The 234156-nt window shown below is 36.9% G+C and overlaps 1 protein-coding gene across 1 annotated transcript; it reads left to right on the forward strand.

Moving 5' to 3' along the window:
- The first annotated feature begins 3093 nt into the window (after positions 1-3093).
- rtn4rl1b (reticulon 4 receptor-like 1b) lies at positions 3094-194928 on the forward strand. Its single transcript, XM_051130040.1, has 3 exons — positions 3094-3969; positions 190464-190915; positions 191758-194928. Exons 1-3 carry the CDS (start codon positions 3957-3959, stop codon positions 192727-192729), a joined length of 1437 nt encoding a protein of 478 aa, XP_050985997.1. The 5' UTR covers positions 3094-3956; the 3' UTR covers positions 192730-194928.
- Positions 194929-234156: the final 39228 nt, after the last annotated feature.

Genomic DNA, 234156 nt, shown 5'->3' on the forward strand with positions numbered 1-234156 from the left:
TATTGAGGTGGGATATGGGTAAGGTTAGGGAGAGGTTTGGTGGTGTGAATAGGTTTAAGGGTAGGTATGTTTTGATGCTGGTTTAAGATGGTCCTTGACCAGCAACATGACCAGCATAATCCAGCAAAGGACCAGCATAAACCAGCTAAGGACCAGCATAAACCAGCATCAAAACATACCTACCAGCATATGCTGTTTTTTTCACCAGGGGGGTATGGGTCAACAGTGTAATTATAAATGTAATTACAGAAATTAATTACAGATGTAATTACATGCAGGCATTTTTACATCTAAGTACAATGTACACAATAAATGCATTGTATCAAATGATTAATTTCAATGTAAGCAGTAGTTAAGGCCACTTAATATAAAGTGGGACCATGAATTTAATTGAACATGGTTTTACACGTTCAGAAGGTACTAATATGTACAGTTTAGGTAATAATTTGTACTTTTAAAGGGCTAACACAATTTGTATACACTAATATGTTCCATTTAGGGGTAAAAACTGATGTACCATTTAGCTGTTTAACCTTTGGGTACCAGCCTAGTGACAGTTTTGTACTTTTTTTCTGTATAAACCTGAAGATAACTATTTTGAGTTCAAACCGAATGCAAATTTGGTGGAAAAATATCTTAAATTTGTAAATTCTTTAATCTTACAAGATTAACAAAGCAAAATCTATTTTTATGTATTTTTAAAAATGTTTATATGTACCATACTAATATATATTAACAACTAATATGAAAAAAATAGGTCTAACATTTGAAAAGGTATCAGCCTAATGTCAGCTTTTGTACCTTTTTTTCTAAAGTGTAAGTATAGCTTACTCAGGAATCCCTGCATTAGCCTATCCATTCATAGTCTGAACCTAAAATAGTACTTTTTAGTTATAAGAGCTTTTAGAAATAAACGTTAATCTACAGCATCTAACAAAATCAAGCTTTCTAAACATGAACAGGGTCGGTGCTTAGGTGCTGTTGTCATTCTCACAGCCTGCAGTCTCCTCATTAATCAAATTTATAAAGAGTCTTTCATGACTCCTCATCTCCATCTGTGCTCTGTCGCCTGGTGTGTGCCTGCCTGTGAATGGAGACAGAAGTGCTATAGCTTGAGTCACCAGTCTCCTTCACAGTGAATGAATCAGTCGAAGTGTTCCTCTGTCTCAGATGCAAGTACATAACTACACAAAGAGGTGAAGGGGGCCAGAAAAAAATAAAGAAATTAAAATAACACTTTTTTTAATCCTTGCTAAAGATAGTACTTACTATGCATGTGTTTACACGATGTATGTTAGGTTATTTAAAAAGTGTTTTGTACTAGAAGGAATGTTTTGTCAAACAAACAAAATGTATTTCATAATATGCAATTTAATTTAGTTTAGGAGAAGGAGCTAAATCGAATTGAATTAATTGACTTGAAGGGTGGAAAAGGTAGATTTGCTTTGTTTATCTTATGACTCTACAGAATTTACATATTTAAGTTTTTTTTTATATTTGCATTCAAAGTTTACATCAGATTTGATAAAACTGTGATATAGCATACGATTAGTCTTTGCTTAATAATATTAAATATTCATTATTATTAAATGTATGTATATATATATATATATATATACACACACACACACACACACTGATACACTGCCATGCAAAAGTTAGGATCAGTAAGATTTTTTTATTGTGAAATATTATTTAAATTTAAAATAACTGTTTTCTGTGTGAATATATTTTAAAATGTAATTTATTCCTGTGATGCAAAGCTGAAGTTTCAGCATCAATACTTTAGTTTTCAGTGTCACATAATCCTTCAGAAATCATACTAATATGCTGATTTATTATCAATGTTGAACACTTTTCTTTTCAGGATTCTTAGTTACAAAAAGTTACAAAGAACAGCATTTATTTAAAATATAAATCTTCTGTAACAATATAAACTACCATTTAAAAGTTTGTTATTAATACATTTTTATTCTTTATTTTTTTTTAAATAAATGAATACTTTTATTCACCAAGGAAGTGTTAAATTGATAAAAAGTGATAGCAAAGACTTCTATTTTGAATAAATGCAGTTATTTTTTTAACTTTTTATTCATCAAACAAAAAAGAATCAAATGTTCCAAATACATACATACATACATACATACATACATGTATATATATATATATATATATATATATATATATATATATATATATATATATATATATATATACATATATATATATACACTACCGTTCGAAAGTTTGGGGTCAGTACATTTTTATTGTTTCTTTTCTTTTCTTTTTTTTTAAGAAATTAATACTTTTATTCACCAAGGATGTATTAAGTTAATAATTAAAAGTTTATTAAAAGTTAATAATAAATTATTTACATTGTTATAAAATATTTATATTTTGAATAAACACTGTACTTTTTAAACTTGTTATTCATGAAAGAATCCTGAAAAAAAAAATTACAGGTTCCAAAAAATATTTGGCAGCACAACTGTTGATATTATCCAACACTGATCATTCTAATAACAAATCTGCATATTAGAATGATTTCTGAAGGATCATGTGACACTTAAGACTGGAGTAACAGCTGATAAAAATTCAGCTTTTATTCACAGGAATAAATTCTATTTTAAAGTATGTTAAAATAAAAAAAACATTATTTTATATTGTAAAAACATTTTGCAATATTACTGTTATATATATATTAAGCAGCACAACTATTTCCAACATTGATAATAAAAAGTAATAAATCAGTATATTAGAATGATTTCTGAAACATCATGTGACACTAAAGACTGGAGTAATGGCTGATGAAAATGCAGCTTTGCATAACAGGAATACATTATATTTTGAAATATATGAAAACAGAAAACCATTATTTTAAACTGTAATAACACAATATTAGTGATTTTTCGGTAGTTTTGATCATATACACATATATAATTTATATATAATATTCTTCTTTTTTTAAAGCAAAGCAAGGTTGTATTCAAGGTCTGCCAGCCTACTAGAGACAGTAAAAAAAAGCAAGAGAGAGAGAGAGAGAGAGAGAGAATTAATCGCGCTTCACACACCAAAAATATATCAACCACTAAACCAACACATGGTAATGTCAGATTATTTTGAGGAGGGAGAGAGGGAAAACAACAGTCCATAAGTGGATTGAGAGCCCCATCAGCTCAGAGGCATCACAGGGACGCGCATCTCTCAGCTGGAGCGCATCATCTGTCCATTCCGCCACTCGACTCTCGAGCCACTCACTCACCACCGCGCACGATATGTAAAGGTCTAACGCTCACATATGTGATTTGTCCGTATCCTGAGACCCGAAATATCTGGACGAAATGCTTTCAAGAAGGTGGATTGTTGGAGATTTTGTATGGAGGCAGCGGGACACCTCCCCATAGTTCGGCGTAGAGTCTCTCTGAAGAGTGCGGGAGAGACCGACACCAGAGTTGCCGCGGCTCGGATTGAGGACCATCTGCTGAATTTCCCCAACAATCTGTGTTTTAGAGGGATAACCGACTGTCAAACGCGGCAGTGTCTGGCAATAAGAGCTTTTAAAGCTTTTCTGGATAACATACTACAATACTGCTTGTTTCGTGAGGGTCGCTGAGACCTGAACTACACGACCAGGTGCCCCTGCTTAATCTATTCACTGGATAACAATTAATACTGCAGAATGTGTTCCTCTCCTTTTGGACTGTTCTCAATTGCATCTACTGAAATATTTGCTCGGGACCACACAGGATGAAATGGACATCAGCATTGCAATAAATTAGCCAAATTGAAATTCAGCGAGAAGTCTCGTCTGAGCTATAGGAGTACATACATTTATGTATTCTGATTAAATCAGACAACGTTTGATAGATCGCCTGGCATCTTACTGACAGTGTGAAGTCTGGAATACAAGAATAAATGAGCCTGAGTGGACAGACAGAGAATTAACAATATCCAACATGTTCAAACGGGGTAAGTGCAATTTACAACTCTTATTCCTGCTGTTTTTAAATCGAATTTTGATTTTAAGAATATTTATTCTTAAGTAGCGCTTTTTAATGTAAAAACGAGAATGAATGGCATTGTGTGGAATCACTGAATGCTAGTTTTATTTATACATTTTTTATAAAAAATATTTAAAAATTGCATTTTTTTATTTTATTTGTTTCTATTCAAGCTGTTCTTTGCTGAAAATACACTGTTTTTATCATAGGTAAAGATGCTTGTTGCATTATTTGCAAAAACCATTATATTTATGTTATTTTTATATACATTTTTTAAAAGCTGTTTGAAATGCAAAATGACAGGTTTCATATACATTCATAAAAACAAAGAAGCTTGTTGCAGTAGGTTTTGAAAGTTTACATAGCAGGCTGTTAAGTTGTTACAGCTCTCATCCATGATCATTTTCCCAGAATCATGCGTGTCTACCCTCGGGTAAGCTCGGCGTAAAGCAGATGTGTTTAAAATATTCATCATCATATCATGAAATATTTTCTTAAGATGCTATTGGTGGGTGCCGCACTGCAGTTTATGGCCGGTTTTTCATCAGAAAGCATTGTGCTGTCTGTCTAGCTCCAATATATTTCTCTTGGTGGCTTAAACAGGTTTGCCTCAGACAGTCTGTCACAGTTATTTATGGACAATGTTTATGATCAAACGATGAAGTGTAAGGAGTGAATGGTAAGTCGACAGATTAACTGGTTAGTGCCGAAGCTGTCAGCTGGAGACACTTGAATAACCTGCAGATCATTTTTAAAAGACTTGTCAGTTTGTTTTCACTATCGGTGGTTGTCAATCCTGGAGTACCAAAGCAGTTGAACCTGATTTAACACACCATCAGCTCATTAGTAGAGGCTCCGGGACCTGAAAAGGGTGTGTCAGAAAAGAAAGACATCTAAAATGTGCCTTGCAAGAATCAGAATTGACAACCACTGTGCTAGATCAAATCATACGTGGCTAAAAAGATCATAAATATGATCTTACTGCCCAGTGTTTACTACACTGTTCCATTTACTGCACATTTAATCTCTAGACCTTTGCATGGCACTATCACTGACGCTTAAGCTCTCAGGTTGCTGACTGCATAACCATACAGTGAGTCAGTCTTGAAAACCGAATTTCCTCGGAGGAGGCCCAAAGCTTAATGCAGAGACAATTGTTATTTCAATAGACTTGGCGTAGGAACAAAACACACCTATCAAGCCTCTCACCGGCACACTAAAGACCCCTTATGAATGCCTGTGAGGAGCCTGTGGTGCAGATATGAGATCAGTGGGTTGGGTTTGAACTGATTTGGATTCGATTTTCATTTACATCAAAGTAAACTGCTGCAGTGTTGTTTCGCAGTATCTGTTTTGGAGATATTTTGTCCCGCATATTTTGGGACACACTGTATTAATTTCTTTTATTACTGCATATCATAGCAGAGGAGTTGTAACTGCAGATAAAAAAGTTTTTATAAATATTATACAAACAATCATTCAAAAGTCTGGGGTCAGAAAAATTTCCTAAGCTCACTAAAGATGCATTTGTTTGATCAAAAACACAGTGTGAACAGTAATATTGTGAAATATTATTAAGACTTAAAAGAACTGAATTTTCAGTATAGTGTCACATGATATATACGCTCTTAAAAAGACAATGCTGCATTTTTTTGTATCAATTCTTAAAACATGCATATTGATTTCTTTGTTTCAGAAAAATCTTACTGACCCCAAACTTTTGAACACTAGCGCACACACACACATGATAAAACCTTATATTTTTATACAGAGACCTCATTTCAATTGGTAAACTTATATTTTTACATTTCACCCTCATTCTCCCCATGAAATAAGAACTGTAAATTGTCATAAACAAAATTTGCCAACAGCTGTCAATAGAAGCACAAATTATAAGGCCATCCAATGGAATAACTACACTAATGTTGGGTTTTTTAAATTCGTTTGGTTTGTTTTTTTGTAATTATGAAGAAAAAATGTTTTTAAAAGTCAGATGAGTTGCTTTTAGGCTAATGAGGTTTCTTTGCTCTGTTGGGTATTAATTGGCCTTTCACTTCAGAGTGCATGAGAAATTACGAAAAATTCTGCAGCTTTCTGTTGTGTCTATGATGCACAAACAGAGAAGAGTGAGAAAATACTGAATATATCAGATGCTACACACTTTTCCAGAAACGTCAGGCTCTCCTGGTTGTGTGGCAGTGCCCCGTGTGCCAGTCTCAGCAGGGCTGTCCTGTTTCTGCTAGTCAGAGGTCCAATTTCCTGAAATTTCTTCTTCAATTTCCTTCCAAACTCACTTAAACACACACAGGCATGTTTTGGTCTTGGCTGGTCTAAGAAAAAAAGGTGCAGCCACACTTATCCTGCCCATCTCTTAGACTGCCTGCTATTTTTCTGTCTCTCTGTTTCTTTCCATCTTCTGCTTGCGCTTCACAATTTCTGACAGGTATTTAAATTGAAACATGTATATATGATACGACATGGTATATTCTGATTTCAGATGCTTATCTGAAAGCAGCGCTTCAGACCATAATTGGTTTGTTGTGCTGAGTTATCAGTATAGAGGATGGCCTCGTTTTAAAATTCAGCCTTGAAATGTTGCCAGGCCCAGAAATGTACATCCGGTGACAAATATATTCCGTGCTCGAGTGGATCCAGTTCATTTCTGCTCAAGCCAAACAAAAAATAAGGCATGACCCACACCTGCAATCAAACCAGCAAGATTTTCCATGCAAAACCTGCAATGAAATGAGAGAAAAAACTCTTTTGTGGATTAGCTATGATTACACAGCTGTGAGCGGGAGAAACTAGGTATTCAGACGTGATCCTAGACAGCGTTGTTATGGGCAGATGGATGGGAAAGGAGAGCGGCAGTTGGTAAGCAAAAGAGGGAACACCTGTGGCCTGACACTACTCTCCTGCACAGCTGCTCATATTCCCCATTTCTGAGGCCTTCACTCATCACCACAAACACCCCCAGACTGAAATACAGAGTAACTAGAGACAACCTTTACAGCCTGCACCTGCTCGATACTGTTATTTGGCCTACTGGATACCCCATATTTTTTGTAAAACCTAATAGTGTAATTTCCAGTACCAAACATAATGACTGTTTTCAAACAGGTTTCTAAAAGACTCACCTTTGTTCGGCCAAACATGAAGTCCTGTCCCAAAATGCACACCGTTGGTTGAGCCAGTGAGCCACAGTGTTTATAATAGCATACTTATAAATGTGACCCTGCACCACAACACCAGTGGTAAGTAGCACGGGTATATTTGTAGCAATAGCCAACAATACATTGTATTTAAATTTATTGATTTTTCTTTTATACCAAAAATCATTAGGATATAAGTTCCATGAAGATATTTTGTAAATTTCCTATCGTAAATATCTCAAAACTTACATTTTGATTAGCAATGTGCATTGCTAAGAACTTAATTTGGACAACTTTGGCGATTTTCTCAATATTTTGTTTTTTTTGCACCCTCAGATTCCAGATTTTCAAATAGTTGTATCTCGGCCAAATATTGTCCTAACAAACCATACATCAATGGAAAGCTTATTTATACATCTCACTTTCAAAAAATTCACCCTTATGACTGGTTTTGTGGTCCACGAATGTCATTGGGATAGGAATAAATAATTTAACACTGAAAAAGTGACACACTTCATATTTAACACATGAATGTTTACGGCAATCAGCCTTCAGCATCATTTTCTCATATACAGTAGTGTTAACAGTGACAGTTGGGTTCCATAAGTAAAAAGCCAATTAATTTTCTCCATTGGGGAACTAATTTTTAACAATAACTTCTAAACCTTTAAAGGCAGACCTACTGTGAGCTACATGGTTGTTAATTGATGTTATATGCTTTAGTTGAAGCTGTTAGTCTGTGTGATTTCAAATTATTTTTTAAAAGAGACAATGAATGCAAAATTCACTTTTACGTGGTGTTTGTGTATAAATGTGTCTTAGCAGTGTGTGGACACAACCACCCTACAATGATAAAATCCATTCACTCCTTTTGTTGAGTTCCCAAAAAACCTAAACACGACCACTGACCGTTTTCCCACGACCGCTGACAGACTGTCCCATATTAGCATATTTCCGCCATCAGCCGTTTGTACGCTGATGTACGCCATTATCTCCACACTCAAGCAGCTGTAGCGACAACAATGTCTTATAAGCAATGCAGGTGTTTTTGTGTTTTGTAGTTAGATGTAAAAGTGAACATAAAATCTTCATCTCCTCCTGACATCAGAGCCACTAAGGGCACAGTGAATTAGCTTTGTTTTTTAGAATAATGCGCCACCAAATACACAAAAAATAGAAGAGAAGGGTGGGGTGAGCAGTAGCTCATTATCATTTAAAGAGGCATGCACTAAAACAAGTCACTGTAAACAGAGCTGTTTTTGACAAGGTAAAAAGTTAGTTGTTTTACATGACCACTGAGGAATTTTAACCAAAGTATGTTGCAGACATTTCAAGAAGATCCTAAAGAATCATATTAACTTGTGGAAAATGGGCATCCAATGTCCCATTTAAACACTCGTGATCAACAGCTGAATTCCTAGGGAAAAATTATATTACCTTTCCATTACAAAACTTAACCATGGTTTTATTATAGTAAAAGTGTAGTAACCATGGTTTTTGGTGCATTGATTACCATTTTTATAATCATTGTTTTACTACAAATACCATGGTTAAACTATGGTTAGTGTAGCAAGACAATGATTAATTTGTGGTTACCATGGTTTGACTATAGTAACCATGGTTTTTTGGTTTTATTTGTAGTAAAACCAAGGTTAATTTTCATAATGGTTGTCTTTTTGCCAAATTTTCAAATACTTTTTTGCTTCAAATTGAAGGCTGCAGTGCTGTGATTCACCTCATAGCTTGTTGGTTGGTTCATGGTATATAACTTAGAAATAAGACTTTTTAAAAACTCCTATGGAAAAATTAGGGTGCTGAAAAAGTGGGCGGGTCTCTATTACATAGAGACATAGACCTTCTGGAATACTTGATTCTGATTGGTGAATCGAGTCATTTAATGATTTGAGTAGTTCACTTCTAGAACACAATTCTACAGATAATGTACTCACCCTGTTGTCATCCAAGATGTTCATGTCTTTCATTTCAGGAATTTTTTCAGTATGGACCTCTATGTTGCCTGCAAGTTTGAACTTCCAAAATGTAGTTTCAGTTCAGCTTCAAAGGGCTCTAAATGACCCCAGCCAAAGAATAAGGGTCTTATCTACCAAAACGATCAGTCATTTTCTTTAAAAAAATACAAATTTAGATCCTTTAACCTCAAATGCTTGTCTTGTCTAGCTCTGCCATGCGCATGCGTACTCTGCATTCCCATTCAAGACAGTTAGGGTATGTCGAAACACTCCCATCTCATTTTCTCCTCCAACTTCAAAATCGTCCTACATCACTGTTTTACTTTTTTTTGTTAAGGGGCGTTTGACCTTCTTTGCATGTTCACTTTGTAAACACTGGGTCGGTACTTCTGCAGCAATGTAGGACGATTGTGAAGTTGGAGGAGAACATGAGATGGGAGTTTTTCGACATACCCTAACTGTATTGAACCGGAATGCACAGATTTCACACAAAGCTAGACAAGCTCTTTTTGGAGTTGCCAGTTTAGGTCAAATATAGACATTATTGTTTACTCAGAAGTCTTTTTTTGGCTAAAGATACTGCATTTTAGGAACTCATCTGAAGCATTTTTTTTAAAGCTCAGAGTAATTCAGTAGTTTTAAGTAGTAATACACATGTTCTGACCACATTACTGGACTTCAATTACCACACAGTTATGAAACATGCCTCAGACCTCTCTGCATGCCAAACATCTAATTTCCTGAAGGATACTCACTGAATGACAAAAGCATGAGCGCAGAGGCCGGTAAGCGGCATAGCCTGTCATCCTACCCCGTCCCATGGGAGATAAATTCTTATCATTCCAGCTTTCTGTAATTATGAGTAATTAGTAGCACAGGAAGTGGTATTTTAATGAGAGTCATTCTCTTCTTATGTCTTCATCTTCAAGCACCTTGTGACCAGTTCAAACCGAGCACAGGATGCATTTGGTTTGGACAGGGATGGATGTTTTATTCATATATTTTCTGCTTGGTTTGCTTCCACATAGACAAATGAACCGAGTGTTTTGTTTTTCTTCTCCGTAAGGCTGACTTCCACTGGCATTAGACTGATGACGGTACATTGTAATGGTTAAGACGGAATGAGTTTGCAATCCGGATGCTTGTAGCTGACATTTCATCTTGCAACAATGTTCTCATTAACTCATAATTCATACACAAACTGTAATTAAATACACATTTCCTGGCTGCTGTGGTGTCCAGAAGGGAGGAAGTCTCCAGCGTAGCATGTGGCATCTCTAAATGCCCTTTACCAACACCTGAAATCTCAGCACAAATATCTCTCCTCTGTCTTTGGAGTGGAAATGAGATGCTGGCTTGGTCATTAGTGGATGATAATGAGGTAAGAGAGACAAACAACCCTAAGCCCTGTTGGTTTTGTTAATATTAATAATTAATTTCTGATTAAGTGGCTAATTGCGGTGGAAAGGTCAATGTCAACGTAAGGTCCGTTGATGTAAGGAGATGAGTAGAGTAGAAAGGAAGGGGAAAAAAGACATCATCTTTGTTCAACTGAGCCACATAGCATCAGGTTTTTCTGGATTTTTTTTTACTTAAAAAATGTAATTTAAAGTGGATTGGATTTTTTTTTTCTTTTTTCAGTGTTAGCTTAATGTTAAATAAACTTACATTTACAACATGTTTAATGCAACTTTATATATACATACATACACACACACACACACATATATATATATATATATATATATATACACACACACACACACATATATAAATATATATATATATATGAAGAGTTCAGATGCAAAACCAGCTAAAAGCCATCTCGGTCAAAAATGAGATAATGATACTAAGTAAATGCTCTTGACACATATTACACGTCCATCAAATACTTTCTTCAATCAGAAGTACCGGTACTTACATAGAAACCTATACATCTGAGCCTGATAAAAATGTGTTTTTTAAAGATGGATTTAGCTGGTTTTGCATCTAACTATCTATCTATCTATCTATCTATCTATCTATCTATCTATCTATCTATCTATATATATGCATTTAAAAATAAAGAAATGAATACTTTTATTAGGCAAGGACAATTCAAATTGATCAAAAGTGACATTGAGACAGTACAAAATATTTCCTTTGTATATTTAAAAAAAAAAAACACTTCTTTAAAAATTTGTATTCATCAAATAGTCATTTAAAAAAGTCTTGCTTTGTTTATACAAAAATGAATTCTGAAGGATCTTGTGAGACTGACAACTGTAGTAATGGCTACTGAAAATTCAGCCTTGCCTTTACAAAACAAAAATAAAATAAAATAAAATAAAATAAAATACAAATGAAATGAAATGAAATGAAATTAAAAGTTTGAATGAAAAAATCATAATATTACTCTTTTTTAATAAACCAACTGCTACAGATAAATTGTTTCTTTGGTTATGTCTTATCTGGCCTAGGGCAGTCGTATATATATATATATATATATATATATATATATTTAAATATATATAGAAAAAAATATATAATACATTTTAAAATAAAGAAATGAATACTTTTATTAGGCAAGGACAATTCAAATTGATCAAAAGTGACAGTGAGAGTACAAATAAAAAGTTAAAAATAAAACACTCTTCCTTAGAAATTTGTGCTCATCAAATAGTCATTTAAAAAATCTTGCTTTGTTTCCACAAAAAATGATTTCTGAAGGAACTTGTGAGAATTTTACTGAAAATTCAGTAAAATGTATTACATTTATAAAATGTAATTTAAATTAAAAAAAAAAAAAATCACAATATTACTATTTTAAATAAACCTACTGCTACAGGTCTTATCTGGCCTTGGGCAGTAAGCAAGCCAGAATTACCACTGAAAAAGTGCATGATGCCCTGAAAGGATATTTCAGTGCAACAGTGTTGACAGTCGTCCCAAGCGTTCTAACGCTCCGCTGACAGACCCACCCGAGAGATGCTTTCATTCCCATAGTGCCATGACCAGTGAGTGCTGAGACAGGGATGCTGTCCTCCCTGCAGGCTTTGGCTGGCATCTGTCACATTGCACTACTAACACATGACATGTGGATGGCGCTGGCTGAGGAACTGGATAATCATTGGGGAGGCACGTAAATTCCATAGAGAGCGTGTGTGAATTGAAGCAGCCATGCAGAGATATACGGTAGACTGCATAAATCAATGTATATGCAAGGATAAACTCACACACAGCTACATGCCTAAATCACACACTCCATTTTACTGTAACCGTGCTCTTAAAGTGACCTTCAGAATCTGTTCATGTTCTCGTGAACTATAATGCAGGTTTTATGTTCCTGCTGTGCTTAAAGCAGATTATGGAAACAGCCCAGTCCATTTTGGTTAAAGTCTTTCAATCTCTGATTGAAGTCTCCTTTATGGTTTAATTATAAAACTCTCAGCGTGGTGCTTATAATAGACCAAAAACTATGATCTGACCATAATCTTGCAGAGTTCTGGCTGGTTCTCTCCTAGGTCTCTACTTCCATCAGTGCTTTATACTATGATCTAGTAATGGGACATGATTTAGAAACTGGAGATGTGCGTAGGATAATACTTTCTTTATGTTGGATCGAGGCCATTGAAAGAATCTCTGTCATTGCTGGGCATCTTTTCATATTTTACTCTCAACTCAGATTGAATGAGAGATCGAGGTGCTGAGAAAAAGCACCAAATAACAGACAATTCCTCTGTGGTATGAGGCCTTCTCTTGCCTGCAGGATCTTCATTGTATGATTGAAGCCAATTCAAAGATCAGCATTCCCTCCAAGATATTCTATCAATAACTCTACAGTGGGGTGTCTGGCACACAGTCCTCCTGGGGGCAGAATGAGCCTGTTTATCTCCAGTTAAAAGCTAATATGGCCATATCTATGTTTAACCTTATACACGAAGGACAATAGCTGCACGAATGAAAAAGCAGAAGTGAGATCCATTTAAAATCTCTATTGTTTCTTCTAGGCAGAAATGAGATTAAATAGAGATTGAATGAAGAATTTTATTCAAGTTATCTCACTCTAGAGCAGTTGTTCTCAACCAGGGGTCTGGGGTCCACTAGGGGGCATCAAAAAACTTAGGGGGCTGCACGCTCAGAAAAAAAGTACAAAATTTGTCACTGGTGCGGTACCCTTTCAAAAGGCATACCTTTTTACTTGATTTACCTCTAAAGGGTGCATATAAATACCTTAAAAGTACATAGTAGTATGTAGTTACTTTCAAATAGGTACTGTTTCAGTGACTGCTTTTTCAGCATAACTTAAAAGTAATTTAATTAATTATTATTATTATAACATTTAAGAATTAAATGCTAAAAACTTAAAGACACAAGGGATAACAAGAAAACAAGAGACATCTGGAGACACAATCAAGGGCATCCACTCAGAAAATAAACTACAAAATGACTACAAACTGGCACAGGAAACTCAGGAGACAAGAAAACAGCATAAGAGTTCAAACATAAGGCAAAATGGGGAACTTATGACAAGTTTTTCACAACACATCATCAATCGACCACATTGGCGGCACTAAATGTAAACAATGGCACTGAGCTGAGTGAAACTCGCTTATTTTGTTGATTATTGCTACTGAAAATGGTCAATTATTGTCATGTTTTGGTCTGTACTAATCTGAGGAAAACATTTGGAGTACTATAGACTGCCAAAAGTTATAATAAATCAAGGAGAAGAGTGCAAAAAACCATCTGAGGAACAAAAGGTGTTTGTGGTTGGCCAAAATGAACCAGGATTTCCAGGGCAAGAATCTTGACAACATTTGTGTTTGCTCTTATCATTTCTGGTCAGGTAGGTGAAATATTAGGCTAATATCTTCCTTAATACTGCTCATATGTATTTTTACCACCTATTAACTTTAGTTTATTGCAAAATATTACGTCTTTTCCTGCTTACTAAGTTCTTCTCTGTATGATTTAACAGCTTCCATATGTTTTTTTCATGGTTTAGACAATATAATTAGCAGAAAAATATATTCAGTAGTACATTAACAATGCAATCCATGCTGTTGTTTACAATCGAGTATCGCCAATATGGCTGCATATACGGGTAACTAACCAAATCGTAGTCTAATTGCAAACCCATTATTTTGAAGCTGTGTTTGGATACTCCTTAGATTAAAATCTGTAATACAACATGTATTTTAATATGAACTCAAATATGTCTAATCAAATTCTTACTGGAGCTATGTAATCCACATTGTCTTTTATAGCGCTTACTGTATGAACAGTTGAATTTTTGGGGAAACATCTGCGACTAAGTTCTCTGTTAGATTTCAAGTCTTCTGGAGATATGAAACAATCTTTGAGAAATAAAATTTCCTTTGGGTATCTATACGACGTTATCACAGGTTTTTACAAGAGCTCGATACACTACCGAAAAGCCAGAAAACACTAATATATTTACTTCAGCAAAGGTACTGCTGCAAACATCCACTCTGTGATTGTCTTCACAAGCCTCTGTACGCTTGTGTGTCTCATACGTTACCGTTTTGACATTAGGGCAGGTCATGAAATGTTAAACTGCTTCCTGCGCAAATAAACCGTAGATTAAATCTCCCAACTCACATACTGAGTTTAGCAAATATTGTCACTCACAACCAACCCCCCTGGAAACCTCTGTGCCCTTTACACACACAGTTGCGGTGTTCTGTTTCAAATCTATTTTCTACTTAAGATTTTAATTTGTATTCATTTTAGCATCCTGTTTGGTACATTTGCTAATTTAAAAGACATCCTCTATTAAATTCTGAATGCACAACCCTGGCCTGAATAAGTGTGCATGATGTCAAGGTTTGATTCTGAATTAGGATCTCAATCAGCAGTGTGAAGGCCATGTGTGGAGATATTTCTGCATGCAATTCAAAAAACAACAAAGAGAGGATGGTCTGATTTACTATGGACTCAATTTCAACCATGGTCTTGACTTGTAAAACACACGCTTGTTGTATGTCAACAGTGAATAGACCTGTTGGATTCTTCCACATTTATAGACTGCAAAAATTCATTTTTACAGTTGGACCTTGACTGCTTTTTAGGTTATTGCAATATCGTCAGTCTGTGTGCCTTGTTCTGCATATCTAATATCTTGTATTCCATTCTCTTTATCTCTATATCTCTGTATCTTTGTGCACCCTCAAAACACCTATTAGCTTTTCATAAACGATACAGCAATGTCAGCTTCTAACAATGATGAAAATTCTCATCTCTCATGTTTTTATCCCAAACTGCATTGTTCTCGGAACAAAAAGCCATCAGAATGAAACACATACATGCACAATGTTTCTCTGCATGGATATGGAGTAGATTGCAAATGATATACACTCATGTAATCGGCTTTCTTATTAATAAAGGAGGCTGCTCAGCTTGAATTAGACCGCAGTAGTTCCTGGAACAGTGTGAGAAATTCAGTGCACACAATGCTATGGGAATACAATTCTCCCAGAGCTACCTGCAGCCAACTTTAATTGCCATCCATATTTGGTGACCACAAAAAAATCATAGAAACTTGTGGATTGGCTCTTTTGTCATGGGCCAGTAAGCAACCACATAGAAATGTAGAAAAAGAAATCCCTCAGAACAACCTGGCAACCACACACAACAATCTAGCATTGTGCGATATGGAAAAAAAAAAGTTATTTTCCAGCATCTTTGCATATTTGAACCCTTTCCAGTAGTGATTGTATGATTTTGAGATCCATATTTTCACACTGAGGACAGCTGAGGGACTCAAACACAGCTATTAAAAAAGGTTCAAACATTCACTGATGCTCCAGAAGGAAACACGATGTATTAGGAGCCGGGGGTGAAAACTGTTAGAATTTGAAGATCATGTTAAGAACTGTACTTAATTTGTCTTCCGGGAAACATGCAAGTATCTTCTGTTGCTTCCGAAGGGCAGTAATAAATGGAAAAAAAAAAAAGATATTTCAACCAAATAAGAAACATTTTGAAATCTTCATCCTGTTCAAAAGTTTTCACCCCCCCACTCTTAATGCATCGTGTTTTCTTCTGGAGCGTTAGTGAATGTTTGAATCTTTTTTAATAGTTGTGTTTGAAACCCTCAGTTGTCCTCAGTGTAAAAAGACGAATCTCAAAATCATACAGTCACTGCTGAAAAGGGTTCAAATATGCAAAAGATGTTGGAAAACTGAAGAATCTGAAGGACCTGGAGTATTTTTTTGAAGAACAGTGCTTAGTTTAACTGTTCAGGACAAACAAGGGAGTTATGAACAACCATCACAAAAGATCATTTAGGTAACCATACACAGTATTAGGAACCAAGGGTTCCCAAAGCTATTTTTTGTCTTGTGGACTATATGTAAACATATTTTATTTGAAATATCTTATTCATGTCAGTACTAAATAAAAAATAACATGCATTTTGTATGATCTCTCTTATTTTGTTAAAATTATTCACATTTTCACAGATTCTGCAAGATTCTCCAAACTCCGCTGAAGGAATAAATGTGTTATTATTATTATTTTTTAAATTGTTGATATTATTTTTAAATTATTTTATGTACAGCAATAATTTAAGTTAGAGACTACATGCTGAGATGTGGTTTTAAATACTATAAAAAGACGTGACCTAGATTGCAGCTGTAATTGATTTGTCCAGCAGTAAAGCTTTTTATTTACTTTCATGACTCTGATGTCTTTCTATTCTATTTTAGGAAGTGTGATTGAAGCTTTTAGTGTCAAGACAACCTCTGGGAGAGCCGTTGGTTTAGCAGATTTGCCCTTGTCTCTTGTAGCACAGCCATGTCAGTAATTCATCTAGTACAAACAACAGAAGAGCAAGTGAATGCTTTGTGCCAAGCAGCTCATTTACACTTCCATATTCCCCTATGAATGTTGTGCTTTTAGGCCACAATAAACCCTGTTTCATCCCCCATCTGTGTCTCTTCATTTAAACCACATACTCCCAAAATCTCCTCACCAGAGCAGGAGAAAAAGAGCGTTGTAATGCAATAAAAGAAAAACATTGCAACAAAAGAGATATGCCACAGAGATGCATATTTTGTAGCAGATTAACATATTTTTAGAGGAGACAAGGAGAATGTATGTAAAATGTAAATTTAATGGAGAAAGAAATAAAAATGAGGTAAAGGCTGCAGCTGCAAGGATAGACATTAGCTTATATATATATATTAATGCAGGGAACTGGTTTTCTTTGTCACGGTTGCTCTCTCCCATGACAGATCATGAGGAGGTTTTCTGAGAAGCCCAGCAACCGACCTCAGTCGGCCAATCGGAAGGTCGTATTCGCTGATGCCTTTGTGCCCATCTTTGGGCTAAACATCAAGACCTCACGTTACCAAGGGAGCTGGAACTTGATTTCAATCACTTTGATTATATTTGCATTTTACTTAATTCAAGTTTTTGAGAGCCTTCTTTAAAAGCTCACAGCACAAAGAAATGATGAGATTCACTGGAGGATCTTCCATCAACGGAGATTTAAAGGCAAACTACTGGGAAAATCAGACTAGTGGAAAGAAGTGGAGAGGAAGTTCTGATTACAGTATGCACAGGCTGATTAAGGAAGGACAGAGGGGCAGTTAAAGCTCTGTTTACAGTCAATGTGGTCAAAATCATGCGGGGGCGTACCAATTCGGGACTTATCAGCCCAATATGTGACCCTGGACCACAAAACCTTAAATAGGACAGGTATATTTGTAGCAATAGCCAACTGTACCCATTTTTTAATGCCAAAAATCATTAGGATATCAAGTAAAGATCATGTTCCATGAAGATATTTTGTAAATTTCCTATCGTAAATATATCAAAACTTAATTTTTGATTAGTAATATGCATTGCTAAGAACTTCATGGCGATTTTCTTAATATTTAGATTTTTTTTTTTTGCACTCTCAGATTCCAAATTTTCGATTTTCTAGATTTTTCAGCTTTCAGGTGATGTATAAATCTCAATTTCAAAAAATTGACCCTTATGACTGGTTTTGTGGTCCAGGGTCACATATGTATGTGTATATATCAGTGGTGTGCGGTGGTGTTCTGAATTGAGGGGGTAAAGTCCTCAAAGTTCAGGATTATAAAGCTAATTGCTCACTAAAATCTCCCACAGATCATGCTTTCATGCCATTTTAAGTCTTATTTTGACGTAAGAAAGTGGTTATATCTAAGTGTTTGAGTTGTTTACCCTGATAGCACACATACATCACAGAGACATCTATTTGATGTCTGCATTTACAACTGGACGACGTAGTTTTCACGTAGTTTGCTCATCTGCAATACGTCTATAGGACGTTCCATATCAGATGTCAAATAGACGTCTATTAGATGTCTTTAAGATGTTTATGATTTAGAATGTATGTAAAACTGACATCTTACAGACGTCTGTCAGATGTTTGTACACAGCAGATGCTTACCAGATCAAGCGATCTTTAACTGACATCTTGCAGACGTACGTGTGCTATCTGGGGACTTTTTAAAATTAGTCTTTTTGTAGTACTGGCCAATATTTTGATGACGCACTGCCTCCCTTGCCTCCTTCGGAGGAAACGCCCCTGCTATATATGTATGTTTGTGTGTGTAACCTATATAACAGTTTTCAAGATGGCTACCAAGTCAGCTGTGAGCACATAACATATAGCAGGCTTAGTCCTGTATTTCATTGAATTGAGCATATTTTTTTTCTTGCTGAGAAGAAAAGCTGTGTTTTCTATCCTCCAGTCCTTTCCAGGTCACATTTTTCTCTGTAACAGTTTCATTATTTAAGCTTCTCTTCTATTGCTCTCTGCCTTTGGCGTTCAAGAGAAATGTGCAATGCTTTAGTAAAAGAAGAACTACCTTGTGCTTACTCTGAAACTGTACTATACATTATTCACAACAGGTTAGGGTCATTGAAAGGGGCCATTTAAGCTTTTACACACAAATGGAACCAAGATGCGACAAGGCTTTCACAGTTCAAAGAATCTTTCCCTTTATTTTTCAACATTAGCTTCAGTTTACAGTTAGCATGCTGCTGGAAGTCACAGGAAGTAGTGAAGAAATATTTCATTGCTGTGACTGTAAGGAAGTTTTGAATCTCATTTCTACACTGCAGTTTTTAATACATTTTAAAGGGAACCCAGTGTATTAAGACTTGTATGGCTTAATACTAATGTAAATGATGTTTCTTACTGAAATATATTTCAGATTATGGGGGGCGCCATTATTTCAGTGATGTGAAATGGTTGCACTCAGTGAGCTACTGCCGCTAACTGTTGCTATTTTTACTACAACACAACTCAGAAAATACTGATACGATGCCACATTGTACAGCTTCTGGTTGTAATTTTCAGTCAAAGGGCAATAAGAGAAGCATAAGAAGAGCAGCAAAGAATGGGAAGATTCCTGTGGACGAATAAAACTTCCTAAAGACCTGCGTCTTTGTTCTCTCCACCTTAGCCCTGATGCCTTTGAGGCTTTTAGTAGATGCTTGTCATGTTTCTCAGCACCAATTTCACTCAATATCTGGGGCGTTTAGACTCCTTGGGGAAAATCAATGGTGCGACATCTGGTTTAAGACTACACTTACATCCACTGTTGTGTTTTTTTTAAATAATGAAAATTTTTTTGTGGTACATATTTTGGATTTAAAACCTTTTTTTTGGTTAACATTCCATTTTAGAACTGTGCAAATATTATGAAAATGTTACTTTTCAATGTTTCCTGAATATTCTGAAACAAATATAGTAGTAACATTTTAAAAATTAAAAAATTTTTGCTATGCCAAAAAACTTTATGTAGCAAGCTGGGTTTTTTATTTTTTTATTTTTTAAATTTTGGGTAAATTCAGACAGACCCCTTTTCCAAACGACCTCGTTATAGTTTCCCAAAGGGTAAATTTCAACATGTTTTCAACATGTGAGTCCAGAAGTTTTTTCCAGATTAAAAAAAAAAAAAACAAACAACAAAAAAAAAATACTAGGACTAGTTCGCAAAAATAGGTGCTCAAACTTCACCAGCCAATGGTGGCCATGTTTTTTTTTTTTGAGATGCGCAAATGTCCTTATAGACACTTGTGGCACTTTGGACCAAGGCAGTGCTCAGCAATTTTCATGTTGATAGGACAAATGGTTGCGTAGGTACAGCCATTTTTATGTTTTTTTCCCTCTTATAGCACCACCTAGTGGCCAAGCTCCACGATTTTTGTCCTGTGACTTCAGATTGAGCTCTTACATAAGTGTTGTGAGTTATGTGGAGATATCTCATTCCATTCAGGAGTTATAGGCATTTTACTAAAAGTGGCCCTGCCCCTTTGTGACGGTGAGTCAAAGGTTAGACTTTTTTTGATAATTATTGATATTCACACTCCAGAGAATCTTTCTGCACTGGTTTGGTTCCGATCGGGGGGAAAACCTAGGACTAGTTTGCAAAAGTAGGCCATCTAATTTGATGCATGTGTTTTGTCCGGCTTGAGCCAAGGATTCCAGCAACATAAGAAACAACCCTGCGAATGACACTTTAGGACAGGGGTTTCAAACTCCAGTCCTGGAGGGCCGCAGCCCTGCAGAGTTTAGATGCAACCCTAATTAAACACACCTGATCCAACTAATCAAGTCCTTAATCAAGGCTTAATTAAAAACTGCACAGTATGTGTGTTGGAGCAAGGTTGGAACAAAACTCTGCAGGGCTGCAGTCCTCCAGGTACTGAGTTTGACACCCTCCTTTAGGAGTTATGAGCGATTCGTACTTTTGATCACTGTAGCGCCCCCGTCAGGCAGATTAGGGTGAGCCTTGGTGACGTTGTCGGTGGTGTGAGTACTACCATCCCTCCAATTTTCAAGTCTCTACGACTTACGATTTGGTCTGCACAATCAATTGTACGTGGAGATCGCTGATCTGTGACCATTCTAATAATTACAATAGGGTTTCCACGCTGTGATGTTCAACTAAAACATCAGCTAAACAAATACGTTATGGGCTCAAGTCAACCTGACAGGCTATCCCAGTAAATGACTTGGTTTACAATGTTCCAAAACATAACTTGAACTAGTTGACTATCCTGCATGACACAGTATTTCTGTAATGTCTGTCATCCTAAGATATTGTTCAAACCCTGCTAATATTGTTATGCTAAAAAAAATGAACACAACCCCAACGTCCCTTATCACTCTTTTCTAACATCACATTAATAAATACCAGCACAAACAAACAGCAAATAACAACCGAGACAAAAACTCAGCAGAAGGCTGTGGTCCACACATGAAGTCTCACAACTCTGTCGCAATTATCTTGCTGATTGGCAAGGCCGCTGGCTTTATGCAGACGCAGCTGTGCTGAAGCAGGTGCATTAGCTGCGTGTGTGTGACTGCGCTGGTACGAGTCCGTCCACAGTCCCCTTCTTCTACAGAACATGCCAAAATCACAAAGCAGACACCGCAGACTGCTGCTGCTCCGAGAAGCCGCCACTTGGACAGGTGCAAGCGTTTAACGTAAACAAATGCTTTAACCTACCCCATCATATGCAGCTCACCCTCATCCGATATCCATTAACGGCTGTTTTTGGCAGTTTTTATTGGGTTCCATCCAGCTGCCTACATAAACAGGCTTTCAAAGACTTCAAGAGACACTATTGCATTAAAATTTAAATTGTTTCGAAATGTCACACTGTGACAGTGAGCTTTAGAAAGCCTTGTTTGTGAAAATCTCCCTTTAGCCTTTGCTCATTAGCCTGTTTTAAGGTCACGCATAGGTTTGAGAAGTTAACTTTCGCTTGAAAATGATCCCTGTAGACGTCACAGTGGGGACCACCATTTAAAAAAAGGTGGAATGATGTTTGGAGCCAGAGTCTGTGTATGAAATTCCCGCCCAAACTCCTGCAGAACCAATCACAAGCACACAATCATAGTGCCACACCCCTTTTTTACAGCATCAAAACAAAAACAAACACTTACTAGAAAAACGAACATATTTAGCATGATTAAGAACAACTTAAAATGACGGAAACTATCATGGGGATGTACATTTGAAGTGTAATTTGATTTTTAGATTGACTCACATACCATTTGTTTATATGAAGACTGCGGAGTTTATGACCTATTCTGCAGCCAGCCACTAGGGGGCAAGAGAAATATTTTAGCTTCACTTTTTAGGATGTGTGCGGCACACTTGATAGGGACGTTGGGCACGAATATAACTCCACAAAATAGCTCACAGCAGGGATGTATCTAATACAGAAGAAGTATCTTCGATTGTCACCTCATTAGAGTGTTAAAAGAGGCAACACTGCTGAAACTTCTTGTTTTTAATGTTTTGCTGAGTGATGGTTACGGTTGTCATAAAATTGTATACAGTGTCTGAAATTGACGATGGCAATGTTATTTTCAGTAGACGCTCAGAGACAGACTCTACTCTTTTTTCCATTGCTTTCTATTTGTTCTGATGAAAACAGAAAACAAAATCCAAACAAATGTGACAAAAAGTTATATAAGGATGGATGAGAACTCAAAGTGAGTTCAAAGTTACTTTATAGTTCAATATCTATCTATTTATACCAAAACTAATAATAATATGAAAAATAAGGGGAAAAAATATGAAAAATATTAAATTATAAATTCTTCACTTGTCAGTTTTGACTTAGAAGTATTCAACTACATACCTGTTGTTATTGATTTTTTTCCCTATATTTTAATAATCTGAAAAACTTTTTGTGCTTCCATGGGTATGGAAGTTTTATGTAATATGAAATGTTCTTAATGAAACTATAGCTATAGATGCCAGTAAAAACTTTATCTATAAGAGTGCGGTTTATTTGTTTATCAAAAGAGTAAAGGATCATGGTAAATTATTTATGCATAACATAATTAATATTCATGAGATATAGCCTTGATATGAATTCTGTTTGTAATCTTCTATTTCTGCTAGTAAAATCACAAAATACAAATAAATTTGTCAAAAAGTTATATTAGATTTGTTTTGAATATTTGAATTTATATTTATTCGAATTTGATATCTATCAATTTACATAAAAATAACAATATTCAAATATTAAAATTACATAAAATTATACAGTGAGGTATATCTAAGTTTTTTTGACTTGGAAATGTGAAAATATTTTACTACAGACCTGTTCTGTAGTAAAATATTATATATATTATTAAAAAAATTAATTCATACAGATTTATTTATTAACCTCACTGGAAAAAAGGCTTCTTAATAAGCTTTAAATTATTCTATTTTGACATGTTTTCCTGGAATAAAAATCTATATACACTACAAATATATATAGTATACTACAAATACATTTACATATTATGTACCTAATAAAAATACCCTGCAATTGTTCTTTTAGTATACCAAACTATTTAAAAGTCTGCTAAATTGGAACACATAATTTTGTACTTAATGCACTTTATTTGTATGGAAGTAGTGCTGAAGTCCAACTAAAGATATACATAAGTATACATGATTGTGCTGAAGTGGAACTATTGCAAGTATACTTTAGGTACACTTTAAATATTTAGCTTTTAAAGACTGATATTATTTAAAGATCATAGAATCCTCATCAGTAGTGACATTAAAACATATTTTAGGCTTAATATTAAGAAATATGCATTGTGCACAAGTAGTACTCCAAATAAGGTTTAATTATAATTTTTATATCAGTAAGTCTCAAGTGATATGTCAGTAATTATGTTAATAGACCTGAACTGTACTTAGTATAAAATAAATGCATTTTAAATCTATTACATTTTTACAGGTACATTCCCTCTTTCACCAATTGTTCCCTCCGCTTTTTTTAAAAAACAAGTGCCTGTGATCTCATACAGACAATTACCACTCCAAAGAAAGGTCATCTTCTCCTTTGAGTAAAATAATGTGTGCTAAGCAGTTACATGCGCTTAAACGTCACTGAGGTTTTTGTCAAACTGTCCAAAAACGCATGGTGGCGGAAAACATCTGTCACTGTGGATAGCTAATTATTGTCTGAACGTGCCTGAAGGTGTGTCAGAAACTCTGTGTTATCTTCATAAATGATTGCCAGCATGTATCCACTAAGATTCACAAGACAATCGCCAAGTAAACACATTGCAATTCAAAATGATAAATGGCCTGAAACAGAATAAAAAGGGAGCGGAGAGATGCGATTGATGCATTAATCAGCGCGCTACAGACACATCAATCTAACTGAAGAACTGCCCATTAATCCCGAACCTTGATGCCTCTATACATCGCTCGGGATTGGGATAATAGCAGATGGACACTATGGCCCATCAGGCCTAAAGTCTTTATGGTAGTGTCAATACAACTGGAGTCCCTTATGCCTTCAGAAGTAATGAGTCAAAAGCCCCAACCCTGAAAGAGTAATATCATTCATTATCCATGACTAACAGGCTCTCTCTGGCTCCAGTGAGGGGCTGTTCTCACATCCTGAAGTCTGCTGTCATTAGCCGGATGTCTTTATAAACCCCTGATGCAGATACAGTGTCGGGACAATGGAGGACCACGTCTCTCTGGTGGAGTGGACAGGACAAATGAGTACAGACCTTCACACATGGTGTCCATGACTGCAACTGCTACCTTAGTACACTGCATTTCACCTAAAATGCACTTTGTTTGGTAACATCCAAATGAACTGAATTCATACAGATTTATTTATTAACCTCACTGGAAAAAATGACTTCTTAGAGAGCTTTAAATTAGTCTATTTTGACATGTTTTCCTGCAAAAATATCTACATTTATACATTTAATCAAGAAGCAACACTGCATAATGTTTCATAGACTGTCAGTTAAGTGAACCAAAATATACTTTTATTCAGCATGTAGATTTTTAACATATTTTAACTTTAAAAGTGAAAAAATTTGCAAATGCAGCAAAGGACATTAATAAAGAAACATTATATTAAAAACTCTTTATATCTTTTGCAGTGTTGCTGAATTTATATTTTAAATGAAAAATTAGACAAATATGATTTATTTATTGAATTTAAGATAGATAGATAGATAGATAGATAGACAGATAAAAATGTATTAATTTAAAAACATTACTACATCCTAATGCAGTGCCTTGCAAAAGTATTCACACCTCATTTTATGTCCCTGCCTTATGTTAAACTGCTTTAAATTACTTTCTTTCCACGTCAATCTACACTCCATACACCATAATGACAATGCAAAAACAGGTTTTTAGCATCTTTGCAAATTTATTAAAAATAAAAAACTTAAATGATTAAGTATTCAAACCCTTATCCGGGGCAGTTTAAATTTATCTCAGGAGCATTCATATTGCATGTAGATGTTACTACAGTTTGAGTAAAGTTAACCTGTGGCAAATTCAACTGAATGGGTATGATTTGGAAAGGCACATTTGTCTTAATAAAAGTACTAACAGCTGAAAATGCATATCAGAGCAAAACCAAGTGATTTTGCTTTGTCATTATGGTGTATGGAGTATAGATTGATGTGTATTTGTGCATTTTCAGAGGTGAAATGTATCATTTCTTAACTGTTTGGAAAAATGCAAAGTCCTGCGCCAAGTCATTATACTGCCAGAGATGCCTCAAAGCATTCTGATTGGTTGAAATGCACAGGCAACACATTTTTCTGTTTATAGAGCCTATGGCAATTACGAGCACAAATGTGTCTTCTCCATAATCCCATTCCAGTGATATCGGTCAGGATGCACTATATGGCCAATATGCATTTTCTTACAAGGAAACAACTGCTCATTTTCAGTATTTATAGCAAAAACATACATAAAAATTATACACAAATTATTATACTACAGAAGCATCTTCACAAAACATGCAACCCACGTGCTTGTAAACCTTCGGGGAAGACCTCCCACATGCATACCAATGCGCACACACTAAAGCGCAGTAGGTGAACGCTAACCTCCGTGAACATGCAGAGGTGCTATAAACATTTGCACCCACTCATGCAAGCAAACACATACCAGTCTGGCAACAGCAGTCACACGCACTGACAGAAAATGAAAAGGAAACTTCTATCCCTTGACCCATGTATTTACATGCGTCCTTCATTTCAGTAAGATGTTGCTCTTATAATGAGCAAACGTGAAGAGAGAGATACAATGAAATCACGGACGGCGCCATATTCAGCTTAGCTACTTCCTCCGCTTCAAGGCCTCAGGCAGGGATGTTGCGTGCATGCGTGTAAGCGAGCGAGTGTGCGTGCGTGCATGCTCGGCCTCGAAATAAATAATTGATAGAAAAGGGAATTGTTAGCAAGTGGAGGATAATCACAGGGGCTTGGACTAATTGGAGAGTGTTTTTCACCTTGTTGCCGGTGCGAGAGCATTAAAAAACTGTAACCAGAGGGGATGTGAAGTATAGACCAGAGACAAGGGAGCTGGAACAGGAACGCAAGACAGATTGTTCCATTTATGATAAAATTCAATTAACGTTAGGCTTCCTTCAGAATGAGGGGGGAAAAAATAACAGTCACAGATGAAAAGCTAAACTGAGCACTCCAAGGCCCAAAAGACTTTAAGGAGGGAATTCACTAAAAATCAACTGCGCCGTTTATTTGCACATGTAGTCTTCATTGTTTTAGCACCCAATTCACAAAATGAATTATGCAAATCATTTAAAGGTGCGTTTAAATATGTCTACTAAATGTCATAAACAGTGCAAAATGCAATTTGCATGCTGCAGACTATTGCAATTTGACATACTTTACAGTGTCGCTCCACCACTGCAATCCAGACAAAAGAATAGACTCTTTAAAATAATTGATAAACAAAAATGAAAATAACAGCCAGACTATGTCAATCAATTGTCTGATTTTTAATTTACTCAACCCCATGTTATCCAAGATGTTCATGTCTTTCTTTCTTCATTCAAAAAGAAATTAAGGTTTTTGAGAAGAACATTTCAGGATTTTACTCCATATAGTGGACTTTAATGGGAACAAACAGATTTGAAGGTCCAAACTGCAGTTTCAATGCAGCTTCAAAGTGCTCTACATGATGTTTGATAACAAAGTTTGGGAGGAGCACGATCAGATAATCAACTAATTTGGCTCAGGTGCAACTCGTTTAGCTAATCATCCAAACTAGCACAAGTCATATATATGCACACAGCTGTCTTACCTCCGTCATTCGACTGTTTTTTCGGCATCCCCCCTCCACCCCAACTCCTCACCACTAATCTATCCTCATCCTATAATTGGGATGGGGGGAGTTCTCTGGGTTCGGGCCATGTTCCGGGCTCGGAGCCCTCCCCCAGGACAGCACGCCAAAATATGCTTACTGTTTACTCTTAACCAGATTAGATGTAAGGGTGAACTCGTGACATGATCCCAGCTGAGGAATAAGGGTCTCATCTAACGAAATGATTGGTCATTTTCTTATAATATAATAATAATTTATACCTTTTAACCACAAATGCTCATCTTGCACTAGCTCGACTTCATGTATTATGTATTTCCGCCTACGTCACGTTTTCCGCCTAATACAATCCAAGTGTTTACAAAGCAAAATGCAAAGTAAAAGTAAAACGATGTTGGATGATTTTGAAGTTGGAGGAGAAAATGAGATGGAGTTTATCACCCTAACCTACATTTTTGAACCGAAGTACACAGACGAAGAACTAAACACACATGACCTTTCCAATGTGTCAGAGCACCGTGATGGCAGTAGCTTGTCGCTAGACAAGGTTCTAATAACTTTTACCTTAGAAGATACTGCTGCTTTATTTAAGAAGATTAACTTTTTCCTTCTTTATTCTTCATAACCTTAGAATGTGGTGACACATACCTGGGGTTATGCCGGAACGGAATGGAAACATGATGAGCAAACATCAAAGTCATGACGGTTCTCAGTGTTTTAGCGAGAGATGGCTAAAACGATTGATGATGGATAAAAGAGAGACCAGCTTGTATTTAATACTGTACGCCTGCTACGTTCTGGTAGCAGCATGTCAGCAGCAGTAGTAGAACGATCGTTTCTGCACCGAGTCTATTTTTGCTGTGCTGGATGCACTGTATTAAAGTGACAGCTTATTGTACATTTAAACATGGATTGACACGAAAATGTAGTAATTGCACCATTAATGCATATAATAAAAGTAACTGCCTACATGTTACTACATGTAGCGTATTATTTTAAAGATATCTGAACTCATATTGTAAATGTATTAATGTTTTGGCACTTAGCACTAAAATATCATAGTCAAGTACAGCATTTGTTCAGTAAATTTGCCACTTTTAGACACATTTAGAAGTGTTGATTTGGGTGAGAAACTGTTAAGTTCATATCTTATAGTTTAGACAGAAAGTGCCTTCATGAAGACATCAAGTTATGACTGCTTGAGATTTTTTTGACATGTATGATGAAAATCTGGCCTTCATAAGGCAAAGCTTGCAGTGCACGTTAGATACAGTGTGTACTCCATTTTCACCGAGAGCAGGAAAGAGTGCTGCATTGTGTTACGGGTAAACTACAGTATGTGCATTTAAGACAGCTTGTTGATACAGAACGTTCGATGTTGCGAGCAGAGTTTTTCCATGGCTGTGTTTTTCAATCTGTGCTTTTGCCACTGCCTGTTGGCTTGCTGCAGGATTCTCTCTCTTCTCTCCTCTCTTCATGCTGAATTATTAAAAAGTGTTTTGATTCACTGAATGATTGTGAATCTGGGGCTGCGTCTCTCACAGTCGCATCGCTTGTTTTTCGTTCTTCAGCTCCCCTACTTTCCGCACCATGTTTAGTCACGAATCAGCCCTGTTTTTTTTTTTTTTCCAGCGAATTGCTACCTGTCGAATGGGGTAGGCGTATTCCCTCCAAAGATATACCCTGATGTCTACCCCCTGCCTGCGTGCTGAGCTATTTCTCTACATCTACATTCAGGTCAGCCTATAGTGAGAAAGAAAGAAATAAAACAAACAAATAAATAAATAAAGTGTGTGAAAGAGAGAGAGAGATCTTTTCATTCCCAGAATGCACTGGGAACTGCTTCCAAAATGGCACAGGATGCTTAAGTACTGTCCCTGGGGATGTAAAACTCCTTCCCAGACTTTCAGTGAAAAAAAGAGTAGAAAATAGCCTCAAATATTCCTTGCTTTCCCTTTGTGAGATCTATATACCTATGTCTATATCTTTCTCTCTATGTATATCAGGGGTGTTTCCTCTAAGGATGCAAGGGAGGCAGTGTCTCCTCAAAATACTGAATGAGACAAAAAGAACTGTAGGAATATTACAAAATATAACATTAAAAATGGTCCGCATCTCTCTCACCTCCCCTGAGACCATTGAGTTTTAACAGACTCCCTAAAGCGTGCGGTGAGTTTGGTGGCGGGTAATTGAGGTAATGCCTCCATCACTATATGACTGGATATGACTGGTTATGTTTGACTGTGATTGGTTCATGTTGTTCAGTTGTTTGTTAAATGTATAACTGTGCAAATATCTTTACATAGATAAAATTTGGGGTTGTAAAAACATTTGTATTTGTGGCAACTGTCCAACTGGCCGCCATGGACAACACCACCTGGCTGGTGGCCCCAGGTAATTTGAGTTTGAGACCCCTGCCCTGTGATCTTCCCTGAACTAATGCAGAATGCTACCTTGAGCTTGATCAAAGCTGCTCTCACAGTGATGTTATTTTTTTGTTGTCTATGCTGCTCTCCATGCTTATGCTGTATGCACGTCGGCACAGGGAATAAAACAAGATCCCTGTAGACTCTATGATGGCTAGCGTTAAACATAGATAACAGAATGTTGTTGCTCACAGATGCTTGTACGATACATCATGAACTCAAAACAACTTGTTTGACAAGCAGACGCTGAATTGCGTTCACTGACCAAATTAAACGCATCTGTCACGTAATGGGGAAGTTAAAAAGGCATGATGTGAGCAGCAGTGTTGTTTTATGAGAAGACTGGTGGCGGTATAGCGTTTCCTGATATTTCTCAAACATGGCCTGAGGCCCGTTCTATTGCATGAACATGAGGCAGTGATATGTCACGTACTGTAGGAGTTCTCGAGGGGACAGAGGCAGCGCGGAGTATTCCCAGTCCAACCGATGACTTTACATGACAGTGACACAGGTTGTCTTAAAGAAAGAAGGATTTTAAAATATCAGTAAAGAGAGCATATGTTGATTTCAAGAACAATGAGTGGAGATTCCATTCCAGTGATCGACAATAAGCAGTTTTTTACACTGACCTGGTCAGAGTCACTGGCCATGTCATTTTAGCATTGTATTATTCAATGAATATATTCACTGCCCTCCATAAATGTTGGCACCCTTGGTAAATATTAGCAAAGGCGACTGTGAAAATAAATCTGTATCGTTATCGTTTTGATCTTTCATTCAAAAAATTGACAAAATTCTAACCTTTCATTGAAGTGAAACACCTGAAAAAGTGGGGAAAATAACATTATGAACTAAATGTTTTTCTCCAGTGCATGTTGGCCATAAATTTTGGCACCCCTAGAAATTCTAATTAGTAAAATAGCACTGAAGTATTCCCATTCATATTTGCATCTTTTACATCTTTTTATCACACCAGGGTGACTGGGAGCATGAAATTGTCCAGCTATGACATTCTGTTCCACAGGATTGTAAATATGAGGAACACAAAAGCCAAATTCCCTTCCATCACAATGCATATAAACCAAAGAATATAGTTCTGATGTGCAGAACAAGATTGTTGAGCTTCACAAAATAGGAAGTGGCTGTAAGAAAATAGCTTTAGATTTTCACCATCAGGGCAATAATTAAGATGTTCCAATCAGCTAAAGATGTTACAAATCTGCCTGGAAGAGGACGGTGAGGAGGAGAGTTTAAGTAGCCAAAGACTCTAAAAGGATCACAGCTGGAGAATTGCAGAGATTAGTTGAGTCTTGGGCTCAGAAAGTCTAAAAAAATATCAAACAGCTCCTAAATCACCACATGTTGTTTGGAAGGGTTTCATGAAAAGTCCTCCACGCTCATCCAAAAACAAACTACAGCATATTTAGTTGTCAGACACGACTGGAACTTCAAACAGGACAGGCTTCTATGGTCAGATAAAACTAAAAAAAGCTTTTTTGGCAGCAAACCCAACAGATGGGTTTGGTGTAAACACGGATAAAAAGTACCCCATGCCCACGGTTAAATTTAGATCTTTAATGTTGTAGGGCTATTTTTCTGCCGGAGGTCCTGGACATCTTGTTCAGATACATGGCATCATGGATTCTATCAAATGCCAACAGATAAAAATCTAAACGGACTGCCTCTGTTAGAAATTTCATAATGGGCCATGGCTGGATCTTCCATCAGGAAAATAATCCAAAACAAACATCAAAATCAAGCACAAAATTAAGTTTCTGCCATGGCTGTCACGGTTCCCTAACCTGAACCTTATGGAAAATGAGTGGGGTGAACTGAAAGAAGAAACACCAACATGGAGCTGGAAATTTCCCCCACTTTCCATTATTTTAATTCAATGGTAGGTTAGAATTTTGTGATTTTTTTTAATGAAAAAATCAAAAGGATAAACGTTGCAGATTTTTTTTTACAGCCACCTTTGCTCATATTTACAAAGGGTACCAATATTAGTGGACGACATGGCATATTTCTGCAAAAAAGTTGTTTACCCAAAAATGAAAATTCTGTCATTATTGATTCATCCAACTTGTATGACTTTCTTTTTCTGTTGAACGCAAAAGATATTTAGAAAATTGTCGTCTTTTTTTCTTCATACAGTGAAATAACTGGGGTTAAATATTGTTTTAGACCCCATTGACTTTCACTATACAGGTTATCCTTATTGTTGAGCCCTGCACTTTTGCGTCGTACAGCCTCTTATTTGCAATGAAAACACTGAGCTCTATCGGAGACATTAAGGTCAATGATCCTGCTTTGCCCAGCCAATATAAATCCCCTCTCTTGGGCCAGCCTTCACTTTCTTGGAACTTCTATCACTCATCACTGTCTCCATTTACTAATCAAGCCTATCCATTCAGACACCATCTGCACTCGATAAAAAGGGGCATTTAACAAAACAAGGCTTTACTCTTCTTCTCAACGAAAAAAACCCTGTGTGCTTCCATTCACCATTCATTCAGTGCTGCTCTGTGATTCTAGTGTAGCTGGACAGCAGTGGGCTTTATTCATCCCTGGAAGGGAAGGTCTTTGAGGGCCGGGTAGTTAAAACTTAGTCACAAACATCAATTGGAAATGCAGCTGTAAGAACGGATGTCTTGTCTTACTTTAAAAGAGCCAATCGACTTATTGGTCAAGGCATCATTTGGTCATTAACTTGACAGCTATTTAATATGATACCATTGCTGTCAGATTTTATTAGTGATTTGATGTTATTCTGAATGAAGATTTCGGTCATTCCCTAGCCATGTTAGCCTCTGCTGGTAGACGCTGTAACTACACGATGTGGCTGTTTCTGTCATTACATTTACATTTATTCATTTAGCAAGCACTTTTATGCAAAGTGACTGGCGAGAAACGACAAATGAGGAACATTACTAGCCATTTGTCATTGAAGATTTATTGAAATCTTCATTGATGGTCATTTAAAACTTAGCATGCATTGTAATGTTTTAAAGTCTTGGACTTCAATCATTTACATCTTGAGGAAAGTTGGTGGATTTTAAATTGTATGTGTCGGGGGGTCCCATACCAGTCGAGCATCTGCCATTGAAATGAATGGGAACGGATAGCTTTCTGCAGGTATTATAAACCTCCTTGTACTTTCCCTATTAAAGCAGATAGGTGCTGTATGACTAGAAAATAACAGCCCTGGGGTGTTTCCAACATGTCTGCCAAGTAAACTGACTTAACACTTAATGGGATTTGACTGAGTTAGTGTGAGAAATATCAAAATATATTATCAAACACTGACCTGTGGTCAATTGGATGTGCATGCAGGGGTTTCTACAACCACGTGTTGAAAACTTTGAAGCAACCTGATCGGCGGTCTGTCTGATTGAAGGAGAGAGAGCAAGACAGAATGTTCTGCAGAAATATACACTGCTTTTCTCCCCCCTCACAGTCACACAGTCGTACACATTACAATCCAAACGCTTGTTTTGACATCTGACAACAACTGCAAATATCCAAGATGTCAAAAGACTCTGGAAGACCGTTATTTATTTTGAGTGCGTGAGCGAGAGAGCCAGCGAGAGAGAGAAAGGGAGGCGGTAGTAGAGTTTATCTTGGGGCAGTATGGCAATAGCATAGAAATAAATCACAAGACTACAATGACTTTGCTGTCGTCATGGTCGTATATATACAATAGTAAAATATCACAGAACGAAAACTCTTTCTTCTGATCCTCCTTTGACAAAGATCTTACATGAGCTGAATAGCCTCTTTGATGTTTCCTGGGAGAAAAGATTAATAAGATGGGATGTGAAATACATTATTCAATTCTCCCAAAATGCCTTACATGATACATTAGCATGCTAGGTAGCACCTTTATGTGTCTTGTATGTCTGATGTTGCATTGCAAATTTTTAACAGTTGAATTTGGGAAACAATGGACATTCTATCATTTGTTACTCACCCTCATGTCTTTTCAAACCTGTATGACCTTCAAACGTTTTTTTTGTTGAAAATAAAAGATTTTTTTGAGGAAAAGGTCCCAAAAATTTTTTCCATATAGTGGACTTCATTGGGGATCAGTGGGTTAAAGGTCCAAATTGTAGTTTCAATGCAGCTTCAAAGGGCTCTACCTGAGTCCAGGCGAAAAAAAAAAAAAACTTTTTAATCACAAATGCTTATCTTGCACTAGCTGGACTTTACGCATTATGTAATCACGTTGGAAAGGTCATGCATGACGTAGGTGGAAGTACCGACCCAGTGTTTACAAAGCGAATGTGCAAAGAATGTCAAACACCCTTTACAAAAAAAGGTAAAACAACAATGTTGTAATCCAGGGGGAGAGGCAGACAGGTAATCCAAACAGTCAGTAGTGCAAACAAGGGGGAAACAAAGTCTGAAACAACAAGGCAAAGGGTTAATTCAAGACAGGCGATAAATCCAGGGCAGAGTCGGATAACCAGACTAGGAAAAAGACTAAACTAGATTAGGAAACTAGGAAGTACTAGTGGCTCGGTAACGTAGCTAGGAGAGTGTTAAAAGCTAGACAATAGTCAGCCCTGAATACTGTGTGTGATTGGCTGCAGCTGTGTGCGTAATCAGTGAAGTGGAGCATGGGAAATGTAGTCCAGGGTGTAGAGCAACAGTCTGTGTAGTGTGAATGTTAATAGAATGACAAGGCGACCTCTGGTGGTGAGCAGACTTAAGACCATGGACAGGATTCGTGACAATTAGATTTTCGCCCCAGTCCACCTTTTTGAACCGAAATACAAAGACAAAGAACTAACCATGAGTGATCTTAAGTGATTACGTAATATGTGCAGTCGTAGATGTATAGCTAGTGCAAAATAAGCTTTTGTGGTTAAAAAGTACATAAACGAGTGATCATTTTGCTACATAAGACCTTTATTCCTCAGCTGGGATCGTGTAGAGACCTTGGAAGCTGCATTGAAACTGCAATTTGGACCTTGACCCACTGATCCCCATTGAAGTCCACTATATGGAGAAAAATCCTGAAATGTTTTCCTCAAAAAACTTAATTTCTTTTTGATTGAAGATAGACAGACATGAACATCTTGGATGAAGTGGGGATGAGTAAATGATCCGGAAATTTTAATTCAGAATTAACTAATCATTTACCGTTTTTGCCCGCATTCTCCACCATTTTTGGATTTATGTTCTCACTGAACTCATTACAGTGCATTCTGGGATTGCCTTAGAATTCAGCAATGATTAAGCACTTTAGCACACAGTGTAAGTTGCCTACCTGGAATAGCACTCACATTGCAAGGGTTTATAACACCTAAAAATGCTTCCTATAAAAGAAGCTCCCTAGGTTATGGAGCAGTGCTAATGTTTGTACGGTCCTGCTTGTTTACCCAACTTGGCCCGATTTCAGATTCACCAAATGCAGCCCTTCTCGCCGCTGCTTCTTACCACTGCTTCTATCCTCCCGAAGACACACGTTTAAAAATAGCAGCTGTCACCGAGAAAGAAAGAAAAGAGGGATATAGTGGGAGACAAAAAAGAAAGGGGAGCGAACAAACACTTTTCAGATTCAAAGCAGCGCACAGGGCCCTACTTCAACAATGGGAGCCCGCCTCACAAAACCGAAGGTTATACAAAGACGACCGACCCTCTGGGGACAATGCAGGTATTGTGAACAGCAAACGGCGCACGCGAACACGTCCAGGACCCTGTAGTGCTGATTAATAGTGAAATGGCAGAGAGAAAGAGACACGCAGATGCCATGATGAAGTGTTGGCGCGTGTGGAAAGGGGCTGGCGCCCTCACGCATGCCGTGCCAGTGTGTGTGGCGATATCCTTGAAGCAGCAGGGGAACCGTGTCGACACCACACTACCATTAATCTGTTGATGACCTGACTCAGCCCATATAATGAATCAAAACAGCTCACTGTGTGTGTATGCGTATTCCGACAGTGGCCCGCTCTTAAGACACATAAAAAGGTCTGAATGTCATTACATTAGATACATAATATCAAACCAAGTGGCATCTGCAAACAGTTGATAAAGGCATTTACATTTCCACCCACTTAATTAAGATATTTAAGAGAAAATGAAAATTCTTTTACTCACCCTCATGTCATTTCAAATATGTATGACTTTCTTTTTCTGTGAAACACAAAAGAAGATATTCTGAAGAATGTCTCAGTGTTTTTTTCTTTGTTTTCTTTTTGGCAGTGGCTAAGTGCAAATTGCTATAAATGCTGTTTACACTTAATTAGGTGCTATTTACACGAAGTGCAAGTAGTGATAGATTCTATTAACACCATGTAAAAATAGCAGTATTTTATTTGCAATAATATTAGTTAGAAGTTATTTATACTACTTAGTGCAAGTGGCAGATATTTACACCTCAGTATTGTAGTACATTATAAAACAGTATGCAATATTGAGTGTAAATTATCATTTGTGACCCTGGACCACAAAACCAGTCTTAAGTAGCTTGATTATATTTGTGGCAATATCCAAAAATACACTGTATGGGTCAGAATGATTGATTTGTCTTTTATGCCAAAAATAATTAGAATATTACATAAAGATCATGTTACATGAAGATATTTTGTAAATTTCCTACTGTAAAAATACTTCATTTTTCATTGCTAATATGCATTGCTAAGAACTTCATTTGGACAACTTTAAAGGCAATTTTTTTCCAATATTTAATATAAATATTGCCCTATTCTAACAAACCATACATCAATAGAAAGTGTATTTATTCAGCTTTTAGATGATGTATAAATCTCAGTTTTTTAAAAAACAAAACCCTTATGACCGGTTTTGTGGTCCAGGGTCACATTTGTATAAAAATTATTAAATGCATGCTGCCTTTATGGGTCAATAAAGTCCTCCCTACACCTACTCCTAACCGATAAACACCCATGAGGTGCTTTGTGTTCCACTTTTTGATTATTTCCTTCATTTTATTGAAAATAAATGCTTTTCCAATCTGATATGTGATGTGAAAAAGGAGAAGAACAAGGATTCGAACTCGGGTCAATCGCGTCAAGAAGTCACTTCTATTCGCTTTACCTGTTACACCACTTAAGCCAACAGGCATCTTTTGTAATGTTGTCTAGCCCAACCACACGTTGGTGGTTGGAGTTAGTATAGTGCTAGTTTTAGTACTTAGCTTATTTGTAACTTTTATTTCAGTGAGTTCCTTTAGAATTTATTTTAGCTTTATTCCAATTACCAAAACATTTTTAATAGTCTTAGTTTGTTAACAGTAACAATACTGTATTTAAGTATTGTGTTGTTCTTCTCCCTTCACCTCTACTGAAACCAATTGAGTATAGCATCCCAAACCAGTCATTGGTTTCCATTAGAGTTAGGATACTGCCTTGCAAGACAGCTACTTATGTAGGCAGTGATGCCTCTCGCTAGGTTTTGTTCTTAGGTCTAGCTGAATAACGTTTGCTGAAGATGTATGTGCATAATGGCTGCTCCGTCGTGGTACATGTTGTTGTTTGACGGTGGAACCACGTAACATTGTTTTTTGACAACAATACACGTTGCCATCTGTTTCTAAATACAACCACTGGCAATGTGCTGAGCAGATACAGGATGTTGTGACAATAAACAACTGAACAGTCATCGTAACCAGTGACAAACAGGACAATGCTCTGTAAATGAGCCGTCAAGGGCTTAGAAGAAGGTTGTCTTGTGCTCCAAAGCTAATTTGAATGCAGCTACAAATGACTGTAGGTGGAGCGATAACTCAGACGGGGTCACCGCGCACGTTTCTCCCTCTCTCTCTGAGGTCGTGACTGTGAGTGGGACGGAGCACTAGCAAACTTCCTATCCATAATTCAGTTTCAGACAGAAGCCGGAACGATACGAGAGAAAGCAAAAGTCTTATTTCTCTGTTAAAGAGGTCAGACTCTGGATGACAAGGCCAGAAGCATGGATATTTTCTCCTTGTTGCAGACAGCGCTTGTGCCTGTGTGGGTACCTGGCTGACCCTAGAGGAACAAGAACACAATAAGGAAGAAAAAGAGGGAGAGAGAGGATATAAATACAGAGAGGAGAACCTAAATGAAGGAGCAGATGGCGCAATTGGTCTGCCAAGTCTGTGTCCTCCCTGCCTCAGTGTGAGGGAAAACAAGAGGACATCCACGGTGTGTGTGTTTGTGTGTGAAGGTATGTCAACAAGCCTTGGCAGAGAATCATTTTGAACCCCTCGACCCCTAATCTTACGAGCCAGGAAGAAACCTACCTATGTTTTGCTTTTTTAAGAGGCTTTTTGCCACTCAAATGACAATGACAGTCTCAGAGGTTACAGGAAATGAATGACAGAAAAGTAAAAGGTAGAACCACAGACAATTTGAACCCAAGGTCAATCTCTTACATTGTGCTCCTGTACTGCAAATATCTCTGAATAGTTTGGCCCCTGTTGGAAATTTTTAAGATCAATATTTTCATAGTGTACCAAGTTAAAACATTCCATGTATTAGCGTTTCCTGCAACTAGGTTTGCAAAAAGGTGGAAAATTTCCAGTAAATTTCGGAAACTTTCTAGGATTTTTTGGAATATTCCAGAGATTTTTGGAAAGTTTCTGGAAATTTGTCACCCCTTTGCAACCCTACCTGCAACACTCACAACACTGAGTTGTGAATGTAAGTTTGCAGACTTTGTATTAGAAAAAAGCTGTGTTCACAGGCTGCATGCAAAAATCACAATCAAATATATATATTTTAAGCACACTATATTTAGTGAATCAAAAGCATGCAGCGTGACCAGTGTAGTCTGATTCACAAACAAATAATGCTTGTGAACTACAGTAATTCTTTGTAGTGAACCAAAACATGCAGCACAGCCATTGTAGTCTGATTTATGATCAAATAACTTATTTGAATTGGTTCAAAAACATATTTTTGAATGAATCAAGGTGCATACAACACAGCCACTGTGTGTCAATTCACAAACAGTTGAGTCCTTTGAATATAATGTGGCAGTGCACCTTGATTCACAAACAAATAATGCTTATGAACCAGTTCATTTTAGTGAATCAAAAATTAAGGGATGGAGGGAAAAATCGATTCACATTTGAATTGCGATTCAGTTTTCTAATGATTTGCATCGATTCACAAATTTCAAAAATTGATTTTCTAGTTAATATAATTATAATAGCCTAGGCTTAATAATAATGTGATGTTGTTGGGGGAAAAAAACCCAGCAACAGCAATGGAGGAAGAAAAAAATACATCCTGCCCCATTTTCAGCAAGGGCAAGTAATTACTGATCTTTTGTTATTATGGTAAGTAGAGATGCGCCCGAATCTGTATTCGCAACACGGAAAATGAAAATGTGTTCTACGGAGACACTAAACGGCCATGGTTAGCCGCTTAGCGGCAGCCTGTTAGATTAGAGTAAAAACAATTTCTCTTACCAGTTACTACATAAACAGAGTAAGGAGAGGTGACTGATAGGATGATGGCGAATGATTTACAGATCCTGAGCACCACTGACAAACATCTAATCTTGTAAAATATGTGGTAAGTACTGTCGCTCTGTAATATACACAGAGTATGTAAGATTGTGGTTCTCGAAAGTGAAAGTCAAAAGCAAGCATATTAATAACAGCTCCCTGATGCCCACAATTTACATACCGGATAATTGGCCAATTACATAATTGTAAGAGAAAGCATCGAAATATTTTTTTTTCTTCCCATCTCGTATTTATTCCATTTAGGGGTTCCGTAGTACATGTTGTTTCCTTTCCAAATGCGGTATTGGGATTCGGGCACATCCCTAATAAAAAAAGTGTAAAATATTTTTGATTTATTAGGAAGATAGTAGTTATTAGGAAACTTTCCTGAGTCAGGACTACCCATACTATAGACTGATGTGTTTTTCACATACTGGTGCATTTGATGTCCATTGTGCACAAAAATTGTTATGAAATATAGTGATTAAAAATCGAAAAATCGTGAAATGATTTTTAATTGAATCGTGACCCCAGGAATCGGCATGAATCAAATTGTCAGGTACCTAAAGATTCCCACCCCTATCTAAAACATACACTGTGACCAGTTTAGTCAAATGAGTCATGAGCAAATGACTCATTTGAACTGTTCTTTTTAGTGAATCTAAAACACGAGCATAGTGTAACCAGTCTGATTCACAGCCGATCTTTTGAAGCATCTATTTTTAGTAACTCAAAAATATATAGTGTAGTTCAGTTCCTGAAAATGAATAAATCTTAAAGGGATAGTTCACCCACAAATGAAAATTTTATGTTTATCTGCTTACCCCCAGGGCATCCAAGATGTAGGTGACTTTGTTTCTTCAGTAGAAAACAAATGAAGATTTTTAACTCAAACCGTTGCAGTCTGTCAGTCATATAATGGCAGTCAATGGCTACCAAATCTTTGAGAGTAAAAAAAAAAACATACTCAAACAAAACCAAATTAAACCCTGTGACTTGTGACGATACACTGATGTCCTAAGACACAAAACGATCGGTTTTTGCAAGAAACTGAACAGTATTTATGTCATTTTTTACCTCTGATTCACCGCTATGTCCTACTGTCCTGAGTGCTTGAACAGCATCAGTGTATCGTCACAAGTCGCAGGGTTTAATTTGGTTTTATTTGTGTATGTTTTTTTAACTCTCAAAGATTTGGTAGCCATTGATTGCCATTATATGACTGACAGACTGTCACGTTTTCATTACAGTTAAAAATCTTAGTTTGTGTTCTACTGAAGAAACAAAGTCACCTACATCTTGGTTGCCCTGGAGGTAAGCAGATAAACATAAAATTTTCATTTTTAAAAATGAAAATTTTCAAAAATGAAAATTCCGTCTTTAAATTACTCACCCTCATGTTGTTCCAAAACCGTAAGACCTTTGTTCATCTTTGAAACACAAATTAAAATATGAGCTTTCTGACCCTGCATAGACAGCAAAGCAACTATCACATTCAAGGCCCAGAAAGGTAGTAAGAACATCATTAAAATTGTCCATGTGACTAAATGCAACTTGAACGTGTCAGTTGCTTTGCTGTCTATGCAGGGTCGGAAAGCTCTTGGAATTCATTAAAAATATCTTAATTTGTGTTCTGAAGATGAACAAATGTCTTATGGGTTTGGAACGACATGACGGCGAGTAATTAATGACAGAATTTTCATTATCCCATTAAAAGCCAACTCTTTTAACGAATATCCCTATATCCCTGTATAATTTACAGCACACATATGTTTAATACATATGTAAGCAAAGTCAATATATGCCGTAGATGAAAAAACCCCAGGTGAATCAGAAGCAAACTAAATTAGAGTCTGTGAAGTCAAATCAATTGATCGATTTATCCGAATGATGCAACCAAACTGTGCACCGCCTCAGCTGGATATATTTAAGGAAAAACAGAGGATGGATGTTACATATTCCAGAAGTGAGACATGCAGCTTGAGTGTGCGGTTATGTTGTCTAATCAGGTCTATGTGGAACACTTCAAACATTCCCTCTCTCTCTCTTTGTAATCCACTCGCTTCCTTGATCATCTGCTACGTGACAGTACTGAAAAGAGGAAGAGGGTGAAATGTCTCAAACGCACATTTTGCCAGCTTCCCGTCGCGTGCAACGACGCAGGCGCTGCCACTGAATGAAAAAACGACTCAGCCCGGTGAACTTCACATATGAGGCTGTAGTTCATCCAATGCTCGGCTCTGGAAACCAGCAGGGTTACAGTATGCATAGAAATCCCATTCCCTCCCCACTGTAAGCTCCTGGGCACCAGGCCTGAATGCACGGACCTCTGCTTCCTGATCCGCCGTAATGGATTTTTTGAAGTGCGCAGCAACGAAAGGATGTGCAGCTGCCCACAGTCGTGATAAAAACAGGCAATGTGAAGCCACGGTGATGATGAAAAAAGTCCACGTGAAGAACATACACACACCAACCATCGCATAAACACGCACGCATGCACACCGGCGGGAGATTTTCACGGAAAAAGTGAGTATGTGGGCGGAATGTGAAAGGAGTGAGGCAGGACAGAATCAAGAGAGAGAAAAAAACAAAGCGAGGGAGAGGTACGGGAGCGAAGAAAGAATACAATCACAGGTAATCAAAGCATGCACTTCAAACAAGCCAAGACATTTGTTATTATTTGCAGGGTTCTTTTCATCTGTTTGTTTGATACTTGCAGGGTATTAAAAATGATTCGCCTCAATCACCAAAGGCAATTTTCCCAACATACCCTTTCATTTCTGATGACTATGAAGGAATCACACCAGGGAGTTGCTGGGGCGAGTCTTAATGTGTGGGGCGAGACCCTCGCCGTAGTCTTTGATTGGCAACAGCTATTAATTCAGTAATCAGCAGCAATCAACACACAAAATACAGAGCAATTATTGCACTGCTTGACCCTCGAAATCTCACTTTTAATGAGTATTATTCAATGGGCGGATTAGAAATCATCAGCGCCACTCACTGTGCCATTTGTTTTATATCATTTCTTGTGTTTACCTCATGATGGTGTCAAAACACTGGAGAGATGTGCGTGGGCATGTAACCCAAAAATCTGCGTTTGACAGTTACAGGATTTTGTGAATCACAGGAATGGAGTGAAAATGTGTCCGTGTGTGAGAGAAAGACTGAAACAGACAGACAGACAGAGAGAGAAGGAGGTGCTGCTGGCATTTAATCAAGCAAGTGTTCTTGTGTTAATCTGCCAGCCCACCTGATCAATGACTGAGAGCTCTGTGTCTTGTAGCAGACGACCCCCAGGCTGAGACACACATTAACTTCAAGTCCTTCGTAATAACGCACTACCTTAAACACACACACACACAACCACACACACAGTTGTGTTGCTTAATATTTCTTTTTGGAACCTGTGGTATTCAAGATAGAAATCTTTTTTAAGTCTTTTCTTCATTTTAACACATTCTTGCTGAAAAGCATTAATTTATGTATTAAAAAATGTACTGAACCCAGAAGTTTGAATGGTATAGTATATTGTTACTGTTTTGCATAAATGCTGTTCTTTTTAACTTTTTATTCATCAAAGAACTATCACAGGTTCCAAAAAATATTAGGCAGCACAACTGTTTCCAGCCCTGATAATAAATCAGCATATTAGAATGATTTCTGAAGGATCTTGTGATGTAATGTCTTATGAAAATTAGCTTTGCATCACAGGAATAAATGATATTTTAAAGTATATTAAAATAATTTAAATTGCAATCATATTTCACAATATTACTTTTTTTTTTCTGTAATTTTGATCAAATAAATGCAGCATTTATGAGCATAAAAAACATTAAACATTAAAAATCCTACTAATCCCAAATATCCCAGTGTATATATTTATTAAGTAGCCATATTTATTCATTTATTTAGCCATGTAAAAAGCAGGATAATATACTGTCATTTTCATACATTATTAGATATCTCTCTGAACAGATGAACACCTATTCTCTAACTACTTGATGAACTACTTGATTACCTCTTGCAGTGTTCGCCTTATTGCTAGCCTGATTGTTTTATATATTGTAGTGGACTTCTTTGAACTAGTGAATCTTTTTAGTGGAAGCATTAAGATCTTTCCTCGTGAAATTACGAAATTAATAAAATAAAAGAACATAAATCAGTATTTTATGTTCTTTATTTCTGGCTAGTCGTATAACTAGGATATTGTACAGTTAGCTGGTCTTTATTATACATATTTAAACAAAAGATAATATAAATAAATAAATAAATAAATATTTATAATAAAGATAAAATTAAACAAAATGTAATTTAGTAAAGAATAATATGCGTTAATAATAAACGTTTTTATTTCTAAAAAAATATGTTTATTTTAGTTCACAACACAAACATCTATATTTTTTATTTTTCCTAATGACCTTCCTTAAGAAAAAGGAGTTTATTCAAGTGTTATTAGTATACTTTTAAACTAGAATGGGAAAGTATACTTTCAGTCTACAGTTTATGCACTTCTCAGAAATGTGCTTTATGTACTTCTCAGAAATATACTTTAAAGGACATTTAAGTATACTTGACTTGTACTTAGAATAAGTCTAAATATATTTGAGCTGTGCTTATGCATAGTCTTGCTCATAGTCTTTGTTCAGCTTTTTGTTCAAAATGTTGTTTATTTCTTTATTATTTGTGAAACCTATCCACATTCAAGTGTTTATAAAAAAGAATGCATGAAGCTAGAATAAAATGTTTTGTTTAAAAGCAGATTTCTTTTAATGTTTTGTATGTTCAGATATTCACATAACGAAATATATACAAATTAATACCTGAATAGGGACATAGCAGTATACTTAAAGTATAATGTAAAGTTCACTTAAAAAAAGTTTGCAGTATAAAGTTTTGCAGTATAAAACTACTAAATTTTAATATAGTTTATTGAGACTATACTTCAAAGTGTACTAAAAATGCTACAAGTATATAATCAGTGAACTACCAGTATAAACTACTAAACTAGTAGTTTACTGACACTATACTCCAAAGTGCACTAAAATGCTACAAGTATTTAATTAGTAAGCTACCAGTATAAACTGGGACATACTTCAAAGTGTACTATAAATTTAAAGTATTTAATTAGTAAAGTTCACCAGTATAAAACTACAAAAAAGTTTACTGATACTATGCTTCAAAGTGTTAAAAATGCTACAAGTATTTAATTAGTAAAACTACAGTATAAAATTTTAAACTAGTAGTTTATTGAGACTATACTTCAAAGTGTACTAAAAATGCTACAAGTATTTAATCAGTAAACTACCAGTATAAACTACAAAACTAGTAGTTTACTGATACTATACTTCAAAGTGTACTGAAAATGCTGCAAGTATTTAATTAGTAAACTACCAGTATAAAACTACAAAACTAGTAGTTTACTGACACTATAGTTCAGTGTACTAAAATGCTACAAGTATTTAATTTGTAGACTACCAGTATAAACTACTAAACTAGTAGTTTACTGACACTATACTCCAAAGTGTACTAAAAATGCTACAAGTATTTAATTAGTAAGCTACCAGTATAAACTACTAAACTGGTAGTTTACTAAGACTATACTTCAAAGTGTATTATAAATCCTACAAGTATTTAATAAGTAAACTACCAGTATAAAACTACAAAACTAGTAGTTTACTGATACTATGCTTCAAAGTGTACTAAAAATGCTACAAGTATTTAATTAGTAAACTACCAGTATAAACTACTAAACTAGTAGTTTACTGACACTATACTTCATTATACTAAAAATGCTACAAGTATTTAGTTAGTAAACTACCAGTATAAAACTACAAAACTAGTAGTTTACTGATACTATGCTTCAAAGTGTTCTAAAAATGCTACAAGTATTTAATTAGTAAACTACCAGTATAAAACTACAAAACTAATAGTTTACTGACACTATACTTCAGTGTACTAAAATGCTACAAGTATTTAATTAGTAAACTACCAGTATAAACTACTAAACTAGTAGTTTACTGACACTATACTTCATTATACTAAAAATGCTACAAGTATTTAGTTAGTAAACTACCAGTATAAAACTACAAAACTAGTAGTTTACTGATACTATGCTTCAAAGTGTACTAAAAATGCTACAAGTATTTAGTTAGTAAACTACCAGTATAAAACTACAAAACTAGTAGTTTACTGATACTATGCTTCAAAGTGTACTAAAAATGCTACAAGTATTTAATTAGTAAACTACCAGTATAAAACTACAAAACTAATAGTTTACTGACACTATACTTCAGTGTACTAAAATGCTACAAGTATTTAATTTGTAAACTACCAGTATAAACTACTAAACTAGTAGTTTACTGACACTATACTTCAAAGTGTACTAAAAATGCTACAAGTATTTAATTAGTAAACTACCTATAAGTTCACTTTTAGTATAGCTGCAGTACAAACTAAGAGCATAGATGTAAACTAGTTGTCTACTCAAAGTTTACTACTGTTATACTTAAAGTATACTTAAAATACTTTTATAAAATTAGAAAGTAGGCCAATTTAGTCTCAAGGAGTATTGAAATAGTACACTTACAAGTATACTACTAATACACTGATATTTGTATACTTACTACATAAAGTATTTAAAATATACTTGAGCTTTACTTAAGTATACTTAATAAAATAAACTTGAAGTATACTTCTTGTTGGTAAGGGCTACCATTACCCCTTATATGAACTCCTTTAAGGACTGGAGTCGAATCAGTCAGGCTCAGTTCATTTTGTTAGAATGAATGTCTGATTGTACATTATTCTTACATATTTCACCTAAAATCAACTAAACCAAATGTACAGGGTGTCTGGCCTGTGTTTTCATCCGCCAAACGATAGGTACCATTTTCTGCTCTCTCCCTTACTCGTTTATACATTTATATCACTGTGCAGAACTCTGTAACCCCAGATGCATTTCTGTAATAAAACACTGCGAGAAATTATCCTCTGTATTTTCACTCAGCCCACTGGGCATCATTATTCTACCCAGCATTCCCCTCCTCACCTGTGACACTAAGTGGAAGAAAAATTACACCCTCACACCCCTCGTGTTTCTCTCTCTGTCTCTACAGCAAAATTCTAAAGAGGTTGGTGGGGGGGAGAAATAGACGAGAAAAACCCAATTAATTTTAAGCTGCAACATTCAGAGTACTTGATCCTTTCCCTAAATTACCAAATCACAAACGCAAGCTGAGCCACCACATGCTGCAGACAGTGGGCTGATCCCAGGGCACCGACAGGCTCCATTTAAAGTGCCTCTCTTTTTTCGGCCTCAGCGTGTGCTTTAAGTAAACCCTCTCATTATTTGTACCAGAGTATACTACACAATGCCTGCTTCGACACGATAAACTCTTAGCACAGGCAATTACAAAATAATCGCTTGCTGAAACAGTCTTACACCGAATGCAATTGCTCAGCCATGGATATCTGGGTTTTTCTCATAGTGAATTACATCTCTTTGCCTCTAATGGAGATGAGGATTAATCTGGAATGTATCAAATGAGCCAGTAACTTCATTTATGGCAATAACAGCCTTGATAATGCCGATTTATATGCATATTTTATCCGTCTACGGATTTAAACAGTGATACAGTGCCATCTTGGATGGAAGTGGCCAAGGTCGATTTAGACTGGTGCACTGCTAAATCCACACCCACCACCAGAGGCAGCTCTAATGGGGTGGCCTGTAGTCTTGTAACCGCGCGACACAGCTCAGCCCCCGAGGAGCGCAAGATGCTTGAACTGTATAGGACTGCACCGCAATAAGCTTCACAGTGTCTGCTTCAGAGCCACGCTGAGCTGGGCCAAGTTTCCCTGCATTGGCCTGCTATTAATAGCCCACCCAGCCTCTAGAGGAACCCCACTAGGGAACATGGAGATAGATAGAAATAAAGAAAGAGAAACATGTGAAAAAGAGGAAAGTGTTTGATGGAAAAACAGAAAGATGTTCAACAGTGCTGAGCAAGATTCCACTCCCTTTAGACCCCACATGGTCGCCATTTCTGATGCTTGATTAAAAAAAAAAAGTCCAATGTTATTCCAATATATTGTACTACCGAAACAAATTTTCTATTGATTCAATGGCTTAGTTTCCTGAAGCTATTAGTAAATAAAACTAATAAACATTGCTATATATCTTTATTTGATACCCTTCTGAAAAAAAACAACAACAAAAAAAAAAACAGCATTTGCTGGTTAGGTATGTTTTGAAGCATGGCAGATAATTTGAGCTAAGATGTTTTTTAGTTGGTCCTTAACTGGTTTAAACTGGTCCTTAGTTGGTCCTTAGCTGGTTTGAGCTGGTTTAAGCTGGTCCTTAGCTGGTCATGAGCTGGTTTAAGATAGTCCTTAGTTGGTCCTTAGCTGGTCATGAGCTGGTTTAAGATAGTCCTTAGTTGGTCCTTAGCTGGTTTGAGCTGGTTTAAGATGGTTTGAGCTGGTTTAAGCTGGTCCTTTGCTGGTTTGAGCTGGTTTAAGATGGTCTTTAGTTGGTCCTTAGCTCATGTGAGCTGAGTTAAGATGGTCCTTAGTTGGTTGGAGCTGGTCCTTAGTTGGTTCTTAGCTACTTTGAGCTGGTTTAAGCTGGTCCTTAGCTGGTCATGAGGTGGTTTAAGATAGCCCTTAGTTGGTCCTTAGCTGGTTTGAGCTGATTTAAGATGGTCATGAACTGGTTTAAGCTGGTCATGAGCTGGTTTAAACTAGTCCTTAGTTAGTCCTTAGCTGGTTTGAGCTGGTTTAAGATAGTCTTTAGTTGGTCCTTAGCTGGTTTGAGCTGGTTTAAGATGGTCCTTAGTTGCTCCTTAGCTGGTTTGAGAGGGTTTAAGCTGGTCATAAACTGGTTTAAGCTGGTCATGAGCTGGTTTAAACTAGTCTTTAGTTGGTCCTTAGCTCATTTGACCTGAGTTAAGATGGTCCTTAGTTGGTTGGAGCTGGTCCTTAGTTGGTCCTTAGCTGGTCATGAGGTGGTTTAAGCTGATCCTTAGTTAGTCCTTAGCTGGTTTGAGCTGGTTTAAGAAGGTCCTCAGTTGGTCCTTAGCTGCTTTGAGCTGGTTTAAGCCGATCCTTAGTTGGTCCTTAGCTGGTTTAAGCTGGTCCTTAGCTGGTTTAAACTTAGGTGCGCTATCTGCTGGTTTAAACTGGCCCTTAGTTGATCCTTAGCTGGTTTGAGCTGGTTAAAGCTGGTCCTTAGTTGGTTTGAGGTGGTTTAGGCTGGTCATTAGTTGGTCCTAAGATGGCCATGTGCTGATCCTAAGCTGGTTGGGCAACTAGTTTCTGCTTAGGACCAGCTCATAACCAGCTCAGGACCTGCTTATAACCAACTTAAACCAGCTCGTGACCAACTAAAGACCAGCTTTAACAAGCTCAAATTAGCTGCCATGCTTCAAAACATACTTAACCAGCATTCACTGTTGTACAGGGTATACATTAAAAAAATGCAGTAAAAATAGCAATATTGTAAGATATTATTACAATTTAAAACAGTTTTCTATTTCAGTATATTCTAAAATGTAATTTATTTCTGTGATGGAAAAAATGATAAAAATTAGCAGCCATTACTTCAGTCTTCAGTATCAAATGGTCCTTCAGAAATCAATATGGTAATTTCATGCTCAAGAAACATTGTTATTAACAACATTACCTTACACACACATACACCCACATAAATACAGTAGTAACTTATTAGGTTAGCACGCTAAATGGTTAACAGTATACTGAGTAAGTAGCAAGTCAAGTCAAGTCACCTTTATTTATATACCGCTTTTAACAATACAGAATTGTGACAAAGCAGCTGAGTAGCAAAGTCACAATGTGTTCGTTTGCAGCTGGCTTGGTATCAGACTACCTGGGGGAAAAAACTTGCTTAATTTGACAATAAATATATAATTTAAGTAATTTAATTTGATGCGTGACCTAATTTAAAACATTAATTTGAATATTTAAATAGTTAAGACCACATTTCTATCAGGCACCAATTAGAGCCCCCAATAAATTCTTTTAACCAGTGGGGATAGGATTGTGCAGGATTTGCCTCTACCCCATCCCATCCGCTCTCCTTTGAGAACCCAGCAGGACCAGCTCAGATCCTGCCAGAGTCCAAGGTCATCTTCTCTTATTAACCAACACAACCATTTACCTCTTTTTACCTCCCAGCATCCCTTAGAATAATAGCATTTATAGAGTCGCTAAGCATCCCTGAGACAGAAACATTATCATAGTGTAGCAATCCGCCATCAGATTTATTTTAACATTTTATTACAACACATTTAATAGTTGAGGACCACATGGCTGATTTTCATTCACATAATGCTCAATGGATCGAGGCTCCTTGCACAACGCGGCTTTAATGTGATCATTTCCCCCCCGCGATGCTAAATAATGTTGCTGTCGCAGTGTTATCTACTGCCATAAACTCGGCACTTCAGAACAGCATCACACAGTCGTATTTTCCGCTCGCTCTCTGTCGGGAACTGCTGTAGTGGAATAATTACTACCCTTCTTCTAGTGCACACTACAAACAGGACATCAGAAAAATGCCACACTCACATTGCTAAAACACGTGGTCACGGCATCAAAGATTAATTTTGCATTAATTGAAAATAGCCCGTTGTTTGACAAGCTGTAATACGGGCCCGAATTAATCCTCAGAGGAGATCAAAACTAGCTTCCAATTAAGTTTCTGATAATGTCACCTGCGCTGTGAGCAGTGTGGGGTAAGACACAGGTTTAACTGCTAAGGCTGCGCAACCTGACCTCTGCAGCCACCCCCTCCATCAGCCGGGGCGTGTTCTTGCTGCGCTTTAATTAAAGCGAGACCGCTCCATTCTGCAGTAATTATCTGATTTCACACGCAGATACGTCTACCTTATTACAGAATCGAGCGGCTTGTTGAAAGTACATTTGTGCACACTGAGTTTGGAAATTGATTTAATAGTCTTTGATCGTATTTAATAGTTAACTTAATAGTGGATTAGTGTTGGAGCACCTCAGAGGAAGTGTACCCTAGGCTGCAGTCATGTGTTCAATGGAAATCTTGCAATGATGCATCTTGTACGGTCAAAGGGAACTGCAATATGTGTCTACAATATGAACCACAGAAATACTTGTTTTTCCTTATTGCACTGGAAGCGGTTCAAAAGGTAACACACCGAAAATATATTGCCAGCTTACAAACCTCTAATGTATTTCTGACATGGTCTCTGTAAAAAATGTGCTTTGGAGTCCAATCCAGCATTGACAAAATATCAAGAAAGAGATGTATTTTTCCCCAGACTCCATGGCTGTCTCCATTTCAAGACTTTAAAAACAAACCTGAGATTTGAAATACAAGATCATCCGTCTTCCAATAGCTCCTCTCGCCATCACACCTGCTGAGCAACAGCTATGTGTGTTCCCTCTCAATTAACACTGTGTTTGCTGCTCACACCACACGCCCTCTGGGGAGAGGACCGCCGCTCCATAAAACCATAGTAGCCGGTGTAGCCTCCGCTTACAGAGCTTCCCGCTAGGCCTGCTAAACCACAACAACACAATTTTCTGCTATACCACCAGGCCCTAAGAGAGCTAGCTGTGAATCCGTGATCCTGTGACAGGTGCGATGCTGAATGAAACCACTACGGTATACTGTCAGGAACCGGCCCTCTGCTGCAAGGTTGTGTGTCATTCAGAACTGAACAAAGAACGCCTTTAAATCCTGATTTTGAATGGCAAAATCCTGCAATGAATATAAAATGGAATAGACTTAAAACTAAACGAAAATCAAAATTCAAATAGCTTTGTTGGCTTCACAAAGCCTTGTCTGAAAAAAAATCTAAAAGCCTTGAAAGAAGACAGACAGACAAATAGAAGTCCTCAAATTTTTATTTTTTTTAATCAACTGTAAATTAATTGATTACTCACTAAAACTCCCACAGATCATGTTTTCACGCATTTTAAGTATTATTTTGACGTAAAAAAGTGGTTATATATATATATAATAAACACAAGAGGCGATAAAACAGTGAGCAATTGTAATCGTTTTTTGTACACAGTTATGATTACAGCTCCACATGTTTTCCTTTCCGGACGTAACAAGCACGCTCGGCAGCTCAACCGGCACGGAATTGGACTTAGGACTTAGGAGGCAGAATCCTAGGGTACGAATTCTGTAAAAAACATGACTCATGATGAAAGAGCTGAAAGATGAGAAACCAAAAAAAAACAAGCTAAAACGGCATGCTTGCAATTGCGTGTTTACGTCACATTCGCTTTTGTTCATAATATCGGTTTAAGTAGGTTTAGTGCAGACGGTACGTTATTTTAAAAGAATTTGAGTTATAGCGCCAATTAATGGACATTTCAAGTCAAAACTGTGGTGACGTATAAAACCAACATCACATGAAATGTACCATATGTACGTTCATCTGTTCCAGGGCAAAAAAACGCTGTTTTAACGCCACTCAGAGGACATTTGACATTAAATATGTCACAAAACGTACATGGTGGTACGTATTTTGCATCTTTCGTGTCATAAGATAAGTTTGGTTAAAACTCAATGGGCTCAGGGGAGGCGAGATAGAGACGTGGACTCTTGCTATAACTTTACCTGTTGGTGTCACTGCTGGACAATGTTTCTTTACAAAAACAAGTGATTTATACACTTTTTAACATTATATTTTGTAATACTGGCTATGAATTTTTTCTCATCCAATATTTTGCCTCCTCCCTTGCCCGTGATAGATAGACAGAAAAACAAGCAGACAAATTGTAAAATCCATCTTAAGCTTTTAGCAGTTTTTTGGAACGCGCTAGTTTCTAGCTGGTCAAAGCTGTTCATTACATGGTCCAAGCTGGTCATTAGCTAGTCGACCATCTCCAGAAATGAGCTAGACCATCTTGAACGGCCAGATGCTAGTCGGTTTGTTGCCTGGTCAAAGCTACCATTTTCCATAATACATCTGCCAGCATAAGCTGCATTGTCCAGCAAGGTTATCTACAGCTGTTTTGTATCCAGCACCTGATTTCCCTGGGCATCTCTTTCTACTCATTGGTCTGGGAATGGGGGCTGAAATGCCTGAAAAGCAGTATGATGATTAATGCTAGCTCGCTCTCGTCCGCTATGAAGCCTCTTGGTTTTAATTGACCTTGGAAGAGTCTTCTGCATTATGATCCCAGCACTGGAACACCAGGATGTTTCAAATGCAGAGAGTAGCAGTATTCTGTAGGTTGCAGAATAAATTATTTAAGCACCAGGTAGGAGCTAGAGAATAAGCAGAGCCTCTGAAAACCAGCCAGCCAGAAATTAGAAGTAGAAGAAGCCATTTTAGAAGCAAGAGCCCATTATGTTACGTTATACACTTCCTCCTTGTCATCCGCTCACCCGGTATGGCCATTAAATGACCCCGGGAGGCCCAAGGCAGTCCCCTTTGGTTCTTCTCCAAGGATTGTGTTGCAGCCCAGCTTTGTGCAGGGTTTCATCAGCAGAGCTTATTAAGAGACAAAACGAACATGACTACTGCTACTGTGTCTCTCATCAAGGCGTCCATAATCACCAGATCCTCACTGAAGCATGGTGAGCAAGACAGGGACGTTAATGATCGCCTTTTCAGAGTGACAAAAGGCAGACAGATTGTCGAATTAAACTCGGAGACGTCCCACTGTCCTTCCTGACGACTTGAGGACCTTTAGAAATGAGAGCGGAGGAACTGTTAGCCTGTATCTGGTAGCTACAGTATCGTTGTCACATGATATGCTTTTTTTCCAATATGTGAGATAAATAAAGGGATCGAGTGAGAAATGGAGGAACTGATACTAGCGTATTGACCAGCACTACTGCAAAAAGAGAATTAAACGCTCTCCAATAAGCGTAGGCTCTGCCTGTGTAATGCGTCATGTCTGCCTCTCCTTAAAGTAACTCGGTAATGAGAATCCGCATTATCTGAGCAGGCCAATTGTACTATGCCGGCCCAGAATGCCGTATGGCCCAGCAGTTTGTTGGGCAAGTGGATGAGAGGCTTAAATCTGATTCCATCTATTGCTCTCCATTGCACCATTCTGACTGGCACCGCTTCTGAATTCAAATGTCTGGCCCAGCATTAGTGCAGCACAGCATGCCAAAACCGGCTTTTTCTCCCCATTAAGATTTGGCCCCCGAGAGAGATCGTGCAGGAGAGAAAGTGACAAAGCACACCCAACTAGCTACACTCAAGGCACAATTTTAGGTGGAGAACAGGCCTACTCTAATTTCTTCCTCCTCTGTTTATGTGCTGAGAAGTGGGCATGAATCCAAAGTGCCGAGGGTGAACGTGCTAATTGTGGCTAAAACAACATGAGAATGGTGTTTGTGTGTTGCCTACTAAGATAACCGAGAGAGTGGGCTGGTTTTTGCAAAGCCTGAACTCGGTTGCCAGTTTTAAGGTAAGAAGCATTTCTCAGAAATACCTTGGTAGGGACGGTTGACTAGTTGTCTGATGACTGACTTGTCAATAAGTGAGGTTATTTTGAGGAAACATAGTGTTTTTAAAGGAGAAGGTGACTTTATTCTGTGGAAAATATAAGAAGACATTTTGAAAATTTTGGACCCCATTGACTCCCATTATGGACAAAAAACAACATTCTTCAAAATGTATATCACAGAAGACGAAGTCACACAGGTTTGGAATGACAGAAGGGTGAATAATGAGAGAACTGTCATTTTTGAGTAAACTATATGAAGATAAAATTAGTTTAACCTTGTCATTGCATCATTGCATTCAACATACTGTTAAAAAACTGCAGAATATTAAAAAGTATATAAAGTGTTATAATATTGGATTTAATTATCACTTTTTGTCAACAAAAATGTAATTCTCACCTACTAAAAATATACCAAAAGATGGCATTCATAGTAAAATCTGCTATAGTTTAAAAAAGTTCTACAATTAAAACATATTTGTGTCAAAAGACAAAAACTACTCTCTTATTTATTATTTGGCAACCCAGCGCTGAGTAAATATTGGACAGAACACATGCTGGGTTATTTTGACCCAGATGGTTGGGTTAAATGTTTTTACCAAACATGCTGGGTTATTTTAAGTCAACTATTGTTTAAAAAATTATTATATTGCTGGCTTAAAATGGACTGGAACTTATTAAGACAACAAAAAAACAAAAAACACAGAATGACTAGAGGCAACAGCAATAATCAAAAGATGAACATTTATTATTAAGCAAGAACACATGGACAAAATACAAGACAAATGGAATTTATTTGGGTGAATACAACATAGTTTACAATATTAAATACATTTAAACTCATTTAACAAGCATTTTAGACATAAAAATGTTACATTTACAAGTAGCATTTTAATGTTAGTGTATTCAACCGTTCTCTGTAATCGCCTTTTACTGAAATAATGCTAATTCTCGTGTTGGTGTGTTGCTGAAATCTGAGCTGGTGAAGGGCTGCTGTTCGCCGGGGTAACTGCAAACTTCAGACGTGGCCTCGCATTGTCTTCGTAGCAGAAAGATGCAGTGCCTGACTCCAAAACCTGCCCATAAATAAACAGTACTAACATTAGAGAACATATTTTAACATCAATTAAACTCAGTACTATAACGAATAAAATCCATTTATTTTATGCAAGGCTAAAGGCATTTCCATCTTGAGAAACTCCTGCTGCTGACGTCTCATCCTTATGTTGCGTTGCGTAAAAATATACAATTTACAGCGCAGTCAAGACTACAAATTAAATAAAATGTACACAAACCTTTGTTTAGCAGAAGTTGTTCACCAAATCGGCAGTGCTGAGAACCGTTCTCTCCTAGAGGGCTCAAAAAGCAGCTGGGTTGTTTTGTCAGAGACAGGCTTAACCCAGCGGTTGGGTAGAAAAAAATAACCCAGCGTTAAAAATGACCCAGCAACTTAGTTACAGAAAAACTACCCAGCACCTGGGTATAAAAAAAAAATAAAAATCCAATAAAATGACCCAACAAGTTGAACCCAGCATTTGGGTTTAAAAGAATAACCCAGCATCTGCGTAAAAATATTAAAAGTAACCCAATAAAATGACCCAACGGGCTGAACCCGTTTAAATTATAAACCCAATAAATTGGGTTAAAAAAAATAACCCAGCATTTTTTTTAGAGTGTACAACTAAAACTAAAAGCTAGATTCAGGTAGCTGATTTTGAATGTGTCTTGGGTACCCACCTCCTAAGAAATGCATCCAATTAGGGTCAAGGAAATGGAAAATATTTAAAAATCTGTCCTTTTGTACATCCCTACACCTGGCCAAAGTGAGTGCAGACAGTCCTTTATGCAAAATCCTCGATAAAGAACACTGTGCTTCAGCCAACACATGTCAATGTTGGGATATGTGCAAATAGAAGGAGAGAGATAGAGAGAAAGAGAGAGAGAGGGAGCTTGAGAGATCTCTTTCATCTCCTCCTGACATCTTCAAAGACAATGAGAATCACTTTACTTTGGAGTGAATTAACATGCAACACACACACACACAAACCTTGTTCAAACACGAATGCCAAGGCAACTGACACCAGCTCGTCTCTATATCCACTCCATCAGCAGTCTATTCTCCACGTGCCCTTTGTTTGGCTGAATGTCAGCTTGGAGACTATTAATAACAGTGGCAGTGCCGGGATGGTTTGAACTGATCTCCTCTCCATCAACACCCTGACTGCTCTGCACACACATCAAAGGGGTGACGGGGTTGTCGTGCTCATGAAAACGGGCGGAGGATTCATGAATGTAAGCTGGCAGGCGGAACAAATTCGGCTAATGGTCTTTTTTTATCTTTATTGTGGGTTTAGCTTCTGTCAGAAAACAAAAGCCACATCGAGCTTTTTGCCCTTGCGTTGACACAAAAATCGTAGCCTTGTGTGTCTTGTCCAGTGTAAGGGAAGCTACAGTTTCAAAGTCGCTACCTCTTAAAGGGATAGTTCAACCAAAAATGAACACTTGTGTTGCATGATTTTCTTATTTCTGTCAAACGCATATTGTTTCTGTCCAAGTAATGAAGGTCCAAACAAGATGGACCTCACTGAATATCATTGTGGGAAAAAAAAGACATCTTCAAAATATTCCACAGGAAAAGGTCTAATGTGGGTGTGTAAATGACAGAATTTTAATTTTTGGGTGAACTGTCCCTTTAAGTAGCTTCAGTGAATCTCCAAAAGAAGGTTGTTATTATTAACTAAACATAATTCTGTTAATTTAAATTTGAAATAAAAAATATGAAATATTAAATAAAACATTAGCCCTCATTTCACAGACCAGGCTTAAGCCTAGTCCCAGACTAAAAAATAAAATCTAAGATGTTTCAACTGAAAGAAACTTGCACTGACTGATCTTAAAATATATCAGTGCCTTTGTTTTGTCTCAAGATGCACACCAGTAATGTTCTTCTAAGGCATGTTTATAAAAAATTACTTAAATGTCCTAACTGAACTATGGCCTAATCCTGGTTTAGTGTAAGTCCTGTCTCTGAAACCAGGCCTAGAAATGTTACCAACTAACTGAATTAAGTATAATTTGAAATAAAATTCCTTCCTGGGGGGGGTTATGTGAAAAGCACATAAAATCACCAAAGATTAAACTAAAATTATAAAGAGATTATAAAATACAAATAAAAGATAATTCAAATGTTAATAAAAACAAGAGTATTTAAATAATGCTTAAATTACACTTATTCAATTCTAGTAGTTACAGTAACTTTTTTTGTTTGAATAGTTTGTAGTGTTGATTTTTTTTTTTTTTTTTTTTTTAATAAATAGCTATGGAGGGTTCTAAATGAAAAAATACACTAAATACAACTATAACTTGCTAGAAAACAGCAGAATTTACCAAAATATATCCACCTTATTTTTCCCGTAAGGATGGGCGCAGCCATTTTGTAAATTTTACGGATCTGCCTTTTGGTCTCAGCTGTGTTCAGTTGTTTTTACCTGTAAAATCTTCATGTTGTTATTGTTATTTTTATTTCCCTATACACTCTAAAAACAAACAAACAAAAAAACATAATTTGTTGAGTCAACTTAAAATAATTTGTTAGCCTGTTGCCTTAAAATTTTAAGTTCAATCAAATAAGTTTAGTCAATTTGAAATGTTAAGTTGTACTAAGTCAAAATGTGGTTTGTTAAACTTAAAAGCTGGACTTGTTACCCAGCTGACTTAAAATTTGAAGTTGAATCAACTTTTGAGTTGACTGAACTTAACATTTTAAAGGCAGCCAGGTAACAAATTATTTTATGTTGACTCAACAAATTGTTTTTTTTACAGTGTAGCAGCTAATGAACCAGAAGTCTCACCCATAGGCTTTCTTTCATGTTTATGTGTTTTTCATGAATCAACCAATTCACTAAGAATGAATCAGAAAGTGCAAGAGACTAGTTTACAAATGAGCACTTCTTTGTTGCCTCAGTTCTGTCAAATAATACAATGTGACAGACATTTACCACACTGAACTACTGGAAAACAGTAGCTTGTTACTGGAAAAGCCATTGCATTCTGAAAATACAGTTAAGTTAGTAGCATCGCCTTGGGAATTACCGGATGCTGGGTCCGTAATGGCTATAACGTGAACTAGACAGTCCAGTTTGACTATGGATTTCTAATAGAGCCTATTGCTTAATAGGTTCGACCCATACTGTGATAATTGCATAGGATGGAGTCAGAGTACTCTGCAGGACTGTCTACTCAGTCCTGGATGGTTTCACATTTCTTCTTTTTTTCTATTCCATCGATGTTATTTATATGTCATTGTTTCAGTTTCAGAGAGAGGCTTACAATTGTGTGGCATTAGCTGCAGCTCAAGGGCCTGTACACTTGGCAGCTGAGTGTGCTCATCTGAAAACTTGTTTTTCTTTGAGCGCTCTTTCAGTGTATGCTGCTGTGATAGACGGTAAATGCTGTTGGGCAGACCGTGTGTGTGTGTGTGTGGGAGGGTTGATTTCAGTGGGGGGTGAATGTGTGTGTTTATCACACACAATTTGAAATGCATCAAGTCAACACAACAGCGCTGTTTAAAATGAGCCCACTCTCGTTTCCTATTCTAGCCAAGTTATTATGTGAACTACGCAATTACGATGCATTCAAAAAATTGTGAGATTTAGGTTTTGGAATGTGATTATCGACATCGCTTTTTAAAAATGAAAGAGCTCCACTTTAAAATAGTGCCATGCCCCTTACTTGCAAAAATGTGTGTGTATTCATGAGTGTGTGGTCTACATAATTACAGAGTAATCATTGGTAGCCATTATCTAATAAAGCGAAGAGGCTGTTTTGACTGTATCTCTCTAAATTGAGCTTACTGAGTGGTGCTGTACTCTTGTATTTAAAGGAATACTCTTGGTTCAGTACAAGTTGGGCTCAGTCGACAGCATTTATGGATTAATGCTGATGACCAAAAAAAAATATTTTGACCCCGTTTTTGAAAAAGAAATCAAGGTTACGGTGAGTCACTTAGAATGAAAGTGAATGAGGCCAATTTGTGAAGGATTTAAAAGCATAAATATGAACCTTATAATCTGATAAAAGCACTTACGTTAATAGTTCTGTTAAAATGTGTATTATTTGAAAGCTGTTTAAATAACCCTTTTTACAGTTTTTGTTGTGTTCTGAAGCCAGAATATTCCTTTAAAGCATTTTTTTATTAAAATATCCAAAAACCACTAGAAAAGTGTTGTATGTGACCCTGTACTACAAAACGAATCTTAAGTAGCATGGGTACATTTGTAGCAATAGCCAAACGTAAGTTTTGATTAGTAATATGCATTGCTAAGAACTTCATTTGGACAACTTTAAAGGCAATTTTCTCAATATTTAGATTTGTTTTGCATTTGTTTTACCCTCAGATTACAGATGTTCAAATAGTTGTATCTCGGCCAAATATTGTCATAATCTAACAAACCACACACCAATGGAAAGCTTATTTATTTGGCTTTCAGATTATGTATACATTACAATTTTAAAAAATTGACCCTTGTGACTGGTTTTGTGGTCCAGTGTCACATGTATATATGAGTTGAGTACTTAGATTATCCCAAATGTTTCCATGAATGCTTAAATCCAGAGAAATACTTCATTTTGACTAGTGTCCCATCCCTTGTCATCGCGTCATATGCCACTGATGTCATACACCCTTGATTTCCAGGTTTTTAAACATGGAAACACCAAAGATGCTTTAACATATTATTCGCTATATTAGACAGGTGACGAATGCACAGCATTATAACAACACTTCAACACACTCAGATGTATGTAGTGTGATAAAACAGCGCTGTTTTCCCTCACATTTGCATGACCGGAAATAACGGAAGTGGTCGATTGTGGCATTATAAAAGCTCAGATGCTTTCGAGCTGTTTGTCCTGCTCATCTTTCATTAGCGATTGCTCCAGCGGCCTCGTTTTGCTTCCACGGCTTTCAGTCCCACCCTTCTTCATACTACAATGACCTTAATAAATCTTCAATACATGACCTTGAAGACGACAACCCCCATGATTCCACACTCAATAACAGCATTATCAAACTGCGCCTTTGTTTCTTTGTTTGTTTTGAATATGCGCCCTCTAGTGGCAAAAATTACATACAGTTCACCCAAAAATAAACATTCTGTCATTACTCACCCTCCTGTCATTCCAAACTCATATAGCTTTCTTTTTTCTAAAAAGCACAAATGAAAAGATAATAAAGATTGTCAGCTATTTTTGTTCATATTATTAAGTCAATGAGACCCAAAACTGTCAAGCTCTTACTCAGCTGATATTGTATATTGTGTATTTTCTGAAGCAACATATTCACTTTGAAATTAAAACCTTTGTTCATTCTAAAATCAAATTAAAACACTGATTGACACAGACAGCTGCATACCAGCTAATATCAAACCTTATTAGTTCTTGCATGTCGTATGATTAAACATCACATCATGTTTGAGGTAGTCTATAAATGCAAATACTGATAAATGTTTGTTGCAAATGTTCGTTTTTGGGTGAACTGTTTGTTTTTGTCTTACAGCCTACGTGTAAAGTTCTTTTGGTCATCTAAACTAAAAGTACTCGAGGCATAGACACAGATACAAAGTACACAGATACAATTTCAGATAGCCAATATCTCAGAGTGCCTAAAAGCTCTTTTTTGCCCTTGGGATTGGCACAGAGTGTATTTTTCCATGCAGAAAGGTCTCTGAGATATATTTCAGGGATGTGTATTTGTTATGGATGGGTGTGTAGCGGTTTGTCATGCTGGCTAAGGTGGCATCAGCGTTATCTCTGCCTTTCAAAATTGTGTGTGTGCCTGAACCGTGGGCACTGGGGCACACACGGGCCATCTGTACCTGGGGTTGCAGCAGCAAGGTTATTTCAAAGCACACACGTGGTGTTGTGTGCACATAAACACAAACGCTAATTCACTAAACAGCAACTTTTATTCACTAACTTCCAAATGAGATACTTATTTACATGATTTTTTATGCTAAAACACCTGACACTTCACACAGACATCTGGGGGCTTGATTCATTCAGCGGATTCCCCCACATAGTGTATTTAACCTTTAACAAGACCTTTTAGCAGTTGGACTACACTAGTTGAGCTGTATTCACTTAAAAGAACCGGTTCATAAGAGTCATTAGTTGGGCCATCAGACTACATTGGTTGAACTTATTATCTTGATTCACTGTAAGATTGTGATTCACCTAACCTCCAAATAAGATACGTTTTAATATTATTTCTTATGCTAAAACACCTGACGCTACAGGCAGGCATCAGAGATTCGATCCGTTTAGGGAATTCCCCCACACAGTGTATCTAACCCTTAAGTAGACCTTTCTGTTCTTAGGACTCCATCATGTCCCTCGTCCAGCCCCAGCGAGATTATAGTCCACAGTACCTGTTAGTGTAGGTTGAACTAAAAGCCCCTCAACACAATAGAGAGCCTCTGGGGTCTGATAGTCATCATAAGCGTGTGGTCTCTCTCTCTCTATCCCTCTCTGGTGGTGAAGCTGATCAGAGAGCCAGCCACTCTCAGTGTGATCAGCCTGAAGGCTTTGTCTGACCTTTAGCAGATTAACAGCGCTGGCAGTGTGGACTGGCTGCTGTTGATATTCCACCATTGGCTCTGATCTCCTATCATCTCCATTCATTGTAAAGATAAGCCCAGGCAGACACAGGTGACTGTCTGTCGGCACAGCAGCGGAGATGGAACCGCCAGAGAGCTGCCAGTTCGTAGCCAGTAATTTTACCCTGCAACCCTTTCACAGGATCTCTGCTATTGTCTTCCAGATGGAGCCAGAGGTGTATGGCTTGATAGAGAGGAAGAATGAAATGCTAAATTACAGTGCGAATCTGGCCTTGCCTGAAAATGTGGCTATTAAGCCATAAAAGTGTCTCTTCTAAAAGAGTAATCTTAAGGTAACCTGATTTGTAAGGTAACCCACTCATTAGAGTCATTTGTTCAAGAATCCATTAGACTACACTGCTCGTGCTATGTTTGTGATTCACTAAAAGGAACCAGGTCATAAAAGTCATTTGTTTGGCAATTGGACTACCCTGGTTGCACTATATGTTTGTGAATCACTTCGATGTAGTGATTAATAAGACTCATTACTTCAGTCGGGCTACACTGACTTTACTGTATGGCTGTAATTCACTAAAAAGAACCAGTTTAAAAGAGTCATTTATTCAGAGACATTCGATTCACTAAATGGATAGTTTGTTCAGACTATACTGGCTGTGCCATATGTTTGTGATTTATTTAAAAGAGCCAGTTCATAAAAGTGAATAGCTTGGCCACCAAACTACACTAGTTGCACACAAGGTCTTGATTCATTTAAATAATTGACTCATAAGAGTCATTCATAAGGTTTTGATTCACTTGATTCATCTTTAGTTCACCAATCGACTGCACTGACTGTGCTGTATGTTTGTGCTTCACTAAAAAGAACTGGTTTTAAAGGTCATTTATTCAGAGACTAGTTGGATTACACAGGTCACACTTATGGTTTTGATTCATTAAAACAATCGACTCAAAAGAGTCATTCATTACAAAGACTGCTTAGACTACAGTTGGTGTGCATATGGTCTTGATTTGCTTGATTCCCTCATCACTAAATGAATAACTTGTTTAGACTATACTAGCTACACCATACGTTTGTGATTTATTTAAAAGAACCAATTCATAAGAGGCAATAGTTTGGCCACCAAACTATACTGGTTGCAAGTATGGTCTTGATTTAATAAAACAATTGACTCAAAGAAGTCAGAGATTGGTTAGACTACATTTGTTGTTCTTATGGTCTTGATTCACTTGATTCACTTATCATTAGTTCACCAATTGACTATTGACTGTGCTGTATGTTTGTGATTCACTAAAAAGAACTGGTTCAAAAGAGTCAGTTATTCAGAAACTGGTTGGACTGCACCGGTCACACTTATGGTCTTGATTCATTCAAAAAATGACTCATAAGAGTAATTTATTTCAGAGATTGGTTAGACTACATTTGTTGTGCTCATGGTTTTGATTCACTTGATTCACTCATCATTAGTTCACCAATCGACTACATTGACTATGCTGTATGCTTGTGATTCACTAAAAAGAATCAGTTGATAAGAGTCATTAGTTTGGTAATCAGATCACAATGGATGTGCTGTATGTTCGTGATTCAGTAAAAAGAATAGCCTCCACGTTCTTGAAATCACTTATGGTATTTGGTCTGAAGTGCGGGGCTCGGCAGGTTAGGGATGTACTGACATTTTATGGCTAATTAGACGTGAAACAAAGACAAAACAAGAGCAGTTAGCAAGATGCAGTGTTACAGGTCCAGGAATCAGTGTTATCTACATTCACAGACAGAATAGACAAATCTTTCTACACACACAGGCATGCATGATGCAACAAGTCCAGGGCTTAGTCAATTTGTTTTGCAGCCTAAGCACGTTGGCCATGCCAAACAGGAAGCATTTCAAACAGGAGAAAAAAAACTTGCGTGCAGTTTTCGCTAGTACTTTGAAGCCCACTACAGAGCCTTTGCTTGTCACTCCGGCGCATACAAGGGGAATTGGGAGGATGTGATTGGATGGTGGCACAATCTGCTCACCAAGGGAATAAAACAAGGCAAACAGAGCTAAGAACCAGAACATCGCTGTTTTTAAGGACACTGCTGTTAACCGACATCCATATCACAGGTGCACAGCAGGCCCCACTGAAGTGCAGAGCGTACGTAATGGCAAATCCAAACTGATTACGCTCTCCCGATCGCAGCCGAGCGATTCAGTGCATGTGAGTTTATGTGTAGAGCGTGTACGTGTGACACAGATTTTCCATTACCACTTAGACAACAGTAATTACTCTCCTCATGTTCAGAGGGCCGGGCACATGGGGTCAGCAAAGCCGACTCAAGCGATTTAAGGTGCAAGGGTTGAATGCATTTAAACTGTGACGGTCAATGTGCTGCGACAGTGTTGGCGCGACTCTCTCTCTTTCCTGCCTCTCAGTATAACGCTGCCAAATGCAACTCTGCTCCGATATCTCAGATAGCCTCAATGTGAAAGATTCATCACAGGGAGAGATTATCAGTGCCAAACAAGGCAGTGGGAGGTGGGCGGCACTGGCGTAATGACCACTAAATGACCAATCAGTGTGCAGTGGCAACAAATGTGAGATCCTCAGTCCACACAGCTTCCTCCATCTCATTAAAACAACCCTGCACCTGTGCTTCTGCTGCAGCCCACATCTGTCAAGCTTAACCCTTAAGTGTTTTCCTAAGATGCAGAGAAAGTAAGGCCTATATATGAAATGACAGTTGTAGTACTCATCAAAGCTTGGTAAATAATGGTCACAGACACAAAGATTTACTTTAAATTACACCAAGTTGATTACTCACTAAAAACTGACACAAATCATGTTTTCATGCCATTTCAAGTCTTAATTTAATGTAACAAACTGGTTATATCTTAGGACAGTCAAATCGATTAATCGCAATTAATCTTATATCTTATATAAAGGTTTGTGTTTACATAATATATGTGTGTGTACTGTGTATATTTATTATGTATATATAAATACATGCATGCATATATAACTTTAAGAAAAATATATTGTTTATATATGTAATATATTTATATACAATATAAGTTATATGAATATAAATAATGTAAATGCATGTAAATATTTTCAAAATATATACTGTGCGTGTGTGTATTTATATATATATACATAATAAATATACACACTATTCACATATATATTATGTAACAAAAAAGTTCCAAACTCACCAAACTCACTGCACATTTTAGGGAGTCTTTTAAAACTCAATGGGCTCAGGGGAAGCGAAAGAGACATGGACTCCCACAATAACTTTACCTGCAGGTGTCGTTGTTGGACAATGTTTCAGAAAAAGAGTGATTTGTATACTTTTAAATGTATATATATATATATATATATATATATATATATTTGTACTACTTTTTTTTAATCCAATATTTTGTGGTGGCACCTATTTCTTTGGCCCTAATTAAATTAATTAATGTCAACTTACAATAATTTTTATCTTTAAAAAAAAGAAAATAGTAACAACACTCATGTGACCCTGGAGCACAAAACCAGTCTTAAGTAGCATGGGTATATTATGGGTCAATTAATTATAATAATAATATTATTATTATTATTATTTGTGTGTGTGTCAAAAATCATTAGGATATTAAGTAAAGATCATGTTCCATGAAGATATTTTGTACATTTCTTACCATTAAAACTTAATTTTTGATTAGTAATATGCATTGCTAAGAACTTTAACAACTTTAAAGGCGATTTTCTCAGTATTTAGATTTTTTTGCACCCTCAAATTCCAGATTTTTACATAGTTGTATCTTGGCCAAATATTGTCATGTCCTAACAAACCAAATCAATGGAAAGTTTATTTATTCAGCTTCCAGATTATGTATAAATTAAAAAAAATGTACCCTTATGACTGGTTTTGTGGTCCATGGTCACATATAGCAAAAGCACATACAAAACTCAACGTGCAAGCAACCTGACAAAGCTAACAAGCAACTATCTAATCATTTAACCAATCAAGTAGAGAAAAAATGCATCCTGACATCAAAATCAGCAAAAATGTTTTTATATTAGAAAAGCTGCATTACTTCCTATAAGTTGTCAGAAAATTGGAATAGTAAGTAAACTACAACAATCAAATAAAAGTGGTTATATTTCAGCATTATTTACTTGATCATAAATCATTTTATAGCATATAAAGTCTCTGTTTTGATGGTGGAGTCTGCTTTACTCAGAGATTCCCATCTGAAGAGCTCTATCATTATTCCTCATACATCTCTGGAGTAATGAAGGCTCTCACCCACGAGAAAAAGCTAGGCTTTATTAAGTGCATGTCCAGTGTGTTATGAAAGCAAGATGCATGGCTCAGCAGCATGAGAAAGAGAGGGATGGAGAGAGAGAGAGAGAAGCGGAGTAAACAGGAGGTGAGAACGCCTCAGATTAACCTTTGCTTTCCTGGCATCAAAGAGAGTGCTGTCCACAGCAATCACGTCCGGGCTAGAATGTATTTTCAGTCTGTTCCCCTCTTTTTTTGCCCGTAAAGTGGTTCTGCAGCCTAGTTGTGTGATCTTGCAGTAAGTCCAACTTAAAAAAAATGAGACTGGCAGCTTTAACCGGAGCCATTCACACAGGAGGTTAACACACTGATATGAAAGCCTGTTTCAGAGTATAAATAATAAGATAATTGTGAAATTAAGTTTCAAATAAGACATAAAGTCACATTGCTGGATGTAAAGTCACATTCCCTGTTAAAAAAACAGCATATGCTGGTTAGGTATGTTTTGAAGCATGGCTGCTGGTTTGAGCTGGTTTAAACTGGTCTTTAGCTGGTCATGAGGTGGTTTAAGATAGTCCTTAGCTGGGCATGTGCTGGTTCTAAGATGGTCCTCAGCAACTACACTCTTAAAAATAAAGGTGCTTTATAAAAAGTTCTTCACAGTGATGCCACAGAAGAACATTTTTTAATTCCACAAAGAACCATTCAGTCTCTTTATTACCTTTTCATAATCTGAAGAACCTTCACCACAAAGAACCGTTTGTGAAACAGAAAGGTTCTTCAGATGGTAAAGGTTCTTTATGGAACCATTTAGACAAAAAAGGTTCTTCTATGGAATCGTGAAGCACTATTATTTTTAAGAGTGTACACTGTAAAAAACAATTTGTTGAGTCAACTTAAAATTATTTGTAACCTGGCTGCCTTAAAATTTTAAGTTCAAAAAAAGTTTATTCAACTTAAAATGTTAAAATATACTAAGTGACAAAATTTTAAGGCAGCTGGGTTACTTACCTATCTGTTAAGTTTAGCAAACACAAATATCTAAGTTGTTACTTAGTACAACTTAACATTTCAAGTTGAATAAACTTATTTTAGTTGACTGAACTTAAAATTTTAAGGCAGCAGGGTAACAAATTATTTTAAGCTGACTCAACAAATTGTGTTTTTTATTTTTTACAGTGTAGCTCTTGCTCAGGACCAGCTTAGGACCAGCTCATGACAGGCTAAGGACCGGCTTAAACCAGCTCAAACCAGCAGCTATGCTTCAAAACCTACCGAACCAGCATATGCTGTTTGTTTTTTTTCTGACTGTGGGATATAAAGTCGCAGTTGCAAGATATAAAGTCATGTAAACCCACAATTATAAGAAATAAAGTTGCAAAAGTGGTCACATTGTGTAATACAGTCACATTGTGTTATATAATGTCATATTGTAAGATTTGAAGTCACATTCCATGTTATAAAACCAAAATTATTAGAAGTGAAGTTGCAACATTAAGACTCGAAGTAAGAAGTAGTCACTCTGTGAAATATAAACCCACAAATATGAGAAATAAAGTTGCAAAAGTGAGAAATACAGTCACATTGTGAGATATAATGTCATACTGTATGAATTAAAGTCACATTACATGATATAAAGCCACAAATATGAGAAATAATATAAAGCAAAGGTAAGAAAAAAGTAAGAAATTGAGAAAGTCATAAGACAATAGAGGAAATTCTCACATTGTAAGACATAAAACCACAATTATAAGAAATAGCCACAATTACTTTTTACTACTTTTTTTGTTTACTCAGAAACAGGCTTCCATAAATAAAAAGACTGATCTATCTAAAAAATGAATTAATATATTTTGAATTAAGTTTCTTACCTCATTTTCTAAATCATTTTAATCAGATTTATTACGTTTTGTGTTTAAAACACAAACAAAACTATTTGTCCTCATAGTGTCTTCTATGAATGGATATGTCTCTGTTTTTTGTGGCTGATTTTCTTTGTGCTTGTGTATGTTGGTAAGAGAAATATATCAGCTTTGTGGTGACTGCACTTCCTCAGTCTCTTTGTGAAAGTGCTGAATGTGGTGTGTGTGAGTGTGTATGTGTGTGTTTATGCACCTGTCACCTGTCCACCACTGCAGGCTACAGGGGAGAGACCGGTCTGCTCTGAGGCAGAGAGTATGGCAGGCAATGAGAGGCTGTCACTACTATCTCACTACTCACCTCAAACACACTCCAGTCTCTTTATATACCTGCTCTCTGCTCTATGCTGCCCACTCTCTTTGCTCTGCCAATCTTGCTGATCTTTCAACTGATTCACCCTGATAGGTCAGATTATTTGCTTCTGACTTGTAACACTAACCACTAATATGCATCTTGTTCCAATTTAACCACTAAATGCAGTTTGTGGCTTCAATATGGGATTAGATTTGTATCAGAAGTACTGGCATGGTACCAATATTTCAGCTGAAATTTCAATTGCAAATATGCTCCTTTATTTACCTTTTTTATCTCAATAAATAAACACTGTTATTTATTTAAACAAACTGTCAGTCAGACAGAACACAATAATGGTGTTCTGTTCTCTACTGTTAATCAGTATTCAGTATTGACATTAAAGGCAATAGGTCTATTATGAAACATCCAGATGTGATATTTTACACAAATGCAAAATGATTGACAGGATTTCTGTTTGTACTTGCTTAAACATTACATTTTTATGTTAATTCTGACTTGGTACTGAAGTACTGGTACATTTGACATGTCTTTTATTGTGTTTTGACTGAAGTATAAATTGAGAGAGAAAAAAAACACTTAAATCAAGATTGAAAAAACTTTGAAGTCAAATCAAATCTGTAAATGAAAGTGTAAATGAAATTCTAAAAATCAAGAAACCTGTTAGCGAAGGATCGCTAACAGGTTTCTTGATTTCAGAATTTCATTTACACTTCCAAAGCTGTTGTTTAAATAGAGTGTTTTCATTCTCTCAAACTATATTTGCACATTTAATACTGTAGTTATGTACAGGTACAAATCTAATCCTTTTCAATGCAGTTTTTTCTTTAATGCTTGAACTTCAAAGAGCTTGCTAGCTTCTGAATAACTTGCACTATTTAATGGAAACTACTACTACTAACTAAATTCACTGTACTGAATAGATAACAAGGTTGCCTGGTGTATCCGAATACTAACAACTAACAACTAAACTGCTACTAACAACTAAACTACTACTGTGAGTCTATATTCTTACTAACCCACTGATACTAACAACTTTATTTGACTTAAATGAGGAGTTCACTTCCAAAACAAAAATTTACAGATAATGTACTCACCCCCTTGCCATTCAAAAGTTCTTGTCTTTCTTTCTTCAGTCGTAAAGAAATTATGTTTTTGAGGAAAACATTTCAGTATTTCTCTCCATAAAGTGGACCTTTGGTGCCCATGAGTTAGAACTTTCCAAAATTCTGGTTTAAGACAGTTAGAGTATGTCAAAAAACTCCCATCTCATTTTCTCGTCCAACTTCCTTTTTCCTCAGATGAGATTGTTTAGAGCCCTTTGAAGCTGCATTTAAACTGCATTTTGGAAGTTGAAACTCGCAGGCACCATATAAGTCCACTATATGAAGAGAAATAATGAAATGTTTTCCTCATAAAACATGAAGAAAGAAAGACATGAACATCTTGTATGACAAGTGGGTGAGTAAATTATCTTTTGTTCTGGAAGTGAACTTCTCCTTTAATGGAACTCTAAACTTATGTTCAGGAGAAGCATGTTCATCTAATCCTGTCAATCACAATGCAAGGGAATATACTGTACCTCACTCTATCCTCCACTATTTCTATTAATTTCTATTACATAGTAGAGTCCACAAGGCCACTAGTTTTTCTATAGTAGTTTCATACAATGTTTCTTTGTCAATCCTTAAAACTTTGTTTACTTCTAGGTTTAAATTAGATTTTCAATCACAGATTTTCTATGCAGTCTCAGAATTTTGGATCCTACTTTATATTTGATGTGATATTAACTTAATTAAATAGTCTGGAGGGGATTTAGAGCTTGAGTTGATTCTCAAGCCCTTCATCACAGACGGCAAGCCAAATATGTTTACCTTCATCTATCTCAAGGATTATATGAACGTGTGAACTCGTGAATTGCATGTTAACAGCCGTTCTCACCTTACACTAACAAAAAAGTGATCTGCATTCTGATGGTCTACTAAATCTGTGATTGTGTGCTTTTCTTTCTCTTAGCTCTAAATTATCATACCTGATTAATCTACAGCACTAATCAAGACGCTTGTTGATGAATCAGCTGTGACCATTACGGGATAAAGCAGTCTCCCTGCAGAGCATTTGCAAAACACCAGATTAACACACTGTCGGATCATCTGTCACAGTATCACCCTTGCTCTGTTCCAGAACCTAGTGTGCAGCCTACGGAAGCAGCATTTTAAGGCATCATTTCACTCTCTATGAGAAGGATGTTCCAAAAAGGTTGGCATCTTAATTTGTGCTGCCTCGTTAAGGCCAAATTTTAAAGCAGCATGCTAACCTTAAAGGGATACTTCACACAAAAATGAAAATTCTGTCATTAAGTTCTCACCCTCAGGTCGTTCCAAACCCGCAAGACCTTCGTTCATCTTTGGAACACAAATTAAGGTATTTTTGATGAAATCTGAGAGCTTTCTGACCCTGCATAGACAGCAGTGCAACTGACATGTTCAAGGCCCAGAAAGGTAGCAAGGACATCGATAAAATAATCCATGTTACATCACTGGTTCAACTGTAATATTATGAAGCTATGAGAATACTTTTTGTGCATGAAGAAAACAAAAATAACGACTTTATTTAAAAATTTCTTCTTTTGTGTCGGTCTTTGATGCAAGTATCACAACGCATGCAAGTGGTGTTGCTGATGCAGGAACTGACATTCAACATAGAACCTGGATGCACACTGTACATAAAACAGGAACACGTCTTCATAAACATGTTTGACGATTTGACAGAGAGGATGACCCATATGTATAAATCACTGCGGTTGAAATGAACACTAGAGGCATTAAATTAATAAAGCCTAATTTTCACACAGTTACTTGCTGAATACTATATTATGGCTTCAAAACAATCCTGCACGATTTGAAAACATACTTTTGAATGTTGTTGTCACATATACAGTTTCATATGCATGAGTTTTCTATTTCAGTAGGTTTGCACGGTAGCTCATGCGATACGGCATTGCACTTGAGTGACAAACAGCTCCGGTATGAACCCTGTGAAACTACAGTTTGACAATAAAGCCTCAACAAATGCATTTTTACATGATTTTTGCATTTTTTAACACTATTAGGTAGGTTTAGGGTTGAGTTTGGTTGGGGATATTTCTTAATATAACGGTTGAACCATTGAAGTCACACGGACTATTTAATGATGTCCTTATTACCTTTCTGAGCTTTGAATGTGTCAGTTGCATTGCTGTCTATACAGGGTCAGAAAGCTCTTTGATTTCATCAGAAATGTCGTAATTTGTATTGAAGATGAACAAAGGTCTTACGGATTTGGAATGACATGAGGGTGAGTAATTAATGACAGAATTTTTATTTTTGGCTGAACTCTAGAGTCTTCTAAATTGGTCATTCATGAGGTTGCATAGTTGTTTGAAGACAGCTGCACAGAAGCAGAAAAGATGACGACGAAAACTAAAACACACTAGGTTTTGAAATAGGGCTCCTGTGACTTCCCTGAAGCACTTTCGACTTTACCGTCTTTTTTAATATCTGCATGAATGCGCTGCTCTCAGATCAGCTCTTTTTTGCCATTTCCTGTCGTCCTGTTGTTTCTCTGTATGCTAACACACATTCTTATCTCTGATCATGCAAACTAAAATAAGAGCTTCAATCACCCGTTGGTCTCTCTCACATTCAAATTAGCAGGGAAACTTCGCTCTTACCGAGCAACTGCGTGGAACTGACATCACCGGCGTGATAATTGCACGGCTGCTATTCATGTAAAAGACTTCTTAACACCTGCACGAATGCCAAGAGAACATAAGCCCCGCCCAACCTCGAAGTAAGATGTTGTTCATCGCAGGATGTTGAGGGCAACTGGTGTTCTCACAGTCGCTTATTTTTTAATGTCGACGCAATCTGGCCAATTAAACGAACCTACCTGTTTCCTCTCACCTCGCATTGAGAGTTCTGTGGTGCTTATTATAGTGCCAAAGATTTATAATGATGAAACTGTGGTAATAGCTATTTTCAGCCTATTCCAAGTGCTTTTTTTTCTGCATCACTGGCAGAATAGCGTCTACGTGTATAAGAAAGCAAAGATACAGACGGTAAAGTACAGCAGCTGTCACTGTGCCATCAACGGTGTGAAGTAAAACCATTGAAGGAAAATATATATTTCGGAGGCAGGCTATAAAATGTCTCTCTGAGCTGCTCTATAGGGAGCTGGGGGCTGGAGCCACCGACTCTAGAATGGAGATAATATAACTGGAAATGTGACAGGATGGGTTATAGGAGCAAAGCATCCAGTATTATAGACATAAATGGCTATGCTTCATGGTGCAGACACATTTGGCTGTTGTGCTTCGCCTGACATTTGTAATGGCTTCGAGACTGTTTGTTTAGACTACGCCGGGATCAGAGAGAGAAAAACAGCAGCCTTAACGCATTTCCTTCCCATCAGCCTGCGGATTACCCGACCGCCATTAGAGTCGATTGCAATGGCGTAAACAGAACTTCATAAGATGGAGATCAAATGCACGCTGCTATCGAGTTGATTTCGCCCATTTCTGTGCATCGCAGAACACAGCTGCCACGAAAGCTCTTGACAGTCACGCTCCTGCCTGAACTATGCAGGGAACTGTCCGTGGTGCTGACACAGATGAAAGCTGAGCTTTGGCTGTTAGGGGCTTCAACCAAGCTGAAGCACACTAGCCCGTCGTACCGCGGTGGCATCTGTTGCGAGAGGCTTTTGAGCAGCGTCGCTGATGGGGACGCTGATAACTGGGCTCTCACTCACTTTCAACACCATTCCTCCAACAGTACCTGTCACCTGCAATAAAACCAGGCTTTGTGGTAACACACTCAGACATAATGTGATCAATTCGCTGGGCAAACACAGTCGCTTGCCTTATCGAAATGGCTGCCAACTCGACAGCCGTCTGCGTGTAATCCAAGGATGCGATTCACAAAGGCTGACAGCTCGCACATACGTGCACGCTCACACCTGCAGACATATATAGCGCACATGTCGCCTTTGTGAACGCATGAATGAAAATCATCTAGATTCATGTTATTAAAAGTACACACTGCAATCTAAGTGACAAACAGATGCGGCAAAACTCTCTTCGCATATTTAATCTAACTAAAGGGCAGCGGTTTTGAATAATATATGAGCTATGTCCCTATAATGGCGAGGGGACAAAACAATCAATTTTCTTTATGAAAGAAGGATGAAAATGAGTCAAATTTATCCCTGTCATTACTGAAGATCAAATTAGGAGAAGGAGCGCAAACTGGCAAGGGTAATTACGGACATTTTTGAGGGGAGTAACGTAAGGTTTAATAAAGTGAACATTTTGTCTCTATTTTGGCTATGAACATGAGGGAAATACAGGGCGGTTGTGCTCACAGAGCCAAAGCATTGTGCAGTTTTTGGGGCTGGAATGGGAGAGACAAATGAACAGAAGAGAGGAAAAAATAGAAGAAATATCTGCAGGGCCCTCGAGGGAGTAGAGAGAGATGAAAAAATGACAGATGGACAAGCACTTTCTTTAAAGCTATTAGAGTGGGCCACAGCCATGCAGTGAGTAAATGTCAGAGAGGAGTTTGATGAAGATAAGCTGAGGGAAGATTTACACAGCTAGTTGAATAGGGAAGGAACCAATGTCCACTTCTCATCACTGAACCTTCTCACTATATATCTGGGCTTTTTCTATCCATATCGGTCTCAACCAAATTACGTACTGTATCTCGCAATCTTGCCTCGATCTCCCCGACTGGCTACATGCAAGGAGACCATAGGGACTGGAGAGATAAAAATAGATCTAGACATAAAATGTTATGCTAATAGTTCTTGGTGTAGCACAGTAAAACAGATTTGTACTGTCAGAGTAGCAGCAGGGAAGAGAATGAGTACCTGAGGACTTGGAAGCGACAGCAATGATCAATCAAGAGAAATACACTAATTGTGTGACTTTGTCAATTAGAAACATTTCATTTTTAATTCTACAATGGGTTGCATTGACAATTTGGGTAGTACTTATAGTACATATTGACAATTTGGTTAGTAATTTTATATTATATATAAATATAAATATTTTATACTTAAATATAATATTTTACATTATTATGTAAAAACGTATTTTGGATGCGATTAATCACGATTAATCGTTTGAGTACTTTGCTTAAAACTGAAATGAACTATGCAAAATAAAAACCATTAACAGGCAGGTGTGGCTGAACTATGCACAGATTTAGAGAAAATTTAGTGTGAATTTCAAGTCTAAGAAAATTCAATCGAAAAACTTGGTAGTTTGTAGGTCACAAACAGTTGTACTTAGGGACTTTCAGTCTGGGGCAGCGACAGCACTCAACGCTCTTTGGAGACACACAAGACGCATTTTTGCATTCAAAAAACATCTAGAAGGAGCCCAACTGGTGGAGTGGAGTGCAACAGAATGCAGGGGTCTTTAAAAGCTGAACTATTTTTAACCTGACAGGCAGTCCTAAAAACATGGGGTATGGTGCAAGATGCTACACTGTCAGTAAAACATGTACAACAGCTTGTCATTGGGGCAGTACACTTAAAGTGACAACTTTGTACCTTGTCTACCCCTAAAAGGTGCAGATTAGCATGGTAGAATGCTACTCTAACATACACTGTAAAAAAAGCAACTACATATTTTACATTGTACTAAGATGCAACTTTTAGGGGTAGACAAGTTACAAAGTTGGCACTTTAAGTGTACTGCCCCAATGACAAGCTGTTGTACATGTTTTACTGACAGTGTTGCATCTTGCACCATACCCCATGTTTTTAGGACTGCCTGTCAGGTTAAAAATAGTATAACAAGTATAATTTGTGCACGTTTTTGCTTTTTTACTCCAATATCTGAGCACCAAAATTCACAGTGGCAGCTGCAGTGAAGGCATCACTAAATAGTATTTTCTGGGTGCAGCAGGACTAAAACCATAATTTCCTGCACCGAACGGTAGTTATTGTACCGTCTGAGTTTAGTATCTGTCTTGGACCACATTTAAAGGTCAGGATTCGGGCAGTGGAGAGAGCTGGCAGACTGCTGGCATATAGGAACAAAACAGTGATGTTGGTAGAGTGTTGCGGGGCAGGACTAGAAAGTAGAGTGCGCTGATGGGCTGACCCTGCGCGTGCCTGGCTCTCCATGCGCTCCCTGGCCTCCTGCTGCAAGCAGGATTGATGAGAGTGGTCTGGCCACCAGACACTGGGCCAGATTACAAACACGGCGCTTTGTCTTTGTACACCACAGCTTCTTAGAGCATGGAGGCCCCACATTAATTGGTAGCAGTCCCCCGTAGAGAGAGTCCCCAGCTGTGCGGTTCACTTTCACTTCTTTCGTTCACCGACTCCTAGTACAACAGTGTACGAATAACAGAGGGAGGCAGTGTAATTATGTGAGCGTGCATGTATATGTGTGTTGCATGCAGCTATGCAATGTTAACAAGATATGATGAAACATTGTGTATATCTAAATCTCACACAGGAAAAATTATCGATTTTTCTTTTATGCCAAAAAAATCATTAGTATATTATGTAAAGATCATGTTCCATTAAGATATTTAGTAAATTTCCTACTGTTAATATATCAAAACTTAATTTTTGATAAGTAGTATTCTTTGCTAAGAACTTCATTTGGACAACTTTAAAAGGTGATTTTGTCAGTATTTTGATTTTTTTGCACCCTCAGATTAAAAATATTGTCCTATCCTAATAAACCATACATCAATGGAAAGCTCATTTATTCAGCTTTCAAGTGATTTATAAATCTCACTTTCAAAAAATTTACCCTTATGACTGGTTTTGTGGTCCAGGGTCACATATGGTAAATAATTTTTGAAACAAAACATTCTAACTGTAGTAACCTTATGCTGCATGCCAGACAACTCGAAATTCAGATTTTTCCCACTTCCTTCTTGGAAACAATGTTTAGAATGCTGCTTGGACATCTGACCCAGGGCAGATCGATCAACCCCTACTTTAGTGAGGCGCTTATTTGACCACTGCTTTCAGTGAGCACAGTGTGGAGCTACCTTATGTCAAACTTAAAAGCATTACACATTAAGTTTATAAAACGATACCTTAATTTTTAAATGAATGGCAGCTGCATTGCTTATTAGACACTGTTGTCGCTACAGCTGCTTGAGTGCGGAGAAAATGACAGACAGTGTACAACTGTCTGAGGGCAGAAATATGCAAATACAGGACAGCCCATCAGTGGTAGTGGGCGGGGCCTGAACAGTATGATGTCATACTGCTTAGAAAATCAAAATGGCTTAATAATTGAGACTGTTTAGGTTTTTGGGGTATTAAAAAAGGACTGAATGGATTTTTATCATTGTAGGGTGGTTGTGTCCACACACTGCTAAGACACATTTATATGCAAACCATGTAAAAGTGAATTTTGCATCCGATGCCTCCTTTAACATGACGTGTGATTGACTGGAACTCACTGAGGTTTAAATTTGGACGTTTCAACCCGGATGTTCCCATTTATGACCTCGTCTGGAACGCGGCATTAGTCTAGCAGAAGTTAGTCAACAGCTTGTATTAGAAGGTGGGATTTTGGACTGGGGATAAGACAAAAGTTAGCAAAATGGCTAACATCCCTTATGAAAATTAACCATGGTTTTATTATAGTAAAAGTGTAGTAACCATGTTTTTTGGACATATCGATTACCATAACCAGTTTTACCACAAATGCAATGGGTAAACTATGGTTAGTGTATCAAATCTATGTTAAATTTGTGGTTATCATGGTTTAACTATAGTAACCATGTTTTTACCATGTTTATTTGTAGTAAAACCATGGTTAATTTTCGTACGGGATTGCTAAGTCTTATAAAAGGTTACATAAAGTAGGCAAAGTATTTTGAATATCCTGAAGGACAGAATCTCCATCAAAATGCATAATCATAAGAAGTGCTTGTCCCCCAAAAATCTTTTTTCCCCCTCTGGGTACAACTACAGTGAGAAACTTACAATGAAAGTGAACTGAGCCAATTTGTGAACAATGAACCCACTGTTTCGGTAGTTCAGCCATAAGACATAAACAATATGCATGTTAACAATTTCACTGTGAAAAAACTGTAAACTAACCATTTTTGTGTGAAGTTATATCCGGTTTTACATCTCTGTTGCCATGACAACATAACACTGACCACACAAAGGACTAGAACAAATTAATTTTATTTAAGTTCAAATAATAGAGGAATTAACGTAAGTGCTATTATTAAAATGATAAGCTTCATATTTCGGCTTTTAAATCCTTAAAAAATGGTTCCTTTCACTTCCATTGTAACTGACTCAATTTGCTTGGTTTTAAAAAAAATAGGGGTGAGTCAATGCTTTGTGGTAGTCAATATTATACCACAGATGCTGTCATTGAGCTTCATTTGTATTAATTTCAGAATATTCCTAAAGCAATCATGGGGTGGCAGAAAGGGGGCGAAAAGGGTCCATAGGACAGCGATAGAGTCAGAGGTTTGAGACAGATTGTGCTGCCTCATTTAAAGTCAGAGCTAGACTCAGCACAGACTAGTCAGCTGTGGAAATCATAGATGTGCCAGAGCAGCAAGTGCTCTCTGAGGTTCAGGGACAAAACGCACCTTGATGCTCTCTAGCCGCATTGGTTCTCGTGTCGCATTCCTCTCTTTGAGCGCCATCCAGGGAGCCTAGAGAAGGAAAATCGGCTTTGAGCGTGAGTTCTCAGCAGGAACCCGACTGTGTGTGTGAACGTATGTGGACTCTAGAGAGGCCCGGCACGTTTATTATGCTAAATGTGATTCTTGAATCACAGCGAACGGCTGCTAATGAAGCACACAGGGTGCCTGGGCTATAGTAGGGCGAGCCTGCTGTTTATTAGTGGAGTTGCAACTTCTCTCTGTCTCTCTGGCTACATTTATATTAATTAGTTTTTGCTTTGCAAAGACGAGTATATGGACTTATTCCATGCTTTCATACAGACGCTTTCTTTGAAGCAGATTAAGAGACCAAGAGAAAGCAAGGTATAGAAATATGCATAAATTAAATAGAATATATATATTGATTATCAACAACAGGGGAAGAACTAGGATGGATACAGAGGCGGTATGCAAAACAAGACTAAATGCGAAGACGAGAGCGAGAAAGAGGCGAGGCAGAAGAGGAAAGAGAGGAAGAGAGAGAGGTTGACCCAGTTTGCAGACACCATGCTGAGCTCCCAGCCAACCCTGCAATAAATAACCGGCTGCAGGCTGGCAGAGCCTAACAGCTGCTTGGTGGCTGTCTGTTCCTCCAGTGTCTCCTTTCGTCCCCTACCACACCTGCCCTCCCCCCTCACCTGCAGAGCGTGCGTGTGTGTAGTCATGTGGTGGTCTGTGCGTCGATAGTGATGCTACACACTTCGTCACCCTGCACTAGACTGATTAGGACGTAACCAGGAAACAGTGATGTTCATGGGACATGTGCAGTAACTACACATGAGCCTGACCTACAGATGAAAATGCAGCTTTGAAGAGAGTTATAAACATTATGAAAGGGATAATATACAGTCATTACTGGAAAATAAACCCAACTGGATTATAAGGAGCCCAACACAATTGGGTTTATTTTGCAATAATGTCAGGCTAACTGCACATTATTTTACTTAATATACTGCTAGCTACGAAATATGAAATATGAAAGAATGAGTGCAAGTACTTTTTTTTTAACAAAAAGTAATAATGATTTAAAACAATAATGAAAAAATACTAAAAGTGCACAAAGTTATTATTACTATTTATATATAAACATTATTTTAATACTTTTATTCAGCAAGGATCAGTGTTGCCAAGTCTGTGGTTTCTCCCGCAAAATCGGGGTTCTTTAACACTGTAGCCGCGGGTTGTTTTTCACATCTGCGGGTTGAAGCGAGCCAAATAACGTGATATTTAGCCTCTGGAATATGAATTTTACCAGAGGAAACCCACCAAAAAATGTGTATTTTACCCCCTGGAACCCAATTTTTACTAGGGGATAGGATTTTTGGACTAGTTTTAAGTAGCAATTGGGTGGGTTTTGTTGTGAACACCTGGCAACCCTGGCAAGAATGCATTATGATTTTTGAAAGCGATTTTTAGAACATTCTTTTTGAACATTCTAGAATCCTAGAAAATGCATGACAATTTCCACAAAAAAACAAAAACAAAAAACATTTAGCAGCACAACTGTTTCCAACTTTAGTTATAATAGGAAATATTTCTTAAACACCAGAAAATATTAGAATGATTTCTGAAAGTGATTTTACTGGAGGATCCACCCTGTAATGTGATTGGGCTATTTTTGGGATAGGTTTGAGTAGCAATTGGCTAGGTTGTGTTGTGAAAACCTGGCAACCCTGGCAAGAATGCAGTAAATTGAGTGACATTAAAGAATGTTACATTGTTACAAAAAATGTATATTTTAAATCAATTCTGTTATTTAGAACATTCCTTTTGAACATTCTAGAACCCTAGAAAATGCATGACAATTTCCATAAAATATTAAGCGGTACAACTGTTTTCAACTTTAGTAATAATAGTAAATATTTCTTAAACACCAGAAAGTATTAGAATGATTTCTGAAAGTGATTTTACCGGACAGTCCACCCTGTAACACAACTGGGCTATTTTTGGGATAGGTTTGAGTAGCAATTGGGCAGGTTTTGTTGTGTAAACTTGGCAACCCTGGCAAGGATGCAGTAAATTGAGTGACATTAAAGAATGTTACATTGTTACAAAAAATGTATATTTTAAATGAATTCTGTTTTTTAGAACATTGCTTTTGAAAATTCTAGAATTCTAGAAAATGCATGACAATTTCCACAAAAATATGAAGTAGCTGTTTTAAACTTTAATAATAATAGGAAATATTTTTTAAGCACCAGAACACGTTAGAATGATTTCTGATGAGTAATGGCTGTATATATATGTATATATATATATATATATATATATATATATATATATATATATATATATATACATACACACAGGGTTGCCAGGTCTGCGTAATAAAACCAGCCCAATTGCTACTCAAAAACTAGCACAATCATGGCCCCCAAATGCAATCTGGAGGATATTAGCTATCAAAAACAACCTGCAGCAAAACCGTGGTCTTGGCAACACTGATAATATATGCAAAAAATGGGTTTCAATTATACAGTTTAGCAGTAATTATATAAAATACTTAACTATACACAGCAGTCATATATTCCAAAAAGCTGTGCAGGGAATATAAAAGACATGAAATGCTGTCAAAGTGTAAATCTCTGTCTTTTTAACACATGTGTTGCTATCAAATAAATATTCATAAAAACTCAAGGACAGCTCGCTCATATAATCCCATGTTGCATGTTGTCACTGAGACCGTATCTACACACATTTTCCCTCCTTTTCAGGCCTGGTTTCTCCTGCTCAGATGAGCAAGATGTGATTGTATTCTCAAAGTCAAAGCCACTATTCACCAGGGACTTGCCAAAAGCTTGACAGGATTTTATGTACTACGTGTGCCTATGCATTCAGTAAAATCCTGTTGGGTGTGAATACGCATGCCAGAAAGTCCTCTTGCCCTTGTTGAGGGTCATGCCCCACCACAAACAATCAATCAATGAGCCCTTGAGCTTAGGGGTTACGCAGCCCACATACCCCGTCTCCTTCAGGGAAATAAGGACGCATTGTTCCCAGCACAGAAGTACACAAACACATCAGGCCCAGATGTCCTATACAGCAACCGCATCCAGTAACACCCACCAGTGGTCAGCAGTGCTTCTAAAGTGGCTGCGTGCATTACAGCTCACCAGGGCTTGATGTTGCAGTACACACTAGTGGTTTAATGTTTTAGTGCTTACTAGAGGTCTAATGTTTCAGAGTTCATTAGAGCTCTAATATTTTAGTACCTACTAGAGGTCTGATGTTTTATTGCTCAGCAGTAGTCTAATGTTCTGGCGTTTTAGTACTCATCACAGGTCTGGAGTTTTAGTGGTCACTAGTGGTCTAGTGTTTGAGCGCTCGCTAATGGTCTGATGTTTTAGCATTCAGCAGAGGCCTAATGTTCAAATCAACTTAAAAACACTGTCTGCTTCTAGTCTCCGGCATGCTGCGAAAGAACTTTAGCATAATAAATTATAATTGCGTTAATGTTTTGCATAATTTCCATTATGGCAAAATGATTATTGCAAGATAAAAGCAGAAAAATTAGAACAAAGGAGAGTAAAAACCAATATGTCATTGAGTATTTTAGATTGCCATTCATCATGAATTACATTGTGGTGGAGGGCTGCACTTTCTGAAATGTCAAGCATGGCAAAAGCAGGTGGGAACTGACTGTGATTAATCAGTTTTAACCAAAGCAGCGTTTGCCACTGACCCTAAAACAGAGAGAATCATAGACTTTTAGGAGGTTTTCACACTTGGTTTGATTGCTTGATCTGAACTCGAATTTAATTCCACCCCCACAGGTCACTTATTACAATGTATTATTTGGATTCAATCCATGGTACATTTGCATCATCTGTAAGTACCACCATGTGTGCTAATGGCTGCTGCTTACTACTCTGGCTAGGCATAAACTCTTGCATTGATTTTAATGTTCTCACCAGTAATAAAAACAACATAAGTTCAAATCATTTCTTTCAATCACCTCACTGATTGATTGATTTGCATCATTACTCAGAAATTATCATGTAAGTTTTTTATTATTAGTCTTTCTGTTAATATTTGAATTGATAATACAATATTTGTTTTAATTGTATTTCTTAAGGCACAATAAATGATATAGTATATATATAATTTTTAAGCTTTTATAAATGTTATTTTTGCTATGCCAATGTTTTATAGTTAATTAATTTAATAATAAAAATATATTAAAATGACAAAACAGTTGTTTATATATATATGTATGTGTGTGTGTGTGTGTGTGTATTATTTTTTTTATCAAGACACAATAAATAAAATAAATTACATGAACAATTAATAATTAATAAATTACATATTTCAATAAAAATAATAATAATAAAACTGTCTCTCTATATATGATTGTGTGTGTGTGTGTGTGTGTGTGTGTATTAGGGCTTATAGCATTGCTATATACTATATGTATTATTATTTTTTTTAATTAAGACACAATAAATATATAAATAATATGAATAAATCTGTTAAATATTTTAAATCATGGAGGCTTTTTAATTGTTAATTTTTCTATGATAATGTTTTAAAGTTTTATAGTTAATTACATTGTAATAAATAATCGTTAAAAATTTTATTTGTTGTGTGTCTGTATATATATATATATATATATATACACAGTATCTCACAAAAGTGAGTACACCCCTCACATTTCAGCAATCATTTTAGTATATCTTCTCAAGGGACAATACTATAGAAATGAAACTTGGATATATTTTTAAGTAGTCAGTGTGCAGCTTGTATAGCAGTGTATATTTACTGTCCCCTAAAAATAACTTAACATACAGCCATTATTGTCAAAACAGCTGGCAACAAAAGTGAGTACATCCTAAGTGAACTTGTCAAAAGTGTCAATATTTTGTGTTAGCAACATTGTTATCTAGCACTGCCTTAATCATTCTGGGCATGGAATTCACCAGAGCTGCACAGGTTGTTGCTGGGTCCCTCTTATCAAATCCTCTATAATGAAATCATGGAGCTGCTGGATGTTAGACATATGGTGCTTCTCCACCTTCTGCTTGAGGATGCCCCATAGGTGCTCAATAGGGTTCAGGTCAGACCACCTTCACCTTCACCTGCACCTTCCTCAGCAAGGCAATTGTCATCTTGATGGTGTGTTTGGTCATTATCATGTTGGAAAACTGCCATTCGGCCCAGTTTCTGAACGGAAGGCATCATGTTCTGCTTCAGAAATGTACAGTACATAATGAATTCATGTTTCCCTCAATGAACCACAGTTCCCCAGTACCAGCAGCACTCATGCGGCCCATGACCATGATGCTACCACCACCATGCTTGACTATAGGAGAGACACAATTTTCTTGGTTCTCCTCACCAGGGCATCACCACACATGCTGGACACCATCTGAGCCAAACCAGTTTATCTTAGTCTCATCAGACCATAGGACATGGTTTCAGTAATTCATGTTCTTGGACAGATTGTCTTCAGCAAACGGTTTGTGGGCTTTCTTATAAGCCAGCTTCAGAAGAGGCTTCCTTCTCGCATGACGCCAGTGCAAACCGACTTGTTGCAGTGTGCAGCGTAAGGTCTGAGCACTGACAAGCGGACCTTATACTTCTGCAACCTCTAAAGCAATGCTGGCAGCACTCATGCATCTGTTTTTTGAAGCCAGGTTCTGCACCTGACGCACAGAACGAGTACTCAACTTCATTGATCGACCAACAATTCTAATTCTCAAATCTTCAGAGAGTTCTTTGCCATGAGGTGCCTTGTTGAACATCCAGTGGTCAGTATAAGAGAATTGTACTCAAAGCACCAAATTTTAACTGCTCTAATACAAGATACACAACTTTTTATGGTCCTGTCAAGCAGACAAAAACTTGAACATGATTAATAGGACATGTGGCATGGTTAAATGACATGCTGTTATCACTTAGGGTGTACTCACTTTTGTTGCCAGCTATTTTGACAATAATGGCTGTTGAGTTATTTTTAGGGGACAGTAAATATACACTGCTGTACAAGCTGCACATTGACTACTCTAAAATATATCCAAGTTTCATTTCTATAGTATTGTCCTTTGAGAAGATATATTAAAATGATTGCTGAAATGTGAGGGTGTACTCATTTTTGTGAGATACTATATATATATATATATATATATATTCAATGATTAAATGTTATTGTTAATTGTATTTATTTAGTGAAAAGCAAGGCAATTTTTTCCATTAAAAATTCCATTCCAATTTTCAGTCTACTGGATAACAATAGCTATTTGGGTAAAATAAAAAATAAGCAATTTCAAAGTGATTTAATACACATCAAGATATTGAACTCCATCAAATGGTAAATTGGCCAGCTTTATTGTTCACTTTCGTTTTACTACAAAAACATGAACTAAAAAACCTACCCAAAGCAATATCTGCAGAGACAAACATCAGTTAATATGATCATAAATTATATGTCATCAACAGTGGTTCACTTCCACAAGTTATATGTGATTGCTTTCACACCAATTACAAACTATACTGGTGTCTAACACTCACCAACAACTATGTGAAAATGCCCTTGAGAATGAACAAATCAACACAATGCCACACAGTCCCACTGAATAAAGAAGATTTATAAACTTGTGCTGCTCAAGCTTGTGTAATGTACTACAGTACTGCTAATGAGGAGAGAATGTAATATGGATCCAGATGTGCTCATTATCAACCCCTGTGCATGCCAAATATATACTCACAGGAGTATAGAGAGAGGAAATATTGTAAGCAAATGAGGACATCGATAGCGTGCTTCAAAAGAGTTCTTCACATAAACAGTCTGTTCCAGCAGTGCATCTCGCGAGCAGTTTGTTCGGTGTGTTCGGACTAGATACGAATCTGCGTCTTTGTGTGTTCGCGTTTCAGCTCGAAACATGACTCTTCTCTCAAAGGGCAGGCTGGCGCTGATCCTGTCTGGCTACGTTCCACTGGCAACATCATCAACATACTTTTATCTTCGAGCCACTCGTCTTGATGGATGACTCTCCAAATTTTACTCTCCAAATTAAATCCTTTGAAATCTCTTTGTTGACTGCTTTATTAGTTTGGCTCTCTGGCTCTCTAGCTGTATTAAAGGAATAGTTCACCCAAAACTGAAAAATCTGTCATTTATGCACCCTCATGTTGTTCCAAGCCTGCCTTTCCTTCTTTCTTTGAACACAAAAAGAATAGTGTTTTGTGTGTGTGTGTTTTTTTTTTTTACCCAAACAATGAAAATCAATGGTGTCCAGTGTTTTTTAGAACCCACTGACCTTGTGGACAAAAACAGTTCAAAATACACTACTAGTCAAAAGTTTTTTTGAACAGTAAGATTTTTAAACAAGTCTCTTCTGCTCATCAAGTCTGCATTTATTTGATCCAAAGTACAGCAAAAAGAGTACATTTTTTTATTATTTAAAATAACTGTTTTCTATTTGAATATATTTTAAAATGTAATTTATTCCTGTGATTTCAATGCTGAATTTTTTAGCATCATTACTCCAGTCACATGGTCATTCAGAAATCATACTAATATTCTGATTTGCTGCTCAAAAACGTTTATCATTACTATTATGTTGAAAACAGCTGAGCAGAATTTTTGTCAGATTTCTTTGATAAACAGAAAGTTTAGAAGAACACCATTTTGTAACTTATAATTGTCCTTATCAATACTTTTGACCAATTTAAAACATCCTTGCTAAATAAAAGTATTCATTTCTAGCATTTCTTTCCCAGTTGATTTCTGGAGGATCATGTGACACTGAAGACTGGAGTAATGATGCTGAAATTGTAGCTTTGATCACAGGAATAAATTACTTTTTAAAATATATTAAAATAGGAAACATTTTTCAGAATTGTACTGTTTTTGCTGTACTTCAGGTCAAATAAATGCAGGCTCGGTGTGCAGAAGAGATTTCTTTAAAAAAACATAAAAAATCTTACTGTTCAAAAACTTTTGAATGGTAATGCATCTTATGCGCTCCACTGAACGCATACAGTCATACAGACTTCCGAACTACATGAGAGTAGTTAAATAGTCTATTTATCTTTAAACTACCCCTTTAAAGGTATTAGCACAGAGATCACAAATAAATGCATAAAAAATAGAGCTGACAAACACACAGTCTTGTAGATCATCCGCAGTCTGCATCCTCATATGCTCAATAACTCATTGATGTATATGCTAGCCAGTGTATGCACACCTGAGATAGCGAGATAGTGGGTAGAAAGAACCATATGTGTTGTGACACCCTGTCGCCTCTGCCTGCCTGAAAGCAGGAGATAAGTGCAGAAAAATTATGGCGGGAGCTGGCGGAGAGGTTGGCGGAATGGAGCGAGGGAAAGTGAGAGAGACAACAGTGGCTAAAGCCATGAAGACACAGACAGATCAACAGATAGAGTGTAGCGTGCCACCTGTGTAATGCTTGGCAGCTGAGAGCTGTATTGTGCTTCTCTCTTTATTTGTTTCCTGAGTTATCTGGAGAGCGGATTTTGGAGGTTCAATCTTGCTGATAATAAAGGGAGGTAATGAGGACTCCTGCAGCAGACAGCTGCAGAGCCAGCAGTAGAGCACATGGGAGCAGCCTCCTTAATACTGTCAGACACACGCTGAGAATAGTAGCACGCGTAGTCTACTTTCAGTCACTGGTGTTCAGCTGAATACTGGACTGTTTGTGAGTTATGGTTTACACTCATTAGCTGTGTTCTGAAACCTAGGGAGCTGCTTTGTGGCCTTTGTAGGGAGTATCCTACACATCATGGAAACTCATAAATGTCTAATTTGGAATGTTCAACATTGGCAGAAACTCAAAAAACTTGTCTGCCATCTTGGATACAGTTTTCCATCTCAGCTTGCAATGCATTCTGGGTTTGCCTGAGATGCTGACTTAGAATTTGACTAGAATTTACCCAAAAATGAAAATCACCCCATGATTTACTCACCCTTAAGCCATCCTAGGTGTACTTTCTTCTTTCAGACGAATACAATCGGAGTTATATTAAAAAATGTCCTGGCTCTTCCAAGCTTTAGAATGGCAGTGAATGGGTGTTGAGATTTTGAAGTCCAATAAAGTGCATCCATCCATCATTACCTTTTCTAACATAAATGCATTGATTTACTTCAGGAGGCCTTTATTAACCCCTGGAGTCGCTTGGAGTACTTTTAATGATAGATGCACTTTATTGGACTATTAAATATCAACACCCATTCACTGCCATTATAAAGCATTTTTATATTCACTGCCATTATAAAGCACAAAGGACATTTTTTAATATAATTCCAATTGTATTTGTCTGAAAAAATAAAGTCATATACACCTAGGATGGCTTGAGGGTGAGTACAACGTAATTCTCATTTTTGGGTGAACTGTCTCTTTAAGAGGCAGTATAATTAAGATGCATATGTTTTGGATTGGGAATGCCCCTATTACTTCTGTAGGCTCACTTGGTTTTAAAATAGAGTTTAATATTGATTGGTGAATTTCAAAATGACACATTTCAGACAAGAATAAAAATTATGAGACATAGTCATTTTCTATATATTTAAGATCCCGGATTATAACACAGTGTGCTTCACAACATTTAACAAATAAACATGAGTGGGTGAGTAATATTTGTTTTGCTTGTTTGTTTTAAAGAAACTGATTTTGTTCAGCAAGGATGCATTAAATGTTCCAAAAGTGACATTAAAAACATTTATAATGCTTCAGAAGATTTCTGTTTCAAATAAATGCTGTTCTTTAAATGACCCTTTCAAAAAAGTATTATATCTTCCATAACAACATAGACAGCTCAACTGTTTTCAACACTGATAATAAAAAGAAGTATTTCTTTTTCCAGATATTGTCCAAAACCTCACTTTGCCTAGGGCATTTCTAATCTTTTAAAGGCCAGTGTATATTGAATTTGTCTCATAATGGGGGAAGCAGTAGATATAAAAATATATTACATTTGGTTATAAAACAAAGCAGACTTCAAGGGTTGACTCTGAAACTCATAAAAACATGATGGATTTTGAATATTATTCTATGCTGTGTCCGACATGAGTCATTGGCTCTGGGTGCATCACTTGCTCATATTCACACTAATGTTACTTTACCTCCGTAATCCTGAAAGCAGCGGCCTTGTGCTGAGTGCAGACTGGTCTTCAGGCTACAGACTAATTGTAGGCGGTATTAGGTATGTACAGGCTTTCTAAAGGGAGCAGGCATTAGCAAGGCTAAGAGTCTCCCATTGCTTTAACGCTGGACCCGGTCCAGCCCTCCTACCCCTCTGACTGGAGGCTTTGCTCCACTTCCACTTCTATATTTAGAGGCTGCTTAAACAGCAAGACTGTGTAGTCTGTCCTCAGTGAAATGGGCTAATATACAGCAAAAGCCCAGAGTATGTTGTAATGATGTTAGCCAGACAACCTCTGCAGAGATTGTGTGCGGTCCCGTGCACGGTTTTGACGGCGTTGTCGGATGCATGGAGAAGGCACAGCTGGACTCACATACCCATCCTGGCTAAGTGAGATAAATGGCACCATATTCACTCCTAACTGGGAGTGCCGCTAAAAGGCCTCCCACATGCCATACACTATGTAATGATCATAAACTCTCGCCCCCACACAAGTACGCTCACTCGGCGCGCTCACCGGTGTGTGAAGGCTCTTGGAGTGTAAAGTTCTTTTAAGGGAGCCCTAGGGAGACAGGTTCATCCAGAGAAGAGATCGCTTTTCCCATCATCCCCAGGCTCTAATGGACTTGTTGTGTGATGGGGCGAGAGGGGCCCTTGGAAGTTTCCTAGAAGCATCCTTTCCAGAAGCTGAGGACTTCAAAGGCGCCCCGAGCTGTACTGGTCTTTCTGTGAAAAGGTTAATGCTGTTGGAAGGAAAAAGAAGGAGAAGACAGATCATTGGATGGGGAATAGGAATGCTACAAGGACTGAATAGGTACAAGACCAAGTTATGGCAAGATAAGGTCATGTCCACTTAAATTCAACCCAGGCTTGAAAAAGCATGCCTGTTGGCAATATTTCTGCAAAATGATATCATGTGACACTTTCAAACCTGAATGTGGCCATTTTGGTCGCTGTACGTATCGTGGCATTTTCGGAAATAACTGTGAGTGGAGTTTAAAAGATTAGTGATTTATCACATTTGAAAATATCATCCCATCATACCCTAAAATCAGGGGTGCCCAAACACGGTCCTGCAGGGTTTAGCTCCAACTTGCCTTAACACACCTTTTGGGAAGTTTCTAGTATGCCTAGTAAGAGCTTGATTAGCTTGTTCAGGGTTGTCTGATTGGGGTTGGAGCTAAACTCTGCAGGACACTGGCCCTCCAGGACCGAGTTGTGCACCCTTGCCTAAAACTAACAGACACTGTTAACAAAAGCAAAGTGAGATAAAAATGCATTTTCTGAAGCAATCGTGACATTTTAGCTTGGCTTTACACCTGTTTGAGCTGTTTTGTCATGACTCGTGTTTCATTGGACACTGTACCGGGTGCGCTTCCGAGCAAGTTTACTATACCAGAAAAGCTATACTTACGGGCTGGTTATGTAAAGCAAACATCAACATGTATTAGTTTACAAGTCCTGAACTATGCTTAAAGAGTTTTGAGGTCATAACATAGTATTGTGCAAGAAATCCTAGTCTTTATTAATTGATAATCAAAACTTGAACGAAAAAGTATAAAAATCATTGGTGTCTTACTGCGAATAGAGTTCATTTCAGCTGGAAATGCCAATGAACTGTATGTATGTTTATGGAGCAAAAATGTAGGTAGACACCAGTGATGGGCATGTTACTTTAAAAAAGTAATTAGTTATAGTTACTAGTTACTTCTCATAAATAGTAACTAGTAACTGAGTGACATCATTATAAAAGTAACTAATTGCAAGGGAAAGTAACTATTGTGTTAAATATGTGAAATGAATGAAATGGACACTAAATAGAATAAATTATTACTATAAAACATTTTACACTAATCTACACTACTTTAATGCTGCTGTAGGACAATGAGAGAGACACCTTTCAAATTCAATAAATTATTGTAAATATTATCAACCGTCTACAGACACCTTGGTAATAGAATCACCATTAGCTAGTATATATTTGATAATTTAACATTAAACTTCAGTAATTAGAAATTTAGTAATTAGAATAACCATATATGAATGCATATTTGTCATGTTGACTGAACTTAAGATATTGTTTGTAATTTAGTGTTTCTATGAAAAACTGGGAAAAAACCTAAAAATAATACTGATAAGATAACAAATTTACTACAAATTTGACTACTAATAACAATATAAAACGCACTAAGGATAAATAAGCTGCTGGGTTTATGAATATTAATCACGTTGTCTGCGTTCGCTCAAACTGATTTGCTGAAATCAAAACAGGGACGATAATAGGTGAGCGCCAGCCAAGAGGTGAGCGCCAGCTGGAGAATTCTAAAGGAACTCCGTTATTTTGACAGGAAAATACAACAAAGAATATTGTTTACATATTTTGCATCAATTCTGCGTGGTATAAGACTCTCTCGCTCTGTATCTTCTTTGCGTGTGTGTTTGAGACAAAGCGACGGCTAACTCAGTTGTGTGCCTTCACACTAGAGTTCGTCAAATACCGGAAACATTACCCTGCGCATCAATTCATTCAGATAAATGAATGAACTGAAAAATAAAATTATAATAATATTATAATAAATTGTAGTAACGCCGCATATTGTCAGTAACGGTAATTGCGTTGCAACGGGGGAAAGAGTAATTCATTACTCGTTACTGAACAAATATAACGCCGTTATTCCCATCACTGGTAGACACATGTTTGTTTGTTTTTAATTGTACATACAAGACAGTTTCAGATCAGCTATATTCAGACTGAGATAACCTATCTGGTTTTCCATTAGATACAGTGGTTAGAGTGGGAAAACTGGGGAATGGGAGCGCAAGGGAGAGGCAGTCACGATGACAGAGACCTGGATTGAAAAAGAAGCGTATCGAAGAGGCAATCACAGAGGGACAGCGAGCGTTTGAATTGTCTATTTGAAATTTCATTCGCTGGAAATGGGATGATGGAGCAAAAGTAGTTAAAGAAAAAGAAGGACACTTACAGATAGAGAATGATGCAGCAGTTTAGGTTCTGAGCTCGTGGAAGATTGGGAATTTCTGATTTCTTCAGGAGTACAGCTGCCAGGCTATTTAGCATTTAGCATTAGCATCTAAATCAGCCCCGTAGCACTATGCAAACTCGCCACATATGGCTGCCAACACCCCATGAACCAGTTCCTTAGCTGCATAGCACACCCCTATAATTAAGGGATAATAAGTTTGCATAAAAAGTCAAACAGCAGCATTCCTTCAAGAAAGTGCAGTGTCTAAATGTAAATGTGCAAATTTTAAACATGGTTAGGTGTATTTATGGATTCATCTCAGGTCAACGAAGACACACACGCATACACGAACACACACGCTCAGAGGTGCTGAGCAAAAGGGCTTCTGAGTGCAGTATTTTTGCAGCTTTAAGCAATTCCCAGTCCTCTGTCATGCTTAAATACTTTTTCCATGTACCTACTCCCTCATCCTCCAGGCACTTCTAGGAGAAGGACAACATAAAATGACAGAACATTCAGATCCGGTGTGCTATTTTAGACCCCTAATCCAAAGCGTTAGTGTGGTGTAATACACCGTTCTCAGTCCAAAGTGCTAGTTTATGTGTAAAAGTAATGACATTTGGCCTATAGGTGAACTTTGATGTGTCTTATTTAGTTTTACTCATACATTTATAATAGTAATAATTAATATAAACTGAGCATGATGAATGTTTTTTTGAATTTTTGAATGTTTTTGACAAATTTTGTAAATAAATGTCACCAAGGACCACAAAACCAGTCATAAGGGTCAGTTTGACTAAACTGAGGTTTATGCATCATCTGAAAGGTGAATAAATAAGCTTTCCATTGATGTATGTTTTCTAAGAATAGGACAATATTTGGCCGAGATACAACTATTTGGAAATTTGAAATCTGAGGGTGCAAAAAAAAAAAAAAAAAAAAATCAAAATATTAAGAAAATCGCCTTTAAAGTTGTCCAAATAAAGTTTTAGCAATGCATAATACTAATCAAAAATTAAGCTTGGTATATTTATGGTAGGAAATTTACAAAGTATCTTCATGGAACATAATCATTACTTAATATCCTAATGAAAAATTGATCATTTTGACCCGTACAGTGTATTTTTGGCTATTGCTACAAATATATCCATGCTACTTATGACTGGTTTTGTGGTCCAGGGACACACATATATAAATGAGATTTTATTAATAGCAGAAAGCAAGTGAACTGCAACTCTACAATTATTTGCATGGCAATGCTTTATTTATTTCTAAAAAGACAAAAGGTGTCTTTGTGTATGCATTTATCTTCAAAGACACACATACAAAAAAAAAAAAAAGAACTGCGTTTCTCTTTTGTCGTGCCTGTACCTGCATTGCAAGCTACTGTGTAGATCATCACTGCCGCTCCACTACCTCCAGTCTTGTCTCTACAGATGTTACTATGGAAATTTCCCAGTGGGTCACAGTGGGGTTCATCTCTTCAGGGAATCCGTCTGTTAGATGTCAAGGTCAGCGTGCTAAGCACAGGTCATTGACCAACTGTTGCGTGGCACTTTGAGCAGACATTGTCAATGGTGGCATTTCTTCCACCTCGTTTGCTTGATGCAGTCATACAGGGGCACAGCGTTGCACGAAAGGTCAAGAGAGCGTCCTCATGTTACCCCGGTATCCTTAAAAATCACCACACTTATCAGTCAGTGACAAATTAGACTGTCCCAAGAGTTTTTGTCATTTTTAGAGAAAATTCAACTAAGGTTTTGATGTAGGAAAAAATATAAAACCCAATGAAAGCATCAAATGAAAAGTAACATTTTTCCTGACACCATAAATATTTCAGCAACAAAAAGCTTCTGAGTGTTTGAAGGACAAGCCTTAGGTCAGTTCTCAAGTCAATACCCTACGAGTCATTTTTTCCCTCAAACTTTTTTCAAACATATTTTGTTGTATACCACCGTATTTTTATTTTATTTATTTTTTTACTTCATGTTCCACAAAAATGCCAAAATGTATTTTAATTTAGAAATTGTCATGTTGTCATGTTCATCAATAATCAATAAGTATTAACAACTTTTAAAAAGTTTGGGGTCATTATGATTTTTAATACTTTTATTCTGCAAGGATGCATTAAATTGATCAAAAGTGACAGTAAAGACAATTATAATATTACAAAAGATTTTAATTTGAAATAAAGCTGTTCTTTTAAACCTTCTATTCGTCAAAAAATGCAAACAATATATATATAGAAAACAGTTCTTTTAAATTATAATAATATTTCACAATATTGCTGTTTGTTTCTGTGTTTTTGATCAAGTAAATGGTGACCATAAGTGATCTTTTTTCTTTTCATTTCTATAAATCTTACCAACAACTAAATGATTTAAATGTAAAATGTAAATCAGTGTAAAAAAAAATTGGGGCACAAAGTGACCTTTGGCTCCTCAGCACAGTTATTTAATTAAAAAAACACATTTAACAAACCTCTCTGTCCATTAACATATGAAGAGTTTATTTGCAAAAACAGATGACTTTTTTTTCATTTCCAAAAATCATGTTTTTATTGTGTTTTATTGTGTTAGTTAGCTATATTTTTTTAGTTATTTTACCTTTATCAAAATAACCCATCTGCAATCCATTTAAGGTTGTGATTAAATGGAATGCACAATGAAAAAAACATATTTTTTGAAAATTGTTAAAAACCGAGTTTTCTGTTTTTGCAAATTAACTCTTCATTTTATTTTGTGACAGTTACTATAATTTTTAGAATTACTGAAACATTTGAAAATCTTGCTAAAACCTGTATTTACATTTAATTACAGTTTACCACATGAGCATACTGATCATTCCGATGCTTAAAACTATAACACTTAAACTTTTCTGAGGGATTTTTTTTTTTTTTTGGCTTCAATGGCTGTGCAGAATCTTTCTATACTTTTAGCAAGTCTGATTGTTTTCTGCCTGTCTGTAAACATCTCTGATAGGGCCGAGAGCAAGGTACTGCCTATCTCATCAAAGCCTGTGCTATTTAAATCAGCCCAGCTCTGAAGTACCCAACTCATTCCGCCTGAGTTGTGCTTTTCTTCGCAGTCATTTCGCTCTGCTCCCTCTCGTTCCTTCCTGGCTCCTCTGTCTGGCATATGACTCACAGGCAAGTTGGCGCGAAGCATGTTAGTCTCCATTGCCCTCCCATCGGCCCCCAGTGCACTCGGAATTCTGTTCTCTTTATTGGTGGGTGGTAAGTGTACCGTGTGTGTTTTCACAGTGCAGATAGATGATTTTTAGCCCAATCCCACTGCCCGCTCCATATACAGACACACACAGAAGTCTGGACACTCTAGCAGGTTTGCCTCCTTGTCAGGTACACCGTTTGATCCTCCTCATACAGCCAGCCATACACACTCCACTTATTTCATTCATTCTATTCCTTCCAGTCGCACCTCTCAAACCGCCTGACTGCGTTGTTCCCCAGGGCTCTGTCTTCGCCATAGCCTGATCTCATTTTCTCTCAGTTCTAAAGCAAAATGGATGATAATTAATTGATAACAGATGGATGAGTTAAAACAATGGTGGGTTACAATAAAGCACCTCTGCGTCGGCTGCTGTCACACACAGCACGGAAAAGTGGAGGGAAGCCAGACTCCCAGAGCTCCAGGGGAACGTGAACTCTGTGATGCATCACGTCCTGGACAAATGACTGCTCCCTCCCTCTCACATTAAAAAATAATAAATAATAATAATAGTCTTTATAAGTAATAACTTATAATAAAGTCTTTATTTTGTTTTCTTTGTGCAAAAAAGCATTCTCAAAATTTCATAAAATTAAGGTTGAACTACTTATGTCACATGGAGTATTTTATAGATATTCTTACTACTTTTCTGGGCCTTGAACGTGGTAGTTGCATTGCTGTCTTTGCAGGGTCAGAAAGCTCTCGAATTTCATCAAAAATATCTTAATTTGTGTTTTGAAGACGAACAAAGTTCTTATGCATTTGGAATGACATGAGGGTGAGTAATTAATGACAGAATTTTCATTTTTGGGTGAACTATCCTTTTAATGCATCTTAAAAATTAGTGTTCACCCCCGTTTCAGTCACACAACATGTTTTTTTTCTCTACAGGCACTTTATTTGCCTGTTTTACTCAGTGATTGTATTTGCCTGTTCATTTAACGTGGTCAACTCACGCTCCCCAGTCCTCGTTATGTTCGCTGTGGGCCGCGTGTCCGCACTTATCAAGCTTGAGAGCTCATTAGATAAATTTGGCCTTTTTCACGGACGCTGCTCTCACGGTCCGAGCACTGTAGATAAACAGTAGGCCACGGCAGATCACGGCAGGCATTGTTATTTATAACAAAGGTCACTTGAATCAACACAAATGCCACTGCAAAGACTCTCATAGTGCCCTCCAGTGCCAAAGGTTGCAGCTACAACAGATTTTACCAGATACACATAATACCCATCATGCCCTCTGCTCCTTCTGAGTTATTACTTTATCAAAAAAAAAAAAAAAGCTATTACATTTATTCAGCACACTGCGAGTTTTGAGTCTAGGAAACGTGGATTAGTTTGAATCTACTGTAAAACATGGTAGAACAACAGTATTCTGTAAATGTTGTTCCAATTAGTCTAATGAAGTTGTCTGAACAAACAACTGCATATTGCTGATTTGTTAATGGTCAGATTGCATTGCAGCAAATTTAGCCGGTTGCTGTTATTTGGCTTATTGTTGTGCTGATTACTGACAATATTTGTGCTGCTGCTGTTGTTGTTGTTGTTGTTTTTGTCATCACTGTTATTTATTTGCAGTTGTTCCAAATCTCTTAAACTTTCTTTCTTTAATGTAACACAAACTGACTATCTATCTATCTATCTATCTATCTATCTATCTATCTATCTATCTATCTATCTATCTATCTATCTCTTCTCAGTGAGAAAGGCTGTATTAGAACAAAACAGATTTAACCTGTAATATAAATGTAGCCTGTCAAATACTGTTGAGTTCAAAAATTTACATACACATTGAATAATCTGCAAAATATAAATAATTTTACCAAAATAAAAGGGGTCAATAACATGCATGTTATTGTTTATTTATAACTGACCTGAATAAGAAATTTCACATAAAAGACATTTACAGAAAGTCCACAAGAGAAAATAATAGTTAAGTTTATAAAAATGACCCTGTTCAAAAGTTTACATACACTTGATTCTCAATACTGTGTTGTTACCTGAATGATTCACAGCTGGTTTTTCTGTTTAGTGATAGTTGTTCATAAGTCCCTTGTTTGTCCTGGACAGTTACTGTCCACTGTTCTTTAGAAAAATCCTTCAGGTCCCACAAATTCTTTGGTTTTTCGGCATTTTTGTGTGTTTAAACCCTTTCCAAAAATGACTGTATTATTTTGAGATCCATCTTTTCACACTGAGGACAACTGACGGACTCATATGCAACTATTACAGAAGATTCAAACTCTCACTGACGCTCCAGAAGGAAAAAAAAACATGCATTAGGAGCCGGGGGGGAAACTTTTGAATAGAATAAAGATGCGTAATTTTTTCTTATTTTTCCTCAATATTAAATTTTTTTCATTTAGTACTGCCCTTCAAAAGCTGCAAAAGATACTTACATGTTTCCCGGAAGGCAAAATAAGTGAAATTTACCCTGATCTTAAAAATCAAAAGTTTTCAACCCCCGGCTCCTTAATGCATTCGATTTCCTTCTGAAGCAGCAGTGAGTGTTTGAACCTTCTGCAATTATTATTTTCGTTATTTTCCCATTATTTATGTATGTAAACATCTTTTATGTGAAATATCTTATTCAAGTCAGTACTAGACTAAAAAAAAAAAAAACATGCATTTTGTATGATCCCTCATGTTTTGGTAAAAAAACATAACTTTTTGCAGATTCTGCAAGTTGTATGTAAACTTTTGACCTCAGCTGTATATCCTTGCATGATCTGTTACCTAAATTAACATTCCTTTGCGCTCTAATAGGTGATAATTAACAAATATTTTCTGTTTTTGACACATGCATTGCTTTGCCTCGGTGCAAAGAAACTAGAGTTTAAGGTCAGTTAGCACATACTGTATTTACTCTGGATACAATAATAAAACGGCGATCACTTGCTGTAAATGGATGAGATCTATTATTGAGGTCTCGCTCCTCTGATCTCCAATTCCATCCTGAGCCAACGCACCCTGTTGTGGCAGCCAGTCGCAGGGAAATTTAATCACAAGAATCAGTAGCAGTTGGATTATTTCCTAGCATGGTAACAGTATCATGCCAGTATGATGAGTTTTCCATAAGGTCCATAATGTGGAAAATGTGGCGTATTGATATTGCTTGGGTGTCATTATGGATTGCACTATATATACATAGATGCAGGTCGCTGTAGCCGTAATATTTTATTATATTATCTAATGAGGGTTCTTAATGATAAATAGAACCTATTATAGTGAGTTATGGCTATAGAGTATAGTTTCATCCAGTAGTAAATGTGCTTTCCTGAATATGAGGTCCTATGAATGCTCTATATACTTAATATAATGTTTTTCTCTCAAGCAAAGCTCATAGTTCAAAGCTAAGGGAAATATCTGTTACCACTGAATATTGGGTAACAGAGCAATTTATAGTCATGCAACCGGAGCACTGCATGAACACATTATGTAATAGTCCACATCATATTAGATATATTAGAATAAGTTCAACATCACAGCCCTAATATTAATTATAAGACAAACTACTTCCAAATGATCCTACAGTTCAGAGTAATTAAACATTACTTTCTAATTTCTGTAATGAGAAGAGCTGATTGAATTCAGATTTGTGAATATTAAAATACAAGACAATATAGACGTTTCTGTCAGATTCGACTTCTCTCTGTGAGAATAATTGAATGGCTTTGCGGGGAGAAAATTATATTCATAAAATGAACCACTGAATCACTGAACATTAATAAGGCAAATTAAATAATTTTGTGCTGCACCAGATAACAACAGATTGAAGGACTCTGCAACATCTTGGCTCCAAAAAAACATGGTGAACTTAAACTCGAAGGGGTCTTAAAGGATGTCTTAAAGCTCTGTAATGTTCCAGAAATATTAGCACCTTTGTAGTTTTGGGTGAAAAAATACAACCACAGTAATTATGACTCATTTGAAAAGCCATTCCGCTTTCCCTTTCTGTTCTGACAGTGCTGAATAATTGATCGCTTTTCTCACTGAAGTGGTGCCACTGAACAGGTACACTGAGGGAAATGGGTCATTGCTACATTCAGAAGAAATAAACGTAAACTATACCTCTGACTTTCATGTGCGGTGCACATGGGAAAGTCATTCACCTTAATTCTGATTTCAATAAATGATGAAATGTTTGAGATTTCTAGTTTAGAAGTTTGACTGTTTTTTCCACTTCCATCTGTGCCTGATGAATCTTTCATCTCCGGCTACAAAAGACTGCCACTTGTATTGCTAACATTGAGCCTGTGAGACATGGGGATTCTTCTTTTCAAAACAGACCACAGTCTGAATCTCAAAGTTGCGACAAAACTCCCAAGGTAAGGTCAGGCTAGAGAATAAGAGATAGCGAGACATTCTTTTGTTTGCAAAGAGAGAAACATTTTAAAACAGATTTCATATTCCTTGTCTCTACAGCACACTTTTATTATTCTTATTAGTATAATTAATTTTTTTAATCACATTTTTACTTTCACTTTTTTGATCACAAACCAAGGAAATTACATGGAGGCCATGCCAAAAAAAACTGATTCTGTTCTAATTCAAAACTCTTAAAGGGAATTTCTTGAAGATGTTTACTATGGAAGCCCGTTTTCACCACTGAATAAAGAATAAAAAAAGGTAATTGCAACTTTTTCTCAAAATTACATTATACAAACTTGGAATTCTGACTTTTTTTTCTTAGAACTGTGATACAAACTCACAGTTCTGACTTTTTTCTCAGAACTGTGTGATATAAACTCGCAATTCTGACTGTTTTTTCTTAGAATTATGTAATACAAATTTACAATTCTGACTTTGTTTCTCAGAATAGCAATACAAACTCACAATTCTGACTTTGTTCTTATAATTGCTTGATACTCGCAATTATGACTTTTTTTCCAAAGAATGTGAGATACATCTCACAATTCTGATTTTTTTCAAAGAATTGCAATACAAACTTGCTATTCTGTTTTCTTAGAATTGTCTGACACAAACTCACAGTTCTGACCTTTTTCTCAGAATTGTGCGATACAAACTCGCAATTCTGACTTTTTTCTTAAAACTACATTATACAAACTCGCTATTCTGACTTTTTTCTTAGAATTGTGTGATACAAACTTGCTATTCTGACATTTTTTTCTTAGAATTGCATGACATAAACTTAAGTTTCAGATTTTTTACGGAGAATTGGGATACTGACTTTTTTCTCATAATTTTCCTGCAATTGGGATATTGCAATTGCATGATATAAAGTCAGAATTGCAAGTTTATATCTTGGAACTCTGACTTTTTAACTCACAACTGTATGTTCATCTCACAATTGTGATCATTTTTTATTTATTTATTTATTTTTATTATTATTTATTTTTTACATTTCCTACACTTTTAAAAATAAAGATTCTTTGTTGCTATAGTTCTTTTTGACAAAAAGAAAGAAAGAACCATGTTAAACTGAATAAATATGAGCTAAAAATTTTAACTAATCAGTTGAGTGCAAATTGACTCATAAAAACTGTCACATCTGTCACAACTGTCTTGAATGAATCAGAGATTTCATTGTTTCTGATAAAGGTAATTTAATAATTTAGTTTCTTTTGTTCATTTTGTTCATGAATGAATCTGTATTTTTTTAATGAATTGGTTGATTCAATGACTGGTGTGTGTGTGTGTGTGTGTAGACTCATACCCTGATTTTATACTGCCTATTACTATGTAGCATGATCTGAAACAAACACAAACATAATCCTACCTTAACATAATACTTACAAACTACAAATAAAACTCACAGTGATAAAAACAGTCAACAGTTCCATATTGTTACTGGTCTGTAGCATGAAACTGAAAAAGCTCAACTATTAGCATTCTAATAGTTCCAGATTAACAAGCAAAATACTCCTGGATTCTTTGTTGCCTCCAGGCCAGCTGCTTTGATTTTGAAATTAGAGTTGGCGTCATGGTGGGTGACTCTGTGAGTAGAGAGGGTGTGTGATTAAGGCAGCATGAAACAGCTCCTGCCATCGCTAAACAGACACAAGACCTCCAACTAGCCAGCAGTGGCTCTCCTTCAAGATTGTCTTCTCACATACTGAGACATCAACCATTTAGTCTCCAGCATTTTATAAACAACCTAGCAGGGTTTTGTCAAGTGATGCTCACAATCACCTCTCCCCCATGTTGCCATGTGCAGCTGTCAGATATTCTATCTCTCTGTTGATCTCAGCCTCCTCACTGTAACTGTTCATTATTGGTCTTCCAATTTTGCATTCTGTTTCCTTTCTCCTTGCCAGTATGCCTTAATTCTTCTTTTTTCCCCCATTATGGAGTATAGTTCAGGGGGTCATGTTTTGGCTGGTTAGTGTGGCCCTGTTAACCCGTGGTAGATGCTGTAGAAACACAGACAGGAAAAAGTATTTTTCTCCATTGACAGCTATTCAAATGTAGACTTGTGGTCAGGTGATCGAGAACTGATTATCCTTGCATTCTAATGGCTAGTTTTGTCCAGGTATAGACTTTGGTATATTTCTTGGGAACTGCATACTATCAAAATACTACCACGTTGGGTGTTGCATACTAGTACCAATATGCTATAAATTATGCATACTATGCAAAATGAGCAACTTTTGCTTTGCATGAAATATCCAGATGTCTTACTACAGTTGCTACAAACTGCAGTATACAAGCAGAGCACATGTACTATAATCCATCCCACAATGCCTTGTAGTTGTATGCTAGTTTTCATTCCGAACAATCCTTCAGTTTTATCTCTCCTGCTGTTTAACTTCCTGAATGTTGTAGTTTGGTTCAGGTTGAGTGGAACCCCTCCTCTCCGTCTCTGTTTCTATCTCTGCTTTCTTTCTTTCTCCAGTAAGTATTCAGATCACACTTGGCTTTCTAATTACAACGAGGCAATGAGAAAGAAAACGAGAGGCCTTTCTCCCTTATCACTATTCCTACCCTCTGTCCTCTCCTCCTCTTTTCTTTCTCTCTCTCCCACTCATTTCATTCTATCAGCTGTATCACAAGTAGATTTTGCTAATTGATTCGTTAAAAGCCCTTTAATTGAACATGGCTTTCTGCATTCATTATTCTGGGAATGTCTATATATAAATATATGTTCATTAACAATGCACATACTGAGAAAACATCAGCTCATGATGTCACCTCCTCATCAAGGACATATAAACTAAGAGTTGCACTCGAGTTCAAGTGGAATATTTATGGAGAGGTGTGCATATGAAACTATAATCTCTGCTGTTTTAATACATCTATGCTCATGACTCACGTTTTTCTGTATAATGATTCAAAAACTATTTATACCTATGCACATTTTAGGTCTGTATATGAAAGAAAAACACAAGTCAGATGTTTTTCCTAGACTCCAGTGAGCATTTATATGTTTGTTTTTTGTTTTTTCTTGTTTTCCCTTGTATTTGGAGTGTTACAAGCTGTGCATATATAAGATCTGTAAAGTTGCAAAGCTTAAAGCCTCAAACCCATAGAGATATTTATTATAAAAGTTTATTATAAAAGCTTTTCAAATGATGACACAGCTAGAAATCAGTGGTTGGGTTATATTAACAACACTGTTCCGGAACAGTACAGCGCAAATTTTCAAGTGGGTGCTGCGCATTTTACAGAGGACTGTTTCCTGAACCTGGGAGAGTAGCCTACAATGCCAGCTGTACAAAAAGGGTTAAGGCTATAAAGTGGGGCAATTCCAACGTTGCAAGGACAGTCTGGCACTTCTGACTCGCAGCCTGTAAGTACGTTTTCATATTTAAAGAATTTGCTACTGACTATTCAAACGTGAGTTTTAAGCAGTGTAGAGTAGTGCTATTTGTTGTTTCTACGATCACAAATGCAGATATGGTGTTATGTTTACGCGGCGCAACGCAATGCAACACGTAAAAAGACAGTGTGAGTCATTATAATCAGTAGTTATGTTCCCACTGGGTGCAACAAATGGCTTGTTTATAATGGGTTTTGTTGTTTATGTATTCCCGCGCCGGAGAATGGCATCACAACATGGACACAAAGAAATAAAGTCATGCAGGTTTGGAGTTAATGATAACTTCAGAGGGACAGTCCACCAAAAAAGGAACATTTTGTTATCATTTACTCATCACCATGACTGCTGAACACAAAAGAACCAAACGGTTTGGTCATTGACTTTCATTGTATTTTTTTAATCCATATAATTAATGGCAACCAAAACTATGTAGTTAGCAACATTTCTTTTGTGTTTCAAAAGTCATACTGGTTTGGAATGACATGAGGGCCAGAATTTTAATTTTTTGAGTCAACTATTTGTTTAAAAAAAATACTATTTACTCACCCCCATGTCATTAAAGATGTTAATGTCTTTCTTTCTTCAGTCAAAAAGAAATGAATGTTTTTGAGGAAAACATTCCAGGATTTTTATCAACATAGTGGACTTGAATAAGGATCAGCAGGTTAAAAATCCAAATTGCAGTTTTAATGCAGCTTCAAAGCGCTCTACACAATCCCAGCCGAGGAAAAAGCAAAGCTTCTCTAGCAAAACAATCTGTCATTTTCTTCAAAAATGCAAATGTTTATACTTTTTAGCTTCAAATGCTTGTCTTGCACTGGCTCTACAATATGGGTCTGTGACTCTGACACATTACGTAATCACGTTGGAAAGGTCACGGGTGGTTAGTTCTTCGTCTGTGTGCTTCAGTTCAAAAGGTAGTGTAGGGTGAAAAACTTTATCTCATTTTCACCTCCAATTTCAAATTGTCCAGCATCGTTGTTTTACCTCTTTTTTTTTTTTTTAAAAAAAGGGCGTTTTGACTTTGACTTGCATGTTCGCTTTGTAAACACTGGGTCAGTACTCTGCCTACATCACGTGTGACCTTTCCAACGTGACTACTAAATGCGTGATGTCATGGATGCAAAGCTAGTGCAAGATGAACATTTGTAGTTAAAAAGTCAATACATTAATTTTTTTTTTTTTTAAGAAAATGAGAGATTGTTTTGCTAGATAAAACCCTTAAAAAATAAACATCTTGGATGACCTAGGGGTGCGTAAATTATTCAAAAATGTAAATTGACTAATGTAGTCTCCTCATTTTTTCCTTAGAATTAGAACCTAGTAATCTCACATTCTTTAGAGTTTCTTAACAATAATAAGGTCAGAGATTTATATATACACTTAAACACTTTATCTTACCTGTGCTTTCCACATAAATGTACAGCTGTATACTCTTGCTATGCCTAATTTTTCTATACATTTTTAATCATTTTAAATGAAACGTGAGGCAAAGTTAATGAAAAACCACTGAGAACTCCATTAAGAACGGCGATCCCAAGATATGCTATCGATCACAGAACCAGGAACTCTGACACAGAGATCAGACCTTATTGGCTGCTATGAAACAGAGACTTTCCTACACGCTCGCAACAACAGCTCTCTTGCTATCTTCTGCTTTATTATCCATCTCTCTCTTTCTCTTGCGCTATTGTGCAGGCTGATCAATAATTGAGCAAAGTTTCATCAAATCCAGGTCTGTTTTTCATAGGGCTTGTCTGTTTGAGTACACACTGAGAGGCGAGAGGAGCGCAAGCTTGTGGACAGAGTCTCCCGGAAGTCTCTTTGATCTACCACATACTGCTACAGGGGATTCTACAGCAGAGCTCACCGCACACTCTCCATCACACAACCCCAACATACAACATGTTACGCTCTCTGACAGTTCCACACCCACCGACCGGCATTGAACATTCACCCTTCCTTACAAACCCGACCCCATACTACACATCCCGCAGAGTCTGGATCAACATACAACATACTCCATTCAAAAGAAGTACCTTACACCCCATTCAGCGCACACTGATCTTCAGCGAACACTCTTTCTCCCGCCCTTTCTTTAAAATTTCCGTAAGCAGGCTCCCCGGCCCACTCGGCTCATTCATAATGAAATCTGGTGTATGACGAGGCTGGATGAAAGCCGCAGTCAGGGCCGTGCACACGCTACGGTCAGGGCTTCCGGCTGTTCCTCCTCTTCATCTCCATCTCGTGAAGAGCAAAGATGTGACTCGCTGTGATCAGTCAGGCTTAATATGAAAAATTCAATCAGCCATTCACAGGAAGCTCGACTTGGCCGTGCCACCGACTGACAGCCATGCATGGAGAGAAGCGAGAGAGAATGGGGGTACAAAGAAAGACGACAACATTAATGAATCCATTATTGCTCTTTCAAACACATCCAAGGCTTTGCATTTGGCAGACAGGTTAATCCAAAACGACTTACGATGCATTCAAGGTATATTTTAGCAGTAAATGAGTCAGGAATCTAACCTACAACATGCAGAGCTACATGAACGCTTTTGTTCGGAGTTATGAAATATTCATGAGCCGATGCAGCATTTGAAGCTTGTTTGTGCAAGTCCACATGCGTTAGTACTTAAACAAAACGTAGCAAGTTCCTTCTGCAGGTTGAGCTCGTTGTGCGTCGTATAATGTGGATAAATGATTCACATTGTTGATATTTGAAACTGACCTCCTTAGGCGAGCAGGAGTGAGTAAACACTCATATTTTATTGCGCAAGTTGCTCCATCTCTGAAATCAGCAAAATCAATTTGGTTGGCGTATCAGTTCTTGATCTTTTCCCTGCCTTGCTGCCCACATCCCCATCCCATCCTCCCTTTCTTTTTCCTGGCCCCCTCCCTCTCGCATTAATTGATGTTGTCTCACTTCATTTGAGCCATTTTGAGCTGCTGGAGAATTTCGAACTCATTTTCTCGGCTTGTTGCATAGCTGTTAATTTCAACCTCCACTGTCACCCATAAAAAGCAATTCAATTCTAAAGCACGAATCAGATTTCTCCCCAATACTCTGCAACATTTTGCTCAGGCCAATAACCTTGGCAAAAAAACAAGAGGCCATTAACACTGCCTACTATTACGTGCAGCACTAATGCAAAGCACTAATTACAGGGCTACTTCTGCCCATAACTTTAACCTTAATTGCAGTTTCTCATCCAAACCATCAACCCTGACTACTGTGGAATTATATATCTGGTTGATGAGGTCTCATTCACTGCGATTACCACTGCGATTTATGTTTGGGTAGCGCTTTGTTGCATAAATATGTGGAAGGCACTCAGTCAAAGGTCTGTTATTTAGAAGCTTTTGTTTGAAATAACAGTTTTGGGCAAATTGGACGCTAAATAAAATGAAATGATCAAAAATGATGTATGACAGCATTTTTGGACCAGTACTTTCTGACTGTTGATTTTACCGTGCAGCGTTCTGGATCTCTGCCATGTTTCCACTCTGTAATTCAACGTTGGGAAGCGCATAATGGTAAGGTAATGGCTGCATTTGAATTTCATGCAGAGCACGTCAAAGGATTCTCCACACTGAGACTGTTCAGGGGTGAATTAGGATCCAGTGACTCCATGCCAGGAAGACAGTTATTGATAAATAGATTTTTAACAGCAGATGGGTCGCACAGTGAAATTATCATTGGAGTGAAGGGAAGGAGGAGAGCGAAACAATGGAGGATCCCATATGCCATAAGATTGATATCATTTTAAAGCATGCTCAGGCTATTTTTTAAAACCCAGTTGACTGTCTTATTCTTAGCATTGTCTTTGCATTCTGTGAGGAGCATTCATCTGCCTACAGAGATTACAGTTTTTCTCAGTCGCTTTGGTGCATTTCTCACAACACTATTTACATTTGCACAACATTTACTTCAACCTCCACAACATTTAGTCATTTGTGCACATCATAGTAGCAGTTTCTCATTCCTTCCAACAAATTGCAAATGCTTTTGGACATGCATCAATTGCTTTCATACAACTCTCTGCTGTTTTATAACATTATCATTTGCTTATGTCATGTCAGTCAAAATTAACTAAACTTGTGAATGCTGAATAGTCATTCCATATAAAACTAATAGTCCTCATTTCATTGCTTGAGTCATTACATACAAAAATGTTGAACTAGTTGTCAAAATCTGTCAAGCAAATTTTATAAAAAATTTTAAATCTTTTTATTCCTAAAAATGTCTTCTAAATTGAACAATTTCTGCAAATGTGCATGAATGATTTACAGACCTATGTATGTTGTAGGTTCAGTTCCAATATGTACTGCAATATTGTTTACAGTTGTGCACAGCTCTACCCAAAGGGAGTTTATGTTTGTTGTAAATAAGGGTGTATTTATTCGTTTGCACAATGCTTTGAATAAATTAGAACTGCAAAGAGCATATGCAGTAAAAATGTGAAACATACATATTCAGTGTCTTGTACTCAGATACCTCACTAAATACAGTAATGTCTAACTTTACTGTAGTTTTCAAATGGCTGTGCAAATAGTATAGTGCTGTCTTGAGCACTTTCGGGAAGTGTCACCAAAATCTGACTTTTTTGCACTGGAAAAAATTTACAGAGTAAACTGTCATAATGAAAACATGACAAAGCCATTTGACTATCTTGTTCATAAACAATGGTGTCAGGACTTTTCATCTTGATGACACTGACATTTCATTGACATGAATACTTGCTTTTGAGGAATGAGCTATCCATTTTGAGCAAGTGACACGCTTTTGCAGGTTATCAGCTAGGTTTTGCAGTTTGTACTAATTGTTTTGAGAAATGCATTAACTGTTGTGCAAATGTAAATAGTGTTGTGAGAAATGCACCAAAGCGACTGAGAAAAACTGTAAACAGTGGATTGGTATTTCCTGAACCAATATTGTGCACCATTCAAAACTGAATTGAGAATGTTTCTATTTGAATCTAACAGAATTGGAATATAATAGAGATTTCAATATGGCTGTAATTTAAATGTGAATAAGGAAGTAAAACTTTTAATCATAATTTTACAAGACAGAACAGAGAGATAGATAAATCGATAGACAGATTGAAAGATAGATGGAAAGACAAAAAGATGGATGGAAAGATGGACAGAGAGAGCTGGATAGATATGGATATACAGAAAGATAATAGATGGATGATAGATAGATAGATAGATAGATAGATAGATAGATAGATAGATAGATAGATAGATAGATAGATAGATAGATAGATAGATGAATGGATGGATAAAGAGACTGATACACAGATTGAAACAGAGTAACAGAATGATAGAATGATAGAGAGATCTACAGAATGATAAAACAGTAGAATGATGATGATAGATAGATGGATAGATAGATAGACAGACTGATACACAGAGTGATAGAACAATATAGTGATAGAATGATCTACAGAATGATAGAACGATAAAATGATAGAATGCTAAACAGAACGCTAGATAGAATGCTAGATAGATAAATAGATAGAATCAAAGAATGATCAATAGAATGACAGAACAATAGATAGAACAAAGACAGATATAGATAGATAGATAGATAGATAGATAATCAAAGAACGATCAATAGAATGATACAATGATACAATGATAGAATGATAGAACGGTAGATAGAATCAAAGAATGATCAATTGAATGATAGAACGATAGAACGATAAAACGATAGATAGATAGAATCAAAGAATGATCAACAGAATGACAGAACGATAGATAGAACAATAGATAGCACAAAGACAGATGTAGACAGATATAGATAGATAGATAGATAGATAGATAGATAATCAAAGAATGATCAATAGAATGATAGAATGATAGAACGATAGATAGATAGATAGATAGATAGATACATAGATACATAGATAGATACATAGATAGATAGATTGACACACAAAAACAAACAACCTATAGAATGATATGACAGAATGATAGAACAATAGATGAAACGATGGAACGATAGACAGATAGACGAATAGATGGATAGATAGATTTATTTATTTTACTGAATCTCCTTGTTTTTGTCCCTGATCTTTGTTTATCTCTTATTAAGTCAAATTTTCACCAAGTAGTTCATGCCAAGTGATTTACACTAAATTTGCTTCCAAACTCCAGTCCTAAATCCAATCCTCTGCTTGAGGAGCGATAAGACAGGAGAGCTGCGCGTTGAGTGAGATGGTTGGAGAGTGCACAGGGTGGAGCGGCTGGGGAGGTGTCCTGACAGCCAGCTCGAGCTGGTTAAGTGATGGAGTGGAAGAGGAGGATCAAAGTACTGAGAGCTTTCACTGGCAGGGAGAAGCGGCTCTGTCCCAGCGTGTGGCATGCGTTTGAAAAAAAAGGAACACAGTTCAATGATGATGCCGCTGTTGTTGTTGTTGTTGTTGTGGAGCAATCCCACACAAGTCGTCGCCCCCGTATTGATATGGCATCTTAAGGAGAACCAACCATCCACCCTCCTACTGTGAAAGAGCGCTGGATGTGGGGAGGTGGCACCGATGTGACCGCTGTGCCAGCTTTCTCCCAGCCACCCTCTGGGACTGTCATCTGAAAGATTTACATATTTCACATAGCTGGGGCAAAGAATCACTAATGCAGTTTTTACCATCCCACACGGACTGCATAGTCATACTAACTTAGTTAGGACTAAAATTCATTCAGTCTGATGCTCTACATCTTAATCCACTTACTAAAGTCTTTCCCGGTGGATGTCAGGACATGGAACAGCAGTTAGTGCATGTGGATCCATGGAGATAATTTCTCTCTCAGTAAAAATATCCATTCACTCTCAAAAGCTTTTTTTTCTTGCAATCTGAATACGTAAATTTAATTTTAAAAAATCGAAGATGTGTCACCATTAAGTAAGGAATAATAGACGACAAGCTGTTGACTTATTAGAAAATAATGTTCTGAAATCAATTGTTCCGCTTATATACTACGGTTAACACACTTCAATGATGGTGAAGCTGAATTTTCAGCAGCCATTTTTAAAGGCTTCAGTGTCACATAATTCTTCAGAAATCATTCTAATATGCCAATATGTTGCACAAGAGACCTCTCTCATTATTATTAATGTTAAAAACAGTTGTGCACTTTCAAAGACTTGAACTTGCAACTGTTACAGTCACATCAAGCTTTCAACTTGAACATACTGTACATTCATATTGGAATGGGAGTCATTCTAATCATAACTTTCTCAGACTAGAATCAGCATGCAACCTAAGACAGTTACAAATGGCAGTAGTTTTCTTCCATGAGTACATGATTCAGAAAGAGGAGAGGTCTGATTTGATGCAGGCCTGGAGGGTGTGTTGCTTAGCCTTATGGCCTTGTGAGCTGTAATAGACTGGAAATGTAAAAGAAATGGCCATGCTTTTACTAACATGCGTTCACATTTCAGCAATAATGGCATCATGCGAAGACCAGCATTCTATTACATTCCAATAAAACGCAATAGAGACACCCATGCAGGTAATTGGTTCATAACTTGAAACATTCGGCAGAGCAAAAACAATATCAGAGATTGGAAACATGACACCGCTGAAACAAGGGAAAGCGCCCTGTCTTCCTCACTTATTATCGCCATTTATCAAGTAATGCATGTACGGCCTGAAAATATGCATCATAAGCAAACAAGCACATCATGTGTAGTGATCAAACAGAATAAGATGTAGATTTCCTGGATGAGATTTTGCTGAACGAAAGACATGAAAAAGACATGAAAGATCTTGATTGAGTAACAAACTAGCCAGCCATGCGCCAGCGTGTATGCAAAACTGTGAAAATTTAATGAACTCCTCTCTTAAAAGGCATCTAGAATGACATGGTCTGTGTTGAGAAAGAGAGAGAGAGAGAAAATAGGTTCTGAAAAAAGAAACTGCCAGACACGGTGACGGTTTTGATGAATTTCCTCATCAGAGGTTCGTCACGCAGTATGGCGGATCTCTATTTTACACCTGACCTTCCCCTGTTAAATACCTTGTTTCACAGCCGCAAGGTAAGCAGATAAGTGCCTACAGTAGCTGTGATAGAACAGTGAGGGCTTCACAAAAAACACAGCTGACTGTTCTCAGGAATTTTCAGGGACTTTCATTTAAGACCAAAATATGCAAACGCACTAAATAAGCCCCAGTAGCTTTGCAAAGAGTGAAAAGTGTCCTCCAAAGAAGTCCTCCACAGATTGCTGGGTAATAAACCCGCACTATTAGATATTTTAAAGCGCCTAGTTACGGTCCTCGAATTTGACTGGCCGAGCGGCATTTCTACAGCCCAATAACACTGGGAGTTTTTATGAAGTTTCAAACATAGGGTCGGGAGGAGCCTAATTATTCTGTCCTGTCAATCATCATTACAAGCCTATATAAGAAGCTCTCATAACCCTTTTCTACTAAGGTAGTTCGAGTGCTGGTTCGGAGCCAGAGCCTAGTTTCTAATCAGCTCGGAACCAGGAAAAGTGGTTTGTCAGTAGCACCAGAGATAAGAACTGCTTGAGACAGGGTCTGGAGCGGGGTTACTGTGACCATCAAGACAAACAGAAAGTTGAACAGGCAAGAGCAGCTAAACACGAACACATTGGATTCGCAGTGTTTGGATGCTGATGTAGGTTCGCAAAGTCATTGTTAATATTAAGCTTGTTCGGAATGTGTCATCGCTGCGCAGACCAGTCGACATGTGGCGTTGAAGTACAACGAGAGCAATTTAAAAGCTTAAAGAGTCGTCTGCTCTCCAGTCGCTCTCGCAGTGCTTTGGTGTCGTCACAGCACCGATGCTTCTCGAGCAAGTCTGGTGTGTTTGTATTTGGCGCTGCTGCATAGCGTTACTGGGAAAGATGAGACATATTCAGTGACGTAAGACCTGGCACTGTAGTGGCTCTCTAGCACGTGGAAAAACAAACCGGTTCTTAGAAGGCTAGTCAGTCGAACTAACTCCGAACTAGAAATAGCACTAGCTCTGAACTAGCACCCGGTGCCTGTTGGTGGAAAAGGGGCATCACTGCACTGTCCCAGTGTCAATTCTTCCGGCATCCCTCCACCTCCCCATCTCCTCCTCTATTTCTGTTACTCTCCCTCTAGGTAGTACTGCATTGGGGGGGTTGAACTCAGCGTGCAATCCGAACCTCAGGTTCGAGCCTCCATTAAGGACAACAAGCCAAGTTCGTTTACCATTAACCATCAGGACTGGATGGGCAGGCAAACTCGTGAAACTGTTTATATCATTCTGTTTGTCTGTGGGACTTTTTCTGCAAGTTACAGCAACAAGCCAATTGGGGGTAACAGCTGACAGTCTTAAAGCTGAAGTCCTTCGGTCGTGAAGAAATTATTTTTTTTGTGGAAAACATTTCAGGATTTTTCTCCATATAGTGGACTTCTATGGTGCCCCAAGTATGAATTTCCAAAATGCAGTAGCAAAACGATCGGTTATTTTCATAAAAATAATATAATTTATATACTTTTTAATATCACTCGTCTTGTCTTGCTCTGCCTGAACTCTGTTTTTGTCTGGTTCATGCCAGTTAGGGTATGTCGAAAAACTCCCATCTCATGTTCTCCCTCAACTTCAAAATCATCTTATATCACTGTTTTACCTTTTTTGTTAAGGGTGTTTGATTGTCTTTGCATGTTTACTTTGCAGAGACGGGGTCAGTACTTCTGCAGCGATGTAGGATGATTTTGAAATGATTTGTGAAGTTGAGGGAGAAAATACAATTGGAGTTTTTCTAAGAAAATACTAACTCTGTGAACAGGTAACCAATTTCAGCCACAGTGTCAGCGTCGGTTTATAGTGGAGGGGGCGGGACGCTTTGGATTCTAGAAAGCATTTGATTGGACAGAAATTTGATGAGAAGCTGAAGTGCAGGGTGATGTCATCAAAATCATTGATTCCTTTTGGCGGAAATGTGAGACCGTAAGGTTTGTAAATATGAATTTTGTTGTTGTTTTGTAATTTCCATGACCAGTGTAATAAATAAAATAAAATAAAATAAAATAAAAATAAGAAAATATGTTGTAATGGCAACTACTAAAATAGACAAAGTAATACGCAATGTTCTGTCTTAATTTTCACGTACTCAGCATCACCTTGGTTTATTGAACTGTTGCATTAAAGCAACACCACATTTGCACTAATTGTAATTACATTTGTAGCTGTACTGGGAATGAGCGTCCATATGCATGTGTTAATAATCATGCAGAGCTGTGAATATTAAAAACCACGGTTCGAAATCAGGGGTCTTTTGATTGTCTTCACTCCTGTCTGGAGCACAGGCCGAGGATGAGCGGTTTTTAATTCAAGATGTAATCTTTTCCATTAGAATAAACCGCAGTGCTGAGATACCAGGCCAGGAGGGGATCATTTTCTAAGTTGGTTAAAAAAAAAGTGGAGGGAAATTAAATCCCTGGGCTCCAAATGAAAAACTATTAAGAGAATAATGTGAGGAATTTCACCCGTTTGCAGAGAGGGTGGCTGTGTTTTTTCCCCTCGGTTCCCCAGCGCTGCCTCACCCCGGTGTGCGTAATGAGAGTGTGAATTTGAATCATGCAGGCAGATGGGCGCGTCTGATGGATGGAGGGATGCGAGCAGTTGGATGTGACTGTACAGTCTGTGAGCTGTTTAAAGGCCCAAAAAGTGCTGATGAACGCCGTGTGTGGAAATCTGTCTGCCTTAATTCAGCGCAGAGTCACCATGCTGATGATTCTGATTAGAGGGGAGGCTCTGAATGCCATGTGGCAGGAGAGCGCGCAACAGAGAGTGGCAGAGAGCAAGAGAGCCGTGTTAATCTCCTCCACTGACAAAAAAAAAAAGGCTTTTTTTTATTTATTTTATCAGTGAAGAAAATATGTGCATGCCTAATTATTTTGATTAAAAACATTTAGTTAAATACCAATGCTTTAAATATCTTTCAGGAATAAAAACCTTTAAAAAAAATTATTTGGATCTTTTATGCTGACCAAGGCTGCATTATTACTTAAGAATTAAGATTAGGCTAGGCTTAGAGTTAGGGTTGGGGAATTACAGTTGAAAACAAATGACAAATATTGTGAAATATTACTACAATTTAAAATATAATTTCTATTTTAATACAATTTCAAATTTTATTTACTGATGGAAAAGCTGAATTTTACCATTACTCCAGTCTTCAGTATTACATGGTCCTTCAGAAATGTTTCTAATGTATTGATTTGGGGCTCAATAAATATGTCTTATTATTATCAATCAATGCTGAAAACAATTGTGCTCTTTACTATCTTTGTGGAAAATGTGTGCTTTTAGGATTCTTTGAAGAATATCGTTCAAAAGCAGCAGCATTTATTTGAAGGAGAAATCTTTCATAATAATGTAAGTCTTTCCTTTTGATCAATTTAATGCGTCCTTGCTAAAAAAATGTTTGAAAGGATTTCTAAATCCTTTCAAACAAAGAAAGAATCTCACTGACCTATATATATATATATATATATATATATATATATATATGTATAATCTCACTGACCTATATATATATGTATAATCTCACTGACCTATATATATATATATATATATATATATATATATATATATATATATATATATATATACATGTATATATATATATATATATATATATATATATTACTTACAGATTGCAGTCTGATTTTAGATTAAATTATGTAAACTTAAAAATCTTATTTATTACTTAATTTTAGGTCATGTATTCTGACTACTTTTTAGATTACTTTTTTTCTCAAATTAGTTTTCAAATTAATATTTAACTTTATTAATATAAAAAAGAGAAAGAAAATGTATTCCATTTTTTGATGCCAAAATCATAAAACGAGTAATTTTTTTAAGGGATATGACACAGTAGGATTTTTTGGAAAAAAAAAAGAGGGAGAAACACTAAAATAATGATTAATATACTCCCATTGTGTAATCCATCCATAAAAATTAACTGTAATCTGATTATGAGCATTTTACAATATAGTATATTCTAATTAATTTTTTGAATCTGATTACGTAACACAGATTACATGTAATCAGTTACTACCCAGCACTATATATGCACGCCTACGTGAATATGTGTGAATATGTTCTTTTCATAACAATGCACTAAAATGCAAACAACGACAATTCAAGTGTAAAAAAAAACACAACATTGCATTAACAATGTGCTCATACAGTAATCATTTGTGACCTTGGACCACAAACCCAGTCATAATTTTAAATTTTTGAAATTGAGATTTATACATCATACAAGATTAATAAATAAGCTTTCCATTGATGTATGGTTTGTTAGGATAGGGCAATATTTGGCAGAGATACAACTATTTAAAAATCTGGAATCTGAGGGTGCCAAAAAAAAACTTAAAACTTAATTACTTTAAAGTTGCATATTACTAATCAAAACGTTTTGATATGTTTACGGTACACTGTAAAAAATAAAAAAACACAATTTGTTGAGTCATCTTAAAATAATTTATTACCCTGCTGCCTTAAAAGTTCAGTCAACTAAAATAAATTTAGTCAACTTGAAATGTTAAGTTGGACTAAGTAACAACTTGATATTTGTGTTTGCTAAACTTAACAGATGGGTAAGTAACCCAGCTGCCTTAAAATTTTAAGTTGATTCAACTCAAATATCTAAGTTGTCACTTAGTATTATTTAACATTGCAAGTTGAATAAACTTTTTTTGCGTTGACTGAACTTAAAATTTTAAGCAGCCAGGTTAAATGTTTAAAGATTTAATTTTGCACTTTCTCAACACCAAAAATATTTTTTAGAATATTAAATTACATACTTCTTATCAAAAATGAACAAATATGCTGATAAACTGATTACATTTGAAGTGTATTTTCGTCAAAAGACAAAAACCTAAACAGGCTAGGCTAAAACATAACCGGTGAAAAAACTGAAAAGGTGGGGGAAGGACCGGGTCACCTTATGGCTCATCTGTCCACAGAAAACTAGGTTCAGGGGGACTCGGCTCTGCATGGATGCATTTAATGTAGCAGCTGTAAGACGACAAGAAGTGGAAAGAGATTAATCTCACCTTTCCTGGGCAGTAGGTACCATCTCAGCTCTACTGTTGACCAAACCTGTTCTCTCCTGCCCAGATAAGGGAACATGAAATATTGCTTTGCATCTAAGACATACTCCTCTGACACATGCAGGGCCAGAAGGTACAAGTGAACACCTTTGTACATGCAACCTGATTACCGGCACGTGCACCAGCTAAAACGGTTTCTATTTCTACCTCAAATGTTTCTTGTTCTAGGGAGATTTAGTCTGCAGATATGACATGTTTAATTATGAGGTTTTGTTTGGTCTCTTGGCTTAAATAAATATAGTTTTCATTTGCATGGATAATTAAATAAAGTGACACCAGGAAATTCCTTTTGGGTAACATAATCCTCTAAGCCCATATAAGTAGAGAGCGCTGATAATAAAAAGACTAAGCCTTTGATAAGAACAGGTGTGGAATGAAGATGAAGAAGCCAAGAGAACAAGCAAAGAAAAATAAAAGGAGGGCTTGGAGGAAGATAAACTCCAGAAGACGACAAACCTCAGAGAATCTATTGATGACATTTGTGGAGGAAACAGGATCTGCTGAATATCAAGGTGTAAAACTCAAGAGACGCTGAAGTTATACCCACAGGTACCATGTCTTCCTTTTTTCTTCTGGTCTTTATCCCTCTCTGTCATTCACAATACAACCGAGGGATTGATGTGAAGTATGGAGTTCCATAACGATTGAAAAACGTGGGACAAAGCCTTGAAGAAAAGAAGAGGGTGATAAAATGTTCAAAGATAAGGAGGTCAGGGGCAGAGAGAGCATGATTTACAGCCCTTTTGCCCACTGTAAACCATTTACTTCATGGGCCCAGGTGTTTCACACTGTCACTTGACGAGTCCAATGCCATTGACTATCTGAAGATTTTTAAGGGCTCTGGATGAAGAATATAGCTTCACTGGGAGACACCGCAGGTGAAGAAACATATAAAAAGCAGAGTGAAAAGACTGTAAAATGGAGTCTCAAACTCTAAGCCAAAAATATGTCAAGAGAGCATGTGAAATTACACATCTAGGTTATGGAAATCAAACAAAAATAAAAATTCTGTCACTGTTTACTCACCCTCATGCCATTCCAAACCAGTATGACTTACTTTCATCTGTGGAGCTCAAAAAAGAAAAAAAAAAAATTTTTTATATGAAATTAAATAAGGATCCTTCAAAATGATAAAGATAAAGCACATTGATATGCCACAAAAGTAGTTTAGGTGACTAACAGTACACTGTATGCAATATATCCCAAAGTTTTCTGAAGTCGTATGACAGCTTTGTATCCTCATTAATGACAATTTGCCACATTTCCTTGAAGTCACTGATATAATTGATATCTGTTCTACTTAAATAGCTCTCATATGACATCTGAACTACTTTTATGATAGATCTATAAATGCTTTTTCATCATTTGGTAGCTTGACAGCCTGCATCCTCATTCACTTTCATATTATGATAACAATTTACTTTTAATATAGTGGCAAGAACACCCTTTAACATTTCTTGTGTGAAGATGTAAGTCAAACTGGTTTGGACATAAAGGATTATTTCACTTCCAAAATAAGAATGTCCTGATGATTTATTCACCCCCATGTCATCCAAGATCTTCTTGTCTTTCTTCAGTCAAAAAGATGTTAAAGGAGAAGTCCACTTCCAGAACAACAATTTACAAATAATTTACTCACCCCCTTGTCATCCAAGATGTTCATGTCTTTCTGTCTTCAGTCGTGAAGAAATTATGGTTTTTGAGAAAAGCATTTCAGGATTTTTCTCCATATAGTGGACTTCATTGGTGCCCCTATTTTGAACTTCCAAAATGTAGTTTAAATGCAGCTTCAAAGGGCTCTAAATGATCCCAGCCGAGGAAGAAGGGTCTTATCTAGTGAAACGATAAGTCATTTTTTAAAAAAAAATTGTATACTTTTTAGGCATAAAAGCTTGTGTAGCACTAGCTCTGGGATGCACGTCCACAACACTATACGTACTATTGAATCACGTCGAAAGGTGACGCGGAACTAAAGACCCAGTGTTTACAAAGCGAACGTGCAAAGACTAAGGAAGTGCAAGTAAGTCAAACGCTGTTTACAAACAAAATGGTACAATGATATCGGACGATTCTGAAGTTGTAGGAGAAAATAAGATGGAGTTTTTCGCCATACTCTACCTTTCTGAGTACACAGATGATGAACTCAAACGTGATTAGTAGCGTCATGGACGCACATCCCAGAGCCTGTGCCACACAAGCTTTTGTACTTAAAAAGTATACAAATTTTTATTTTTTTGAAAAAAACTGTCTGATCGTTTGCCAGATAAGACCCTTCTTCCTCGGCTGGGATCGTTTAGAGCCCTTTGAAGCTGCATTTAAACTGCATTCTGGAAGTTCAAAATCGGGGCACCAGTGAAGTACATTATATGGAGAAAAATACTGAAATGCTTTCCTCAAAAACCATGATTTCTTTATGACTAAAGACAGAAAGACGTGAACATCTAGGATGACAAGGGGGTGAGTAAATTATTTGTAAATTGTTGTTCTGAAAGTAGAGTTCTCCTTTAAGGTTTTTTAGGAAAACATTCCAGGATTTTTCTCCATATAGTGGACTTCAAAGGGAGCCAATGGGTTGAAGGTCCACACTGCAGTTTCACTGCAGCTTTGAAGGGGTCTTTGAAGGGGTCCCAGCCGAGGAATAAGGGTCTTAGCTCATCTTGCACTAGCTTGACTTCATGTATTAAGTAGTCACTTTGGAAAGGTCACACGTGACTTAGGCAGAAGTAATGACTCAGTGCAAAGAATGTCAAATCCCCTTTACAAAAAAGATAAAACAATGATGAGATGAGAAAATGAAATGGAGCTTTTCACCCTCACCACCTTTTTGAACTGGAGTACACAGATGAAGAACTAACCATGCATGACCATTCCAACATGACGTCATAGATGTGTATCGCAGAGCTAGTGCGAGATGAGCATTTCTGGTTAAAAAGTATATACATTTTTATTTAAAGCTGGAATTTTGACTCTCAGCCTGCTGATCCACATTAAAGTCCACAATATGGAGAAAGAAATCCTGGAATGTTTTCCGCAAAAACCTTAATTTCTTTTCAACTGAAGAAAAAAAGACATAAACATCTTGGATGACATGGGAGTGAGTAAATTATAAGTACATTTTTATTCTGGAAGTGAACTAATCCTTTGAATTAGTAAATGATATTTTTTTATTTTAACTGGATGCAACTGCACAAAACCACAGAGTACAATACAAAACCACAGAATGCAGTTTTTATGTGGGGAAAAAACAAGGATTTGTCACAGCTGAGAGAAAATGACTGAATCCACGCGAAATGCCGCAGGTATGAGATGACTCCAAGCCGGAAACGGGATTAAACCAGCGGTTAAGGGTTAAGAGAACATGTCAGATTAACATGACAGGATTAAATGCTAAAAGTGAGTTTGTTTATATGGACTATGGCTGCTCATTTTTTAAAATCCTAGATTTGTATTCTGGAACGAAGCTCGAGCTTTTTGTTAAATACACAGGCTCCATCAGAAGTTAATTTAGCAAATGTTATTAGGCCAGAGGGTACGAACAGATATAAAACGTTAACAAAGAAATTGAAGTGCTCGTTGAGAAAATAGAGTGTAATTGAGCCCAAAGAAGGCTGGAGACTGAGTAAATTGAGCAGCCATTGCAGAGATGACGAGATTCTAATGTTTCCCCCCTCCTGGATTCAGTTCACTGAGACAAGCAAGTGAAAAAGTTTCTCTCCCATCACTGCGCTCACTGTGTTTGCTTGAAACCCTTATCAAAAGCAATTATGGAAAGTTCCACAAACTCCCTTCATCTCCTCATCACAACACAAAGTATCTTGCACGCATCTGGAGAGAGAGGACGCAGGCTGCTCCTCCAGGCTCTTCATTACTTCTCCATACATGATTGGCTTATTTGATCAGATTTCTTTCCTCATTCTCTTCCTCTACTCTCTCTCTCCTCCCTCCATTAACACATCACTCCGTCTGGCTTTCTCATGTGGAGAGTGAGCTGAACAGGTGAGCTCTGGGATGTCTGGCAGAAAAGAGTCATCAGAAATAATGACAGGAACACCTCATAATGTGGAGATTCAGAAGAAGACAGAGAAGGAAAGATGAGGGAAGGGAGAATATTTCACATACTGCATGCTATGGAGGTTAATGAATCTGTAATGGCTGCACCTGAGACACTTGATTTTGCCGAGGCAAACATGATGAGGAGATGTTTCCTATTCCCAAACCGTGTTGTTTGGGTATATATATATATATATATATATATGTGTGTGTGTTTGCGTATATATATATATATATATATATATATATTAGGGCTGTCAATTTAACACGTTAACTTAATTAATTATTTATGAAAAAATAACGCGATTACAATATTTTAATGCAGTTAACGCACTGGCCCCGCCCCCAGACCTGTACGTCATCTTACACTTCATATAGTTTACTGTTGACAAATATGATGTAGGGCAACAACTCCATAAATGCTATTATGGCCTAAAATTCAAGATATTGGTGCAAAAAAAAAAAAATGCCCCTGTATGTGATTTGTCTCATATTTATATGTATCACATATAACACGGTATCACACAGACAGCAAGAGCAATATGACACAAGTGCTGATTTTGTGATTTTGATGTGATTTTATACAACAGTTCAGAAAATAAGAAGTTGATATTGTGTTATATTTTAAACACAATATTATGTGTTTTTGCTCAATTTTACAGAGACCATATTACCTTTGAAACCATAGCAGAATTGTTGTGCGCCTCTGACCAACACAATTGTGTTTAGTTTCTGAATGTATCCACGTATTGAACGAATAATGTGAACCAATTATTTAAAAGCCCATTCATAAAGACAGCCATTTACTTCATTCCTGAATGAATTAGCCATTTAAGGTAATCAAATTAATAAATAAATGATTTATAAAGACATTAACCGCCACCTGCTGGCAGATTTAGTTTCTTATTTAGAGATTTTATTTAAATTCTGTCATCATTTTCATGACCCTCATGTTATTTTAAATCTTTAACTGTGGAACATGAAAGAAGGTATTTTGAAGACTGTTGGTAACAAAGCTGTTTTGGTTACCAGTGACTTTCATCATATGAACAAAAAATACTGAGATGTTAATACTGAGAAATACTCAAATTATCTTCTTTTATGTTCCATAGTTAGGCTGTTGCAGCCTAAATGTTTAAAAAAATAGCTAAAATAAATAGGGTAACTTGTAATCTGTAACCTATTATATTTCCAAAGTAACCTTCACAACACTGTATATTATAAATGAGAAAAATAGGTAACACTTTACAATAAGGTCACATCAGTTAACTACTTATTAGTAAATATTTATTAACATTAGTTACTAAAAATACAACCGTACATTGTTAGCTCATGCTAGCTCAGGTCCATTAAATAATACTAAAAGTAGCATCTTTTGATTTTAAAGATAACTAAGCTTAATAAATGCTTTAAGTATTTTTTTAATGACGTAATTAGTAACTTACTTTCACAAATAACACTATGTAACATTAGATTCAGAATAAAGTGTATAATTATGCCAACGTGACAGTTCTGTGAGAGATGGCGTAGGTGTGTTTTGGGACACAGCACTTCTTCCTCACATTTTTGCTATTTCACTTCTATGCGTGACAGTCATGCGTGTAGGTCGGCCTGAAGTTTTCCCTGACCTTTTCTCCAGCCCTTCTCCTCCTCTGTCCACACCATACCTTTCATCTCTGTGAATCTACCAAAACAAAGCTCTTTCATGCATCTGTGCCACTAAATATGTCAGCTCTCCTCTGCCGGACGGATGCTGGCTGCCTGGACTATGCTTTGAACTGCTGAGATGACAAATACACCTCTGCTATAAGCTTCTGCAAGAGGTTGACAGACAGAGAGAGAGAGAAAAAGAGAGACGGAGAGAGATCAACCTGTCTTTAATATTTCATCACAAATGCAAGTATGGCAGATGACCTGGAGAAGTTGCAGGCATGGAGCCCCTGCTGCGACAGCTTCGCTGAGCTCAGTCGACCTGGTCCACTAGCACGCACCGCAGAGGAACCGACTGCCATTTTGTCTCAAACAGCCCTAAAATGGGATCCAAAATTCCCAATGGATCAATCAGTCTGTAAACAAAAGTTATGTTCAAATCTTACTGACCGCATATCTCTGAACGGCATTTTGCTTGACTAATAATAGACACTTTTATATTTTAATGTAATGTAAAAAAAAATTATTTTGTCAAAGTAAGTGAAGTTCTATAGAAATACCCTCTTTAGTGTGTAGGAAGTAGGGAATCCTGCATAGGAACCTGTGAATCAGATCACAGCTACAGCCTAATTAGCATAATGAACCATCAGTACATCACTAAAGTCATATGTCATTGTCTGCAGACGCTATACCCCCGACAAGACTCCAAATAATTTGCAAGAACCCACGTAAAGGGTGTACCACAAATACCGTAGGTGGTCGTCATTAAAAATTCATTATTCTGAAAGTCTCAACCAGCCTGAAACTATGGGGATCCGCTGGTGCTTCCACGCAAGTGTTACAAATCAGCACTGATTGACCAAAGAAAAGCTTTTCAGTTCCAAGACATTGTGCTTTTTTAGCACAACGTCTTTGGGGATTCGTAGAGCTCCACAGGCCTTTCAACTCTTAATTCAGTTTGGATAAGGTGAGCTATTAGTGGCCAGAAGCTGCTGTGCAAGGCCTAAACAAATTGAGTACATTTTGTCCTCATGTGGAATGTTGCAAAAACACCAAGCACAAGATGTGTCTGTGCATATGAATATGTGTGCATGAGTATCAACTAGAGGAGGTGGGAGGGACAGACCTAGCTGCCTAGTGCTAATAGACAAGATAAGAAACAATGAGACTCTACAGTGTTTACCACTGGATGCATTAAGCCAACGTCAATGCTTCACTCAATAAGAAGACAGAAACCAAACACAAAGCAGACAAAAGTAATTGTATTAGACAGAATCCTCCCCATGGACCAAAGATAAAGTAAACATTTGGAAAGTGTCAATACTCTTTGTAAACAGAGAATGGAGACAACACAATACTCTAAGCTAAACAGCTCAACAAACAGGACTAAAACCAGTGTCTGGGGACTGCAGCTGTCCCAAAGGGTGGTTTCTGAATATTTGCCATATCAATTTTCTTCCTTTAAACATTATTCAGTACAAACACTGTTACAGATATTTACATTTTACACCAAATGGGAATTGAAAATTCAATCTTGGCATTGCTAGGAGACTTGTACATGTGCAAAACTACTGTAGATTCAAAATTGATTTGTCAGGGGTTTGCTTGAACAACTAGTCAACTAAATTAGTCAAACTCATAAGCTGGTTCTTAACCAGGGGGTCAGGGCCTACTAGAGATCCTCAGAAATCATCCAAGGGGGCTCCAGGGTGACTTAAAAGTATTTCTATCATGACCACTCTCGGAAGATTTTAGCATGGTAACGGATTTGACAATGTTAACGTATTTGGTCTTGGCGAAATAGATCTGCTACACTGATGAATTGTTGTTGCTGTTGTTGAAGATTATTGCTGCTGCAAAGCAAGTACAGGAACTTGCTACTGCCAATACATATGCCAATACAGTGCTGTGAGTATTTAAAGGGGTCATCTTTTACATGTTGTTCACTTTTACATGTTGCTTGAACATTAATGTGTGCTGGCAGTGTATGTACAAATCTACCCTATAATGATAAAAATCCATGCAGTGGTTTTTAATTAATCTGTAAAAATAATATTTGCTTTTTCAAATCTAGCCAATCTCAGATGCCTGTCGTTGTGGCATCACATCAACAGAGGCCGCTTCCACGATAGTTGATTGACATGAGCGTCTTACCTAAGATCAGCTGTAACACTCCAGCCTCCATGTTTTGATGCCGGAGCAGGGATGTAAGTTAGACAAGAAATGAGTGATTGAGGTGTTGTGTTGCTGGATCTAATAATGAACGTAGTGGTTGTCATTTACTCCCGACATCTGAGCTGCTAAAGATGCAGTTGATTACATTTGTTTGTGAAGGGAATGCGCTTCACTTACAGCAGACGTGAGTATAAGGTTTTTTGTTTTTTTTTATGAATCTTTGCGATCGCCTTTTCTAATAATGTGCTAGTTAACAAGTTTAGCGGCTAAATGTGGCTAAAGTGAACATGCTCGTCACTCCACAGAGAGAAGAGAGGGGCGGGGCAAGCAGAGCTCATTTGCATTTAAAGCAGCCTCAGCCAGAATGAGATGATTTTTGCAAAGCTGATTTTGGCAAGGTAAAAAAGGGTGTTGTCACACTACCATTGAGAACTTTTAACCGAAGTATATTATAGACTTTTCATTAAGATCCTAAAGAATCTTATCAGCTTGTGGAAAATGGGCATCCGATGACCCCCTTTAAGACATACTGCTGCTGCACAAATAGCATATATAATAACCTGTAGCAGATCTAAACAGGTGGAGGTTTTCAGAGGAACTCTGAAAGTGCAATGCGAAATGTCCTAGAGCAGGGGTGCCCAAACTCTGTCCTAGAGGGCCAGTGTCCTGCAGACTTTAGATCCAACGTGCCTCAACACATCTGCCGGGAAGTTCCTAGTATGCCTAGTAAGAGCTTGATTAGCTGATTCAGGTGTATTTAATTTGGGTTGGAGCTAAACTCTCCAGGACACCAGCCCTCCAGCACCCCTGCTCTAGTGCATGCTAACCAGCCATTAAAATGTAAGGTAGCAAGCTCATTGGCTGTGTATGCAACATGAATTAATCAGCTTGTGCCAGGTAGTTTAATGTTGTGAATATCATCAGTTTGCATTAATGACCCATCAGTCTGCATAATCTAGTTTCATGACAAAACTTATCATTTAGGTTATTATTAATATATTAAAATAGTCTAAATTAAAATGCTTAAAAGCCTACCTGGTCTCATGATGAAACGTGCCTCAGAATTTTTTTCGCAAGGTGCAAAATACAAATTGGAATCCTTGGGTAAAAATCTTGTCAAAATATGTACGTTAATTTGTTCCAGGGGAAAACACGAACATTCTGTTAGCGCCACACATTGGATATATTTCACATCAAATATGTCACGAAATGTACACGGCGCTATGTATTTCACATCTTGTGAAAATGTTACCAAAGGTACATTTTCATCAGGTTGACCAGGTTGTAAAAAGCACATAAAAACAATATCTAAATTAAAATCGTATTTATTTTTCCCCTTCAATAACTATTGTTTTTATTGAAGAACATACACTTCTTGAATTGCTTGGAATTGCAAAAATGAATTGTGGTTAATTAACAAAAAATATAAATACTCTCAATTTAGACATACCAAAAGAAGCCTAATAAGGGCTGTCAAATACTGTGTTTGTCAAAGGCCTGTTGAGTCAAAAAGGTTTAGAACCACTGGTCTAACTGGAAACCTGGGATAAATTAGAGTAGTTTCGGGTTTAAAGCTAAACCTAAACAGTGTGTTTAGGGAGTTACAGCTAGACACTGCATCTTTTGAAACAGCATTTCATTTTGCACTTAAATGCCGCCTTAAAAGCGATAGTTTACCAAAAATGAAAATGTTGTCATCATTTATCGACCCTTATATCATTCCAAATCTTTTTGAGTGACTTTCTTATGTGAAACACCAAACAAGATATTTTGAATACAGTACAATGAAAGACAGTGTGATCCAAAACAAAACTTCTTTTGTAAATATCATTATATCTACACAGTATAAACCGATTTAGTCTTTCCAGAAGATCTGGGCAGCTTTAAAGAGCCTCTGGGATGTGAAGGGCTGGTTTCTAGCAATCAAGAGTCCAGTAGCTGTTGGAAGCCATGAAAGCCAACCACTCATCCTCGGGAGTGTGCATGGCTCTCTCGTGGCTGTCCTGTCCAATTCACAGAGATCTTTCCCTGGCCTGGTTTAATCCGAGTTCTGCCAGTACTGTAGATTCCTTAAAACGTTCACTGGCCCTTTCTCACTGGCACTCAGCTCACGCTCTCTGACTAGAGGATTTGACAAGTTTTTTCAAGGACACGAGGCTCCTCGGAGAGGGTGTCAGGGTTGTGTGCTCTGAGATGGTTGGCAGGGTGGCAAAAGTGTTTCTTTTTCACCCTCAAGGTCATCTAACACTCCCTTCTCTCTCACCCACAAAGCCCAACTGGCTGAAACGATAAGTCAGCTGCGACCGCAAGTGAATATGTCCATCAGCGTCAGAGTGAACATGTTGACATGAAATTACCGACACTGTCGGAATTGGGAAAATCACAGCACGCTAGTGAGGTTAGCCATGCGTTCTCAGAACTGGATGAGAGACGTATCAGCGTCACATGCTGGCATCGACAACAAGAATCAACAAATAAAGCCTTCTTCGCTTTCTTCCTTCTACCTGAGGTTCTTCTGAATTAAATTACTGATGTTTCGAGGCCTGACAGCAAAGACTAATCTTCATGTGTGCTTGAATATGCTAGGCTAAGCTGGGCTCCGTACTGCCTCCTGCTGAATGATGCCGAATCAAATCGATAAACAGATTTATCCTGATATAAAAAGACGATCGTGATACTCGCTGACATTTATGCCTTCGTGTTTATAGACGATTTGGTTATGTTTACCAAAGAAAGATTATTCTGCCAAGAAGTGATTTTTTAGCATCGTTCTATTGATTCTTTTGGATGCTGAATGTGTTTAGGGATGTATTGTCCTCTCAGCATATTTACTATCTTGCGTTTATCAAACCGAGTGCAAATCAATCGCTGGGCCTGTCTCCACGAAGACTGAGTGACTGTATATTCACCTACTTTAGTCACCTCCTTGCTGAAATAACTTCTAAGAGAGATCCTTCTCAACATGAAAATGATTATTCATATAAACACACACATACTTCTCGTGATAGCAACCCACGGAAGTGAAAGAAATGTTCTACTTGAAATGAGCAAAGGGAATTAACCTGTGATTCTGATGCTGAGGTGACACAGTAATGACATTTTGAACACTGTACTCCAGAGCACGCAGCTAACAATGCCAAGAATATTGGTTTGATTCCCAGGGAACGCGGGAACTGATAAAATGCACATACACTTCGTCAAAGGAATTGTAAAGTCAGCACTTCATTTTGTGCACTCGATTTCAAACTCACTTTTCTTCTATTATTTTGATATGCATTTCAAAGCACATTCCATGAAGAACTTATAGATTTTGTAGCCTGAACCGGAAGCATGGGATAAATTAGGCTGGGTTCTCCTGACCACAACTGAATAAGATTTTAGGGCATATTTTTCATAATGTGTCACAATTTACTCACTCTCACGTTGTGACTTATGTTTGACTTATTTTCTTCAATGGAAAACAAAACAATTATTGAATACAATGAAAGTGAATGGGGTCCAAAACAACACTGTTTTGAACTTCACATCATAGGAATTTTGTATCCTGAACTGGAAGCCTGGGATAAATTAGGGTAGATTTGGGTTGTCCTTACCATGATTGGATAAGATTTTAGGGAACATTTATGCAATGTGCCATAATTTACTCACTCTCATGTTGTGGCTTATGTTTGACTTATTTTCTGCAATGGAAAACAAAACAGTTATTTTTCCATACAATGAAAGTCAATGGATTTTGCACAACAAATGGATTTTGTAGCCTGAACTGGAAGCCTGGGATAAATTAGGATAGTTTTAGGTTCTCCTGACTTCAATTGGGCAAAACTTTAGGGAGCATTTATGCAATAATTTACTTACTCTCACATCGCGACTTATGTTTGACTTATTTTCTTCAATGGAATAAAAAAACTTTTTTTTTTTTTTTCATACAATGGAAGTCAACAACATATGGATTTTGTAGCCTTAACTAGAATCCTGGGATTAGTTTGGGTTCTCCTGACCACAACTGGACAAGATTTTAGGGTGCATTTTACATAATGTACCATAATTCACTTGTTGAATCACTTTTTTGTTTTTGTTTTTTTTATTTTGTTTTCCATACAATGAAGGTCAAACGAGGCCAGGGGTAAAAACTTTTAGAATTTGAAGATCAGGGTAAATGTAACTTATTTTTTCTTTGGGGAAACATGTAACTATCTTCTGTAGCCTCTGAAGGGCAGTACTAAATAAATAAATAAATAATAATAATAATAATAATAATAAAGATATTTAGGCAAAATAAGAAGAATGTACACATCTCTATTCTGTTCAAAAGTTTTCACCCCTGGCTCTTAATGCATCATTTTTCCCTCTGGAGGATCAGTGAGCGTTTGAACCTTCTAGGTGAGTCCCTCAGATGTCCTCTGTGTGAAAAGATGGATCATAAAATCAAACAGTCATTGTTTGGAAAGGGTTCAAATACATAAAAATGCTGGAAAACCAAAGAGTCTGTAGGACCTGAAGAATTTTTTCTGAAGAGCAGCAGGGAGTTTAACTGTTCAGGACAACCAATGGACTCATGAACAACTATTACTAAAAAAACACACACACACAGTTGTGGACCATTCAAGTAACAACACAGTATTAATTATCAAGAGGATGTAAACTTTTGAACAGGGTAATTTTTATAAATTCAACTTTTATTTACTCCTGCGGACTATGTAAACGTCTTTTATGTGAAATATCTTATTCAGGTCAGTACTAAATAATCAATGACATGCACTTTGTATGATCCCTCTTATTTTGGTAAAATAATTAACATTTTGCTGATTATGAAAGGGGGATGTAAACTTTTGATCTCAACTGTATATTTAATAAAATACCTGCATGTAATTACATCTGTAATTAATTTCTGCAATTACATTTATGATTATACTGTTGACCATTCCCTTACACCTTAACCCACTCTCAAACCTGTCCATACAATCAAACCTGACCCATATTCCACCTTAACAGCAGCAAAGGTGTTTTGCAATACAATATGAAGACAACAGTTTGTACTTATTTTTGATGCAAGTACATAGTGGTTAAGACCACCTAGTTTAAAGTGGGACCAATCAGGGTAAAACTCTTCTTGAAAAATGTGAAATATTTTGTTTACTTGCATGTCAGAGAACTGTAAAGAGGCAAATATGTTGTTAAATTATTCAAATACGAACTTGAAATTTCAAAGGGCACTTCAAGTAAATATTTTAGGTCAAAAGAGTTCATCTGACAGAATGTACTGACTTGTCAAAACAGAATAACATCGTTCTACTGGCAACCAATAGTACAGTAACCTCAATCACTGTGAATGCAAACCCTCCACTGAGATTTTTTCTTCCCTTGTCAGAGCTAAAAACATCTCACTTGCTTCAGTTAAGCACAATATTATAACATATATCATGCACCCATCCTTGTTCCTCAAGGACATTTTTGCAACACACTGCTCAGCTAAGACAACTTGTGCACTCACAGGGAGGGCAAATCACAGAAAGGTAGACAAAGTCTGTATTGACAGTTTTGAACAAACAGATGCCCCCCTCCTCTCACTGTAAACGCTCTGCTTCTAACTGTCTCCTTCTGTTTTATGCACATGAAACAAATTCGTTCTCTAGCTCTCAAACACACACAAACATACACCCCAGAGAGAGTAGAAAAGAGAGGCCAATGGGGGAAAAAAAGAGCAAAAGAAAAAGCGCATGAGAGAATCTGCAGGCCAGGGGAGTGTGCATACTAAAAGAGCCACCTTCCTCTTTCCTAGAACTTTATTTTTTCATGAATGATTAAATATTAAACCTACATTTCTGCTCCAGTTAATTGCATGTCAACACACAGGCAGGAAAGGCCAGAACTGGAAGCGTGTGTGTCGAGGGGTGGATGGAGGGCAGCGCATGATCCTCATCTACATGGAATATCCTGGCAGGGTCTGGAAAAAGACGGGTTAAGCATCAGCGACTGAGTTTGAGAGAAAAAGTGTGTGCGTGTGTGTTCTGGAGAGTACAGGAAGAGCAACACCATCACTAATTCATGGGCAGCTTCTGCTTTTCCAGGCTGGCGTTGCTCTTCAAATGACCTTTCTTCTCCCACAAACACACTTCTCTGCAGTACGATGGCTGGACGTTGCTGTGCACCACTGTGAATGATAAAAGCACATATTATGTTAAGTTTAGTGTTATAGAGATCAGAGAGTTGACTGACACGAGGGCTGTGCGATGGAAAGCTGGTGATCAAATCCATTCTGGTCTCCTAGGAATATAGGTTTCTACCTCTGCGTGAGCAGAGCCTTGGGTGAATCATTGATTTGTAATGTTACAATTGTACGCTGTCTAGACAGCCCAATGCTAGGAGGGTGGGAGCGAAGAGAGGGCCATATTGTGTTCATTCATCTCACAATGCTCACAGCTTGCTCACTTTAGAAGCATTTAGATTGACACAGGATGACTGAACACTACAGTCACACTTAAGACTTTATTCTTTGCTGTTTCTGTGCCTTGTATTATGCAGTCACCTGCCAATGAGTAAGGTTAAGGATGGCATTCACACACCTATGTGCCACATGCGTCCGGATCAATGATGTATATGAGCGACCACGAAAAATCTTTTTATATGCTTTTTTCTATTATATTATTTTATGTTTTATGTATTTTTTATTCTTTAGCCACACAATATGTCTTATTTTTGATTATTTATACTATTGTGGTATTTATTTTAGCTTTTATTTTTATATTTTGATTTTCATTTTAATTTTAGTTCAAGTTTTACATGCATTTACCATTTTTATTGCTTTTAGATTTTTAATTTTTTTTTTTTCAGTTTTATGAATTTTAGTCCTTTAACAAACTTTTTTTAAAATATTTTTTAAAATAAAAAATGTAAAATTTATATATATATTTTTCCAAACGTTTAATAAAAATTATATATATTATATATAAATACAAAATAAAAAATATATAGATTTTTTTCAGTTTTATGAATTTTAGTCCTTTAACAAAATGTTTTAGATTTTTTATAAAAATATATATTTTTTCCCACTTTTTTAAATAAAAATGTTTATATCTGTAAAATGTATACATGCATCTTTATTGAACTTTTTTCAGTTTTATGAATGTTAGTACTTTAAAAAATTGATATAAACTAAATATATATATACATATATATATGTGTGTGTGTGTGTGTGTGTGTGTTTGCATTTTTACATTTAAACTTTTTTTCAGTTTTATTCATATTTATATTTAATTTCATGAGCTTTGCATTTAATTATATGGACATTTTGAATAGGATTAGTTAATAACAACAACACTACCTTGATTTTGTTGACCTTTTTTCAAATAATCAATAAGCAGCAGTTTTGTTCTAAATTAAATATTATAAAAATTCTGTTATAAAAATTCTATATATACATCCAAGCTACTTTTCAATAATTTTAAGAAAACAATTAATTATATTATAATGAACATGAATGCAAGCAAGTAGAATTTTAATGAACTGAAATTAAAATTCATATCACTGGGATTGGTAAATATTTAACATTATTTTTCATTTAGATGAGAAAAAAGATAAAGAATAATGGAAGAAATAAATGATGAATGCTATAACAAAGATAGGCAAATTAAACGACAGAGACAAATGTATGAACAAATTGCATATGTTAAATATTTTCAAATGAATAAATAGATCCGATGAGCATCAAGTTGCTGACTTCTTCTCAAGCAGTCCAACCGAACAATTACCATCTGAAGTTAACAGAGTTTCAAGCTTTTGGTATTTCATTTACATCACAACTGTTATGGGTCGTGGCCTTACAACAGCCACCTGTCCGTCACTGCTGGTGGTGACCACATAACGAATCACAGACATGATGGGACAGAGTATAGCATGCCCTCCATCATCGAGTGAGGTCGGCTCCATCCGTTCTCTTCCCTACTTCTTGCAGATTTCCATTTGATTTGATGCAAGTTTTTTTCTGAATGAGTGGGGAGCCCTCTTTCCAGGCAGCAATTCAGAGGGCCAAAGCAAGAGCAATCAATTCTTAAACCAGAGACTGCAAACTGAAAAAGAGCAGTGAGAAAGGCTGCAGACGTATCCATATCAAAAGCTTTAAGGGCTACGGCTAAGAGCGGCGAGACAGTGAATGGGACTGAGGGTGTGCGGATGATTAAAGCTAACCTGCTCAGAGCGGCGACGGCCGTGCTCGGTTTGAGAGTACGCCACTCTCTCTTACGGCTGACATAATTGATTTTCACTGCTTCCAGCTTCTTCTGTGTTTGTCTGTCCGTCTCTCACCGAAATCAAGAGCAATATTGGACATTTTCGCTGGGCCGAAGAAGGGTGTGATGGGAATTAGTTAGAGGTTGGGTCAGTACAGCAAGGTTCTGCAGCATTCAGAAATGAATTCAAAATACCTTTCAAATTAAATTCCTGAATTTGAATTCAGGCAGCAAACAGGATGCAAGTGCAATTTGAATCTGAATGCAAGCAAATAGAATTAAAATGCATTGAAATTTAAAGAAATTCATATAACTGGGATTGAAGAATGTATGTTTTTTAATTTAGATGAGAGAAAATTCTAAAAAAACAAAAACAAAAAACAACAATAATAGAATGAATGACGGAATTGTAGAACAATAGACAGACAAGCAAGCAAATAGAATGACAGACAAAAAGACAGTGATAGAAGGACAGAACGATAGGCAGAACGATAGATAGATAGATAGATAGATAGATAGATAGATAGATAGATAGATAGATATAGAACATTAGATAGAACAATAGACAGAACAATAGACATACAATAGACAGAATGATAGAATGACAGTTAGAACAATAGATAGAACATTAGAACAATAAACAGAACGATAAAAAGATAGATAAAATGATAGATAGAACAACAGATAGATTGATAGACAGAACGAAAGAATGATAGTCCAACAGAACGATAGATAGAACATTAGAACGACAGATAGAAGGATAGACAGAACGACAGAATGATAAACAGAATATTAGAACGATAGATAGGATATACACAGCGATAGACAGAACAATAGAATGATAGAACAATAGAATGAAAGAATGATAGATAGGCCGATAGAATGATAGATAGAGCATCAGATAGAGCGATAGATAGAAAGATAGACAGAATAATAGATAAAATAATAGATAGAACAATAGATAGAACATTAGATAGAATAGACAGAACGACAGAATGATAGAATGATAAACAGACCGATAAAACAATATAGAACATTAGAACGATAGACAGAGCGATAGACAGAATGATAGAATGATAGATAGAATAATAATTAGAACAATAGATAGAATGATAGACAAAATGAAAGAATGATAGATAGGTTGATAGAAGGATAGATAGAACATCAGATAGAGCGATAGAAGGATAGACAGGATAATAGATAGAACATTAGATAGAACAATAGACAGAATGACAGAATAATAGATAGAACAATAAACAGACCAATAAAATGATAGATAGAACATTAGAACGATAGAAGCATAGACAGAGCGATAGAAAGAATGATAGAATGATAGACAGAATGATAGTTAGAACAATAGACAGAACATTAGGACAACAGACAGAATGATAAAACCATAGAATGATAGACCGAACAAAAGAATGACAGAGAGACTGATAGAACGATAGATAGAACATTAGAACGATAAAAGGATAGACGAAACGATAGGACAATAGATAGAATGATGGATAATATGATAGGCAGAACAACAGATAGAACAACAGAATGATAGACAGAATGAAAGAATGATATATAGACTGATAGAATGATAGATAGACATTAGAAAGAACGATGGATAGAAGGATAGACAGAACGATAGATAGAACATTAGAATGATAGAACAATAGATATAATGATAGACTGATCAACAGACAGAATGATAGACAGAATGACATACAGACAGATGGAATAAAAAATAGAATGAAGGATAGAATGATAGACAGAACAATAGAATGAAAGAATAATATCTAGCCATACAGACAGACATATTAATTTGAAAGGGAGCCAATCCTTGAAATTCATAAATTTGCACCACTTTTCAAAACAGGTGAATTCTGGGTATTACTATGGCTTTTTTTTAAAACTGATACTGAAAGTTGACACAGAGCCACTTTCTTTTTTCTCCATCTTCCTTGACTCTCCCGTTCCTTTAAAGTGGTCGACCAGTGTAAATCATTCATATTCAACGATACTCATAATAAATCTCCATTATCAGGCGGAATAAGAGAATAGACTCGCTCTCAAGTTCTTCAACGCAACTTAATTATGTAAAGAGTATCTGAAGTCACACCGAGGGAGCGCTAATCTACACCTTGAAATTGAACAAGATATATTATAGATGCCTTGTCTTCCTTTGATTCATAACAGGAAAACTACCCCACCCTTTCATCCATCCAGTCCCCTCATTCGCTCACTCTTACTCATATTAACTAGCAAATGCGCTCTTTACACCTTCTCAATCACTCCTTGGGAGATCCTCCCCATCCATTAGCATTCAGGTTCGGAAAGTGAGGGTTACAAATGAGTTCTCTGATTTCCTGACTCCGTGAGCTTTTAAGCAGCGTCTAAAAAGCCCGGGCTCTTGAGCTATTTGCTTACCTCTTGTTGTTTAGATAACACGGTTTTTCAAGTGCTCCTCATTGATTTGATTAAGATCTGCTGCCGCATAAAAACACCACGGCTCTCTAATGTACTTTTCCTCATCTTTTCTGAAACACAGCAAGAGTGATTAGAGAGAGGCATTCATCACCCCTCATTACGCTAGCAGCTGCACTCTAAGAAACATGATCTTTCTGTCTCTCCTTGCTATCTTTGACACATTACCTCATATGCACTGTCATCCACAGATACTGCATCTGAAAGCTAGCTGCAGTGTATCTCCTCCTCCATCTCTGTTGCCATTCTCCCGTGCGTCTATCTCTCCTATACAAACTTCAGAAGAAAACTGCTGTTGTTATGTTCACTTGAGCGATGTCAAGCATATCAGTGCAGCGGCATGTCAAGCAGAAGACCGAGTCAGCAAATTTGCTTCTTGACAGAGCCTCATTTCCAGCCACCTCAGCTGAAATGCTTCAGAAACCACACGCTGCAGAAACATGCAAACTATGATAGCGTTACACGCCTCCAGAGACCCGAGAACCAAAGCAGACTTAGGAAATTAGCTTTCTGATGTGTGGAGAACTGCCAATATGTCTCATATGATTTGTCCCTATTACTATCCGTCTTGTATTTCTTGGAAGCTAAAGATACCTGTTGTTCCTGGCTGTCAGTAGGCATTAGTATTACTGTTAGTTCAACTACTAAGGTTTAAGACTTGAAATGAACAGTTCAACCTACAACAATGCTATAAAACAACAACAACGCTACATTAAAATTTCTATCTATCATTTTTTGTACATTGCTGGTCATCGGGTCAGTGGCCATAAGTATTACTGTTAGCTCGACCAGGTTCGTTTTAACACTTAAAGGGATAATAAATAAATAAATAAATAAAACTAACAAATGACATAGTGAAATAACTAATAAACTAAAATACTAAAATTTCTACTTTTCAATAATTTTAAGAAAATTTTATTATTTTAATACTGAAAAAAAAAATACATGCTCATTCAATTTCAAAAACAGGATGCATCTCCAATTTGAATTTGAATGCAAGCAAGTAGAATTTTAATTAACTGAAATTAAAAGAAATTCATATCACTGGGATTGGTAAATATTTTAATTTATTTTTCATTTCGATGAGAAAAAAGATAAAGAATAATGGAAGAAATAAAAAAAACAAGTAAAATATTTACTTAATATAAATCAATAATAAATTAAAGTAAAATTAAATACTAAATATTCAAAACCGGTGTTAATTTTGACAGGCATTTTTGATTTTGTCTTAGTCTTTATCTTCAGACTAAAGTACTTAATAGTCGAAGTCACATTTTTGTCATTTTTTTTAGTCTAGTTTTAGACGACGAAAAGTCATTGTATTTTTGTCAACTTTTAGTCATTACTTTTAGTCAAACTGCAGTTACCAACATTTATTTTGGTAGCTATTTTAGTCTTCAAACAAAAATAATAACTAATACTTTAGACCAAATCAAAGGATTGAATTTACGAAAACTTGAATAAATTATGACAATTTCGGGGGGGGGACTATCTGAACTACTGAGGACATCTGGTGATTGTATCCCTAACCCTTCAGGTGCTGAGGCCATTGTATCAGATCGCAAGTTCATGTTTTGGTAGTCTATCTTTCTATTACGGCTGCCATGCTGAAACTAGACATGCAAACGCTTCTTATCCAATTGCAATCTAATGACAGAGACACACATTTTGAAAGAGGACAGTTAGCCTATAGGATGTATTTTCAACGTCCGGTAGTCCTCAAATAACATTTTCGTCCTGTCTCGTCTTGTTAACGAAGAGGCGGCATAAGTTTCGTCATAATTTTTATCATCAGATATTAGTTTTAGCTCGTCAACGTCTTGTCTTCGTCAAACAACGTTTGTTCGCTAACAAATATTTTTCGGCGTCGTATTCGTTGACAAAATTAACACTGTTTAAAACTACAATGTGGTGGTAACACTTTAGAATAGGAAACAAATATTCACTATTAACTGAAAATTTTCCTCAAACTACTTCTTATTAATAGTTAGCAAGTTATTTGTTAAAGGGGTCATCGGATGCTAAGATCACTTTTTCATGTTGTTTGAACATTAATGTGTGTTGGCAGTGTACATACGAATCTACCCGATAATGATAAAAATCCATGCAGTGGTTTTTAATTAATTTTTCAATCGAGCCGTTCTCAGATGCCTGTCGTTGTGGCGTCACACCCACAGAGGCCGCTCCCACGATAGTTGATTGACACCAGTGTCTTACCTCAGATCAGCTGTAACAGTCCGCCCTCTTTGTTTCGATGCCGGAGCAGGGATGTAAGTTAGACAAGAATATCTCAGATTGAGCGATTGAAGTGTTGTGTTGCTGGATGTAATAATCTACATATATCCGTCTATGTTCGCGCGAATCATTCAGGATCCAGCTTCACGTACAGCAGAAGTGAGTATAAGGGTTTTCTTATTTTATTTTTTTTTATGAATATTTGAGATCGCCTTTCCTAATAATGTGCTAGTTAGCAAATTTAGTGGCTAAACGCGGCTAAATGCGGCTAAAGTAAACAATCTCTCCAAGCAGCTCTCACTCTACAGAGAGAAGAGAGGGGCGGGGCGAGCAGAGCTCATTTGCATTTAAAGCAGCCTCGACCAGAATGAGATGATTTTTGCAGAGCTGATTGTGACAGGGTTAAAAGGGTGTTGTTTTACACAACCATTGAGAATTTTTAACCAAAGTATATCATAGACTTTTCATTAAGACCCTAAAGAATCATATCAACTTGTGGAAAATGGTCATCCGATGACCCCTTTAAGTTTAGGTATTGGGTTTAAGAATTTAAAATATGATCATGCAGAATAAGGCATTAATATGTGATTTTTAAGTCTAAAGTTATGTGAATTGGTCCTTAAAATAAAGAGTTACCAATTTGTTATATGTTGCTAGCCACCAGGGAGAGTTAGTTTTACTGTTAGTTCAACAATGAAGATGAGTTTTAGTACTTAAGGGAATAGTTCACCCAAAAATAAAACATACAAATTAAAAATTAACTAAAATGAAATATTCAAAATTATAAAAAAAAAAAAAAAAACATAAAAAAATAATTTGTTATGTTTGGCCCCTAGAATATTTTGTTGTATGAATATCTGAACATGCAATACATCAAAATAAAGAACTAACATAAAAAGAACAAAAATAAACAAAAGAAATCTGTTTTGTTCTAGCTTCAAGCATTCTTTTTTATCAAAACTTGAATGCAAGTAAGTTTTATTAAAAAAAGCAACATTTTGAGCAAAAAGCTAAGAAAAACATGTTTTTATCAAAGACTAAACACCCCCAATAGTTAAGGTTAGTTTTAGTACTTAAGGCAATAATAGATCACCCAAAACTAAAATATGAAACTAAATATTGTTGAGCTATTTTGTCATTTTTGGAGCTTGACAGCTTGTAGTCATATTGAAAAGAGCAGCATTACACAAGAGAGAGAAAATCATTCAGGTTTGGAACAACATAAGGGTGAGCAAATGATGACAGAAAGATCATTTGTACTACTACTATTACTACATTCTAGTTGAGAGTTATTAAAGCACAGAAGCCTGCAGTGTAATATTCAAGGCCATGCATCCCTCCAACCTCAAATCCGATTACCAATGACACTCTCACATCTACTTGAGGGAAGAGCTCTTTTGAAGCTTCCTCCTTTTCTTGCTAACCCAGAGCCTGATTGTACATTAATGACACGGCACATATCACAAGAGCTCAGAAGCTAATGCTAAAGCCCATCGCTCTGCAATCCAAACTAGCTTTATTACACATGTGACACATGAGGGTCAATGACGGCCTTTGGTGGTATTATAGCAAATGGACTTCAGAGCAAACTAATGGATCATCAGAGAAATCTCCAGTTCACTCTCCAGCCACAGATGGCATATTATTCTAACCTTGCCAGTTGTGTACTTTCTAAGTCCACATCAGATTTGTGTTACGTATGAAGGACTTCTAAATGCTGTCAGTTCTGAAGCTATACAATCGTACGCCATCTGGAAGCATGATCATTCAGACATGCTGTTCCATTAGCAGTTAGCTAAAGCATATGCTTTCCATCCATAGATTAAAGCTTATCAGTTACCATCAGAGCTACAAAACAGCAACTCAGATCAGTCGTCATAAGGACTGAATAATTTATGAACACTGATGAAAACCCAGCACTTCCATCAGGAAACCACATATTACTTATAGCTGAATGTTCACAGGTATCTCGAAATGAGATTTATGGGTTGATGTACTCACTGAGCTCTTTTTAACAATTTTTTTTTAAATTATTTTACTTAGTTTAGCTATTTTTAAAGGGTGCCTTTGAATAGTGTTATATTCAGAAATGTTTCTTTTATTTGGTTAGTCTGGTTTTTGTAAAAGTGTTAGGGTTAGGGTTTGCAAAAGCTTGTTTAGGATTGTTATCATGTGAGTCGAACATGACAACTCTGATATCAAAATTTCGGCTCCTTTAAAAAGGTATTTTTTCTGTAGCAATCATGATCAGTGTTGGGGGCAACGCATTACAAGTAATGCTAGTTATGTAATCAGATTACTTTCTCAAATAACTAGTAAAGTAACACACTATTTTTAAATTTACAATGAAATATTACTAGTTTTCCAAGTTATTGACTGGCAGCTTTTCTGTCCCCATGTTGAAAGAAATCAGGAGTGAGTGCAGAGACTAAGGCACTTCCTTCAGCCTGAGGATTATTAATTTTACTTTTGGTGTGAAAGGGTCTTTATGGTTGCCAAAAATAAATAACTTTTGGGGTTTATTAAAAACAAATAAGCAAGTCCAGCTCAGCTGACAAAAGGTAATGCATTACTTTTTTAACGTTACTTTTATTACTTTTTTTTTTATGCATGCCTACTTTTTAACGGAGTAATGCATTACTGTAATGCTTTACTTTTCATAAAAAGTAACTAATTTCATTAGTTACTTTTTAATGGAGTAATGCAATATTGTAACGCATTACTTTTCATAAAAAGTAACTAACTAATGCAATTAGTTACTTTTTAACAGAGTAACGCAATACTCAAATGCAATTAGTTACTTTTTAATGGAATAATGCAATATTGTTGTGAATTACTTTTCATAAAAAGTAACTAACTAAAGAAATTAGTTACTTTTTTATGAAATAACACACTATTGTAATGCATTGCTTTTTAAAAGTAACTTTCCCCAACACTGATCATAGATACGTTAGAATTGTGTTTTTGTACAACCCAACCATGTTGCATGAATTCTAAATAAAATGCTTAATTTGGCTCAAAATACTCACATGATGGTCCTGACCAAGCATTTACAAAAACTAAATCTAACCAGAAATTCTTGGACGCAGTGTCACTTAGGTGATAACTATATTTCCCATGCCAGACTCTCACACCAAAGCCATACAATATGATCCTGCCTCTTAAGGGGAACATTTTTGATTTGACATTAAAATTGCTTGAGGTGAACAAAAATTATTTCTGACTTTTCATCTCTGAGCTAACATGGTAAAAATCCAATATAGCACAGCTGTAGCCTAGCAGGAGGTGTTAAACAGGCACCTGTTTTCATTTAGGTCTCTCTTCATTCGCCACCCGTTCTCCTCTACTTTCCCTCTCATTCCCGCTCATTATACTTGCCACTCTAGAAGGAGAGAGGAATGACCTCCAGGGCTGAGATTAAAGAGGGCTGAGCAGAGAGCTGCAGTGTGTGTCCAACAGACTGGGCTAGAACTGCAGAACGCAAGCCAATAGTCCAAGATTCATAATTCATATTCCATCCCTCATGTTTGCCTCTGCATAGATCATTTCTCACTCTCTCCACAAACACGAATCCTTTCACTATTCCCTACCGCCTATTTGCCCCCTCCTGTCACAAGCATCCCTTTCCAGATGGCTGCCACTACACTTCAATGTTAACTATGGTCAACACGTCCTCTCTCTGGGGTACTGGCACTAACCCACTTTTCCCCTACTATTGATCCCTCCTTACACTGAAGTAGCCTCAACTCTCCTTCCTTCACCTCCATTCTCATTCCCTCAGGAAGAGTGTGAATGTCTTCTTGGATTAACGTGATCTTTTTCCCACTGAGAGATACAGTGTCTTATTGGTAATCCATTATAGAGATACTGAATCTGGAAAAGTAGCTTGGCACTAATAGTGAACCGCATCTGCGGATTAAACATTCAATAATCTTCCTCTGGCTTTTGATAAGCAGGGATCTTGATTTTATGACCTCTGACTTTAAAATTATGACAGAACAGCTAGTCTAAAGCTATAGAAATGCATTAACCAATCACCACAGTCAAATTTATATGCATGCCAGTGTTATTTTAGTATCATTGACACTATAGTTTTTATTAATATTTTGAATATGTTATTTTTAGATGTTTTTTTTAAATTCAAATTTATTTCAGGTTTAGTTGTCTTAGAACAGTTTTAGTATCAAGTTAATCTAAATGAAAGTTACCTTGGCAAACAGCTGAAATAATATAGTATTTTATTTTATTTTACTTCAAGATTTTTATGGTTTAAGTTTTTGTTTACTTTGTTGTTGCATGCACAACATTGCTGTGTCCGATTCAGGAATTATGCATTTATCAGAAACACAAATTACTTAATGTAATTGCGTACATTTATTAATTGCTAAATTTTCATCCAGTATTTTTGTCTTGTTTTCTACTGAAAATATACACAAGATAAATTGAAAAATACAAAATAGCATGAAATGTTTTAGAAAATACAGAATAATATATCTTAAAATAATGTGAGACTTTTTTTTGGCATAAATCTTGGCATAAATCTAACAAAAAATAATGTTTATGCTAACAACAAGAGAAAAAAAGCACATTCGCAATGCAGTACAAAGAATATTTGATTTAATATACTATATATATTATACAGCATATTACAGTCATTTTGCAATCTTGCTTTCCAAGTAAATGTATCTTGTTTAAATGATGTTTATCATTTATCAGAATACCTCTACTGAAAAACAAGACAAACTACTGATGATTTAAAAATGGTTTGTTTTTGCAATAAACACACTTTGTTACAATGCTTACAAATGGATTTTAAATTAACCTACCAGATGAGGTTAAATCAATATCCGTTTAGCATGTACATAATACCTGACCTCCAACAGAAAGGAACATATTGACCTGAGATGACACCATTAGATCTCCAGCGCAATGCAATGCGATCTCATTCGTCTACTTTAGAATCTGAACTCTGTACTTTCTGTACTGTCTGCCAGCTAATATAACAACAGCGGAGTAAGGCTAGCTATTACAGATTCATTGTTTTTGACATTATGCTGCATTTGTTTACAATGCTGCATGCTGAGACTTCATGCCTAATTGTCAGCAGTAAAATGCCAGACGGTTGCGAGGACACGTCAGAGCCGGAGGACTCCTCTGTAAATATCAGCGGCATCCCCCTCCTAAAATACCAGCGGGGTGCGTTTAGTATACTACAGTTATAAAAGCAAGTCAAACCGCCACTTTGGAGCCAAGAGTAAATCTACAAGCAGAATTCATCAGTTAACAAGGTGCTTCCTCGTGAGACTCGGCACTCGTGACAGAAATGTTACCTTATGACTAATGCATCCTGAGAGAGGCCGCGGCAACCATCTGGATTGTGGGTTTAAAATTTACCAAATCATTCCACTGAGAACTCACCACTGGTGGGAGCGTTACAGTTCTAAGCATTTACAAGGAACCAGCTATTGCTTTCAATAAAGGCTCAGCCATCCAATTGCCACAGAAAGCACATCCTGGAGCGAGCAGCTGTATAATGCTTACAGCAACACTGATTTCAATAAAGAAAAGGTTTTTCGTCTCATTTTGTGTGACAGCTGTGTGTTTAGCCACGCAGGGTTTTGTTAGCATGTGTATGTAATCTTCACAGTGTGAAACGATCATCACATACTACTGTATAACAGCTGCTGAAAGCTTCTATTACAATTACACTGGAATATTTTTCTAGCCTGGCATGATGAGGAGACATTTTATGCTTTAGGTACATTCAAGAGCATGTACGTTTTAACCTAGTGATATGCATAACTAGACGTCAATTTAAATCATCACAGACGTGTCCCTGACGCCAAGGCTGTTCCAAACAGCAGGTTGCAAAATTATACTGCCTTCTAAGATACCTACTTTAAGCCAAATTGCATGCACTGCAAAGAGCTCAGGGAAAATGCTCAACCAAGAAGGCAGGCGGGAGAAATGTTATTAGAAATTTGATTATATTTTACTCAATACTGGAAAATATTGATTGAAAATGCTCTGCTCCATCATTTTGATTCACTCGGAACCAGAAACACATTTTGAGCTTCATGCACTAAAGCAAAATGGAAAGCCCGTTCTAATGATATTATCGTGTTTCTATTTCAAACCGACTGTCACTCACACATTTAAAGTTTGCTACTGAGAACATTTTTAGACATGATGAGACAGAATTAGAAGATTTCAAATCAAATTAATGCATGCATACAATAATGCACATATTAGTACAGTGACTACTATGTGTGCATTAGTATATGTATCACAGATAAACTGTATTGTTTGAATTTGTGATAAAAGTATCATAGTTTGAACATAAACTTTTTATTATGGCTGGTCTTTGACATAAATTTCACAATTCGGTTTGATTCTGATTCACAAGCTTGTGATTTGATTTCAGATTTATTTAGGATATTTATGAGGTACAGTACATGCCAAATCTTCTCCAAGAAAAAATCTCTCAACTAATGCTGTAAAATATACACGAGAGTCAGTTGGTACTGCATTACTATAATATTGAAGGTTAAAATGAACTGATTTGTATACAAACTCTTAAATTACAAGTTTTTATAATAATAAAATTAGGTAATTAAATAATTATATTTCTACTTCGATTAGTTTTTTAAAATATAAACATAAGGCAGTGGCTATTAAATACTGAAGAACACTCAGCAGGCACACAACATCATAAGACGTTGATATTTGGTTAAATTTCGATTGCGACGTTAAGTGACCAAACGACCAAAGTCAATTCAAAGTCTAATGTCAATGTTAATTTGATGTCTAATACTGACGTCAGCTGATCAATTTATGTTTATTTCGTATCAAAAGTAACAAAGCACAAAGCTTATTGTGATTTGAAGAGTGCTACAATGTTCCTTTCATTAACTGGAAACAGGCTAGACTTTCTTGGGTTGTAAGAATCTTACTAATCAATCAATTAAAATCGACAAATCAATATTTTTTTTTTTACCCAGCCTTACTTTTTATACTTCCAAACAGGATGAAACACAAAATACTGTGTTTCTACATCAACTTCTGACTCAAAAGACAGAAAGTGTCAGTTATTTCACTCAGTATTAGTTGTGATATGTTTTTATGCTAGACTATCATGTTGTTAGCTTAGTGCTATAATTAGCTTTACCCAAGTAGTACAATTTATGGGATGTGGAGCACAAGTTGTTGCAGTATGAGTATAGACAAGGCAGCTTCACTAGGTTTTGGAACAGACACTGCTTTATGATATTTAAGTGTTGTTTTTTTTTTTTTTTTTCTGAAAGCCAATGTGATTTAAACGCCTTGCGTAATCATAAGCATCATTTCTGGCTTACGACACCCACAAGCACATTATATTATGCAGGGATGTCAAATTTTCATACTCAAATGCTGAAAATTGGCTGCGGCGTTATGCTGTGTCTGCCCGGCTGATTTAATTTGGAGAATATTAGCTGATATTCATGTTTTGGACACAACAGCTGTGTCTCTGCCCCCGATTATTATTTCAGCATCCATTTCAGTTTTTTAAGAGCTGTGTCATGTAATTCACTGCAGTTAACCTGATGGACAGAGGGACAAAAAAGACAGCTGTATCAAGCCTTTGCTTTTAACAAATGGACGGTTATCAGAGCATAAATATCCACAGGCAGGCAATTCGCTGGCCAAAACAATGGCAACAGTTCCTTTTATGCCCTTATGTGATCAAGCTGTGTTGTACTGATGATAATGGGCTGGCGGAGTAAATGCCATCTGTAAAGTAGCCATTAACAGGGCTGTCAGCGTGCGCCCAGGCAGCTACTGCATAAATGTCATCCTGTAGGCTAACTACACAAGAGAAAGGCCTGTCGATGAGAGTTCAATGAGGGGAAGGTATAATATGGCCCCTGACACAGCAATCGATGAAGTGTGTCTGTAGGGGGGGATACAGTACTCCTCTGCCACCACAGATTGGATCAGGCCCTGTAATGGAAGCCTGGCCAGGGTGAGTCAGATCTTACTGGCCTGTGCCTCAAATGTTCGCTTCAAAGCCAGAAACCACTCCAGTTTCCATCAGCCTTCCTTCCGTTCACACTCTACCAGCCGTTAGCCCGAGGTACAGCCGGTGAAGAGAGACCAGCACCCTTCCAAGAAATAGCAATGAAGAGGGGGAAATGAATGAGCAGACTGCCAGTAGCTTCTGTTGTGTCAGACTCCCCGCGCCTGGGCGGCCCTCACACTGGGGATTCGGGGGACAGATAAAGGGGACTGGAGAGAGATGAAAGAGAAAGACACGGTATAATGATGGACAAACCTGAAAGAAGAGAGAAAGTGAGCGAGTCATAGGTTACAGGATTAATAGACTGTGCTGTGCCACTAGAATGAGAGGTTAGGTGAGGGAGATAAAAAGAAAAGGAAGGAACCGGGGCGAAAGACTCATGCTTTCACCAATGAATAAATCTAGCCTGTCAGAAAGGGTTAATAGATGTAGCATGCACATCGTTTTATATACATAGAAGTTTTTTAACACTGAAAACAAAAGACATACGTACTCTAAGCCCACTGCTTTGAAGTGAGAGCATATCTGCTAAATGAGCCATGGGTCAATCTGTGTCTCTGTGTGTATGTCAGATGACATGGAGCATCCTTGACCAGTGTGACCGTGCTTTTGAAAATGGACTCTCAAAGCAGCTAATGATCACTGAAGGGAGTTTGAGGAGCAGTTCAGTAAAGGAAAGGGTGTTGCAGGGTGCAAAACGTCTAAATTAGCTGATATTTCTGCACATAGCAGATTCTTCTGCATTTGATACACTCTGAATTTCCCGGAGTCTTTTGGGACCCAGACAGCAAAGTAGATTGGTCAGTAAATCTGGGGACAAGCGTTTGTGCTTTCAGAATGTGTGAAGCCTGTGGAAGCCCATATGGTTTTAAATGGAATTTTACAGAAAATTATCCAAAAAGGTATGTTTGTAGCAACAGCCAAAAATACACTGCATGGGTCAAAATCGTCGATTTTTCTTTTATGCCAAAAATCATTAGTATATTAAGTAAAGATCATGTTTCATGACAATACTTTGTAAATTTCCTACCGCAATATATTAAAACTTAATTTTTGATTAGTAATATGCATTGCTAAGAACTTAATTTGGACAACTTTAAAGGCGATTTTCTCAATATTTTGATTTTTTTGCACCCTCAGATTCCAGATTTTCAAATAGCTGTATCTCGGCCAAATACTGTCCTATCCTAACATCAGTGGAAAGCTTATTTATTCAGCTTTCAAATGATGTATAAGTCTCTATTTCAAAAAACTGACCCTTATGACCCTTTATGGTTTTGTGGTCCATTTGAGCGAATTATTTGAGCAAAAATATATCTAAAACAGTGATATAGTGAAATAATATTCAATTTAAAATAAACTATTTTATACCTTAAAATATTAGAAAAAAAAATCTAATATAGAAGATCAATATAAAAATAAATAAAAAATAAATAAAAAGATACTAAAGCCAACTTTTCTAAACAGTCTTCAGTGTGTCAAGTGATCCTTCAAAAATAATACTAATATCCTGATTTGCTGCTCAAGAAACATTTATAGTCAATGTTGAAAATATTTTTTCTTAATATTTTTGTGGAAAACATGATATTTCTTCATTAATAGACCATTCAAGCCTGTATAAGTTTATTTCTTCTGTTGAACACAAAATAAAATATTTTGATGGTCCCCACTGACTTCCATAGTATTTCCCCCCCCATACTCTTCAAAATATCTTCTTTGGTGTTTAACAGAAAAAAAAGAAGCTCTTACCGGTTTGGAATAACCTGAGGGTGAGTAAATGATTAGAGAATTTTCATTTTTGGGTTAACTATCCCTTTAATTTAATTTCCGTACTGATTCCGGTCATTGTGTCAATAGCTAATGAGTTCACTGAAGAATTAATGTGTTGAATAAACGTTAGGAACAGTTCTGTTCACTTAACACTAATTTGGTCAATTCTAATTGCCTTCAAATAAGGCTTTTAACTTTTCATTTGACACAATTCTTACTCACATTCCCAGCAGTTTTTAATCACCTTGTAGAGTAATTTAACAATTCCTTTAAAGAAAATAATGAAAATGCAATGCCACATATGAAAATAATCAAACAGAAATGAACTACAACAAGCACAGACATCTCAAACTCACAGGCTGTCCTGCAAAGCTAGTGAATGAGGGAATTTAGCAAAGAGTGAATTAGATGCAGCATTTGAATCCCAAACCTCATTTTTACTCCTCGACTCAGCACCATCAGTGCTGTCACAGTACAGAGGAACACAGCACATGGTCCATAGCTGTGCCATCTGAGCTTTGCACAGCACAGTCCCTACCCACCGCAGCAGAGCCGAGTCTAGACAGCTCTGCTCCTCCAGCATACGGACAAGGGAAAAGGAAACAGCTTGTACAAATCACTACTTCTCCCATATCAACACAACAATAGAACAGGACAGCAGAATTACTGTAGAGCTTAAAAAAAAGGGAGCACTTTGAAAACAGACTCGCATGAGGTGAATAAAGTAAACACTGGCTGTAAATTTTATTGTTCCATTAATCAACATGACAGCCGGCTGGCTCCCGTAGTCATCAGCAGAGGGAATACAGTGCAGTGACATACAAAAAAGGTAGAATAAACCCCTGAATGAGTGGCCACCATCGATCCAGATGAGAAAACGGCATCTGACCTCAAGTGGGATTTGTTTTTAGGCACTGCTACATGGACCATAATTGAAAGCAATGCTGGAATTCCAGCGGTAGTATTTTCTACCTGGCTTAGTGTACTAAAATGCTGTAAAATTTAAATATGCAGATGCAATTTCAAGTCGGAAATGTTAGCACAGGCACCTGAGATGTAATTTCAGTCTGTAAATGAGCTAAACGCTGCATTATTATTGCTTTCACTGTGAATGAACTGTTATGTCATGAGGCATGACACATCGCAGATATCTCAGGTGAAAAACATGTTTTCATGGTGAATGTTTAATAAACCATGAGAGAGAGCTGTATGGGTTCTCTTTTATCTCCTACTGCACTCAATTTACAGCAAAAACAAGGGAAATGTGCTACATATGTATTACAGATTTGTCATTTTTGTTGCTCATGAGAGAGAAATAAATCTCTCAGGCAGTGTGACAGGCGTGCATGTTTATCACACATGCAGATAATGGATTTTATCGGTTATGGGTTTCCCACTGATGACACCAGTGACATGAATGACAGTCAGTCAATTAACTGCAACCTATAGCTTTGATAGTTACACAGCACAGAAACTGCCAATAAATTTCCTGTCCATTATGCCCATCAGAAATCATAAAGGACCAACAAATATATGGCTCGCCGAAGTTATTCCAGTCACATAAAGGCCTACTGTGAAAAATACTAGCTGTTTTGAAAAAAGAAAGTAACTTTTTACACACCTAATCAAACTATCACAAAAACATTTGTGCGTCACGGCCAAACTTTCCCTCTTCTTTAATATCCTTTCTAGCACCTTTTATTTTCCCCACCTCGTTATCCCTTGACTCTGAATCTGGTGAGCACAAAGAGCGTCCATTGTGCTGCCCAAAGAGATGTTTAGAGCCTTTTCTCTGTGCTTATATGAGGTGCTTGCCAGCCTTTCGTCATTGTGTTTGGCGACCGACCCCCTAAAAAAAAAAAAAACATATCGATCAGGTGCAGTCACAAACTAGATGCCTGCTGTTATACAAAAAAAGCACTGAATAGCTCCCCGTTTCCCTCCTCCTTCAAAACAACACAGAAGAATTACAGGGCCACTTTCCAGCCATCCTCAGATGCTGCCCTCTGCTTATCTAGGCAGTAGGATAGTGTGGAATTGGATTTGGGCGATGTTGCTTTCCAGACCAAACCTCTTATTGCCGCAATTCCCTCCTTGATACTGTGATTCCTGAAAGCCCAAGCAAGACTTGATGAACACATTGGGCTCCCTCTGCTTGTCTAATCTGCTCGAGGCTTGGTCAGCTCTTTTTACAGTCTGAATTCATTTATCAGTCAAAACAAGTTAGAGCCTGGGCGTGTAAGAACTGGGATGTGAGACAGTAAAGTAGGACGACATATAAGAAGAGCATGCAAATACATTTTTACAGTTTCTAAAAAAAGAGCGGTGCCACTATACTTGGCAAACACTCAAGGCATCGATATGTGAATTCTGAGTGATTGCTAAGGGTGTAAAAACTGACCCAAGATAAAGGAGCCCACCCCAAAGTCTCTATATTCTGGTCTGGTAGATATGAGACTATATTTTAGGAAGATGTAAGTGATTGCGATATGCTATGTAGTTCTATGTCTACTTCCAAGTCTCTATAATAGAAAGGCACAGAAAATGATTAACGCTTTCTACAGAGCCACTAAATGGACATGGTTAGCAGCTTGTTAGTGGTAGCCTGTTACAGTACATAAAATTTCACTTACCACATAAACGGAGTAAGGAGAGATCACTGATAGAACGATGGCCAATAATTTGCCAGATCTTGAGCACCACTGGCAAACATCTAATCTTGTAAAATGTGTGGTAAGTACTGCCGCTCCGTAATACAGACTACAAGTATTTGTGATCATGAATCTTGAAAGTAAAAGTAAAAAACAGGTGTGCATTCAAAAGTGATTAATAGCGGCTCCTGATGCCCGCAATTTATATACAGTGTAAGTTCCGTATTACACGTCATTACCATTCTGAACAGGGTATTCGGATTCGGGAACATCTGATCCCTTGACGTCTGATATTCTGATCTTTAGACTCAGTGTGCTAACCATAATAGGTTATTTACAGAGCAGGTCATATGTTTTTTTAAAGTCAATAGTCCCCTACAGTGGGTATAAATGCATATTATATTTTTTCTACAATATACATTTATACATAGAGTCATTTGTCAATGATTTTAAAACAGTTTGTTCAAATTAGTTCTGAGCAGGGTTGCCAGGTTTTCATAACAAAATCCGCCCAGTTGCTACTCAAAACTAACCCAAAGCTAGCCCAATCTCGTTATGTACAGAGCAGGTCATATGGTTTTTTAAAGTATCCTAAAGTGTTGGAGTCCCCTACAGTGGGTTTAAATGCATATTATATTTTTTTTAGAATATACATTTATACATAGAATCATTTGTCAATGATTTCGAAACAGTTTATTCAAATTAGTTCTGAGCAGGGTTGCCAGGTTTTCATAACAAAACCTGCCTATTGCTACTCCAAACTAGCCCAATCTTGTTCCGAGGGTGGTCCCCTGTTAAAAATCACTTTCCGGGAGATAAAATAGACATTTTCTGTCATGGTTCCCCATGTAAATTCGCACTTCAGGGGCTAAATATGATGCTACTGGGGTCGCTTCAGCCCGCGGCAACAGTGTACAAGTAGCCCAATTCCATGGGAAAACCATGGACTTCGCAACACTGGTTCTGAGTGTAATGTCTGTAAACCCCTCCTTTCCGCAAGCCTACTCTGCTCTGATTGGTCAGCTGGCCAAGTCTGTTGTGATTGTTACAAAGAGTTAGTGAGCTACCATCTGTGTTGCCAAGCCTTACTCGTACTTACAGGTTGTGGTTTGGAGACGCTTGTTAGTCCAAATAAAGAAGATTAGAAGCCTAAAAAGATAAAAGCCAAAATTAGAGAAGCAGTCCTCTGTAAAATGACGAGCACACAACAAAAGGTTCGAATTGTATTGCTGTGTATCATGTAAAAAAATTATTTTAACCACTGATTCTTCACATCATCATCTTTCGGCAACGAAAACAAAACAAACCTGCTTTCACAGTGCAAAACATAGCGTGTTCTCGGCGTGATGTAAACACACTAACTAGCAGAAGTGTTTATGGACAGGCCAGAGTGTTCGTATTTCGCGGGCAGGCGGGGATTATGCTAATATGTTACTCAGCGACATGTCAGAAGATTTGAAAATAAGATGACTCGTTAAGGTGATTCTGAAATGACTTTTTCTTCAGATAGACAATATCTTTATTCATAATGCACTTTTTTGATGAAAAAGCTACATTACAAACTGAAAAAAAAAATATTTTTCAAAAACCCATATGACCTGCTCTTTTAGTGTTGGGTGACCAAATGAATTCATGAAAATAAAAAAGTCAAGGCATTCTCTTCAGTTGGCAAAGCCAAAAGAGCCACTTGAGACTAAAACATTCTATTATACAATTTGAGATGTCATTTGTAATAGTGATATTTGTCTCAGCACAATAATAAAAAATAATAAAAAGTGAGAGAACAAGAAACAACCTCTGAATGCCAGTGCATCTTTCAGCCAATGAGAAGCAGAGCTCTGTTTCTTTTCTTCCTGGTTTCTTTCCATGACCTTGATCGCAAGCAGAAGCTATACAGTAATTAGTGCAGCTTGTGGAGATGTTCATCCAAGAGGCATTAATGCATATCAGCCTTCGGGGTCTCATCCGCATTTCACCTCCTTCTTTTTCTCGTTTGTCTGCCTCTCACTCTCTCTCTCTCTCTTTCTAGCTTCCGGAGTCACTCAACCTTGTGATCCTGCACACACTGCATTGCCAAACAGGCCCTGGTCCCAACAAACAAGCACACAGCATTTTATCATTCCATTTACAAATATCTGCATTCATAGCAAATGCATATGGAATAAATAAAGCAAGCTTCAGAGGACAGAGATGTTCTTTCCTCCCTGGTGATTTCAATGACACAGTGGTCAGATGCACAGACAGTGGACGACCACAATGAGACACACTCTATGAAAAACAACAAGAGAGAGGCCTTAATTGCTCAGTCAAGCATAATGCAAACAGAATGGGGATTTTTTTTTTTTTTTCTTAGAAATGTGCAGTTTTTGAACTGGAATAAAATGCACAAAAACAACTGAAAATGAAGTAGAAAATAGAAGGAATACATTTTATAAGCCTTCATTATACAATCAAGCAGTAGCAATATACTTTAAAGCAGAGATGGGTACGAGTACGTCGACATGACCACAATGATTGGTCTTGAAAGTAATGGCCTGACTTTTATTATTTTTATTTTACATTTTTTAGCATTTCTTTCCCTACTGTGGAAGTCAGTGGAGACCAACAACTGTATAAATATCTTCTTTTGTGTTCAGCATAAGAATGAAACTCATACAAATCATCATTTTGGGTGAACTATTCCTTTAACTGTTTACTTGTTGAAGGGAAATGGGATGCAGACTTTGAGACAAGGACTATATCTGATGCCATTTTAAAAACACTGAAAAAGTTGTGAAGGGAAATAGGAAGGACAAAGAAGCAGATGAAGCGGTGTTAATACCTGTCTGGTTCTAGCTGTACATCCATGGAGAGGCTTGTGTAACAGGCTGTGCACTTGTACTGAAAAAAAAATAATGCTGGAGTTCACCCCAGCAAACACAGATGCCTGTAGGATGTTTACAACTAGTTAGAGTACAAAAAAAAAAATAAATGAACATGAGAAGATGTGCTTTGAAAGATACAGTACCGCTTGAAATGTACAGTATCATGTAATTGTCCAATTAAGTGTTTCTTATGAACAACATCATATAAAAGAACATTAAAAAAGAACACAACAAACAATATTTTTGATATTTTTGAAATCGGAAAGCTTTCTGACCCTGCCTAGGCAGTAATGCAACTGATGCATTCAAGGCTCAGAAAGATAGTAAGGACGTTGTTAAAATAGTCCATTTTCATTTTTGGATAAACTGTCCCTTCAAACCATTCTATTATATACAGATGTGCAAAATGAAGTGCATGCAAACTGTATCCTGAGCCATACAAAGTTGGCAAGTTTGAGAAGGAAAGCCTGAGAAAGAGAAGCAGAGCTGAGCCGAGCAAAACAAATCCCAGTATGGGTTCGATGGACACCGATGGACAGTGTTGGTTTTTCTGAGCTGCTCTGAAAAGGTTTGTTTTTTCCCCAGAACATAAAGAGCAGAGATTTACAGCCCCAGGCAGAGCTTGTCAAACCAGGCTCCTCTCCTCTTCTTTGCTGTGAGACAGAGCCTAATGCTGCAGACATCCAGACCACTGCACTGCTGCAGTCCCTCAGCCTTCACAGTCTACAAACCCAAACAGAAGCATCAAGCAGCCATTCACTGATACATGATTCACCACTTTCAAGAACAGGAAGCATTGTTAAAACATTACCAGGGATGAACTAGTAAGCTCCGAACACATTATGACTTAAGAGTATTTCCATTTAAATTCAAATTTAAACTCTCCATCTCATACAATAAAGGAGGAGGCTTTTTGGTACACCTTCCTAATCAATGTGTGATTTAATAACAAGTTTCTCCCCATTTTAAGTGAACCCCAGGTGGTTTTTGCTCTAAAATGGGTGGGAGAGGAGAAAGACCTGGAACATTGAAAGAATCTTTGTCGTATACATAAAAAAACACAGCCCCTTTCTGGCTCACTATTGAATAGGAACAAAACTGTTTCCCCTTCGCTTTTGTTCTCCACTGTTTTCATTTGCTGTCTTGTTGAAGTGGTTGCGACTGAGAATTGCAGGATGGGAGACAGAAGAACGGCAAGAGAGGGAGAGAAGAAAGGGAAAGAGTGAGAGAGAGAAATAAAACGGCAGAGCCATCAAAAAGCAATCATAGCTTGATGGAGTGAGGCTGTGGGCCACAGACAAATGGGAGGGAAGCAAATGACAGCCTGGTAGGGGTAAAAACGAGAGCGCGGGTAGAAGAAACATTAAATCTGCATAAAAACGCTCAGTTGACTAGCACAACCAGGACTTTTAACCCAAAGCAAAACCATACACCTGAACATCACAAGTTCGCACAAATATTTACACATCAGCACAATAAGACAACAAATTACAGCCATTGTAAGAAGCTCAATGGTCATATAGAATAATAGCAAGAATAAAAGATAGAATAATAGAACAAACAACAGAATGAATGCGAGAATGATAGAATGATAGAACAACAAAATGATAGACAGAAAGACAGATGGACAGACAGACACAACAATATAATGGGCACCAGAATGAATAATAAATAAAAATTATAGAATTAAAGATAGAACGATAGGACAACAGAACGATAGACAGAACAACAAAATGATAAAACGATAGATAGATAGATAGAATGGTAGAACTATAAATAAAACGTCTTATAATGTTTGTATTATAATGAAAAAATATAATTATATAAGAACTATAGACAAAACGATAGATAGAACGATAGCACGATAGATAGAACAATTGATAGATAGAACGATAGAACAATAGAACATTAGATAGCTAGAACGATAGAACAATAGCTAGAACAATGGATAGCTAGAATGATAGAACAATAGATATAGATAGATAGATAGATAGATAGATAGATAGATAGATAGATAGATAGATAGATAGATAGATAGATAGATAACAACAGATTTGGCAATAGAATGAACGATAAAACGAACTACAGGATGATAAATAGACAGGTAGATTGAGCGATAGAACAATGGATTGATAGATAACAACAGAATAATAGAGAGATAGAACGATAGATAGAACTATAGATAGAATGATAAAACTATAGATAGAACAATAGATAGAACTATAGATAGAATGGTAGAACTATAGATAGAACGATAGAACAATAGATAGAAAGATAGAACGATAGATAGAATGAACAATCGAACGATAGAATGAACGATCGATCGATAAATAGAACGATCGAACGATAGATAGATAGATAGACAGATAGATAAATAGATAACAACAGATTGGCAATAGAATGAATGATAGAACGAACTACAGGATGATAAATAGGTAGATTGAGCGATAGAATGATAGATTGATAGATAACAGAATGATAGACAGAACTATAGAACTATAGACAGAATGATAGAACTATAGATAGAACGATAGAACAATAGATAGAAAGAATGATAGATAGAACAAATGATTGAACGATAGATAGAAAGATAGAATGATAGAATGATAGAACGATAGATAGATAGATAAATAGATAACAACAGAACGATAGAACAATAGATAGAAAGATAGAACTTACAACAGAACGATAGAACGATAGATAGATAGATAGATAGATAGATAGATAGATAGATAGATAGATGGTCTATGTATTACTTATTGTTTGCCAGGTGAAATGAGCAATCCCCTAACCCTAAGTTTGAAGAATGAAATTATCACCATCAGTTTATCTTCTCAGCCAGTCGTGCCATCTCTGTACCTCATCCCCATTGATTATTTTATTGGCTTGGTGCTCAAGAAAGACGCCTCAGACCCAAACACAAAGCTGATACATCCCGTCTGCATGTGTTTATCTCACTAGGTAGGTCAACTGCTTGATGTTTGCTGGCTCACACAAGCAGATGTGTTTTATAGTTTATTTGGATCTGGATCAGTGGCAGTAGGACGGCTTAGATACGCTCTGTGTTTGGAGTCCCCACCGGGAGGTGTGAGTTCTGTCTTGGTCTACTGCAAACACCTCGCAACATGAAACGCTTGGACAATCATTAGGAGGAGGATGGAGAAGTAAAGTAGGACGAAAAGAATGTCTTCTGGAAGTGTGTCAACAAAAAAGAAGAAAACTAATTAGCAAGGTTGGCTTTCACTTCTCTTTCTGGATATGCCACACATGACTGTTGGTTGAGCAAAGTGGCAGCATTGAATGAGATCACAGAATCTTAACAATGTTGATTTTTTGGATGGGGGATGTATTCGTGACACCTATCTGCTCACAGACAGTGGCCAGGGAAGCAAAACACAGAGCATAAGCATAAAAAAGGACATGAAAGCGATTGACGGAGCAATCTGAAATATAACAATGCATGCAAGCCTCAACAATGGATATTTTCTGCTTCAGTAGTTCAGTTTTTACTCGCTCTGTCAACATTTCCAGTGGTGTTAAAATGGAAAAAATATCAACATATTTTATATGCATTAGAAAAAAATAATATAATATTAAATATATATCTAGTTTTCTTTTAACTTTAATATTAAAAAAAAAAAAAAACAGATAAAGCCAGCCTAAGCTGGTTGGCTGGTTTTAGCTAGTCATCCAGCCTGGTCTTAGCTGGTCATAGCTTTCTTAGCTGCTCAGGCTAGGACACCAGCTAAACCAGCTAAGACCAGCCAACCATCTTAGGCAGGATTTAGCTGTTTTTTCAGCAGGGTGATTTTAGCTGGTCTTTCAACCTGGTTATAGCTGGTCTGCAGGCTGGTTTTATTGAGGTTTTGACCACTTATATACCTGGTCAAGCTAGGAGACTAGCTGACCAACCAGGTCAGGCTGGTTTTAGTTTTAGGGTTTTTTTAAGGCATTAAAATCATGCACATGATGAATGAATGTAATCTAGTGACAAAATTTACCATGAAAGATAGTTTAACCATGGTGTTACCATGGTATTTTGTACCATTACATTCATTCATCATGTGCATGATTTTATTGCCTAAAAAAAAAAAAAACATAAAACCAGCCTAAGCTGGTTGGCTGGTTTTATCTGGTCAGCAGGCTTTAGAGGCAGGCAGGTTTTAGAGAGGTTTTGACCACTTCATTAGCTGGTTAGGCTGGAAGACCAGCTAAAACCATCTTAAACCAGCTTAGCTGTTTTTGGGGGGGTTTTCCCCCCAAGCAATGTGGTTTTAGCTGGTCTTCCAACCTGGTCATAGCTGGTTTGTAGGCTGGTTTTAATAGGGTTTTTACCACTTCTTGGTCAAGCTAGGAACCTAGCTGGCCAACCAGCTAAAACCAGCTTAGCCAGGCTGGGAGGCCAGCTTAAACCAGCTAAGACAAAAGCCAAAAGAGCCAAAAAGCTTTTTTTAAGGCATTAAAATCATGCACATGATGAATTAATGTAATGTGGTGACAAAATTGTACTTACAAAATAACCATGGTTTGACTACAAAAAAAAACATAGTTTTTTAATTATCCATGGTTTTAATATAATAATCATAGTTTAACCATAGTATTTGTAGTAAAACTGTGGTTATACAAATGGTAATCAATACACCAAAAAAACATGGTTACTATACTTTTACTACAATACAGTTTTCAAAATGGTATTTTTTCTAGCATGACTAAGGCTCATCTGAGGAAAACAAATGACATTAGCATGCTAAGTGTTGTATTTTGTAGTTTATTACAGCCACACTCTCAGTGATGTTACCTTACTTTTCCAAGCCAGTGCTACCATGATTCCTATTTTGGATTCAGTTAGCATCAGATTAGCTTTAGCCATCTGCTAGGAAACCTTAAAATGCCTTTTTGTTAAATGCAATGTTTTTAATCTAACTGTGGTATATATATCACTGTCAGAGAGCTAGAAAAGCACACTGACTCTCTCAGGTTTGGGTGTGTGCGCACATTACAACAAGCTGCGATTGGCTAATGTATTCAGAGTTAGCAAGTGTGTGTTTCATAGTTGGAGGTGTGAATGTGCCTCTTTGTGGCAGACATATGCTCTTAAACACGGCAGGACCGCAGGGAACTGCTAGTTCTGATATGTTTTCACACTCCTTGCCTCAAACCTACCCAAATGTTCCAGTATTACAGACAAAACAGGTAGCTAATAGCTCTTTTTGTTTGTCAGTAACACTTGCTATGCTAGTACGCTAATAATTATGAGTAACTAGCCTTTTGTTTTACATGGTTTTTAGTATATTGTTATCTGCCATCAGTCTGATTAATATCAGATTATTTGGGTGCTAATAACTAATGCAAGTATTTTTGTTGTCAATTTTACAGTCGCCTGATCACAAAAAAAGTAATATCACACCTGCTCTCAACAAGTTGCACATTTATTTCTGCAGCTCAAAAAGTGCAGGATGAGTTACCTGTCAAAGACATTTAGGGTTAGATGTCTGTTCGAATTCGTAACCTAACACACAAGCTATAATAATGCCGACGTTCGCCTTACCAAGCACCGCTAATTACAAGAAGCAACACAACTAATTAGATTTGAAAGTACATCACTGCATACTTATGTAATTAAACTGTAAAATGAACCCTAATGTAAAGTGTGACCTGATTGCACATTAAACTGTGGAAGTGAATTACAGTAGATTAATAAGTGGCAAATGTGCACCTTTGAGACGAAAAGACAAGAAAAGTGAGGAAATGATAACTAAGCGAGAGAGAGAGACCAAATGAGGACATTATGAGCTTAGTCTCTCAATCGGTGCCAAGGAAGGCTCGATTGGACTAGTGCTCACTTACATCACATCTCCCTCTGATATGTGGCAGTTTTTCAGAAACCCAGTTTAGATATTATAGCTAGCAGCAGAATCTATAGTGTGAAATGGGATGTGAAAGCTATTGTGAAGTCACACAAGTCACATTACTCATCAGCTTTGAGCATCATGTCAACTCTGCAGCTCTTTTTGAAGGGCTTCCCATCATACCGTGCACCAGAGCCATTATGAGGGATTTACTATGTTACACTAACAGTATTGCAGTTTAGTTACATAAATCTAAACAAGCAACTACCTCCTAGCATTCTGTTTGTATATATATTATATAACGGTTAAGTGGGGATCTTGTCTCACTCAGCTGAAGGTTTTTTTTTTACTCTTGACTCTGTTGTTAAATATGTGAGTGTGTGCTAGTTATATCCTGTTCATAACTGAAAGACTGATCTCTATAATATTTGCATGCAAGTTAGATGCCATAACACATAGTCTGTGCAGTATTAAGTGCCTGTATTGCTGTATTAAAAAACAAATAATAAATTTTAAATGCTTGTAGCCTTATTTTTATTTATTTTATTTTTTTACATTAAGTATTATAAAATGTGAAACCTTTACAACCTGTCTGCTTTAAAAATGTAAATACCACTGGATAGTATAATACCAGACTGCAAAATTTTAACACCAATAAACTTTTTTTAAGTGATAGTTAGAACATTATCTGTAGCAGCACTAAAATGCTAACACGGATAAAATAAAATAAAATAAAATATCTCCTGAAAAAAATACAATAAAATCAACAACAGAAAACAATAACAACCCTGTTGTTAACTAAAAATGTAAATGTAACTGAAAATAAAAATAGAAGAAAAAAGGGAAAACTGTAATAAACCTGTCATTAACTAATAATGTAAATGGGGGGGATTTATTTATTTACTTATTTTTATTTATCACCTGAAAAAATACACTAAAATCACAAATAACAGAAAATAAAAATAGAAGAAAAAAAGGAAAACTATATTAACCCTGTCATTAACTAAAAATGTAAATAAATGGGAATACATATATGTTTTTTTTTGTTTTGTTTTTTGTTTTTTTTTAAATACATTTAAGTATTATACAACCTGAAACCTTTACAATCTGTCTGCATTAAACAGGAAAATACCACTGGATAGTAAAAATACCAGACCGATAAACCTTTTTAATTGATATTATTTAACACATTGCTAAACTAAAACAATGCTAAATCTAAAATTAAAAATAAATCCTTTAAATTAGAATTTCTTTTATTATATTATATAATTTATATAATAGCTATTTTTTAGCTAACAATTTTATATTAAAAACTACACTAAAATAAAAAAATAATAGAAAATAAAAAATAGAAGAAAAAAGAGAAAACTGTAAAAACCCTGTTGTTAACTAACAATACATATATACATATATACATACACACACACATATATATATATATGTGTGTGTGTGTGTGTGTGTGTTACTCTGATACTAATTATTTAAAAAAATACACTAAAATTACAAAATAATAGAAAATAAAAATAGAAGGAAACTGTAATAACCCAGTTGTTAACTAATAATACATATAATAATACATTTTACAACGAAGTGCATATGACTTAATATATACATATATATATATGTGTGTGTTTGTGTTTGTGTTTGTGTTTGTGTGTGTGTGTGTATCCCCCCCCCACTCCCTGAGCTTGAGTTATCTATTAGCATGAATGTCTGAAATAAAGGGATGAAGTGTGCATTTTAAGCATTTTGTTTTGCTACTCTGTGTGTGTGTGCGGTTTTGGGTGGTCGGCTGTCAGAAGCAGCGCCGGCTGCAGTCAGTCAGGAGGAACATGGTGCTTTCTGCTGCCACTCAGCCCCCACGGTAATGATGATGGGCCTGCGAAGCGCCGCACTCCAGGATCTCGTTACACTCAAATAATTGGAGTTTGTTAGAACGGACCAGCTTCAATCTGCAGTCCGAGACAGTCAGGTGTGTGTCTAGGATTAAGTAGAGTGCATAACTGACAGCACAGCCCATTTATATGACCTTATCACCTCTGACTTCTTGGGATTGGTGAGGGAGCTCAGCTCTGGGCCACCGTGCATACATTGGCATAGGAAAAAAGATGCGGGAGCATCCAATATTATCATACCTTATCAGTCAGCACAAATAAATAAGCATATGTGCATGGTGTACTAACTAACTGCACTCTACAAGAAGAGATTGTCCTCTTACACAAGGCCGAGAAAGTTTTTAGAGCTGGTCTGAATTGAAAAGGCTGCATCTTATTTGCTTTGAGATGCAATTTTCACCCCAGTGCACACAAACAGACACAAATGCATATTGACTGCAGCGCGCTGGTGTTAATGAGTTACTAATACATTCACAGTCGAATGGAGGAACATCTCATCTTGTGCACACAGGCTTCTCCATCAGAAATTTGGCCTTTCGCATACACACACACACGCAAACACACTGCAGCAAGCCATTAAAACATTATTCAAGAGGCGCTCGTTGGTTTTCCACTCTCTTGTCAGTGGCATTGCCGTTATTAGAAATATATGTTCTCACACATGCGCTATTAAACTTCATCTCGCATTTCAGCGCATTTAAGCAGCAGTGAAAATCACCATAATTATTACGGCTCTCACGCAGCGGATGAGTGCCACAGCCAGGGGAAGCGCGGGGAATCATTTGACGCAGCAATCCAAAATTAAACACAACACACATAAACAGGGGAATAATAGACGAAAACATGCAATTACTCGTAATTAAAAAGTGAGAGATCTTCTTCAGTGGGGTCAATCAATCTCTTGCATGAGAGACAATGACTCATAATCATAAACGACAAATATGCCCCATCAAACACACAACATGGTCAGTAAATGCTGTATTTGGTTTGCAAGCCTTTATAACCTCGATTATATTTTTTTTATTATTCTAATAGTTCAACCAAAAATGAAAGTCACATAGTACACAAGACGTAACAGGATTCCAGCAACAAGCAATTTGGGTGACAACACTACGCGCAACGCGGCAACGCGACATAATCAATCAAATATCATTTTAAGTTTATAATCTTAAATGTATAGAGTGACTAATACTGTCTTTGTTATGGAATACACTTGTTGGTTCACACTGAGTTCATAGTTTTAATACATCTTTGCTTTATTTTCAAGATCTGAGGTAAACTATCTGTTGTTGCTTTCAGTATTGCTATAAAGGTCACACAAAATGATATTCAAACTCACATTAGACACATTTAACTTTGAATAAAGCACATAAACAACAGTACCTAAGTTTACCACTGTTATTGGTTTGAATGTTGTTGTTCCCGCCGCGACGTTGTGAAAAAAAAAAAAAAAAAAAAAAAACTTTTTTTAAAATAGAAATTTTGTGTGTCGCTATAGTAGCTATTTAGGACAAAATCTCTGATTAACATGTAACAGATACTTTTTACTGCATCGCGTGTAGTTAGGACATGGTGCAAGGCCCTAAAATAAGTTTTCTCAAATTCAGTTTTATTTTTACCAAATTCTGTGATCTCCATTATTTTTCTGGATTGCATTTTAATTGTTTCATTAGATTTAATAATAAAAAGCATCTCTAATTAATTAATTTAATAATATATATATATATATTTATTTGTTTATTTTTTCAGAAATACTCTGTTGTGTATTTACATTTTTCCACGTAATAAATTCTGTTTTTTCGTAAATATTCCTTAAAAATTTAATACAAATTTTTGTAGTAGTAGTAGGAATACATCAAGTAATATATTTGTCACAATTTCTTCAAGTGAAGCCAAACTTTTATTTTGCTATCAAGACCTGAGATTTCTATTTGTATATGATATGACAGTAGTTTTTCTCAAAGGAAATGGTAAAATGCTCATGAAGTGACTCTAAGAGCAGTTCTATTGTTAATGTGTTGATGTACTTATATATTGAGGCGGCAGAGGCTGAAAATACCTCAAGCGTCACACGCGCTTCAGTATATGTCTAGTTAACGAAACCATGAGTCCGCGCCATTCATTCACACAGAAAGACCATCCAAAATTTGGTGAATTCTGTGACATTCCATGTTATACAGTAAATTCAGTTTTTATGGTTGGATTCCATGTTTCCTTTGCAATTTACTTTGTATATATACTGTATACAGGTATATTAGCTAGCATATGGCTTTGAGTCAAAATATAGAATACAAGTAGTCCAATATGGATGTTTTTATGATGCTTTTATCACCATTGTTTTGACATATGGAGCTTGACAGCACCTGGTCATCAGTCTTTTTTATTGTACATAAAATAGCAGATTCACATCTTGTCTAACTGCTTCTTTTGTGGTCTCCAGAAGAAAGGGTTTGGAACGATGTGAGGGTGAGTAAATGATGACAGAATGTTCATTTTTGGGTGAACTATCCCTTACAGCTGTAAATCTGTTCTTGTTTCAGAGCACTGTAACATGAATACTCATGCAGCTCAAATAGAATCAAAGTCTTAAAGCTGGAGGACTGCAAGAAAAGGGTCCGTTGTGTCTTCTGATGATCACTGGGGTGTAATACATTCTCAGTTTTATAACCTAAGAACTGGAATGTTTCATCTTTGGAGAGAATTTTTTTTATTTCATCCCAATTTTCTTAAGAAACATCTTAGGAAACTTAACAAGACTTCCCTAATCATGTACCCATATATGTGATAACATGCCTCCTGCTATTCATTAATTAGTCAGCATGAAACAGCATTCACAAACCATGACGCATTTCAGGGTAAAACTTTATGAAGAAGAGAAATATAGGGTTGGACTTGGTTTTATCCATAAGTAATTGATTGGCTTGGAAAAGACTGCAGCCAAACTGGTTTGCATTCAAGGCCGACTATAGTTCTCCTGAAACACAGAGACTTGAGCTAAATAAATCTGCAATCAATTATTTTTACACTGAAGTGCCCAATAACCTACATGTAAAACCACATTTTAACTAGCATTTTATTTCTGCTCATTAACACAGTAAATATATATTTTTATAACTTGCACTGATGAATCATTGAAAGAAATGTGTATTAAATAGGTACACAGGGTCAAGTTTAATTTCATGCTAACTTTAAGAATTAAGGATTGGCTGACTGTTTCTGACTTGGCTACTGACCACACCAACATGGCCAGAGTTCAGAAGCCAAGCATCTTCTTCCAGAACAACCCATAAAAATCAGTTGTCTGTAGCCTCTGTGGTTTGTTCCTGGATTTTGTTACTTTCTGATGCAGCTTGTAGAAAGAGAGATTGTGAGAATTGGCTCTGTTTTATTTGGATGAGCATGCCAAGCGAACAAAGCACTGCAAAATGAATTTATCTTGAACGTAATATGTTTGTGTGTGCAATTAATTTACTCTTCATAGGAGTTTTTCATTGTTCATGTTTCATGTTCATTGCATATTGCAGCCCTGCGAAAGTTTCGTTTTGACTATAAAACATAATTTAATTTCAAGTACAAGAAAACGGCACTTATTTTCCTTTTAGAAATGTACCACTGTAGTGCCATGATAGTTTCAGATGCTATAAAATTTTACTTTTTGTACTTTTTGTACAATTTGTACTTTTATATATACACTACCAGTCAAAAGTTTTTGAACAGTAAGATATTTAATGTTTTCTCCTGCTCACCAAGCCTGCATTTATTTGATCCAAAGTACAACAAAAACGGTAAAATGTAGAAATATTTTTTACTATTTAAAATAACCGTTTTCTATGTAAATATACTTAAAATCTAATTTATTCCTGTGATTTCGAAGCTGAATTTTTAGCATCATTACTCTACTCACATGATCCTTTAGATATCGTTCTAATATTCTGATTTGATGCTCAAAAACATTTAGTATTATTTTGAAAACAGCTGAGTAGAATTTTTTCAGGTTTCTTTGATGAATAGAAGGTTCAGAAGAACAGCATTTATTAAAATAGAAATCTTTTGTAGAATTATAAATGTCTTTATCATCACTTCTGATCAATTTAAAGCATCCTTGCTAAATAAAAGCATTAACTTCTATAAGTTCTCTTTACTCAAGTAGTTTAAATATTGACATTAATAATAATATATTTTCTAATACAGTTTCTTTAACAGGAAATCAGCATATTAGAATGATTTCCAAAGGATCACATGACACTGAGACTGGCGTATAATGATGCTGTAAAGGTAGCTTTGATCATAGACATTTTAAAATATATTCAAATAGAAAACAGTTATTTTAAATTATAAAAATATTTCAAATTTTTACTGTTTTTGCTGTACTTTGATAAATAAATGCAGTCTTGGTGAGCAGAAGAGATTTCTTAATGAAAACACTTACTGTTCAAAAACTTTTGACCAGTAGTGTACCACAGTACTGAATCTTCATTTATTATGTACCACAGTATTTATAAGGTGCTGTTTAAAGGGGTCATCGGATGCCCACTTTCCACAAGTTGATATTATTCTTTTAGGGTCTTAATGAAAAGTCTCTAATATACTTTGATTAAAAATTCTCAATGGTTTTGTAAAACAACAGCCTTTTTACCTTGTCAAAATGAGCTCAGCAAAAATCATCTCATTCTAAGGGGTTGTTCCTTTAAATGCAAATGAGCTCTGCTCGCCCCGCCCCTCTCTTTTCTCAGTGGAATGATGATCTTGTTTACTTTAGCCGCATTTAGCTGCGTTTAGCCACTAAACTTCCTAACTACCACGTTATCAGGAAAAGTGATTGCAAAGATTCATAAAAAATCGCTTATACTCACTTAAGCTGGATCACGAATGATTTGCGCAAACATAGACATATATATATAGATCGTGAGGCGCATTCCATTCACAAACAAATGTAATCCACTGCATCTTCAGCGGCTCAGATGTCATAGTGGAGTAAATGACGACCACTATGTTTATTATTACATCCAGCAACACAACACCTCAATCGCTCAATCTGAGATATTCTTGTCTAACTTACATCCCTGTTCCAACATTGAAACAAGGAAAGTTACTGGACTGTTACAGCTGATCTGAGGTAAGAGCTCATGTCAATTAACTATCGTGGGAGCGGCCTCTGTTGGTGTGACGCCACAACGACAGGCATCTGAGAACGGCTTGATTTGAAAAAGGGGATATTATTTTTACAGATTAATTAAAAACTACTGCATGGATTTTTATCATTATAGAGTAGATTTGCACATACACTGCCAACACACATTAATGTTCAAACAACATGAAAAAGTGAACTTATCATCCGATGACCCCTTTAAGAAATTAATACTTTTATTTATCAAGAATGCATTAAATTGATCTAAAGTGACATTTAAGACATTTAGTTAAGACATTTATAAAAGATTTATATTTCAAATAAATGCTGTTCTACTGAACTTTCCCCTCAAAGAACCCTGACAAACGTATTACAGCTTCCACAAAAGTAACACAACTATTTTTGACACTGATAATAAGCATATTAAAATGATTTCTGAAGGATCAAGCGACACTGAAGTCTGCTGAATATTCAGCCTTGGCATGACATAAATTGCATTTAAAAATATATTCGAAAATATATTACTGTACTTTCTTTTTCAAATACCTGCAGCCTTGGTGAGAATAAGAGACATCTTTCGAAAACGTACACAAAAAAAATGATAGTGCATGTCAAAAAATTGTACACATCTTTCTGAAAGTTATTTTGATATTGCCATTTCCAGTGCCACTACACTTCACTTCTTAGCGCTCAATTGCACATCTGCACTGTCATTTTTGCAATTTTCCATGCAGTCGGTATATTGTAGTTCCAGACAGCCAATAGTGAATGCTTACAGATATCAGCATAGAGACATAATGAGCACTCCAGAGATTGTGTGGGTGTGAGGGTAGTCATACGACCCAGCTTTGTCAGGCACTTCAAAAACGAGAAAACAAACAGCGCTGAGATCCGCACAATATTTTACCCACTCCTCAATATGGAGTTGTTATCATTCCGGTTCCAAAAAGTGAGTCTGGCAGAGTAGGACAGCCCTCAGTCTCTGCTGTTCTTATGAGGTTTGAGCAGTGCCAGGATGAATGTTATGGACTGCCACAGCCAGCAACATGTCTTTATGGGAATATGAAAATAATGGGCCCAGAATTCACAGCAGACAAATGCAGTTAGCGTCTTGTATAAAAGGCAGCTCCTGAGGAACATCAGTCTACAGTATACACGTCCTAGGCACAATCTGTTACCCCAAGCAATGCCTTGGAGTAGTTTGCAGGCACCCGGTCTTATCCATCAAGCAGAGCTCATAAAAGAAGAAATAAGTTCTATCTCTATATACCTCTCTGATTTCCCTTATCAACTCTATTACGTTGACAGTGGGCCCATGGCTCGCTTATTTCTGTGTGAAAAATATGCTTCTAATTTTTGTTTTGTCGTTTCTAACTGGAGCAATCCTCCGAGCCAATTCCCACCAGACAGCTAAAAAGTTTGTCAAAAAAAAGAAGAAGCAGCCCGCTTCACTTAATGCAAGATTCGTCACCTAAAATGAAAAGCGTTTGCTGGGATGCTTCTCCCACCATCTCAATTTTCTCCTCTCCCTGGAATCATTAGTCCCGTACTAGGGAACACGAAGGGGGATTATGACCAAAAAAAATCATATTCTTTTTGCCTCGAGCACAGGGTGTCTGATAGCCGCTATGTGTTTTCGCGCCCGGCATTTACACATTGAAAACAGCTGAAGGCGCAGTCAGGGACGTGGAGCAAAGCCACCTGCAGCTGGAGGCACAGGGTAGGCATAGCTGATTTACAACCGGCTTTTTTTCATTTGAAAGCGATTGTGTAACTGTCTGGACTCAATGCACCAATAACAGTGAGTCAGCCCTACCCTTGAAAAGAGAAAAGAGGATGCTTCAAACACAATTCTGTTTCATCTGGGCTAATTTGATCATTGAATAGCTTATTTAAGTTATTCAAAAGAGCAGGCTGAAAACAACAAGCCACAGCAATTATATGCAATGACCAATTTCTTCTGATATCGCTTTCATAAGTTCAGGCCACAGTTTTATCGGGCTGAATTTGAAAAAGGTGTATTGAACGGGGATGAGATGAACAATTGATCGAGAACAGTAGACAGAGGAGACATGCCTCTCCTTCTCTTACTCTCTTCGTTTTTTTCTGGAGGATGGCATCTTTGAGGCCCATTTTTGCCCTGTTGCCCTTTAATGAAAAAAGAATGAAGGAGCAGACAGGGTGTGTGTAGTTGAAGTGACAGGCATTTAGGGGTCTCATTAAAAGTTGAGTGAAGAGTGTGTGTTGTGGTTGTGTATGACCAACGAATAAAGCCTAGTAGTCACAAGCTGGAGAAAGCTATATGTTATCACATTCACTCATCCCAGTGGCACTGTTGGATTGGCACAGGACACCTGGATATTATTTAGTAGTACATTAAAAATGATACATTTTTTTATTATTACATATATTATTATTATTACACCCGGATATGAGACTTTAAATTATTTAAATAATACATTTAAATAATAAATGTATTGACAACAACAACAACAATAATAATAATAATATGTGACCCTGGACCACAAAACCAGTCTTAAGTCGCTGGGGTTTATTTGTAGCAATAGCCAAAAATACATTGTATGGGTCAAAATTATTGATTTTTCTTTTATTGCAAAAATCATTAGGAAATTAAGTAAAGATCATGTTCCATAAAGATATTTTGTAAAATTCCTACTGTAAATGTATGAAAACTTAATTTTTGATTCGTCATATACATTGTTAAGAACATTATTCAAAGGCAATTTTCTCAATATTTAGATTTTTTTGCACCCTCAGATTCCTGATTTTTAAATAGTTGTATCTCCGCCAAATATTGTCCTACAAACCATACATCAACGGAAAGCTTATTTATGATGTATAATTCTCAATTTTTAACAACTAACCCTTATGACTGGTTTTGTGATCCAGGGTCACATATATGAAAATAATAAATATTTGCATGACACAGAACACCCAGATAAGAGACTTTATATTATTTAAATAATACCTTTAAACTATTTATTTATTTATTTTAATATTAATATTAATATTATTTTATGGGAATATTAATTATTTGCTTGACTGGCATAGGATGCCTGGATATGAGATTTTAAATTATTTAATTAATACATTTATTTATTATTATTATTATTATTATTATTATTATTGTGTGAAAATAGTAAATATTTGCTTGACTTGCACAGGACACCTGGATATTAGACTTTCAATTATTTAAATAATACATATTATTATTATTATTATTGTTTATTTTTTAATCATAATAATAACAATTAGTAGTAGTAGTAGTATGTGGAAATAATAAATAATTGCTTGACTGGCACAGGACGCCTGGATAAGACTTTAAATTATTTAAATAATACATTTAAATAATAAATCTATTCTTATTATTATTATTATTATTATTGCTGTTGTTGTTGTTGTTGTTGTTATAAAAAAAATAAATTCTTGCTTGACTGGCACAGAATGCCCAGATTTGAGACGTGAAATTATTTAAATAAATAATAAATAGAAAAATACATTTTTTAAATAATAAATGTGTTATTGTTATTGTTATTATTATTATTATTATTATTATTATTATTATTATTATTATTATAAATTAAAATAATAAATTCTTGCTCGATTGGCAAAGGATGTCCGGATTTGAGACTTGAAATTATTAAAATAAATAATAAATAATAAAATAAAAAAATAAAATACTACAGTAATACATTTATTACTATTATTATTATTATTATTATTATTATTATATGGACATAATAAATACTTGCTTGATTGGCAGAGGATGTCCAGATTTGAATTTACAGATTTAAATAATACATTTATATTATTGTTATTATTATCATTATTGTTATAAATAATAAATATAAAAAGCATTATGAAATAATAAATTACTAATTTTAAAATTACACGGTGTAAAAATAAAAAAGTTCTGTAATAATAATGCATTGTCAAATAAATAAATTTTGCCTGAATACACAGCTACTTTTAAATGGGTTTTAATGAAAAAAATTTGGCAGTAGAAGTGTATAGACAAGGCATCTAGCAAGGGCCAACTGAACGATGTTAAACAGCCAAACCTTGATGAGTATAATACCAGTGCAAAAACCCATTTTCATTTCTACTTAGTAAGCGCTATTTTTTCTCGGCCAGAAAATACAAGTTGTCAGGTTGTCTGGAAGACTGTTGTATCATTTAAAAATACAATCAGAATTTGAAGTGGAAAAAAAGCTGAGCGTAGCACAGTGCTACTTGTGAAACAGAATAAGCTATTCGTTAAGAAGTCCTGCGATATCGCCCAAACTGAAGTACGAGGATCCTAACGTACAGCTCTCCTTGTTATATTACATGCAGAGATTCTCTTAAAAGCCATGTCTTCCCCTTCAAAACATCAGAACATGCAGGGAGGGTTTGTAATATGGAAACATGACAGGCAAATGCATTCAGTTATTTCAAATGTTGGTGCAAGAACGCTTTATCTTTCCCCCCAGACCCTGGGTCCTCTCCGAACTCTCTCCCAGTGAGAGATTTGCTCTCTCTCAGCTCTCCTGCTTTAATTTTCCTGTCTTCCTCTTCACTCCTTTGCTCCCATGAGTGCTTCTCTCTCGCTCTCTCTCTTTTTTCCTCCTTTCTCTCTTCATACATCTGCTGACGGACTACGTCTGAGACAGCTGAGCCCACAGTTGTCACCGGTGCCACTCAGAGTCCCTTCACAGAGCATGATGTGGAAGCTGCCTGCAGTGTTTCATTAAGGCCTTACACACCAAGTCCCAGAGGCGAAAAGGCCTAAACCAATCATTTCCCCTCCACAACCTTTCCTAAAATGGAAGCCCAGCTGAGTGGCCAATAGAGGCAGAGTTAGTGGAACAAGGCAGGAATGTGTGTTGATAATAACCCCAACGGGGAGATTCGCAGGGCAAATGTAATTTTACAGGGCTAAGCTGGCCTGTTGCGAAAGCAACGAAGATGGGCACTCTATCTCTCCTTCTAGTTTTTATATGTTGATTCATAAATGTCACATTTCATACTAAAGTGTTTCTTTACTCTCACGGTCAGACTTCAAGGATAGCGACTTGTTACGATTCTTTGGGAAATATGCTATAAAATGGGAGTATAGATTTCCACTCACCCAAAAGACAGCCGTCCACAACAGATGGCTTTAGGATGGTTCATTTTGTTGACATTCAGGTACCTTGTTTGGCTCCAAAAGGACAGCAGATGCAGCCTGGGAGTGATGTGAAGCACCGTATCTCACTCCCTCTTCTGTCTAACCATACGACAAACAGGAGGTACAAATGAAACATAATGGCTCAGTTAAGAGTTTGCTGAGTAGAGGAAGTGTTCCTACAGATGTCTATGGTTATATTTCTAATGTTTATAGGCGTTTGTGATTTACTGGTAGAAATAAAGGGGTCGACTGGTTAGCACACAGTGATAGATAACCATTCTGCCGACAAAAACATTCACCATTTTGGGCAAGGTACTCAAAAAAAAGCTACATTTCTGTAGAGCAACACTAACTAGCCACCTTATTTTTCCAGTAAGAGTGGGTGTGGCTGTTTTTAGCTGTACAAAACGACTTGTTTTGCTGCTTGATATTGCAAATTGGTGTGTCTTACCATATTATTTTAATGTATTATCTTAATTATGAACACACTGGTTTGTAGTGCGAACAGTTTTACCGTTTACTGCACGTTGTTATTCTTCTTGTTATTTTTCTATAGCGCTAATGAACAGGAAGTCTCACCCAGAGGCATACATCCGTATTGAAGAATAGGGTGGGTAGAAACACAAAGGTGAAAGCCATCTTTCAAGTCAAGTAAAATTTACTTGCATAGTGCTTTTCTCAATACACATAGTTTCAAAGCAGCTTTACAGAAATTTATATTGTTAAATTTATAATGCCTCAGTTGTTTTCTAATATGACTATGATATAAGTGATCTTTCATATTTTAGATCTAGCAACAGTGTTTTTCTACCATATATATCAACGCTTCAGTGACTCAGAAAACACGTCTGAGCGTTCAAGGGTAATTAAGAAATTAAACATTGGTTGATTTTGTTCACAGCGAGGGTACGTGATTTTCCAGATTTAATTAGCAGTCATTTAAGCGACAATGTTGAGAAAGTAGCTAATTTATGAAGCCCAGCACATGACGTGCATGGAGGAAACAAATATTGGTGATATGAATTAAGCATTTTTTCCCACAGCTTATTAATTAGTTCCCTGATTTATTTCAATCTTAAATAATGGTAAAGACTTAATAAAATTAAACTACACTAACTAGACAAATGTAGTCAAACAAACAGCTTTGCTGAAAGTAATAAAAAATGAAGTCAGCTCTTGAACACTTGAAACACTTTTTTTTTCCCCGTCTGCCGACTTTCAAGTCACATTGGTCGTCAACTGAAGTGACTAGGAATGCTAACAGATAACTTTCTTTTTCCCAGATAGCACATCTGATCATCATGTTCATATACATATACCAGTCAAAAAGTTAAGTAAGATTTTAGGTTAACAGTAAGATTTTAAATGTTTTTTTTTTAAGAAGTCTCTTCTGCTCACCAAGCCTGCATTTATTCGATCCAAAGTACAGCAAAAACAGTAAACACAGCTGAGTAGTATTTTTTTCAGGTTTCTTTGATATATTAGACAGTTCAGAAAAACAGCATTTATCTGAAATAGACATCTTTTGTTACATTATAAATGTCTTTAATCATCAATTTATTTTGATCAATTTAAAGCATCCTTGATAAATAAAAGTATTAATTTCTATAATTTCTGAAAAAAATTATAATGACTTTGAATGGTATAGTGTATAATGCTACAAAAGTTTTTTATTTCAGATAAATGCTGATCTTTAGATCTTTCTATTCATCAAAGAATTCAGAAAAAGTACTCAACTGTTTTAAATATTGATGATAATGTTAATAAAACATTTTCTTGAACAGCAAATCAGCATATTAGAATGATTTCTGAAGGATCATGTGACACTGAAGACTGGAGTAATAATGCTGAAATTTTAGCTTTGATCACAGAAATAAATTACATTTTAAAATATATTCAAATAGAAAACAATTATTTGAAATGGTAAAAATATTTCAAAATTTTACTGTTTTTGCTGTACTTTGGATCAAATAAACGCAGGCGTGGTGAGCAGAAGAGACTTTTCTTAAAAAACATTAAAAATCCTTCATTAAAAAAACATTAAAAAGTCAAAAACTTTTGACTGGTAGTATATTCTATATCATAAACATCTTAAAGGGGAAACCAGATGCCTATTTTTCACAAGTTGGTATGATTCTTTAGGGTCTTCATGAAATGTCTGCAACATACTTTGGATAAAAATCCTCAACGGTCGTGTAAAACTACACCCGTGTACCTTGTCAAAAACAGCTGTCTTCACAGTGACATGTTTCAATGCATGTCTCTTTAAATGATAATGAGCTCTGCTCACCCTGCCCCTCTCTTTCATGTTTTGTGTATTCGGTGGCTTTACCATCAAAAACAAAACTAATCCACTGCGTCCTCAATGCCTCTGATATCAGGAGAAAATGAAGACTCTTATGTTCACTTTTACATCCAACTACAAAACACATGCATTGCTTACAAGACATTGTTGTCACTACAGCTGCTCGAGTGCGGAGAAAATGGCAGACAGCGTACAACTGGCTGAGGGCAGAAATATGCTAATACAGAACAGGCCGTCAGTGGTTGTGGGCGGGGCTTGAGCAATATGATGTCATACTGCTCAGAAAATCTAAACCGCTTGATAATTGAATTGTGTATGGTGGCTATGTCCACACACTGCTAAGACACATTTATATTTATATGCAGATTTTGTATTTCAATGTCCCCTTTAAGGATTTTCCAAATGTCTGTTACACATCTGACACTGAAGATGAGCGAATGCTTACAAAATCTTCCAGATGAAAATGATGCGCTAGCACTATCAGAAGTTATTAAAGGACTGAAAAAACACTCGTCCTGATCCTCATGTTATCTGTGGTCTTGTTCACAAGAGCCACCCACGATGTAGTGTCATAATCCATAGAGCCCTTTTCACGGACAAAAAAAGTTAGTTCTAAGTTTAAGTATTTAAGTAAATTAGCATGATGGAAGACTTTTTTGAAGCCTGATGAATAAACTTTGAAGTCGGTGTTGAGTGTGATGTGGCTTCCGTATGACTCAGTGAATCCCGTAAGCTGCTGTACTATCTCTAACGTCCAGATTGGCTTTGCCATAATCAGGACCGTACGCTGACTGTGTTTTATCCAGCTGAGCCTCCTGTGTCGCAGCTCGTGCTGAAACAACTAAACAAAAACAGAGCGGGAAGTGTAAACAACCCAGGGATAGTGACACTGGCCGAGTGGGAGGAATACGGCAGATAGGACACAAGAGGGAAGAGCGTGAGAGAGACGGCAAGAGATTGAGAGGAAGGGTGGGTGTTGATTTATTTAGCTGAAGGAAGAGGAGGAGCAACTGTGTCTAATATGTACGCTTGATGACTGAAGACATTAGCAAATGAGAGAAGGAATATATGGCGTTCAGTGTCAGAAGGAGGGCAATAAGTGAGATTGGGGCAAGTTGCCACAAATAGTATTTTTATTTTTAAATATTTTAAAATTGTGAACCAGTCACTACTCTGTGATGATTCTTCAGAAATCATTCTAATATGTGGATTTGGTGCATTGATGCTAATAAAAACTTGTTTATTAGCATCAGTGTTGAAAACAGTTGTGCTGCCTAATATGTTTATGGATATACTTTAATCGGGATTTTGTTGAACGTAAGGTTAAATAACAGCATTTTTAGTTCAAACAGAAATACTTTGACACATTTGATCAATTTAATCTGTCCTTGCCAAATAAAAGTATTATTTTCTTTTTAAAAAATACAAAAAAGGAAAAGAGTGAGAGTGAGAGTAAAAGAATGAGAGATAAGACTCAAGGACAGCAGCAAGGTGGTAAAAGTACATGAGAAGACAACAATGGCCATTCTTCTCTCTTGGCATCAGTGATGTGAGATAGGATTCAGCTAGAATGATGAGGCATACAGAAAGCAGACAAGTAGAAAGTCTTAAAAAAAAAAAAAAAAAAGACAAGTCACAGCAATGAATGGAGCGCATGACACAGAGTGTGTAATGGGTTAGGCTTTCTTTTTGCTTTTTCCAGACCAGTGGAATTCTTTTAGTATTTATAGTACATTCACATTAAGAATTGCACAGCATTCTGGTCCACTGATCTAACTGGTGCTCCCAAAGTGCTAATATTTGTGAACTGACTTGCCTTAAAAAGACTGTAATTAAATGACAACATCAAGAACAGGACTAGAAGAACAAGGGTTAACAAACACGAGCGCTGACCTTGGTATGTCAACACAGTGAACTCATCAGTTCTCATTGCGACTGCAGGTGACAAGAATATTGTGGGTCATCGTCCATTAACTTCCATCAGTGACATCTGGCAATAGGCAAAAAGCTCATGCTGTCAAAGACATGCACGCACACAGTTTCAGAAACATAGTTGTGGTCCCTTTGCCATGCAACTGGCATTTGAACTAAAAAGAATGTTAAAGCAAAAGTGTTACAAGTGCAGCGGTTTGTGCAAACAGGAACCCTTTTAATGGCCGTAACTGTGATCGAGTCAGTGGGGAGGTCTGAGCAGCAGGTCAGGGGTCTCCTTGCCGCATGCCGGCTGTCAGGACTAATGTGTTGTGCTACTGCAGTGAGCATCCCACAGGCTGCTCTTACAGATATCTTTTTCACACTTGAGCTAATGAGCTGATAGTGCATCTTGTTTTTATTAGCAATTTGCTGCTTGACTTCTCTTAAGAAGAGTGCCTTAAAGCTCCTATTGATACGGCTAGTTTCTAATTGCTTGCACTTAAAGGGGTAATTCACCCCAAAGTGAAAGTTCTGACATTATTTGGTCATTATTTAATTCCAAAACTGTATGCAGTTATTTTTCAACCATGATACAACCATAGTTCTTGGAGAAAGTAAGTAAATAAATATTGTTTAAAAGTTCGGGGTCAGTACTTTTCTTTTTCATATTTTTGAAAAAAGTCTCTTGTGAGACCAAAGGAGCATCAAAAATACAGTAATAACAGTGATATTGTAAAACATTATCACACACACTTATATATTTTCTTTATTTTTTTAATCATTCATTTAACAGTTCTTTTCAGTCCTTGAATCTGAGTTGCTGAGAGGAATGTGATATTCTAGTGATAACAGAACTCCAACTGTTTCACTGTTTATACTGTATCACTCCGCAGTATTTCACACAGCGAGTGTCATAGCGGACGCTATAATTTTATAAATAATACTGTTTTTGTGTCACACAATGTAGTTTTATGTACTCGTTTAGACTTCAAATATGCAGTCAGTTAATAAAGATAACATCTATTTGAAAACTGTCTTTGATGTTTTGATGTTGAAGCGGCAATTTAGCACTCATTAACCCACAAAGAGCAGCCTTATAACATTTTTATAAGTTAATCAGCAGTAAAGACTTTTATTTTAAAAGAAACTGAAAGAGGGTTGTAAACCAAGAAAGAAACCATTTTTATAAGTTAATCAGCATTAAAGACTTTTATTTTAAAAGAAACTGAAAGAGGGTTGTAATCAAGAAAGTTATTTTTACTTTCATCTTGTAAGACGCAGACAACAAATGCAGTGAGCAGCTCTGTCATCGGAAATCACCATTAACAGATGAAAGGATAGTATGACAAAGATATCGCTTTCTTCAGCGGACATTCAAACTAATATTTTATTGTGAATATAAGATTGAGCTGAAGAATGAATGCTGTATCAGATCTAGGTAATCACACTCACTCAGTTCATCTCTCTCTCATAATACTCTACATAATACAGTGAGCTTTTAATACAGTAATACAATAAGCTTTCAAAGAAGCCAGTCAATGTTCCTTTATAACTAGTTCTAAAGTAACATTTTCAAATTAGTAACAAAGGCTTAGGCTCAGCTGTTGAACTGTCAAACTGAGATTTTAATACATGGTGGAAGAAAGTAGTTTGCACAAAAGAAAGTTTTTAAAGACCCTCTGTTATTGTTCTGTATCCATTTACACACTTGTGCTGTTGAACTGTTGAATAAACGCAATATCACACTTGTAGCCATGTGTTACAGCTGTATATTGACATACTTTGATTACCTACAACCGAATCACAGCCATATCGCACGGCTACAAGTGCAATAATGCTCATATATAAGTCATTTGAGAGGCAAAGCAACATGCTCTCATGATTTATGCACGATAGGTGCAGGAATGTATATAAATATAATACACACATAGTTTATCACAGCATACAGGTTTGGAACAACATGAGGGTATTTAAATAATGACAGCATTTTCATTTTTGTGTGAACTATCCCTGTAAGTGTGTGTGTATTTGTGCGTCTGCCTTGCCTACTTAGATACGAGTTGCCAAAAAAAAAAAAAAAAAGTAAAATCCACTACTGTTCCATAATTTATTGCCTCCAAATCTGGGCCATGCGAATAGTTAGCTTGCACGGCATGCAGCATGGGCACGCACATGTGAAGGAGCGCCGTTTTCTTTGAAGGCAGTCTCAGAAATGTGTTGAAGGATGCCAATACTAAAACGAAGTGAGCTGGAAAATTGGCCCCTTCGGTTGCAGCAGGACTGGGGTGTGCTGGCCTGCCTTGAGCGAGGTGTGTTCAAGCTGTAAATCATTCATCACAAAAACCTTTTACCGACAGTTCATTCGGTAAGCGCGACGTGTGTCCGCCGGCGCTCAACCAGTAAGAATACAGCGGCGGAAACACCATGCTCTCGAGCAGGCCAATAACAGATGATTGTGTCTGGCTGATCAATGGCTAACATCAAGCTTTAAATTTAAATTAGAGACGAGTGGAAAATTAGCTCTTTGAAAAGCGCTCTATACATGTCCCTAGGCATTGTATTAGCCAGTCATTGAATAAGGCTGAACATTAAAGGAGGTGAGATGAATTGATGTCAAAGTGAATTGTAGATATTTAGCCCTGATATGATCCATTAACAAACAACCTTTGAATTGCAAAACGTGGCCTTTTTTAACATATGAATGTGTCTTAAAGGACAAAAGAACTTGTAAGACAACTTGTCATTCTGAAGAAGGCCAAGTGCTGGATGTAAAAAGCCTTCAGATGCCACCCTTGCACAGCATGCCATACATCGTGCTCTGTGAGTTATAGCTGGACATAAAGGTCTCAATACAACAGCTCTAATAATTGTGTTATACAGCAGCACGAGTTCATGCAGACAACATTGCTTGGGTGTGACAATCTGATTTATACATGGCCGGACTGGGAATGCAGTGATAGACGGCTTCTCAAACTGCAGAATCATCATTCACGATGCATCTCTTTGATAAAGGATGCAGTCCAGAGTTTGATTGCTGCGCAGGACTAAAGGGATATTTTGACGCCCCTGTCACTTCTTTCTAATGACTCCAAGGCCCTGCAAACTAAACAAAGCGTAAAACAATAACCCTCCCTCTTCTTTCAAAAAAATAAATAGAATTAACATCACCATGACATCTATTAAATTCCCATAATTAAAATCCAGGTATTAAACATCTGCGGATTCCTCAGCTGTCCGCCTCTGCATTTTTGTAACCTCCTAAATCCTAGTCTGACAAGATGGTATATTCATCTGCACGCGCTGCTCAAATCCCTCTCTTTATTATTTACATGCCCCATATGGCGGCTGTTTGTTTAGACCAATTATTTTTAGCTCCTCAACTTGAATCTGCTGCTGTCACCAGAGCAGCTTTTCTCTTTCCTTCTTTTTCCTACCCCTCCCTAGTTCTATGTTTGGATTTGTGTGCGTATGTTTGGCTGTGGTGTAATCCAAGTCATACAGGCAGGTGACACATTCAAAACCCTTTTTTTTTTTACATTTACCATAATTCACTATTATTTCTGTGAATTTTACTACATTAGTGCTAACATTAATAAGATCATTCAGAACTAAAATATCAGTCGTCATTTAGGCTTTTTATGTCTTTCAAACATGTATGAATTTTGTTCTATCCATACAACAGTGCTGAGCAACATATAATGGTGTAACGCTTTGAATTACACACACAGTTTAAACAAATGGTTAAAGTAGTTCACTTCCAGAACAACAATTTACAGTTAATCTACTCACCCCCTTGTCATCAAAGATGTTCATGTCTTTCTTTCTTCAGTCGTAAAGAAATTATGTTTTCTGAGGAAAACATTTCAGCATTTTTTCTCCATATAATGGACTGCTGTGGTGCCCTGAGTTTGAACTTCCAAAATGCAGTTTAAATGCGGCTTCAAACGATCCCAAATGCAGTTGTAAATGGTCCCCATCAAGGAAGAAGGTTATTCAGTTATTTTCATAAAAATAATACAATTTATATACTTTTTAATGTCAAACGCTCGTCTTGCTCTTCCCGACCTCTGTTTTTTTCCGGTTCATGGTAGTTATGGTATGTCGAAAAACTCCCCTCTCATGTTCTCCCTCAACTTCAAAATCGTCCTATATAGCTGTTTTACCCTTTTTGTTAAGGGTGTTTGATCTTCTTTGCATATTCACTTTGCAAGGCTGGGTCGGTTCTTCTACAATGTAGGATTATTTTGAAATGATTTTTGAAGTTGAGGAAGAAAATACGATCTGGGTTTTTCGACATACCCTAACTGTCTTGAGCCAGAATACACAGAGCTCAGGGAGAGTAAGACAAGACGAGCATTTGAGATTAAAAAGTATTTAAATTGTATTTTTTTAATGAAAATAACCAATCATTTTGCTAGATAAGACCCTTCTTCCTCGGCTGGGATCTTACAACTGCATTTGGGATCGTTTGAAGCTGTATTTAAACTGCCTTTTGGAAGTTCAAACTCGGGGCACCACATCAGTCCATTATATGGAGAAAAATCCTGAAATGTTTTCCTCAAAAAACACAATTTCTTTACAACTGAAGAAAGACATGAACATCTTGAATGACAAGAGGGTGAGTATATTATCTGTAAATTGTTGTTCTGAAAGTAGACTTCTCCTTTAAGCACTGTAGACAGAGGATCCCTGTTAACCGCATACACTTCCGACTAATGCTTAGAGAACTATTAATAACAAATAATTCTTTAACTTGGCAAATAAACCAACTGTAAATGGCTGTAAAAGTCAGAGACGCTGAAGATGAACACAAAGAGGAGAAAATACTGTAGCAGGCAGATCAGCTCACTGTTCACGATGTGTGAAATTTTAGAAGAAAATCCTAAATACTGAATTGGGGTTTATATGAATGTATCTCTGAGGGGAATTGACTGTCTTCAGAAAAGTTTAGATGGTATTTTCTTTTCATCTTACCTCCGTATAATGCATATTAATGTAATATTTAAAAAAAAAAAAAACGCAGTGCTGCTTTGTTTACAACTGTTACCTAGGGCCAAGTACACACTGCAAGTTTCAGGAGTGACAACCATTTAAATGCGTTAAATGCATTATCATTCTGTGTGTGTACAGAACAGCAGTCACTCCCGCATTTGTAACCATAGCAACATTTTGCCATCTTGCAGAACAGAATAAGAATTTAGCAGTTTAGTATCTGCCACTTTTTTGACTAAAGACTCCTTTTTGTCTGTTGATTTTAACTAAACTACCGCTGTTACATGTGCTGTGTTTTGTTTATGCTCGGGAGGCTGCTTTAGAGAGCGCTGTCTTGCAGTGTTGCCATGTCCTCTTATTTACAAGTCCTTTTAGGCATGTTGTTGGGTCTTATCTCGTAAAGCTAGGCACTTTATAGAGTTAATAAAGTGGTCTGTAGCAGATATGAGATATATGATTTTTTTGGTGTTATAAAACAAAGCATTTGGGTGTTTTAGTGTTTTTTTGTGTTTGTCCTTGTTTTTTTTTATGAAGACCTGGCAACACTGACACTCTACCACAGGGCTCATGAGGGCAACTAGCCTTATATCAAAATGTGCTAAAGTTAAGACTTCTTTCACTCTTATTTTCTTCCATCTCACATATACATGAAGACACATTTCTGACGTGCATTTAAATACGTCATTAATAACTAGTTGTTCATTTCAGTTCCATACACACTGTGTACAATTTCTTTACATGCAGTTGTCACTACCTGTATTTTTCAGGAGTTAATTCAGTTGTAGAATGTGGTTGTCACTTCCGTGTTTTAGTGAATTATGTGTGTACAGAATGCAATTAAGAAATAAAAGGAACTAACAATGGAATTTAGCTGCAGTGTGTACATGGCCAAGGAAATGCTGTTTTGCTGCTGCTCCATAAGCGCCATCTACTGTCAGAGAGTGAATTTGAATCTCATTCATCCTGTCTGCTTTTTTGTTTTGTGCAGTTATGTTTTATGTAGTATATTACAAAGCTAAGATCAGAGCATTCTGTTTTTGATTTAAATTTTGAAATGATACAATCTAATTTAAATCAAAAACTGCTCATGTTACATTTGTGATTAAAATGCAGTGGTTCTGCAACCGTTTCATGCATTCTGATTCATAAAAAGACACAGTCAGGGGGAAAAAATGTGAAACTGTCAGAATTCTAAGAAAAAACATTTTTGGTCAAACCACATTACAAAACAGTAAAAGTCTTTCATTGTATATGGACAAACTTGCATCATGTGGGCCAAAATTACTTTCATTTTTCATTTTAAGGCCAAAATAAGTTCTTTTTTAAAGACTTTTTTTGTGCACAAGAAAACCAGTCATACAGGTTTGAAACAACATTTCTGACATTTACAAATTATTGGATAAACTATCGTTTTAAATGACTATTTAAAGGCAATATTTTAAAAAGCCTGTATATATTTGCTTTAAAAGCCCAAAACAATGCCTAAATTTGCTATTTTAACTAATAGCCAGCCTGAACTAAGTCAGTCAAAAAAGAAAGTCCATTTGAGAGGCAAAGCATTGGGAATGTATGTATAAGTAAACATGGACAATTTAAATTTCATGTTGACTTCAACAGCTTAATTATATACATCTTTCTAAAGTCACTCTTTCGCTCTTAGATATTTATTTAGTAGGCTATCTCTAATCTCAGACAGATCTATTGGCATCTCAAACCAATTAGCTTGTTAAATGACTTTCAACCGCAACATCACAACAGAAGCGTAAAAAGCAAGCGCTGAAAAAAAAATGTCGATAATAAAACATCCAATCTTGTCCACTTAGCTCAGACAGCAGTTGGCAAAGCACAGGGTTTCCCTCATGGGCGACCAGTGCCAACACCACCTCTGCCGTATTAGTCAGTCTGGTGGAGGATGGTTAATATGGCAACTGGGACTTACCTTTTTAGCACTAAAATCTCTGTCTGGCAGGAAATCAAGGGTTGGAACTGAAAAGCAGGCTATGCTGGTCCATCCCAATCTATGTTGTATAAATGTATCACATATGCATATGACACAATCTGTTATCTAACTGATACTGTGTATTTAAATACACCGTAAATTCATTTAAAACAATCAACAGTATAGAAATCTATTTTCTGTTCTGTCCTGCTGTATTGAGTTCAAGGACTTGCATGGAAACCCTCAAGACTTAAGTTCTCCAAATAGCCACTTTGTAATCACTCAGCAAATAATAAAACAATCATAGAAAACAAGTGCTATTTTTACTGAAGAGAGGGCCAGGACAGTATAATTGCTGTCTTGCTTTCCTAAGAGGCAAAGTGTGGCGTGATTGATTGAAGCAAAATATTAGGAGAGTGACCCTTAGCATGAATGCTATTGTCGGAATAACACTTGTACCCTAACAGCCTGCTAACAGTGGATGAATCAGACAACACACACACAAACGCCTCTAAAGACAGCCTCATTTAAAACAATTAGCATTCATATTTTAATTACAACATCATTTAGTATATATTTATTAAGCCATTTTCCTTGGACCACGTAGGTGTGTATAAATCAATCAATTTATGTAATGTTCTTTATACTTTTTATGTTAAGTTAATTTCAAAACTGACTTGATGTCTGAATAATTATTCATATTCTTTGCCTATATGCAAAGCACTAAATTACCACTGTGTATAATGTGCTACAAACATATAAGTGATTTTTATGTTTTACTATCCTTGTGGGAACATTTGTTCACATTCCCCAACACATGCACTTGCTTGCCAAGCTTTCCATCTAAATTAGGATTTCCCATTGACACAATTGCTGTAATTACCTAATTGCTAATAATTACAATAGACTAACTGTAATCCTAAAATGCAGCTGAAGTGAACAAAGGCATTATGCAGGAAAACATTCAGAAATTTTAGTATAATTAGGTTAGAAGGGCACACAAAGATTTACTTTTATGGTTGTGGTTAATGGACAAAAACACAGATTTCACTCTGCTGTTTAAAAGATTTTTATTTATTAATACTTGTTCTGCAAAGCTGTGTTAAATTAAAAGTGACAGTATAGACTTAAACTGTTACCAAAAAAATTGTAAATACATAAAATAATTTTCTGTTACTGTAATATTACTGTTTTTACTGTATTTTACTGTATTTCTGATGTAATTCAGTCTAGACATATTTCAAAAACATTATAGAGGCCAACTCTACTATATTTAATTTATGTATTTATTTATTTATTTACATGTGTGTGTGCCGTATTTACCCATATATTGCATCATGCCTTCACGGTTAGGACAACATAAGCTACTAGGCATTTACTCTATTTATGAGAAGGAAATACAGCCATGTGTTAATGAGGACAATTTAAAAGTGAAACTGACAAAAATAGCAAAGCACTCACACAGTGAAACACACGGTTATTAATTATCAGACATCTCAGCCTTTCATTATTGTTGTCATTAATTAACCACAACAGAATGTTGCCACTGCAACATCTTATTTAATAAATAATAAACAGCTATCTCTCTCTCTCATATGAAGGAATTTAGCTTAGGCTAGCATGCTGCTGTGATGAAAAGTAAATAAACAGCTTGTCATTTCATATAGAGATAAATAGTTGTTACATTAGCTAGCAAAAGCTCATCGCTAACTAGTGAGCTCAGGGTGGGTCTGTTTTGGGGGAAACCAAAGCACCATGTCACATTAAGGCAGTGGATCACATAAATATAATAAAGTCAATGTGTGCTCTAATTGGTGCAATTAATCACCGCACGAAACTAATAGCCACTTCAAACAAATGTCACCTAAATTAATGTAGATCGTAATGAAATCTGATTATTCAGTGTACAGTGGTTGGTTATTCACACACTAAAGCCTCAATCACTTCTCCGATAAGGTCTGCCGAGATCAGCCTCGCTTTCCAGATAATTGGTTTTCACACCACCAAAGCGACCTTGCGACATGATGACATTGTGGTACTTTTCTTTCCCTAAAACAGCTCATCCTGACCTTTATATCTTTAACAAATTACCTGACACACAAAGACCAGTGGCCTTCAACCTTTTTCAGGCCAAGGAACTCTCTGAGGAAGCTTGGCCTATAAAAACAAGCTATTAATGTATTTACATACTGTACTTTGTACATCTAAAGTGATTACTTCAAAGGCTTTTCAATCATAAATGAGTCATATACTTGTAGATTATTTATTAATTTAACAAGCTGAAGTTGTAAACATTAGCTTTGGTTAAAGCATAGACTGTAAAAAAATATGGATGTAGTGTCTGTGATGTCACCCGTAGGTTTCTGAAGAGCATTTCTGAAGCTCTTAGTGGGCGGGAGTCGGGCGTCGCCATCTTGGAATCGCGTCACTGCACGTCACTCCCGATTAATCGAAAACGGGCAAAGAGACGGGACGTGGGTAGAGCTGGTTGCTGAAACCACGCCCACCTAGAGCGACGGTGGTGACAGCAGCAGCAATCTACCTGTCACTCAAGTGGCCACGCCCTAAATTATGCAGAACTTTAAGGCTTAATATAATTTAAACGGATGAGTTATAAAAAAAAACACCCCCCTCACAGCTGACATGAAGGTAGCTATAAAGACCGAAACGACTTTTTGTACCAGGCTGTAAACTTTTTTTTTTCTGCTGTAAAGTTGGGCATTTTAACATGGGGAGTCTATGGGGAGTCTCTAGTGGCCAGTCGATGAACTGCAGTTTAAGTCACTTCCGTGTTGGTTTCAACAGAAAGAGCATGAGGTTGTCGCTTGGGTTAAAGTTAATACTGCATCATTCTATAATTAGGGGTACATTTAGAATTTGACAATGTGAAGAAAAGAGTTTTCCTGTTTCCCAAAAACCCAAACATGACCTTACATAGCTGCTTTAAAACAATGCTATATAAATAAAGGTGGTCTGTCTGTAAGAATATGTGCATAAAACACCATCTATGTTTGGTACCGTCCACCATGTTAGCTTTACTGGGAAACACAGTTGAAGGTAACTTAGTTGAGATTTTTAGTGTTTTGGGCCTATACTCAACATGTAAGCCTAGAACTACTGAGCATACGGTATGTTTACAAATATAATTTCGTAAGCAAAACATGTTTTAGTTAAATTGTCTTGTTAAAATTTGCAGCAATAATACTTGGGTAACACTGTTGACAGTCAACTAATCCACTCTTGACACAGGTTTGCTAGTTTAACCAATATTAGGGGAAAGAGAAAGAGCAGAACTTCTAGTGTTTCATCCTTCTAGAGGAAATATCATCATACTGTGCAAATTATGCGAGAATGGGACAAACTGTTCCTTTTTGAGGGAGGTTTCTAGTGGGTAACTTAGTTGACAATGGTTTTTCGGATACAAATAAAACAAGTTATATGACAATAAACAATTATTATTTTTGAAGCGCACACCCAAATGTCTTGATAACCTAATCTAACTGAAGGCAATACTATGAAATTAATTTATATTTGAGGTATTTTTCATGCTTAAATGCAGAGTAGAATGAGCAACTTTACAATATCGGACAGCTGAATACCAGGATTGTATCTGATATGAACATCATTTTTGAACAAAAGATATGGCTTTTTTAACATATAGTAGTGTGATTGGGGAAAATATAACTGTGTACTAGAAAATTAAGCATTGGGGCTTTATATTAATGACAATATATTACAAATATACTTCACAGACATGAGGTTTTGTTTAATGCATATTTTTACAACAACAATTGGCAGACCCTGTTGAAGACCTCTATTTGTGTCAGAAGGACAAATGTGAAATTGCCTATTATGTCAGCAGTACATTAATCTGGCTTTTGTGTGTGACACAGCAAATGCTACACTTTTGTTCAGCAACAGCATGGGATCATTTTTTAACCTCCCAGTTTATGATTAATTCATCTAATGTCTGCCTAACCATAACCACAGTTTAACTTAAGAAAATAACATCTGCAATGACTAAAAACTCACTTGATTTCCCTTTGGCTATGCAAACAAGGCTCAAACCAATCAATGCGAAGCTTTATTGCTTTGCCATTAGCTTGATTGTCAAACACCGTGTGTATGTGCGAACATCAGCATGAACACCTATTATGTGAAAGCATGTCATTTGTGGACTTGCGCGAGCAAGGCAACAAACAGCCAAGTGCTTATCAGGGTCCTTAGAGAGAAACAGGAAATTGAGTTTATCCAGTGTAATGGTGGGCAGAGTCACGCAGGGAAACAGACGGACCATTTCTCTCCTATTAGCAACCATGTGTTATTCATGAGGGCGAATTTAGTGTGAACTATGTTTCATTGATATTCTGCGCACTTACTTTGCGCTGACTGTCTGGGGACTGAAGCCATTCTATTTTATGCCTTTATTTATTTATTTATTTCCACGCTTAAAATCTGCATGGCATGAAAAGGCGCGGTGACCGTGGGGTCACGAGGTCAAACATCGAGCCCCGGTTGCAGGCCGTTTAATCAGTCTCGGTTTAACAAGCCTTCAACAGTGATATAAGGGTTGAGAAAAGACGGACAGACAATGAAAGAAAGAATAAGAGAATGAACAGAGGAAGTGTTCGGGGTGAGATTGGCAGCTTACAATAACATGAAACCATGGAAAATGCCACACACAACAACATGACTTCCATTGTTCCACAGTCAGTAATCCCTCTACAAGTCTCGGGAGCTGGGATTGGTGTTATTGACCGAAGCGCTATGGAGTGGTCAAAACAATCTTATTAATTTGATTCGGTGACACAGGCTCATTGCGAGCAAATAAATAAAAAACGACAATACTCATCCACATCCTCTGTATTCAGTAAATGACAACCTTTCGGCCCCTGTGCCATCCCTCCTTCTCGTTATTACCTCTCATCCTGCTATTGCCCTTTGCCATTCTCCACAACACTAAAAATATCCTGCCTCTCCTATTCTCTCTCTCTCAAGTTGTCTCTGGATGAGGAGGGTGTAAATTGCTGTGTGTAAGGGATCCAAGAGGGCTCACAGAGGACCAGGATCAGGGAGGTGACAGGTGTGAGGCAGCAGATCTCTCTGGAGTTAGTTTAGTACTGCAAGGTGGAGAAAAAGCCTCACCAAAATAACACCGAGCTAATGCATGCCTGGCATCTCAGGGTTGGTGTGATATGGAGACGAATACACTCAAACAGTAAAATACAAGAGGACAGGAGCTGAATAAAAGCTCATATATATAAAATCCCTCAGCGTTATATTGAAGGAAGGACCCGAGTCATATCTAGAGACGAGAATATGATAGAGATTTGGGGTAGGCTCTTTTGATTTGGGCCAGTAAGCATGCAACCACCATGAAACCACCTAGAACACCCTAGCAACTGCATAGCAGCACACTAACCACTCAGAAAACCCAGCAACTACAAAGTAATAAACTTAAAACCACTCAGAACACCATAGGGACTGCGTACTAGCAGGCTAAAACACTCAGAACACTCTAGCAACTACATGCTAGCACACTAAGACAAAGCGCACTTAGAAAACCTAGCAACTATAAAGTAACATGCTAAAAACACTCAGACAGCCTAGCAACTGCATGCAACACACTAAAATACCCAGAACCCTGCTGAAAAAAGCAGTAGAAACTATTACAGAAATCCTAATGGTTTCTACTACAAATACCATAACACAAATTACAAACCATCAACTATTAACCATTAAAAATGGTTTCCTGTAATAGGTTTTAGGACATATTCCATTAGGATTTAGTAGTTGCAGTAAGCCACCAACAGAAGGGGACAAATTACCAGTAGAGACCTATGGGGACAATTACAGTTTTCATTAAAACCAATACAATTCCCATTAGAACCAGTAAAAGCATTAGAAATTCTGTGATGGTTTCTATTGTTTTTTTAGCAAGGAACAACAAAAAAGTACAAAGTAACATGCTTAAAGGAGAAGTCCACTTCCAGAACAAAAATTTACAGATAATGCACACACCCCTTTGTCATCCAAGATGTTCATGTCTTTCTTTCTTCAGTTGTAAAGAAATTGTTTATTGAGGAAAACATTTCAGGATTTTTCTCCATATAATGGACTGCTATGGTGCCCTGAGTTTGAAGTTCCAAAATGTAGTTTAAATGTGGATTTAAATGATCCCAGCTGAGGAAGAAGGGTCTTATAGCGAAACGATCAGTTATTTTCATTTTAAAAAATACAATTAAAATACTTTTTAATCTCAAATGCTCATCTTGTCTTGCTTTGCCTAAACTCTGTGTATTCTGGTTCAAGACAGTTAGGGTATGTCGAAAATTTTTTCCCTCAACTTCAAAAATAATTTCAAAATCATCCTACATCACTGCAGAAGTACCGACCCAGTCTTTGCAAAGTGAACATGCAAAGAAGTTCAAACATCCTTAACAAAAAAGGTAAAACGGCGATGTAGGACGATTTTGAAGTTGAGGGAGAACATGAGATGGGAGTTTTTCGACATACCCTAACTGTAATGAACCGGAAAAAAATAGAGTTCAGGCAGAGCAAGACAAGATGAGCGTTTAACATTAAAAAGTATTTAATTGTATGATTTTTATGAAAATAAGCAATCGCTTCGCTAGATAAGACCCTTCTTCCTTGGCTGGGATTATTTACAACTGCATTTGGGATCGTTTGAAGCCGCATTTAAACTGCATTTTGGAAGTTCAAACTCGGGGCACCATAGAAGTCCATTATATGGAGAAAAATCCTGAAATGTTTTCCTCAAAAAAACATAATTTCTTTACGACTGAAGAAAAAAAAGACATAAACATCTTGGATGACAAAGGGGTGAGTACATTATCTGTAAATTTTTGTTCTGGAAGTGGACTTCTCCTTTAAAACCACTCAGAACAGCCTAGTATCTACATACTAGCATGCTAAAACATCCAGACTACCATAGCAACTGCATGAAACATATACTAAAACACTCAGAACACCCTAGAAATTACAGACTAACATGACAGAATGATTGAGGCTAATTCAGGTAGTGCCTTTGACACCACCATCAAATGTAAGCTGTTACATGCTAATGATATTTAGAACATTCCAGAAACCACTCTGACAGTCACTCACAACACGTTTTCATTATGATGACGTTTTTAGCATGTACTCATATTTTCTTCAGAAAATGTAAAATATAGTTGCATGTGTTTCAATGAAATGAGAGAGGTGGTGTGCCATTCTTGATTAGCTTGTGGGCCACAGATAGCAGTCTCTTTATCCAAGGTTGTTTTTTGTTTTTTTTTTTTAAAAAAAAAGAAGAAAGAAAAGAAACCTTATCTCAACTCATGCTGTTATCTACAAGATGATACCCAGTTCTGTTGAAGTTTCATATATAAAAACGGAAGGAAAAGAAGGAGTTTGAGGAAAATAATTACACCGGCAGTGTGACAAAAGCTGAGACAAACAGAGGGAAGCACAGTATGTGCGATTAGGTGATACGCCTCCACAAAAGCCAATGCTACGCCAAAGGAATAAGTCTATTATGTAAAGTGCTGAGGAAGAATTTCATTATATGTGATATGCAAAGTTTAATGCGAAGGGGTTTGCAAACAGACATAAACAGTCAGTGAGTAAGAAAAATAAAGGAAAAAGGCTCAGCAGCTCCGCCAGCCAAAGCTGAGTTGTTTGCCTTGTCTTTTCCGATTTATTTGGCTGAAATCCCCAGAAGCTTAACTTTCCGTGAGCAACACGACACACATAGTCTTGCTCATTTACTCAAAGGACAGGTGTCACACTAACAAAACACATGGGGAAAGGATGAAAAAATATCCAGTACTGATTGGATAACAGCTAAAGTAATAGTGGATTACTACATATCTCATTATTTTAGATCTTTTAAACATTGAGGAGTTTATTATGAGCTATCTTTTGAGCCGTTCCTCTCGGCTAGGTAATTCTCAAACCCACAGCAGTACATGCAGCGTATCTGAACACACAGCGCTGAGGTTGTTCAAGGCTTGTGAACCAGACATCATCAGTTTGTTGTCCGATTTAGAGAGGAGATAGTGTATGGGCGCTATAATCCCTCATGCTCGATACCTTGAAAAGACCCCAGACCTTTGCCATATTTTGAAATGTTTGCCATCTTTACTAAAATACAGTTTTGTACCATATCCAGGCTTATATCCTGCAAGTTTCTGCTAAAACAGATTAGCATATGTGCAACGGTAGAGTAATATGTATTTCTGCTCCAGGTTACTGTTTACGGTAGCTGACCGACATTACAAGAACAACAATTTTTCTGTTAATCCCACACGTATGAGCAAAGGCCCACAGGGGAGCTTGTGAAGGGTTCCGGTTGCTTATTTAGTCTGTTGGTGAGGATATATTTCATTTTGGCATGCCGTTAGGACAAATGGGATTACACGGCCACTCTGGGAGTGAGGCTCACGCGCAGGTGAGGCAAGCTGCTTGGGCGCTGTCATCAGACGCCCAGGGAATCATTGCTAAAGGTCAGCGGAGTCTGCATCTGAATGCCACAGCTTAGACACATTTGGAGTCGAAAGCTATTCCAATAAATATCTGCTCATCTCCTGTAAAAGCGTAATTCCTGCCTCTGTATTTTGAAGGCAGAAACCTGGAGGATTATGGTGATGTTAAGAGGCAGCGGGAGCGAATCAATTTTGAGTGAATGACAGGAATGATGCTTTGAATAATGCATTTTTGAAAAGGAGGGCGGGGGAAAAGCCGCTGCTCGTGAGCAAATGGGACTCTTATAATAGTGGAAAATTTTCTCCTTCCCTGCCATTCTGTGTGTAGATGAATTGGTGGATAAGTTACACAAAATGGCTCCAAGGAAGCATGTCAGAAAGCAGCAGGGGTATTGTATGCCTCTCAGAGGCTTAACACAGGTTTAACTAAGCACTCAAGAGGTTGTTGGTAGGCTCTGGGATCAGTCTCAGCAGAAGCAGGGTGAGCCCGACTTATACACACACGGACAGAATAAATACTCGTAAAATACCAGATTTTGCCGCTTCCCTGAAGGGCTCAGAACCTCTAAAGCGATTTCATTTTCTTGTCATTGTTTATTTCCTTTTCAAAAGCGGCTTAGTTTCATAGGGCAGACCTTATTTCATTCAAACTCTGCTGAAAAGACCATCTTACACCAAATGAGCTTCAAGAAAATTTGATATAGTCTTTAAGAAGATGATGGTTCACCAGGGAAGTCGAGGTGGTTAAGCGAGTTAATGAGATAGTCTTCCCAAAAATGAAAATTCTGTCATATAGTCACCCTCATGTTCTTTTAAACCCGTCCACTGTGGAAAACAAAAGACGATATTCTGTCCAAACATCTTCTTTTTTTTTCCCTACAATAAACTCAGTATGACCCAGTCTTGTTCGGTCCTCAACATCCTTCAAAATATCTTATATAATTGTACAGATTGAACAGATTTGGAGCAACATGAGGGTGAGTAAATCATGACAATTTTCATTTTTGGAGCCTGAGGGAGACAAACAAAACACATGCAAAGCTGGTCTTTTCCAAAGAATATGATTACCACCATGAGTATAAGGCACTGAGCATCTAAAGAAAACACAATTTGATGAGCCAGACGTGAGAGGACACATCAGTGAAATGGTGCATTATGATCATGTTATAGTACATAACTGGCCTTTATATATATACTGTGTATGTATATATGACATTGTTTACATTGAGGTGTGCACATTATCACTCACTGATGCAACAGCTTGCAGATACTATTGACACTGAGCTTGTGACTACCTGATCTTTAAGTGAAGACAGTATACACTGAACACCTCGGTACATCCAAGAAAATGTATATAATACATGCTACGTTAGTAGTCTTAAAATGTCAATCTTCCATTTTTATTTGTTCTCTACAGATTCTATATAGATCTGTAAAATGCTTTCTTCGATGTATTCTTGCATTATGATCTAGCTCAGGGGTCTCTAAACTCAGTCCTGGAGGCCCGGACTCCTGCAGAGTTTAGCTCCAATCCTAATGAAACACATCTGAACCAGCTAATCAAGGTCTTACTAGGCATGCATGAGCTTGGAGACCCCTGATCTAGCTCTATCACACTGTAGGGGAATCCCTACAGACCCTTAATTTAGGCTCATTTACCCTTTTTGCCACCAACCCAGAAATGTGCGGCTCTTATTTGATATTATACTCAATATCATTCAGCATTATCATTCATTTTAAGTGGCCGTTTTTACAACAACCTGTAAATAAAAAAGAAACTACTGTGGATGAAAAAAGTCTCAAAGTATAGTGTCTACATTTAATGAGACACCTGAGCTTATTTGTCTTTCACAGGTTTCTTAACAGTTCTGGGGGCAATTATGGAGAAACTTTCCCAAAGAAGAGCAAACAGCAAATGTCTTTACAATACAGAATGTATGACTTGGATCCAAATTTAGTTTATTAACATAGCAAACACTAAGTCTCTTTTCTCTCTCTATTCTTCTAGGCTGTGGGCTGGAGTTCCTGCTGGTACTCTGTGGGCTGGAGCTTTCCTGGTCCTGCCCACGTCACTGCATTTGCTACATGGCCCCCAGCACCGTCAGCTGCCAAGCCCACAACTTCCTGTCCGTCCCGGAAGGCATTCCTCCGCACAGTGAGCGCATCTTCCTGCAAAACAACAAGATCCATCGACTACTGCGGGGCCACTTTAGCCCTACCACGGTCACTCTGTGGATTTACTCCAACAATATCACATATATTGAACCAACTACTTTCCAAGGGTTTACCTTGCTGGAGGAACTGGACCTGGGAGACAATCGCCACCTACGTTCACTGTCTGCAGAAACCTTTCACGGGCTGGGCCGGCTCCATGCCCTCCATCTATACCGCTGTGGCCTCAGTGCACTGCCGAATAACATCTTCCAGGGTCTCCGCAACCTCCAGTATCTGTACTTGCAGGTGAGACACTTGCATAACTGCTTGTGAAACAAAATGAAATGCCACTGGACTAGAGGTCTTCTTGGGTACTACAATCCGTACCAGACCCGAATCGAACTTCTTACCTGTCATGCATAAATTAATTAAAAAAAAAAAAAATTCAGTCTGAGACAGATCCGATGAAATTAAACCCGAGTCCAACCTGAACCAATGGCATTTAGGCCATTTTCGAACCCGACTAGACCTGAACGTAAACGACACTGACGTATGTACAGCCTGCAACCAAGAAGTCAGGAAAAATCCCGGTGTCCTGCTGACTGATTTGGTCGCTGCTCTATTACATTTATTTATTTATTTATTTACTTATTTATTATTACTTAATATTTTTGCCTGCCTGATGGATTACTGTTATTTGTGAGTTTGGCTTTCAATTGTGACCATTGGATTTAAAATATAAACATGAAAGTTCGATAAAAGTTAAACCAACAGCCTAATAAATAACAAATTCACTAGCGTTGTCTGCAACGTTATTTAACTTTATTTTAGGTAAAAGCAATGAAAGCGAGTGGATTTTCCTTTTCTACGTTTGTTTCTCAAAAATGAACTTAACAGGGACGCAAAAGTAGGCTACGTCTCTAGGATAGTTTAAAAGAAGTTGGGTCTTATCGGGTCCGTTCAGAAAAAACACATTTATTTTAATTACCTGAGACCCAAGGCCGCTAGTAACGAACCCAGTATTACCGAACCGACCCATGTCCAAAGGTCGGGTCGGACCTCGGGTTTTCAGATCCAAGTGGACCCGTACTATTGTACTATTGTAGTAGTAGAAAAATATAACCAATATTATGTTTCTGTGTCTAAAGGACAACCATTTGGAGTATCTGCAGGATGATCTTTTTGTGGACTTACACAACTTGAGCCACCTGTTTCTACACGGGAACCGTCTATGGAGCCTGCACCAGAATACATTTAGAGGACTGGGGGCTTTGGACCGGCTGCTACTGCACCACAACCAGCTTCAGTGGGTGGACCGCCTGGCATTCCACGACCTGCGGCGGCTCACTACCCTCTATTTGTTTAACAACTCCTTGACGGAGCTAGCAGGAGAGTGCCTGACCCAGCTGCCCGCACTGGAGTACCTTCGCCTCAACGACAACCCTTGGGAGTGTGACTGTAAGGCTTTATCACTGTGGGACTGGCTCAAAAAGTTTCGAGGGTCCACATCGTCAGTGGGTTGCGTGGCACCGGCAGAACTGGCAGGTAAAGATCTGAAGCAACTGAAGAAAGAGGACTTCCCGAATTGTTCCGGATCCGAATCCTTGCACCAGAGTAAGACCAAGACTTGGGCGGGAACGGATAAGGTCTCACTGAAGCAGGAGCCCCATCCTGCCCAGCCTCCACAAACACACCCACACCACCCCCAACTGAATGAACAGTACCCTTCCCCTCCTTCTCCCCTGCCCCAACCACCCCCTGCCATAAATGGCGTACAAGCAGGACCGGAAGGGTCTCCAGGCATAATCCCTGCTCAGAGGCCCGGCCGCTCTCGGAACTGCACACGCCAACGTGTCAGGGGCAGCAAGGGGAAAGGACCCAACGAGGTCCACACCTTAAAGGAGATGGCAGATAAGGAGTACTCCTCTCCCGATTTCACCGGGAAATATGATGAAACATCTTCTGATGGTTCAAACACCCGCAGAAAGCACAAATGTACCCCTCGGACCTCTGTACGTCCCCCTAGCGGGGTCCAGCAAGCCACCAACTGGGGACACTCTCATCACACACATTTCTTTCTCTCTAGTATTCTGGGACCGCTTGTGCTCATTCTGCGCTGAACTCTGATGCTGGACCATCATGGCATCACAGATACGCCACAGTCCTCAGATCAGCTCTAGCTCCAGCATTACCAGGCCTACTAATGTGTGTATGTTTGTATGTGTATGTGTGAGTGATAATGTGTACTACATTGTATAAGGAGCTTTGCCAATTAGACTGAAATAGATGAAAACTGAACACCGGATGTTATAAACTCCAAATTTGGGTTGGGGAACAAGAAGAATAGTGAAGCAAACCGAACACGCTTGCACTGCCACTGTTGTTGTTCTTAATTTTTTTTTCATTTCCTGTTGGTCTGGTCTCCCCCTCTAAATGGAAAACCATTTCAATGAAAGAAAGCACAGATAACCAAATAAACGTGTAGAGAGAATGCGTAATAGAAGGCACAAGCTTGCAACATAAATGGAGATTGTGTTTAGAAAGCATGTCCTACAGCTTCATTTTTTCCTTCAGCATTTCTAACAACAAAACAAACATATAGGAGACCATCAAATGGAACAGATGCTCCTAATTGTATAAGTACATTGTCCTGTGTTAAATATCTCACACTGTTGCCAAATAGATGCACAAAGATATCAGTGTAAGTTTGTAAGGTCTCCTGTTCAGGAGTTTCAACTATTGGTAGGACTTGCTTTCTTCACTGATGGATTATTATCCAACAAAAAGTGTTGTACGAAATGAAAAAGTGTTCTAAACAGTCCTCCTAAACCGAATAGCCAGTACACAAGCACATACATTCTCCTTACCTCAGAAATGTTAAGGCCTAAATACAACACTGTTTTCACTTTAGATGCATTTTGTTTGCCTTTCAGTAACTTCCTACATTTATTTTTTCATATTTTCTTTGCTTTTGCCCTAAAAGTGACTTCAGGTGAATCATTCTTATTTTGGATTGTATTGTTTTATAACAGCACATAAAAGCCAATGGTTATACTAGCTGCTATATTGTTTATAGAAGCAAATGAGACCCATTTTACCTCATCTGCTTCCAAACAACACCGTTTGTGTGTGTGCGTGTGTGTGTCCAGTATAAAAAGCTATGAAAAAATTAGAGTTGTGTTTGTTTCTTGTCCTCTGTGTTGTTTGTTTTGTTTGGCTGTGACTCAGAGGACTTAGAAATGGACTGCTGATGGGGGCGCCGACTCTGGAGGGGACACAGGTCTAATTGAAGTGAACTCTATTTTGAAAAGCGCCTTCAGCCTAAGCCCGCCATTGAAAACATAGACACCTCTCTTTCTTAGAGTGGTGTGAAATCAACTGTTTTAACAAGACAGACAAGAAGAAAAGAAAACAACAATTAAAAAAAAATACACACATACGAAAACAACTAAATGTATCTTTAAGAGACTTGATGACAAAAAAACATTTCAAATTTAGCATGGCCAAAAAAAAAATGACCTTTTGGAGCCATAGGCCTGCTTGATTGCCTCTACAGTGTCTGCTGTGAATGCAAATAGGAGTCCAGGAGAGGGACAATCACATGAACACTCGGGACACTACTGATGATGGACGGTCTGCCGTCACAGATGCTGTGGAGTACAGGAGAACTATCCCTCCTGTTCTAAGACACACTTTGTAAAAATAAGGAGAACTGTATCATCACAACCTGCAATGGAAATATTAATCAGTACTATGACACTGACATCATTGATGACATTTTTGATTACAACAGGGTTCCTGAATCTCTGAAGAACCTCTCTTCAGAACGCAATTATTATTTTTATTATTAATATGATTTCTTTTTTTTGTGTGTTTTTTTCTTTTATTTTGTTTTAGTCATACATTTATTTGGTATGTCCGTAGGGCACCATTTTCTGACTAAACTGCACAATCCAGTCTCCTCTCGTCCCTCCCTTTCTCTCTCTTCTGTGTCTCTCCATCCTAGTGATTTGATGGTTTAATGAGTCGTTCTCAAAAAAACAAGAAAAAACGTTTATAAAGATATTAAAGTCTATATCTTCTTATGTTAAATGTGTTTGCTTGCATTTACTTTGCTTGTGTGTCTATAGATGTTGATAAGGCCTGACAGAAGATGCCTTTTTTACATATTTCCACCTCTCTTTGCCTTCATTAATTTAAAAGTAAATTCTTTAGTGTTTTTTTTAAATGTTTAAAAATATTTAATCATCCTAAGAATTAGATTTGACAATTTCAAATAACATATTTATTTTTCTTACCAAACTACTGTATGTTGTGTATTGTTTAAAGCAGTCTCTTATGCCCATCAAGGCATCATTTTGAGTTGATTAAAAATACCATAAAACAGAACTATTGCCAAATATTATTATAATCTAACACAACTGGTTTATATAGTTGAAGTCAAAAGTTTACATACACCTTGCAGAATCTGCAAAATGGTAATTATTTCACCAAACTAAGAGGGATCAAACAAAATGCATGGTATTTTTTATTTAGTACTGACCTGAATAAGATATTTCACATAAAAGACGTTTACATATAGTCCGCACGAGAAAATAATAGTGACATTTATAAAAATGACCCCATACAAAAGTTAGACATAGACTTGATTCTTGACTTGACACAGCTTTGTTTTCTTGTTTAGTGATAGTTGTTCATGAGTCCCTTGTTTGTTTCTCCCGAACTGCCCGCTGTTCTTCAGAAAAATCCTTCAAGTCCCACACATTCTTTGGTTTCTCAGTATTTTTGTGTATTTAAACCCTTTCCAACAATGACTGTATGACTTTGAGATCCATCTTTTCGCACTGAGGACAACTGAGGGACTCATATGCAACTATTTTGAAGGTTCAAATGCTCACTGATGCTCTGGAAGAAAACCCAATGCATTTAGAGACAGGGGTGTAAACTTTTGAACAGAATGAAGATCTGTACATATTTCTTATTTTGCCTAAATATCATATTTTTGCATTTAGTACTGCATATTAATGGATCTCAAAATCATACAGTCATTGTTGGAAAGGGTTCAAATACACAAAAAATACTGAAAAGCCAAAGAATTTGTGGGACCTGAAGGATTTTTCTGAAGAACTGCGGCAGTTTAACTGTTTAGGACAAACAAGGGACTCATGAACAACTATCACTAAACAAAAAAAAAAACAGTTGTGGATCATTCAGATAACAACACAGTATTAAGAATCAAGTGTATGCAAACTTTTGAACATGGTCATTTTTATCAATTCAACTATTATTTTCTCTTGTAGATTATATGTAAAATGTCTTTTATTTGAAATATCTTATTCAGGTCAGTACTAAAAAAATAACGTGTTTTGTATGACCCCTCTTATTTTGGAAAATTAATTAACATTTTGAAGATTCTGCATGGTGTATGTAAACTTTTGGCTTCAACTGTATTTGAACAAAAGCATTTAACTGAAATAGAATATTTGTACAATTGTAAATGCCTTTACTGTCCAGTTTGGATTCCAGTTATTGTGTACATCTTTTCTGAGTAAAATTAACATTTGTTAATGTTAAGGTAGGGAAGGGAATACTACACCATATTTTGCAAGATAACACGCATACAAAATGTATAAAATCAAGATAGCCTGTATTATTTTATGCAAAGGGAATTCTATTAAAATGATCTAGTTTGTAGGATGTTTAGATGTTTTTACTGGAAAACAACACATTTTGCAGTGCAAATCAAGTCTGTCAACAAGATTTGTCCCATATATCCATGTTTGCTCTATAGCTTACAATCTGTCTCTCTGGATCCCACTCTGACTACAAGATACAGCTCCTCTGAATATGAAATGAATTTACCTTTATATACTGTATCCATGTGAGTATCTGCATAAACACACACACACAACCAGAATCTATCATGAATCATCATACACTAATATATGTGCTTGATTACATGGAGAGCTCAGGAACATCACCACCCACAAACACTATTAATTTAACTGATTAAAGCAATTTCACTTCACAAGTGCTGCACAGGCTCACTCTGTGTATGTGTGTGTCTATTCAATCAGTGAAACATGCAAAACCACGTAAAACTAACCCTCTATAAATCATCTCTGAAGAACTGCGTATTTATGAATGTGTCATTGCGAATCTGGAGATATTCAAGGTTATCATTATGATTTTTAATCGGACTTTACAGCATAAATCCTATTTCCTCTCCCTGTATCCTATCCACCCACCGTGATGGAAATCGATTCCCGTGTTAGAGTGTAAATTACTTTTTTTTTCTTTTTTTAATTCTGTTCAATTGAAAAGAGGGGGAAAGTTAGTTTTCTGCATGGCAGAAGACGGAAGCAGAAATACATTTGAATTGATGAGCATCTCTAAAGTGATAACATGGTGGGTCTCGGCTCATTCTCTCTGACGTGCAATAGCCCGCTTCACCTCTCCATCTCTCTCTCTCTCACTCTATTCACCATCCTCACCTCCATCCTGTAGATTTACAACATCCAGTGGATAAAGTAGGATTTTACAGGAGGCTCAGTAATATTGCCACTACAGGAAGACAACACAATATTTAAAAAGGCAAAACATAAGGAAACAAACTGTCCTTGAGCTTCAAAAATAAAAAAAATAACATGATGTACAATGAAAATATACGATAACTCAAAAGTTCCATCCCAGTAAAAAGAAAAAAACAGCACATTTATTCATAAACAATCTGCAGAGACAGACTGAATTCTGAATTTTAGCAACTTTGTCACACAGATGACTGCAAAAACACAAGACCATTCGCACATCAATAACACTATTCATAGCGGAGACCTGGAGGGCAAAACATCCATAGAAATGCAGCACAGGCTTCTCAATTTAAGCCATAAATATTTAGATCACCTCTCAAAAGAAGATGTGAACAAATTGCAAGTTCTAGGCAATTGCGATCCATGTACAGCACATGCTGCAAATGGCTTAATGTACTAAGACAGAGATATTAAAAGAAATCAAATTAGTATACAAGTTATTGATGATGCATACTATATAGAGGCAAGCAGATGAGCCCATATGAATACAACCTGCTATTGCATGTTAAGCATTTTGTTTCTAATGGTAAAATGTTTACAGTTTATAGCACTGTTCATATTCTGGGCACAGCTGCTTGCCTATAGTATGCATTATCAATAATTTCAATAACTTTTGACATTTAATATTCCAGTCTTAGTACATTATTTAGTAGAAAACTGGAAAAATAACAAGTGGGCAGCAGAGGAAACCTAGTTTTTACCTTATTTGATATTCTTCATATTCTGTGCAGTGGTTAGTTTGTAGGAATAACAGAAATTAGGTTAATTTCCAGTAAGTTTTTCTAACCTGATTAAATTTATGCATTATCTATTGTGTCAAGTTCTTAAATTTAATCAATAAATTCAAATAGTAAAACACTATAGGGCTATTACCAACCAAAGGAAATCAGCATCAACAAAATTTGTTTTTGCAATACAGAGGTGGCACAGAATCTGCATCTGAAATGGCATTTAGATGTATTCACACAGACTGTTTAATGAAGGACGTGAATGCATTTAACTATGTTAGATGTTTAACAAATGCATAATTAATGTTTTGATGTTGTAAAAAAAAAAAAAAAAAGTTGAATAATGATATTTGAAATGATTTGGGGAGAAAAGGGAAAATATACTTTAAATATAAACCTAAAATCGCAAGTAGGGGTGGCAAATCACTTGCATGAGTGAGTCACTGAATCATTCAGTCAACCTATTCATTTAAACGGCTGAGTGTGTTGCTCAGAGATGCAAATCAGTTCTGCTGTGGTTTGAAACAATTTTCGTTGTTGAAATACAGCAAAAACAAGAACTATTGTGTCTAAAATGTAAGTCACTTAATATTAAAACGGTCATATGATGTGATTTCATGTTTTCCTTTGTCTTTGGAGTGTTACAAGCTGTTAGTGCATTTATAAGATCTCTAAAGGTGCAAAGATTAAAGTCTCAAACCCAAAGAGATATTCTTTATAAAAGTTAAGACTCAGCCACGCTTTCCAAAACGGCTCATTCAAACAGGCCCCCACAAATCTACATCACTGTATTGGAAGATTTGCATAACACCGCCCAAATGTATATGCAAAGAAAGAAGCCGTTTCTTTTATTCTCACTGTATTGTTGTTGCCGCCGCCGCCATGTCACTGAATGCTGTATGTTTCATTGCGAAAGCACTTATGCAAATGCAAATGCAATGCAAATATTCAAGTGTGTGCAGTGCATTTTACAGATGACTGATTCTTGAACCTGGAAGAGTAGCCTACAATGCCAGCTGTGCATAAAGTGGAGCAATTCCATGTATGCAAGGACAGTATGCCGCTTCTGACTCACAGCCTGTAAGTACGTTTTCATATTTAAAGAATTTGCTACTGACTATTCAAACGCGAGTTTTGAGCAGTGTAGAGTAGTGCTTGTTGTTTGTCGTTTCTATGATTACAAATGCAGACATGGTTTTATGTTCACACGGCACGACGCAATGCAACGCAACACGTAAAAAAACACACACTTGAGGTATTCAGCCAATCACAGTGCACCGGATAGCTGTCTAATCAAAGCACATCACGCTTTTCAGAACAATGAGCTTTGTAAAAATCGACGTGTTTCAGAAAGGCGGGGCAGAGGGGAGCAGCATGTTATAACATTATTGTAGAAGATATATCACACACCATAGTTCCTATAAGGATTTGACATGTGAAAACTATGAATTTGGTGATCAGAAGCCCTGGCCAGTTATGGTTGGTAGTAAAGAGAAAGTCAGATCTATAATGTTATTCCAAAATTATGAAAAAATTATAATATAAGTGAAATCATGCAAAATCTTTCAAACGCTGTGCTATTCCTAGGTGTGTGTGCATGGCAGTTGCCGGTCTGCGTATCCTATCTCAATGTTAGCAACAGGCAGATGAAGTATGTTTTTAATAAGACCCTGATAATTCCCGTTCGATCCTAACGGTGCATTAGAGTGCAGATGTTTTGTGATCACAGTAGCTATGGTTACATACACAGATTCTCATCAGTCCAACTGCAGTGTTTATATGTACTCTAAAATCCAGTGAAAATATCCATTTGTATGTATAACACAAGACCTGATTTTTACACCATCTGCGAAAGTTTAGTACTGCGAATCAAATATGCGCAATAATAATTATGCGCATGTAAAATCTCATTTACATGCCAATTATTCTTCTAACAAATTATATTTAAGACCTGCACCACCACTGTCAGTCAGACAGAAATTTAATGCAGATCAAGCTCAGTCTGATCATTTTATAGTCCTGTCAAGATTTACATTGAGTTATCTATTGGAATCGAATAACTAATGGATTATTAGGATGCATGTAAACATAGCAACTGTAATGCAGGCTTTGCAACAAGATGACAGACGGGAAGGACACAGCAAATCCACAATTTCACATGAGATGAAGGTGCTTCTTAAAGGCACAGCAGCCAAAATGGGCATGCTTTGACACAAAAAAAAACATTAAAATTAAAAGTAGTTTTAAGTAATATTACTGTTTTAAAAGTATATGATGCAGATGACATTTTGCCTTGATGATAATCCCTGCTTGAATTCAAAACATTTAATATTTTAAGCACTTGCTAAAGGAATAAAAGCTGCACATTAGTGATTCAGCTAAAACCCTGGGAGCTAAAAACTGTGATTGTGCCACTGCAGTCGTGAGGGCCAGAGCCAGACACAAAAAACCTGCGGTATTTCTATTCCCAGCTCTCTATTTTACTGGCATTTATTTGCAAGGGAGGAGCTGCTTCAAAGCTGCTAAAAATAGCCTGAGCTCAGTCTCCTCACAACTTCAAAAAAACGTCTGAATGAAGGAGGAGTGGATGTGTGAGGGAGCGAGGGCAGAGAGGGGAACGGGGTTAAAGGGAAAGAGGAGAGCAGCGGGCCAGAGAACGAGGTGAGGAAGGACCCGATGGGAGAAGAGGTGATAAAAGAGACAGATGCAGAACAGATGGCGGGCCGGGGGGAAGAGTGGAAGAGGCTCACCGGGCCACGGACAGAACCGGAGCACGAGAACTACAGCAGTCAAGGGAAATGAGAGCTGATGAGGACCACCGGAGCTGAGGGAGAGATAATGAGAGAGCAAAAGAAGGGGTGAATGATACTACAGTACTGAACTCAGTATGGCTCTCAAATGTACAGCAGCTCTAAGTAGTATTTGGCCACTTAAAATCAAAATTAAATCCGTTATGTATATTCCTAGTTTTTAAATATACTTTCTTAATATTGCAATAATTTCACATTCAATCTTCAAATTAATGTAGAAACAACATAAACACAGTATATTTTTTATATTTGTTAAATATTTTTATGACTTATTAGGAAATGGGTATAGGGTTATACGGCTGTAAGTATCACAGATACCAATATTACTAATGCCTCTAGGAAATTGTTCTTTTTTTCTAAAATATTTAACCTTTAACTATAAGCATGCAACATTACAGTATAATTGAGGGCTATCAATTATAATATTTATTAGACTTTAAAAAAAAGAATAACTTCAAATTTAGAACTTAAAACAATCTTCGCATAAACCCTGTTTCCTTCAGCAAGTAGGAAATATACAAAAATTGTTATCAAACACTAAATACTAAGTTAAACATAGATAAATCCTGAAAGCTACATAAGTTATAGATTTCCTCTTTTTACTTTTGTTCTTTGATTAATAGGCATCACAGCAGCTGGGTTATTAGGTTATCTGGCTGCTATTACTTTAAGAGCTGCCACTGCTGAACGTGACGCAGATCTGACATGCATGCTTGTAATTTCATTTGCGATTTACTATGAAATGATACAGCTTACAGCGCATGTCGCCATATTTGTGCGTGCAACTGAAATGCGAATTCTACACAGTATAACGGCTGACAGGACAGGTAAATTTGTTTTTACTGGCATATGGCCTGACAACATCTCACCTGACCATGGGTCACTGTTGTTCTACTGAAGCTCCCTCGTCACCTGTACCTCTCCTGCACTCGTTTGACTAGCATCTGGCACTGAAGTGAAGTTAGAGTGTGCACTTCCTGTCAAGAAAAAGAGACAGAAGCAGCAGCAGTGAGTGGGGTGGCCAACCCTAGCCCTCCCCTGCGTTAAATATTTTTAACGCTGTTAAACTGGAAGAATTAATTGCATGCGCTAACATGCTAATTTTGACGGCACTAGTAATTACAAATGAAATGTAACGGTAATCTGTTACAGTAACTGAGAAAAATGCTTTAGGCTGCAACCTGTCTGAGAGTTGATCTACTGATTAACAGTTAAAAACATTCGCTAGAAATTTGTAAAAGTAATAAGAAAGTTACATTACTTTAATAAAGTAATTAAAATAGTTACACTACTTATTACATAAGTAACCTTCCCAAGGCTGGTCAAGTGTAAATCTATAGATTTGTGTGTTAACGTGCCACTGCGAAGCTGTACATGAACCCAAAAGGGGCGAAAGATGGTGGTGAGGAATCCAGTATGCAAGCGAGATGCACAGGTTTAATTGACTTCCTTTCACTGCTGCATGAGTTTAATTAAAAGCAAGCCTTTAGAAAATTAAAAAGTAAAAGAGAAAGAGAGAGAGGAAGAGCGAGTGAGAAAGAGCGGCAAGAAAACGCAGAGAGAGGGAGACATGATAATTAACAGAATAAACGAAATGACACAAACGTCATAGCACCTGCCTCTCACCACCTCCCCTTCCTCCCCATGCAAGTCCCTCTTTCCCCAATCAATCACAAACCTAATATCATCTTCCTCTATGTAAGCCCTTCCTCTCTCCACTTCACTGTTTATTTATTTAGCCTGAAAGTCCCATTAGGCCCTGCTGAACCTCGCTCGTCTCAGCTGCATATAAAACAGCAGGCGCTTTATAGCTAACACAACACTACTTGACTCTGGAAGTCAAACTTTACCTGCCGAAAGTGCAAGAATAAAATACAGCATGCATAAAAAAGAGACTTCAAGTCCTTGATGATTTTGTTTGACGTTGTTTTTATACCAGTTTGGTTTTAACCTGTCACGACAGAGTTATGGCCGCAAACTCCTCTGCTTAAGCAAGTGCCGACCGCGGTCAAGAGCAGTCTGGTGTATCCGCAGGCTTTACCGTGATTTACTGTAGCTGTTTATTACCATTTGGTAAAAGACAACTGTACTCACTCACACAGCAACGGCGTGCTCAAATCGTCTCTGTCAAGCTAACGGCTGATCAATGGCTATAATTAAAAGGCCGGATCAATTTCAGCTGGGGCAACCCAATAAAAAGTTGGGCTCAAACTGCACGGCCCGTAGCCCCATCAGTCCTGAACAAATTCCAAACCGAGACGAGCCCCTGAGCAGCGAGGCTAATGACATACACAGCACTTTCTGCCTTTCAATTAATCACACACACACTGGCCTGACACATGGTACACTCCCAAACACAAAACCATCCACTTCCCAACATTTTATTTTCCTCTGTGGAGAACTTTGTAGCTATGTGCAGTTTTTCATTCTTTTTTTTTTATTTTTTTATTTCTTCTGTTTTTGTAATTTTCTGAAGTGTCTGGACACCAGAATCCTACAGTCATGAATCTAAAAGGGACTTTTGGAATACCTTGTCATTACATTTACCCCATGTCATTCCAAACCTGTATTCCCTGGTGAAAAAACCAACATAGGCTGGTAGGTATGTTTTGATGCTCAGATGCTGGTTTAACTTGGTCCTTAGCTGGTTTATGCTGGTCATGTTGCTGGTCAAGGACCAGCATAAACCAGCTAAGGACCAGCTTGATATCAGAATATTGTTTGGTTAAATCGATTCTCATTTTTATTAAGTAATATAAATTCTTAAATCCCAAGAATCAATTAGTCTAGCCTGTTTTCAGTTAATAAGCGCAACAATTTGTATCACACCTCCCATCCAATAAATTGCAATAAGCTTTGAGACTTGTCCATTTTATTACAGTATTGAAACAATAAATGCCGTTTCGGCGCTGTTTAATGTGAACTGACAGATCACTATCACGCCCACTGTTGCCAAGTCGCGGTTTATGTAAGTAAGCTACTTTAACACTGCTGCCACGGGTTGTTTTTAATGTCCGCGGGTTGAAGCGATCCCAAAAACGTGATATTCATTTTTCATTCATTCAGATTTTACCAGGGGAAACCCGCCAAAAATGTGTATTTCACCCCACGAAATGCGATTTTAACGGGGTAACAGTTACCCTCCCCCAAATATGATTGAGCTATAGTTTTGAGTAGCAATTTGGTGGGTTTTGTTGTGAAACCTGGCAACCCTGGTAGCACCTCCAGTTCAAGAGCGCGGTATGTGAACTGATATAGGGGGCTGCATTGGGTTTGGGCTCCCCAGGACCCGCAGGACCTAAGCAAATCTGGCGGGAGCAGACGTTTTTACCTTTGCTGCAGGCGGAAGTGGGCGGTCAGAAAGTTTCGGTGGGATTTGGCGTGTAAAATCCGGTACACACCAAGCCGACTTTTAAAGGGGTCATCGGATGCTAAATTCACTTTTTCCATGTTGTTTGAACATTAATGTGTGTTGGCAGTGTATGTACAAATCTACCCTATAATGATAAAAATCCATGCAGTGGTTTTTAATTAATCTGTAAAAATAATATCCCCTTTTTTCAAATCGAGCCGTTCTCAGATGCCTGTTGGTGTGGTGTCACACTAACAGAGGCCGCTCCCACGATAGTTGACTGACATGAGCTCTTACCTCAGACCAGCTGACACAGTCCAGTAACTTTCCTTGTTTCGATGCCGAAGCAGGGATGTAAGTTAGACAAGAATATCTCTGATTGAGCGATTGAGGTGTTGTGTTGCTGGATGTAATAATGAACATAGTCGTCGTCATTTACTCCCGACATCTGAGCCGCTGAAGATGCAGTGGATTACATTTGTTTGTGAATGGAATGTTCCTCCCAATCTACATATATCCGTCTATGTTGGTGCAAATCATTCGTCATCCAGCTTCACTTACAGCAGAAGTGTGTATAAGTGTTTTTTTATGAATCTTTGCGATCGTCTTTCCTTATAATGTGGTAGTTACGAAGTTTAGCGGCTAAATGCGGCTAAAGTAAACAAGATCGTCATTCCACAGAGAAAAGAGAGGGGCGGGGTGAGCAGAGCTCATTTGCATTTAAAGGAACAACCCCTTAGAATTAGATGATTTTTGCTGAGCTCATTTTGACAAGGTACAGTCGACTGCAAACTAACGAGCATTTTGCGCCTGCGTGAAAAGATTTAACTGTCTATATCAGCAGCTTTTAATAGAATATAATCGTCATTCAAAATGAGAAACCGAAACAAAGAATGCTTGGGTAAGATCGCGTAACATCAAAGTCCTTTTAAGGCTTTAAGGGTATTCTATAGCCTTTGATAACATTAGAGCAGTTAAAAAATTAACTCTAGAGAGGAACATTTTGCTTAATATATGCACCATATAATATATTCATTATATTTTTTACTCTTATGTTTGAGTAAATCCATCAGGGTTTTATGACAGCTACCATTTGGATTTTTTTTTAATCTTACTAACTAAAACTTTTGGTACAGTAGTGTAGATCCAAAAAAAATATTTGTTTTCTGTTTTCAGAGAAAAAAAAAATAGCACATGGGTTTAGAACAACAGGAGAGTGAGTAAACAATGACACAAAATGAACAATCCCTTGAAGTAAAAAATCATGGCTATTATCTTCAGTCTAAATTACCATATTATATTCATAAATGTCTCATCAGGTCCACATTTTCCTCAGGTCATTTATATAGTTATATTAGCCCATAATCTGTATTTCAATTTGCATTGAGTATTGTTATTCTGAAATGACACTGGAGAACATCATAATCCTCCAATAACATCTGCTTAATCACCTTGTTGCAACCGTACCGAGTCACTGAATCCTCGGTCCCCCGTGTCCCCAGGACCAAATAAACATTCTCAATAATGAACCGCCAATTAATCACAGGCTGGAGGACATCCCACACAAAAGCAGGTTCACGCTAAGGGCGACGCACATGTGCGCTGAATTGAGGACTCTTACGCTAATGAGTTTTGAAGAATCTGTGACAGACGGAAGCTCTCGTAAACAAGTGTCTCTCTTTCACGCTGCAGTCCAGGGGTCTGGTATGAGAAACATAGCCTGTAGGAAAGAGAATCATACATGTGATTGTAGAATTAATGCTGCTGCACAGTAAAGGGATTAAAACAAAAGCAAATGAAGATGAGTTCTTCTGCGTGTGAACTGTCTACTCAAGAGTTTCAGAAGAAATCTTAACAATCTGACAAACTGTGTCGTTTGCCAACATGACAAAGTCTGCTATGATAATCACTGTTATAAACTCAAATGTCTTATTAAATTCTTCCAGACCAATTATTTAAGCTTTGTCATCCACAGTGATTTTATAGCTCTGTAATAATATCAGCGTCAATGGCTGTCTTATTCGCAGCTATTTTTATCTCTAGAAAGTTAACAAGAGACAAGATCTGTGTATCAGAGAAATATTTCTTGCTTAAAGTGTGAGGTCGCAAATTCAAACTATATAAAAACAATAAACCTATTCGTGGGTGTATATTACTTAGAAAATACTATCTAAAATGTACCAAATATAATCCATTAAATAAATAAATAAAATACATTAATAATAAGGCTGTCAAATTGATTAATAACATCCAGTTTGTGCTTACGTAATATGTGTGTGTATTAGAGTTGAGCCGGATACTCGGCTGAAACGAAGTATCCGGCACGGATAAAGCACTTTTGCCGAGTACGAGTATCATACGAGTAATACGAGTCAATATCTGTGCTCGGATTGAATAAAAATTCTCATTGGGTAGTTTACTGTGTCTGCGTTCTGTGATAGGCTAGTCACAGCGCCCCTCCCCTACACACATACAGATTTATTGTGTTGCTGTGTCCTATGAGGCGCCACGTAGGATTTAAATCAAACTTCGCTTATCAATACATACATAAAACACGTGCATATACACCTAGAAATTACTTGCATATACATGTATACTGGTGGATGTTCAAAATATACATATGAAATACACGTGCACACTAATATGAAATCCATACCAATACATCTTTTATTAGTAATGAATACATATACACTTGTGAATAACTTGTATATACATATAAACTTAACGCATGCATACGCTAAAAAACACTCGCTTATACATATAAACTTGATCCATGCATATACACCTACAACAACACGCACATATACATATAAACTCGCTGCATGCAGACACACCTGTACATACTCGCATATACATATAAACTTGATCCATGCATATACACCTAAAAACACTCGCACATACATATAAAGTCGTTGCGCGCATATACACCCATAAAACACTCACGCAAACATACAAAATACATTTCAGGTAAGACGCATGCTTGAGTTGTGTATATACATATATGCAAGTGATTTCATATGTGGATGTGCGTGAACTTTTCAGTGCAAACGGAAGGCATCTCAGTGCAAACGGAAGGCATTTCAGTGTAAACGGAAGGCATTTCAGTGTAAAAGGAAGCAGCGGCACTTCCGGCGGAATTTCCATTTGCCGGGGCATTTTAAAACGCTTAATATGACTTAATACATTCAAATAGTGTTTTAAAAAGACCTTTAATATAGCATACGATGTACCGGGGCGAATTTCCACTGGGCACTTTTCAAAATCCAGTTCAGCACCGCCGAGAGTTCGCGCGATGGTTCAAACAAAACCGAAAGTAAAACGCGCACGCGCCTTCAAAAGCAATTTTAATACCCCGCGTTTAGAGCGCCACTCCCCAATGCGTGCAAATTAGGCTACATAACATATTTATTCTGTATTTCATAAATAAATAAAAAATCACACTGCTCAAGGTTAAAAAAAGAAAGTTATGTTGAAATGAAAACTCTTGTTCATTACATTTTACTTCATAATTGCAACCGCATGTGTTGTATTCATTGTTGCAAAACTTGTTCTGTATATAGTTCGTTTGTTATCATGATCAAAACCACTGATCTGAAGCTCAAGGCTGATGCTGTCATGTAAATAGTTTTCTAATCAGCAATAAATATAACAATTTCTGATCAACCCATATCAATTGCATGCTTAAAATAACATACCGGTTAAAGCCCCGCCCATTTCAAGACAACATGGCCCACTTCCAGGTTAAATCTCACCCACTTCCGGGTTAGGCCCCGCCCACTCCGAGTACAGATACAGATACAGATAATTCATATGGTTAACAGATACAGATACAGATACAGATAATGCTGTACTCGCTCATCCCTAGTGTGTATATTATTAAGAGTTCATTTGCAAAAACAGATAACAGTTTTCAAACATCATGTTTTTTCATTGTGCATTTGATCTCATCTCAATACAACTGCAGTTGGGTTATTTTGAATAAATAAAAATCTTAAATAAAAAAAAAAAAGCTAACTATAAAAACACAATAGAAAGTTGATAACATAACAAACATGAACATTAAAAAAAAAAAAAAGTATATAAATAAATAAATATATATATATATATATATATATATAGGCAGCCCAAATAAATTATAATTTAAAAAACACTGGAAAAAGGAAAAGGACAATAAGTTGACAAAGACATGCCAAGATGAATTAGCACACCAAAGCACAGCAAAATAAGTAAATAAAATTAAGTACAATATACTAAAAAATAAAAAAAAAAAAAATACAATAAAATGAATGGTACCATATCTTTTATTGGCTAATACTAGATATTTTTAATTTATTGGAAATGGTCGATATTGAACATTTAACAGTTAAATATTTTCACTGTTTTTAGATTTACGTTAAAATTGCCATCATCAAATGTCAACATAAAATTTAACACTAATCTTTAAAACTATTAATGCAATTTTAACACAGCAATGCAATTTTTTCAATGTTTTGAAAATGACATTTATACATCATCTGAAAGCTAAATTAATAAGCTTTCCATTGATGTATGGTTTGTTAGGATAGGACAATATTTGGTTGAGACGCAACTATTTGAAAATCTGGAATCTGAGCGAGCAAAAAAAAAAAAATTCAAAATATTGAGAATAATCGCCTTCAAATTTGTCCAAATGAAGTTCTTAGCCATGCATATTACTAATCACAAATCAAAAATGTTGATATATTAATGGTTAGAAATTCACAAAATATCTATATAGAATATGATCTTTACTTAATATCCCAATGATTTTTGGTATAAAAGAAAAATTGATCATTTGGACCCCTACAATGTATTGTTGGCTATCGCTACAAATATACCTGTGCTACTTATGGTTGGTTTTGTGGTCCAGGGTCCATATATCAGTACATGCTGAAAAAAAATGGTGGCAATAGAAATCAAATAAAGTTAATCTGACTGGGGACTTTTTAGATCCTCCCCAACTGCTGTGTAAATGTCACAAACACATGTTTGAAGAATAATGGATTATGTTTTACAAGAAAATACTATTTTAGTTTTTCTACTTCTGAAGTGTTTCAATGTGTAGCTTACTGTTTGTGTTTGTGAAACTTACAAGTGGTTTCTGAATAAAAAATCTTTCTGCATCAATTTTGTTCAGCGTATTAGCTGCCATAGACTTCCAGGCAGAAAACAAATGAAATAATATATGTGCCAGTGCAGCTTGGCCTCTAATTAAAAGGTTTAAGATTAACAAGAGGATGATTAACATAAGGACGCTCATCTTGTCTGTCATCACATATCTTGTCTGACTGGTAAGAACGGCTACGAACTCCACAGTTTTTGTCAGACGACAATCAAAGGCGCCGAGATTCAATGCCAAGATCAAGGCTGACACTTTAGACACAGTTCCTCACCCCAAAAAGGCGCTCTAAAACATCATCTCTTGATTTGCTCTCTCACTCACATCTGTGTCATCAGGGGATCGATGTCAGCTGCGGAGCTGCCTCTGCCTCTCCCCCTGCAGCTCTTCCTCGACTACAGCGCCACATCAACTTTTAAAACAAAAGAGAGATGGGAGAGCCTCTCTCTCCGCCTCCTTGCTCTTCTGCGCTGTGGGAGGCTGCGCTGCTTGCGAGACGGAGTTCAAACTTCTGCTCTGTCTTTTTATTTTACTCGGTTTCTCCGTTTTTTGTGCCAGGAGCAACACACTCTCTCCGAACTCTCACTGACAGAAATGACTGCATCTCTCAGACAGACACAATCCCATACTATCCACGAGGCATAAGGTGACACATATGCCAACACATACACGCCTAAACACAAGTGCTGTGTTTGACAGCTACAAAAAGTTAGGCTAGCCAAGTATAAATGGACAGAGCAAGTTCAAGGACAGATGCGAGTACACCAAAACTGCACCGCAAAAAATACAGTTAACTAAAAAGTATCTAAACATCAGTACAATAAGCTTTGCTAATAACAAGCAATATGCTAATAATGCTAATGAAACTACAGTTGAGGTGAAAAGTTTACATCCACCTTTCAGAATCATTAAAAAAGTTAAATTATTTTACCAAAATAAGAGGGATCATACAAAATGCATGTTATTTAGTACTGACCTGAATACAATATTTCACATAAAAGATGCTTACATATAGTCAACAAGAGAAAATAATAGTTAGATTTTATACAAAAAAATGGCCCTGTTCAAAGTTTATATTCTTAATACTGTGTTGTTACCTGAATGATTCACAGCTGTGTTTTTTTGTTTAGTGATAGCTGTTTGTGATTTCCTTGTTTGTCCTGAACAGTTAAACTGCCCACTGTTCTTCAGAAAAATCCTTCAGGTCCCAAAAATTCTTTGTTTTTTCAGCATTTCTTGTGTATTTGAACCCTCTCCAACAATGACTGTAAGATTTTGAGATCTATCTTTTTACACTAAGGACAACTGAATCATATGCAACTTTTACAGAAGGTTTAGACTCTCACTGATGCTTCAAAAGGCAACACGATGCATTAAAGGGGTCATCGGATGCTAAGTTCACTTTTACATGTTGTTTGAACATTAATGTGTGTTGGCAGTGTATGCCTTTTTCAAATCGAGCCGTTCTCAGATGCCTGTCGGTGTGCCGTCACACCAACAGAGGCCGCTCCCAAGATAGTTGATTGACATGAGCGTTTTACCTCAGATCAGCTGTAACAGTCCGCCCTCTTTGTTTCGATGCCAAAGCAGGGTTGTAAGTTAGACAAGAATAGCTCAGATTGAGCGATTGAGGTGTTGTGTTGCTGGATCTAGTAATGGATGTAGTGGTTGTCATTTAGTCCCGACATCTGAGCCGCTGAAGATGCAGTGGATTACGTTTGTTTGTGAAAGGAATGCGCCTCCCGATCTACATATATCCGTCTATGTTCGCGCGAATCATTCATGAGCCAAGTGAGTATAAGGTTTTTTTTTTTTTTTTAATGAATTTTTGCAATCGCCTTTCCTAATAATGTGCTAGTTAGCAAGTTTAGTGGCTAAACGCGGCTAAATGCAGCTAAAGTAAACAGGCTCGTCTCTCCACAGAGAGAAAAGAGGGGCAGGGTGAGCAAAGCTCATTTGCATTTAAAGCAGCCTCAACCAGAATTTTATTTTTGCGGAGCTCATTTTGGCAAGGTAAAAATGGTTGTTTTACACAACCATTGAGAATTTTTAACCAAACTATAGTATAAACTATTCATTAAGACCCTGAAGAATCATATCAACTTGTGGAAAATGGGCATCCGATGACCCCTTTAAGACCCGAGGAGTGAAAACTTCAGGGTAAATTTAACTTATTTTGTCTTCTGGGAAATATGTATCTTCTGTGGCTTCTGAATTTGGGAAAAAAATTAGGCAAAATAAGAAAAATGTACACATCTTCATTCTGTTTAAAAGGTTCACCCCCTGGCTCTTAAGGAATCATTTTTCCTAAGTATTTGAACCTTCTGTAATAGTTGCATACGAGTCCCTCAGTGTGAAAAGATGAATCTCAAAATCAGTCATTGTTGGAAAGGGTTCAAATACACAAATGAAAAACCAAAGAATTTGTGGGACCTGAAAGATTTTTCTGAAGAACAGCGGGCAGTTTAACTGTTCAGGACAAACAAGGGACTCATGACGAACTATCACAAAAAAAAAAAATAATAATTTCAAGTATCAACTTTTGAACGGGGTCATTTTATAAATTCAATTATTATTTTCTCTAGTGGACTATATGTAAACGTCTTTTATGAGAAATATCTTATTCAGGCCAGTACTAAATAAAAAATAACATGCATTTGTGTATGTAAACTTTTCACCTCAACTGTATATTTTGTTCTAAGGATGTTTTACTGAAAAACACAAAAATACTGATTAAGAAAATGATTTTTGAAGTGTATCTGTCTGCTTGGCCTCTACTCATTCTCAAGCCTGACAGTTTGACAGTTTTGCTCTAGCGAGCGTGTATCAGTCAGGAAAATTATAGTCTTTAAACCAGGTGCTGAATAAATCAGCCTTGATAGCAGAATTCATTCTGGAAGAATGAAAAAGGCAGCTCATTATGATTTATATTTGAGTTGTGAGTCCTTATTTCCTGCAGAACACCAGCCACTCACACAAAATAAATGTCCTCAGTACACACAAAATTACAACATGTCATGAGACATGCAGAATAATACAAAAGAGAGACAGACCCATTTCCACAATGCAGGACTGTACCTTTCCCTCCAACTGTTTATCTGTGATTGAACAGAATGCAGATCTACTTCTAAAACAGCCATGAAACCCATGACGGAACGTGTCATTTGGACCATTTTGTTCCACTTTGTGAATCAGCCTATACTGAGAGATGCTGCAAGCGGGAAACGCTGTGTAAAATCTCCTGGTGGGAAGGGATGTGATATCTGACAACTCCATAATATATAAATGTCTCATATTAATGCGTGCTAATAATATTTGAGCTTTTAATTCCTCTCATTTTATACCTACATGACAGTGACCAAGTAACTGCAATCAATCATTTAAGTCTTTTTTACACTTGGCATTCTGCCTAACATCATCTTTAGTGGAAGAAAATGTAATAAAGGTTTGAAAGAATTTTATTCATTATTCATTTCACACATTCAAACACACATTTTCACATTAGATCACAATCAGATAGTACTTGATCACATTAAATGCCAAGTGTAAATGTACCCAAGTTGGCACTTGTATCATATTACTCCGACCACATTCTGAGGTACTGAGTAACAAACGACAACACTGACATTTACATCTCCTTTATAATGTTATCGACCAGACAATAGCAAAGGGCCGCATATTCATCTGTCAATCCATTATCACTGTGACCCCAAACAAGCACAACACAACTGCTTTTAATCAAAGGATCTCATAAAAATAATGCCACAAACAACATCATTTGATAAACAAGATAAATATAACGTAGTTATCATTTTCATCCTTCCAGGTTGCATCCGTTGGTCTGGAAATTATTTTATACTGCCTTGTGGCTGCTGCGGTCAAAATATCTAGTTTTTGGCTGAGGCTGGCCATTGTTTCTGTTGTTGTTGTTTTTATATTCCCAGTGGAGAAACAATCATTTGACCCTTTTGCTAAACCCTGCCTTGAAAACATTTCTTCAATCCTATCAATATTTCGATTGTGCAGCTTTCCTCCACCATATATTTCTTTAGCCAATCTCACTTTTTGGGACTTTTTAGTGACAAACTGCTAGATATAAATGTACTAATAACTGGGGCTTCCTAAATACTACTGGGGTAATTCACATAATGGCTTCCCTCTTCATGGTGGCTTTAGGATTCCCTCTAAATGCTTTCATTGGCTGAAATCACTTGTTTAGGTATCCTGTTCAGTGCCTGATTAAAATCACAAATTTCTAAGGGCCTCATTCATGAAACTTGCGTAAATATATGAATAGTTTCTGAATAAATAACCTTCCCAACAACTCTCCGATTTGACCGTTAAACATTGCTGTGTCCCAATGTGCCTACTTATACTACGCCCTTAAAGTATGTACTCACTTTTGAGTGCGTAGTAGAAGAGTAGGCAAGCTTTGGGACATACTATCACGTCACACAACCGCGTCTTTACCATGTCACAGTTAACATTCTCCGCATTTAATTTAATTTAACTTCCTACTGTATTGGACAGAAGAAAAACTCATATTTTCTGCATAATTATGCACTGAACGACCAAACGGATGTTTATAAAACTTCACATTGCTGTTGCAGATGAAATATAACACAGATAACATGAAATAAATATTTTTACCAGCTTAAATGTTCATTTTTTCTAAACATCTCTACCTAACCGCCGGTCGCGCACATCTGCCCTGTTTGTAATTTTTTTGGGTTTTTTTCGTGTTTGTAGTTCTGGACCGAATCTTTTGCCAAAGCACAATGAATTGTGGGCAGTGTTAGCCATTAGAGTGTGCACGGATCTACACTTCAAAAATCGACCTGAAATAGTGTCCAGGAACGCAGTGGAATATCTGGTCTACTTTCTAAGGTTTGGCTCCAGTATATTGCATAAGTGAAAAAAAGATTAATAGGCCATATGCCTAACAATAAATGTTTCATTAACGTGTGTCGACCAAAGAGTTTTTTGCCAGATGCGCTCTTCTGAAAACGGCTAGCCAGTGGAGCAATTGAGAACGCGTTTTTCCAGCTGTGGTGCTTTGGTTGCTGTGATTTAGGATATCCATGACGGCAACGTATTACTAGCATTTCATTTTTTAGAATTTTACTAAATATGAAAAGCACTAACCAGTATTGACTTCTCCTTTACTTACGGCTGGGTACATAGTGACGAGCGCGGTGTTTTACAATAATCAACTCAGCTATAAAAATAAATAAATAAATAAAAAAGAGGGCAAGGGTAAATTAACTTGTATTTACTATGGCAGTGCATCAAAATTCAGTGTCATCAGAACAAGAATAAAAAAAAAATACATATATTTTATATTTTTACATTAACAATGTAATCCATATTCTATGTATTAATGTCTAGTATGATTCGACTCTCTCTTCGACTCGATATGCTTTCAACTCATTTTTTTAGTCTCGAGCATGACATTGTACGACATTCACGTTACATGATTTGACTGATTTTTACGTAGAAAGGGCGACAGCGCACCGCATTAAAATAAATGAACATTTCTGTTTTGATGACCGCTGACCCACTTCAAAAATCCCTATCAAAGCTCAGTAAATATTGGTCAATGACAGGGAGATTTACCTTAAATTTCACCAAGCTGATTACTCACTAAAAACTCACACAGATCATGTTTTCAGGCCTTAAGTCTTATTTTGACGAATTTGTGATATATAAGTGTGCAAGTTGTCTACTTTTATAAATGTGACCCTGTGCCCTGGTGAAAACCAGTCATCAGGGTCAGTTTTTCGAAACTGAAAAATTGAGATTTATCTGAAAGCTGAATAATACTTTCCATTGATGTATGGTTTGTTAGAATATGACATTATTACAAAATCCTAATGATTTTTGGCATAAAAGAAAAATCAATCATTTTGACGGATACCATGTGTTTTTGGCTATTTCTACAAATATACCCAAGACTGGATTTGTGGTCCAGACTGAAAAATTTTTCTTCCTATTAACGCCATTATATTGTTCAATAAGATGCGGAACGTGCATTAACACAAGAGGGGGGATTTATCGCATGAACCAATCACAGCTGAACATAACCAGTCATATCCAAACATATGACAATGGAGGCATTGCCTCCTCTCACATGACTTTCCCCCATTCATTCTTAAATACCCCCCACCAAACTCATCGCACACTTTAGCGGGTCTGTTAAAACTTAATGGGCTCAGGGGAGGCAAGAGATGTGGACTCCCGCTGTAACTTTACCTGCCGGTGTCATTGTTGGACAATATTTCTTTAGAAAAATGTGTGATTTCTACACTTTTTAATGTTTTTTAATATTTTGTAATACTGGTGTTGTTTAATTTTTGTACTACAAATTTTTTTCTCATTCAGTATTCTGAGGAGGCACTGCCTCCTCAAAGGAAATGGCCATGGCTAAGCTAGCTTGCTTTAAAATGTTGTATATGATTATTTTAAAATGTTACATGCATGTTCTAAATTGTTCTTTGACACTTTAACTGTCATCATTATTTGTGTGCATATGCACTTCTGCTCTCACTATAAACTAAGAACCATAAACATTGCTATCAATACCAGTATGCAATAATACCAGCTAAGTGCATGTAAACCATCAAAAGCTCTTAGTGCAAGTCGATAGATGTGTCCACAGACACGTTCATGGTTTCTCCCCGATTCATGACACATGGTGAACAGGGTCAGCAGCATGGAGAGTGAAATGTCTATGGGTCTCAGCTGTCCATTTTCAGACATGTTATCATAAAGTAACCAAACAAACACACAAACTTACACACAAAGCAGGAGAGAGTTATTGCACCAAATCTGCTCTGCTTGAAAAGGCAAACCACCCACATGACACAATACAACATCACTATCATTGATCACATAGCCTCTCTCTAACTCCAAAATATGGCACATTGGCCCCACTTTCCTCTAATGTAATGCGTTAACATAATCAATGAGCATATATAGAACACGTAGATCAGAATAAAAATAGGAACATATTATTGATCAGAGGTCGTTCCATTGGCAGAAGAATAGAGCCATATGAAGAATAGGGATCTCAGTTATTTCATTAATAATAAATTGAAGTATACTTAAAGGGATAGTTCACCCAAAAATGAAAATTCTGTCATTACTTAGCCCCATAAGACATTCATTCATCTTTAAACACAAATCAAGATATTTCTGATGAAATCCGAGAGTTTTCTGACCCTGCATAGACAGCAACGCAACTACCATGTTCAAGGCCCAGAAAGGTAGTATAAGGACGTCAATAAAATACCCCATGTGACATCAGTGGTTCAACTGTAATGTTATGAAGCAGCAAGAATACTTTTTGTGTGCACTGAAAACAAAAATAACGACTTTATTCAACAATTTCTTTCACTATTTTAAAAATGTCCTTTCTGGGTCTTGAACATGTCAGATGCGTTGTTGTCTATGCAGGGTCAATCAAAAATATCTTAATTTGTGTTCTGAAGGTGACTGAAGGTCTGGAACGAAATGTGGGTGAGTAATTAATGACATAATTTTCATTTTAGGTGAACTATCCCTTTAAATTAAAGTATCAACTTGTCTCAGATTTGTAATAAAATCCTTAGAGGAAATAAAAATAGATGGAATTTTAAAATTTTATTTTTATTGGTGTTTCTAATAAGGTGCCAATTTTGTCTGATCTTTCACATCAACAATTTAACACTAACTGCACCAATAAATTACCCATATGAAAAAAATCAATTTATGTGCACATTTTAAAAGCTCTTACTCTTAACTCTTAACTCTAACTCTTATTCTTAACTTTGACCTTGGACATCCTTTAAGTTTTTAACATTGATAATACTAGAGACAAAGGAGACAAGAAATGTTTCTTAATTCTCTGCATTATTAATTACTTAATTTTACTTGCTTTTTTCACAGTTTTTAGACCCTGGATTAAAGTTTAACTGTGGGAAATTATTTAATAAACAAATAAATGGCTGTAAATGTAGGGGAACAAGACATTTTCAGACATTTGTCTTTAATGGGTTAAACAATATAAATATAAACCATTTAATAGTTTTCATAAACCTGACTATTTTAAATCTTTTTAAGGGAAACGTCAAGACACAGATTTATCATCATATTTTGATAATGACCTAGATTGTTGACGTGATAAGAAGTCAAATATTGCTCAAATATTTTGGTCTCGGATGAATCTGATGAGAAATATTTGTTCATAATATTGAATTTTCAGACAATCCTGGCAAATCTGAGCACAGATAGGATCTGCCGGGATCTCTTCAGAAACTCTAAAGGAGACACGTTTACTGGCATTTCAGGGGAAAAGTCTGAGATACAGAAGATTTAAGTTACAGTCTCCATTTGCTTTTCATTTAATCTGTTTACTGTCTAGGAGAAATACTGAAGAGATTTTGTTTGCGTTTTTTACTACATATGGAATGGCAAAAAACAAGGACCTTGAGAAGCGGCAGGTTTGACAGATGTAAGGAATGTCTGGATCGCTTTAATTTTAATCTGGGAATAAAACCACTTGAGCACTACTCCCATCTGGTGAAATGGCGTGAAGAGAAAGCTCCAATAGACATGTAAAAAAATAAGTCTGGAGGCATCTCACTCTGACGCTTTGCCCGGGGGACACAGAGCCCCACATCACAGCCCATGGTGCTGACAGCACTGAGGAACACAGACCTGTGAGTGGCACTCTATCACTAGGGAGCACACAGCAGTGTTCTTCACACACACACAGCCCAAATACAGGTGGAAAAACTATTGGTGAAAAGACTTTTTGCTTTGACAGCTCATACGGAATAGGAGCTCCGTTCCTCCAAGGACATTTCTCAGCATTGTTTTGTTTGTATGTAAGGCAAAGAGAGAAAGAGAAACAAGACCTCATAGAGTGGCATTTTTAAATTCTCTGTCTATTGAGATCATGTTAGTTCATGCAGTAGTTCAAACCAGCATGTTGTGCTTTCTAATTTTAAATGCAGACACTCTGGTGCTTCCAAAACTAATATTATGTTATCAAGGACAAATCCAGCTGATACTCAAAAGAATAAACAATGAAATAAAGTATGGCAGCAGTAACTATACACTGTAAAAAACAATTTGTTGAGTCAACTTAAAATAATTTGTAACCTGGCTGCCTTAAAATTTTAAGTTCAGTCAACTCAAAAAAAGTTTATTCAACTTGAAATGTTAAATTACACTAAAGTGACAACTTAGATATTTGAGTTGAATCAACTTAAAATTTTAAGGCAGCTGGGTTACTTACCCATCTGTTAAGTTTAGCAAACACAAACTTAACAAATTGTGTTTTTTATTTTTTACAGTGTATGTTCAATTAATAATGTATATCTGAAGTGTTGATATATACACTGTAAAAAATAAAAAACACAGTTTGTTGAGTCAGCTTAAAATTTTAAGTTCAGTCAACTAAAATAAGTTTATTCAACTTGAAATGTTAAGTTGTACTAAGTAACAACTTAGATATTTGTGTTTGCTAAACTTAACAGATGGGTAAGTAACCCAGCTGCCTTAAAATTTTAAGTTGATTGAACTCAAATATCTAAGTTGTCACATAGTATAATTTAACATTTCAAGTTGAATAAACTTTTTTTTTGAGTTGACTGAACTTAAAATTTGAAGGCAGGCAGGTTACAAATTATTTTAGGTTGACTCAACAAATTGTTTTTTACAGTGTATACTATACTTACTGTACAAGGAAAATTGTTTAATATAATCATTTGAATTTTCAGTAGAATCCAGAAAAAATACAACTAAAAACTGAACTACTGAAAACTGTTTTCTAGCATGTTTCATATTTGTCAGTATATGAGCGAAAATAAATGGTTGATGAAATCCCAACCAGGAAATGCGTGGAAAAGAAGTATGGTCACCCTAGGATAAACGGATCTATTTAAACTCAACAAACTAAGTTTATACTGCTTTGATGCATTTCCTGTGTGGCTCACGGCATCATTGCATTCACCTGATTGTGTGGGTCCTCCGTTCAAAGCATGGTTGAGAAGGTGAATGAAGGGACAGTTATTAAAACAGCTCAGCTCTCCAGTGCCTCACTGTGTCCTTCTCCTCCATCTGCCCTCCTTAGCCTAAACCAAGTCAATTAAAATCAGACTTGTCAGATCAAACAGACTTCCATTTACTTTTGCACACATAACAACCCCCCGAAGAATGCAGGGAGGCTGAAGAGCACTGCCTTTTATTCACGACTAGAGACGGATCAGGAGAAGAAAGCTGACGTTCGAGGACAGGCGAGAGCTCTGCCCGGAGATCCCATGATGCATTCGCTGCTCGATACGTCCCTCACAGCTGCTCCAGTTCAATTAGGAAAGTGGTCTGTGAGGCCGTTTGATCTGCTTGAGGAGCCAGAGAATAAGCTACGATCTCCACATGAATGCAGGATGATTCTCACACACACACAAAAGGGGGTCCTTCTCACCGTCTGTTTGCATACTATTCATAGTTAAAATGATTTCAAATGTACTATTATTTTTTGTGGCTAGATGGTGTGCTTATTAAGTAATCACAGGCAAAAGTTCAATATAAAGTTCATTTTAAGTAATTTACATTTTAGACAGCACTAAAGGGGAGTGTCCGCTACAGTGGCCACTATCTAAAACGCCTCTGCTGTGTGTTAAATCTCTGTTCATTTTAGCACACAACCAATAAAATCATTATAGATACACAGGATTACAGTTGGAAAGATGCAAGCTTTGCTTCTGAATGCTTCTGAAGAAACAATATGCTGTCAATTTTATAAACTTTTGTAACCGAAACAGTATAATCACAATAAAAGCGTCTAACCTGCAATGTTTAATATACAGTCATGTGAAAAACTTAGGACATCCTATTGAATTTCATGGTTTTCTGTATCAGGACATCATAAAAAAATGATCTGGTCCTTGGCAGGTCTTAATATTTGGAAAATAAATCCTCCAAAAAACCTTCTCACATGACATATCACACAGTGTCATTATTTATTTAGGAAAGATACATCCAAGAGGGAAAGGCCATGTGTGACAAAGTTAGGACACCCTATGAGTCAATTGCCTGTATTCATTTTTTGTATGACTTTATCAGTCTCTCACATCTTCTCTCACTCTTCTTTTCAACGTAGCACCAGTTTATTGAGGTTTGTGAGCATTTGTTTACACACAGCTCTCACCACAGCATTTGAGTCTGATGAGCTCTGGACTTTGACTGGGCTATTGCAACACCTTGATTCTTTTCTTTTCAGCCATTCTGTTGTAGATTTGCTGGTGCGCTTGGGATCATTGTCCTGTTGCATGACCCAATTTTGGCCCAACTTTAGATGTCAGACAGATGCCCTCGCATTTGACTCTAGAATACTTTGATATACAGATGAGTTCATGGCCAACTCAATGACTGTGAGGTGCCCAGGTCCTGTGGCTACAAAAGAAGCCCAAAATTATCAGCCCTCCTCCACCATGCTTGTCTTTTGGTATGAGGTGTTTGTGCTGATATGCTCTTTAGGTTTTCACCAAACTTGGCGCTGTGCATTATGGCCAAACATCTCCACTTCGGTCTCGTCTGTTCAAAGGACATTATTCTAGAAGACTTGTGCAGACCTAAACTGCGCTGCAATGGGTTTTTTTAGATAGAAGAGGCTTTCTTCTGCCAAGCCTTCCAAACATGCCATTTTTGTCCCATAATTTTCTAATGGTATTGTCATGAACTTTATCATTTAACATGTTAACTGAGGCCTGTAGAGTCTGAGGTGTAGTTCTTGGGTTGTCTGCCATTTACACGGTCTGATCTCGGGGTGAATTTTCTGGGACGTCCACTCCAGGAAGGAGAGGTGTCTGTTTTAAATGTCTTCCACTTGTGAATAAACTTCAAATTTTATTGTGCCATTGTGTTAACACACACCTGAAGGCTCCAGACCAGCCAACTGCCAAAGCTTATGCTTTTATAGAGGCGCTCAGACTTGCTGATGATCAGTTAATCAAAGGTATTTTATTAGCAGTGCTTGACTGTTATTTACCCTCTTAAATCCAATGTTAACAGTAACGGTGTCCTAACTTTGTCACACATGGCTTTTTTGTTTTGGCTTTATTTTTGTTCAGTAAATAATGAGACAATTTTGCAATTTGTCATGTGTTGTTCTTCATCTGAGGTTTTATTTTTGAAACTGTAAGACCAGCCAAAGACCAGTTTTTTTTAATGATGTCGTGATACGGAAAACCATAGAATTCAATATGGGTGTCCTAACTTTTTCACATGACTGCATATATATATAGTGCAAAGCGTCCAATCTGTAAACAATACACTTCATGCACTAAATCCAGCATATACTCCAGCATTATCTGCACATTTTAAATGCTCAAGGCAGACATCATTACCTGAACCTCACAGCAATTGCTTTTTGCTTGTTATTTACATAAAGTCAAGCATTTCCCTGCCTTTTTGATGCTTGGTCTGCGGCCAATCCCAAAATCCACGGCGCACGCCACTGATAAGCTCAGCTCCCATAATGAATTGAATTGAAAAGGCACGCTCTGTCCTATGGAAAACCAGGAAGCTAAAAAAAGCCTAAATTGTCACCACCGATAGCCTTGTGGGCAGTGCGCCGATATACAGCGCCATTACTCTACGGGCATCCCGAGTTCGATTCCTGGCTCATGGACCTTTTCTGATCCTGTCCCATCACAATAAAGGCAAAAACAGCAAAAATAAAATATATATATAAAAAAAAGTGAATTTTAACAAATAAACAAGTCGAGGATGCATTGTTTATTCACAGAATATGTGTTTACGTGTTGTTTGCACAACACAAAAACAACACGTATTCTACACATAAACAACATACAAACAACGCAACCTTGACGTGTTGTTTACGTGTTAAAATTTGCGTCTGTTTAGTGAATGATTTAATGACTCACTGTGAACTTCACAACAACTGGCTGCCGACTGCTCTTTTTGCTTGATATTTACATAAAGTCGAGCATTTCCCAACCTTTTTGATGCTCTGTCTAATGTCAATCCCAAAATCCACTGCGAATGACACCAATAAGCTCAACTCCCATAATGAATTGAAAATGCTCGCTCTGTCGGAAAGTTAGAAAGCTCAAAAACGTGTGAATTGCCAACAGCAATAGCCTTGTGGGCAGCGTGCAGATATACAGCGCCGTTGCCCTACAGGCATCCCGAGTTCGAATCCCTACTTGTGGACCTTTACGTGATCCTGCCCCCTCTCTCTTCCACTTTACTTCCTGTCATTCCTTCTGTCCTATCACAATAAAGCCAAAAACGGCGGGAAAAAAAAAAAAAAAAACATGCAGATTTTAAACAACACGTTGAGGACATGTTGTCTATGCATGGAATATGTCATGCAAACAACGCAAAAATAACACGGAACATACAAGCACTTCACACGTTGTTTATGTGTTAAAATTTTAATGTTTTTGCACTTCTTAGCATTCCATACTGTCCCACTCACTTCACATCAGTGGACACGCAGAGTAAACACTGTTTCTCCGAAAGCACTCAGTTCTGGCGCCTGTGGCTCCTCAGTGAATCAGCTTTTGAACAGATTGGTTGAGTGTAATTCATTGACGCACTCAAACAGCCAGTCACTTGTTCATTCCTGAATGAATCAGCTGTTTAAAATGAATTGACTGATTGAATGATTCTGTTTACTGAGTGATTTAATGACTCCTTAACACAACTAATTGCTTGTTTTGTTCCAGTGTTTTAAACTAATCAGTTGAATTAATTAATGAACCATTCATAAAGACTGTGATTTGACACTACTGGTGTAACTTGAAGAAAGAGTCAAAGACATCCAACCAAAACTTGTATTTAAATACTGGCTATATTCAAATTATCCACACTAGAGTAGAGTTCTGCAGTACTGACAGCAGATTTCTGGAACTACAACCTTTTGAGTACTTAAGTACATAGTAAGCAAAACAAAATTTCAAGTTCGGACAAGTTTCAAGTTCATGAAAAGTGTTCTGAACAGCTTAAGATGTCCAAAAAACGAAGGATATTCGATTAAATACTCAATAACAACAACAGCATTCAATCTAATATAAAAAGATGACAAGGTTTGGTTTCAATAGACTGCTGACACTAGAATGAAAGACGGAGTCATAGCAGGACATCAGACAGCACTGGGATTAGACATACTTCAGTGAACATCTAGCATACCTCTGTGGTTAATGAAATTGTGCTACGATGCAATTCAATAATGCTAAAACACACTCACTTTCCAGTAGAATGAAAAAAATGAAACGGCTGTGTACAAATATGGCTCTGCAAACTGCTGACAAAGGTCTTTGGTCTAACTCCCAGTTTGTACAACATGTACTGAAGAAATACATTTTGGGGGGGGATTTTAGATTTGTAATATTTCTAGATAGATTTTCCCTCTGCTAAAAAAGTTTAAAAGGGAGTGAACTTTTCTGCCACGGTTGCTTTTTTGGAGTCTGAAATTAACTTTTCACTTACAGGAGGATATTTGCCCCATGGATGTGATTTGCAGGGGCATTTCAAGGCATATTTCTTTCTAACCCTATATGTGTCATCCTTGTCAAATACTTCAATTTAATCAGTTAATCATTTTTTTTCACATTTTGTTGCGTTGATGCCTTATGTTGAACAACTACTTGAAATTACTTTTTTTCCCACATCAATCTACACTCCATACACCATAATGACAAATCAAAAACAGAATTGTCACAACTTTTTGAAGAATTATTAAAAATGAAAAACTCAAATAAGTACATTGCATAAGTATTCATAACTCAGTACTTAGCTGAAGCACCTTTACAGCCTCAAGTATTTTTGGTTATGATACGACAAGCTTTGCACATCAGCATTTGGCCAGTATCTGCCATTCTTCCCCTCACCTCTTCATCTCTCAAGCTCTGTCAGCTTGGATGGGGGCAGATGCACATCTTCAAGTTTCGCCAGAAATGTATGATTGGGTTCAAGCCCAGGCTGTGGCTGTTGTCTATAAGCCACTCTTGCTGTGTGCTTAGGGTCAATGTCCTGTTGGAAGGTGAACCTTCTGCCCAGTCTGAGGTTTCTGATGCTCTGGACTGGGTTTTTATTAAGGCTATCTCTTTATTTTGGTGCATTGACCTTTTCTTCTACTCTGACGAGTCCTTCAGTCCCTGTCGCTGAAAAACACTTTACTTTTGAGATGGTACTCTACAGGCAATGAGCAGTGCCTGGTTTCATCCATACATGATGCTTGGAATTGAGGCTCATCAGACATGAGAATGTTTTTTCTCAGAGTCTGAGGGTCCTTTAGGTGCTTTTTTGAAAATTCCAAGTGTGTTTTCATGTGTCTTCACTGAGGAGAGGATTGAGTTTGGCAACACTGCCATGAAGACAGAATTAGTGGAGTGTTGCAGTTACGTTTGTCCTTCTGCAGGTTTCTCCAATCTCCACATATGATCATGAAGTTCAGCTAGAACTGAGCAACTGATGGAGAAGAGCTTTGGTTAGTGTGGTGTAGAGCTAAACTCTGCAGGACACCACCCCTCCAGATCAAGTTTGGTGACCCCTGAACTAGACTGACCATCAGGTTCTTGGTCACCACACTAACCAAAGCTCTTCTCCATCAGTTGCTCAGTTTGGCCAAGGAGGCCAGCTCTAGGAAGAGTCCTGGTTGTTCCAAACTTCTTTCATTAAGGATAACGGAGACTACATGCTTCTGTGAACCTACAAGGCAGTAGTTTTTTCTGAATTCTTTCCCAGATGTGTAGCTTGATACAGACTTTTTTTTACCTCAGGGCTTGGTTTTTGCTCTGATATGAATTTTCACCTATTAGAGCTTTTAAAGAACTTTTTAAGACATGTGTGCCTTTTCAGATCATACTTATTCAATTGAATTTGCCACAGGTTAACTCCATTCGGACTGTAGTAACATCTGTAAGCGATAAGAATACTCCTGAGCTAAATTTCAACTGTCCCAGTATAAATACTTATGCAATCATTAAGAATCAATCAAGTTTTTTATTTTTAATAAATTAAGATGTTAAAAGCTGATGTGAAAACACGAGTTTAACATGAGACTGCAACATAATAAAAAATGAAATAAATGAAGGGGTATGAATACTTTTGCAAGGCACTGTAAAATCTTGTGAATTATTAATGCTTATCCATCAATTAAATCAATGTAAAATTTTATCTATATATATAAAACAGTAACCTTTTTTACATCTATATGAGTTTCATGATATTTTGAGGAATGTTGGTAACCAAACTGGTCTCCACTGACTTCTATAGCAATTTTTTCCATACTTTGGAAGTCAGTGACTACCAGCAACAGCTTGGTTACCAAGATTCCTCAAAATATCTTTCTTTGTGTTCAGCAGAAGAATGAAACTTACAGATTTGGAACTACCTGAGGGTGAGTAAATGATAACAATTTTCATTTTTGGGTGAAGTATTCGATGAATTAAAAAAAAGCGGAATTCATTACCAGCCCACCACAATTTCAGAGGCATTTTTGTCATTTTTAAAGGCATTTTTGATTAATTTCAGACCCTGCTTTGCACACACTGGACTCATCTGATATCGTTCTCTAATTTCAAGAGCAGCATACAAAAGTGACAAATTCTCTATGAATCCACATCTCATGTTACAGATGCTTTCAATTTGTTTAACAGAGCTCCGCTGCAAAATCTCATTAGGAATTTTATAACTTGAATATCTGAAGTTCTTCTAATACTGTCACAACATTTATTACACAATACCCTAATTTGCATCATAAGTGATAAAAGCGTGCATAATGACTCCCATTATACTGATGTGACGGGGAATTCAGGTTCCTTTCAGCACCTTCTTTATTACGAGACTCGAGCAGCCATGATGATTATAAAAGACCACGCTGACCTGTACAATTAACTCTGAATCACATGAAGGAACTTACAGAAGAAGATGCTGCATTGACAATGACTAAATTTACTTTCAAAATAATGCCTCGCAGAAAGACTTTGAATATAAGTGAGTGATGTCTTCATGTGTTGGGACTGAGAGTTTGCTGAAATGTTACTATTTCTCATCTGACCTTGTCACCCGGGACAAGAGAGCCTTGACGTAATGGCACATACAAGACTCCTCATTTTGAAGAAATAATCACCAGCGCTTCAGCAGAGATCAGGTCAAACGTCTGCCGCTCTCCCCACTTTTTACTTAGCTTAGCATTTTGTCAGTGTGTCAACAAGGCGCACACCGAACATGACAGGAGGTCGACATTTACAAGGCACCCTAATGACCCCGGCGCACCCTGAGAAGACGGGTCACGCCGGCGTCACTCACTAAACCAATGATTTTCTAACGGGCCCATCAGCACGGACGCAAGAAGGTCGCGCAGACCTTGTAACGGGATAGAGACTGAACATAATCTGATGAACTGCCATATCCCATAACTGCCATCCAGCCCAAACGAGAGCAGCGCTGAGCTCAGAAAGGTGTCAGAGGGGAGCAGATTCTGACATTAAACAGTAAGAGCATTATCATCTTCACCCTGACAGAGCCAAAGACTAGTTTAAGATGATACGTGTGAGAGGGTTTAATGTCACACGGTGGGAGAGCTTAACAATACCACCAGCTGTCAGACAGGATGTGCAAAAAGCCTGTGAGGGCAGTCAGATGTCCTACATCAGAATCTAGAGGATGTTTCTCATTTGACCTCCTGAAAGGTAGGTCTAGTAAGGGGGGCGTTTGGTGCACTTCACAAGAAGAAGGATTAGCCCGCCATGCAGCAGCGAGGGACAGAATTAACTGTGGTGAAAAAGAAATTCACTGTTCTGCTATCACACTGGCTATATTATTAAATCAGCAATAGGTCATTCTACGAAATGGGACCATGAATTTGAATTAAGGTAGTCAACAGGATGCAGAAGTGTAATTTAAGTTTAAGTAATAAATGAATTTTAAAGGAATTTTAAGCCAACAGAAAACTTAAAGGGGTAGTTCACCCAAAAACAAAAATTGTGTCATTAATTCCTCACCCTCATGTCATTCCAAACCTGTAAGAACTTTCGGAAACCTGTTCATCTTCGGAACACAAATTAAGATATTTTTGATCGCACACAAAAAGTATTCTCGTAGCTTCATAAAATTAAGGTTGAACCACTGATGTCACATGGACTTTTTAAATGATGTTCTTACTACCTTTCTGGGCCTTGAACATGTCAGTTGCTTTGCCGTCTATGCGGAGTCTGAAAGCTATTGGATTTCATCAAAAATATCTTAATTTTTGAGGTTGAGTAATTAATGTCCTTAAATACATTTGACAGTATATTAAAATAAAAAAAAGAGTTATTTTAAATGATAAAAATACTATATATATTATACACTAGTAAGTTTTTGAACAGTAAGAATTTTAATGTTTATAAAGAATTTTATAAATGCATTTATTTGATCCAAATTACAGCAAAAACAGTAATATTGTGAAATATTTGTACTATTTTAAATAACTGCTTACTATCTGAATATATTTTAAATTGTAATTTATTCCTGTGATCAAAGCTACATTTTTCAGCATCATTACTCCAGTGTTCAGTGTGACATGATCCTTCAAAAAGCATTCTAAAATGCTGATTTGCTGAAAGATTTTTTATTATTATTATCAATATTTAAAGCAGTGGAGTAATTTTTTTTTTTCTTTGATGAGTAGAAAGATTAGCTTTTATCTGAAATAAAAAAAGCTTTTGTAACATTAAATACTATACCATTCAAAAATTATAGAAATTGATACTTTCAACTGATAGAAATTGAAACTATTTTGCAAGGATGTTTTAAATTGATGAAAAGTGATGATAAGACATTTATAATGTTACAAAATAATTCTATTTCAAAGAAATGCTGTTCTTCTGAACTTTCTATTCATCAAAGAACCCTGAAAAATCCTTTTTTTTTTTTTTGAGCAGCAAATCAGAATATTAGAATGATTTCTAAAAGGATCACATGACTGAAATAATGATGCTAAAAATTCAGCTTGGAAAACAAAGGAATAAATTTCATTTTAAAATATATTTAAACAGAAAACAGTTATTTTAAATAATAAAAATATTTCACATTTTTACTGTTTTTTCTGTACTTTGGATCAGATAAATGCAGGTTGGTGAGCAGAAAAGACTTCTTTAAAAAATATTAAAAATCTTTTGACTAGTAGTGTAAATATGAACTGCTTGTATAAGACTTGAAGTTGTCTCCCCAAGTTACGTCCCCAGTCTTATTATCAATGAATTATTCCATAACAGAAACAATTCTCCAGAGAGTTCTCTTTCTCACTTCCGGTTATGTTGGTCAGTATGGGGCAACCTTAAAATGTCAACCCAACCATCATGATTCTGCACAGGAAACAAAGAATACACCTTGAGACCTTAGAAATTAGAAAACCGTTAGAATGAAGCAGCTTTGGTTACCATTGACTTACATAGCATGAACAACGAGACATTTTTCAAAATATCTTCTTTCACGTTCAGAAGAAAGAAAGTATGGAACGGCATAAGGTTGAGTAAACAATGTTAGAATTTTCAACCATCCCTTTAACTCTCAAGAAAAACCCACACTCATATTTTCAATAGCCTGTGCACTAAAAAGCGAATCAACTGATCGATAATTGCAATAAACAGAAATACACAGCCTCCTGTAAGCGGTTTCTACTGCAGGCCATAAATACTGCGCTTAATGGGGGAGCATTTATAGCGCTAGTCCAGACACAGCAGCGCACTACCTGACACAAGCTGAGGCCAATAAACACAGCCAGCGCCACATCAACACACTAATCAGCTAAACCAGCCACGCGACATTCACTTCACGATGACCAGACACCGGGTTAAATATACAACGAGCGCCGCGGAATGAATGACTGTAATTGCAGCGTAACCCGGCCTTGTCTTACTCACCGCTGAGGGAATTTTAACTGTGTTTCGTCCCAGGCGCTCAGGAGGTCATTTAGAAAACCGATTTCACCGACAACAAGGGTTGCGGTGTCAGGGGATTCATTTGATGTCGTGTCAGACTCTGTGTGCGAATTCTTTGATCTCAGGGCAGAATCTCTAAGCTACGACTGGCCATGTGATTATCCACGAACAACCTGTTACTTGCAGTTTCTGACCTAATCCTATCTTCCCCTCACAGTCCTTTTATCTGTCTCCCATCTCCCATCTCTGCTCCGTCCAGCAGCGCTTTCATTCCACACCACCTCCCAATCTTACTGTCTTACTTAGGCCACAGTCCATTGAAAAGCCATCTGAAGCCATAATCAATTCCAGCTGAATCAATAACACTTGGCTAGGAGGAGCAGGAGGTGACAGAGTGCTCATTGAGCTGTCAATCAAATACTTACTCCAATCTTCGAGTCCACAGCATTCCTAGCCGTGGGCAGGGTGAACGTCGAAAGAGGAAAAAAGCTGCAGAGGTCCCTAGCGCAGCGTTTGAAATTCCAGACGAGTAATGAAAACACTTCACTCCACGCCATCAAATGCAGAGTAATCGAAAAGGCTTCTGTCGCAGTGTAATCTTTATTACTGCCTGTATGTTTATCAACTTGGGATTGAAGCGATTTGATGGAGAGGACTGTGATTTATAACTTGGAAGAGTGTTTTTGTAAAACATGTCTGCTGCCAGTAAGATAATTGCTTGGTGATTTTAAGGTTACTAGGTAGTGCAAAGTCTTTTTGGAGAAAAACATAGACAACTTATTTTAAAACAGGGAAAACAGAACAAAGAGTTCCAACAATGCATTTGTTCACCTGACGTGGTACTTTTTCTTCACTAGGCAGAACAATGTGTCTGGTGGGAGTTAGAGCTAACTTTTTCTGGGGTCCACATACACACTCGGATGACTAATTTGTGTTGTTCTTAACAGACTGCTAGCCTAGGTCCTTTTTCCCAAAAAAAGGCTGTAAAAAGACCAACCACAGAGCCATAAAAATCGTTGTTATATATCTTCTTTTGATTCAGTGAAAAGATGTGAAGCCTGTGGAACCATCTAATGTTTCTGTCTGCAACAGAATATTATTACATATATACATAATACATTGATATATTAATATATAGCCTATGTATGGGCAATACCACACAAGTAGCCGTGCGATATCAGCCATATCGCACAGCTACTCGTGTGATATCTCGTTTAAACAACAGTTCGACAGCAAGAGTGTGTAAATATGTAATAAACAACAACGGAATGTATTTCAAAACCTTTTTTGTGCAAACAGCTTCCTTCCACCACGGATTCAAATCTCAAGTTTACATTTTAACAGCTGAGCCCAAGCCTCCATTACTAATTCGAAAAATGTCACTTTAGAACTAGTAATGAAGGAACACTGAATTGCTGCATTGAAAGCTTATTTTATTAATGCAGTAAAAGCTCACTGAATTATGCAAGTCTTATGAGAGAGAGATGGCCTTAGCGTGTGTGATTATCTGCATCTGACGGAGCTTCTCAGTCTCATATTCACAATAAAACATTCGTTTAAAGGATTTGTCGTACTATACTTTCTGTTATTTTATCTGTTTAGGGTGATTTCTGATGACAACACTGCTGTAGGCTGCATCTTATAAGGTGTTGTTGACAGTAAAAATAACACCCTTGTTTACAACCCTGTTTCAGTCTCTTTCAATAAAAATCTCTACTACTGACTCACCAATAAATACAGCCTCTTGTCGCCATCTAATGGCGGAACAATATAACTAAAATCACCATTACAAACACACATCTTTTCCCAATACTAAGTGCTATTATTAAATACTACTATTATTTATATTAAATATTATTTATTGAATAAAAATATTTCATAAACAACAACAACAACAGCTGTCATAAAAGTTGCTTGGCAATTCAGTCAAAAGTGCAAAGGCAGTGCTCTGATATACACCACTGAAATTACATGAAATATATATCGAAATGAGATTTTGCCCTCAGCCAGAACTAATAATAGAAACAAATAATAGGTTAATGAGGCCAAAGACTGCCCGTTAGATTTACCCGAAATTAATTATATCTCAACCACTGAGATACAATTAACCACTATGGTATAACAGAGATTTAGTGCCATGTTAAGTGTTTTTTTTTTGTTTTTTTTTTAACTACAGTTTTAAGAATAAAGTCTTAATATTTTGAGAATAACATCAAAATATTATGAGAATAAAGTCAAAATATTTTGAGAATAATGTCAAAATTCAGAGAATTAATTTGTAGCAATTACGAGATTAAATGTAAAATATTTTAAGAGTATATTAGCCTATTGCGCATACGCAAGCACCGGGAGAAATTCCAAAGTCTCAGCTTTCAAATTTTATCAGTTTTATAGCAAAATACAATACGTAAATAATGTAAATTGTGTGTTTTTCACACTCTTTGATGTGGCGTGACAGATCGCTGTATATTAAAAGTATCAAAAGCACAAAGCTTATTGCTATTATTGGGGGCTGGCGCACTACAAGACATGAAATATTATTTCCAAGTATACTGTCCCCACGAGTATGACACATGGTATGATTTCTGCTAATAATCCCACATATTTTCAAATGAATTCCAGTGGGCTGGCAACTTCTCCGGGTGCTCCCAATCTAGGCCATTTGCATTAAATATTATGACTTTAATTTAATGCAATTTAATTCTCAAAAAAAATTTGACTTTATTCTCAAAATATTTAGACTTTATTCTTTTATTTAGACTTTATTCTCGAAATATTTAATCTTTATTCTCAAAATATTACAAGTTTAATCTCGTAATGTTAGATTTTTTTTTATTTGGAGCTCACATCTCCGACAATGTCAAAGCAACTTTTCAAACTGATGTTTTCTTTATTAACAAACTGCATATTTGAAGTCTAAACAAGTACATTCTCGCCTCAAACATTTTTACAACTACATTCAGTGACACAAACACAGTATTATTTATTAAATTACAGTGGATTTGGGTGTCCAACCATGACACTCGCTGTGAGAAATGGCACATACAGAGTGATACAAACAGTGAAACGGCTGGAGCTCTGTTATCACAAGAATATGGCACTCCTCTCAAATTAGTGGACCGTAAAGAACTGTTGTATAAAAACACATAATGTATTTAAGTATACAATTATTATTTATATTATTTATAAATATAATTTATAAACAATTCATATAATTAATATTCTTTAGAGGGTTAATTAAGATCCTTTTAGAAAGACCTTCATGTGGAGCCCGAAAATGCTGCCTACGTAGGTTTTGGAGCAGAGCAAATATGTGTTAGCTGTGATTACTTCCGCCCACCATCATAGTAGCTAAAGATTAAAGTGAATGACTGTGAGGATTTAAAAAAAAATATATCTGCCTTTGCATGAAAATATGCATTTTGTCTCTAAATGTATACGCTATATAGCCATGTAACCGTATAAACATTTTTATTAGCGTAATTCTTAATGGCTTCAATAAATGCTCTTTTGATCCTCAGGCATGTTGGATTTGATTAGAAATGTTATTAGGCAAACTACAATGAATGTATATATATCTACGTACAGAGAGAAAAAGGGTGCCACAGTAATAATGCCAAAAGATTTTGCCCCACAGCCTAACATATCCCGCCTCTCTTTATCTGTGGAATTCAGGTCTCAATGATAGCTGCTGTTTGTTTTTCACATTATGTCCTGCCAGACCTCCCACCCGGAGCCACGAGAGAATCTGAGGACGGGACCTGGAAAGAAAACCAACACCGTGGGCTTGAAAGGACGGAATTAGTTCAGGGCTTGCCGTTCGCCTGCTGCTCAGAATGGCTTTGAAGCCTCGAGTCGGCCCTTCGTCACACTGCCCACAGCGTCACTTTCCGTGGCAGAGCTCACAGCAAACCTTTGCTAACAAGACATGGTCGCAGCATCCAAACAGACATATCTCTTTCTTGACAGGTCTGTGTAGTCCTATCACGTTCCAGAGCAGACTGCAGGACAGCCTGTGCTGCTGATCTTACAGCGGTCTGCCAACAACATCAATTGCCCACTAGGAAACAGAGGGTCACCAGTGGGCCAATTTAGGACACAGTGTTTCGGCATAAGATGGGAGAGTATTACTACAGACGTGGCGCCTTTGGCTGTGAAGGATAGACCTTGCCTACTCACTGTCTTATCTCTCGTTTTACAGGCCTCTTTGCCATGCCTAAAGCTCCTCCAATGGATATTTCCGGCATTGGTCGCTTTCCAGCGATTATATCCACTCAAAGTTATGCAGAGGCATTACCTTGGTTTTTCTTCTTTGATGCTTGTCACAAAGCCCCGTCCTCAATAAACACACCATCAACAACTGCTCTCAACACCACAGACTGGGTCTGTTAGCTCATTTGGCAGTACGCTTACTTAGTCAAGCTGGTCTGTAAATAACGCTCCACAACAAGCAAAGTATCTGCCAAAGCAAAACTAATTTGTCCAACTGCATTTACATTGCTAATTAAAAAGACTTCCTGATATGTTGGGCTACTGCCTTTTGTCTCTTTGTGCAGAGAAAACCGTGGCCAAAACTATCATGAAACGGCATTTACAACCAGTTTAACTTTATGAACGTGACATACTTTGGGGGTTAGATGATATGCAATGGCAAAAAATGTAAGCTGGGATTTGGTTGAAATAAAATCAAAGCAACAGCTTGATTTATGAATATTAATTAGGTAACACAACTTTTGCCCATATCCTAACTTTGGAAAAATAGGGCACTCACCATTGCAAAAACATCATAAAATGGCATTTGCAACCAATTTTACTATAAGAACCTGACATATTTCTGAGTTTAATCATATGCAGCGACTAATATTTTAAGATGGGATTTGAATGGATTATAATCAATGCAATAAGAACTAAAGTTCTTAAATATTAATTGGGTGATGTAACATTCACCAAAAGCCCTGATTGGGAAAAAATGTATTTATGCCATAGCAAA

The sequence above is a fragment of the Labeo rohita genome, chromosome 15, assembly GCF_022985175.1.
Source record: "Labeo rohita strain BAU-BD-2019 chromosome 15, IGBB_LRoh.1.0, whole genome shotgun sequence".
NCBI classification, from domain to species: Eukaryota; Metazoa; Chordata; class Actinopteri; order Cypriniformes; family Cyprinidae; genus Labeo; species Labeo rohita.

Coding starts and splice junctions, on each gene's coding strand:
- rtn4rl1b (XM_051130040.1), top strand. Junction 190,916..191,757: donor TCCAGTATCTGTACTTGCAG/GTGAGACACTTG, acceptor CTGTGTCTAAAG/GACAACCATTTGGAGTATCT.